We start from the raw sequence: 254,077 nt of genomic DNA, 5'->3' as shown, positions 1-254,077 counted from the left end.
CAATAGCGATATGCTTTATTCGTGAATGCATAACAAGATTAAGATTCGACTGGCAAGCACTAATATTATCACAAAATAGATGTGGGGGCTTAGGAATCAGAATACCAAGTTCTTGAAACAACGAGCGAATCCAAACAAGCTTAGAGGTTGCTGAAGTAAGAGCCCGATATTCCGCCTCAGTGAAGGAACGAGCCACAGCACGCTGCTTGCGTGTGCTCCATGAAATGGGACAATCACCTAGAAAAATAAAATAGGTAGAGGTGGAGGATTTGATATCCCTATTACTGGCCCAATTAGCATCCAAAAACCCTTGTAGAGTGAGATTCCAAGTGCACTTGAGGAGGATGTCATGATGAAGAGTATCTTTCAAGTACCGCAAAATATGCTTGGCAGCGGTCCAATGGAGCTGAGATGGTTTATGCATGAACTGAGCCAACTTATTGACCGGGAAGGCAATGTCGGGCCGAGTTAGAGAGAGATATTGAAGAGCTCCTATAACTCGGCGATATTCAGTCGAATCAGTAGGAGAAGAGTCATTGTGGAGCTGATGAAGATCCTTTGTGGCAAGAGGAGTCATCGCTGCCTTAGCACCATCCATTTTAGTGCGAGAAAGGAGATCCTGAATATACTTTTGTTGGGAGAGTAACAGTCCATGGGGAACTAAAATCACCCCAACACCAAGAAAGTAATGCAAGGGACCAAGATCCTTCAAAGAAAATTGATGACCGAACTGTTGAACAACCTTAAAAATAGCAGCAGAGTTACTCTCAGTGATTAAGAGATCCACATATACCAAAAAATAGAGAGTAACATCAGCACTTGTATAGATAAATAGAGAAGAATCGGATTTAGACTACTGAAAACCGAGTTGAAGAAGACAAACATTCAGTTCTTGATACCAAGCACGAGGTGCTTGTTTCAAGACATACAAAGACCATTTTAACCTGCAAACATGAGAAGATAGATTAGGATCAACAAAACCCGGAGGCTGAACCATGAATACATCCTCCTGAAGGCAACTATGGCGAAAACACATTATTAATGTCTAGCTGGCGTAAAGGCCAATTTTTCTGAACAGTAATGATGAGGACAACCGGAATAGTTATCGACTTCACAACAGGGCTGAACGTCTTATTATAGTCAAAGTTAGACCATTGATGAAAACCTTTGGCCACTAACCATGCTTTGTAACGAGAAATACTATCATCGGGATTCTGTTTGTTACGTAAAACCCATTTGCAGCCAACAAGTTTGATTTTAGAGCATAGTGGAACCAGCTCCCATGTACCATGTTTAACCAATGCAGTGAACTCTTCGGACATAGCATGCTGCCACTTGGGATCTTTGAAGGCTCGAGACACACATGGGCTCAACAGGTTGAGGAAGAGGGTGTCGAGTGGCAAGGTAAAGTTATTTGGGTCTATGAATATTATTTATAGACCGGGTAGTCATACCATGAGTACGGGTGGACCAGGCCAAAGATGCAGGTATAGTGGATGAAAGGATTACCTCTGGCAGAGAAGGTGCAAGGGAGAGTGATGAAGTCAGAGCTGCAAGAGCACTGTCCATCATGGTGGTAGGAGAGGAGGGTGTTCGTCCAAAGGAAGGCACCGCTAGAATAGAAAGGCCCTTTGTCATAGCACCTGAAACTGATAGAGAAGGCACAACAACATGGGCAGAGGAAGAAAAGGGAAAAACACTTTCATCAAAAATCACATACCTAGACACGTAAATGCGAGACGTAACAAGGTCCATACACCTGTAGGGACTCTGAGAACTCAAGTAATTGAGAAAGAGACAAGGCTTAGATATTAGTTGAAGTTTACCGGTGGCACAAGGTTTGAGCCATGGGTAACACTGACAACCAAAAATATGCAACTTTTTGTAATCGAAGCGACGATTAAACAAACATTCGAAAGGACTTTTATTTTTCAAAATAGGAGTGGACATACGATTTATTAAATAAACCGCTACCTGAAATGCATAGGACCAATAAGAAAGAGGGAGACTCGCTTGACTCAACAGGGTGAGACCAGTTTCAACAATGTGTCAATGCCGGCGTTCACTTGTACCATTTTGCTTAGGTGTATGAGAAGCAGTGGTAAGCCAACCAATGAAATTAGAAGAGAGAAAATGACGAAAAGCTTGAAATTCGCCCCATTATCAGATTATAAGTGTTTGATGTGAAAACCAAACTGTTTTTCAAGTAGCCCTTTCAATTGACAAAAAATGTTCCAAACATCACTTTTTCATCGGATGGGAAACAACCAACAATATTTAGTAAAGTGATCAACCAATAAGACATAAAAACAAAACCCATCAAGCGAAGTGGAATTTGTAGGCCCCCAAACATCAGTATAAATGTATTCAAGTGGATGAGTGCTAACAAGAGAAGTGGAAGAAAAAGGCAACTTGTGACTTTTATTGCATTGACAAGCATTATAAACGGAAGATGAAGAGACACTAGACACCACAACTGGTGGAGAAAAGGTACGAATAACAAAATTAACTACTTTATTTGACGGATTCCCAAGTCGTTTATGCCAAGTGTCGACTGTTGTTTGTTCACCAACAAGTGTTAAAACAGAAGACGCTTTAGCGAAAGAAGCCATCAACATTGGATAGACACCATCTGACCATCCTAACATTTACCGCGAAATATAGTCACCCCCATGCTCTAATCCTTCACAAGAAAATAAAATGGGTAAAAACTTAAGATAAACATCATTGCTACGAGTGAAATTATGAACGGAGATTAGGTTTTTGTGAATATTAGGAACACAAAGAGTATTAGTCAATTTAAAAGACTTCGATGAGGAGGGAAGAGACATAGAGCCAACATGTGTGACTCGCAAACCCGAGCCATCGCCAATAACGACCTCATCTGTGCCATCACACTCCGAGTGAACAGAGAGATTGGCAAGATTGAAGGTGATGTTGTAAGAAGCAGTGGAATCTATAAGACACTTTTTGTTGATGGACGCATTTGTAGCGGCACAATTAACAGACTTCCCTCCTGAAGCCGAGTAATGAGTCTTGGCCGAGTGGCCGACTTTGTCACATAGCTGACAAACAATCCGGGGTTTACCAAACTACTCCTTGCAATTATTGTGACCAGAGTTGGAGCGACGCTGACTAGAGGAACTAGGGTTGGAACGTTGGTTGCAGTTGAAAGTGGAAGTGGAAGTTCGGCGCTAAGTGGAGTTTGCAGCGGCAACTAGGACAACATTGGACACATCAACACGTCGTAAGTAACTTTCGTGGTCAACTAGCATATCATGAAGCTCGTCAAACGTAAGAGAAGTATCACATGCCCGAATGGGCACTACAATCTCACGGTACTCAGAACCAAGACCATTAAGGACATACAAAGTAATGTCATCCGCTGAGACGGGAGAGTCAATTATAGCAAGTTCACCAACTAATACCTTGATGGCATGGAGATATTCCAAGCTCGAGCGAGACTCTTGCTGAATAAGAGTCAACTCCTCCTTAAGTTGCATAACACGAGTGCATGAACGATTAGCATACAATCGTTGCAACTTGGACCAAGCATCATGAGCAGTGGTGGAAGTTGCAATGAGCGGCATGACCGGCTCGGAGACAGATGCAAGGATGACATGGAGGATTGGCTTATCTTGTCGAAGCCAAAGCCAGAAAACCGGATTAGAGACACTTGTAGAAGATGAACTAGTAGAGGAGGTGCCGGGAGAAATGATTCGTGACAGACAAACAGTTGTGCCATCAAGATAGCCCTAAAGGTCATAGGCAATAAGCAATGATGTTAGTTGGGCGCACTAAGAGGGGAAGTTGGAAGGGGTAAGCTTCAAGGGAAGCTGGGAGCCGGCATTGATGGCAATAAGAGAAGAGTTGCCGCTGCCGAGAGTGTCTAGGGTGGTGACAACAACAGATTCAGAAGAAACGACCATTAGAAAAAAAATAAATAAATAAAAAATAAAGCTCATTAGAGAAAGAGCTCTGATACCATATAGAAAATGCAGGAGACTTTCATTGATGTAGAGATGTCCTATATTGTGACGACCTGCTCATTTTCCACATTTTTTTTATAATAATATAATAAAATCAACAACATACATTCCAGCTCAGCAAATCACAATCCACCTGGACCCGTGGGTACCAGGGATACATCAGAACACAAAACGGAAGCCTACGTAGCAGGAAACATACAATCCTATACATCTCATCATATATCACAATAATCAGAGTTACTACAATCACTATATCTCAGTATATACATCCCAAAAATCACATCTAGGGACATTTCCCACAAAATCTCATTGTCCATACAAAAACTTACCCTTCAAAGAGAGCAAATAGACAACTCTAAATCAGTAGGGTTTTTCCTCCTCTCCTATCTGAGGCTCCTGAAAAGTTTGTAAAATTTAGAGGTGAGACACCTCTCAGTAAGGAAATAAACTAATACTAGTATGTGGCAACATGAGTATTCCGTGTTCTACATATATCATCCATGGACTAAGCCTTAGGATAGAAATCTCTAATTAAATAGAGGTCGAGTCGTCATCCAAATCAAAACATAACTAGGCTCCACAAAAGCCCAACACAGACAACAAAGCAATAGATGGTGCCACAAAAGTCCAGTTGACTCTAGTTCAGAGAAAGAATCAAACCCCATTTTGAGAATGAACTAATGACCAAAATTAAGGTTATGGCAAAACTGACAGTTGACTCTAGCATTTGTGCATTGGGACTGTGTGTTTCCTCATCTTTATTGTCTCTCAAATCATTACAATGCCCCAATTTCAGATTTTTCGGCCCTCCAGGGGGTCATTGTCTCTTGGAATTTCTTCTTTAGAAGGAATTTACATGAAAGGGAAGCTGGGAACTTGACCCAACTCCTGGTGGTGATTGGTTCTTTTATACCTTCGATTTTAGAGTTTGGGTTCTGGATGAACCAGGAGGGTTTTCTTCAAAATATAAATTCGATCATTTAACTTCTGATGCTAATGGTTCTCTTCTTCCTTTATACTCCTTGATTTGGAAATCTATAATTCAAAATAAGGACTTTATTTGGTATGCTACTGCTAACAGAATCAATACTAATGATTGCTTTCAGGTCTGATGACCTTTGAAAGCCTTGTCTGCAAATCTTTGCTTTCTTTGTTTCCAAGGAAGTGAAAGTCTTTTCCTCTAAAGATATAGAGATTTGGGGTATATAAGGAAGTGAAAATAATTAGAATATGGACTCCTCCTGCTGTTGCGCATAGTTTTTAGCATAAGTCTAGAATTTTTAGGGGAAGGATGATGGAACCAGATATGCTGTGTAGGGTTCTTTCTTCACTACCTTATGGTGTTCTGTTTTTGGCTTGTTTCAAGGAGTGCAGCTCATTAATGTGCAATAAAATTGGAATTTTATTCTTGTCTCAGAAGGACAGTTATTTCTTAATATAATTTCTTTTTTAAAAAAAAATGTTGAAATAAAAATATGAATATGATTCATTGCAATAAATTGCAAGCTTCATATGATATCATGTGCTACAATGGCTTGTTAGAGTGCAGCTTATTGATATGCAATGTAATTGGAATTTCATTCTTTTGTCTCAGGAGGACTGTAAGCTTCATATGATATCATGTGCTACAATGGCTTGTTAGAGTGCAGCTTATTGATATGCAATGTAATTGAAATTTCATTCTTTTGTCTCAGGAGGACTGTTCTCTCTTAATATAATTTCTTTTATAAAAAAAAATGTGGAAATTAAAATATGAATATGATTCACTGCATTAAATTGCAAGCTTCATATGATATCATGTGCTACAACAATATTTCAACAACAATATACAGTTTATTATGATATAATTACACACATAAATGATTGGTGATGGGGTATAGTCTTATAGCATGTATTAATTACTTCCGTGTCGTGAAATCTTCTATGCACTTTCTCTTTGACATAATTCATTGTAATACACAACCATAACAAACCAAGCCTAAGGTCTAGCAGGGTTGTGACAGTGGACTACCTTCGTCATTTAGGCCACTGATTCAGCATACTTATTTTCTGGGTAGATTAAGGACAAAACACATGAATTTGATCTTTTGTTTTTTTTGTGTAATTTTCTGTCAGGTTGGGGTTAATTGTAAGCATGTCAGCATGTGTCCTAGTTACTGGTAGGGTGTAAATACTTCTGTAGCTTTAGTGTACGAGACAGATATCAGATTTGAATTCAGACTTGTTTCCCTCTCTCTCTCTCTAACACAGTCCTCCCCCTCCTCTCCTTCCTCCTCCTTCCTTCTTCTCTTCTCCTCTCTCTTTCTCCCCTTAATTTCTCCCTCTGTTTCTATTGCTGTTCTGTCCTGCATCAGTTTGGTATCAGAGCAATGACAATCATCCACCATAGCCATCCCCATCAAAAAGTCAACCCCAAAGCCAAACCAATTGTTGTGCAAATTAAATGCGTGCGGAACCGATCATGCAATGCAGCAACTAACAATGAAAAATACGCAAAACACAATCACACAGATAATAAGGAAAGCAATAAACACACGACACAAGAATTAACGTGGTTCGGCAGAATGCCTACGTCCATAGGAGACAAGGGGCAGCTGAATTTCACTATCTGTCAAAACCAGGGTTACAACATTGTATTTATGCCAACCCTACACACACAGAGGGATTAGAAAGTTCCCTAAATACTCCTGTATCAATCTTCAAAGGATTTGCCTCCGTATCCCCAACCTATTGATCTTCCCAATTCAAAATTCAAAAAACAGCGCCGAACAAAACCGTCAATGATTTCATCAAATCGTCGACGATTTTCTCTTCTACCTGAAACTGTCAATGTAACCATCGATGGATTATGCAAAACCGTCGACGATTTTCTTCCTGACTTGGCCTATGCCTGAAACTGTTGATGTAACCGTCGAAACACTATGCAAACCGTCAACGGTTTTCTTCAAACCAGTTTTCTTGTTATTCCTCAGCATACTTTCTCTATGCATGTGTTCCACTCGATATGAGTCACATACTACAATAATCTCCACCTTGGTGAATGTTCACCCCTTAGGAGAAAAATGAAAACATAAACCGCAACTCCACCTAAGACAATCGGTTGGGACGCATCTCATCTAGCATCTGGAGATGTTAATCAAGTCCAAGCAATGCTTGAACTTGTCCGTTATAACAAACTTTGTCAACATGTCTGCTGCATTCTCAAAAGTGTGAACTTTCTCAGGCAATAGTTCACCAGAAGAGACCAATTCCCTGATCATGTGAAACCTCACATCTATGTTCTTGGTCCTCCCATGATACACTTGGTTATTCGCCAAATAAATGGCACTCTAACTATCACAATGTAGCGGAACTCCACCTTACTAAATACCCAACTCCTTGACCAATCCTATAAGCCACAAAACTTCCTTGGCAGCCTTAGCCACTGCCATATACTTGACTCAGTTGTAGATAGTGCAACTAGATACTGAACCATGGACCTCCAACAAATAGGTCCTCCCACAAAGGTGAATGCATACCCTGTGGTAGACCTCCTGTCATCCAAGTCCCCTGCTTAATCTGCATCCACATATCCCACAACAGAAGGATCACCCTGTTGTCTACCAAACATGATGTCGTAGTCTGCAGCACCCCTTAAGTATCTGAAAATCCACTTGACTGCATCCCAATGTTTTTGACCTGGATTTAAAAGAAACTTGCTCACCACATTGACAGCTTGTGCCAAATCCGGTCTTGTACAAACCATAGCATACATCAAGCACCCCACTGCACTGGTATATGGAACCTTTGACATGTCATGAACGTCATCATATGTCCTCAAGCACTAGGCGGCAGACAATCTAAAATGATTTGCCAAAGGTGTACTCACCAATTTTGCATTATCCATGCTGAACCTCTCCAACACCCTCTCCACATAACTACGCTGAGATAACCACAATCTCTTGGAAGCTCTGTCCCTGTGAATCTACATCCTAAGAATCTTCTTGGCCGCACCCAAATCCTTCATATCAATTTTTTTGCTCAACAGGGTTTTCAACTTGTTGACCTCAGTCAAACTCTTAACAGCAATCAACATGTCATCCGTATAAAGCAACAAAAAAATGAATGAACCATCATCAAGACTCTTTACATAAACACAACAATCATACTCACATCTCCTGCAGCCAATCCGAATCATGTAGGAGTCAAACCGCTTGTACCACTGCCTCGGAGATTGCTTCAGCCCGTAAAGTAATTTTCTCAATTTACAAACAAAGTGTTCCTGTCCAAACTGACTGAACCCTTCTGACTATACCATGTAAATCAGCTCCTCCAAATCACCATGGAGAAACACTGTCTTTACATCTATCTGCTCCAAATGCATATCGAAATGCGTCACCAATCCCAACACTGTCCTAATGAAAGTGTGTCTGACCACAGGGAAGAAGATCTCATCATAATCAACCCATTTTCTCTATGAGTAACCCTTTGCTACTAGACGCGCCATGATTTTTTCTCCTTTTTCTAATACTACTTCTTGCTTCCTATACACCCATTTGCATCCTATCGTTATATTCCTCTCTGGAAGCTCCACCAACTCTCATGTTTAGTTCTTATGCAAAAACTCCATCTCCTCCACCATAGTATCCATCAATCTACTTTTCTCTTAGCTGTGCACTGTCTCTTGAAAAGTAGTAGGATCCCCGCTACTAGTAATAAATGCATAAGAAACCAAATCATCAAAATCAGACCTGGGGGGTGGCCTGATAGTGCATCTGGGCCTATCTATAGCTATACTATGATGTTGCTGGTTTCCTGAGCTAGAACTCACTGCATTTTGAACATTGTCATCTCTACCTTGAGTCTCTAGCTCCACCTGCACCACATGCTCGTTGCTGCTGCAGTTTTCTGGCATCTGTTTCTCTTCCTCTTAAGTACGCTGTAATATGGCTTTCTCATTAAAACCCACATCTATACTGATCACCACCTTGTTTACCTTCGGATCCCACAACTTGAAACCTTTCACCCCTTTCTGATACCCTTGAAAGATACATTGTCTAGACTTCGCATCAAACTTCGATCTCTCCTCACAAGAAACATGCACATAGGCAGGACATCCAAACAATCTCAAACAAGAGTAGTCTACCACGCTGCCTGTCCACACCTCCTCTGCTACTTTCCTATCTAGTGTTGCCTTTGGTGATCTGTCAATTAAGAAACACACCATATTCACTGTCTCTGCCTAGAAGTTCTTTACAAACCCTGCATTCAACCTAATACACCAAGCTCTTTCAGCTATTGTTCAGTTCATCCTTTCTGTCACACCATTTTTGTAGTGATGTCTTGCATACTGTGAAGTGTCTCCTAATACCATGTTGCTCGCACAACTCCATGAACTTTGAATTTGTGTACTCAGTACCATTGTCTGACCTGAGGCATTTGATCTTCCTCTTGGTCTAGTTTTCCACTTCAGCTTTCAACAACTTGAACTTGGCAAACGTCTCTAACTTGTGTCGCATGAAGTACACCCAAACCTTTTGTGAGTAAAAATCAATAAAACTCACAAAATACATATGTCCTCCCCGTGATGCTACCCTTACTGGCCCCCAAACATCTAAATGAATATAGTCAAGAATTCCCTTCGTCTTGTGTGTAGTTGTCTTGAACTACACCCTATTCTATTTCCAAAGAACACAATTCCGGCAAAAACTCAGCTTGCATGTTTTGACACCTTTCAAAAGATTTCTCTTATGAAACTCCATCATCCCATGCTCACCCATCTGCCCTAACCGCATATGCCACAAGACAGTATTATCTGACTCAGACTTTGCAGCTGTAGCTCCACCTACAACTGTGGTACCTAGCAGTGTATAGATATTTCCTGATAATTTCTGCCCCTTCATCACGGTTAATACACCTTTACTCACCTTCATTACCCCACTCACAGACTTGTAATTAAACCCATTACTCTAAAGCGCCCAATGAAATCAGATTCTTCCTTAACTCCGGTATATGCCTAACATTACACAACGTTCTAACAACACCATCAAACATTTTAATTCTGATGTTCCCTATTCCGACAATTTCGCATGATGCATCGTTACCCATCAGAACAGAGCCAAAATTTACCAACTTGTAAGTGGTGAACCAATCTTTATTGGGTGTCATGTGATAGGAGCATGCCGAATCCAAAATCCAAGAATTTGTGAGTTGATCTAAACCGGATGAAACAAAAAGAATATCCCCATCACTGCTCTTTGAGCCTTCTTCTTCCACTACATTTGCAAATTTTGATGAACCCACTTTATTTTATGCATTCCCCTTCTTCCTCTCTAGACAATCTAGTTTTATGTGCCCCCTTTTTCCCACACTTAAAACACCATATGTCCTTCCTCTTCCTAGAATTGGACTGAAATTTATTGTTACTTGGTCTACTCTGGAACTTGCTTCTCCCACGTTCCTGGTTACCCTTCACCACAAGCCCTTCACCTTGTAGATTCTCATCATTGGCTTTGTTCCTCTAATGAAAACCTAAAAGAGCACTTGAGATCTCCTCTAATTCAAGAGTTTCCTTTCCCCACATCGGCATTGTAACCAAATTTTCATACGTAGGAGACGCAGGTAGGGAATTCCACAGCATCAATGCCTTGTCTTCGTCTTCGAATTTCACATCAACTCGCTTCAAATCACTGATGATCTAATTAAACAAGTTGATATGCTAGTTCAAATTCGAATCCTCTGACATCTTAATCCCATACAATTTCTGCTTAAGATAAAGCTTGTTCGTCAATGACTTGGACATAAACCGATTTTCCAATTTCAGCCAAACTGCCGCCGGCAATTCCTCATCCATGACGTGATACATCACGTCATCAGCCAGACAAAGTTTGATAGTCGCCACAATCTTTGCTTCCAGTTCCTTCCAACTCATGTCATCCATGCCTTCCGAATGTCTTCCGTATAACGCCTTCACCATACCTTGCTACACTAACAAATCCTTAACCCTACTCTGCCATAGTCCAAAATTTCCTGATCCGTCGAACTTGACAATGTCAAACTTTGCAGAAGAAATCCTAACCATTGTAACCAATGGCTCTGATACCAATTTGTTGTGCAAATTAAATGCGTGCAGAACCGATCGTGCAATGCTGTAACAAACCATGAATAATACGGAAAACACAATCACACAAATAATAAGGAAAGCAATAAACACACTACACAAGAATTAACGTGGTTCGGCAGAATGCCTATGTCCACGAGAGCAAGCTGCGGCTAAATTTCACTATTTGTCAAAACTAGGGTTACAACATTGTATTTATGCTAACCCTACACATACAAAAGGATTAGAAAGTTCCCTAAATACACCTGTATCAATCCCCAGAGGATTTGCCTCCGTATCCCCAAGCTATTGATCTTCCAAATTCAAAATTCAAAAATTAGCGCCGAACAAAACCGTCAACGGTTACATCAAACCGTCGACAGTTTTCTCTTCTGCCTGAAGCTGTCAATGCAACTGTCGATGGATTATGCAAAACCGTCAACGATTTTCTTCCTGATTTGGCTTCTGTCTGAAACCGTCGATGTAACCGTCGACTTACTATGCAAACCGTTGACAATTTTCTTCAGACCAGTTTTCTTGTTTTTCCTCAGCATACTTTCTTTGTACATGTGTTCCACTCGATATGAGTCACATATTACAACACCAATATCTACATTGCTGCCACCATTGCTTCAAATCAGAGAAATCTCACAATTACAAAGGCATATGAGGCACTCACAAATGGATTGTGCCACTATTCACCATCCTGCTCTTCCAGCCCACATTCATTGCCCCTCACTTTTGAACACCAGATTAGTCGAACATTTTCCAGACACCTCCACCAAGATCAAAGACAAAGTCTGAAAGAGAAGTACCTCCCTCCTTCCCAAAAGAAAGAGTAGTTTAGTAAGCATTGGAACCATAGAAAAACCACCACCTGAGTGAGTTATATGGATTGTGGAATGATTTGAGGAGCTGTTTCTTAGGAGTGGAATTGTTGAGGTCACACACCACACAATCATTAGGTACATTAATGGTGATTAGGAGATATATCTAGTTCTATTTCTTTAAATCAAGAGGTACCCTACCAAAAAGCCATTGCCAAAGAGAAGTATCTCAAGATCCCTCATAGGACATCAACTCAAGACAGTGCGTCTCTTAAGTACAAATCCTTTCCTCAATTCCTCAGGCTAGAGTTGGGCCCTAGTCTACACCTAAAGAGAGTATTTCTAGCCAGGTAGAGTCCCATTTTGTCACTCATTCTGATAGGTCTAGCATTTCTCAAGCTAGTAGCTCCTTTTTGAAGTGCCATTTCTATCACATTAGAGGTTGCATAGCACTTAGTGTCCCCAACAGTCCTAGCCTTGGAGCATGAATGACATGCTTGATTGTGAGGATCAGGTTGTAGATGTTGTTAAATACTCAATAGGTGAGAGTTAGTAAATGATTTTGAGGAGGATGATAAGTGATAACCATGTTAGCATGGTGAGACATGTCTTGTCTACTACCATGGATAGTGAGAAGTGGAAACAGACTATTATTTTTCCCACTTTGAAAAAAGATTGAGGCACCAATAGCTCCAAAAAAACCTATCCCACCCAAACATCCTCCCAAAACCAAATCCTAATAACATTACTGCTATGAAACATTGTTCTTGGACTCCCTAAAAAAAGCCAAGGGCATGATCAACAATTGTAGTAGTTGATAGGTTCTCCAAAATAGCACATTCATTCCATCTAAATAAGGCCTCTTATGCTCCCCATGTGGCTAAGTTGTTCACTAAGGAGGTGGTCAAATTGCATGGTTTGCCAACTTCTTTAGTGTCTGGTAAGAATATCAAGTTTGCAAGTTACTTTTATAGAAGGCCCTTTGGAAATGTGTTGGACTCACTTATGTTTTCTTTTGCTTGCCATCCCCAAGTTGATGGTAAGACCAAAGTGGTCAATCGTAGTCCGATTCAGCTACTTAGATGTGCAGTGGAAGAAAAACGGTGCAATTCGGATTTAATGCTACCCCATGTTGAATTCGCTTATATAATTCTATGAATAGGTCCATTTCCTTCGCCACCAAATGCCTGTATTTCAGGGCCCAACCTTTCTTTTCTCACATCCATGATCTACATGGAGGTTAGGCAAAAACTTACCACGAGTAATTTGGATTATAAAAATGCTACAAATTTATTATTGGTGATAGTCTCATGGTTCACATTAGACCTTGAATGCTACCACAGAAATTCCTATAGGAAGCTTCATGCCCACGCCATCAGCCCTGTTTCCATCCTTAAGAAACTGGGACCTAATACTCAATTACTTGTTTTGCTCAATCATATGACTACTAGTCCAATTTTCAGAGTAGAGGATTTGACACTTACGAATTTCTAAGCCTCCTCCCTTGTCATCTAGTACTCATGTAGGGTTAGGCTGGTTAGCCATCCTTCGGAGTCCATTCGATGATGAATTCATGACTTCTCCTCAGGGTGATCTTTGGTGGTATTTGGTTCAGTGGGGAGTTTGCCCTGCTTTAGATGCAACAGCCTACATGAGTTATTGAGGATGTTATCCATCAAAGTGCACTTGAGCTTTCAGAGTTGTACCTACAATCACATTCTCCGGAGCCAGGTTTTTTCTTTCAATCAAGAGAGTATGGTGGAGGACCACATTCATGATTTAGAGTGCCTGTTCAGCATACTTATTTTCAGCATAGATTTAGGGAAAGGAGCATGAATTAAATATTTTGTTTTTGTTGTGTTATTTCCTGTTATGTTGCAGTTAGTTTGAAATTATGTGTTTTAGTGACTTGCAGGTTATTTTATATGAATACTTTGGTAGTTGAAGTGTATGAGATAATTATCAGATTTGAATGCAGAATTGTTTCCTTCCCCCCCACCCCCACGTCTCCCCTGCAATCCTCTTCCTCCTTTCCTTCCTTGTTATGCTAGGGTTAATTTGAAATTATGTGTTTTAGTCACTTGTAGGTTATTATAAATATTTTTGGTAGTCATAGTGTGCGAGACAGTTATCATATTTGAATAGACTTGTTTCCCTCTCTCTCCTGCAATCCTCTCCCTCCTCTCCTTTCTCATTTTGTTTCTCCTCCCTCCTCCTTCTTTTCTCCTCTTTCTATTTCTCCTTTGCTTTCTCTCAGTGTTTCTGCAGCTTTTCTCAACTACTATTTGAACATCCTTTTCCACCATAGGACAACATCCATAAAAGTTGGTGTGATATCATTCTGCATGATTTAGGACAACATCCATACAAGTTGGTGTGATATCAAATCATTACTCACCCTTAATCAACTTAATCACTCTTCTTTCGAAGGATATTTGATCTACATTCAGTATATTGTAAATGTCCAAACCATCTCCACCATTACAAATGCCATGCCTACATACCATGGGCCTGCTCATTCCCTATTATATCTTTTAGAGTTGCACCTCTCATCAATTATAATTCTTAACAATCTCATTTTATGTAACCTTTACTTTTTTGATATGCTGCTTCTTAGTTACCTAACATTTTAACCAATATAGCATAGCTGGTCTTGCATATACCTTTTCTTTTACTTTTAGAGGTATTCTACTACAACACAACCATAGCACTTTTTCATTTCCCAACCTGCTTTAGCTCTATGTATCACATTTTCTTCCCTTTCTACTTCAGCTAGCATAAACAATCCAAAGTCTTGAAATTTCTTGACTGTCACATTTAATATTTTCTCCACATTCCTCCTAGAATAACTAAATGTGGCAATATGCATGACTAAATGCGACAATTCACTACACCTGTAAGGCATCTCTTGCTTGAGCATGGAAGTTTACATGTGAGAATACTCAAGAACTTGTGTGCAAAAGAAACCCTTCATCAAGCTGAGGCATAAAATAATCCATTTATATTTTTCCTTGAAATTTGTAATTGAGCTCAATGATAGAACTAAACTTTTCTTTTATTTATTTTTATTTTTTTAAGATTTGGTATCAATAACTCAAAATCAACAGAGTTTATAATTGATTCCAGATTCCAAAAGAAAGAACGAGCATACATTTTTTTCCTAACACATTTCTTAGGCTCCATTTGAAACAAGGAAAACACTAGGAAAAGGAAAGGAAAATTCAAAAAATCCACTTTTCATGTTTGGTTATCAAGAAAAGAAAATTAAGAAAAAAATTAGTGAACAAAAATTTGATTTTACACATCATTAACAATTGATTTTTTTAAAAAAAAATATTAATTATATTAAAATAATTTTTCATTTTTATTAATATTTAATAATAAAAAAAGGGCAGCCCAGTGCACAAAGCTCCCACGTATGTGGAGTCCAGGGAAGGGGCGGACCACAATGGGTTTATAGTACGCAACCTTACCTTGCATTTTTGCAAGAGGTTGTTTCCACACCTCAAACCTGTGACCTCCAGGTCACACGGCGACAACGTCACCGTTGCGCCTAAGCTCCCCTTCATTTTTAACAATATTTAATATAGAGAGAAAATAAAAATGACTTTCCTTCTTATTTTCCTTTCCTTTTTCTAAACAAAATCATTGATCCAAACAGACCGCTAGAGAATGAAATATGCTACAGCTACGCCAGTTGTCTTGCTGCATGGTGTGAACACTGTGAAGTGGATTATCACAGGTTTACTCCTGCTTGACAATAAATTATAAGTGCCACATGGAATCTACAAACAAAACTGAACAAGACTTGCATCACAAAATATGATAAAAATTCAGTGAAGTTAACCCACATTGCTTGATGTTTGACATAACCCAATAACAATCTACAATGAAACAATATGGGACTCATTTTTATGGGTTAAAAATGCTTTCTCTGATGTTCGAACATTGAAGATGTCCAAATTTTTTAGTTAGTCACTTTCAAATATGAGAACAGGTCAAATTTTTCTTAATCATTAAGAACCTTGACCAACTCAAGAGGAAAAAAAAATATTCATAAAATTCATATTTTATAACCAATTCTGTAAATGCAAAATATTGATTGCAAGATCACCTGCAAGAATAACTTTTTAGCATTTCAAATAGCCCACACAGAAAAGAAGAATGATAGCACCATTGTGAACATTCAAAACTGGGTAACGCTCTAACCTGGCCAAGAACCACCATTATGGTAGTTCCATATGTATTTTTAGGGTGGCAACCAGTAACTATCCTCCACTCATGAGAATCCAATGCAGGATATGACATCTTCGAAGGCATTTGACCCACAAGGTCGTCCCACCTCTCTTCAAGGAAATCCATTATAGCCATGGACTGGTGGTAAGTTGCAAGAGATGATAAAATTGCAATGCAGTTACCCAAAGCAAACCACCTGAAGTAGGTTCTGGCTGAACTAACATTGCCTATGAAGTATCCACCCCTCGTTGGCATGAAATCAAACCCAATCTGGAATTGATTCAGGTATGACATTAAACTTGTTGAGAGCAGTATGAGAACATTCCTCTGTCTTAAACAGGTAGATGTTATTTAGCTGCTGAAAGTCTAGCCAGAAATAAATGCGCATATGGTAGGTCAAAGCCGATAATCGTTTTTCAATCATCATTATTAATTCCTTTCCATCTCCTTCATCCCGAAGTAGTTGAAGTGCTTAATGCCATGTAAAACAATGCTTGAATTTCAATTCGGTAACCTTATACACTGTAGAGCAATAAAAAAACACCATTAGATAGTGGAAATTTATCTATAATGACTCATCTATTTAGATCAAAACAAATAATTTAACTAATGCACATGAAGTATTTTCAAAACAGTACCACTGTCTTCGTGGAACATAGATACATTTATGTGTGTGTATATTCAAGTATGCATATGTGAAATCAAATAGCAGTCACACAAGTGATACACATTTCCACACCCCCTCCCTCCCCCTTCTCCTCATCCCTCGCACAAAAAAAAAAAGCCACATATATGGCCTCCTGGAATTTAGGTTCAATAAGGCAAACATATAAGAAAGTTAGGAATTAACAATGCTAGGATTTCAGAAAACAATGCACAATATGAGCTGTCCAACTGGTCAAAACTTTTCATTTTCAACTTGTTAAGACTCCTTGAGTATGCCCTTGTGCAGCTAGTCAACTACATTCAAGAATCACAATCAGAGATTCATAGGATTGCTTCTGCACAAAGGCTGTTTGATTTTCCGGAATAATTTCCTTGAAAAAACACTTGCGGCAGCTGGTTGCATCGTTAAAATACAAATGGTTCTGAAGTCTGTCTACAGGAAATCTTTACCAAGTTATTTCATATTCTCAGCTCAACTATATGAGAATACTGGGACACCAGAACTATCTTCTCTAGCAAATAACGTTCAACAGATACAGAAAGGGTCATATTTTAGGAGCATAAAGCAGCAAAACTAATTAGTCATCATCATATCATTACCATTCTTCGGTCAACCATCAGTACAAAGAAGTGTTGGAAATGTGTTGAATCCCTCAGCTAGACAGAGGGAAAGTATCAGTTTCATTCCTCTATGGAAATCAGGCATCCGAGATAGTGAATAATCTCCAGTGGCCTTAGTGTAAGTAAGAGGATGATCCACCAAAACCCAGAATCAACTGGAGCCACCCTTCCACTAGCTGCTTCTCCAAAATCTGCAATCAATGTGTCAGAGCTCCTCTAGGGATTGTGTAGAACCTTGAAGCGTGCAGGCATGACACCTTGTCCCAGTGTAAAAGAATCTATGCGCTTCACTGTTGACTGTAGATGAAGAGTCCTTAACAAAAAATGCTTCACAATATCTGGCTCATTGTTCATCAGGTATGTCATGGCACTGGGTACAAAATCTCTGACAAAGACCCATACATAAACATTGTCATCATCTTTACAACAATTGTAAAAATTAAAAAAAAAAATCAAATGAAATGAAAATGAGGCATCCTAGTTATGTTCAAAATTTAGATTCGGTAGCAGAAAAAGAATGGTCAGACTTTGATGAGTGTATAAGAATTTAAGACCACAACCCCAATCATAGATAATGACAATTTATACACACATATATTTTCAGTTTGACCACCAATTGATTCCTGAGAAAAATGCAGATAACATAAGTTAGCAAAGTTCCTAGGAAACTTTAAATTTTCTGCTGGTTGGTTCCCAAGAAAAGAAAAATCTACTGATCCAATTCTGAAAGACGTGGTTGAGCTGATTATTTTCTTTTTGTGAAAACACGCTAACAACTAATTATGTAATGTGTTTAAAGGAAGACAAAAATCATAAATAAGTAAGAGAAAATACCAAAGAATTATAAAGCATTTCAATCTATACCTGATCATAGTTCAGTGCGTCCGATGCCTGGTCAAGGGCGACAATGGTGCCAACCATATGTCCCTTGAAATAAACAATGGATTTTCTCAAATAATCTCAAGCATCACTAACCATCTAATTCCTATCTAAATGAGCCTGCCCGAAATGTGGACTGCCTTGTTCAGACTTTTGGGTTGGCGTCCAATAGATGTCAAGTGCATCCACTAATTTTGTACAATCAAGAGACTGAGTTCGAGCAGGGCCATAAGATGTTTCTTCCTCATGACTCTCGGATCCAGCATGCCTCCTGTCTTGACTTGGATGAATCTACATCTTTATCGAAGATGACGCTCTTAACCCTTTCCATTTCTAACAAAGCCGCATATATTAAAGGTTGTCTGAATTGTTCACTCCACTTGCTTTAGAACCACCATTTTGACCATTAAACCTTCTCTCTACCCTAACAAGAGGTAAATCTCATTTCTGTAATTCAAATACTCAAATCACTCTTCAAAACAATTAGACCACGATACAACACAACAACAAACCAAGCCTGGTGGGGCCCGTTACATGAATCATTTTCAAAACAAGTGAAATCTGTAAACTATGAGAATGCAGATCTTCGGATATTGACAATATCCACTAAAATCTAAATTCTGCAGCTGATTTTCAAAAGTACAGTTTGCAGAGCTTTGGGTGCACTTTTCTTAATTTTAGGATCTAATATCAATACGATTCTCCTTTTTTTTTTTTTTTTTATAAAAAAAAGCACTCTATTGAAAAGATTATATGCATGTGGCAAAAATTAAAAATTAATAATACAGGCATATATTGACTATTAAGTGGACGAATTTAGAGAATAAAGAACTGAAATGAGCAAGGAATGATTGTTACAGAAATGGGGGTAAAACTCTGTAAAGGGATACCATGTAAAGCATGAGAGTGAGCAGACGAACAAAGGTCGAAGTGGGTCTCTAATTCCAGCTTAAAGGGTTTCCATATAAGGCAGGGAGAGTGAGCCAAGACAAACAAAGGGCTAAGTGGTCTCTAATTCCAGCTTCTTCTTCTTCTTCTTCTTCTTCTTCTTCTTGGGATGCAAAGACGAGCTGGGATATGGAATAACAGACAGGCGCAGAATAGACTGGTAAGCAATCAAAGGAGCGTCCATAAAAATCGAACATTCAGATCCCTGCAAGCTTACAGGAACTTTTTAAGGTGGAAACTATGAGCCAGGGCTCCTTTCTTCTATGCTACATTGCCATCTCTCTCTCTCTCGCATGAACTTGATTATTCTCACATGGGTCAATTATGTATATTTTTGTAGTAGATAAACAGAGCATACCATGCGAGTCACCCATATGCACCTTACTTTTAATTTTTTAATTTATATATAAAAGTTGAAAAATATCCTTCCCTTACTTTTCTAGATTTTTAATTCTTACTAGTGTGGAATTTAGATTTTGGACTTTAATTTGCATAAATTATAGAGTTTTTTTTTTTTTCTAAGTCCACACAAATCAAAATTCAAATCCCAAACTCCATGAGTCTTCTCGGGATGAATATAAAAATCAAACTTAAGGAGGGTGTTGAAAATTCAATTAAACTTTTTGCTTATTGTGTTTGATAAAAACAATTGGAAAATCTTTTTTGAATTGTATGGTATATCTAAATGAATTAGTGTATCTAGGTAAATAGGCACATTAAATTTGTTAATTGTAATTAACATTGGTACATGTATAAGGCTTTATGTAAAACTTACGAGTATTTATGTATTCAAGTTATTTTATCAAGTGAATTTAAAGTTTCAAATCCATCCATACTTTCTTCATTACTCTCTGTCTATCTTGAATACTCTATTTTTCTACATTTCATTCGTTAAATAAGATTTTAATGGAAAAAAATATTTTTTAAGATTAATTTAACTATAAGTTTTTGAAAGGACATCTAATTTTTTTTCCTACATTTCATTTGTCTAATAAGATTTTATGGGAAAAAATACTTTGTATGATTGAATTAACTATAAGTTTTTGAAAGGACAATCTAATTTTCAAAAAGGAAAGTTTAAGAGAGAGAGAGAGAGAGAGAGAGAGAGAGAGAGAGGAGTGGGAATTGCCACTCTTAAGTTTCTAAAAACTCTATCTTATAATGAATCTTATGAATCAAATTCTTAAATTTTGATTTCATAGGCTACATTTTTCTAATATTTTGAAAGATATTTGTTAAAAACATTTTTATTTTGAGAAAGAATTCCATAATTGAATCACATCTAATCACAAGAAAAGATAGTAGTACTTCTCTACCATGAATAAAAATATAGATGTACCCTAACATGATATGAGTGTGCTACGGGTGTATTGTATAACCCGAGAGGACCCAGGCGACTGACTCGTGATTTCCCAATCGACTAACTCCTTCTATATTTGAAAATCTCTATGTTTTAATGTTTTCAGGTGATTGACTCCTACTTTCTCAGTCGACTGACTCTTCGAAATTTTAAATTTTAAACATAATGAGAACTTTCCAAATTTGACTTTTTGAATTCTAAACGTTATGTAAACTTGGAAAACACTCTAAGACACTTGAGGAACACGAAATATTCTTAAATAAACATCTATAAATACCTCCACAAGGCTAAAGATTCAAAAACACAAAGCAAATACAGCATTCAAGCTCTCTTGTTCTCAAAACTCTCAAAGCTCTCTTGTGCAATCAAATTCTGAATTTCTTTACTGAGGTTTGCTGGGAATCTCTCACAAAATTCTGAGCATACTCTAAATTCTTTCAATCAAGAAAGAAAGCTCACGGTGATATACTTCTAAAGGCTTCAAACTCTTTAAATTATTATTTTGAATTGAAGTATATTTTAGTGCTGAATTATTGTACTAATCTGCTCTTGAAGAGGGTGTCTTTGTACACCAAAACTTATTCTTGTTTTGTATACGATTATGGTTCTTGAATCGTTGTTAGACCAAGCATGGGGTATCGTTTGGAGAGGCGTACTCTAGCCTATTGAAGGAGAGATTGTAAGGTTGCTATTGCCCGTAAAGGAGTGGTTATAGTGGAATCCTTAGGTGGTGTTGCCTAAGGCGAGGACGTAGGCAGAAATAGCCGAACCTCGTAAAAACTCTTGTCTCACTCTCTTCCCTACTCTCATTTAAATTTCAGTTCATATTAACTGCATGGTTGGATTTTAATTTTTTAGTTATACTAAGTGGATTGGATTATAAATAAATTGAAAATTAATTTGGCTTTGGGATTGTGGAAACCAAAAAGGGAGTACATTGGTTATTCAATACTAATTACGGAGACCATAAGGGAGTATGTTGATTGGTTAACACTCAAAACTCATTAATTGAAAGTTTAATTAAAATCTAAGTTTTTGGAAGAGTGTTGGAAGTTTGAATTATACTTCATATTGAGAAAATAGGTTCACTAATACAGGGCTCTTTATCAACAACATACATAAACTCTACCTTGAGTTACTAAAGTGTTGAAACTTCGAAAGTATTGTTAGGATTATTGCTTATTGTGGTTTGTGTTGTGATTGTGTTGGTTGGATTGTATTAAATTATTGAAAGGAATTTTCAACTTGATATATTCATTCATAAAAGTTTTAATTAAGTTAACTTTCCGCTAAACTTGTAATTGAAAAATAACTTTCCTTGTGTGGTGGCTGAACTTAAATTAAGCTAAGAAAGAATCAATCAAAGAAATTTTAAAATCCCAATTCACCCCCCCCCCCCCTTGTGGCCATACACCTTACTTTTCATGTTTGATGCAACATGATAATAGGATTAGATTGGCCAAGAGGATGGGTGGGGGAGGGTTAGCCCTTTTGTGTAACATAGGGCTTACCAGTTCCTCCCTCATTTACTAGCCTAGGCCAAGTAAAAAATGAACAAGGATTCCTTGCTCATCTTCCCCATCCTACCACCCACTTGCTTTTCTTATCCATTTAAGACTTCAACCTAAAATCTCTCTCTCTCTCTTTCTCTCTCTCTCTCTCTCTCTCTCTCTCTCTCTCTCTCTCTCACACACACACACACACACACACACACACACACACACATGCACACACACTTTCACAGACACACACAGGCACACGAGTGAAGCAGAATGGTTGCAATTAAAGACTTGAGGAAAGATAGCGGTACCATCAAGCTCCTTTACAACTATGGCGGTAGGATTTAGCCTTCATCCATCAATACGACAAGCTTTGTTATGTCAACAATAGTGAGGCAATGACTACAACAAGCTTCATTTTATTGAGCTTGGATAATGTAGAAAGTTTCATTCTTCTTTATTTTTTTTCATTAGTTTCCCTATGAAAAAGATCAATCTTTTATTCCTAAGATAGGGAAGATGCATCAAATCACGCATCATAGTTAGAAGATGTTATTGTAATGGATGCTCTCTCCTTGCCCATATTTGGGAATCTATTTTTAACTTATTGTGTTCTCATTTTTCTGTTTATATTAAAAGTCGTCTCACCATTCATTTAGAAATATGTTGCCTTCAATATATGCTTCATAGCTAGCTGGTACAAGAAAAAAAAAGTCATCAATTAATAAAACAAATTACACACGTACGTACAAACACCCTGAATTGAATTGCTTTAATGTACATGCACTACATAAAGAGAGAAAGAAAGGAAAGAGAGTACAAGAGAGTTGTGGATGAATCACTATAAATAAATGAAATTTTTAATATTTCATTTGTTGTCATCCTCTTTGTCGAATTCATTAGACATATATGAGTCTGATAGGTATGCCAAATGCTTGAGTGTACTCTATACCTCTAGATGGTCACTTATATCTCAATTGTTGTCAAGCATGTACTTTGTAGTGAGCTTATAAAGAAAGTGTCGTGCTCAATGTAACAACATTTTATTATTATAGCAACAAAAATGTTGAACTATAATGCCCCAGTCCTTTGTACAAACCCCAGAGTGCTACTACACATATGTTCTACCTGTATCTGATAATCATACATAAACAACCCGCCCTAAACAAGGACAAATGAGTGTATCTCATACAGATCTGTATTCATGCACAGCGGAAAACATAAACATTCTTACAGGATTCTATTAAATATATACCAGAGTTTATTTGTATCCTTCAGTACACAAAATCCATACTTAAAACATAAATTGTATTGTACCCCCTTACATTCAACCAGTTTAACTACCCAGTATGGATACAAAAACTTACGCCTACTAACAAGACTCTACATGCCCAAGTCCTTCTGGAAGACTAGGACTGACGTCCTATAGGACCTGAAACAAAGGTTGTAAGATTGGGGTGAGACACTTCTCAGTAAGGTAAAAGATATTACATCAGCATGTGAATACATGAATTTATTCCAATTCAGAAACAGTTGCACAATATCATATTCACAATATTGTACTATAGCAAATATATAAACATAATTCAGCATCATTACAAGCAAGAGTTCCCGAGGTTAGGGTAGGGTACAGGCCCATGCACTATATGATCCCTCCACATGGTACTCAAACCTGTGACTTTACCCATTTCAGTTTTTTAAATCATGTATATGAAAATTTAGGACAATTACCAGCTTTAGAACTTCCGTAAATATGCCTAATTACCCCGTGGCACAGGTTGTGCACTGATAAACTCTAATAGGGTCCTGTTTGTGCAGGCACTATCAAGCATCACAGATATAGTCTGACTGCCCCACCTGGTTCATTATTTCACCAGTGGCCCCATACACTCCTGCAAGCCGACTATTTCGATACCCACACCGATTCACATATGTGGTTGCACTGTACATCAATTAGCAATAAAATCGCGCCTCAGGCTATTTAAAGCCTCAGATAACCTGGAGTGTCTTTCAACTCCTTTAGTAACAAGTTGTGGTCCCAATTAATCATATATATAATTTACAATGAAAATATAACAACCTGTGCAATTCTAGTAATTTCACAATCGTAATCATGCAATATTTCATGCATTTTTTCTTTCTTTAAGAAAGTGGTGTTAACCGGCACAAACACTCTCGATTCAACCTTTTTTACATATAAAGCTCGGTGATTAACTGGCACCTGTTTTGCACATTTTCAGAATGGACCAAATGGAACTTCAGTTTTGACAGTTCATTTACAAGTATAACAGTTCAGTATGTTCCACTTCATATCATATGGCATGCTCGTTTCGTCAAAAACCTCTATAAACAATATATAACTTAAAAAAAAATATCATTTGGACTGCAAACATGGGTATTAAGCAGTTCTTACTATAGTTTTAAAACAAATAAAGTAATTTTGGAAAGTTTGGAGTTCATATGCCAAAACCCCAATTTTACCAAAAATCTTAAAACTATAAAATTGTAAGAAACAACATTTATACCCGGTAAAATTTTGCAAATAAGTAGTCAACACGTGCATAAATACATAAGCTAACTTTCTAGTGGTTTAGTTTTCTAAAAAAAATTATTGATGTAAACAAATCCCCTTACCTTACCTTAATCCCGAAAACAGAAACATGGACGAATCGATCCAAAACAACGACTCAAGATTCCCAAAACCTAAAAATCGAAGAATAATACTTCACTATAGTCTTAACTACTACATAACTACTGAACCAAAAACAAAATCAAATCCTTACCTCGATTTTTGGAAAAAACTCGAAAATCCCCAAATCGAAAATCTAATCTGCTATAACTGTAGAGATTCTCCTCCTAATCCGCGTAGCGACGTCGAATTGTTGATTCCGACAACAAATGGCACGAAATCTTAAAGACAGAGAGAGAGTTGGTTCGAGTTCTAGAGAGACAGAGATAGAATGGAGGTAAATTAGCTTGGAAGTAATGAATATTTTATTTATAACTAGGTTGACCCGGCCAGACTCGTCGACGAGTTGGAGTTCTCGTCGATGAGCCGAAGAAGGTCGCTCGTGGCCGAGAAAGTTACCTCGTTGACAAGCCTGAGATTTCAGAATCTCTGAAAATCCCTCAGCATCTTCTCGTCGACGAGGCCTTGTGTCTCGTCGCCGAGCCACAAAAGAGGTTTCGTTGACGAACTATATTGTTCTATCCTTTTTAATTTCTCTCCTTTTTTCTTTATTTATTTTTCCAGATTTGGGTCCTTACATGAACTGCATTGTGGATTTTCTTAATATCTCTAAAGAACTGCCCCTGTTGCATATGTTGTGCATGAGGTTTACGTACTAGTGCCATCAACATTCAAAAATATTGCACTAACGAACCTTGCAAGGCAATTCCATCAACCCATTGTCTTCACAAAACCAACCACCAATGACTATACCCACATTCATGATCCTTATCCAAGTTCTTATCGTTATTAGTAACCCAATATCGTGCAGTTATTGGCTCGAAGGTATAATTTTGTTGTATACTTCGTTATGCAATGAGAGAGAAACATAATTTATAAGTTCACATTCAATCTTTATGTAAAGTCAATATTAAGCATGCCCATAGTTCAGTTTTTAGTAATGACAAGGTTGTCATATCTACTTTGGACGGTAAATTTGTGATGCGAACCTCAATCGACACGCGTTGACTCAACAAACAATATTGGAATACTTGCCTAAGAAAGCTAAAATTCTAATTTTGATAGAAAACTCCGACCCAACGTTTATAAATGAAACGCAAACCTAAGGTATAAAATAACAAACCTCGACCCAATGATTATAATCGAATCACGAACTGAAGGTATAAAATTTGAGTGCCACAAGGAAGAACCCTTGATAAGTTCACAAGTTCTTTGAAGAACAAGTAGAGGAAAATTGAAAACTCTCTATAGAGAAAACTTTATTGAGGTATGCATCAAGTTGTCGCATCAGTCTACATGTAAAGTTCAATAATTGATTTTGTTGTTGTGTCAATGTCATGCATGCTTCGCATGGTGGAGTTGTCAAGTCCGGTCTACATGTAAAGTTCAATAATTGATTTTGTTGTTCTATCAATATCATGCATGCTCGCTAAGTATGGGGAATGAGTGATGCAGACACCCCAATTTTAATCAGGCCTGCTCAAGAAAACCAGTGTAATATGACCTGGCTTTGAGGCCTAAACGAAACCCTTTTTCAAAATTAAAGACCCTAAGTCCCCAATTGAGTCCTTTTGATTTCAGGAAGTCAAGTCCCTCAAAAATGTCAAAAATTGGTTTGAAATTGAGTCTTGTAAATTTTTAATTCGAGTCTTGAGCTTTCGAAATAGAGTTTTCAGGTTTTAAAATGGGTTGTTAGATAGAGTCCCTTTGATTTTAACCAGCTTCTTTTAGTTAGAAAATAATTCTCTGTTATTGGTTGAGTCCTTGTAATTTCAAAACCAACTTCCCTTAGGCTAGGTATTATGGCTCAAGTCTTAAAAGCCCAAAAATTGAGTCCTTTTGAAACTAAGGTTCTTTAACTTTAGTTGATTTCAAAATTAGTCTTCTTTTATTAGGTTTTTGAAAATCCGGTCCCCGTAATTAAAGTCTTTAGAATTTTTAATCAAGTCCATTAAGCTTTAAATTTTGTCTTCTTTTTGAAAATCCATTTTTCCATTTCTTTAATGTGAGCCTAGGAATTTTTAAATTGAGATCTTTGAAATGTTAGATCCTAAACTATTTTTGGAATTGGGTCTTTAATTATGAAAACAGGATACTTGAGTCCTAAAGCCCGTTTTAATTTTGAAACTGGATACTTGTTCGGGTTTTAAGGTCATATTATTACTAGGCATTCTTTGGGTCAAAGGTGGCCAACGTGACATTTCTTTCTTGGTCAAAATTGCAAACATACACGAATGATGTCACATATTTTTATTTTTAAGGAGATACGCCTAGGGTTTGTAGAGTACAGGGTGATGCTACAAGCACTTGACACACACATATACTGAATATACATACAAAAGGAAGTGGAAGTGTACAAATATATGTTGCAATACAAAAAATGATGGGGGTAAATACACAAAGGAAATACAAAAACCAAAAAGAAAACAGGAATGCAAAATTTTGAGCCCTCCAATCCACTGCTGCCATTTGGATACTCCGTAATGACCCCAACTCGCCACATGAGCCCGAAGTGCTACTTTAGTAACATTTGTGTACCTAATACCTTATTCATCATATATAAATCACATATACGTAGCAGAAATAAAATATAAAATTCTTAAATTACGTTACCAGAGTTCTATCTATCCTTATACACAAATATATCCACTTTCACATAATTACATACCATAAAACTAAACAAAAATAAAATTTCTATCTATACACTACCTATATAAAATTTACCCCGCTAGCTCGTCTCCTCTAGCCTGCTAGACTCGATCTCTAAGATTTCCTAAAACGACAGATTGTAAAGTAAGGGTGAGGCACAACTGAGTAAGGGAAATACTAAGTTAATGTTAGTGTGTGGCCAACATGCATTTAGTGTACAGAAAATAACTAGTTCACTAAGTAGATAAACACATTTATGAAAACATTCTGCTCTAATACCATTATTACTACTAGGGCACTCGCCTTCCTCAACAAGCCCTCGAAATTATCTTATTAATTATTCGTATTCACATAAATTAATAGATACGCATATAAGACACTCCCTGTGACAAACATGTCATTTACTTCCCCCATGGCACGGGTTGTGCAGCCCGAAGGCTGGACTAATGTCCTGGGGGATCCACCCAAACAATAGTCATCTATACTCTCCGCTAACATACTTCGCGGGTATACGCAGCTCCAACTGCTGGTCCGATTGCCCTCACCCAGGGGGGTGCAGTCACCTCACGTAGGCAAATCGGACAAGGCCACCCTACACCTCTCAGCACGGGTGTGGGCACACATGACCACATAACAAATCTCTAGCAACAGTATTGTGCTCACAATACACTGGTCCCCAGGGTTCCTAAATCATATCATGCAATTTAGATAAAAGAAAATACAATTTAAAACATCATTTCACATATATTTATTGTTATTCCATAAACCTAGCCCCCGGCCAAAATACAACCCGGCATATAGCCATTAATTAAAACTTGGCCCTCGGCCGTCATACCAAATTCCTGCATTATTCACAAGCAATTCAATTATTTTTGCAACAATGCTAGTATTTCACAAATAGTTCCAGTATTTCGCAAACATTCTCAAATCCAGTTAAACAATAAGTCCTACCAAATAATCACCGGCCGCACGATTTTAACATTTAAACATAACCATACAAACAACCAAACTTTCCACCATTCGTTTCTATTCAAAATACCACACCATATATCCTAAGTTTGTAAAATCCATTTCGAACGATTGATTTTCAAAATAACCTTCAAATTCCCAAATGAATAAATAAATAAATATATTTATATAAACATAACAATTAAATTGATTCAAATTTCATAAAATTACTGACTTAACTTAATCCCCTTACTTGATTCTTGAAAAGCCCACTAACACCCCGGCCTACGCCCCAGGCGTTCAAAAACCCCTAAAACCCTATAATTCAAATTTCACTACATTACTCATCACAATCCCTAGAGTAACTTTCCCTAAAATTCTCCTAGGCTCTGAATACCCTAAATAGCATAATAAAGCCTAAATTATTAAACTTACCCCCGTTTTAGGATTGGTAACACAGAGCTTTAATTTGAAAACCCGCTCCGGTTAGATTGTAGAGAATCTCCTCATGAATGTCCTGACAATTTCCATTCATTAATTGGGCTCATGGTTTAAGAGAAATTAAGGTAAGTTTGAGAATTGGTCTTACCCCAGGAGATATGCCTACGCTGCTCTCATGACAGATCCGCTAAAGTAGGATTGTCAATGGCGATGATAGAAACCCAACGATATTTTCGGATTTCCGATCAGCCGAATATTGGAGAAGAGATTGAGAAGAGTGGGAGAGAGAAGACGGAGGAGATGAAGGGGGCGCCTCTGTTCTTTCTTCTTCCTGAAGGATCTCAAGATCCTTCAGGCTCATATATATATATATAATATCATTAATATTTTTTAAAAAAATTTAAAATTTAAATTTAAATTTAAACTTTTTAATAATAATTAATTAAAAAAAAATTTTAGGATCACTACATACTCCAAGCTCACCTACACACAAAAAGAAAAGAAAACACATCAACAAATGAAATTCATAAAAGAAAATGCAATCACATGCGTAGAATAAAATTGGTTACATAATTATTCCTTGCCAACTCAGGGGAAATCTGTTAGGAAGGCAAAATTGACGCCAATTGAACCCCCCTCCCTGTAAATGGGGGGGCTCGCAATGTAGCTCGGACACAAAGAGAAACTGAGCAAAACTTTGTAGAAATTGAGAAGGAAAAGAAGAGAATTAGAGAAGGGAGATTCTACAAAAAATTGAGAAAATCTTAAAGGTTAGAGAAGCTCTGCGAAGTTGCAAAGAGCAGAGTAGAAGAAGGACAAAGCATTACAATGGAACTCTACAGAGGTTGAGAGCCGAGAGCATTAGAGAATTGCTGAAACAAAGAACCGAACTCAGAAGCTCACCCAAAGTAGACACACCGGAAGTGGAGCAACCCTCAAGGATTACCCTAGGAAATTCCTGACGCTCGGAATTCACACACAGACAGACACAGAGGACCGGAGGAGGAAATAGGTTAAGGTAAGATTTCCGAATTCCATTCCTATTTTTGTTTGATCCATATAGTGAATTTGTATGTGAGTGTGCATACAGGTGTCTAATCTCAAGTTTTGGGTTCTTGTTTGAACCTAAACACAGAGCATTCCCGAACTCGTACTTGAAGTCCCAAACCTAAACCCAAACTTGGATTCGGGTTCGAACCATTTGAACTAACCCCTGACCTGAATCCAGGTCCATTTTTCCTAAAACCAAACCCATTCGCCAAACCCAAGACCCTCCTGTAACTCTTAAACCCGCGGCCCATTATAAACCTTTAGCCCAATGTGAAAATAAACCCGACCTGGCTTTGTTTCTGAACCACCCCAAAGCTCATTTTAAGTTTTCAGCTCCAGCCCATTTTCAACTAACACTACTCCCTTTTATTTAACTGAGGCCCATACTTATGTGTAAAATCACTAGGCGCATACTTATTTTTAAAATCACCCGACCCAGCTCACTTTTAAAATGCCTCGGCCTAGCTTAATTTTAAAATACCCCGACCCAGCTTATTTTTAAAGGAAACCGACCCAATGTCAAATTTCAACCCTAGGCCTAAATGACCCAAAGCCCACACGTGCCATGCCACATGCGTGACCTAGCTCACTCGGGTCCACCCAAGTTCCCATGACTCACCCCGAGTTAACTTATATGAGTCAACCTTGATGCCACTCACTGGGTCATAACGAGTTGACTCGTCATCACCCCTGATCCCGAAACCTAACTCCACTTACTAGAAACCCTTACTAAAACATTGACAACCAAATCACCAGAATATTAGGCAACAATCATCAGGTCCTCACAAAATCCGAATCATAATTTTCAGATCACATATCAACAAAACACAAACATAAATAAAGATCAAGAAAAAGAGAAAAACAAAAAAGGACATATCTTTTCGGTGGACTTCGAATGGGCCTCTTTGAGATCCATTCTGATCACCTCCCTCAAAGTCCTCAAGAGCCTCGCCGCCATGGTACCATCCTAAGAATGCTTCTGGGTTTCCTGCATTTCGCCCTTGTTATGGCAAGTGAAGCCAAATGCTTCAATATTTTACGTGGTGAGAACGTCTCTGTTTGGCTCAAGGAAATCAAAGAAGATAAAGGGGGAGTTAGGGTCATCGTTCGCTAATGAAGGAGTTTAGAATGGGTATAGGGAAAACAGAGAGTGAATGGAGCACGGAAGTTCTTAGGATTCAGAGAAATGAAAAGGTAGGGTTTCTGAGAACCCTCAAGGAAGAATAAGAGTTGAGAAAGATGAAGAAAGAGAGAAGTAAGAGGGGTTAGGGTTTCAGGTTTCGTTCAGAGAGGGATTTTTGACTAGAGTGGAAAAATGAGGAAAAAAAAAAACGGTTTAGGTATGTGTTACCTCGGAGCCACAGGGTCGTGATGCGTGGCATTCCACTATCTGTTCGATGAAGGAGTAACGTGATTGAATCTCAGCCATCCACACTATGCTTTTTGTACATGGTACAGATTCGACCATGTAGGCAATTTTTGTGCACCCTTTTGACAACCGCATGATCTAGGCCTCCCCGCACGGCTGTGATTTGGCCATGTCATCCATCTGAGCGCATCTCACTAACATCGTCTGATTTCTAATCTCCTTCAACGGTCAGGATAGCCTTGCATTAGAAGTATCATGAGTGCTTGCTCCCTCGAGCTCTGCTTCCCCGGTTCGTTGTGTGACACATGGCATCCTTGTCCCCCTCGTCATCAATGCATGATGCGGTTTCCTAGCAACTGTAGGATCTATAGTGTCTGTCTATGCCCTATATTAAACCACGTCAATGATCCAGAACCATTTCCCATCCTCTATTGGATCAACACTCCTCATCAATGGCCATGATCACCCCAGGGCAAAAAAATTTTCGAAATCCGCTCCACCATTCGCTGGCCAACAAGTGGAAATCTTTTCTTGTGTGCACAGAAGCCGTCCCATTGCTTCTCCAGATCAGCAGCCACGGTTTGGCCACGCATCTGATCCAAGCCACATGGAAACCTGTTCTCCACGCACGGAGGGGCATGCGTGCCCTTCCTATAGCCGTTAGATCCCCCTCATGCCAATGATCGTGATGAGGCCACACAGACCATCTAGACTCATCCCCGAACTCCTCTCGCAACGCAATGAATGGTCTTGACCAGACCCTAAATTGGTTCCCCCTAGATCGGTCAAAGTTTGACCAGTTTTTCCTCTCCTGAACTAGTTTCCACCGTTTCTTCTTATTTTGTTCATTTTATTTGTTTTAATAATTCAAAAATTCACAAAAATCAGAAAAAAAAAAATCAAAGAAATTATAGAAAAATTCTAAAAAAATATTTTAAGGCTAGAAAAATATTTTTGGCACTTGAAAAATAATAAAAAATTATTAAAAAAAAAAGCTACAAAAAAAAAAAAAAAAACATTTCTAGGTTAGAAAATTGCTTTTGGTACTTTGAAAAATCATAAAAATTCACAAAAATACCAAAAGTCATAAAAAAATTCATAAAACCCAGGAGAAAATTTTCAAAATATTTTGGGACTTGATTATTTTGCTTTAATTGTTTTTTTGTTATTTCAAAGTTTGGGGAAAATATGAAAAATATAAAAATTAGAAAATAGAGAAAAATCAGGAAAATATTTTGAGCCTTGAAAATCATTTTGACACTCTTTTCTATCTAAAATAAATTCGAAAACCTCTCGGGATACTATTTTCATACTTATAAAAACCCTAAAAATTTCAAAAACCCAGAGAGTGTATTTTGTACCGTATTTTGTCGATTTTCTCATTCCGATGATTTAAAAGGGAGGCATGAGCTCTTCGGAGTACGGTATGTCCTGGTTATGAGGGAATACTTATACTGTATTTATTTTGTGCATTTTCTTTGATTTTTGAAAGGAAGTAATTTTTTAAGACTTATTAAATTTAATTTTTGGGATAATTTTCGATTAATTAGGTACCGTTCGTAAGAATAGGTGTGTAGGGGGTGCTTATACCTTCCCCTTACGTAACCGAACTCCTGATCCTGGCTCTGGTAACGCAAACCGATTCTACCATTAATGAAATAGTAATCAAGTGTTCTAACCACACTAAAAGGTTAGTGTCGACTTCATCACACCATATTTTCCACGAAATGTCATTTTAAAACCACCTTTTAAAACACCTCTCATCCAGTTTGCATTCGGAAATGTCGCGACAAGCGAAATTAAATGTTACACATTTTTCAAAGCATGCAAGTGCTTGAGTTGTCAGTCACAATTGGGTTGTGTGTTTCTTCGTGTGGTAGAGTTATCAGGTCTAGTCTACGTGTGACATTCAATAATTGATTTTATTGTTTTGTCAATATCATGTATGTTTATTGAGTATTGGGAATGAGCGAAAGGAATTGTTACACATTTTTCAAAGCATACTCATGCTTAAGTTGTTAGTCACAATAGGGATATCATGCCCGCTTCACATAGTAAAGGTGTCACGTTCGGTCTATGTGTGAAGTTCAATAATTGATTTTGTTGTTCTGGCAATATCACGCATGCTTACTAAGTATCGGGAATGGGTGAAATGATACTCGTGCTTGAGTTGTTAATCACGATAAGGTTGTCTCTGGTCTATGTGTGAAGTTCATAATATGAGCTACTTTGGAGTTTATTTAAATTATGGTCATATTCGTACTTCTTCTAACAACATTTACATTTACAATATGAGTTCTTCACGTCGCAACATGTCAAGTATTCATCACCGTTCGGTAGTTCATACACTCCAAATGACTAATTTTCTTCGATAAGGAGATATTGCAACTTAGGGGGCCATTTTTATTATTCATTAAACCCTCATGAAGCTAACTCAGTATGTATTATGTCAACTATGAATGCAGAGTATAATATCATTTGCAAGAGGTAGGGAAGTTGGTAGAGCAGTTATGATTATTAAATGTTGTCATCCCTAAATGCAAGATACTTTCTATTCGATGGGTTGACTACTTATCGAAGAGATGAGCATTGAACATGATACAAGAGGAGAACAATTGTACGTGTGTTTGTAACAATCATTTCGAGAAGATATACTCTATTATGACTTTTATGACTCGTGGTAGCAAGGAGGAAGTTGTTGCTTCTGTTTCTAATTACTCATCTTGTAGATATGGCACGTTAATGTTTGATGAGGATTAGTGTTACAACTCAGTGGATGAATTGTTTATGTTATTTTTGCAATGTTTTGTTATTGTATGTTTGTATCTCAAATATAAAGCTATGTTTTGATGTTTCCTTTCTATGTTTGCTCTATTAAATGAATTAATAAGTTCACGTTAATTATTAGAGTATACACAACGAAGTTACAATGAAGAAATAAAAAAATTGATTGCCTTTTATTAATCTAGAATAAAAGTACATAATTACTGTAAACAAAAGAACAAAAAAAAAAAATTATGTCCAAAAAAAAAAAAAAAAATTCAATCATGTCCCACAAAGTAGGCGTCTCCTTTGTCTTTATAGTCACACATGTTGGCTGCTCAGAGGCGTGCGGATCCACTACATCTGTGGCCACATCGTTCATATGTTGCAGTCTCCCACCCTGATTTGCATTCTCATCGGCATAGGATGTCTCCAGGATGTCCTCATGTAGGAAGGCATCAACTACCGGCATTTGACTGAATAGATCGAATGGGATCGGTGATGAAACTAAGAATGCTGGTATATGTCACAGGTAGATCGGGGGTGGAAATGAGGGAATGGAGTGTAGTGGCTCTGGTATGTACAGTGTACTACTGGATGCCCCATATAGATCTTGAAACATCTACATCAAGATATGTGGCCTCTACGACTACAAAATAGAAGCCTCAGCGTGCCAGGGGGAGGTATGTGGTGGTACAACCTGCTTTTCCTCTCGTGCTATATCATCCTCCTATTGGAACTATTGCAGCTTAATTGGTCCTCCCTCATGTCCTCCAATGCAGCCCCGCATCACCTTCAAGGCCCAACACGACCTCTCATTCAGTAGTTGCAATGTTATCACCGACTGCAACATCATCATCTCCTTCATCATTATCCACTCGTGACCCCTGTGTAAGGGCAACCCTATAAACCAAGCATCGAGCCTTGTCCGCCATGATTTTCATGCAAGACGTTGTCCTCAATTTGGCCAAACACACCTAAACACAATCAAATAGCTAAATATCCCCATAATATGCTCCTGTAAGAAGAAGTTATAAGAAAATTAATTAGTTGGGGAGAACAATTGTATGTTAAATAGAGCAACTGCATAACTTATTCACTCACCACTATCATATGCAGACTAGCGACCTGCTAATAAATCAAATAATGATGGACCAATACCATTGACTGTATCCATCCTTGTCCCTCAAAGGGGTAGGCCTAGGGACGAGGTTCTTTATCAGTGTGTGTACGATGTTGGTCCAATTTCCACTCCCACATCTGCATGAAACTTCTAAAGTACATGGGCCAATCAGTGTTATTGTGGTCATGCTAATCAGCATCGTGCAGCTCTACGTGATGACCATCTGGGTTGTACCCTGTGTGAGGTGGATGAGGGATCTGCTACCTCAAGTCAAACTATCATAACGCTCTTTCCAATAGGTGTCACACCAAAATCTAGAAGCATATCAAGGGAGTGCAAATAAGCCAGACTCATACCCCACAGACATAAATACACAGTAATGTCGCCCAAATCCCCAACGTGTACAACATCGATATAAGCTGCAGAAGAATGACACATGTAAGAACAATACTTGATATTAACTAATAACATCGTACAATAAAAATGTTAAACATAATTATCTTATGTGATCCTTACGCATCATGTTTATATCATATCGATATGATCGTAAAGTATACATAGGGATATATGGAGCGCAAAATGAATCTCGCCACCTGCAATATATTATTCACATAAAATTAGACATAAGTGATGGTTATTTAATTATACACAAAGACCATTAAATTTTTCAATGTATGATAATTAAAATATAGAATAACTTGACGACAAGTGGGTACGGTCTAGTGCCCACATCAGTTGGAAGACATGGTCGACCAAGTCTAATTAGAGCAATGAAGGGCATCTACTCCCATGCCCAAACTTGTAGAAGAAACAACGGCCCTTCTACTAGGTGTGCCTGCCCTTGACCAACTTGGCACATTTTTCAATACAACTAGGCAAGTGTGGCACTACCCTAGCTATAGTTGAACGTCGTCTTCAAGTCGCTAAGGAGAGGCAAGAACATTAATAATTTCATCATCCTTCGCTTGAGGTTCGATATTCATTATTATAAAGTTTAATATTATAATCAAAATGTACCTATATTTGTAGCATCCACCATCGTATGATTCCAAAAATAAACATAATAATTAAAAAAGTCTAAATAAGACCAAAAATTTACGTAGTTTGGCTATAAAGCCTACATCCACAGGAGGGAGTTATAATTCCCTTATTGAAAAAATAGTACACCGGGGAGATTACTACATCACATTTACAAGTATTACAAATGGAAGACAAACATTATGCTAATAACATGTACACAAATAAACAAAAAAAACATAAATAATAGACACAATAACTTGACTTCAATGTGATGATCTGGCTCCATCGTGACCTGTAGTCCTCATTAGATATCGACTATGGATGTGGCCTTTTTCGTGGCATAAACCACACCTTATCTTCCTTCTACCTTCTTGCATGTCCATTATGTTACACAATCTCAAAATCTTCAGATGACCTTTCTGCCCAATCAAATGTTGATTCTTGTACAAAATTGGTGCTACTAGATCAGTCCAGTAATCTTTATGGAGGACGAGGACAAAGTCCATTATGTATGTAGCGTAATGCTCCGTCCTCATGAAATAAGGGTCAACATAGCGACTGTACCCCACTCTTATTAACCTACACATAGCTAACAAATGTGAACAAGGGTATTGTGATTTTACCACTCCCCACATGTACAACATTGTTCCTCTATATCAACGATTTGAACATTCCGACCTTTATTTGGCTAGTGTAGTGTAATTCGAATACTAAACAACCCCATTTCAATATTCAAATTTATAACCTCAAGCCTTGCATATGCCATTTTCCCTCATTTACATTTGTAACAACAAATGTGGGGTGTAACCATTCCCCAACTCCATTGCTTGTCGAGATGCCTCCTACTGGACACTAAAGTACTGTGCAATGCAGTAAAATGTCATCTATAGAATGGAAGTTATTGGTAAACTTCGAGTTTCTTTAAGGATGACATTACAGTGTTTAACGAGATTAGTGATCATGTTTCTGTACCTTTGACCACTATTGTGGATTGCATCTATATGTGAAAGGAGATCTCCTTAAAAAACAATTTCATAAGTGGCCCATCTTCACTTAGTATCCTTCCACAAAATTATTAAATTTCCTTACTTGGTGTTCCCTTCCATCTATTTCAACTAGCTAATTCAACATGGTATTTTGCATCCTCTTATTAAAGTCACTGATGGTGTGCCATAAGCAAAATCTATTATGTGCACAAGATAGTTGCCAGTCAACATTGCCATGAATGATACCAATAATACCGGGGTGCTTGTTCGATATGAGACATAAATCATCGTGGTCAGTCACTTCATCCTGAATGCATAGAGAAATCAGGACCGTATTGGTAGATTCTCCTCCTTAAATATTGCAAGTGCTATTGGTTGGTTTGTATTAAGGGTCATTGCGATTAGTAATTTTCCTTTGTACTTTCCGTATAAGTGTGTTCCATCTACACAAAGAACTAGAGAATAATGACGAAATCCCTACATATCAACATTGCTGAGTTTTTAGTATCTGGAATATCTCTCCATATCAACTTCACTTTTTTCCCAAGAGTTGACTTGCACATAGCATGCATCCACTTTGGCAACCTTGGATATGAAAGATCCTAATCTCCAAAAATCCTTTCAATCGTCAGTTTCTTCCTGTACCATACCTTTTTATACAATATATAATACTAATACTTTGACCTTATGTGTGCTTGTAAAGCGGCAATTGAAGTACCAACATCAATTTTGATAATTCATATTATTTCATTTGTAACTAAAGACGACTTCAATTATAGGTGGTTTTGCAAAAGAGTCTCATTGATAGGGGCCCCTGTACTATATAATTTCAAACAATCCATGCTTCCTACATTGACAAAGACGCATCCTCTAAGAGCATCTCTCATTTTCATTACACTTAACAACCCATGTTGTTGGGCTCCATTGCACTACCTTGAAGTTGCAGTGTGTTAGAGAGTTTGAGTTATTTTGTAATAATTTTGGTAAAACTCATAATTTCTTTGCACAAAAAATTTTTCGTCAATCAAATGGGGTTGTTGAAAGGAAAAATAAAACCTTGATAGGAATGACAAGAACTATGTTGAATGATAAAAGTTTGCCAAAATATTTTTGAGTTAAAGTTGTTAATACACGAAGTTATTGTTTGACCCACTTTTTAATAAAACTCCTTATGAATTCCTTTTTGAAAGAAAGCCCAATGTTGAATATTTTTGGGTTTTGGATGCAAATACTTTAAATGAAATGAAAAAGATAGAAAGCGCAAATTTGATTTGAAGTATGATGAAGGAAATTTATTGGGTTACTCAAATACAAGCAAAACTTACGTAAAAAATTATAGATGAAGAAAACAGTGAATCAAATCAGAAGTTCACTCTAAAAGATGAACATATCCATCAATGAATTTTGGAACAAATGCAACAACAAATGTTGGGATAAACACATCAACAGACACAGGAACAAATGTATTAATAGATAAATAAATGAAGGGACTGACTTTTGGCCAAGCATCTACTCAAAGGAATTCAATGTAAAAGTCTATAAAAGTTATTTTTTACCATCCTTTAGAGTAAATTATTGGTGATTTAGATGTTGTTGCGAAAACACGATTTAACTTGAATGATTTATATGGAAATTATGCATTTATTTCTTAAATTGAGCTAAAGAATTTTAAAGAAGTTGAACTTGATGAAAACTAGATTTTTCCTGTGCAAGAAGAGTTAAACCAATTTAACAAAAATAATGTATAGAAATTTGTACCCAACCTTGAAGATCAATCAATAATTGGACACAAAATGAATATTTAAGAATAACTTTGATGAATTAGGAAACATCATAAGAAACAAAGTTAGATAGGTTGCTAAGAGATATTCTTAAAAGAAGGAATTGATTATGATAAAACCTTTACACCGGTTACTAGACTTGAAGTCATAAGAATCCTACTTGTTTTTTCATGTTATATGAATTTTGAATTATTTCAAATGGATGTCAAAAGTGTATTCTTAAATGACTATATTGATGAAGAGGTCTATGCTTCTGAACCTCTTGATTTTGAATGTCATATGTATCCTAATTATGTGTATAAGTTTAATAGAGCATTATATGGATTAAAGCAAGCTTTTATAGTATGATATGATTGGTTAAGTAATTTTCTAGTGCCAAATCATTTTGTTAAGGAAATGTTGATAAATTGTTGTATGTTAAATAAATAAAAAAATAATGGCATGTTAATTGTTTAGATTTATGATAATTTATATAAAGAATTTTGTGTGTCAATGAAAATTGAGTTTGAAATGAGTCTTACAGAAGATTTAAATTATTTTCTTGGACTATAATCAAATAATGCAATAATGGAATTTATAATAGTCAATCTAAACATGCTTAATATATAGAAGTTTAGAATTGATAATCATAAGTCATTTAGAACTTCTATAAGTACATCTATTAAATTTGATTCTATTGATAAAAATAAAAAAGTTGATCATAAGCTATATAGAGGAATAATTGGTTCACTTTTATATCTGACAGCTAGCAGACCTGACATTATCTATATTATGTGTTTATATGCTACATTTCAAGATGATCCTAGAAAATCTCATTTGATTACTGTTAAAAGGATCTTAAAATACATTTTAAGAAATGTTAAATCTTGGACTTTTCTATCCATAACTATCTGAATTCAAATTAATTGCTTATACATATATTGATTTTGTTGGTTCCAAAGTTGATAGAAAAAGTACAAGTGAAACTTGTCAACTTTTGAGATTATGTCTTGCAAATTGGTCAACTAAAAAACATAACTTAATAGCTCTTAGTGCACAAGAAGCTAAATATATTGTTGCTAGTAGTTGTTGTGTTCAAAACCTTTAGATAATAAACCAATTGAAAGATTATGGTTTGAATTATAAAAATATTCCTATTATTTTTTATAATTCAAGTGCAATTTGCTCATCAAAGAATCCAAATAATCATTTAAGAACCAAGCTCACTGGCATAAGATTCATTTAGGAGAGAACATATGGTATGTTGGAACCAAGCACACTGGCATAAGATTCATTTAGGAGAGAACATATGGTACGTTGGAATATCTCTTGAATTTGTGAACACTGAAAATCAATTTGCACATATTTTCACTATGACATTATTGAATTTAAAATTTTCAAATTTCCATAGAGAACTAGAAATGTGAAAAATTAATTAAAATTTTGAATTTGAATATATATATATATATATATATATATATATATATATATACTAAGGACATTTTTGTTCAGAGGTCTATTACTCTTCTCTCTCTCTCTCCCAAATCATAATTCTTTGTAGTCTCTCTCTCAACCAAAGTAACTAAGAATTCTTGTACTTTTAAACATCTGTTTGTTTAAAACAATTTCTTTGCTCTCTATGTTGGCTAACTATTTTTTGATGATGTCAAAAAGAGGGAGAAGTATGCTATTATGCTCTAAGCACTTTGATGTTCTACATATTTCATTGATGCTATATTTAAAATATTTTTTGGTAATTACTGATGTGGTAGTTATAAACTACATTGCTATTAGTAAGGGGAAGATGGATATAAGTGTTAAATATTGATGTGGTAGTGATGAAATACTGATATATATATATATATATATATATATATATATATATATGAATAATAAATTTTTGGCATATGTTGAGGGGGAGCATAATGAGTAAACATTTTGTTATCATCAAAAAGGGGGAAAATGTTGAAACTAGATTTTGATGTGACAAAACTTATATATGTATTTGACTATATTTTGGATGAGGTATTGATTGATAAAACTACAGATGCACTTATAAATGCATTGATAGATGCAATTATGGATGTATTGATAGATGCATTTACACATATTAAGACAAACATCTATTAAGGCATCTATTAGAGTAAATTGAGTTTATTATGCTTTGTCTAAATTGCTTATATTTCTTACGATTAACCACGATTAATCTCTTGATCATGTGTTGATCTATTAATAGTTAAACATTTAATTCAAGTTTATTCCTTGACAATTTATTTGTATACCTATTAATAGTAAACATATTTAACATTTAGTTCATGTTTATGCTTTACTAGTTAAACATATAATTTTCAAAGCAAACTATATTAGATAATTCGTGACAGATTAAACAGACTATCGAGCGAGAAAATTATAATTCATATTTGACTTAATTAAGTGATAAATTGTGGTTTGAATTAGATAATGCGTGGCATATGGTGAATAATATGTCATTCTGATTCCATGTATAATTTTTTTTATCATTTGATAAACAATTTGTTTTCTAACACAATAAATGAAGTTATTTTTAAAATTATAATCAGGTAATTTTTAAATATTTAATAACTAATCTCAAAATTATAATTTTTTAAAATTTTTAGATCACGAGTTTAGCATTTCCATTTTGATAACTAGAATTGGGCATTTGGGTTTGAGTGTTTGAGTTGGGGGGGGGGGGGGAGGGAAAGGGTGGTGGCAGACCTAGAGGCGCGTGGAGTAGTGCAAGAGTTGGGAGTGTGGTACTAGACCTTGATTAATTGGGCTTATACGGGCTGATGCCTAATAAGCTTGGATATAAATTATCTACAAATTTAGGCATTAGTTATTAACAAATTGGTGAATATCCATTATACATGTTAGAAATACTGAACAAGTATTATTATATTTCTTCTATAAAAGAGTATACATGGGTGCCTATCTATATAGGAGGCACGGAGTGCTATACAAGTAAATAGGAGTGCAGTACAAGTGTAGTACAAGTAATAAGAGTGTAGTACAAGTAAATAGGGGTTGGGTTTCAGCCCAAAGCCTAATACACGTTAACAGCCCCCCTCAAAATCAAGGTGGATGGGAGACCAGCTTGAGGTTGTCAACTAAAGCACGATGACATCCCTTAGGATGTAACTTGGTGAAGATATCTGTAAACTGATCTTTAGAAGAAACTGAGAAGAGCTTGAGAGCACCATGGACAAGATGATAACGAATAAAATAACAATAAATCTCGATGTGTTTAATCCGTTCATAGAAGACATCATTGTGAGCAAATGTGAATGATACTTTGATTGTCACAATAAAGAGGAGTAGCAGAGGATGTGGACACACCTAAGTCCTTGAGAAGCCATCGTAGCCAAAGGAGATCAGATGTGGTATTAGCAATGGCACGATATTCTGCTTTGGTACTGGAGCAGGCCACAGGGGTTTGTTTCTTACTTCACCAAGAAATTAGAGAAGTGCAAAGAAGAAAATAATAACCAGTGGTGGACCTACGATCAGTGGGATCTTCTGTCCAATTAGGATCCTAGAATGCATGGAGAACAAGCGGAGACTGAGTAGAGTAGAAAAAGCCATGGAAGAGAGTGTCCTTCAGATATCGAAGAATGCGCAGAACAACAGCATAGTGAGTCGATCGTGGAGCAGACAAATACTGGCTCACCTGGTGAACAACATAGGAGATGTTTGGATGAGTGACAGTGAGATAAACTAGGCTGCCAACCAAGTGTCTGTAAAGAGAGGGATTAGAAAATGGTTTCCCCCTTGAGGGAGTCAGATGCGCATTAAGTTCAACTAGAGTGTCAACAGTCTTGCTATCAGTGAGTCCTTCTTGAGACAAGAGTTCAAATGCATACTTGGCCTAAGAAATGTAAGGACCATCTATGGAATGAGTGATTTCAAGACCCAAGAAGTAGCTTAGATGACCAAGATCTTTCATCTCAAACTGCTGACTGAGAAAATCCTTGAGTTCTTGAAAGCTACTAAGGTCATCACTAGTTATGATCATATCATCAGCATATAAAAGAAGCAAAATTACCTTTGTCAGTGCGACGAAGAAATAACGAAAAATCATAAGGACTAGCAGCGTAACCCAAACGAAAGATGGTGGAGTTGAACTTGGCAAACCAAGCTCGTGGAGCTTGTTTAAGACCATAAAAAGCATGTCAAAACCTTGTTTGGTTCAACAGAGAGACCAAGTGGAGATTGCACATAAACTTCTTCACTCAACTCCCTATTAAGGAAGGCATTTTTGACATCCATCTGAAAAATGTCTCACTCACTAGCAGCAGCAACAGCTAAGAGGGCACAGACAAATGAGATAGGAGCAACTGGAGCAAAGGTCCCCTTATAATCAATCCCATACTCTTGTGTAATACCTTTTGCAACAAGATGAACCTTATAGCGCTTAATGGACCCATCAGAGCGAGTCTTGATCTTGTAGATCCACTTACAACCAACAACAGACTATCCAAGAGGGAGAGTAACCAAATCCCAAATATGGTTCTTAGATAATGCATCAAGTTCCTCTTTTATTGCAATCTACCATAAGGGTCAGTGGAGGCCTCACGATAGGTATGAGGCTCTCGCAATGTAGCAAGGGCAGTGTAACAATGATAGTCAAGTAAGTGAATAGGAATGGATCTTACTCGAGTTGAGTGACAAGGTAGAATGTCTTCTATAAGATCTTCAGGCGGAGCAGGAGCAGAGGACCCAAGCTTAGGGTTGGGTAGCCCGTCGTTGACCTGTTCGTCTTCCACCTTTTCATTAAAGCGAGAACTTAGAAAGGGATCAAAAGTATCTAGTGGTTGGACAAAAAAGTCTATAGGAGGACCATGAGCATCTATAGAGGAAATAGGCGACTCATTTGGAAAGAATTCTGACACAAAGGAGGTAGACAGGAAAGAATGAAAGTGAGAGAGCTCAACAAAGGAACGATGTTCCCAAAAGATAACATTACAGGAGACGCGAAGGTGGCGAGAGACAGGATCATAACATCGATACCCCTTTTGAGTTTCGCCATAGCCAAGGAAACAACAAAGTCTAGATTGAGGCTCAAGTTTGTTGTGCTCATGTGGCTGAAGAAGAACAAAACAAGCAGAACCAAAGGAATGAAGGTGATGATAGTCTGGAGGTGACCCAAAAATATGCTTATATGGAGTTTGATTTTGGATGGTAGGACTGGGAATGTGATTGATAGTATGAACAGCATGAAGAGCACCTTCACCCCAAAAAGGAGCAAGAACTTTGGCAAAGAGAAGGAGATCACAAATAGTGTCCAGAATATGACAAAGTTTTCATTCGGCTCAACTATTTTGCTGAGAGGTACCTAGACAAGTTAGGTGATGTACAGTGCCATAGGAATGCAAAAGAGCTTGAAAAGCATATTGAGTATATTCAAGAGCATTATCAGATCGAAAAATCTTGATACATTTGTAAAACTGTGTTTCAACCATTTTTGCAAAGTTACTATAGATTGGTAGTAATTCCAAACGAGATTGCATGGGAAAAATCCAACTATAACGAGAACAATTGTCACGCCACGAACCTAGAAATGGGACCTAGGGGTGAAAATGTAAACCAATCAGTCCCTGTATCATACAAAACATCCAAAGATACAAGACAACAGATGAGGGTCCGACCCCATGGGGTTCTCAGGCACCCTATACACATACAAACATAATCATATACGTAGCGAAATAAGATCATTTTATATACATAAGCAGTACCATACCAGAGTCTATACAAAAGCAAGAACATGCTCTATCATACAATGTACAACTGGGTGCCCAATACATCCCAAAATGGCAACCCATCAAAACACAGTCCTAGCACTTACCCAAGCGCTAACCGCAGCACACCGGCCACTACGCTCCCTGATTACGCGTCAAAACTGCATAATTGGGCATCTTAACCTGGGCTTTACGATTTATATTTTTAATTAAATATCCAAAATTGTCCAATATTTTAATAAAGTGCCAAAATCATCATTCTTGAACTTTATTACATTATTTATGAAGTTTTGGTAATTTTTTGTCGCAGGAAAAATCTCGGAAACTAAAACTGACACATGTTCGTATTTTATGCATAACTTTTCCGTCTGAGCTATGATCGAGACGATTCAAATTTTTGGAGAAATAAGAAAGGATTATTTACAACTTTTGTGTTTTGCATTTTGCGAGAAACTAGCTCCAGAAAAGTCAAATTTGGCGATGAACATAGAATAAAAGAAAATAAAAAAAATATATAATAATTGGGTTATTGATGTGACCCGACCACGGGTTGTTCCACGCCGGATCCTAGGGCACCCAGTTTCCCTTTAAATCCCCTTCTCTTCCTCTCCCGGCGCAGGCAGCCCGCGGGGCTCCCCTGTTCTCTCCTTATCTCTTCTCTTTCTCCGTTGTGTTTTTTTTTCTCTTTTCTCTCTCTCTTTCTCTTTTCTTTCCTTGGCTTCTCTCTCAGTTCCTCCCTTGCTCATCCTCTCTTTCCCTCAACTCTCCCTCTTCCTCTGTCTTTCTTCCCTTCTCAGAATTCCCTCTCTGTTTCTCAGTTTTCCAGCAATCACCACAACACCAGAGTTACAGCACACACAGCCAGCCGCCGCAGCTCCCCTCTGCTCCAGCAAACCCTCTAGCTCCCAAGCTTCCAGCATATCCAGCAGATCAACAACCTGCGAGCCACACAGCAGCAACAGCAAGACGGCCAGCCCTTCCATCCTCTGCAGCAACCCGAGGCAGTCCAGCAGCCTCCATGGCAGCAGCTGTTCCCTTGGCAACCTCCTGCTCTGCCTGCTGCTCCAACCTCATCCATGGGCAGCCCTTGTTCCAGCATCCTCTGCTTTACTCTCTCTCTCTCTCTGCTTTCTCTTCTTTTATCTTTTCTTTTCTTCTCTTTTCTTTCTCTTTATTTTCAAATTACAATTGGATATTTTATTTTTTTATTTTTTTTGTTAAAGGTTATGCTTTCCCTTTCTTCTTTTTCATGTTATTGCCTTAGTCATAAACAATGATTCTTACTATAGGAGTTTATTGAAAAGAATTGAGTTTTGAGGATTGTTAAATTAATTTAGTTTCATTGCATTTTTAATTATCAAAGTTCATATTTTTATTGTGTTCATTACCGCTGATTGTTAGGATTTCGTTTGTGTTTTCGTGTGTGTTTGAATTTAATTGAGTTTCTATAGTGTGTTTTTAATTCCGTGTCCAAAGTTACCATCTTTAATTTACGTGTGTTTCGATGTTTCCTTAAGTAGACGTAGGGTTTCTATTCTTGTTTCTTATATTTAGTGCATGTTAGTTTAGAGTTTTAAATTACGTGTTATTTAATTTGTTAAAAGTAGAATTAACCACCTTTGAAATCCCGAATTTGAACCAAGTTCAGTACATTTTTATTTTCGATAGGGAGAATGTTAAATTTGAGATTAAAACACATTCCCTAAGGAGACGATCTAGCCCTTGGGCTTAATATTACACGACAGAACTCATATACTTGGGATAGCTTCCGAACTGCTCATTTTTCGAGTGAGTCACTCCCTACACTAGGACGCTAGTTCCGATTACTCGAAAGACCTATAAAAGTGTAGTACAGTAGGGGTGAGACACCTCTCAGTAAGGAAGAATACAAGTTATATCGGTGTGTGGCATATGAGTGTTATCATGACATACTAACATGCATAGTTCAACAGTCAAAACAATCAAAACCAGTTCCAATAGTTTCACAAAACAAGCAATACAATTTGGTGTTGTCACACCCTTCGGCTCGAAGCCGAACTGGCTAGTGGTATTTCACACCCTTCGGTAAAAACTGACAATCTGGTGATATTTCACACCCTTCGACTAATGCCGGTAGTCTGGTGATATTTCACACCCTTCGGCAAACGTCGGTGCCCTTGGTAACCTGGCATAACATCAGCGTTGAACCGGTGTAGATCTGGTGTTCACACACCCTTCGGCTCGAAAGCCGGCCAATCTAGTGGTATTGCGCACTCTTCGACAAAAGTTGGATTTTCAAACCTGGAACAATTCAGAACTTCGTTCCTATTTCATCAAAACACAACATATGCATGCTCATATAATTAAACAAACCACACCCATTTGGTAATCTAAAATCACGATTTTCCAAACACATACAATTTAAAAAAGTCAAGGCATGGTCATCCCTATAACACAGTATAAATCAACATATATACTCGGTTTTCAACAAAACTAGGGATGCAGCCCGTCGCCTCCTTTTTCCCAAAACTGTAATCATGAAAAACTCATAGTTTCCCCATTAGATTCTGTCAAAAGAGTAGCCAAAACACACACAGGACCGTGAACCCCAATTCTACCGAGTCCGATTTTAAAAATAACCGATATAAACACAATTCCCTTTACCTTTTCCCCGAATAGCAAATCTCGAACTCTAAGGTCCCTAAATAGCGAACCGAGTTCCAAAACCTACAATCAATAGTACAAAATATACTCACAACACTATTCTCTACTAAACTACCGGATTAAAATTGAAAACCGAGCCTTACCTCGATTCTTAGTTGAAACTTGAAAATCTTCGAAATAGGATTCCGATCCGTAGAACTTGTAGAGAATCCTTCCATGATCCTCGTGGTAACTTTAGATCTACGATTCTCGCGACGAACGACGAAGAAATCTGAAGAGATAGAGAGTAGGGAGAGTTCTAGAGAGAGAGAGAGAGATATTTGAGTTTTCTTAGTGTGGAAGTAATGAAACTTCTATTTATAGCCCCTTTGACCCAGTCTCCCTCGTTGACGAGTTTGAAAACATCGGTTTCCCGAGACTCCTTGACTTCTCCTCATCGACAAGCCTTTGAACTTCATCGACGAGAGATACATGGACTTCGTTGACGAACTCTGGCTTCGTCGACGAATCCTGCAAAATTCCCAATTTGCCCCGCTTATATTTATTTAACCCACATATTATGGTTCGGGTTCTTACAATCTCCCTTCGTTACAAAAATTTCATCCTTGAAATTTGCAATCTCTTATTCACAACTCATTCATACAATCGAATGCATACACGTAACTCTAAAAAGAATCTGGCGACTGCTACAGCGCAGCCCCATCATACACATACATACCCTCGCTTATGGCGGAGGAATACCGTGGTTACATATACATCCGTCTTAGGAGTCCACAATACACACACTCTCGAAATCTAACCACCTATCCCAACCCAAAGTAGGATAACATACAAGTGCTCAAAATAATTGCGGATACTTCCAGCGTATTTCCGTTTCCAGTTCCCAAGAAGCTTCCTCAACCTCATGGTTCCGCCATAGTACCTTCACTGACAATATATATTTGGTACAAAGCTTCTGAACTTTACTGTCCATAACCTGAACAGGTATCTCCTCATACGCTAAAGTATCCCCAATTTCCAACTCATCATAACTGATAACATGTGATAGATCTAGTATGTAGCTCCTCAACATGGATACGTGAAACACATCGTGGACCATTGAGAGTGCTAAGGGTAGTGCAATCCTGTAGGCTACCGAACCCCACTCGTTCAAGTACCTCGAATGGTCCGATGTACCTCGGGCTCAGATTGCCCTTCCTCCCAAATCTTATCACCCCTTTCATCGGAGTGATACGCAAAAATACCTTACTCCCCACCTTGAACTCTAAATCACGACGATGAACATCTGCATAACTCTTCTGTCGACTCTGAGCTGATTTAATCCTCTCCCAGATCAAACCCACCTTCTTAGACGTCTGCTGCACAAGTTCAGGTCCTAACACCTAACATTCACCAACCTCATCCCAACACAAAGGAGATCGACACCTTCGACCATACAAAGCCTCAAACGGTGCCATCTCGATACTAGTCTGGAAGCTATTGTTATAAGCAAACTCTATGAGTGGCATAAACTGTATCCAGCTACCACCAAAGTCTAACACACAAGCTCGCAACATATCTTCCAAGATTTATATCGTCCTCTCCGACTGTCCATCAGTCTGGGGGTGGAACGCGGTACTAAAAGTAAACTTCGTCCCTAGTGCCTTCTGCAAGCTTGTCCAGAATCGAGAAGTGAACTTCGGATCTCGATGTGACACAATGGACATCGGTACCCCATGCATTCTCACAATCTCATGCACGTACATATCAACTACCCTACTCAAAGGATAGCTAACCTTCATCGGTATGAAATGAGCAGATTTCGTCAATCTATCCACGATCACCCAAATGACATTCTGCCCGTGAAGTGCTAGCGGCAATCCGGTTAAAAATCCACGGAAATATGCTCCAATTTCCACACCGGAATAGGCAAAGGCTACAACGGCCTTGCCGGCCTCTGATGTTCAGCTTTCATCTGCTGACATATCAGACACTGCTCCACGAACTAAGCAATCTGCCTCTTCATACCAAACCACCAGAAGGTCTTGCGCAAATCCCGATACATCTTCGTACTACCAGGATGTACCATATACAAAGAGCGATGCACTTCCTCCATAATCGTCCTTCTGATCTCTTCATCGTTCGGAACACATAGCCTAGTCCCAAACCTCAGCACACCTCCTTTAGAGATGTTAAACTCTGTAACTAGTCCCTACTGTACCTTTTCCAATCTCTACCAACTCTGCATCACTAGCTTGCACAGCTTTTATACGCTCAAACAAGGTCGGCTGGACCACCAAACTAGCAAAGAAAGCTTGATGATCACTAGAAACCAACTCTATACCCGAGCTCTCCAAATCTCGTCTGATGTGACACTGAGTTACAACCGCAGATACAGCCACAGGTCCTGACTTCCAACTCAACGCATCGGCTACCACATTAGCTTTCCCCGGGTGGTAATTGATCGTGCAATCGTAGTCCTTAATTGATCGTGCAATCGTACTCTTTCAATTGTCGAGAAGCATATGCTACTACCTTACCCTGCTGCATAAGCACACATCCCAAACCTTTTAGAGTCGCGTCGCTATAAATCACAAACCCACCATCCCTCGAAGGAATGGTCAACACTGGAGCGGTAACCAGCCAGTGCTTCAACTCCTGAAAACACTGCTCGCAATCATTGGTCCACTCAAACTGTACTCCTTTTCTGGTCAATCGAGTTAAAGGCCCAAACAGTTTAGAAAACCCTTCCACGAATCGATGATAATAACCCGCGCAGTCCTAGAAAATTCTGAACCTCCTGCACATTCTTCGGCCTCACCCAGTCCACCACAGCTTCAATCTTGCTAGGATTAATTGATATACCATCACCAGTCACCACATGGCCTAAGAATGCAATCTGACTTAACCAGAATTCACACTTCTTCAGTTTAGTATACAACTTCTTCTCTCGCAGAATTTGTAATACTAACCTCAAATGATCCTCATGCTCTTTCGTACTCCTCAAGTATACTAGAATATCATCAATGAACACCACCACGAATCGGTCCAGGTACTTATGGAAAACCCTATTCATCAAATCCATAAACACCACCAGAGCATTCGTCAACCCAAATGGCATGACCAAAAACTCATAGTGACCATATCTGGTTCGGAAAGCCGTCTTCGCTACATCCTCAAATCTAACCCTCACCTGATGATACCCTGACCGCCAGTCGATCTTCGAAAAGACCCGCGTCCTCTACAACTGGTCAAAGAGATCATCTATACAAGGTAAAGGATAACGATTTTTTATAGTTACCTTGTTAATCTCATGGTAATCAATGTACATTCGCATCAACCTGTCCTTCTTCTTCATAAACAATACTGGAGCTCCCCAGGGCAAAACACAAGGTCGAATGAAACCCCTATCTAGTAATTCCTGCAACTGCTCCTTCAACTCTCAAAGTTTTTCTAGAGTCATCTGGCATGGAGCTTTAGAGATCGGTGTCTTTCCAGGAAGCAACTCTATCGCAAACTCCACCTCACGATCCGAAGGTAAACCGGGTAAATCATCTGGAAACACATCTAGGAACTCGCTGATTACCCGAATCTCCTCGAGTCTCAACTAATTCTGTGGCGGTTCCTCCACAAAAGCTAGTTACCCCTGACATCCGTTTAAAAGTAGCCTCCTCACCTGCAATGCCGATAGTATCCGTGGCGCTGAACGCACACCTGATCCCATGAATTCATACTCCTGCTCCCCAGGAGGTCTAATAACTACCACCTTCCTACGACAGTCGATCACAACATAATTAGAGAACAACCAATCCATCCCCAGAATGACATCGAACCCTGACATGTCGTATACCACAAGATTCGCCGGTAGCAACTTCCCTTGAATTACCACTAGGCAGTCTTCCAACATCTTCCCACAGAAAGATACACTCCCAGATGACGTAGCGACCGATAACACCTCGTTTATGACTTAGGTCTCAACCTCACACCGTCCAACAAAATTCATAGATATAAAAGAATGGATTGCACCCGAATCAAACAAAACAGAAGCCTTATTTGAAAGCAATAATAAGGTACCTGTCACTACATTCCCTGTATGCTCAGCGTCCGCTGGAGTAAGAAAGTATACCCTAGCAAGAGCTGTATTTGTCTGAACTATTCCTTGAGGCATCTGATTGCTCCCTCGGTTCACACTAAATTGCAGGCACGTCTCGCTTCGTTGCATGACAATCATGAAAGATGTGACCTAACTGGCCACAGTTGTAGCAGTTACTTCCAACCAATTGGCACTCACCCTTATGACATTTGTGACATCTGGTACAACGATCCTTAGTCTGACTACCCTGGAAATTTTGGTGCTCGATATTCTGACGGTAGCCCGAGCCCTTGTTCCTCTTCTTCCACGATCCCTGACGAGATATTGTCTAAGAACTAGAAGGTACTATCCTCTTCCTTGATTCCTGATCCACCTAGCCCTCTCGGATACCGATCTCAATCACTGTGACTTTATCAACCAACACCGAGAACTCACGGATCTGAAGAATACCTACCAGTTTGCGGATATCCTTCCTCAGGCCCTTCTCAGACCTCTGAGTCTTCTCATACTCGCTCGAGATCAAGTACGGTGCAAAGTGGGACAACTGTATGTATCAAGCCACATACCCCTACACCGTCTTACTCCCTTGAGTCAGAGCAGAAAACTCATCAGCCTTCGCATCACGTACAGAAGCTGGGAAGTGTCTGTCAAAGAACACCTCCTTGAAACGGCTCCATGACATCTCCTTAGGACCACCCCTTTGCTTCTCCAGCAGATTCACTATAGACCACCATCAACCCGCCTCCCCAGATAGCTAGAAGGTAGCATAGAGGACTCGTTGCCTATCCGTACAGTGCAGGACCTCCAAGATCCTCTCAGTCTCCTCCACCCCATCCTCTGCTATTGTTGGGTCAGGTCCTCCAGAGAACGTCGGAGGATGCATGCGTGTGAACCTTTCAATGGTGCACCCCGCAGCAATATGAGAGGGCTCGCGTCTCCTCACACTCCGCCCGATCTCCCATAACACCTGCCTCGTCAAACCCCGAGGCACAGAAGAGAACTCATCACTCGCAATCTCCTCGGAACCACTTCCTAGGTCATTATCCTTGGGATCCATTCTGCAACACAATAGGAATTTATCAGTATCCCTACAACACATACAATTAACACCATGATCTACACTAATCGTATTAACTACTCCCTGCCAGGTCCAGGTCTGTCCGATCGCAATAACACGAAAGTTGTCAATGATCTGCCCTACTTTTACTAGAATCGTCATTTCAGGAAAAACATGGAATACCGTCAACAATTCCCGGTCTAGCAACCGAATAACTCTCAACCAACTCTACCCATATCGAACATCCTATACTCCGGTATGTACTCACAACTAAGCCTAACCAAGTCTACAAGACCTAACAACCTGGTTAGCTCTGATACCAAGCTGTTATGCCCTGAACCCGGAAATGGGACCCAGGGGTGAAAATGTAAACCAATCAGTCCCTGTATCATGCAAAACATCCAAAGATACAGGACAACAGATGAGGGTCCGACCCCGTGGGGTTCTCAGGCACCCTATACACATACAAACATAATCATATATGCAGTGGAATAAGATCATTTTATATACATATGTAGTACCATACCAGAGTCTATACAAAATCAAGAACATGCTCTATCATACAACATACAACTGGGTGCCCAATACATCCCAAAATGGCAACCCATCAAAATACAGTCCTAGCACTTACCCAAGCGCTAACCACCGTACACCGGCCACTACACTCCCTACACTAGGACACTAGTTCTGGTTACTCGAAGGACTTGTAAAAATATACGTGTAGTAGGGGTGACACACCTCTCAGTAAGGAAGAATACAAGTTATATCGGTGTGTGGCATATGAGTGTTATCATGACATACTAACATGCATAGTTCAACAGTCAAAACAATCAAAACCAGTTCTAGTAGTTTCACAAAACAAGCAATACAATCTGGTGTCGTCACACCCTTTGGCTCGAAGCTGAACTAGCTGGTGGTATTTCACACCCTTCAGTAAAAACCTACAATCTAGTGATACTTCACACCCTTCAGCCAATGCCGGTAGTCTGGTGATATTTCACACCCTTAGGCAAACGTCGGTGCCCCCAGTAACCTGGCATAACATCAGCGTTGAACCGGTGTAGATCTGGTGTTCGCACACCTTTCGGCTCGAAAGCCGGCCAATCTAGTGGTATTGCGCACTCTTCGGCAAAAGCCAGATTCTTAAACCTAGAACAATTTGGAACCTCGTTCCTATTTCACCAAAATACAACACATGCATGCTCATATAACCAAACAAATCACACCCATTGGGTAATCTAAAATCACAGTTTTCCAAACACATACAGTTTAAACAAGTCAAGGCTCAACCATCCCTATAACACAGTATAAATCATTATATACGCTATGTTTTCAACAAAATCAAGGATGCAGCCCGTCGCCCTCTTTTTCCCAAAACTGTAATCATGAAAAACTCATAGTTTCCCCGTTAGATTCCACCAAATGAGTAGCCAGAACACACACAGGACCGTGAACCCCAATTCTACCGAGTCCGATTTTAAAAATAACCGATATAAACACAATTCCCTTTACCTTTTCCCCGAATAGCAAATCCCGAACTCTAAGGTCCCTAAACAGTGAATCGAGTTCCAAAACCTACAATCAACATTACAGAATATACTCACAACACTATTCTCTACTAAACTACAGGATTAGAATTGAAAACCGAGCCTTACCTCGATTCTTAGCCGAAACTTGAAAATCTTCGAAATAGGATTCCGATCCGTAGAACTTGTAGAGAATCCTTCCATGATCCTCGTGGTAACTTTAGATCTATGATTCTCGCGACGAACGACGAAGAAATCTAGAGAGATAGAGAGTAGGGAGAGTTCTAGAGAGAGAGAGAGAGAGGGAGATATTTGAGTTTTCTTAGCTTGGAAGTAATGAAACATCTATTTATAGCCCCTTTGACCTGGCCACCCTCGTTGACGAATGGCATCCTCGTCGACAAGGTCATATAGACACCTCGTCGACGAGATGGTAACCTCGTCGATGAGCTTGAGAACACCGGTTTCCCGAGACTCCTCGGCTTCTCCTCATCGACGAGCCTTTGAACTTCATCGACGAGAGATACATGGACTTCGTCAACGAACTCTGGTTTTGTTGACGAATCCTACAAAATTCCCAATTTGCCCTTCTCTTATTTATTTAACCCACATATTACGGTTCGGGTTCTTACAACAATCATCAATAAATATAACAAAATATCAAGATCCACCAATATTAGTAATAGGAGAAGGTTCCCAAATATCAGAATGAATTAACTCAAAAATGCTATTAGTGACAGATTCACTATTATTGAAAGGTAAAGCTGGTTGTTTTCCTAACTGGCATGAAGTACAATTAAAATTTTCTTTGGACATAGAACCTAACACCTAGAAGCTAATTGTTATACTCGAGAAGAGGGTGCATGACCAAGAGGAGAATGCCAAAGTGCAAGAGAAGGTAAAGAAGAAACGCAGCAGCAGCAACAACAATAGAAATAGGAGCAATACGTGGAAGATGAAGGTTGTCCATGAGAATCATACGCCCAACTCTAGGACCTGTCCTAAGCTCCTGCCTAGTCCTTGGATCATACACAATACATCCAAAATAGTCAAAGGTAAGGCGATAACTTAGTTCATCTAATTGCCCTAAGAGAATAAATTATAGGATAGGTTAGGTACATGGAAGACCCTAGGAATTAAAAGGTTGGAGGTCGAAACAGACCCTAAACTATTGCCATGTAAAGTGGAACCATCAGCTATGTTAATATTTAAGGGGTGTGGTGTAGGTTCAAATTTAGAAAATAAGGACCAGTGAGGTGTCATGTGGTTGCAACAGGCAGAATCAAAGAGCCAAGATTGAGACTTACCAGGCAAGATTGAGAGAGCAGTGGAAAGAGATGCATTACCAGCCATACGAATAGCCTGACCTATTATGTCCTATAGTTTAGTTGAGGAGAGGTGGATAGTGGATTTAAAAGACTGAGACTCAGCTGAGATGGAAGGCATTAGCGGAGTAGACCCAAAATTTGCAACTGTTGCAGTAGATTTGTTATGACAGTAACAAGTCTCAATAGTGTGGCCATGACACTTGCAATAGTTGCAGAACTTTTTGTTGGACTGCTTGTGACGATTGCCAAAGCTAGAGGCATCAAACCCTAATTGCAAAGGTTGCTCTGTGGGAGCAGAGGGAGCAATAGCCAAAACATTCAGCTTATTCTGGGCTTGAAGGGTTGCAAGATGGGCTTCTTCTCCTGGCAACTCATTTACAGCAGTGTCAAGAGAGGTAGGAGGACTGCGATTAAGAAGCTGACCTCGAATGGGCTCGTAGGCTTTGTCAAGTAACATCAAGAACTCATAGAGACGGAATTCATCTCGAACAACAACATATTGTTGAGCATTTTTTTAGCATGCCCAAGTTGGATCAGAAAGGTTAATTTAGTCCTAAAGGAAGCGAAGCTGATCATAGTAGTCATTGATAGATTGCCCTGGTTCTTGCCAAAGCTGATGCAACTCAACCACAAACTAATATTTCATGGATCCATGAGAAGTGGAATATCATTTGACCAACATATCCCATACAAATTTTGCATCATCAAAACTGCCTAACAGATTGGAGATTGAAGGAATGGAAGTATTCCAGAGCCAAGTAAGGATCATATGGTTATGACTATCTCATTCAACAAGGCGAGCAGTGAATGCAGTAGCTTCTTCAGCTACCCCCTTGATAGGAATAGTGATTGCACCAACACAATATTGTCAAAGCATGCGACCCTTAAGAAAATTGCACATAACTTGAGATAAAGATAAATAATTTCTAGTCCCCTCTAATGTAGAATTGATGCGATGAGGAAGAAAAATGTCATTTTATCCATTTAGAGACACAATATGCAAAAAATAAACTCCAAAAATGAAATCTATGCGAAAAGTTGGGTAAGGAGAACCTGGCATGAAAAGTCAACCCTATAAAAGTCAACGATCGGGTCAACGGTCAATGCTCAAGGGTTAACGGCCAATAATGCTGACGTGGTGTGCTGTCGTGGCAGGTTGACATGGCAAGTTGATGTGGCATGATGACATCAGCTAGGGCGCATGGACTCTGAAGCAGAACACAATGGCAGCGTGTGTGGGCGCGTGCGAGCTCCGATGACGTCCTGGTTTCCACCGATGAGTAGATCGGCGAATGACGATCTTGATGTTACCTGCAGAAGCTTGATCAGAGTGATGAGCACGACGACAACAGAGGATGTAGTGGTTTGTGGTGTGGCTCCTTGAGAACGATAGAAGCGTTATAGGAAAGGAGCAACACCAAGAAAACAAAACTGCTAAGAAAAGGTCATAGCAGTGGCTCTAATACCATGTTAGAAATACTGAACAAGTATTATTGTATTTCTTCTATAAAAGAGTATACATGGGTGCCTATTTATATAGGAGGCATAGAGTGTTATACAAGTAAATAGGAGTGTAGTACAAGTAATAAGAGCGTAGTACAAGTAAATAAGGGTTAGGCATTAGCCCAAAGCCTAATACACGTTAACAATATAAAATCCAAAATTCACCAGTCAAATCATTTACATTGCATGTTGTTAGGTAGCTAGCTCACCTTGCAATAAGCTTTCTACGCGAATTATTTTACATTCCTTTCTTAAAGATTATGGGGGAAAGTTCTTTTAGAAATCAAACTTCTAAGAGAAATTATACAAGGGCATATTCTATTTTATGTTGTTCATGTGCCTTTTTTTTAGATATGAAACATGTGGCAAATAAGTCTCACTCCTCATATATATGATATTAATAAATGTGGAACCCACTACCACATGTTTCACATTCTAGACAGGTGGAGGAAGAGATCCCCTGTTTAATTTCTAAATGTGTACAAATTTTACAAAATGTATATTTAATAACACTCTAATTATTATAATTAGTACCATAGTATTAACTTTACATAATTTAGTGGATCTAAACGATAATAAATGATTGTCATATTAGCATTTGGATTTGTAGAAGTGAAAGACATTCATTGATATGGGTCCTATAAAAAAAAAAACAATAATAATAAGTCCTATTAGCTGTGATCAATTACAAAATATATTTTTGTCAATTTACATTAGCTCATGCAATTCCTATTCCACCTAACAAAACAATTATAATACAATAATTTGATAATTTGCATAGAAAATCATATTATTGACAATTCAATTTTTTTTGGAATTTATAAAGAAGAATATAGAAGAAATGATTATTATGCTTCGTAAAAAATATATCTTAATTATAAAGAGTTTGTGACAAACTAATAGTTTAACTATTTATCTTAATTGAAATGCTTTTATCAATGGAATACCCAAAAATTATTAAGTTAGAAAGTCTAAGTACGTCGTATCTCAATAAAAAATTATTTTTCAAATTTAAAATAAAAAATAAATATTTATTTTAAATAGAATTAAAATTGTTTAAAATTTGAAGATATCATTGATTGTCTAAATTAAGAAATAATTATACCATTTGATTTAACAATCTCTCTTATTGTCTCTTTTATCACGAAGATCTGTGAGGAATCTTTGGATTACTATGGTTACGAGCCGTGATGAAAAGCATTTTGCTTTTTGTTTTAAAAGATTACTCACCCCTTGCGAATTTGCAATGAAGGCACAAGTACAATTCCTCTACGGATAGGGCAGCGGGTAGGTGGAGGCTTCGGAGTATATTCTATTCAATTGTAGTATTCTATCATTAAAAAAATGAAAATGAAAATGCAAAAAATTGCAAATTGTGGGTGGGCAATGTCAATGTCCCCTTAAAACACGGGTCAAATCCCAAACAACCAACGTGGTTAATTGATTGACTCTTATGATCAAATGGCGGCCTCCGCACATGCAGGTTTTCTCCGGCATAAACTATTGACGGATATCTCTTGTAGAGCTGAATAATTATTATTAAAAAGGGTGAAGAAGATAAACACGGTTTACAGAGGACTGTGTCAGAAACAGAGGAGAGAGAGAAATAAAGTCTCATTGTTTGGGTAAAAGACGGAAGCTTTCTAGCTTTATTGGAGGGGGGCGGGGGAGAGAGAGATGGGTTGTTGTCGCTATCTATATTTGGGGAGTGGGGGCGTTTAGTGACAGCAGCAGCGCCACCGTACAAGAAAGGCTCGACACCAACACATGGACCAGATTCGTCTACAAACCCATTCCCAGTTTTCCATTCAAAATTTACTTTTACTACTGCAATCCCCCTGTTTTTGTTTTTATTTCAGAAAATTGATTACTGTGGAGGATACCCCAGATTATTGCAACCCAATTCTTGATTTGCCCTCACTTCTCGGTGTTCATATCAGAAATTTTGGTTGTTGTGGGGGTAGTAGCGGGAGTCGTTGGTCGCCGTCTCATACTTTCAGGATCAAATCTGAGCGTCTTTTGACCCAAAGAGACCCCAAGGGACTTGATTGTGATCGTCATCGCGCAACCAGCTTTCTTCTTATCTTCTGTCGCCATAAAGTTGAAGTATATTTTCTCCTTTGTTTCTGTCTGCCTTGATTTTTTTTTAAAAATAATTTCAGCAGTATAAATTATAGCAATATGTACTTTCTTTATTTTGATGTTGATGTTGTCTGGGAAGTTGTCCCTGGGTGTCTCTTGCTTCATGGAGCCCTGCAAATACTGAATTCTCAGGAATCAGAGCTTAACTGTATTTCTTTTCTCCTTCGACTTCAGCATTGTTTTCATTAAAAAAACCTCATTTCTGATTGGTTGGTTTAGTATTTTACTTTGGGTTGGTGTGAGGGGCATGTTTGGAGGATACTTGGGTTTGTTTATGTGCAATATTCATTTTGGTTTCATGGGTTCTGGTAATTTTTCTTGAAATTTTTTTAATGGGGATGTTAGCTATGAATTTTTTAGTGGGTTTTTGAATTACTTTGTTCAAAATTTCAAAATTTTCTGTTGTGTTCAGCTGCCGAATTCTAACAAATGGAATCTGAATTTCTGGCATTGAGAGTTATTTTCCTTGATTCTATTTTTCTGCTCAAGTGGAAATAGAGTGGTTTTGAACTTCTGAATATTTTCCTCTTCCTTTCTGGATTTGATATTTTATTTTATATAGAAAATTTGGTGGAGGGTTTTTATTTCGTACTTTTTTTGGGGGGCGGGGTAGCATTTTATAGTTTGAAACTAGTCTCAATTCCTGTGGTTGGTAAGGGAGTGGAGATGAGTTTTTCTGTGGTCGTCTCTACTCTTGTATAAGTCGGGCAATATGCAGCTTTCTGTACTTACACTATCTTTTTCTCTTTTTAAAATTATTTATAATTCTCAAAAAGGAGTTGTTTTCTCTTTTTCTTTGGAATATTATAGTATTTATTTTTGGTATGATTAGGAATCTCAAGGATACATTTAGCGGGATCTTGTAATTTGGCTGCCATGATTGGTGTCAGACTGTCACTTGAGTATAAGGTTGCTGGTGATTGCATGTCTGCTATTTTTTATTGGGATTTTGCATCTAGAGGTTTCAATGAGCCGCTGTTGATGTTTTTTGTGGAAAGTTTTCTGAAAATGGAATATCTGGGAAGTTTCTTATGTTTGAATTGTGAGATCTTTTGATGAGCAAAATTTGTGCTGTGATGCTCTTTTATAGGTTGAGGAGTTCTTTTTGGATTTGGAAGTATTTTAACTTCTTCTAGGTTTCCTTTTCGTGAATTACCTTCTCATTTGCTATGAATAATGGCTATTTGATTAAATATAGATCTTCTTTAAATCTTAAGATTAATATCAAATTTTTACAACTTATAAAGGTTCTCTTTTTTGAAAAAAATTTAATGCTGTGAATTTTTTTAAAGATTTTTTTTTTGAACTTCTAAGTAGATCGAAGTTTTTTTTGAATATAATTCCATTTTTAAAATTATATGATGGTTTCATTCTACATGAGGTACTGTGCTTATAAAGGTAGAAATAAAAGAGGAAATCTTGCACAAAAACACTCCTGTTTTCTGCTTCCCAAATTTATTGTCATCAGTTGTTTCTTTTTGTGAATTATTTATATTTGTGATATGGTGGTACCATTTGGATTTCACCTATTTATTTGGCGAAAGAATGTGGGCAAGACTGAATTTGGTGAGCGAAGTGTCTGCTGGACCATGAAGATCATTGTATTTGTTTGTAGATAATAACTATATAAGATAAAATACTTAAGACATAAAACTAAATGGAACGTCTACAATAATATTTTTTTGATAATAAAAGAAATCATATTAAGAAACAAGAAGAAATTACAACCTAAAAGGGGACAAAAAATCCTCAGGAAAAAATGAAAACAGCAAAATAAAGAAACTAATTAACAAACTAGATAAGTAAGCTTCTTTTTAAACTGTTGCCATCATATTTCATGGACCAATGCAGATTGTTAATTCTTGCTCTTCTTCATCTTTATTTTATCCCTATCCAAACAAACTTTTTTGCCTCTCGGATTAGACAGCCACAGGAACATTGTATCCAACAATTGAGCTTCTAACTCCTTCCATTTTCCTCTTGCGGAGGACTAGGCAAAATCCTGTCCTTGTGCTGCTGATTTTTACCCATTTCATCATAATTGAAGATAGGAGCATCCCCAAACTTTTGATCGGAGATGGTTGCAGATGGAGACATTTACTAATCCCCTAGTAATTGAGACAAATTATAAACATAATGAATATGTTTAAGATGTACAAGTATAATAACTTAAAATTTTTAGGCTTAAAGGAATGCAAACAATCTTAATATAATGCGGTTTTATATTTGTTACCATTAATTTTATATTGAGATTTATTGTTTTTGTGCCTATTAATATAAAAGGAGTGAAAGTGAAAATTATCCTTAATTATGAAAAAAATGAAATAAAAATTTATAGAATTCAGTGCTCCAATTTCATGTTAAAATAGAAGATCTAATCATAAAACTTAGTTGAATTCAACAATTTCATTAACCTTGGCTAAATAAATTTATTTGTGATTTTTTATATACTGCTACAAATATGTGTGTGCACACGTGCTAAGTTGGGAATTAATTTGCAAAGCTTTAATTTTAATTAATTTTTTGAAATATTTTTACTAAATTGTCATGTTTGGCAAGCTGTGGTTTTGAAAGGGGAGGGAAGGAAGGATGACACATGGTTGCCACACTCAGATTGCTGTATATGAAATGGGCCTTCAGTCTAATAGCTGTGCTCGTCCTTTGAATTGGGCGGTATCCTTGAGTGGCTTGATTTAGAGTTGTACTTTATACAGTTAAAACCAATTACTGGATCAACCCAAAAGAGAAAAAAAGGGGGCTAATTAGGTTTGGATAATTATTTAATTTTTGTGATTTGAGCCTTTGACTTGTAATACCCTTACAAATGACTAAGGGCTTGCCTTCCCTAATGCCTTGATGGGAGCCTTGTGGTGCTAGGTTTTACAACCATATATACATTACAGACATATTTATGTACAACAAACTATCAAATTCTTGTCATGTCCCTAATTCTCTAAATTCAACCCCCAAATCATAACTTGTGGCTTCCAGCGCAAACGGTTGATTCTTTAATTTTTCCCATTTATCCTCTTCATCTTTCCCCTCTTTCTTTTTGTTTCCAGAACTAACACCCAGATGTGGGTTCCTTCTTCTTGCACCCTCTTCTCCTTCTTTTTATCTCTCTCTTTACCTTAAAGCTTTCTGCCTCCATCGTTGATTATTATTTTTTAAATAATAAAGATGTATTAGGAACGGAAAAGATACTACAACCTAAAGAGGACGAGAAACCCTAAAGAAAAAAGAAAAAAGAAAACAACAAAATAAAAACAAAAAAATCTAATTAAAAAACTAGATAAGTAAAACCCTCTTTAAACCTTTCCATCCTAATTCACTGAACACTGCAGGTTTGTTATTAATTCCCTCTGATCCTTCTTCATCTTTCTTTTACCCCCATCCTAACGAACTCAGTTTCCTCCAGGATCAGATTGCCACAAGCCCATCTTATCCACCGACTGTTGAGCTTAAAAGTCCTTCCCATTTATCTCCTCCACAGGAGTAGGCGAAATCCATCCTCATACAGCATGTCTTTACCCATTCCATCACCCTGAAAGATAGAGATATCAATTGTATTCAATGCCTTCTTTGTGAGGGTTCTTCTTATTATATAGCAACGTTTGAGCTAATTACATGGCAGTTACATGGCAGCTAATTACATGGCAGATACATGGCTGCATCTCAGCAATCACATTAATTCTGTCTAACTAAATAGGAAGCTAAAATATACAGATAATCACAAGATATTTACAGCTATAATACAAGAATCATGCCATAAATAGATAGGCTAATTATGGCTTGATATAATCTGACTAACATCCCCCCTCAAATTGATGCGGGTCGATCAAGAAGCATCAATTTGCCCACGAGAAACTGATGGCGTTGACGAGTCATGGCTTTCGTAAAGATGTCAGCAATCTGGAGGTCAGTGGAAATGTGAGGAAGAGAAATAACACGAGTGTCTAGTGCTTCCCGAATAAAGTGACAATCCACCTCAATATGCTTCGTGTGCTCATGATAAACAGGATTAGTAGCAATCTGAATAGCACTAGTGTTATCAATATGGAGAGGAGTGGGATCAGGCTGAGAGAAACCTTGCTCAACAAGAACCCCACGAGGTCAAGTAATCTCAGAACAAGCAGCAGACATCGCACGGTATTCAGATTCAGTTGAAGATTTCGAAACACGAGCGTGCTTTTTACTCTTCCAAGAAATCAAAGAATATCCAAGGAAGAGGCACCAGCCCGTGACAGAATGGCGAGTATCAGGACAACCGACCCAATCAACATCACTATAAGCAACGAGACGAAGAGGAGAGCCTGCAACAAAGAATAATCCACGGCTAGGGGACCCTCGAAGATATCGAATGATACGACGAACGACAGCTAAGTGTAAATGGCGTGGAGTCTGCATAAAATGGCTAACTTGCTGGATAGCAAAGGAAATATCAGGCCGAGTAATAGTCAAATAGTTCAAGCTACCCACCAGATGGTGATACACAGTAGGATGAGAAAGGAGATCACCCTCCTCATGACGATACTTTGTGTTAATTTCTAGAGGAGTATCCACAGAAGAAGTATCCTGAAGACCAGCCAAAGTAATTAAATCCTGTGTATACTTATGTTGATTTAGGAAGATGCCTGAAGGAGCAGTGTAAACTTCCAATCCCAAGAAGTACTTAAGAGGACCAAGATCCTTCATATGAAAAGAGGCGTGAAGATGCTGGTGGAGATGATCAATCAAAGCAAAATTGGTCCCAGTGATAACAATATCATCAACATAAACCAAAAGAAGAACAATACCAACAGATGTCTTGCAAAGGAATAAAGAAGAGTCATATTGGCTTTGCTGAAAGGAAAACTGAAGCAAGGTAGTTTGAAACTTGTCAAACCATGCTTGGGGAGCCTGTTTCAGCCCATAGAGAGATCGCTTCAACTTACATACATCCGAAGAAGAGGAGGAGGAAAAACCAGGAGGGAGGGCCATATAAATTTCCTCTTTGAGATCACCATGAGGAAATGTGTTTTTGACGTCCATTTGATGAAGTGGCCGGCCTTGTGAAGCAGCAATAGAAATAACCGTACGCACTGTAGTCATCTTGGCTACCGGAGCAAAAGTCTCCTCATAGTCCACCCCATACTCTTGCTTAATACACTAGAAGCAGGTCAAAACCAGTCCAACCAGCAAAGCGCAAACAGCCCAACACAAAGAAAACAAGCCCAAAACAATTACCTTCCCTAGAAAGAGAAGCAACCGTGTGTGCAATACAATTTGTCCAGCACAACCAGCGACCCCAGATCAAGTCAACAGCCTCCAGGTATCATCAATAGCCACAAACTCCTCAGCCGTGTGCAACACAGTCTATCGAGTACAACCAGCCACCCCGATTCAAGCCAACAGCTTCTAGGTATCTCAGACAACCACAAACTCACACCACAATGTCTCTACAGTACCACAATGATGTCTAGGCACCACAATGATGCCTAGACACTACCGATAGCCACAAAACTCACACCACAATGAACCTCTAATGCCCAGAGATTCCCGAAACCAAAGAAAACTGCCTAAGGTGACTCAACAACTATTAAAATCCCAAGTATCATTGTAAATTATAAACAAATTAGGAAAGTGGGTAAATGTGGGGGATTTGATATTATTCGGTAAGGGGATTGTTTCGTTGTTTAGAATATGTGATTGTATTATATGAGATTGGGATGTACATATGAAAAAATTAATTCAATGTAATTCAAGGCTTCCACTTACATGGTATTAGAGCTAGGGTTTCTTAACCTTAGCTAACAATGGCCAGCAGCACCCGCAAAGGGGCAACCTCATTTGGAAAATCCGACAGGGATTCCGAGGTTACCTTACTGGAGAAAGGAGGAAACCCGACCCTACTGATGCTGTCGCCTTGCAAACATGGATATCCGAAAACTCCATGGCCACGGCTTGGCTCGTTAACTCGATGAAGCTAGCGATTGGTAAAATACACTTGTTCTTACCCACGGCGAAGGATGTTTGGGACGCCGTTCGTGAAACCTACTCCGATGTTGAGAGCTATTCACAAATCTTTGACATCAAATCTCGGTTGTGGCAGATGAGTCAAGGTGATAAGGAAGTCACGGGATATTTCATGGAGATGACCCATCTCTGGCAGGAGCTCGATCTGAGCATCGATGAGAAGTGGGAGTGCTTCGGCGACAGCACACAATACCGAAGGAGGCTCGAAAATGAAAGGGTCTTTGAGTTTCTTGCCGGCCTCAATCGAGATCTGGATGACGTGAGGGGATGCATCCTTGGCCGGCGACCTCTTCCTTCAACCCGAGACGTCTTCGTAGAAGTTAGGAGGGACGAGAGTAGGAAGCGTGTGATGCTAAGGCCCCAAGGTGACTGGGTCGGGTTGGACCTATCCGTATCTACCCCAAATTCAAATGGGAACACTAATGGGCCTGATGTCTCGGCCCTTGTATCAAAAGGCGCAGGGGGATCCAGTCAATGACCACAAAAAAGGTAAATTATGGTGTGAACATTGTCGCAAAATAGGTTATTCAAAAGATACCTGCTGGGAGATTCATGGAAAACCGGCAGATTGGAAGCCGAGACAATACCAAAAAAATTGTGGGCACTAGGCTAGTACTGACGGGTCAACTGAAAAATTACAAGGAGAAAAAATCAATAATACCTCCCCAAGTAGTGCATTTAGTCCTGAGCAGTTAGATCAGCAGTTTAAAATGATTTCGTCAATTCAAACATCGGGTCCGTCTTCCTCTGGTTCCCTGGCTCATCGAGTTAATTATTTGTCAGCCTTAAATACTACATCCTGTTACAAATCTCCATGGATAATTGACTCGGGTGCATCTAATCATATGATTGGTTCTTATCAATTGTTTTCATCCTACTCACCATATGTTGGGAATTTGAGAGTAAAAATTGCAGATGGCTCTCTCTCACCAGTTTCCGGTAAAGGAAGTATTCGCATATCTGACTCTGTAACTTTAAAATCTGTCCTACATGTTCCCAAGTTATCTTGCAACCTGTTATCCATCAGCTAGTTAACAAAAGACTCAAATTGTTCTGCTAAATTTGTTTCATCTCATTGTGTTTTTCAGGACCTATCATCAGGGAAGACGATTGGCACTGCTAAGGCATATGAGGGACTCTACTACTTTGAGGAGGCAAGCTTGAGTGAACTATGTAATACTGTAATTTGTGATTCTGCATCTATTTCTAGAGATAGTGAACTTTTGTTATGACATTCAAGGATGGGTCATCCCAATTTCCAATATTTAAAACGTTTGTTTCCTTCTATTTGTTCAAATAAAATGTCTTCTGAGTTTCAATGTGAAGTGTGTGAGCTTGCAAAACACTGCCGTACTTCTTTCCCATCATCCATATACAAACCTTCTCGTCCATTTACAATGATTCACAGTGATTTGTAGGGTCCCTCACGTTCCCTCAAACGCACCAATACAAAATGGTTCGTTACTCTATTGATGACCATACTCGTTTTTGTTGGGTTTACTTGTTGAAAGACAAAACTGAAGTCCGCTCCATTTTCATCAGTTTTCATTCCATGATTCATTCACAGTTCTAGACTCATATTCAAATTTTACGTATTGATAATGGTACGAAATATTTTAATACTATTTTGGGAACTTATCTTCAAGAAAATGAAAATTTTCATCAGAGTTCTTGTGTGGATACCCCTCAACAAAATGGGGTTGCTAAACAAAAAAATAGACATGTACTTGAAGTAACACGGGCATTAATGTTCACTACCAACATGAAAAACTATTTTTGGGGAGATGCCATCTTAACAGCTACACATCTCATTAATCGAATGCCGAGTCAAGTACTTTCCTTTGCCACCTCTCTTCAGAAATTTCAGGAACACTTTCCTACCTCTCGACTCCCCTCCAATCTCTCGCTAAAAATCTTTGGTTGTACTGCTTTTGTTCATATTCATGCACACCACTGGGATAAATTGGATCCCCGTGCCGTTAAATGTGTCTTCCTTGGTTATTCCCCTACCCAGAAAGGCTACAAATGCTATGATCCTGTCTCAAAAAGACTGTTTGTCAGTCTTGATGTTACTTTCTTTGAAACCCTCCCTATTTCCCAAAGCCCTCTCTTCAGGGGGAGAAATGGAGTGAAGATTGGTTCTTTGACTTCTTTACTACTGAATTCACGTCATCTGAACCCGTACCACCTATTGAGCCTCCCATTGCTTCATTCCCTGATCCATCTATCAAGCCTTCCATTGCATCACTTCCCGACCTGCCAAACACAATAGAACACTTAACCTCAGGGGAGATAATAGGAAAGCAAAATAGTGCAAACATACTTGTTTACTCAAGAAAGCTAAACACAAAGAACAGGGAGAATCTCATACCTGAGGTACCAAGAGTGTTGGAACCGGTGATGGCTCCAAATAACCATCCACGCCCAATCCTGATATGGTAATTGAGCTTTCTTCTGATAATCCTGTACCCGATGATATCAATTTACCTATTGCAATAAGAAAACAAACTAGGTCATGTACTCGATACGCCTGGTCTAAATACATGTCTTATAAAAGCTTGTCTACAAGATATCGTGCTTTTGTCTCTAACCTTGACAGGATGAGAATTCCAAAGAACATTCAGGAAGCTCTAGAAATACCTAAATGGAGAGAGACAGTTATTGAGGAAATGCGAGCCTTAAAAAAAAAAATGGAACTTGGGAGTTGATAAATTTGCCAAGAGGGAAGAAGCCAGTGGGTTGTAAATGGGTCTTCACAGTGAAATATAAATCTAATGGGACAGTTGAAACATATAAAGCCAGACTTGTTGCAAAAGGATTTATACAGACTTACGGCATTGACTATACGGAGACATTTGCACCAGTAGCAAACTTAAATACAGTTCGGGTCCTTTTGTCCTTGGTAGCCAACCTAGATTGGCCACTACAACAACTTGATATTAAGAATGCATTTTTAAATTGCGAGTTAGAAGAAGATGTACATATGACTATACCACTAGGATTCAGTGGGAAAGGTGAAGAAAACAGAGTGTAAAATCAAAAAGGCCTTGTATGGACTCAAAGAATCTCCTAGAGCATGGTTCGACGGATTTGCAAAAGTAATAAAGAATCAAGGTTATTGACAAGGGCAATCAAATCACACTCTGTTCTTCCAACACTCTGAAAGAGGTAAGAGAACAATTCTAATAGTATATGTTGATAATATAATCCTTACTGGTGATGATACAATAGAGATGGAGAGATTGAAGAAAGTTTTGGTTGCTGAATTTGAAGTTAAAGACTTGGGATAAATGCGGTATTTTTTGGGCATGGAAGTTGTGAGAACGAGAAAGGGAATTAGTGTTTCTCAACGAAAGTATGTCACTGATCTCCTAATTGAAACTGGCATGCTTGGATGCAAAACCAGCGAAACCCCGATTGAAGCAGTAAAAAGGGTTGAAGACTGTGGAATACCAGTTGAAAAGGAAAGGTATCAGGGATTGGTTGGCAAGCTAATCTACCTATCACATACTAGACCAGATATTGCATTTGTAGTTAGTGTAGTAAGCCAAAACATGCATTCACCAAAAGAAGCCCCACTTAGATGCCGTGTACAAGATCCTTTGATATCTCAAGGGATCCCCGGGAAGAGGACTCTTCTTTAAGAAATGTGAAAGCAAGGAAATAGAGATCTTTACAGATGCAGATTGGGCAGGATCAGTGGAAGATAGAAGGTCCACCACAGGTTATTGCACATTTGTCTGGGGAAATCTGGTTACTTGGAGAAGCAAAAAATAGAATGTAGTGGCTCGTAGTAGTGCTGAAGCTGAATTCAGGGTAGTTGCTCAAGGGATATGTGAAGGATTGTGGTTACAGAAACTCTTGGAAGAATTAAAGGTCCCGGTGAAATTTCCTATCAAATTCTATTGTGACAATAAGGCACCTATCAGCATCTCTCTTAATCTAGTTTAACATGATAGGACTAAGCATGTGGAAGTGGACAAACACTTTATCAAAGAGAAAATTGAAGAAGGAATTATTTGTATGACTTATGTACCTACCAAGGAACAAACTACAGATATCTTCACTAAAGGGTTGGGACGACAGAACTTTGATGATCTCATTAGCAAGTTAGAGATGATTAATATTTATGATCCAACTTGAGGGGGAGTGTTAAAATCCCAAGTATCATTGTAAATAATAAACAAATTAGGAAAGTGGGTAAATGTGGGGGATTTGATATTATTCGGTAAGGGGATTGTTTCCTTGTTTAGAATAGGTGATTGTATTATATAGGATTGGGATGTACATATGAAAAAATTAATTCAATGTAATTCAAGGCTTCTGCTTACAACAACCCTCACAATCACGAAAGAAATTGACCCAGATACCTAATTCAAGTTTTAGGCTCTGATACCATATCAATTGTATTCAATGCCTTCTTTGTGAGGGTTCTTCTCATTATATAGCAACGTTTGAGCTAATTACATGGCAGTTATATGGCTGAATCTCAGCAATTACATCAATCCTGTCTAACTAAATAAGAAGCTAAAGTATACAGCTAATCACACGATATTTACAGCTATAATGCAAGAATCATGCCATAAATAGATAGGCTAATTATGGCTTGATATAATCTGACTGACGAGAGATACCCTCCAAACCTTCCATTAGAGATGGTGGCACATATGGTATATCCCCAAGTAAATTAGAAGATTAAAAAACATAGCTATATTGTTCCTGAAACTCTTCTAGAAGCAAACATGGCCTCCATATTTGATGTTTTCCCTGTCTTTGCAAGTCTAAAAATCCTCAATGTCCCCCTCTCAAGTTTCCTCTACTTTTTCATTTTTGTCTTTGCAAAATGAACACAATGCTTTAATTTGGTCTATCATCAATGAGATCAAGTTTCATCATTCGTTTTTTTTTTGGTTCCATTTAATCTCAAGAACATGATCAACCGTTCAATTTGGTCTTTGATCCGATTTGGATGCTATTGGGTCATCGAGTTGCAGACTTTTGTAGTGTAACATCTCTTTTCATCTCATTCCTCCAAGGTATTGCATGCTGACCTTTCAGAATCTGATTTCTTCTTCTTACGAATCTGACCTGAACTAGGCCATTAACTTGATTGGTGCAGGTGCGTGCTATAGAAGGGATCATGTGCATAGAAACGAAAAAATCTGATGTAACTATAGCAATCATGGTACGACATTGAAAACAACAAAAGAGAGGTTGAGGCCTCCAATAATTGCTAGAGAGAAGAGATATTGCATGTTGTGAATTAGAGAGAGAAGGAAGGAGAGAGGGACTGAGGGAAGAGGATTTTCTTTACTTTTATTTTAAAAGGAAGAAAATAGATACAATCAGGTGTAAAGCAGCATGATTGGCTGGTATTTTTTCTTAGAAGAGGGAGAAATTGGGCTTCTTTGCATACTCAAGTAAATCCTTAGGATTAATAGTAGAAAACTTACAAGATAAATCAAATTATAACTATTTATCATTTAAAAACATTACTATTGAATACGCATCAATTACCATTCAATTATGATTGTTTCTGATGTAAGTTCACAAATGGCTTTATGTAGAATTACCAATTGCATAGGAATCTTTTAAAAAAGTTACCAATTAGCAATAACACAACATTATCAGTAACTTATTATTTTTTACTAGTTTGAAGCAGTGAGCATTATAAATTTAAAAATTGAAATGCAAAAATGTTCTCTCAGGCTTTCTTATCTGTACTTTCTTAGATGCAATATTTTTTTTTTTGGGTAGAAAAAAAAGATATGTCCATTGAAGAGGAAAGAATGTTCAAGTAGGAGAGAATGAACCTCATATAAAAAGAAGCAGCCAGAATAGATTAGATAGCAATCAAAATAAAACCACCTCCCAAGACCCTCTAAAATCGCCAGCTGCAAAAGACGAGAGAGAAGCCAAGTACTGAATCCTACCCGAAAGCAAAGTACCAGAATTCCTCTTTCCAAAAAAAATACGAGCATTCCTTTCCGTGCAAATTTCCCATAAAACTAAAAAGATGCCAGAAGTCTGCAAGACTAAACCATCACCACTCCTCGTAAAACCTGTAAAAGGGATATGTAATAATTTCTCCACCGAATGCAAGGGAACCCAATTCTTCCCCAGAATGGCAAATAGCTTGTTCCAAATCGCCCTCAAAAGAAGGGGTGATGCAAAAAAGATGTGAAGCAGATTCTGAGCTAGCAAAACAAAAGAAACAAACATAAGGAGATAATGCTTTTGAAGGCCTGATACTGCTGCAGATTGTTGGTGTTAACTCTATTAAGAACAACAAACCAAGAAAATACTTTGATCTTAGAAGGGACTCTAGAGTAGAAAACTTAGAATATAAAATCAAATTAGAATTGTTTACCATCTAAATACATTACCAAACTTAGCATTAATTACGCATCAATTGCCTTAATCTGATGCATGTTCACAAACAGCTTTATGGAGAATTGCCAATTACACAACAATTTTTAAAAGTGTTTCTAATAAAATTGCAATGAATTACCCATTACACAAGATACTGTTAATTCATCATTCTTAATGATTTAGAACATTTAAAATTCAGAAAATTAGAATTGGGAATGAACTTTAGGCCTGTTGGGACTCTCCCTTAATTCATACCATGTTTTCACAAGTTCTTCAAAAGCCCCTCTGCCGTGATGTCATCCAAACCCTCCCTGTGCTTCCTCTGACCACCAGTATACATACCTAACCCACCTCACTTTCTGTTGTAAGCATCAACTCTCACCAGAATCTAGCCCTTTGCTGTGATGCTGTGAATCAAAGACCATCAATAGCTCTTCTAGATCCATGATAACTGAGATTGGAGACAGAACTCTCTATTTGTGCTTGTCCCTGTGCGATTCAACCATTATCACTGCATTATGGTTCCTACTGCATTACAGTTGTAGGAACCAACTGTGTGACTCAAAATAAGATTGTTGTGCTTTGAGAATCTTCATGATTAAAAATAGGAAGCCTAAAATTTTAGTTTGGAAATAACGAAATTTTAAGGGTCAAAAAGCATGATTCATGAGGGAGGGAGATATTCATGTATTTCTTAATGGGCTATAATGACATAATTAATATGATCAAAGGGTTATAAATATTTTTGTGAATTTTGAGACTTTTTTAAATTTAGTATTAAGAAAATCAGGGATTGGAGATTGGAGGATTCTAAGGCCTCCTCTTCTCAACCATCTTTGTTGTAAAACTATATGTGGATGTAGATTGGACATGTGACACTATGTATTGCTTGCTTGCTTTCTTTGGATGATACTATTTACATGCTGGATCTCATCATAAATTTTGAAATTGTACATAAACCTTTTTAGTACTTAATCCTGCATTCAATTGAATTCTGTAGTCCTTTTTGTTTCTGCAGTTTGACTCAGGCCAACACTCAAAATCCTAAATCTACTAAGATTATATAGCAAGAAGTCGGACATTGGGCCTTATGCTTTACTTTGATATGCATTTCAGGAAACTCGGTTAGTGTGAAAAATTACAAGTATAAGAAGGTTCCATTTGTTCACAAAAATGAATCCACCTAAAGTCAAGCGCCAAGTTGGTAAATATGAGATGGGAAGGACAATTGGCGAGGGAACATTTGCAAAAGTGAAGTTTGCGAGGAATTCTAGGACTGGTGAACCTGTGGCTCTGAAGATCCTCGACAAAGAGAAGGTCCTTAAACACAAGATGGCTGAACAGGTCTCCTTTGTGCTGCCTACTTTGATTTTGTTTCATCATTCCTCACAAAATTCATTTCTTGTTTCAATTTATTCATCATATGGTTGTCTCATTCCTTAGTTGCTTTTGGATATTAGTTGGAAGAAATTATAGATGTTGTGCTTGGTTAATGAGACCCAGTTTATGCTTTTTCCTCGATCACTTTGTTGTAATATGATATATCATTTTCCCATCAAATGATATGCTATTTCCTAGCTTAATCCTCCTTTCTTGTTTTTATTTTTTATTTTTATTTTAATTTTTATTTGTTGGCATATCATCCATGGAAATACTTTACAAAAACAGATTTTGAAATCTATAAGCATATCTTTGCAGATCAAGCGGGAAGTAGCAACGATGAAGTTAATAAAACATCCAAATGTTGTCCGCTTATATGAGGTTAGTCTCTCTCTCTTTCATCATGCATGTGTATGTGCATTTAAGTTTTGGAACATTATTTGAAGAGGGACTTCTATACTTGGTTGCGAGCTTGTCATTTCATCTTAATCCCCCTCCTTTTTTTTTTTTTTTTTAATATTTAAATTTTCCTTTGTTTTTGTAATATCTACTATATATCTATCACCTGATGTGCAGCTCCGGTTTTAACCTATCTCTGGGTTGTAAATAAGGAGGAGTTTGGTGACATTAGAATTAGAAAATCTAGGCTTTCAAGCGAGTTGGTGGGTTTGGATAGAAAAGAGGAGGAGGTTATTCTATCGGAAAGTGAGGAGGTTAGAAGAGTCTCAATTAAAAATGAGTTGGAGGAGGTAATTTTTTAGGGAATGAGGAGTTGGCAAAGGAAATTCAAATGGGTTAAAGATGGTAAATCTTTTTTTTTTTATTTAATGAACTGGGCCAATTATTTGATCAGATCCAATTTTTAGGAAAGTCTGAAGTGGGCTTAAAGGGAGATTCTGATCCTTTGTGCTTCATGCAGATGGGCCAGGGTGGTAGTCAAGCTTATGCCTTGGATAATAGTGGTCCAGTTACTTGTAGGATACCCAAAATGGGCAGGCCCAAAATTCTGTTCCTAGAACCCAGAAACCGAGTTTTGGGAAGGAGGAAACTGTACCTTGATCCATTGAGAGGTGAGAGGGACAGCCAGGACCCACAGGACCTTTTAGATAAATTGGGGTGGCGCTCCATAGTTAACCCATTAGGCTAAGTTTTCAAATTGGCTGTGTCCCCTAGAACTTATGAAAAGGGAAAAAAAAGTGGAAAAGGAATTGCAAAAACTACTCTCTTTTATAAATTATGGAGGGGGGAAGGGAAAGATGGTTAGGGGCAGCAAGTTGGTAGAATGAAGATTCTGAGCTGGGGTGTTAAGAGGTTTGGGCTGTCTTGTTAAAGGTCGTCAAATTAAAGATATTTTAGTCAAGTTTGCCCCTGACATTGTTATGATCCAAGAACTAATGGTGGACGGTTTTCATGTTAGGAGCATATGGGATTCTAGACTTAAAGACTGGATGTGGTTAGCATCTACTGGTTCTTTAGGGGCATAATTATTATTCAGGATACCACATTTGCTCGTAAATTAGATGTTCTGATTTATTTTTTATTTTTATTTTTTTTCTGTTTCAGACTTTCAGTTCACTTAGAAGTCATACGTAAGGGTCGGTGGTTGTTTACCTCGGTTATGGTCCCAATGATCATTGGTTGAGAAGTATTTTTTGGGATGAGTTAGCTGCAGTTCATGGCATGTGTTCCCCGAGCTGGTGTTTGGGGGCGATTTTAATGTCATTAGATTTGCAGATGAAAAATTGGGTGGCTCCAGAATTACTTAAAACATGAGGGGTTTGATATATTTATTAGGGATTGTAACTTGAGGGATATTGCTCTTTCAAACGCCCATTTTACATGATTGTTGTTGGCTCTAGATCTGTTGCTACAAGGATTGATAGGTTCCTATTTACTACTGGCTGTGAAAATGCTTTTTTCTTACTCTTACTCAAGAAGTACTCCCTAGAGTTGTTTCTGACCATTGCCCATTGTTTCTTGAATCTAATCCTGTTATATGGGGCCAACTCCTATTCGTTTTGAAAACATGTGGCTTACACATACTGTTTTTTGGAGTTTGATGAGGAGTTGGTGGGAGGAGTACGCTGTGGAAGGGTGGGAAGGTTTTTGCTTTATGAAAAAATTGAAGTATTTGAAAAAGAAGTTGAAAACTTGGAATATTGAGACCTTTGGTGATTGTAGGCCTAGGGAAAAAAAATTCTTGAGGATATGGGGGCGATTGATAGACTAACTGAGGAGGGTCTAATCTTTGAGGACATTGCTGGAAGACGTATCCAGTTGTCAAATGAGTTTGAGCAGGTTGTTTTAAGAGAAAAGATGAGCTGGAGGCAAAAATCTTGGGTGAATTGGGGTCAGGAGTGGAGATTGTAATTCTAAACTCTTCCATAGGGTGGCTAATGCTAGGAGAAGAAAGAATTTATTAAAGAGCTTGAGAATGATAAGAGGAGAGGTTATTAGGTATTCAGACCGTATTGTGGGGCTGATTACTGATTTCTATAGGAATCTCTTTTCAGAGGAGGATGAGGGGAGAGTTATGATCAAGGGGTTGGATTGGTGTCCTATATCAGCTGATAAAGCAACTTGGCTAGAGAGACCCTTTGAGGAAGAAGAGATTAAAATTTAGGTTTTGAAATGGATAGAGAGAAGGCCCCTAGGCTGGATGGTTTTACTATGGCTTTCATGTATGATTGTTGGGATATTTTGAAGGGAGACCTTCTCAAAGTTTTTCATGAATATTTTGATAATGGGGTAGTAGGAAGGAGTATAAATCCTACTTCTATTACCGTAGTGCCTAAAAAGGATTATGTGGTTAAAGTCAAAGACTTTAGACCAGTTAGCTTAGTCACAAGTGTCTATAAGATTTTGATTAAGGTGTTATTTAAGAGTTTTGAAAACTAAGGTTGCCCCAAAAAAAGGGGGGGGGGGTGAATTGAGTTATTAAAATTTCTTCTAAATTGTTTTATGAATTCTTAACCTTTTTAAAATTCTTTCAAAGATTTCTTGACTTCTTGTTGATTTGGCAATCACATAAAATTCAATGTTCTTTTATTCAATCCACAACCACACAATCATTCAATCAATTAACCAAACCAATTAACCACAATATATTTAAACAAGATATAAGATTCAACTTTAAGCTTTTGCAGCCCTGTGTATTTGATTCAAGCCCTGTAGTAATGAAATTTGTTTCTTCAATGCAAACCACAACTTAAATTCCCAACAACTTAGAATTTAAATAAACTCTTAGTTAATTTGTCTTTGGGTGTTAACCAATCAACGTACTCCCTTTGAGGTTTCTGGAAAGTATTGATCAACCAACGTATTCCCTTTCGGTTTCCGCAAGCTCAAACCAAATTAAACTTAATTTCCAAATTATGTAGTATATATGATTAAGAAATTAAATCATCCACGCAGTTTATATGTTTGCTGGAATTTAAAGAGAGTAAGGGAAAGAGAGTGACACCGGGTTTTTTATGAGGTTCGACTTATCCCCAGCGTACATCCTCGCCTTTGGTAAGCAACCAAAGGATTCACTAAACCAATTCCTTTCCGAGCAGAACAAAACCATTACACACTCCTTCAGTAGGTTAGAGCACTGCCTCTCCAAGTGATACCCCATTACTCGGTCACTCCTTCAATAGGCTAGAGCTATACCTCTCCAAGTGATACCCCACACTTGGCCAACAATCCAACATCCTAGAATCGTCAATGAAACGAGAAACAAGAGCTACGTACAATAATGCTTTCACACAAAGCATATTAGTACAATTTCAAGACTATATACTTCAAAGTAATACAATATGAAATTAAAATTGAAGCTCAAGGAGTTTTATCACCGGTTGATTCCTTCAATGAATGAAAGATTTAGAGTTGAAGCACAAACTCAGTGATTGAAAGTAAGCAATACTCAGTAGAATTCATGCACAATATGGTAGCAAGAGAGCCTTTGAATGATGAGAGCAATTGAGAGAGATTGAGAGTTGAATTGTATGGTTGGGTTGTTTAAAATCATTGATCTTGAGGCTATTTATAGAATTGATAAAATAAATTTATTTGATCCCCAAGTTTACTTGGAGTAGTGCCCAAGTTTTAATTAAGTTTGAGCCCTAAGCAATTTGATTTAAAAAATCTTTCCGTTTTAAAATTTTAAAATTTCCCGCGTGGCAGTAGCCTGTCACCTTTTGGTCAGTTGCCTGTCACTAAATACACAGTTTAATTTCAAAGTCAGTAGGGTGGCAGTCGCTTGGCAGAACCCAGTCAGGCTTCTAAGTTTGCCTCGTCAGGCGCCTGTCAGGGTCTAGGCAGTAGCCTGACAACCTTCTGTCTGTGCATTTTAAGAACATTTAAATTGTCAGCCTACTGAGGATTTCAGTCAGGCTGCTGTTAAGTACAAGAATACTATTTTTAAGATATTTTTGTAAGAACTCTCTTTGCTTTTCAATTCTTGGAATTTTAATTTGTTTACTTAAAAAATATGTTCCAAGATTAAGTTTTAGGTCTCTAGGTCTCTTACATCTAATGAGCTTCAACAAATTTCATATTTGAGTATACTTGAAGTACTTACAAAATATGTCCTATAGACTCATTCAACTCTTCATTTCTTGAACTCCTTGAAGTCTTGAAGTTATTGCTTTGAGTTCTCTTGGTCTTGAGCTTCATTGTTCTTTGAGCTTTCATTCTTGATCACTTGTATTGATGTGAACTTTAAAAATGTTCCGTGTGATTATTTCTTCAAGCTTTATTAAATCATCCTTGAATCCATGCTTTAGGCTTCATATGATCATCTTGTGAGCACTTGACCTTTTATTCACATGCTTGATCCTTGTGAGTCCTGAAATATCATTACTCAACCAAATATGTTAAGTTTCTCTTATTTGTTAGCACCAAAAAAGGATGTTAAACCTTATAAGGCCAACAATCTCTCCCTTTTTGATGATGACAAATAAGGAGCAAAAATTTGAGTGAGCCTTAAAATGACTCCCCCTTACAGTAAGCATCATCTTAACAAACTTAGCAAGTTCAAGATCAATTTCAAAAACTCTTTTACTATCATGCTCATCACATTATTCAAGCTCAAGATCATCATTCAAGTTCAAATACTTTTCCCCCTTTTGATACATATATCATGTTCAAATTTTTAATACCATGCTTCAATTTTTGCTCAAAACTTCTTCCCCTTTTGACATCAATAAAAATGAGTAGGATATAAAAAATAATTAAGTTCAAATAAAATCATATTTTGAGCATATGAATATTAAACATGCATATCAAGCATATGTACACACTCAATTCATTATTTTTCAATATGGCATGTGTAGTGTGCTTCAATAGTCAAATAGTCATGTATATTTTATATTTGTAATTCATAGATGTGTTGTAACATCTTTACTAACAACATTACTCTAATTTGAAAATTTCATTAATTCATGATACCAATTGAACTTTTGAATTTGTGATGCTAATTTAAACATTAAAGAATAATACTAATTGAACATTTCATTAATTCATGATATTAATTGAAAAATTAGGGAAAAATCATAATACAAGCAATGAGTCATAATACTCCCCTTGAATTTAATACATTTAGATTTAATACCAATTATGCTTTTAAATTTATCATCCCATGTTTCAAACATTGATTCATATCATGTATGTGCTCATGGATACTAATATCAAATACCAATATCATATATATGTAATAACATGCTCATGGATATAATTATGCTTGTCATGCTCAAATATTAATTGATATATTCATGGATACCAATATACTTTATAGATACCAATGTTAATGTCACATTATGCACTGCTCATGGATACTAAATTATTTAGATGCAAATTTTTCAATTTATCCATGTGATCCATCATTAGCATGTATGGTCAAGAATTAATTTCATATTCATATATCAATATCATATAAAAATTTTATGCTTCTAAATCATGCTTAATAACTCTATGCTCAGATTTTTAAAATATAGTGAGCCATAAATCATCAATATTTTTATTGTCTTTAGAGTAAGATACCAATTTCAAGATATACAAATGTAGCATATTGCATATCAGCATAACATTTAAGGATGGAGCATATCATTATCATGTGCATTGTACTATAATATTGCTCAATTTGTTCTCATTCTCAAATATCTTTTCTTAATTCAAATATTCATGCAATAAGCTTGATTTTGACATTTTCTTTCATATGGATTCTCAATATTCATATTTCTTTTCAAAACTTAATACTTTCTAAGTTAAGCCTTGTAAGATTCATTCATTGTTTAAGGCCAACAATATTATTTTCATTTGAGATTTTTCTTATTTTATCTTGGTACCCATACTTTCTTGGGTTCGGATGGTTGAACAAGGGATGTTTCTTTTATTCTCCATACTTGTTTAGTTTTCACACCCTTTCTTTTTAATGGACATTCAAACTTTTTATGTTTCTTCTTCTTACAAAGGTAGCATGTGGTGTGAGTGTAAGCATTTGAAGAAGTGCTAGCGTAATCTTTAGAGGCTTTTGTAAAGTATCCCATGTAGAGATTCTTTTTCTTTGTATTCTCAACCCCATTGAATCCTATGCCTTCTTTGTTTAAGGACATTCTTTGTGAGCTAATCATTTTGTCAAAATTTTCTTTTCCTTTTGTGAAATTGTAAATGATTTTGGCTTAATCATCAATTTCTTTCTTAAGATCATAAATTTCTAAATTTTGTATACTTTTGCCCTTTTCTTGATTTTGAGACATTTTTGTGATTTTATTCTCTAATTCAGAAATATATGTCTTTTTCATTTTCCATGAAAGTTTTGGACTTTAAATCCTCTAGTTCCTTTATTATCTTCTCATTCTTGCTTTCTAATCTCTTGATTTTCAAATCTTTTTCTTTTTCAGCAAGATTTTTAGACTCTAATTCATTCATCACAACTCCATTCTTATTTTCTATTTTCTTGATTTTTGAATCTTTTTCTCTTTCAGCAAGTTTAAAGGATTCTAACTCTTTCATAATTCCTTCATTCTTGTTTTTCAATGATGTGTATCGTTTAGTCACATTAACTAACATCTTATGCATCTTAAATAAATCATTTTGAAGTTTTTCATAAGATGACATACTCACATCATTAGATTCATCAGATGAGCAAGATTCATTGTATGAGTTATTTGATGATTTTGATGTGTAACTTTGTTCTTCATCATCATCCCATGCCATATAGCAAGCGACCTCTTGGTCACTTGATTCATCATCGGAACTGCTTGTACTTAGATTATCCCAAGCAGTGGCCTTCATTGCCTTTTTCTTTTTCTTTTTCTTTTTCTTTTTAGAATCCTTTATGAGCAGTGGACAATCCGGTTTTATGTGTCCATCTTTCTTGCAATTATAACATGTGGGGATTTTATTTTTTGATTTCTTTGTTTTGGTTTCTTCTTCATCTGATTCGGATTTTGAGTTCCTAACTTTTCTTGTGAATTTGTTCTTCTAAAAATTCTTGCTAGCTTCTTGGATATGTAGGCTAATTCATTTTCATTCATTGCCATTTCATCTTCATCACTAGAGTTTTTATTTGAGGCTTTAAATGCAACAGATTCTTGGGCTTTAGATTTTCCACTTCTTTCATTCATTGCCATTTCATATGCGAGGAGAGAACCTATGAGTTCATCTAAGGAGGTGTTTTTCAAATTTCTTCCTTCGGTTATTGCAGTGGCTTTTGATTCCCATATAAGAGGCAGCCCTCTAAGAATTTTTCTAATCATCTCATAGGTGATGTAAGTTTTTCCTAATGCATTTAGGGAGTTTATTATGTGGGTGATCCTAGTGTACATGCTAGTGATTGATTCTTCTGGGTTCATCTTAAAAGTTTCATACTCGCTAGTGAGCATATCGATTCGATTGTCCCTTACATCAATAGTACCTTCATAGGTTACTTCTAATTTATCCCATATTTCTTTGCCTGATTTACATGCCATGACCCTATTAAATTCATTTATGTCTAGAGCACAATATAAAACATTCATAGCACTTGAATTTACTTGTAACATCCTATGGTCATAGTCGGTCCATTTTATTTCTTCTTTGGGTACTTCTTTACCATCTACAAGTTTAGTGGGGATAAGGTCACCATGTGTGACAACCTTCCATGCTTTCCAATCCATGGTTTGTAGATAGATTCTCATCCTTTGTTTCCAAAATATATAGTTTAAATCACAAAAGATAGGGAGCCTAGTTGAAGATTGACCCTCTCCAAAGGGAGCTACACCTAAGTGTGCCATCTAGATCTTTATATAACTACTTGTGAAGATTTGTTATAACTCGCTCTGATACCAATTGAAAACTAAGGTGTAGTCTCAAGAGGAGGGGTGAATTGGGTTATTAAAATTTCTTCTAAATCGTTTTATGTATTCTTAACCTCTATTAAATTCTTTCAAAGATTTCTTTACTTCTTGTTGATTTAGCAATCACACAAAATTCAATGTTCTTTTATTCAATCCACAACCACACAATCATTCAATCAATTAACCAAACCAATTAACCACAATATATTTAAACAAGATATAAGATTCAGCTTTTAGCTTTTGTAGCCCTGTGTATTTGATTCAAGCCCTGTAGTACTGAAATTTGTTTCTTCAATGCAAACCACAACTCAAATTCCCAACAACTCAGAATTTAAATAAACTCTTAGTTAATTTGTCTTTGGGTGTTAACCAATCAACGTACTCCCTTTGAGGTTTCCGCAAAGTATTGATTAACCAACGTACTTCCTTTTGGTTTCCGCAATCCCAAAACCAAATTAAACTTAATTTCCAAATTACGTAGTATATATGATTAAGAAATTAAATCATCCACGTAGTTTTTGTTGGAATTTAAAGAGAGTAAGGGAAAGAGAGTGACACTGGGCTTTTTACGAGGTTCGGTTTATCCCAAGCCTACGTCCTCGCTTTTGGCAAACCACCAAAGGATTCACTAAACCAATTCCTTTCCGAGAGGAACAAAACCGTTACACACTCCTTCAGTAGGTTAGAGCACTGCCTCTCCAAGTGATACCCCACACTCGGTCACTCCTTCGATAGGCTAGAGCTATACCTCTACAAGTGATACCCCACACTCAGCCAATGATCCAACAACCTGGAATCGTCAATGAAACGAGAAACAAGAGCTGCGTACAATAATGCTTTCACACAAAGCAGATTAGTACAATTTCAAAACTATATACTTCAAAGTAATACAACATGAAATTAAAATTGAAGCTCAAGGAGTTTTATCACCGGTTGATTCCTTCAATGAATGAAAGATTTAGAGTTGAAGCACAAACTCAGTGATTGAAAGTCAGCAATACTCAGTAGATTCATGCACAATATGGTAGCAAGAGAGCCTTTGAATGATGAGAGCAATTGAGAGAGATTGAGAGTTGAATTGTATGGTTGGGTTGTTTAAAATCATTGATCTTGAGGCTATTTATAGACTTGATAAAATGAATTTACTTGATCCCCAAGTTTAATTGGAGTAGTGCCCAAGTTTTAATTAAGTTTGAGCCCCAAGCAATCTGATTTAAAAAATCTTTCCGTTATAAAATTTTAAAATTTCTCGCATGGCAATAGCTTGTCACCTTTTGGTTAGGCGCCTGTCACTAAATACACAGTTTAATTTCAAAGTCAGTAGGGTGGCAGTCGCTTGGCAGAACCCAGTCAGGCTTCACAGTTTGCCTCGTTAGGCGCTTGTCAGGGTCTAGGCAATAGCCTGACAACCTTCTGTCTGTGCATTTTAAAAACATTTAAATTGTCAGCTTATTGAGGATTTCAGTCAGGCTGCTGTCAAGTACAAGAATACTATTTCTAAGATATTTTTGTAAGAACTCTCTTTGCTTCTCAATTCTTGGAATTTTAATTTGTTTACTTAAAAGATATGTTCCAAGATTAAGTTTTAGGTCTCTAGGTCTCCAGGGGGCAGCACAACCCTTCACTGGTTCAATCGACTGTCTCGCCACACTCTGAACCTGACATGTGGTTGCACTAATACATATGTGGCAACGGTACCGTGCTCTGTATACTATGGTCCATCAAGGTTCTCATTGCCACATTTCTATATTCACATTTCATCATTTCTGTAATTCTCATCATTTCTATGTCATTCACATCATTTCTGTATAATTCTCATTTCATCATTTTTGCATAACACATATCTGTGTATATATCAATTCAACATTTCTGTATAAAATACCTATGTATAACACATATCATTATTTCAGGATAAAACATATTTGTATTTCTCATATCACCGTTTCAGTATAAAACATATCTTTATTTCACATTTCATAATTTCTAAGAAAAACGTATCTGCTTTATTATCCTATATCATCATATCTATACAAAACAATACTGGGTTTCTCATATCTTCAAATCTGAATAAAACATTTTAATATGTATCATAATATCATTATTTCAGTGCAAATCACATATTTCAATTTCAATCACATTCCTAGTATAAATCTATTATTTCACATTTCTCATGCCACACAATTTTTATCTGATAAACATAATATAGTAATCATAGGCAAGATATCCATATTATAGTTTTCAAAACTATATACTACATTCACATTTCATACTTTAATCAATCATTTAATTTCCCAAAAACTACTGTTATAATTTATTCCCATTACTTGACTTACTGAGAGGCTTGCTAAAATTTCTAATTCCATGCCCGCGGCGTTCATAGCTCAAAACCTTGAAATCACATTTTTCCCAGTTTAATCAGCTCAACCCCAAAATAATAATCACATTCACATTTTCAAGGCCCATGTACTCCAAATAACCTATTAAACTGTGAAACAACTAATAATTTATCTCCCTTACCTCAGCTCTGGTGTGGTGCCTAGAAACCCCAAACCAACAATCTGCTCTGATGATCTTGCTAAGGGTCGTTCCTAGGACCCTGTGGTGGTGTCTGATTGTTGAATGGGGCTGTAATCGGAGCCAAATCGAAGAGAGAAGGGAGAGGGTTTCGTAGGTTGAGAGAGAGAGAGAGAGAGAGAGAGAGAGAGAGAGAGAGAGAGAGAGAGAGAGAGAGGGAGGGAGGTTTATTTTTTAATTTTTGTTTAATCAAATGAGCTGTAGGATCTCCTATATTAAACACTGCCAGATGAAACTGTCGACGGTTTTCTGGCCTCCCACCAAACCGTCGACATTTTAATTGTTTTACCCATTTACCTGGCTGCGGTCATGGTCTTAAATTTCCACGAAACTGTCGAAATTTCCGTAGAAATTTCCAATTTCCATCACCTTCGAAATCGAAATGGTAGTCAATTTCCGTCTTGCATAATTTCCGTCGAAATCTCAAAAAATCATCCGAAATTTATCGAAACCTTGAAATTTTAGCGAAATTTGTTGAAATTTATCGAAACCTCGAGAGTGAAGTGAAATTTCTCTTTTAATTTATTTTATTGAAACAAAAGGTTATCACAAGTGCTTTTGAAATTATATGAAAAAATAAACTTATAGTAATATTTTATTTATCCGTTCATGTCTAAATTATCAATAATTGTATAATAAATAATATTTAAATGATTTATGAATTTCATTTGCATTAACTAAATATGTTTGATGTACATTATCTTACAAACATGTTTGATACACATACTATTTTACAACTTTTCCACCTCATGCAAAACATAGATGTATTTAATTTGTAATATATTAGTCTTAAAACTTATATTTTTATGTTTGTTAACCATTTCTAAAGTTTCACAAAGAATTCCATGCTTTACTACTAGTTTCCGTTATTTTTTCAAATTGAAATCGAAATCGAAATTGACACCGAAATTGAAATTTCCGTACTTTTGGAGCTTCGAAATTTGAGTCGAAATCAAAATTTAAGACCTTGGCTGCGGTAACACATAACCGTCGATGGTTTTTCTAAGCTCCATGAAACTGTCGACGGTTTGGTCTTTACCAAACCAAATTTCCTTGTTTCCTTTATTTTTTTTATTAATTTAATTTTTCGGGTCTCTACAGGATCATTGGATTGGGGAGGCTCCTTTGGCTTTCACATTTCCTTGCCTCTTTCATTTATCTTCACTTTGTGACTCTCCTATCTTTGCTTGCAAGAGAGTGGACATTTTGAGATTTTCATTTTGTGAGAACCTTAATGAGAGAGATCAATGAGCTTGCCCTTTTGATCAATGTGCTTCCATTTTTTCAATTCTAGTCAGGGAGTGAGAAGAGTTTGGGGTTTAGATTTTTCTGTGGGTTGTAAGTCATTCTTTTCTCATTTGACTCATGCCCGTTAATCCTTCTTTTGCCCTTTACTTTCTCATTTGGAAAAACTTCCAAGTTATGGCCTTCTTGTGGACGACCATCTCAGAAAAAATAAATACCTATAACTTGCTTTAGAAACATAGACCTTACAACGCTCTATCACCATTTGTGTGTGTCATATGCTTCAAGAGTGGGGAGATGCTCTCACTTGTTCTTACATTGTCATTTCTCTTGGTCCCTTTGCACAGATTCATATGGAATTTTTTGAGAGAATTGGGTTTACCTTTACTCCTTGCAGGTGTTTTGCTCTTTGACTTTTAAGGAGTATGGAAAGGGCAAGGAGAGAGAGAGGCTCTGTGGCAGTGCTCAGTTGTGGCTATCTTTTGGTGTATTTGGCTAGATAGAAATGCCAGAATTTTTAAGAACTTAGACATCCCTCTTACCTTGCTTTACATTGAAGTGTTTTTAGTGTCTCTGTGGGTTTCATCGAATGGCTTCTTTCATCATATGCCTCCGGCAGATTTATAGCGGAATTGGGTGGCTTTGTTCAAGTAGAGTTGACTTGTAATCTTTGTTTTCTGGAGTTTTTATTTTGCCCCTTTTCTTTTGTTTTGGGTGGAAACCTTGATTCTTACCTTCCTCTTTTCTCTTCCTTTTTATTGTTGTAGTATTTTCCTCTCTCTAATAAATTTCTTTGTTTATATATGAAAAAATACTTTATTGACTTTTTTTCAAAGAGAATTCTCCTTTAAGGGAGATTGCCATAGCCATTTAGCCATTGGAACCTTTTTTTAGATATAAACTTACCGAGACCTAAGCCCCCCATCCAACTTTGACGGTTAGGCCTACACAATCACTCAACTAATCAAGTGATCTCTCTTCTCCCTTTCCACAGATCATAGGAGATATCATAATTTCTCTGTTTTGCTAGTTACCCCCTCAGGAATTCTAAAGATAGACAAATAATAAAGAGGGATGCTATAAAGGCAAGCCAGAATTAGAGCAATACAGCCCCTAGAGAAAATAACACACCTGTCCATCCATCTAATTGTCCACTCATCTAATTGCTAGACACTGTCTCCACCACCGGATCCCCACCAACCTGGGATTACCACCCAAAGTGAGCTCTAAATAAGTTGAGGGCCAATCCAGAATATGACCACCAGCTACAATTGCAGCTCCCTTGATCTACTAGAGCTCAAATTAATAGTGGATTTCACTCTCCCCAAAATTATTTTTTTAGCCCAAAAATCCACTCAAAAATTTGACGGAGATTAAGAACATTCGAGAAAGATTTTCCAGGATCACCTAAGAAAAACATAGTGTCGGTAGCAAACTAAAGGTGAGACAACTATCCTTCTCTACCCCCTTATCAACCGCCCTATCCACCATTCTAGTCAAAACATCAACAACTAGAACAAACAAGAATGGAGATAGTGGATCTCCTTGTCTAACACCCTTCGACGCCCTAAACCACAATTAAGATTCACTGTTCATGATAATAGAGAATAATGCATTAGACAAGCTAACCTTTATCCAAGACTGCAACCTCTCATTGAGCCCCTTCCGAACAAACATCTTACTCAAGAAGTTTGAACTCACCCTATCATAAGCTTTTCCAAATCCAATTAGAAGTAATTCCCTTCTCATTCCTCCTACAAACATCGCCCACTAACTCATTCAGTCACCAAAATAGCATCCACACCCCTCCCCCCCCTCACCCGAAACAAAGCAGTTTGAGCCAGAGAAGTAGCATCACATGATACTGCACTCAAACCTGTTTTCTAGCACTTAAGCAATAATCTTGTATACAGTAGTTACTTACTAAGCTAAGTTCAAAATCTACAATCTTTATTGATGTACTCTTCTTAGGCATTGAAGAAATGAAAGTGGAATTAATGCTCTCACTTAGCATCCCATTCCAATAAAATTCATTGAAGACCTTTGACAAATCCATCCTAATGACATCGCAGCTGTCCTCAAAGAAGCCATATTAAAACCATCTAGTCCCTGAGCCTTGTCCCTCTGCATCCTGAACAAAATTACCCTCACTTCCCCCTCCTCAAAAGGTCTTTCCAGCCAAATCACCTGGTCTCTAGAAACAGGGTTCCAATCCAAACCCTCATCATAGGTCTACAAGCATCCTCAATGTAGGGATTTGGAAAAAAAACCTCCCTCCTCCCCCTAACACCTCTCCTCCAAAAAAAATAAAAATAAAAAATCCAATTCTCTGATCAAATTTTTTCGTATCTTCCTGTCAGCCAATGTATGGAAAAATTTGGATAACTATCTCCTTCTCTCACCCATTAAAATTTTATCTTTTCCCAACTCCCCACTTCCTTAAAAATGATCTCCTAACTTATTTTTCAAAGAAATCTGCTTATCCTTCTTTCTCTCCAAAGTATTTCCTCCTTCCTCTATTCTAAGTATCCGACTTGCCCAAAGTTCCAGCCTCATTTACCCTAGTATGTCCCAAAACCTCTATATTCCACTTCTTAAGCTTCCTTGTAATCTTAAAATTTTCCCAACTCCTTCCAAATACTCAATCCAACAATCCCTAACCAAAGAGGAAAAAGAATCCTGATCAAGCCACATTTTTTTCAAACAGAAAAGTAGATAAGACTCACTTAACCTTGCTATACTTCAACAAAATAAGAAATTGATCAGACATCTGTCTAGACAAAACAACTTGAGAAAGATTAAATAACTCATCCTCCCATTGACAACAAACAAAAACCTATCTCAATGACTAGCAACAGCCTCTTTCCACCCACTGACCAAGAGAATAAAGCATTATCCAAAGAAAGATACCTCAAACCACAATCCCTAATTAACCTATCAGAATTCTGCATACTTGAGGTAATTTAGGCTCCCCCTTATTTCTCCTGAGGAAACCTTATTTACATTAAAATCACCACCCACAATTCGCTTAGGGAAACAAAAACTATAAACAACATATAACTCATCCTAGAAAAAAGACCAAAAAGTGGATCTAGAAGACTGGGAGCAGAAGTGACCGCGACTAACCCGTCTTTTACATCTAACAAAATCGAAAGGGAAAAAACCCTACAAGGTTATCAACATCCTTATTTCAGCTGACCTCATTCTTTGACCTTGCAATTCTACCTACAAAAACCGAAAAAGAAAAGCATTTCACTCTTCACAAAAAAAATAGGAGCAGTCTATATGTGATAATGTTCTTCTGCAGTATGCACTTGGAATTATGTATTTAAGCTATTTTAGGAGCCTTAGTATCTAGTTGTTTCTTAACAAGTCTTCTTGGTAGGTGTTATTGTTGACTTGTTGTGCTGCAGAAAGTTATCTCGTGATTTTTGAGATAGCAGAATGTTTGGTCTGTAAGAGACTTTGGCCATGCCAGATTCCAATGCTATGCCCTCATTATAATACATAGAGAACATACAATCTATTGGATGTTTGCAGAACCAAAACTGTAATTGTCCTATCCTATTCTTGAAATATAACAGTACTTTAATTTTTCAGGTCATGGGGAGCAAGACAAAGATATTTATTGTTTTGGAGTTCGTTACTGGGGGAGAGCTTTTTGATAAAATTGTAAGTTAGCAAACTCTATGCTAGTCCTATTTTCAATAACTGTTTTTCCTTATTGAATATATGGGTGCAAGAGTGTTATTCCAAATGATAAAAAATTTAAATTAGAGATCACGAGTGTAGTCTCTGCTTTCTTCTTGAGAACAACTGTATTATAAAACTCATGCCATCTAATCATAATTTGTTATAACTAGATTCCTTATTCTCTATTTTTTATTGCCTCATCCCATGTGAATGTGTAATTTAGCATTGAAGTATCCTTCAAAGAGCCTATATACCTAAACATTTAAGTTGTAAGGTGAGGCTCCGAGAATGGTACCCAACATGCCCCTGCATGCCAAATCCCATTGGTGTTTCAAGAGTGGAGCAAGCACAATCTTGCCATTCTTTGTGCTGAAATTTTAATTTTAATTGGAAGAATGGGGTGGTGAGGACCAAACTCTAGATTTTTTGGTCAAGAGGCTTTGATACCATGTTAGATCACAACTTTATCTAAAAGCTTATGCTGTCAGGATTTAGGCCAACAATTTATTGATCCTTAATACATATGCAGCCCATTTGCTCATGGAAAGATAAAGAAATGATAAATTACACCTAATAGGTGGTATAAAATAAATGCTGGCAAAAAGAATAGAACCTGGGACCTTGTGGCAATGTTGCCCTTTTCGCGTCAAAGAACCAAATTGCCTAAAAGCTTAAGCTGTTAGGTGAGGCCTTGGGAATGGCTTTTAATATCTCTGACAATATCTTTTTTTTGAATGGAAGGTAAACAATGGACGGATGCGAGAGGATGATGCACGTAAATATTTTCAGCAGCTTATTAATGCTGTTGATTATTGCCACAGCAGGGGTGTTTTCCACAGAGACTTGAAGGTATTTGTATTGTTCTTGCATACCGCAGACCATCAATATGAATTTTCCTAATATATTAGTCATGCTGGATTTCATCAAAGCTTCGTTTCTTTGATTTTCTTGGTTAATGGCAGCCAGAAAACTTGCTTTTGGATGCTTATGGAAACCTTAAAGTTTCTGATTTTGGGTTGAGTGCACTGTCCCAACAAGTCAGGGTAATCATGTTATTATAATTTCTAAATGTACCAAGCCCTGGTTTTGCATTTCTACATTCATTTCTCTTTAATTGTTGAAGTTGTTTGATGCCGTTGAATATCCTGCCATGTGAAAGTTTGGTGGCAAAAGAAATAGAAAAATCATGTTTGTGTAATATAGCCATTACAGCTCCTATTTTTAAATGTAAGTTGTTTCCATTGGAAGCATGATAGAGAAGGAATTCGTAGTGGCTATGCATTCATTTACGCATATTTCATTGCCAAATGTGAATGATTTAGAAGGAAGCATGATTTAGAAGGAACTTGTAGTGTCTATGTATTCATTTATGCATATTTTGTTGCCAAATGTGAATGATTTAGGAGGGGTAATGTGATGCAAACAGGAGTAGGAATAGAATAAAAATTCCCAAATAAAGCTGACATTTTAGATATTATTTTAACGACCTTGTTTGATTCAAATAACTACTCGATCCTCAAAATAGTAAAGAGATTATTGCTGTGAATTTCAGTCCAGCAAATAGGGCAATTTATAGGCACAACAACAACTTTGTCCTCATATCAGTACCCAAATCCAATAAAAGATGATACTTTGCAGAGAATTAAGAAAACAATCAAGAAATATCAAGACGAAGGTGAGATCAACTTCTATTTTAAGTTATAGGTGCAAGCACCTCAAATTCATGTTAGATGTGAACAACTATGTGTTTTGGAACTGCTTCAGAATGTTAATTGTTAAAGCTTGACATAAATCATTGGCCCTCAACCTAACAAGTTAAGCTTTTAGGTAAAGTGGTAAACTACATGGTATCAGAGCTAGTTACCAGGAGATCCCAGTTTCTAGTCTTGTTGCCTGCATTTATTGTGTGGTGTTTAAAAATTATTTTGTTCTTGTAATGGGTGTTATCTATCATGTGTTTATCTCTCCACGTGCTGTCAGACTGCACATGTGGGGGAGTGTTAAAGCTTGACATACATTGTTGGCCCACAATTGAATAGCTTAAGCTTTTAGGTAAAGTGGTAAACTAACAATAATGAATAGGGGTGTTTCATTGGTTGGATTGGGCCCAAAATTTCAACTGAACCAACCTCATTGGTTTAGTGAAAATCCAATCTTAAGTCAACCCTATATGGTTTGGTTCAGTTTACTTATCGGATGGGTTGGGTTGGGCTGGTGGTTTAGGTTTTTTTTGAAGAAGAAAAATTGACAGAAAAAAATAGAGGTTTTGGGGCATGATAAAATAAGTCAACTTGAAAACACTAGTGAAAAAGTGTCATGAAGCTAACATTCAGTTTGGGTTGGGTCCGGTGCGTTGCACATTCAACTCGTACTAATCCATATATTCAGATTATACATGCATTTTTTTTTAATGATAACAGAAGGTTTACTAGATAGAGAAAAAGAAGTTACAACGAAAGAGGACAAGAAGTCCAGCCTGAAACAATAAAATAAAATAAAAAGATAAAAATTAAAAGGAAAAATGAAAATTAACAACTGAACAAAGAACCCTCCCTTCAATCCTTTTCCTTCATATTCCCCTGAATTTTTCAAGTTAGCCAACTCCCTTTGACCCTTTTTAACTCTATTTTTGCGCCCATCAAGACACACTTCATTTCCCCTAGGAACACAAAGCTTTAAATCCAGTTTATCCATGAGATCTTGAACTTCAAAATTCTTCCCTGAAATCTCCTCCACTGGTGTTGGTAAATACTGTCCTTGCGCTGCAGCTCATTATCCAAATCATCATTCTCAAATAAAGAGATCCCCTCCAATCCATCCAAAGGGGATGGGTGTATATATGATTATCCCCTAGACCATCACTGGCCTCAAAAACATATCCATATTGTTCCCTATTTCATCTAATAGTAAACCCTCACCACAGTCAAACTTTCTTAGATCATCATTTTTATTATCTGATAAAATCCCCACTTTCAACACCTACTTTCCTTTGCTAACCCCATCACAAGAATTGCCCGTCTTTTTCTTAACTTTTATGTCTTCCATAATAACTAAATCTCCTTCTAAATTCCTCTTTAAGATCTTTGGCACTACCTCACTAGAGTGCTCTTTTTTTTTCTTCAAATGATTTTTCATATCTACACCCACCTGCACAAACTTCCAACGAGAATAAACCTTGGAGCCCTTAAATCCATTTGCCTTATGGACTGAGGCATCATATATCCTACCCAAAACACCATCTCCATAGTAGACCTTTGATGCAGCATCCTCTTGCTCCAAAACACCATCATCAACCAAAAATCCGAAGTTGTTTGAAACAAAACTTCCTTCATTGCTTCTTTCTCTTTAACCGTTCCAGTATTGTTGCTTCTTTATGATGAATATGGCAATCCCTTTTGGCCAATGCTTTGACACTGAACATAGCAAGGTATGGTTTGTATCCGGAATCTTCTTGGAAGTGAGCTTACTTGTGATGTCCCTTGTATGTCTACACCGATTAATGGGATAATTTTGGATTTGAAATGCAGGAAACTCCTTATCTTCCTCAATCTGGCCTCCAACTTATGGTAACTGTTACTCAAGCCAAGAGGATCCTTTCATAACAGCTTCAGACAAGTGCTCTCTTTTTGATCCATCACTCCCAGCTATCCTAGCCAAACTTCTTTTGTCTTTTGAAACTCCATTGGGAGGAACCTCTTCGGCGCTAATTGAACACTGAATAGTTCCTTGAACCTTTAAATCAATCTCTTGTACCTAGTTTACATTATTCAAACGATGGGTCTTTCTAAACGAATGGTCCATATGGAATAACCCAACTTAGAAGAAACTTTTTTTGTTTCCAAAAGATGGCCCAATTAATTTTTCCCAAGACTGTGGGCCTGTTTAATAAGTTGGCCCAACTTAGTTGAAAAAGAAACTACTCCTTTTTCAATTACATGGCCTAGGTCCAAGGTGAAAACTAAGCTTCTCAGCCCAATATTCTTTGTCTCGCCTTCCCCAAGCAGAACCCTAGTTGCTTCTACTAGTTTCCATGCTCATTTCAAAACCCTAGATATATGGATTGTGTGAACATTCTTCTCTAATCGAATAACTGTGGTTCTGGTTGATTAACGACAACTTCTGCTGACTTCGAAAGCTGAGCCTTGTTCAATTGAACCACACCACCACATGTACAACACCTATCTTCCTTGTTGGCCGCAATAACTCAACCTCTAGAGAGAGCTTGATGATCGTGACCCTCGCCTCCATCTATATTGTCTTCTAGCACGACCTACCTCCGTGATCTAAAATGTGGCTTACCTTCTGCAATTATTTTACCCACATATTTTTGTAACTCCTTTGCCAGGTTATAGAAAACACTGGTGAATCTTTGCCATCCCTCTCCTTTTGTGCCACCAGGAATGAACATAGAAAACCTTCTACAATTCCAACACAACGCTAACTCTAGAAACTTTCCCACCTTCGTCCACCTAATTGCCAGCTAATAGTTTGTAAAAACCTTGTGAAAACTCTGAAAACCCCTCTCCATCTAACCAAAAACCAACAACCCTTCGACGAACTGCGAAAACCTCTTCTGATAACCTCAGCCATCTGTTGCAAATAACATTCTTCTTGACCAAGAGAGAGATGAGCTCCCTTACCCTTGTCCAATCACAAACTGAAGGATTTTCCTTCAATCTAGAACTTGGCTCGTTGTATACCCTAGACCAAACTTCATTGCAACAAATACACGATAGAGTTATACATACATTAGACCTGCTGATTGGCCTACATGCAGTTTGAAATTGATTTTTTGGGTTGGGTTGGGTTGGGTTGGTTCAGTTTGGGTGGATCTTTAAACATCCCTAGTAACAATGGCTTTCTTCTAGTGTCTCATGCCCTAAACAACAATGGAGGGACTAGTTGGCATTGCAAGGTCAAATCCTCAAAACCCAAGCCTTTAATCTTCACAACCCTAGCTGGTTTGGAGCTAGGATCTATAGAGAAATCTTCTGAAAAGACAAAAGCAAAATCCTTTTGGAGAAGTCGCGGTAGGCTGTTACTTATACCAACCCCAAGGCTTCCAAGAGAAGCTAATTCTTATTTTGCATAGAACCCTCTCTAAAACCACCTATCTTTTAAAGCCCCACAAAAAATAAGTCCCATTTGAAAAGTACGCCCTTAATATTACAGAAGGGCCCCAAAATATACTAAAGGCAGAAGAAACCCCAAAATTTAGAACATCAACAACAACAACAATGAGAACAAGCCTTAAGTCCCACTAGGTGGGGTCGGCTACATGAATCCTTTTATGCCAATTCACCCGATTGAGAGCTTTTTCCTCCTCTAGCTTAAGACCTATTAAATCCTTCCTCACTACCCCATTCTAGGTTATTTTATTTCTATCCCTACCCCTTCTAATACCATAAACAATAACTAACTCACTTCTCACTGGTGCACTACTAGGCTTGTGTTTCAAATGCCCAAACCACCACCTAAGCTACCCTTCCTTTATCTTTTGTTTGACTGGTGCCATGCCTAGTTTATTGTTTATATGTTCATTCTGTAATTTATCTTTTAATGTTATATCACTCATCCACTTTAATATTCACATTTCTGCAACTTTTACTTTTTGTACATGTTGTTTCTTAGTTTCTCGACATTCTAATCCATAAAGCATGGCTGGCCTTATAGCCATCTTCTAAAACTTTCCTTTTAATTTTAAGGATATTCTACGATCACACAACATGCATAATGCACTTCTCCATTTTGCTCAATCTGTTTTAACTCTATGTATTACATCCTCTTCAATTTCCCCTTCTCCTTGTATAATAGATCCAAGATACCGAAATCTATTAGTGCTATTAATTTCTTGATTATCAAGTTTAATCTTCTCTCCAATACTCCTCCTTACGCTACTGAAATTACATTTCATACATTCTATCTTATTCCTACTTATCTTGAGACCTTTGGACTCTAAACAACTCTTCAAAGTTCTAACTTAGATTCCATACTGCTACTACTATCATCAATCAAGACAATATATTTTGCTAGCAAGATTAACGAAGAGATCTCATTTTGGATATTCCTAGTGAGTTCATTAACCACTAAAGCAAAAAGATAAGGACTCAAAGTAGAATCTTGATATACGCCTACTGTGATTGAAAATTTTCTAGATCGCCCTCCTATTGTCCTAATGCTAGTCGTTCATCTATCAAACATATCCCTAACGACCTTAGTATATCTTCTGCAAATTCCCTTCTTTTCTAAAACCCACCAAAGAACTTCCCTTACGTACTTGTAGGCTTTCTCTAGGTCAATAAACACCATATGCAAATGCTAATTCATTCTCTAAAACTCTCATTTCTAATCTTATTCTTTATTTAATTACCCTTTCCCTAGTTTCATTGTATGACTTATAATCTTAATTCCCCGATAGTTAGTACAATTTTGAATATCGCCTTTTTTTTTGTATAAAGGTATTTAATATGCTTTTCCTCCATTCCTACGACATTTTCTTGGTTTTTATAATAGTGTTGAATAGATAAGTTAACCATATACTTCTTTTGTCCCCTAAACATTTCCAAACTTCAATTGATATGTTATTTGGTCCTACGATTTCTCGCTTTTCATTTTCTTTAAAGCCATCTTAACTCCAAGGACTCTAATTTTGCGAATAAATCTCCTATTTTTAGTACTCTCAATTATCACTTCCATGCTTAAGCTTTCAGTTTGGTTTTCATTTAATAACAAAAGAATTTCATTGATAGAATAGGAGTGCACAAGGAGAGAGTAAAGCATCTCCTTTCAAAATTTTGAGTAACCCTAGGAAAATAAAGAAAGATAAAACAAAAGGAACATTAGAAACAACCTAAAAAATCAGCAGGCCTTATCATTTCAACAAGGAAAGCCAATTATGCTGAGCATCTAAAAAACGCATCTTCTTGAAGTTCCCATTACCCACACACCAAAGAGAAGCCAAATGTTGAATCTTTTCCCAAACCAATAAAAGAGACAACATCTTTCCAGAAAAAATGCGCATGTTTCATTCCATCCACATACCACAATTTACAGCAAATAAGGCACAAATCCATAACTCTTTACCCTCCTTTTTCCTGCCAAAACTAACAAACTGAATTTCCAAAAACTCCTCCAGTGTCTTTGGGCAAATCTAGCATTCCCTAAAATAATTAAATAACTTGTTCGAAATCCTCCAGGAAAAATGACAATGTAAAAAAAATGCAAAGCAGTTTCAGAGCAATTAAAATGAAGTACACATGTCTAGAGATGGAGCCTTCAAAGGTCTTCTAATATGTAGCAAGTTATCAGTGTTATTCCTATTAAACACAGCGAGCCAGATAAAGGCTTTGATTTTAGAGGGTACTTTGGCCTTTCAGACAGTTTTATAGAGAGGAAACGGAAAACCAGAGCTAGTAAAAAACTCACAAAAAGATTTGCAGGAATAAAACCCTGAGGGATCCAAGGACATGAACGACTATCTTCTTCATTGATTATGTCATTATCGTTCTCGTCCATTATACATTTTTATGTTACCTAAATCTTTGCATTTTTTTTTCTCTAGCTCTAGCAAGTTTATAAATGTCTCTTTCTTCGTCTTTTGTATCTAGTCTAGTATATAAAGCAATGTTTTAAAAGGCTAAGGCGTAAGGCGGGGCGCTCTAACCCTTAAGAGGTGAGGTGTAAGCCTTAAGGCGTTGGGGCATAAGCCTTTTGAGATTTTATTTTTAGATAAAAATATGTAAATAAGTTATATATTTTAATAATAAAGAAAAAATTAAGAAAATCACAAATATAATGTAAATAAAAAAAATCAAATATAATTTGCAAACTATTTGTTGGCCATTTAAAAAAAAAATTGCTTAAATTCATTACATAAATTATGACAAGAGATAGCTATAACATTACAAAGTTCAAATTATTTTTCCAGACCTAAGATACAACTCAATTTTTTTGAAAAGGTTGAGGTTCAAGAGTTTTAGAAATCAACTTATGTTATAACATTCTTTTTATATAAACATGGAATCAATATTTTCTAGCCAAATCTTACTTGAGAATTGCACACCCAAAATGCGTAACTCTCAAGTGAAAAGGCGCAAAAGGCGTGCCTTTTTGTACAAATGCGTAAGCTTCAGTGTGTAATGCGTTAGCCTTTTTGGGATTTGGTATTTTAGATTGAGCCTCAAGGTGTTTTAGGCATGTGTCACGAGCTAAGCTTGTTCAGGGCATTATGCTTGCCTATGACTGCTTATCTCGTGTGCTTAGGATGGGTTTCCATCATGTACATACTAGTGTAGGGTTATTTTCTGCTAGTAGAGTCTTTTTAAGCCAAATAAGACAGTATGACTCCTCTGTCACTTTGATGTTTCCTAGTGCCAGGATGATAATTACATAAAAACCTCTTTAGGGGAGGGTGAGTGTTCATCAGTCATTGTAAAACTCACTAGCAATTGTCAACGTGCTTAGCCTACTTGCCTCCGTCGCTATGTACACCATGTCAACGGAGGATTTGTTAATGAATTACGTTTGCTTCAATGTTTACTGCTTGCTTGCCACAGCTTTCATGAATTGATTACTGTTTCTGCTGCTATCTGAATGAATGTTAATGAAAGTGCGTCGTGGATGAATGTTGGTCAACGATAGGCTGGCTAGTTAAACAAGAGTGCTTTAGCTAGCGCCGCACGGTCCTTCACAAGGGTATGAAAATAGTCGGACCGTGACATTTGGTATCAGAGCCAAGTCGGTGACACTTGGTGAGAGCCCAAGGTTGAGCTGTTACGTGAATTCGATTGCCTTCGTTGTTGGATTTGGGAAGTTTTGGTAAGTGACCATGGCACCAAACACTGCTGAGAGGATCAGCATGCTGGAAGCACAGGTTGAGACAACAACCAACACTATGGCCGCGGAGGTGGCCCAGATGAGAGAACTTGTTGATGAGATGATGGGATCACAAAAACATCAAGCAGCTTTGATAGGCGACATGTCAGAGGACTTTTGCCACACAGTTGAAACTTTGCAATCGCGGATGGCTGATCTGGATGCTAAGGTGAATCTGATGGTTCTTGTTATGGGGAACTCCAACACTCCGGGAGTTAGCAAGACCAAGGTGCCAGAACCCAGGACGTATGGGAGTGCCCGAGATGCCAAGGAGTTAGAGAACTTCTTGTTTGATGTGGAGTAGTACTTTCGCGTTGTGAAGATGGCCTCAGAACAGGCAAAGGTGGATACTGCGACCATGTACTTGGTTGGTGATGCCAAACTGTGGTGCGTACCAAGTATAGAGAAATTGAAAATGGAAGCTGTGTAATTGATAGTTGGGCAGACTTGAAGAGAGAACTCAAGGCTCAATTCTTTCCTGAGAATGTTGAGTATAATGCAAGGAGAAAACTGAGAGATCTCAAGCATACGGGGTCGATCAGTGAATATGTGAAACAATTTTTTGCTTTAATGTTGGATATTCAGGATATGTTGGAGAAGGACAAGTTGTTCTATTTTCTAGAGGGGATGAAACCGTGGGCAAGAACTGAACTTCATAGGCAAAGGGTTCAAGACATGTCAACTGCACAAGTGGCGGCAGAACGCTTGAGTGACTACGTTGGTGATGATACCGTTTCGTCCAAACGGTTTGGCGGAGAGGGAAACAATGGAAAGTCTTTCAAGAACGGCAAACCCAAGAGTGGGGGAGCCGACTCTAAATCATCAACCTCAAAGGAAGCTTCGTCGTCTCAAGGGTTCAACACACCCAATGGAAAGGGGAAGAGTAAAATTTCGTGCTACTTGTGTAGTGGGCCTCATAGAGTTTTTGAGTGCCCTCACAAAGCATCACTTAATGCTTTACAGGCTTCCATTGCAGAGCAGGCAGTGGAAGACGATGGGGAAGAGGATGATGCCTCGAGGGTGGGTTTAGTGCGGCTGGTGAGCGCATTGGAAAAGTAGGAAAAAACACCAAAAGTTACACGAGCAAAAGGGTTAATGTTTGTGGACTTGAGGATAAATGGGAAGAGTACTCGCGCTATGGTGGATACGGGGGCTACTCATAATTTTGTTTCGCAGTTGGAAGCATGGAGACCCAACTTATCCTTAGAGAAGGATACAGGACGCATGAAAGCAGTTAACTATATAGCCCAGCCTACTCTGGGAGTAGCCAAGCAAGTTACTGTGAAGCTTGGACAGTGGGAAGGTCATGCGAATTTCACAGCGATGCCATTGGATGACTTTCTAGTCATTCTAGGAATGGAGTTCCTAAGGGGGACGAGGGCAGTGTTGATGCCTTCGGCTGGTTCCCTGTGTTTGATGGGAGATCACTCGTGCATGGTGCAAGTCGTTGCAACGAAAAGAGACCACAGGAAGTCCCTTTCAGCCATACAACTCAATGAGGGATTGGGTCAGGGTAAGCAGACACATCTAGCCACGGTGGTGGTAGACAAAAAAGTAGGCCAAGAGCGGGAGCCTACGACCATCCAAGCGGTGTTGGTTGAGTATAAGGAGGTGTTGTCGGATAAGCTGCCTCAGAATTTGCCTTCACGACGGACTGTGGAGGATGAGATCGAGTTGTTATCAGGAGTGAAACCACCTACTAAAGGGCCATGTTGGATTGTGCCTCGAGAGATAGTAGAGTTGGGGAAGCAACTTGATGAATTGGAAGCGAGATGTGTTTGCCCTTCCAAAACACTGTTAGGAGCATCGGTGTTGTTTCAGAGGAAACATGAAGAGCATCTACGAAAGGTGTTCAACAAGTTGAGGGGAAACAGTCTGGATGTGAAGAAGGAGAATTTCTCTTTCGCTTGGCGAAGCAACAAATTCCTTGGTCAAGTGGTTGAACAAGGTTGTATCCGGAGGGGTATGGAGAAGGTAAGGATGATTCAAGAACGGAACATCCCCACGACAGTGAAGGAGTGGCGTTCCTTTCTTGGCCTTACTAAATACTGCAGGAAGTTTCTTGAGGGGTATTCACGGAGAATGACTCCAATGACAGGACTACTGGGGAGGTATTATTGGCCGCACACACAGGATGATGTGGTTGATTATACCAAAACTTGTCTCACTTGCCAACAAGACAAGGGGGAGGGGGAGAAGTATGGTACTTTCATGGTCGCACCAAAGTACCGTTCCTTGTGACTGTTGTGAAATATTGGGGTGTTCCCCAAGTTATTATTTATGACTGAGACTTATGTTCACTGACAACTTCTTGACAGAATTTTTCAGGATATTCAGGTCACATATTGACATCTCTTCAAATTCTCACCGACAGACAGACAGACAGATGAAGAGATTCAGAGAGCTGCTAGATGAGTACTTGGGCCATTGTGTCAACGGCAACCAGAAGAATGACGTACAACTACTTGATGTGGCTCCATTCTGTGGCAACGCCCAAAGGTGCTCAACAACCAACAAGAGCCCTTTTGAGCTTGTTATAGGCCAGCTGCAGCTGTTACCTCACATAGTGGGTGAGTCGTACAGACGAAAGAGTCCCAGGGCGTACATTTTCACCAGTGAAGGGAGACAGAATGCAGAGTTTGCCCAAGCCTATCTGGGGAAAGCTTCTGAGCAGATGAAGAAGTGGGCAGATAAGGGGAGAAGACCGTAGTTTCATGTCAGCTACCTTAAGCCATTCAACGCCAACACCAATGACCTGAGCAGAAGTTAGTCCAATAGAGCAAAGTTGAAGACTGTGCAACCTGACAGACATGACATTGAAGAGATCCTTGCAGACAGAAAGTTCACATCCTCAAGGAAGAAGTGGCAGAAGTTCCTAGTGAAGTGGAAATGCCTTGATGACAAAGAAATCAGCTGGATTTTTGCGGAAGATATTTAACCGCTCATGGACAAATTTGAAGTGTACCTACCGCCAAAAGTCTACGAGGACGTCGACCGCATAAGTGGGGGAGAATGTCACGAGCTAAGCTTGTTCAGGACATTATACTTGCCTATGACCGCTTATCTCGTGTGCTTAGGATGAGTTTCCATCATGTAAATACTAGTGTAGGGTTATTTTCTGCTAGTAGAGTCTTTGTAAGCCAAATAAGGCAGTATGACTCCTTGGTCACTTTGATGTTTCCTAGTGCCAGGATGATAATTACATAAGAACCTCTTTAGGGGAGGGTGAGTGTTCATTAGTCATTGTAAAACTCACTAGCAATTGTCAACGTGCTTAGCCTACTTGCCTCCCTCGCTAAGTACACCATGTCAACGGAGGATTTGTTAATGAATTACGTTCGCTTCAATGTTTACTACTTGCTTGCCACGGCTTTCATGAATTGATTACTGTTTCCGCTGCTATCTGAATGAATGTTAATGAAAGTGCGTCGTAGATGAATGTTGGTAAACGATAGGATGGCTAGTTAAACAAGAGTGCTTTGGCTAGCGCCGCATGGTCCTTCACAAGGGTGTGAAAATAGTCGGACCGTGACAAATGCGTAAGCTTCGATTTGTAATGCGTTAGCCTTTTTGGGATTTGGTATTTTAGATTGCGCCTCAAGGCGTTTTAGGCATGCCTTGCCTTAAGGCAAGCCTCAAGTCGAACCTTGATTAAGCCTTTTAAAACATTGATATAAAGTATCATAAGCTCTCTGATTAGCTTCGCTAGTAGCCTTTTTTGCATTTTTTTCTTGCCTCTTTATGCTTTTCAAGATTTTCTATATTTCTACAACTTAACCATATTTTATACTAGTTTCTTTTTATCTTTATGGCTTTTTGGACATCTTGATCCTACCACCAACTTCCTTTACTGCTTTAGTATCTTCCTCTAGATTCACCTAAAACCTCTTCTGCTATTTGAGCTTGATATACATTGTTGGTCCACAACCTAACAACTTAAGGTTCTAGGTAAAGCTGTATTATAGCATGGTATAAAAGTTGGTTACAAGGAGGTCCTAGGTTTTAGCTTGTTGCTCGCATTTATTGTATGGTGTTTAAAATTTTTTTGCATTCCTTGTAATGGGTGTTGTTTTTTGTGTGTTTATCTCTCCATGTGCTCTCGAGTGGCACGTGCCCCGGGGGGGGGGGGGGAACATAAATTGTTAGCCTACAACTTAGTAGCTTAACCTTTTAGGTAAGGTGGTATTCTAACACTATCTTTATGATAGAGTTAGCCATTGTATTCCACAGTGTTCGCCTCTACCTTATCCCTTATTGTCCATTCACTCTCTTTAATCATTTTATCTTTAAATTTTACTATATTTTTGCTCCATCACCTAGTCCTCTTACATTGATTTATGTTGCTTTTCTCTTTCATTGTTTGGTATGTATATATATAATACTAGGACTCTATGTTGTGTAGTCAAACTTTCACTTAGAATAATTGTACAATCTTTACATGATAGACAATCTCCCTTCCTAGTTAGGAAGAAACCTATTTGGCTTTTAGTTTGCCCACTCTTGAAAGTTATTAAATGTTTGTATCTTTTTATAAAGCAGGTATTCAATATAACCAAATTGTAGGACTGGCAAAATCTAAAATTGTATTACCAAACCCATTTTTATCTCTTATGTCCATGACCTCCATGTATCCTCTCATAACCTCTATTGTCCTTTGCAATCTGTCCGTTCAAATCAACACCTATAATTGTCGTTTTAGACATTGGTCCCCTTGGGTAGTACTATCCATATCCTCCCAAAATTGGCTTTTTAGGTTTTCAGCTAAGCCTATTTGGGAAGCATACACACTAATGAGATTTACTATCTCTAGGCCTAGAGGCTAGAGCTATCTCGATTTTATGAGCTTGTTCCTTATTCTTTTAATATCCCACCCTGTTTTTATGTTTCTCTTTTCTAGTGTACCAAAGTTTAAATCCTGATTTCTTAATTTCTCTAGTTTTCTCCCTGCCCATTTCATCTCTTGAAGGCAGATTAATTTTTTTTTTTTTTTTGATAATGAAAGAAGTATATTAGGAAAGAGAATGTACAATCATAGGAAGGATATTAGATCCTCAAAAAGAAAAGGGGAAAAAGAAAATGCAAAAACAGGAAAAAAGCAAAAAAATAAAGTAAAAATAAAAAAAATTTAAAAATAATAACTACTTCAATCAGCCAAGAAAACGGCTCTTTAATCCCTTTCCATCATGGTTCACGGAACATTTCAAATTAGTTAATTCCCTCTGAGCCTTCTTCACCTTAGATTTGCCACTGTAAAACCTAACTTTCTTTCTTTCTTGACTAGACAACATGAGGCCCAAGTCATCCAACAAACTCTGAGTTTCGAGGTCCTTCCTAGAAATTTCTTGAACTGGAATAGGCAAAATTCTATCCTTCACCTTATGTTCTTCTTTAGGACCATCATCTTCAAAAATATTAATTCCATCTAAGCCTTCCAAAGGAGGAGGTGGGGCATAAAATAAGTCCCCAAGGTGATTAGTAGAAGAATAAGAAGAATAACCATGTTGATCTCAAATTTGATCCAAAAGTAAGCCCGTCACAATCAAAATCACTGCTATATGCACTATTGACATCCGAAAAATCCTCCCATCTCTTACTGTCCTTGCCGTTACTAGCCCTCTCACCAATTGGCTCCTCCACTATGCTTAACTCACCTTTTGAATCCCTCTTAAAAAATCTGTTTGTGGTTTTACTAGATGATTCTCAAATTTCTTCAAGATGTTTTCTCAATTCCAAACCCCTTTGCACTTTCTTACGCTGAACATAAACCTTTTGATCTATCTGATTATTGTGAATTAGCTGTCTCACCATCTGACATTCCTTCAGATCTCAGAATAAAATCCTTAATTTCATTCTCACAACAATTTATATTCTTAGATGAATCCCCCCCAATTACATTCTCAGAACCCTGCCTACTAGCATACTTTTCTGAACAGGAAAATAATTACCCTCAATAATATTAATTGAATCTTTAGAAACTGACCTTTCTATACTCACCTCCTTCTCTTTTCTGCTATCAGAACAACTACTCCTATCCTCTTGATCACTATGGGTCTGATTTGATGTTGGCTGATTCTCGCTGATGCAGTTGCATCTTGCTTCTGCTTCGGAGGAAGCTGAAGTTCTTCCACCTCACAGGATTTAACAGGACTATGTGCTGCATTCAGATTAGGAACCTGGCTTTCATCTGGACTATAAACGCCATTAGGAGTAATCTTTTGGGCCTGCCCATTCAATTGGTCCAACTGAGGCTTCTAGATTGCTTACTTTCTCATTAAACAAGCTCAAAGGAGGATCAAAATTCTGATTTTGGACTCCTTAACTCAAAAGGCCCAAAATCTGTTTTAAAAGGCCTATGTTGCTATCAAACAGCCAGCCCAGGTCTATCGTTATCATCAGAGACCCAGGCCTAACCCATCCAATCTTCATCACTCCTTCGTCCAAGCAGGAAGCCCTAGCTGCCTCTGGACTCAGCTCCTCAATCAGAATCCTTGTTGGAATACTCAGCCCTGCAGCTGCCACTGGACTCAGCTCCTCAGCCATCACTGGACTTAGCCCCTCTTGCATCTCCCCCCCACAATGAACACGCACCACCTCTGACTTACCCTTAGAATTCACACAAGCAACAAAATCAACTCTTTTACCTGAAACTACTTGACTCCTCGAAAGGTTATTATTACTCCTGACACCATTAGTGATGGGATGAAGAGAGTTTACCAGAACACTGAATTCTTCCCCACCCCAAAATGAAGTCATTCATTGCCTTTGGACCCTTTGGGAACAAATATAGAGTATCTCTTGCCACTCCAGCCATGCCCTATTTCCAAGAACTTACCTGCCATTGTCGCATGTATCACCACAGTGTTCAGGGAAACCAACCTGAGATCTTCGAATACCCTTGCTTGACCTTCCATCAAGAGACAAAAATCCCTGCAAGAACTGTGTTGCAGCAGTCAGTGAAAGTCTTACCCATCGATTGCGTATTCAATTCTTCTCAAGAATGAACAAAGCTACCACCTTACCACTCTATCCAATCTCAGGTCGAAGGATTTCCCTTCGACCTGAACTGAACGAACGCCCACCATAGCTATTAGCCCCATGACAGTAGACGATATTGATATGGGTGATAACTGATAAGAAGGTTTTTCAACGTGAGAGAAAGCCATTGCAAAAATAGTGTCAACATCGGAGTACTGCTAGGCCAGCGTTAGAGCAGTGCTGGCTACATTCAAAACCCTAGGATTCCTCATGTAGCTCCATTTTGAGAATCAGACATTTCATACCCATCAATTTTTTTTGAAGGTGGATTAAGTTAATTTTCCTTCTAATCATTGCCATGTTTTTTCTTGTGAGTGTTCCTATTCGCAAGACACTGCTAATTTTTGTCCAATTTTATATTCACATAACAAGCTAGTTTGGCATCATTTTTAAGATTTTCCATTTTGACAATGTGCTTGAACTTATACAAAGTTGGATTGAATTCTTTATCTGAGATAGATGGATTATTTTTCAAAATGCGTTTTTATTGTTCTATGGCATTGTTAAAAGGAATATAGACATTTGCTTGATATTGGATGATCTTTTTGCTTTTTCATATGCATATTCCTATATATATATATATATATATATATATATTTATGTATTCCCACTGCATTTCTAATCAATAGGATACCCTATTGTGCCTTTTGGGGGAAAACGAACTTCTCTGCCTATGTTTCTTGTCATGCTTTGTGTTTTTGGGTGCACCTACATTTTCATGTTTAGTATTTTGCTCAGGCTAATTTGGTTGTTTGTGTGGTCAAATGCATCTTTTTTGTGTATTTTAGAACTCAAAAGGGATATTGGTGTTACAATCAAGACCTATATATGCTATTAGTTATGATTCTAATGCTAATGTGCAGGATGATGGCTTGCTTCACACCACTTGTGGAACTCCCAACTATGTTGCTCCTGAGGTGTGTGCAGGCTACTGTTTAATTGTACTAATTTGGTACCTTCTGTGTTTATATCTTTAATAATGTGCTCTCTTTCTTTCTAGGTCCTAAATGATAGAGGTTATGACGGGGCTACTGCTGACTTGTGGTCATGTGGTGTCATACTCTTTGTATTGCTTGCAGGATACTTGCCATTCGATGATTCGAATCTTGTGTACCTGTATAAAAAGGTGAGCGTTTTACTTTTATTTTTGTAAATTCATTGAAGAATTCTCTTATTCTTCAGTTTTATCTGTTTATTAGTGTCATTGTCTCTTCATGCAGATCTCAGCTGCTGAATTTACTTTCCCCCCCTGGCTGTCTTTTGGTGCCAAAAAGTTGATTACTCGAATCTTGGATCCCAACCCCTTGACTGTAAGTCCATTTATTTCTAAATTTTTTGCTTTTAGCTTTGTAAAGATTACACCTTCCAACTTGTAAATGTAAACTTGCCTTTTCAAAATTCATTTATTGGTGCTTGGTGAAGTTTATAATGAAACTCTCCTCTCTACTTCACTATGAACTAAATCAAAAGCAAATAAATGAAACTTGCAGGACTTAAATACTGCAATTTTTCCTATTTCCTAGTATATAGCTTCAATAATGTGTTTATACAGTGTAATGCAATGCATCTTGAAATTGATTCTATTGCAGAGTATAAGAAACTCAAGAAATAGTAAGCTGAAGAAATAAAAATTTTATGGGCGTAAGTGGGTGTTATGGTCCACGTCTGCAGTCCATTTCAGTTATGAATAACTTTCCTTTGGTATCTTTTATTGCGCTTTTTTTTTTTAATGGAAAAAGAATATTTATTAGAATATAAAGGAGAATTGACAAGTAAGAGGACAAGGAATCCTCAATCAGGAAACAACAGAATGAAATACAATCAGCTCAAAAAATCCTTCCAAACACGCTTAACATCTTCAAAACAATAGCTCTAGAAACAGCACACACTAAAAGCTCAAATAGATGCCAAATGCAGCATTCTGTTTCAATCGAATCCCCCACAAAACTGCCAAAAAAAAAAAAAACCCTTCACAACCTGCAACAATCCTTACTTTTCTCAAATCCTGTAAAAGAAATATTCAAAAGCTCCTCCACTGGATCTGGACACACCCAAGCCTCCCCAAATAACCCAAAAACTGAACATGAAAGATTACGTGGAACTGCTATGCTACATAGGGTGCACATCAGGGGACAGAACCTTTGAATGCTTCCTACCCTGCAGTATATTGTTGGTGTTAGCTCTATCAAGGGCCACCAACCAAACAAAACGGTTTAATGTTAGTAGGGACTTTTTAGCCTCCCATATGCAAAGGAAAGGACACTTTATTCCTGATAAAGTGACTAAGATGAGAATCACAAGAATATTCACCTGAATAATTCAAAATCACAGCCTAATTTCTCTCTTCTTGGAGATATGGTGACCCTATAAAACAAGCAAAGAGGAAAGCAGCTCTAACTTGTCACTTATATCCCTTCAAATATGAAAATCCCAAGAAACAGAATCACAACATGGATTTAGAAGGAAACAGATATGATATGGATGAGCAAAAGTAAGCATCGAAGCAGAATACCTCATCCAAATACCTCCTAAAAGTAAATATGGACATCATTTCCCAATTCAAACTTTGTCAAAGGAATAAGACGTTAAGGCTTGATATACGTTGTTGGACAACCTAACAAAAGCTAGGTAGCCATGGTTGCTAGAAGGTCCTACGATCTAGTCTTATTGCCCATATTTATTTTATGTTGTTAAAAAATATCATATTCTGTGTAACAGTTATATTATTGTTTGTTTCTTTCTCCATGTTGGACAGTGTGTGTCTTTTTTGGGGCAAGGGTGCAGGGTTGTTAGGGCTAAATAGACGTCGTTGGCCTACAACCTGACAACTTAAGCTATTAGGTACAGTGTTTGCTTGACATAAGCAAGGGATAAATTTGTTAATGAACCTCCAGCTGTAAATTTACCCATTGTGTTCAAATTGGACTTTTGAGAAGGCTTATGGTAGAGTTGGTTAGGAGTTCTTGGATAGGGTGCTTAGAAGAAAAGGTTTGGAGTTAACTAGAGGAATTGGATTAGGGTTGTTTATAGAATGATTCTTTTTCAGTGGTAATTAATGGGGGTGAGAGGGGAGTAGTAAGGGGCCTGTCCAATGTAATGATTTGGAAGCAGGTAGGTTCTTGAGTCTTCCTAGAAGGGAAATTACACTGGTGGAGGAAGGAAGATTGATCACTCTTCTCCTCAGATGAAAGTGAACAGTGCAAAGGGAACACTGTGGCTCTTGACTGTCCATCTCATCTCCTCGTGGATAAGAGTTAAGGTCCTTCCTATAGGATCTCTAATTCTCTTTGGCAAGGAAGGTAATTCTTTTCAATACAGTCAGCGACAGGTGTAGGTAAGATACCTTTGCTAGAATTAATTAACTTATTGCAAGTAATAGAAGTATCAATTTCAGATTTATGTTCAGTCACAGAATGGAATAGAAATTGGCTACAAAAGGAACTATCTATATGATTTTCATCAGCCATAGCTTCCTCATCAAAACGATTTCCTAGACCTATAGAGAAGCTTGAAAAAATCTTACTGAATTGTCCAGAATAAGTAGACCTATTAAAAGTCTCTGCTTCCTTCAGAGGTGTCTCCTGCTTTGAGATTTCACTTTGATTATCATCCAAACAGTTATTGAGATCCTCAGGAACTTGTGAATTTTCCAGATATTTCAGCTGAGGAGACCAGACAAGCCTACTTGAATTCCTGAATCTGTTGCGGAAGCAAATTATTATCTTCTTCATCCCAATATTCCAATTCAGTGTCAAAGTCTGGCAGTTTGCAGCTCTGTTTGTCCGTAGAAGATTGTGCTGTAGTTTCCTTAATTTTTTGCATTATCTCAGTCTTCTTTTCTAGGTCTTCCTTATTTGCATGCTCTGGATTTTCTGCTACAAACCCAGCTCCATTTTTTTTGTTCTGAAGAATTGAAAATTAGCTGCAGATTTACTTTCTTGACTTTCAGTGCTGTCTGTGATTCTCAGTTACTGGTCAGGAGGTTGCATATTGATACATCTTCTCGGGTTCTTCCTCCCCCTTCAAACTCTCTAACATCACCATATTCCTATTCGAATTCACTGGTTTCTCCAGCAAATCAGCAGTAGATTTTCGTTTCTTAACTTTCATGCTATCTGCGGTTCTCCTATACTGGTTGAAAGGTTGCATCTATCCATCTTCGCAGGTTCTTCTTCCCCCTTGGAATTCTCTATCATCTCCACATTGCTATTTGACTTCAGTAGTGTCTTTGGCAAACCCTCTTTGTCCGTTTCACTCGGATGTAGCATTTCCAGGCCTGCATCAGCCAAGCCTGCATCAGCCAAGCAAAATTCCTCATTCAACTCTGTCTCGTCAACTCTGTGTTGTCATTTATACTGGGCTTTTCTTTTTCCACCCAAGCTAAGCCCGCTGATCCAGCCCATCTAAGCTCTGTTGGGCCTACCAGAAAAGAAGGCTTCAAAGATTGTCATTTCAATTATTTTCCACACAAGTTTAACTGCAGTGGTTTTAGGAAAATAATTTTCAAAATTTGAATAAGATTTGGGCCTTTTAAATGCCTGAGAATCTCTCGCACCCAAGTTTAGTCTTTCCGAATTGTGGGGCTTATCTTTCTGAATTTTCTGACTAGATTTGCTCCCATGTCCGATCATTAGGAACTCCATTCTTTACCATCTTTGAATAACTAGGCTCATTGAGTAGCCCATTATACACGATGCTTTTCCCTTCTCACTTCTTTATATCAACAGAACCACACTTTCTACATGACAAACCCAATGTTTTCTGAATATTCTGTCGCATTCTGCCTTTGTCTCCTTTCAGCGAGTTGCAAAAAATCCACCAAAGCTTCCTTACCCTCTGGATTTCTCAAAGAAAATCTTTCCTCATAATACAGCAGTTTCTCGACAACGATCATCCACCCGAATTTGTTCGACACAGATTCACCCACCAAGGCTTCCTTACCCTCTGGATTTCTCAAAGAAATATTCCCTCATAATATGGCAGTTTCTCGACAACAATCATCCGCCCGAATTTGTTCTTCATCTTATTCTTCTTCTTCTTCTTCTTCTTCTTCTTGTTTTTTTTTAACCAAGGAAAATTGGTGTTCTGCATCCAAATTCTGAGTATTATTCTTGGGTCTAAATTCTGAGTATTATTCTTGGGTCTATTGGACCTTGTTATCTAGCAATGCACAACGAGATAGTTTTTTCCCAGATTGCTCCATCATTCTTGGAGCTCGTGACATTGGTATCCATTCAAAAGAGAAAATCTTTCTATCTATTTTGACTGAAATTGACATGGTGGAAACTCAAACAACACCCTTCTGTTTCTTCTTCAACTTCCCAGCCCCACTCCTAAGATTTTTTTCTTGCTTGTTTATTTATTTACTTATTTATTTTTTCTTCTTTGTTTTTCCTCTCTTGCTAAGAAAACTTTCAGAATAGAGTCTCGAAGTTGAGCTTTTTCCAGAGGAACAAACTTGATTAGAAGACATGCTCAATCGACTCGACGACATCACTGATTCGAGGAAGGATGTCAGCGCAGGGGATATTGGGGTAATGGTTTTCTGTGAATGGTTAAAAAGTGACATTGGATGTTTCTGGTGGTAGACGAGAAGTTTCTGGTGGACAGAGAGTTTTCTGATGGTGGACAAGGAGTTTCTGGTAGTATAGATTTAGGTTACGAGTGACGTTGGATAAAGAGGTAATGGTTATATGTGAATGGTTAAAAAAGTGGCGTTGGACGTTTCTAGTGGTAGATGAGAAGTTTCTTGCAGACGAAGAGAGTTTTCTGATGGTGGATTAGGAGTTTCTGGTAGTATAGATTTAGGTTAGAGGATTAGGAGATGGCTGCTATGCTCATGAGCTCGCTGGAAGATGATGATGGTGGGAGAGCATCAAGACATTCAACACTTGAATGCTTGATGTCCCTCCACTTCTTTGATAATCTGCTACGTATATTAATCTGATAAGAAATAAATCATTTTTTTGCATATAAAATATTAACTTCATGATTCATAAATTACGAAGGTTTGCTGTTGGACTACTCTCTGTGCCAATGGTGTACGAACGGTCTCCTACTTATCTAGTTATGAAAAGTAGAAACATGTTAGAAGAGAATAGGTTATTTCAGCATTTAGGCTGTGTGAGTGGGGTTACTTTTGTCTTTAAGACTTATTATTATTAATATATAAGAAGGCAGACCTGGAGCCGTACACAAGTCTCCAGGAAACTGCTGCCTCCTTTCTCTTGCTTTCTTCTTCTCTTCTTCTCTATTTCTCTTTTTCTCTCCTCCATTTCTAACCTTACAACACCTCTAAATCTGATTTTTCATAGCTGTTTCTTTAGATACTCTGTTTTTATTTATTTTTTCTCTTATCTTCCCCTAATTAATTCTCAAATCTGATTTTCTGGTTGGTTTGATAGTCACTTAGTGACCCTTTTTCATTGTGGTTTGGCTGTGCAGTGTGCAGCATCCTTGATAGGATGCTTTCTGTTTGTGGTGGTTTGCTGATGTGAAGCAGTTATGCTCTGTTTTGGGTATACAGCATGAGCTGTTCTGTTGTTCTGGCTGGTGTTTGCATGATGAAGCTGTTTCAATTTTATGTGTTCGTGCTTGCTTGTTTGCTTGCAATTTTATTTCAGTTGCTGGTGGTTTCAATTGGTTCAAGGACTTTGCTCTTTCTTCTAGTTGCTACCAGCAACAATTCCTGCAGCTGCTGTGCTACCATGTAGTTTACTAAGTGCCCATTGTGCTTGTGTGTGCTGCCTGATTCTCCATAGTTGCTGCATTATTCATGCCCGAGACTCGTGTCTGCTGAGTGCTAATTGTAGTGTATAGGGAATGGTTTTGATGGCCTCTAAAGAGAGCTTCGGCTGATACTGTTATTGTATAGATCACAGCCATCAAATTGGTTGGATCCTCCAACTACCTGTTGTGGTTTCTGCTTCTAATGCTATTGTGGCCAATGCAGGTACAACCTGACTTCTTGCCTCTTCATCCTCTTCACCCTGAGTTATTGATTTTGGTGCCTCCTCCCATATAACAGGCAGTCCTAATTTATTTCAATCCTTGAAAATCAATACTTGACACACTAAATTACTCTTGCTGATGGTTCAATGACACTGGTTTGCAGTTGTGGCAATATTCTCTCCTTTCCTTGCATGCCTCTTTCCTCAGACTTATGTCTGCCTACATTTCCCTTGAACCTATTATCAGTTAGTCAACGAACAAAATCTAATAACTGTTTAATGACCTTCATTTCTTCTCGCTGTGTTATTCAGGATCTCCAGACGAAGAAGGGGATTGGTGAAGGACTTGAGAAGGACAACTTGTACTATTTCAATGATGGTGGTGGTCTATCCAGTTCTTGTCATACCGATTCCTCAATTTCTACTCATGATGTTTCTCTTGATCAATGGCACGCTTGTTTGGGTTATCCATCCCTTCAAAAACCACAAGTTCTTGAGTGTACTACATATTAGTTGCGAAAGCATGTTAGGACATCTTTTCTGTCTAGAATTGAGTCTCATAGTAAATCATTGTTTTTTCTTATTCATTTAGATATTTTTGGTGCATGTGGAGTCAAGAATTTGACTGGGCATTAATATTTATGGATGATTTTTTGTGTATAACTTGGATATTTTGTATGATAGGTCTAAACTTTTGAATGTATTTACTCAATTGTACCAAGAAATAAAAACTCATTTTGGCATTGGTATTTGAAATTTTTTCAATCTAATAATGCACTTGAATTTGTTCAAAATGAGCTTCAATCTTTTTGCTTGCCCAAAGGGATTATTCATTAAACTTGTATGCATACCCCTCAGTAGAATGGAGTAGCTGAAAGGAAAAATAGACATTTGCTTGACATAGCACGGCACTCCTCCTTTATGTGCATGTTCCTAAAACTTTTTGGACCAATGCTCTTCTTACATCTTTTTTTTTGCTCAATAGGATGTCCTCCAGTGTTCTACGGGAACAAATACCCTTCTCCATCATGTATCTAGAAACATCCATGTTCTGTGTCCATGCCCTCGTGTCTTTGGTTGCACATATTTTGTTCTTGCTTCACATGCTGGATAGGACAGGTTCTCTCTTTGTGCTATCAAATGTGTCTTTGTTGGGTATTTGAGAACTCAAAAAGGTCATAGATATTATGTTTACCACACTCAAAAGAAATATATCAGCGCCGATGTCACCTTTTTCAAAGGGACATATTTCTCTAGTGCAGGGTCCTTATTGGATGAATCTATTTTGAGTTCATTAATGATTTTTGATTCCCCCTCATGTGCTGATCCTCCAATTCCTTCCATTACTCCTCTCCAAAAATCTTCTGCTGCTCTTCTAAATCCATCAAATATAGACAGATAATCAAGAGTTTGATTTTCTACGTTTTTTTACGTGGCAATGCTAAAAGCCTAGACCTTTTGCGCAATGCTATGCTCTCCTCTTGGCATCTCCCTCCTCCGAGATAGCGATCATGGCAAGTTCCACCTCTCCCCTCCCTCTTAACTCCTATTTTCTAAAACCTCTTCCCCATGATACCCTAAACCAAATATAAAACCCAAGCATCAATAAAATCACAGTAACCAAACCTCACCTCTCTCGTACTACCAGAAAGTTATTTCGCCCAACGAATACTCTCTCTTTAGACGCTCGCATCTTCCCTGGACATTAGAGATCTCTCGATTTCTACTATTGGCAACCTACATCACATTTACCAATCTTCTAGTCAACCGCCATTCGCTCACTAGAGAACTCTCAAACATCTTCAGAGACTTGTAGATCCCTTCAACCACTCTTCTTTGGACTTCAGAGTTCACTCAACTAATACCGGCAACAGTCTACATCGTATCTACTAGTCTTCTCATCCACCACCATTGAATCCGTACGCCATTGAAAATAGCCCAAGTCGATCTTCAAGCTGCACTTCTCATTTTCAAAGTAGGGATGCAAGGCTATGTGACTTTTAGAATTGAAAGGAAGGTGGTTTCCATAAACAAATTGGATTCCTTAACATATCGCATCACAGAATTTGCCGGGAGACATGTTTCTTTTGTAGTGATGGAGAAAGAGGAGCTGGTGTGGGCTCTGAGGCTGATGGGGGTAGTTTGTGAGGCCAGCAATGGGATTGCTGCAGGTTGAAGAGGTTTAAGCCTCTGAAAAACAGGGGATAGAGTTAGCCTCAAGATTATTAAAAAAAAGAAGAGGAAGATGTATTTGCTTGAAGGAGAATAGAGGAAGATTTCAAGATGTGCGCATTCCTGAGGGAGATCAGAAAAATGGGTGGAGGGCCTTTCTCGCTGCTCTGTTGGAGCTTCTGTCAACACAAATGAATCCTCCAAACGCACTAGTGGCAGCTACAGATGCTCCAATTGCAGTTTCTTGCATTTTAGGCCAATTGAGAAGAGTGAAAGCAGCAGCGTGCTTCAAGACTTCTGCATAACATCACCTTCACTGATGCAACTAGGGGAGCTCCAACAAAGAGGTGGGATTCGGGAAAGGGAACTTTACGTAATCACAGAGATGGTGGAGGATTCTTTACTATTAGGAATCCTAATTCCATGTGATTATTCGGCAGGATGCAGGAAAGTATTTTAAATTTTCTGGGAGTTCTTTTTTGGGGTAGAAACCGGCAATCAGTTTTCTCCATTGACCTCAGTTCTGAAGGAGAAGATGACAGGACTTTGGGGGGGGGGGGGGGGAGAAGAGGAGGACTTGTTTTATTATTCATTTCAGAAGAAGAGATGGACAAGTGAAATCTACTTGCCGCCACCACTTCGTGTTTTTTATTTTCATGGAAAGTCTTTATTGGGAATTTGTGCTCCTCACGCACAGCTGACACATCTGTGGTTGACCTCAAAACTTGAAAATATTTTCTATACTGCGAGAAATTCACCCAAGCCATGGTATTTTGGCTTTGCTTCTTGAGATATTGACATTGCTCACAAGCCATTGGAGTGGCAGTTTATGGTACACATTTTGGAGAACTTATGTCAGCATGAATATTCTGGTCTTATTGCATTATTTTTTGGGTCATCTGGGAGAAATTGGTGGATTTTTGCTAGAGATAAAACAAAAAATTGCTAAAAGCTGAATATTGAGTGAGAAATGCAGGAGCAACTCTGTGTGATTGTGAGGATGTGTTTATGGCACTTTAATAAGGTTAGAAATTTTCTCATTAAACTTGATCAATGATAAGATGATTAAGACAATTAGTAAAGCTGCAAGTTCGAAGCTTCTAATAAAAAAAAAAAAACAGAAAAATGTTGCCCCTGCTTTTCATTTGAATACCTTAGATTGATTGTTTGCTTGCGTCTTCATACCATTAGCCTCTTTTATGTATAATATTGAACTATGACAAATCATTTGTATTAAGTTCATTGACTCTTTTGTGTATGTGTGCGCATTGTAGTAAAAAAGTTCTGTCTTTCTTAATTGCATTTGATTTCCTTTTTCTATGATCACTAACAAGATCACCAAACCGACTTATATTAAACTTGTACAAATTGAAAAACCCTGTGTCCATTTAGACACTTTCCAAGACTCTATAGGAAAATGTTTAGAGCAACTCAATAAACAAATTTGCACAAGTCCTTAAGTTGTTGGGTAAGCATCTTATTGTAGTAAACCTAGATAAATCAGTTAGTCTAACAACTCTTCATATTTTGTAAAGTTAGTCTAAAGTATTCTCCCCACTCTTGAAGTTCTTGTAAGGCCCCTATCATCTAGTAGATCTATTCTTCCTATTCAACCTCAAGTCAAAAGTCTAGGGTTGAAGAAGTTAGTTTTGATATGATTGACCAGCATAATCCTAGGCATGTCAACATCCACAAAGGCATGAGTTGGAGAATTTAGGGGATATCCTTAAAAGGGTCAAGGCTATAGTGCATACATACAATATGATAGAAAATTAGATCGTAGTACCTTCTTATGTTGGACAAAAGATGGAGTGCTATTTTGAATGGTACTACGTGAGAGGTGAGCTGAAAGTTCTTTTTCCCAAAATTGAGTTGGTTAAATGAGCTAAGAAATATTGGATAAATGCTTAATGTAACCTACTAGATTTAAGAAACCCCTTAGGAGGTCATGAGATAGAGATTGAAGGAGAAATACCTTCTCTCTTCCTATAAAAATTAGTTATTTGGCAACTCTTGAATCATAACCCTACCCCAACTGTGATTGGTTATATTATGGATTGTCTTGAGGAGCTTATGCTTCGTAGCGTTCTTGTGGAGGATCTTGTTACACAATCACTAGGTTTCTCAATGGTCTTAAAGAGGTAATTAGGAGAGATGAAGAATCCTATTCTCATGAGATTATTGAACTTGCCTACCAATTACCAGAATGCTCCGGCCATTGAGTAGTTGCCGATGGCTATTGTTTGTAAGACAATTATTTCGGTGAGAGACAATATTGGACTTCCACACAGTCTAGACTTGTTTCATTATGCCATTTCTTCATTATGCCATTTCACAAAATATGCTTGTGAGGAGAGTACTGCTAGGAATTAGGATTGTAGAGCAGCATCGGTGCATCTTATCTTAGTGCATCTTTTACTAACCCTCATACTAGTATTTCTTCAAATCTGTCATTGTTGTCGTGCTAGAGGTAATTTAGTTGCTCAATGTACCCAACTAGCATTAGTTTAAGAGTTTGATCCAATTGACCGTGGGATACTGAAGGTTTGGTTGGTAGATGCCATTGTACTTTGAGTTGAGGGTGTGGTAGTTTGACTTTGAGGTTGATGATTCTCATGTTGATGTTGTGAGGTGTGTTTTTTCCATATTGTGTATAATGATGAATAGAACAAGACTACCATTTTCTATAGTTCCATTAGATGTGATGATAGGTCTTTTAAGTCATTGATGAGGTGATAGTTTGAATACTATTTTTAAAGTTGTTTTGGTTAGGTTGAATTGTAAAGCAATGCCACAGCCCCAGCCTTTTAGGGTATCTTGGGTTAACAAGAACACCTAACTAGTCATGAAGAGGTGGTTAGTGCCCATCCAGTTAGGAGATTAGGGATACTGTTTATTTTGACGTTACCTATGGAATATGGATGTGGCCCATAACTTGTTAGGGCATCCTTGGTGTTGAATAATTGAGTAAAATGGAAGACCTATCCTCAATGATAGGTCTGTCCCTCTATTTTTAATATATGTTGAGTACAATAGTAATGACCATAATACCCTTACTAACTAACTCTTAGTATTGACAAAACTCCAACACAATAATAATGTTAAATGACTAAACAACCATTAACACTCTCCCTCAAGCTAAAGAATATATATCATATGCACCTAGCTTGTTACAAATGAATTTCACACTAGCACTTCCCAAGGCTTTAGTGAACAAATCAGCAAGCTGAAATTTAGACTTCACATGAGTGGTTGGAATGAGCTTCTATACAAGTTTCTCCCAAATAAAGTGGCAATCAAATTCAATGTGCTTTGTCCGCTCATGGAAGACTAAGTTGGAGGCAATATGAATAGCAGCTCAATTATCAGACATCAACTCCATAGGATGAGAATGTGGAAAACCTAGTTCTTTCAACATATTCTTCAACCAAACAAGTTCACATGTCGTGTGTGCCGTAGTCCTATACTCTGACTCAAAACTTGACTTGGTCACCACAGTTTGTTCCTTACTTTTCCAGGACGCCAAATTACCATTGACAAAGATACAATTCCGGGTTGTGGATCTTCAATTGGAGGGTGACCCGACCCAATCTGCATTTGTATATCCTTGAATATTAGTTTGACCTTGATCCTGATATAAGAGACCTCTCCCTAGTGCACCTTTGAGATATCTTAAAATGTGAATTACTGCATCCCATTGATTTGTTCTCGGGGAATCGAGAAACTGATTCACAACACTTGTTGCTAAGGATATATCTAGTCCAATGATTGAGATAATTCAACTTTCCAACAAGTCTCCTATACTAACCTAGGTTATGCAACAAAATATGACACTAACTTATTATTGGGATCCATGGGTGTATCAACATATTTGGATCCCAATAGCCTCATATCATCTAAAAGATCAAGGACATACTTCCTCTGTGACAAGACAGTTTCCATACGAGATCTCGATACTTCTATACCCAAGTAGTGCTTCAATGGTCCCAAGTCCTTGGTTTGAAACTTACTTTGTAGGAAAAGATTTAGGTCCTGAATGCCTCGATCATCATCACCAGTGATCACAATGTCATCCACAAATACAGTAAGAAAAATCCTACCAGATGGAGTATAACAATAAAATACATAGTGATCTACTGCACACTGATGGAGGCCAAACTTTTACAACACTAAAACGACCAAACCATGCTCTTGGAGATTTTTTTAATCCGTGTAATGATTTCTTAAGTCGACATATTGAGCATGACTCCCCTCGAGCAACAAACCTAGCTGGTTGCTCCATATATACCTCCTTATGAACATTACCATGTAGGAAAGCATTCTTCACATCTAACTGATGTAGAGACCGGTGACAAGTAGTGGCTAAAGAGATGAACAGACGTACTGAAGCAAGTTTAGCGACTAGAGAGAATGTGTCTAAATAATCCAAACCATATACCTGAGTATGCTCCTTGGCAACAAGGTGGGCCTTCAAATGAGCCACAAAACCATTAGGATTGACTTTCACATTGTACATCCAGTGACAACCAACCGCAGAATTAGTAGAAGGAAGAGGTGCAAAATCCCAAGTGTCATTATCATGTAGTGCACGCATCTCTTCAACCAATGTCATCCTCCACCCATAATTGGATAGATCTTCAGAAATAGATTTTGGAAGAGCAACAGAAGACAAGAGTACTAACAAAACAATAATAAGAGGGTGACAAGAAATCATAACAAACAAAACTAGAGATCAGACGTTGGGTACAAGTGTGTTTAGCTTTCTGAACAGATATCTAAAGATCAACATCATGAGAAATTAGATCATCTGATGAGGGAACTAGAGGCATAGTAGTAGAAGTTGGGGGAGGCACTCCCCCCTTGAGTCGCCATGTATATACCTGCAAATTGGGATGATCCAAGCAACGGGAAGGACTCAAATTGGATGAAGATGTTGGAGGATTGGACAAAGATAATAGGTTTGGATTTTGATGGCAAGGCAAAGGAAGGGACTCAATAAGGTCGACAGAACTCAAGGATTTATAGTAGTGTGGTGTAGACTCAAAAAAGGTGACATCAATAAAGACAAAGAATCAATGTAAAGTAGGACTATAACATCGATATCCTTTTTGAGTATAGGAATAGCCCAGAAAAGTACATTTGATAACACGAGGATCCAACTTATCTGTTCCTAGAGTTAACTAATGGACAAAGGGCACACAACTGAATATATGAGGAAGGGAGAACAAAGGAGCCTTGGGGAAGATAACAGAATATGAAATTTTACCACCAAGGATAGAAGATGGCATTTATTGATGAGAGAGCAAGCTGTGAGCGCAACATCACTCCAAAAAACTTTGGAGATTCATTTAACATAATAGGGTATGAGTGTCTTCAAGAATATATTTGTTTTTTCGCTTTGCAACTCCATTTTGTTGTGGAGTGCGGGCACAAGACGATTGATGGATCATACTAGAATTAGTCATATAGGTATTGAATTGGGTACCGAAGTACTCCTTAGCATTATCACTATGAAGTATCCTGTTTGGCATATCAAATTAAGTATTTATTTGAGTATAGAAGACACAAAAGATATCAAACAACTCAAAATGGTCTTTTATTAAATAAAACTAAGTCATCCTAGAGTAGTCATGAAAGGACTAGTATGAAAGGACTAACCACCCATTTGTCGACCTAGTAAGCAAAGGGAGCACGATGATGTTTGTTAATTGACAAGACTCACACTCAAGATTAGACACAAAGTTCAATGTAGGAACTAGCTGTTTCAACTTGGCCAAGGACGGATAACCAAGGCGACAATGGATTTGAAGTGGTGTGGCTGCGACTGTGCAGGCAATGGCTGGAGTAGGAGACTCAAAGTAGTAAAGTCCATGAGCCTCATGTCCTATGCCAATTGTCTTTCTCATCTTCAGATCCTGAATAACCACATCATCAGGAAAGAGTGTGACAGAACAATTTAGTGACTTTGTAAGTTACTAACTGACATAAGATTGAAAGGAGATTTAGGAATGCATAAAGCTGAAGAAAGAGAGATGGAAGGAGTAGGATGTACTGTTCCTATACTCTTAACAGCAATGGTGGACCCATTAGCAAGGGTAACTTGAGGTAGAAATTCAGGATACTGGAGGTCAGAAAAGAAGTTGGTTGCAGTTGTTATATGGTCAGTGGCAGTAGAATCAATAACCTAAGGACAAGTGGGAAGGATACCAGATGAGATATAGGTTGTAGGATTACCTTTCTGGGCAAAAGACACGATGTGATAAGATGCTTGTTGAGATGATTGATATTGTAGAAACCTTGAATGCTCCTCCTCTAATATAGTCACAGTACGCAGTTCAGTCAAACAAGTGAATAATGAGAGAACGATACTTTTGGGATTCGCAACCTCCATCCCAACACTTACAAACTCAGACCAATGATCACAAGCTTAATTGCTAAAACAATCGGAACAACCACGAACAAGGTGACTCGCCATGGACAATCGGACCAAGAAACACAGACACAGCCCCAAGAAAGCAACACACAGCACTGGAACTATTGGAGATGTGAACCACCAACACCACCATGGACAAATCACCAACAAACTTATATAACACTGCCACAGCCTGACAAAAAACAGCTTATGAGCACTGCCACTGCTCCAAGAGAGTCACAAATGACTGTTACTAACACCGAACAACAACTAACGAATTACCACAAGTGCATGGTCGCAACAAAGATTGGATCTTTGAGCAAAACACATGCCTAACAGCTTAATATTTTGGTATAAGGAAGAAATTAGACATTGAATAAAAAAACACAGCAACTTCCACTGTTACAGGCTCAGTAAACTCAATAACCATTGATAAACAGCTTCATGGAGCATCAAACAACCATTCTTGGGTGCCGCACATGAACAATTAAAAAAGGTGAGATCTTTGGACAAAAACATCATGAAATGCTCCATCAACATGTTAATTGAGGTATTGAATCACTGCTGGATGATTTCAGGTCAAAAACATGCCTGAAAATAGCTTCATGCGCCGGCGTGTGGGATCGGCCCTGGCAGCCTTCAACCGGCGCATGAGGGCGCATGGGACACTTCCTGGAGATGGAATTTCAGTGGGGAGCAGATTGGCAGTGTCTATGGGTGACTATGATGTTGTTTTTGCACAATCTATAGTAGATTTTGTGTTCTTGAATTGGCAGTATCGCCCAGGAAATTTCCAGTGACTGGTGTGAATTTTGGCTGCTGCTGGCTGTTTTCTAGGGCTATAGTGTTGCTGGAAATTCTTCTATGATGGTAGACATGCAGCAGATTTTGGGTTTTAGGCTTCAGTTTTGATGGTGGAGGTAACAATTAGGGTTTAGAAATCATGCTTTGATACCATGTTCAATAATTGGGTAAAATGGAAGACCTAGCCTCAATGATAGGTTTGTCCCTTTATTTATAATATAGTTCAAGTACAAATGTAATGACCATAATACCCTTACTAACTCACTCTTATTACTAAAAAAACTCTTTAACACATAATAATAATAATGCTAAACGACCAAATAACCATTAACACTTTGTTATCTGTGTTGCTGGTTATTTTTTGGTCATTTAGCATGTGTTGTGAAAATTCGCAAGTGCATGAAATTGTAACATGTAATATAGTGATAAAGAAGGATGTCGAACCCACGAGGACTATTTACCTATTAACTATTAAAATTGTTCTAATTTTAAATTATTTGAAAATCAAGAAAAGTGGTGGATTTTGAATCTGAGCTATAGTGCATAAAAATAAAACAAATAAAATTAAATCAACTAAATACTTAAAAAGAAGAAGATTTCACCCAATAAGAAAACACTAAGGCATTCGACTCACCTAACCAATCCAATCCCAAATTCTAATCATGCAATCAATCAATTATCATCCTATTTGACGGCAAAATATTTTAACTTATCTAAGATCCTCTCTCGAGTAGAATTAGAATTACCCAAAATACGATAACCCGTGATATGTCTATGTGAATTTAAAAGCATTTGAGTACATTAAGATTAATAATATTTCACATAAAAGCTGCACAAATCACGTTGGCACAGTCCTGTCTTTCGTTCAATTCATGACATACATCATAAGAAGCTAAACTACATGCATCATCTCTTGAATTGACATGCACAATAAATCACTCAACTATTGGCCAGATAATTGAAAGCATTTAACTCAATGATGTATGCTCAAAAGGAATGATAAAATTATGATCACATAGAAATAAGATTCGGAATCGTCATGTAGAGGTTACATCGTAGTCTTAGCAATAGCAATTAGCTCATAATAGAATCAAAACAAACCATAATAATTCTAGAATTCATAATGAAAATTGTACAAAGAGAAGATGAAAGAGCTAAGAAGGAAATTGTATGTAGATCGAGAATCTCAATTGTCAACAACTCCAATTTGGCCTCCATCTTCTTCTTTTTCCAAGCTTCAAATTCCTCTTGTGATGGTGAAGAAAATCCCCCCTTTTTTCCAAGCTTCAAATCCCTTACTTTTATAAAGCTCTAATCGTCCTCCCTTCTTATCTCCCCAAAACAAGATTCTCCAAATCCCCTCCTTTTCTGCTGCTGCCTTGTTGTGCGATTTTCTCTATTGAGATCTTCTCATCTTTGAAAATCTTCAACATGAAAGTTGTGGGATTTTTTCTTAGCTTTCCATAGATACCTAGATCGCGCTTTTTGGAGTTCTCTAGCCAAAGTTATGCTCCAAATACTGAAGGGTGTTTCAGGAAATTCGAGAGAAGAATTTGAGTTTGAAAAGGATTCTTGATGAAGGGAATTTGAATTTGAAAAGGAAAGTTTCCTCCTTAATTCCCTTGACTCCTTTAATTTATTTTTTCCTACATAAAAAATAAACAAAATAAATCAAAATTCTAATAAATGAGAAAATTAAACACAAACTAGCATAAAAATAAGAGTGAAAGTATGACAAAACTTATATAGAAATTAAACACATCAGCATGAGTTATTGCTGTGTTAGTAGGCATGAGGTAGTGAGGGTATTGTGATCATTGTTATGTGCTTGGTATATATCATAGAGGGTAAGATCATCATTGTGTTTAGGTCTTTTAATTCACCAAATACTTCAACAATCTGATTTGAATGCTACCAACAATGTTGGGGAGCACATGTGTTTACTTAGGTACAGGGAAAATAATGTAATTCTAAACTCCTCAACACCCACACCTGAAGACTTAGAACAAGAAGAAGCTAGCACCTTACATCCCGGTTAGGAAATGAATCCATATCCTAGACCATTAGGCATGTGAAAAAAGTGGGTTTTAAAATGGGTATTTTTTTCTGTTGTATTGGGTGGTGATATATAGATGTTTTTTACCCAGGTCTACCCCTATAGGATGTAGGTGGTAAGAGGTGATAGTCATTGATTTGGTGAACCTTGGGGATGCATGTGTGGCAAAGATTGGTGTGATGCAATTGTCTAGTCCTTTTGGATACTTCAGTTACAGGACCTTAAACGCTTAGATTGGACACGTGGCATATTCAAGTTTTACAGACTCGGAGCTTGATTTCTTATCAAGGAAATTTTCCTGGCCTTGGAGTTAGCTTGATATTATTTATTATTTCTGTTTTTAGTGTTGTCCTACTGATGCACACTGGTAATCACCATCAGTTTTCTACTTTTGGAATGTTTGGATCAGGAAAAAAAATGTTTATTTCCTTCATGTTTTGAAACTTGTTGGGGTTGTGTGGATCATTTTCCATTTTTTAGACAGATTTTTTTCCACTGTAAGGTTTATACTAGCTGTTGTTATTATTATTTTAAATAATAACAATGGTTAAACTGTATGTACTTTCTGCATATGTACTTATAATGTTGTTGTATCTAGAACTGCTCTTAAACAACTTGAAAAGCATATTATAAGGCAATGTCAAATGGCAGAAATTAATTTATCATCTAAAATTTTGACACTAGCTTTCATATCCATTTATTACTTGGTTCGTATTAACTGTTCCCTGTAAGCATTATGTACAATATACAGATAAGACGATCATGGATTGGTAAAACTTGAGAAATTGTTTTTTTTTTTTTTTGTCATGGCATACAGTTTTTATTTGCTTCTAACCCGATGAGCTCCTTATGACAGACAAATACAGCAATTGTCTCGTGACTGAAAATTTTCCTCAGTCTTTAACATACTTTAGTCAAGGCTTTCTTTTAGGTTACATTTGGTTCATGGAATCTCTCTTCCTAATATAGTGTGGAATATGATGAGACTGTAGTAAAAAAATTACGGGGATATGAAAACTTAGAAAAAATGAGCTCATGTGAATGCTTGAATTATTCCATCCAAGAGGAATTCCCTTGGTGAAATTTGGGAATATTGATTCCTTATCTATTCCACACCGTCAATTCATAAAAAAAAAAATTTCTGTCATTTACTTGAGTATGGCAACACATCTCCTTTTGTAAGTTATCAAATATTTATGTTATAGCAATATAACCATTGTAGTTCCATAAATACATTCGAAAGCCAAAAATGACCTTAGTGGTCACAAGAGTTGAGAATGCAAATGTCTGAAATCCATAATTTAAATGTTAAAATGTATTAATTTGATTGCTCCATCCTTTGGAACCCCCCCCCCTTCTTATGAGATTAATACTTTAGTGCATAATTAATGTTTTATAGCGGTATATCTGAAGCACGATTCTGTTACTTAGGTGGCTTGCACTGTGGAACCTGTGAAAAGCATTTGCCTAGCATAAGCCTGCAATGTTCCAATGCATCCTTCGATTACATTGAACACACTTGGTTGGATCTCTTAAGCTAACCATATGAAAGTGAATGAGCCTCCCAGTCGTAGTTGGCCTATTAAAATTGCATACTAACGGTTAAAATGCTGCTTGATTGCTCTTCTCCTTGGCAACTGATTTACCTCAATTATTTACTGTTCTGCATTCTGGTTTATTGCATCTTATGGCAGCGCATTACTATTCCTGAAATATTGGAGGATGAATGGTTTAAGAAAGGTTATAAACCACCTGTGTTTGATGAGAAAGAAGATACAAACTTGGATGATGTAGAAGCTGTTTTTCAGGATTCAGAAGTGAGTTGACAGTTGATTTCCCAAAATGTTAGGGAAATTTAATCCCGTCATTGAACTCATTTTTTGACATATTGGATCACATAAAAATTATCTCAAAATGTCTACTATTGGAACGATGACAGGAACATCATGTGACAGAGAAAAATGAAGAACAGCCAGCAGCTATGAATGCATTTGAGTTAATCTCTATGTCGAAAGGACTCAACCTTGGAAATTTATTTGATGCAGAGCAGGTATGAGTAGTGGAAATTTTTGCTTTTGTTCAATTTATTCCAGTTTAAGAATTGTGATTTCTTACATCCTTCTATGTCTTTATATAATTTGTAAGTTTGATCAAATCAGCTGTTGCATTTGGTGTTATATTCGTCTAGATCATGTAGGACAAATTTCTTGTCAGTAATATATTAACCGACATCATAAAATTTTCATCCTTCTAGTTATACAGAAAATGACTGGTTCATTCATGGAGCCCTTGCAGATGTCAGATTAACTTGAAAATTAGTAAGCATGACATGAATAAATTATTTGATTTAATTGATGGTTTGTGTAAATGAACCCATATATTTGTGTGCATGTGTGCTGTATGTTATTTGTTTGCCCTCTATGCATAGGGGAGCATGATGTACTGGTTTTACTTGGAGTTTAGAACCCGGACCAGCCAATTGGACTGTTTAAACTGAGAACTGACCACCAATTTTTTATTTATTCTAAACTAGAATAAAAACTAGTAAAAAATGGACAAATCAGTGAAGGAGCAAGAAACTGATTAACTGAGGAAACTTAAGTTTTTAAAACTTTCCCTTTCTGTAACATTTTCAGAGCGAGAGTGGGGAAAAAGAAGCTTCTAGAAGATCTGAAAACTCAGAAGTTTGGTTGCGCATGGTGACTGCATGGGAAATGGCACTGCTTCACTGTTGCCGACGATGACGCAGGTGGGAGAGAACTCGTGAGGCAATGGACAAAGTCATGCTGGGTTAGATGAACATTGGCTGGGTCATTTCTGGCAAGGCCACCTGGAGAACTTAATTGGCATTCAAATTTGGAAAGAAAACTAATAGCAAGAGCACAAGGAGAACTTAATGGCCATTTTTAGATTTGGAGAGAGAGAGAGAGAGAGAGAGAGAGGGAGAGAGATTGATTCTCATATTTGGAAACTTAATGGGCATTCTCAGATTTTGAGAGAGAGAGAGAGAGAGAGAGAGAGAATCAGTGCAGGGAAAGGCCAAGGGTCAGCTTGAGTTATTTATTTATTTATTTTATAAACATTTTATGTTTTTGTGTGCACATGGGCAGTCGGCACATTATTTACCATGGCAGGGAAAGGCCAAGGGTCAGCTTGAGTTATTTATTTATTTATTTTATAAACATTTTATGTTTTTGTGTGCACATGGGCAGTTGGCACATTATTTACCATGGCAGCTTAAAGACTCCTTCGGAGCCTCCATTACTCCTTGAGCGATGGATCTTCCAGTACATGCTTTAAATGGTTAACGGCATTCTCATAATTCAAAAAGTTAACAAACTAAAAAATATTTCCTTAACGAATTGATCCTCAAACCTGGAGGACAAGGGAAGAAGAATATATCCCAAATCTAGTGGCTGACATATAGAAGAATAGATATAAAAGAAAGTAAAATATATACTGTGTGTCTTGCTGACATCAGTGCCAAACCGGTTGAACTGGGCAACCCTGTTTCAGGCAGTGCTATTTTCACTGTCTGTTCCAGTTTTAAAAACATCAGTTTTACTTGTGACTGGAAGAGAGAGCAAGCAGTGTCAACGAGGCCATGCGCTCCACCTGTTTTTATTGTTAGCTTTTTCCGTTTATTTAAAAATTTAATGATGGTTTATTGCAGATGAACGTTGGAAGGGGCCCCAACCACCTAAACATTTCAAATCTCTTAACATTCTCTCTTCAGATTAGGCCTCTATTAGAAATAAATGTGTGTTCCATTCATGAAATATAATTCATTACCAGCCCCACTAAACTTTAAATTTCAAGTTTGACTATTGACCATGAAGTGATCATGTCTATTAATGGTTTTTGCTTATATGTATAGTCACTTTTGCTAATGGTTTGCAACATAGCTGTTAGAATCGTACATTTCAGGATTTGAATTGTATGATTCATATAAATTCGACACCAAATTGATTTGAATCCTAGTGGAGAATCAAAAAACAACCGAATTGTTGCTAAAATATATTGATTCACCCTCAGAACCTAACAAATTGATTTGAATCAACTGATTCACATGATCTGAACCAATGATCTAGTCAGACCCAACTCTAAAATCCCCAAAATAACCTCTTTATTTTTTCTGTTGCTTTTTTTTTTTTTTTCTCCTACACGATTGGCCTCCATTCCTTTTCTATGTCGGTTCTATGTTGAGAAAGAGGAGGAAACAAAACCTTAGATCTTCTGTTGGCCTCACAAAACCACTCACTTTTGGAGGAGTATAGTGTTATGTCATTGAGAAGAAGGGGCAGAACACGGGTCGGGTGAGATGGTACCAATGTTTCTCTGTGTTGTTAAAGATTCAAAGGTTAGTTTTTTTAGTAGTTTGTTCAATCATTTATTGGTTTTGTTTAAGTTACTTTTTCCTTTTTAATTGCAGAAAGAATAGGCATGAAATATAGTTTTTTTTAATTTTTTTTAAAACTGTAATCAATGCCAAAAGTTTAGTTCTTCATTATTTTTTCTTGATTCCTTCCTTCAGCAACATAAAATTCAGTTTTTTACTAATTTTTCTTCTTCCCTTACTTTTTATTTTTTAAAGAAAGCATAGGGATGAAATATGAATTTTTACTGTTAAAAATTTAAATGTATTTACTATTTTGTTTTTAGCGCAAATATCATTATAAAGATGTCATTTGGAGTTGACTTTGGATATATATATTTTTGAATCTTACTAACCAAATTTGAGATTTCAACTCACACCATTTGAATCTTGATTGCACTATAATTAGATTATCAATTTACCTAAAAGCTTTAGTTGTTAGATTGTGGGCCAACAATGTATATCAGGTTTTAACACTCCCCCACACATGCAGCCCGATAGCACGTGGAGAGATAAATAATAGAAAAAATAACACCCATTACAGGGAACACAATAATTTTTAAAACACCACACAAACGAAGGTGAGCAACAAGACTAGACTAGAGCCCAAGACCTCTTGATAACCAGCTCTGATACCAAGTTAGGGAGCTTAAGCTGTTAGGTTGTGAGCCAACAATGTATATCAAGTTTTAACTATTACTATGGTTTGCCTTGCACTAAGGAATGATAAACTGAAAGTTAAAACTTCAGTGAAAAATAAGAGGATTTCTGATTTTTAAGCAGTGATACCAAGATTTAAAGGGAAAGTGGTGCATGAATTAATGTGCAAGGGGCACACTTTGAGACATCCTATCCCTGCCGCCCTCGAACAAAAGCAAAATATGACACGAACATGTACAGACACAAAAAGAAAGGTAGGCAAAGAGGTCGAAAAGAAAAGAACAAGTAGAAATTTTATAGAAATACACCTGAAGGTGTGGGCAGCTTTAAAAAATGAATCTTGATGGTATTTTCTTGATGCACTCACAATGATCTAGCCATGATTTATAGATTATAATGAATGTTTTGATTGGGTGCTTTAAAATTTAGATCTCATGGTCTGCATTTAGCAAATAGACAAGATTTATTGTCTTGTTTTAGTTGAATGCAAACATTGGAGTTTCAGTGGTGGACTTTACACTGGCAGTGATAATAAATATTATGATGTAATTAAGCTGCGTTGTGAGTGCATTAGGTCTTTGGGGCAATTTAACATTCTGTATGGAGATGCTTTTCTCAATTTGAAGTGGTAATTGTCTTTACCTTTTTAACTAGTTGAAAAGAAGTTTCTATTTTCAGTACTAACTTTTTTTTTTTATATATCAATATATAATTGTTCACAGGAATTTAAGAGAGAAACAAGGTTCACGTCAAAACGCCCAGCCAATGAAATAATCAGCAAAATTGAAGAAGCTGCAAAGCCTTTGGGTTTTGATGTTCACAAGAAAAATTACAAGGTAAAAGGGATACACTCAAAGGACTGGTGAAATGGCATTTTAAGAACCAGGTGTGGGTCCCCCCTCCCCCCACCCAAAAAAAAAAAAACCAAAATAAAAACAAAGTTTTGGTTTGGATATAATGGGTTTCTTGAATTTATTTCCCAGATGAGACTCCAAAATATGAAAGCTGGAAGAAAGGGAAACCTTAATGTCGCTACAGAGGTGCATGGAAATGGAAATTTATTAATTAAGGAAATTAGTCTATCATAATTTTCATACTATTTATGATATCTTACTTTCCATTCAGGTATTTCAAGTGGCCCCTTCGCTTCATATGGTTGAGGTGCGAAAAGCAAAAGGGGACACTTTAGAATTTCACAAGGTATGTTTGTGTCTTTTAATTTGGTATATTATTTTTTCCTTTTTTGGTTATATTTCATTCTTTCCTACTAAAGAGAAAGCAGTACGCAAAACAAGTGTAGGTTAGTGCCCTTTGTTGAGGATTACCAGTAGCTATTGCAGGAGATGGTTTATTTCCTGGTCAAAGACCAATCCATTCAAAGGTGAAAAGGAGATGTGATACGTATTGGAGTTCATATCTTTTTGGGGTTTGTGGTTGCCCATATGTGGCTTCGATTCATGGGGTAGTAATGATTAATGAGAACGTTTTGACCATCTCCTTTACTCAATATCTTTCTGATGATCAATGAATTGGCAGGTTCATCCAACAAGGCCTGTGACATAAAAAGGTCAGAACAAATAAATGAGAAACAAAAAAAAAATTCAAACATTTTAAATCTGGGAAAAATAGTTTAATGTATTCAAATTGAGGAAAATTTGAGATTGCTAACAATTTATCTGTATTAGATACTTATAAATATGCTTTTTTCTGACTAGTAGGTTTTCAGTTGTTTGACCATTCTTAATAAAGATCAGATCACTTTACAGTTCAGTCAGCTAAATTTCTAAACCTGGTTATGATGAGTGAAACACAAGCAGGGAATCAGGGATATTGACACTGGACACAATCATGATATGAAACAGAGAACAGATCAATTTTTTAAGAGTTGGACTGTACGATGATTGTTGGCTTTTTACTTGTATAGTAGCTCCATTATGCGGGGCTTTTTACTTGTATGGTGACTCCATTATGCGTCTTTGTGTTCATGCACGTTATCCTCTTCTAGAAATTTCAAAACATGGCATCAACTCTTTTACAGAGTCTGATGTGAGGCATAGGCGCGCGAGCACCTCAACTAGGTCGAGGCTAGGCAGCCTGGCAGAGGTGCTGTGAGATGCTCGCCTTGACCACCAGCAGGCACGGAGCTATTTCTGGTGTGCCTCATCCATTTTTGAATTATTCTTACCTTTTTTTTTTCCTTTTAATCTGAGCCCTCTGATATGTGTGTACAATTTTAAAAAACATGAGTGACGCTGGATCAGAGCTGCTATTGTTTTTTCCTGTGCAAGTTGCAATGTCTCTCAAGTTCCCCTCTCGCGACCAAAGGTAGCAGCGACCAGAGCCCTAGCTTCTGGTGACACAGCAGATCGATAGTGTTCTTCTCTTGGCAGGGCAGATGAGGTCAGTCTTCTTCTTCTTCATCTTTTCCTTCTTCTGCTGGCCTGCTGCTCACAATCAGAGCTGCTGTATCCCTCTTCTCTTTTCTTCTCCTTTTCTCTACTTTTCTCACAACCAGCTCTCTATTTTCCTTCCCATTTTTATGCTCCTATTCTTTCCTTTTTTTTTTTTTTTTTTCTCTTTCTGGAATTCTTTTTGCCTTTTCCCCCCCTGGAAAATTTCCTGCCATTTCTCCTTTTTTTTTTAGCATGTATGCTGCTTTTTTTTCTGGCATGAACACTATCTGTTGTTGTTCCCCCCATATCTGCTTTTTTTTTTTTTCCAGTCCACAGAAAAGCACTTACCTATAGGTTCTTTTTGTTTTTATTTATTTTTTTATTTTTCTAATTATTATCACTGGGAAGTTGTATTATCTGTCTGCTACTTTGGTATAATTTTAAATTGTTGAATATTTTTCTATTTTTGAATTCAAATATTAGTGCTAATGTTTTTACAAATTAAAAATATTTTATATATGGCAATTTGAGCAATATTTTAAATGAATGCATGCCTCAGTTTTGTGAGGTAGATGCCTTCTCCTTGTTCCTAGTGGAGTTGCGTACTTGTGCCTAGGCTCTGGGCACCCTTTGCATCTTGGTGTGCCTTGCACCGTTAACAGCTATGTTCCTTGACTATATTGTCCTAGTTATTTAATATTTGGTTGATTTTAATAGTAATAATTATTATATTATTATAATATTCAATTTATACATATAATACACTGCATTAGTATGCTGTGACATAAGGTATTATTACATAATCATATGTATAGTTGTAATGATGTGTTATTATAATATTCTAAAGTAAAATGTAATATAATAATATCAAAAGCAGCAGTCAAGTCTTAAATCGTACAAGTTGAGGTTGGCCACATGAATCTTCTTTGACATTCTGCTCGATATATCATATAAGGCAACATCTTGTGAAAGTTGGGAGTGCTGTCAAACTTTTAGTTGTCTCAATCCGTTGGTCCAAGTTATTCTAGGCCTGCCCCTCCCACTGAAAACAATTAATTCTCCCCTCCTCCGTGGTGCATTATTTGGCATACATTGCAAGTGCTCAAACCATCTTTACTGCAATTTATTTATCTTTTACTTTTATGCCTAACATACTGTAATTGTGTTCATCCCTTTAATTTGTTTTTCAGGGTTATACCACTCATCTTAACATTCTCATTTATGCAACTTTATTTGGATATCCATATGATTTAATTGGTCTTATAGCCATTGTTTAGAACTTCTCTTTTTATTTTAATGGTAGTTTATGATGACACAACACATCTCAAGCGCTTCTATATTTTAGTGAACCCATTTTTTAACTTTATGTATTATATCTTTGATTTCTTTTTAGCTTGCATAACAGACCCAGGGTGTTGAAATCTCCAAGTGCTAAGAATTTCTTGATCATCAAGTTTAATATTTTATTAAATATTCCACTTCAAATTTCTAAAATAACATCTTCTGTATTTTGTTTGCTTCTACTTATATCAAAACCTCTAGATTCTATAGTTGCTCTCTTTTAATTCCAACATAGATTCTATTCTACCTCTAATTTCACCAATTAAGACAATATCATCTACAAATAACATACAATGGAAACTCATTTTGGATATCCTTTGTATGTTCATCCATGAGTAGAGCAAAAAGATAAGGGCTCAAGGCAAACCTTGATGTACACCTATTGTCATAGGAAAAAATTATTAGATACACCATTTTCAGTTCTTACTCTAGTTGTTACAATATCGTAAGCATTCATGATGACATCCATATGCCTACTACCTACTCCCTTTTTCTAAAACCTACCATATAACTTCTCTAGGTCAGTAGAAACAGTGTGTACGTCCTTTTTGTTTTTCCTTAATTTTTTCATTAATCTTATTGAATGAGATAGCTTCTTGTGGAAATAATTCTCATTAATTGTAACATAGGTACATGTATAAATAGATGTATAGCAGAAGAATAGAAGGAAAGAACCAAAGATGCTAACTTCTAAGGAAACTAATTATTCTAGGATATTCACACATTTGCAGCCGAGATTCTCTTAGAAAAATAGGAAAGTTGACTAAACAGATTTGAAACTTTCCAACACTCCCCATCAAGGTGGCTTGAAGATATCTTCCATGGCTAGCTTGCTAATGAAGTTTTCAAACTGTTTCTTCGGCAATCCCTTTGTCAGTATGTCTGCTACTTGCTCAGTTGTCGAGATATATGGCAGACAGATTACTCCCTCATCTATTTTCTCTTTGATAAAATGCTTGTCTACCTTCACATGTTTAGTTCAATCATGAAGAATTAGATTGTGAGCGATAGCTATTGCAGCTTTATTGTCGCAATACAGTTTCATTGGTAGTGAATTAGTAATCTTTAATTCGTCTAGCAACCTCTTGATCCATAGTGCTTCACAAATTCCATGAGCAACAACCCTAAATTTTGCCTCTGCACTACTCTTTGCCACCACATTTTGTTTCTTGCTGTGCCATGTTACTAGGTTTCCTCCAAGAAAGGTGCAATAGCTAGAAGTTGATCTTCTATCAGTGATACTTCTAGCCCAATCTGCATCAGTGTATACTTCATCTTGTAAATTCCCATGTCCTCCAAATAATAAACCTTTACCTGGAGTCCCTTTAGGTACCTTAGAATCCTGTACATAGCATCAAAATGTTCGGGTCCTGGTGAGTGCATAAATTGACTTACCACGCTTGTTGCAAAGGCTATGTCAAGACGTGTATGAGAGAGATAAAGGAGTTTCCCTACCAATCTTTGGTATTGCTCTCTGTTGATTACTTAGCCTTAGCTGGTTGGAGTTTTATGTATGGCTCTATAGGTGTTTTTGCTGCTTTGCACTGTAGCAAACCTATTTCTCCAAGTAAATCAAGCACATACTTGCGTTGGGAAACAAAAATTCCTTTCTTTGACCTTGCAAATTCCATACCAAGAAAATACTTCAAGTTGCCTAAGTCTTTGATCTCAAATTCCTGAGCAAGGATCTTCTTTAACCTCTCTAGCTCATTGCTATCATCACCTGTCAGAATTATATTGTCTACATAGACAATAAGGACAACCATTTTACCTTCACTCTTGTGTCTATAGAACATAGTATGATCGGCTTGACCTTGGTTGTAGCCATGACTCTTTACTACCTTCCCATGGTATTCAGACCAAGCTCTAGGAGATTGTTTGAGTCCATACAATGATTTCCTCAATCTGCACACCTTGCCTTTGCCACCTTTCCCTTCAAATCTTGGCGGTAGATCCATAAAGACTTCCTTCTGTAGGTCTCCATTTAAGAAGGCATTTTTCACATCTAGTTGATATAAGGGCCAGTTAGAGTGAGCTGTTAGAGATAGCAACACACAGATTGAGTTCATCTTTGCTAGAGGAGCAAATGTTTCCTGGTAGTCAATTCCATATGTTTTGAGTGTACCCTTGCGCCACAAGTTTTGCTTTGTACCTTTCTATACTCCCATTAGCCTTGAATTTTACTGTAAATACCCATTTATAGCCAATAGTCTTCTTCCGCTCCGGTAGGTCACCAATTTCCCAAGTGCCGTTAGCAACTAGTGCATCCATCTCTTCTTGAATAGCCAATCTCCATTTCGGGTGATCTAGTGCTTCCTGAATGGTTCTTTGAATAAACAGATAAGAAACATTTGAAGTAAAGGCCTTATGAGAATCGAAGAGTCTATTATGGGATAGATGGTTGGAAAGAGGATGTGTGGTACAGGTTCTAACTCCTTTCCTAAGGGCAATGGGCATGTCAAGATCAGAAGAATTATCAAAACAAGGATCTGGAGAAGAAAAAGTACCTGGAGTATGTGAAGGAGGACCAACTTGTGTAGGTGATGATGATTGGCCTTGCTCTAGATTTGAAGAAAGAGTTCTATTATTCTGATGATTTCTTCTTCTGCTATAAACACGAAGCTCATATGAGGGAATATTTGATAGTACTTCTCCCCCTGTTTGTGAATTAGGCATGCCTTGTATAGGTAGACTAGGATTTCCATTATTTTCACCAGTTGAAGTATCGATTTCTTGACCCTTTAAAGAGTGGATGTCAATGTCAAGGAAAAAATTTGGATGAGGCTTAGAGGTTTGCCAAAACTTATCTTCAGTTTCCTTTTTCTCCCCCTGAAGATAGTTATGGCCAAAAAAGGGCTGGTTTTCAATAAAAACAACATCCATACTGATATGAATTTTTCTGATCAGAGGGTTAAAACATTTGTATCCTTTTTTATTATGAGCATATTCAAGGAAAACACATTTTTCTTCCCTAGGATCAAGCTTGGATCGAAGATTGGTAGGTATATGAACAAAAACAGAGCATCCAAACACTTTTAGTGGCAGGTATGATGTTATCCGACATGTAGGAAACAATTTTTTTAGGCAATCTAAGGGAGTGATGTATTTTATAACCCAAGTGGGCATCCTATTAATGAGATAACATGCAATTAAAATAGCATCACCCGATAGATATTAAAAAACATGCATTGAAAACATTAGGGCTCATGCAACCTCTAACAAATGGTGATTTTTTCTCTTAGCAATGCCATTTTGTTGTGGGGTGTCACGACACGTAGATTGATGTTCAATACCCTTTGTTGAAGGAAACGTTCCTAAACATTTGTTAAAATATTCAGTACCATTATCAGTTCTAAGGATACTGATTTTCGTTTGGAACAGGGTTTCAACCATATTATCAAAATCCTAAAAAGAATTTTCAACCTCAAATTTGTCACTCAATAAGTGCACCCAACACAAACGTGTATGATCATCAATAAATGTAACAAACCATTTCTTACTAGAAGTAGTAGTGATTTTTGAGGGACCAAACACACATCACTATGGATTAAATAAAAAGGTTTGGAAGAATGATACTCTTTTGATTGATAGGTGCTTTGGTGACTTTTGGATATGTGGCAAACATCACAATGAAGAGCATTGCAATCTAGTTTTTTAAATAAGTTAGGAAACAAATGTCTCAAATAGAGAAAACTAGGATGTCCTAGTCTAAGATGCCAAAGCATTATTTGTTCACGTACAGAAACAAAACTAGTACTACTACTCAAGCCCTGAGCTTGTTTATTGTTGAATAAAGTCTCATCAAAGTAGTAGATTCCATCAATCATCCTAGCACTGCCAATCATCCTCCCCGAGAGTTGGTCTTGAAATTCACAATGGGAATCAAAGAAAATGACACAACAATTAGAATCCCGTGAGAGTTTACTAACAGACAACAGGTTACAAGCAAGTTTAGGGGCATGAAGGACAGATTTGATCTATTTTTTTAGAGATTTGGACAGAACCTATTCCAGAATTGGATGAAAAACTTCCATCTGCAATTGTAGTCTTTTTATTACCAGAACAAGGAGAATAAGATTGAAACAATTGTGAGGTACTGGTAATGTGATCAGATGCACCAGAATCAATGATCCATGGTGCAAGATTTAAGTAACAAGGGTAGACACTAGAGTTATCACTTGTTTGGGCCAATGAACCAATAGGAAGACCAGAGGCAGAAGTAAATTTCAGCAATTGAAGAAGATGATCCACCTACTCAGCACTTAGGAAATTAGTTTCATTGGCTTTAGGGACCGCATGATTGCTGCCAAAGGGTCTAGATTTGTTGCTCTTCCAGTTTGCTGGCTTTCCATGGAGTTTCCAGCCATTTTCTCTTGTGTGGCATGGCTTATTGCAATATTCACACCATACTCAAGGCTTATCTTCCAACTTTCTTTGATTTGAGTAAGGCCGCTGTGCAGAAATATTGGTAGTAGACAAATCTGTGTTACCAGCAGCATGAGGAGCAGGATTATTGGCAGCAAATAGAGCAGAATTTTCCAGTCTCATCCGCCTTTTTCTTCATCATCACACTCCTTCGACAATATTCTCGTCATACTTCAGAAAATACTTCCCCGAGTGGGGGTAGAGGTCTGTCTCCCTAGGATTCTTCCCCTTACTTCATCAAACTCATCATTAAGTCCAGCCAAGAATTTAAAAATTCTTGCATTCTCCACCATCTTCTTATTGTAATTGCAATCAGCAGGATTTTTCCATTCATAATCATTGAATAAATCCAGATCTTGCCATAGGCCCTTAAGAACATTGAAATAACTTGTTGCACTGCTGTCTCCTTGATAAGTATTGCTAATCTTCTGCTGCAGTTCATAAATCTGAGAGTAATTCCCTAGGTTAGAGTACATCTAACTCACATTGTCCCATAGTTCCTTTGCAGTTGAATAGCACATGTAATTAGCACTAATCTCTTCATCCATAGCATTCACGAGCCATGCCATCACCATGGAATTTTCAGCATCCCATATAGCATAAGATGGGTCTGTCTTCTCGGGCTCCTTAGCTTCACCAGTTAAGTGCCCTATCTTCCCTCTTCCACGAATATACATCCCGACAGATTGTGACCACCGCAGGAAGTTGGCCTCATTCAATCGTATATTGGTAATTTGGACAGAGTAAGGTTCATAATGGGTAGGTTTGGTTTCTGGTTTAGCTTTGTTTGAAGTTTCAGCCATGGCTACAGCAATAAAAGAGATTAGGGTAGAGTTGAACAAGGAAGAAAACCCTATAGAGATTAGGGTCAGATTGGAGCAGCCAAGGGAAACTAGGGTTTACACAAAGCCAAGAGCCGGACCTATCTCTAATACCATCTAGAATGAGATAGCTTCTTATGGAAATAATTCTCATTAATCGTAACATTGGTACAGGTCTGTATAAATAGATGTACAGCAGAAGAATAGAAGGAAAGAACCAAGAAGGAAAGAACCAAAATTGCTAACTTCTAAGGAAACTAAATATTCTAGGATATTCACACGTTTACAGCTGAGATTCTCTTAGAAAAATAGGAAAGTTGACTAAACAGATTTGAAACTTTCCAACAAATCTTCTTATAGATATATAGTATCTCTAGTTGATTTCGCAGGCAAAAAACCAAATCAATTTTCTGAAACCCTTAGTTTGAATCTTAGTCATTGTTTAGTTACCCTTTCACAAAACTTATAAGTTTAATTCCACAATACTTATTATGGTTTTGAATATCTCCTTTATTTTATTTTTCCTATATTCATCGACCATTTTATTGGTCCTTACAGTTTTGTTACATAAACTAGTTGACAACACTGTTATCTCCTAAGCATTTCCTAGTTCCAATTCACAGGCAGAAAACCAAATCAATTTTTTGAAACCCTCTGTTTGAATCTTAGACATTGTTTAGTTACCCGTCACAAAACTTATTAGTTTAATTCCACCATACTTATCATGGTTTTGAATATCTCCTTTATTTTATTTTTCCTATATTCATCAGCCATTTTATTAGTCCTTATAGTTTTGTTACATAAACTAGCTGACAACATTGTTATCTCCTAAGCATTTCCTACTTCCAATTGAGATGTCATCTGATCCGCTTTTCCATTTGTCATCTTCTTTAATGCATAATTAACTTCATTCACTCTAATTTTGCAGGTGAATCACAAATTTCTATCCCTTTCCATATTTGTTGACTCTATGTTTAATTATTTACTTGGTTTTCATCAAGTAGCTTATTAAAATAAGTTTGCCATCTTCCATATAGCTGTCTTTAACAAAAACACTATCACTTGTTTTCTTTATACATTTGATATACTCTCTCTCTAGCTCCAACAATTTTAAATGTCTGGTTTTCCACCTTTTAGTATCTAGTCTTGTATAGAAATTGTTATATGCTCAAATTTTAGCTTCACTATCAACTATTTTTTGTTAGAACATTTTTCTCGACTCTATACTTTACAATTTTTCTTTTCAAAATTTTACATTGTTGCCCCTTGTTTTAAATCACATTCTTTTTCGTCTGGATTGCTTTTTGGATGTGTTGCTCCTACCACCAACTCTCTTTCATAATCATGCTTTCCCTTCTAGATTCACTGAAAACCTCTTTTTACTATTACCACTCTAGTAGAACTAGCCAACCTATTCAAATGAGTGTTTTCTGTCTACGTTATCTCCTACTATTCAGTTGCCTTATTTTATTATTTAATCTTTAAATTTTATTATATTTTCTCCCTTTATGTTTCACCACCTAGTTGTTTTAAATTGATTTCTCCACCTACTTGTTTTAAATTGTTTATGTAACCCTTCCTCATCTATTTTTAAATACATAATTTAATATTAATGCTGTATGTTGTGTAGTCAAACTTTCATCTCAAATAACATTACAAATCCTTGCACGAAGAATGATTGCTCTCATAGTTAGGTGTTCAAGCTTGATATACATTGTTGGCCCACAACCTAAGGCTTAAGATTTTAGCTAATGTGGTAATCTAACATGGTATTCAAGCAATGGATGCTTGTAGGTCTTGGGCTCTAGTCTTGTTGCTCACGTTTATATTTGTTAAAAAAAAAGTCTTGTTCTTTAATGGGCGTTATTTTATTGTTTGTTTCTTCTCTCCACATGATCAAGCAACTTGTGTGAAGGAGTGTTAAAGCTTTATTGATATGTATTGTTTGCCCACAACCTGAAGCTTATGCTTTTAGGTAAGGTGGTAATCTAACGTTATGGAAAAAAAGTTTTGTTTGAATTTTATTTTGTCCATCCTAGAAGGTATTAAATTTTCTTCTCTTTTAGAGCAGGTATTATTGTTTTTTTAATAATAAAAGAAAAATTATAAAGGAAGATAAAGATATTACAACCTAGTAGGGGACAAAAAATCCTCATAAGAGTGAAAAAAAAACAAACAAAAGAAAACCCTGCAAACAAAAACTAAATAAGAAAATCCTTTTCAAGTCATTTCCATCATAAGTATCTGGGCACTAATTTTGTAGTTCATGCTGACTTTTCTTGCCTTTCTTCTCCACCATCCAAACAAACTACCTTTTTTGTTGAAGATAAGACAGGCACAAGCCCATCTTGTCCAGAAAATGTTGAGCATGTATTTTCTTTCCATTGATTTCCTCCATGTGTTGGCAAAATATTATCCATACACTTTATGCTCCTGCATTTTAATCCCCCATCCTCAAATAGGAACACCCTCCAAACCTTCAAGCAGAGAAGGTGGCAGATGAGAGAGATGCCAAGTAAATTAGATGAATCAGAAACATACCAAAATTATTTTTGAACCTCATCCAATAGTAATCCACCATCACAGGCAAGATCACTATCACACACACTTCATCCAATGATGCATCTCCTCATTTCTTTTTCTCCTTAAGACGCTGATCTTCATTGATTTTCTCACTGGAGCCCATATTAGAATCATTCAAAACTTCCTCAATATAAAAGTTGTCATCAGTATTCTGTTTTAAAATCTGACCAACCTGTACATCAGAATTTGTTTGATTATCATTGTGTTGTTTGTGTGGTTTCTACTGGTTGTTGGGTGTGATTTAGAAAATTGTCTTTGTGAAATAAGTTTGTGTTAAAAGAAAAACCTCAAATGTGTACTTTGCCTATATAACACATATTATCTTTGTACACACAGCTGGTCCTAAGTCTGGATGAAAGAGCAGGGTTGTGTTAGGTAGCTAACAACCAGCATAAAACTTTTTCAGGTCTTATTATCATGAATTCTTTCCAAATTCACCTAGCTCAAGGGAATGATTGGGTTAGTATAAAAGGGAAAGGGCTAATAAGTTAGCACAAGAAACTAAGATTAGATTAGCAACTTGGAATGTAGGGACTCTTATGGGCAAAAGTATGGAAATAGTGGAAATAATGTTTAAAAGGAAAATTAACTTAATCTGCCTTCAAGAGACGAAATGGGTAGGAGAGAAAGTTAAAGAAATTGAAAAATTAGGATTTAAACTTTGTTACACTGGAAAAGAGAAACATAAAAATGGGATGAGAATTATTGTAGATAAAGACCTAAAATATAATGTGGTAGATGTTAAAAGAATGATAGGATCATTAAAATCAAGATAGCTCTAGGCCTGAAAAGGCTAAATGCCATTAGTGCGTATGCTCCCCAAATAGGCTTAGCAGAAAATCTTAAAAGATAAATTTGAGAAGATATGGATTACTTACAAGGGATACTAATGTTTGAAAAGACATTCATAGGAGCTGATTTGAATGGACACATTGGAAAGGATAATATAGTCTATGAGAGAATACATGGAGGCCATGGATATGGAGATAAAAATGAGGTTGGTCATACAATTTTAGATTATGCCATGTCTTATTATTTGGGTATATTGAATATTTGCTTTATAAAAAGAGAAGAACACTTATAACTTTCAAGAGTGGGCATAGAAAAAGCCAAATAGATTTCTTCTTAACTAGGAATGGGGATCATCTATCTTGTAAGGATTGTAAAGTTATCCCAAGTGCAATTTTGGCTACACAACATAGAGCCCTTGCATTAGATATACATATTAAAAAATGGAAGAAAAATAGTAACATAAATCAACACAAAAGGATTAGATGGTGGAGCTTGAAGGGAGATAATATAGTAAAATTCAAAGATAAAATGATTAAAGGGTGTGATTGGACTGTAGGGGATAAGGTAGATGCAAATGCTATTCGGATAAAATAGCTAATTTAATCGTAAGGATAGCAAAAGAGGTTTTAGGTGAATCTAAAGGAAGATACTTGGATAGTAAAGAAAGTTGGTGGTGGGATCAAGAAGTCCAAAAAGCTATTAAGAAAAAATTCAAAATATATATATATATATATATATATATATATATATATATATATAGTGAAGTTAAACATAAAGCTTATGATACTTTATATACTAGACTTATATACTAGACTAGATAAAAAAGGAGAAAAAGCTATTTATAAACTTGTTAGAGCTAGAGAAAGAAAATGTAACAATTTAGGTGATGTAAAATGTATAAAGGATGAGAATAATAATGTCTTAACTAGAGAAAAAGACATAAAAGAGAGGTGGCGAAGATTATTTGATAAGTTGTTTGATGAAAATCAAAATGAAAGATTGAACTTGGAATTGACAAATGAGGAGAAAACTAAAAATAAGAGTTTTGTTTGCAAAATTAGTGTTCTTGAAGTTAAGATGATACTAGAAAAGATGAAAAACGGAAAATTTGTAGGACCAGATAAAATACCAATTGAAGTTTGGAAATGTTTAGGGGATAAATGAAATATTTGGTTAACTAATCTATTCAACATTATTATAGAAACCAAGAAAATGCCAAAAGAATGGAGGAAGATTATGTTAGTACCTTATGCAAAACCAAAGTGATATTCAAAATTGTAATAACTATTGTGGAATTAAGATTATAAGTTATACAATGAAACTATGGGAAAAGGGTAATTGAACATAAAAATAGACTAGAAACAAGAATTTCATAAAATCAATTTGGTTTTATGCTTGGGAGATAAACAATAAAAGCTATTTATCTTTTAAGAAGCTTAATTGAAAAGTTCATCGAAAAAAAAAAGGGACTTGCATATGGTTTTTATTAACTTAGAGAAAGCCTATAATAGAGTACCTAGGGAAGTTCTTTGGTGGGTTTTAGAAAAGAAGGAGGGCTTGCAGTAGATGTATTGAGGTCATTACGGATATGTATAATAAAGTAGTGATTAACTTTAGGATTGTAGGAGAGGAATCTAGAGATTTCCCAATAACAATAGGTGTACATCAAGGTTCTATTTTGAGTCCTTATCTTTTTACTTTAATGATTGATGAACTTACTAGAAATATTCAAAATGAGACCCCTTGGTGTTGTTTGCAGATGATGTCATATTGATTGATGATAGTAGGAGTGGAGTGAAATCTAAGCTAAAGCTTTGGAGAGTAACATGACTCTAAAGGGTTTAGGATAAGTAGGAATAAGACAGAATATGTGAAATGTAATTTCAATAATTTAAGGAGTAGTAGTGGGGAGAAGATTAAACTTGATAATCAAGAGATTAATAGCAATAATGGATTTAGATATCTTGGATCTATTATGCAAGCGAAAGGGGAAATTGAAGAAGTAAAATTAAAAGGAAAGTTTTATAAGACGGATGTAAGTCTAATTATGCTTTATTGTTTAGAATGTTGGGCAACTAAGAAACATGTACAAAAAGTAAAAGTTGTTGAAATGCAAATGTTAAGGTGGATGAGTGGTATAACGTTAAAAGATAAAGTAAAAAATGAGCATATACGCAATAATTTAGGTATAGCATGGATTGAAGACAAGATAAGAGAGGGGCAGCTTAGACAGCTTGGGCATTTGAAACGAGGACCTATTAGAACACCTGTGTGGAGGAGTGAGTTAGTTATTGTTTCTAGTGTGAAAATGGTTAGGGGTAGGGGTAGACCTAAAATAACTTGGAATGAGGTAGTAAGGAAGGATTTAATAGCCCTTAATCTAATAGAAGAAAACACTTTCGATTGGGGGAATTGGTGGAAAAGGATTCATGCAGCTGACCCCACCTAGTGGGACTAAAGGCTTCTTCTTCTTGTTTTATTATTGAGAAAGATCCTCTTAACCAATTTCTTCTGCCTCATTGTCCTGCATTTGTACACTTTGGAATTCTTGTTGCATACCTGTTCATCATTCAATTCCCCATTAACACCTCCTAACCCTTTTCCACCTTTACAAGTGATCCTCTACAATCTCGAAACTCCCAAATGACCTGCAGGAAACTGAGGCTCTGCCACTAGTCATGAGCTTCCACAACCAGACTCTTAAGGTCATATAATTGGACATGGCAGACTCTGAGATCATATCACCAGACTCATTGTCGTTTCTGTCCTCTACTTGTCCTGTCATAGCCTTTATTGACCATTCCAATGTGGCCATTAAAATCCACTCTGAATATTTTCTTGCTCTCCAAATTGAAATTAACAGATAAAATATCTGGCCCACTTCAAATACCTTAGCTTCAAGCTCGGGACCAACCAAGCCATCTTCTCTCAATGATGATGCTCTTGGAAACCCTAGCCCCCGTCCCTCACACTCTGGCCAGTTGATTCTTTCCCTCTACCAACAGAATACTACGACAATAAGCACAAAAATCCTTTATTTATTTATTTTTCGAAAAATGGTGGTATTCAACATCTTTTACCACCTCATTCCATCAAAATCTTTTTGTCTCCTCTTACAAAACACCAAACATCTGCGAGGTTTCAGTGGATCAGCAATTTACTTCAATGCCACCACAAAATCTCTCCAAAGGGATCCTCCAACCTCACATCTCCAAGAACTTACCACAACTCCCATTGGTATTCTATGTGTACTCTTACGTAAACCAATATGTCCATTCCTATGTGAATTAATCAATTATCCCTTCTACTCTCTGTAAGCATTACTTTTGTTCCTTTCAAAATTAAGAAATACTCATGGTAACTGTTTGAGCTGAAGAAATTCGTAATATTATCCAAGAACGTATTGAGCAGTATAATAGAGAAGTAAAAGTTGTAAATACTTTTGGTGAATTGAAGCACCACCCTATACCAGAAATTCCTTAAATCTTTTCCCATTGATAAAATGTATCCACAGATGAAAACCAGTGAAAGACACTCAGCAAATGAAGGAGCAGCCTGAAACCTAATCAATCGTTTAACCCAGAGATTTTGCTCCAAAGAACACAACATCACCATGACAACCTTCTCCAGTCTCAGATTGCTGGACTTTGCCTCTGACCTGAATTATTTTCTGTCTGCCATCCTCCGTCATTATGTTCCAAAATTGTTCTGTTATGCAATCGCCATGACAACCTTCTCCAGTCTCAGATCGCAGGACTTGCCTCTGACCTGGATTGTTTTCTGTCTGCCGTCCTCCATCATTATGTTCCAAAATTGTTCTGTTAAGCAATCACCATACCCCATTCTTGTAATTTTTATCATGTTCCGAAGTTTAAGTCTTAACATTTCAATTTCTTTAACTTTTTATCCAAACCACTTAGTTTTTTCAAGGCAAATTATTTAACGTTTCTTTTAATTGTTGTGTCATATGTTAATTTTTCTTTCAGTCGTGCCAACTACCTCCATGTTAAGAACTTATGTTCCAAGTGGTTAATCTAACTCTAGTTTTCCTCAAGCAGCTTCTTTATCCATCCGCACCATTTGGGAACCCCCATGTATTTGACACCATAATGCCGCTTTATAACTTCAATATTATAGAGTTTTATAAATATAATAGTGTTGGATAATGATACATTATAAGTTGATTATTATATTATTTTATAAATATAATGGCGCAAATAATTGAATAATAATACTACATGTTAAAGCTTGATACATATAACAACTTTAGCCTATAGGCTACTGTTGTTACTTGACATGATATCTGTGCTATGGTTGATAATGAGGTCTTGGGTTCTAGTTTTGTTGCTCGTGTCTATTGTGTGGTGGTTGTTATCTTATTCTCCATAATGGGTATTATTTCTTGGGTGTTTGTCTCTCCTTGTACACTTTGGCGGGGAGTGTTAAAGCTGTTGTGAATTTTTTTCAAGCACACAATCTTGTGTGTATTGATTAATTTGCATGTTTTAAACTCTAAACCTGTCTTAACGTTGTTTTAGTGCATTTTGGATCCTTTAGTTCAACTTACTAACATTGTTTAGTTAAAAAAAAAATATTGTACATTTGTTTAATATAAAAATTATATATATATATATATATATATATATATTTCATTTTTTCATTAATCACATTTGTGATAGATTAATAAAACAAAATACATTATATAGTCTATTAATCTATTAGACACATTAGACATACTGAAAATACAATAAATTAAGTAAGTTCTATTATTTATTTGTTAAAATAATAAAAAACTAATAAAAATTAAGAGCCCTAAACCAACAAGTTGTAGTGCGTAACTATAGCTTATGCTTTAAACTAAAATATATAATATTAAATAAATAAAGTACTAAAAACTTAAGCACCGTAAAAATTAGAAAGAAAATAAAATCTTCATATGAAATTGTTAATGAAGGCATATGTGGTAAATATTAACAAAGGTGAATAACTTTTGCCTCATTATCATCCTCATTAATATCTTCTCCCTCTTTCTTCAAATAGCTTAATGAAAATGATTTATGAAAGGGGAAAAATAAGAAAAATGAGAAGGAAAAAAATTTTTTTTTTTTTCTGTGCAGTCTTCTAGTGGTTATTTAAGGCCCATAGAGGCGTGCAACGGTGTTAGGGAAAAAAACTGTTGCTTTGACGGTCAGGGCTGCTATTTGAACCATGTGCATGATAACACATATTGAAGGTGGTTATAATAGTATACATATACTATTGCATGTATTATATTGAAGGTGGTTATTATTTCTAGGACACCTTATTCTCCACTTTGTACATTCCTGATCTCTTAATTAAATTTCATCTTTTGCTTTAAAAAAATTATACTGAAGGTGGGCAAAACTGGGATTCGATTGCGAGGGGAGTTAGCAGAATCAGATAACGCAGAATCGGATGGAGGTTCTACTGACCATATAAAATTAGCATAAAAACTTTATACATTCCTGATCTTTTAATTAAATTTCTTCTTTTGCTTCAAAAAAAAAAATTATATTGAAGGTGGCCAAAACTGGGATTGGATCGCTAGTGGAGTTAGCAGGATCAGATCACACAGAATCGGATCACGATTAGAAGCTCTACCGACCATATAGAATTAGTATAAAAATGCAGCTCTATGTTACGTTTCATAGTTTTCAATGGTATGAAGTTATAAACCTAGAAATTTGGCTAGTAAGCCTTCAAAACTAAGAAAATCACTCCCAAAGTAGATCAAACAGTGAAAGTCCTTGTATTAACAAACAGATCAAGGTTCAAAAGGTTGTATTCAACTTGATTAGGCAACTTATAATGGAGTAAATACTCTAAAAATAAAAATAACATAGTTTTTAACGCTAAACAGTTAATGCACAATGATGTAACAGCACCTAAAACCAAAAATCTTTTAGCAAGCAAATAAATAAAGTCATACTATCAAGTTAACTTCTTCACATTAATGTCATCATTCAATCCATAATTTGCTTCATCAATATCATTGAGATAATTAATGGCGCTCCATTATTTCCATGATTATCATAGCGTACTGCTAACCTTTAAATGTTTGGAGCACCAATTGAACAACAATGCACTGAAATAAATTTATGAATTCATAAATTTGTTAATATTAAATAAACAGAAGTACTTTCTAGGTTGTGCTTTTCTGATACAAGTTGTGTAGGTTAACACCAGGTCTATGGTTCAAGAAATTTAGAAAGTGTAGAAAATATACTACGATCCTACTACAATCCTACGGATATAATGTAATATAATATAATAAACATAATATTTTATATTGCAGTGTTATTTCATTGCTATATTTAAACATACTATAACTATATACTGTTCATCAGTGGCTGCTTATTTTGTTATATTTTTAAAATTACTCAGGATTATAAGTACTTTTCCTTTATAGTGAATCAAATGCCACTTTTTTACTACAGGTATTTATAAGTGATTGGTGATTTAAACGCTTATTTATAAGTGGTACCACATGTGGGGAAAATTTGGATATCTCAGGGTCACTTGCTGCCAAGTTTACTATAGTTTGGTGGCTGTGTTCAGACTAGTAGCATTTGGCTGGAAAATATTAAACGGCTGAGCATGATAGATATTTGGGCAGTTTCGTGTTTGGTTGGGTGACAAGATGTAACCCCTCTTTCCCTCTGAAAAAAGAAAACAAAAACAAGATAAAACAAAATAAAAACAGAACATGTTAGTGTTGATATTGCATTCAATTTCAGTATTTTTGTTTCTCCTTATCACATGGCTTGCGGTGCCAATGTTGCTTCTGGAAATATAGTTGATTTATATTTCTGTTTATTGATTGTTGTTTTTATTGTTGCTTTGCAGTTTTACAAGAGTCTTTCAACCTCCCTTGAAGATGTGGTTTGGAAAACTGAGGAAGATATGCAAGAAAAATGAAGTGAGAACAGTTGCATGGATGTGCAATAATATTTAGTCTATTGTTTTGGGTGTCTTTTCTAACGACATGGGCTTTGGTGCCCATATTGCTTATGGAAATATAGGTGTTATACGTTTCTGGATGCTGAGTATTGTTTTTGTTGTTGCTTTGCAGTTTTACAAAAGCCCTTCAGCCTCCCTTGAAAAAGTGGCTTGGAGAACTGAGGATATGTCAGAAAAATGAAGTGAGAACAGTTGCCTGCATTGTATGATAATGTTCAGCCTTTTGTTTTGGGCGTCTTACTGTTACTTTTTTTCTCAAGTTATTCCAAAATTTACCCTCTGTATTTATGAGACAATTTGTTGCTTTCAGTAGAATTTAGGAGACCCATCCTAACTGAAAGTTTTTCATGTTTTTTCATTGAACACCATGCATTGTGTTAGAGGTGCTGCTTAATTTTGATAGACGGGAAAAAATATTTGTGAAGAATTTTTTTTTTTAAACAACGGACTATAACCCCGACCTCCTTTCTCTCTCTCCATTTCAATTCCATTCATTTTCTCAAATCATTTATCAGGAAATTTTGGACTTGCTTCATTTATTACTCTCGAAAAAAAATTTTCTCGGATAAAGAGTGTTCTCTGGTCCACAGGAACGGACTGCATTATGTTTGCTACATTCATTTACCATATCATTTTGAGTGTCTATGAAAGAGATCTATCTTCCGGGAGGTGTCTTCAGGCCAGACTACCATTCAAGGCTGCTCGCATATTGTGAAGGTGAGGCTGCTTTATTGACGTCCCTGCTAACCTGGCACTTTCTCAAGCAACTTTCTAAGTTGAATGCCAGGTCTTTCTTGTGGGTTTGCTCGGATCAAGGGATTTTTCTTTTAAAAAAAAATTCATTACATTCCTCTTGAGGGCAGTAACACTGGCAGCCATAGCCCAAACAAAAAGAGGCCTCCAGCCCCCAGGTCAAGAAATACTGCACCCAATTGTAATCTCCATGGGTCTTGTACAGTGTTCTGTCCACTTCACAAGATGACCATATGGGTCAAGTTTCTTGTTCAACCATTGAAGGAATGCTGCAGTTTGTATAAAATGGCATTTAAAGGAAATTGAAGAATCTGTATTTTTCATGAATAAATCTTTAGAAAGAAAATTGTGATGTGGCCTGAAAATTTTTTCTCGATTTAAACCTTCAGATTTCTCCTAAAAATAGTTAAAAAGTTTTTTCCCTTGCATGATAAAAAAAAAAATTGATGTATTTGAATCAAGAAAAAAAAATTATGTACGCAAATTTGCCCTCTTAACATTGGAATTTTCAAAATGCTAAAAATATTCATCATATAAGGGGTAATTTTTTAGAATGACAAATTGGAAGCTTCAATCCAGTAAGCAAACACAAGGGTACAAAAACAAGGGTAAATTGCCCTCTTGACAAACATTATAAGAATCAATCTTCCTTTTCCCATATGCCAAGCAACACGATTGCATTCGATATTTCTTAAGATGGACTAGTTCACATATTCTATCCCTGTCAAAGCCGTGCCTGCATGAAATTGTAGAGCAACATCGCCAACTACCTGTAAGCAGGGAAATAAGACAGTAATTAAAATATTTAAATGCACCAATCCAAAAATGAATGAAGTTTCAATTTGAAATACAAATTACAAGGCCTAAGGTGATGTATTCTGGACATCCTTAAAAAATGAAAGAAGTTAAAACTTGCAATTTGTAGCCCTCATTTCAAAATTTCTTTTGTAGAGATAAGGTTTAAACTTTTTCCTATACCCCTTAGGGGGTGTTTGGGTGAGTCAAAACCATTCCCATGAAATGATATATTTATGAGAATCTCATTCTTGTGAATCAAATGTGTCATGGGATTTTTTTTTTTAGGGATTTGTGTTAGATTCTCAAGAATGCACACAAGATGCATGTGTTAATGTTTGATTCAACATGTGAATTCTCACACACAATTGAACAAGATAACCAACATACTCTACTCTTGACCTATATATAAAACTGTTGACTTTATGGGTCATATCCCGTTTTGATCATGACAAATACATTGATATTTAATGTTTGCCAAGTTTGTGTGCAGGATCAATTAGCAAAATCATATGGTAGCACATGATGACTCAAAGGAAAAATGAAGACTCAAAAGTGTTTTAATTGTTGTAATTTATATTCAATTCATTGGATCTGTAATAATTATTTCAAGGTCTCTAATAGTTTATGCATATCATGCATGTAAGGACTATAAGCTCAAGACTATAGATGGACCTTAGGGGTCACCCTTCGGTCGACCAAGGCCAGATTTTTAGGATTAGCTCAAAAAGTTCTTAGAAAGACCTTAGGACCTTGCACAAGCACTTAGGATAATCCCCTCTATCACATATGTAATCAGGAGTAAACATAAGACGTAGGTCCTTATTTTGTAAAGGTTTTAGGTGACCGAACCAAAAAGAACTGAGTGTTCTCGGTCGACCGAACTTATATTGAGGACTTTTCCAACAACCTGTGCGCCCAAACTTCATGGTCATCTTGACATTGGGCAAGCGAATGAGCAAGTTCGGCAAACTGAACTTATGTCCAGGCGACCGAACCTCAAGCAGGTTGGAGAATCGCCTTTTTCAGCCAACCGAACTATTTTACAGGAACCCAAACCTCAAAAAAACACTTTTCCTTTTGTGTCTGTTCGGACGACCAAACCCAAGTTTAGTCAACCAAAACTCTAGGGTTGGACAATTTTTACCGCCTATAATTAAGGGTAAATCAGGATTATTTTACTTAAACATGTTTAAAACAATTTTAATAATTACCCTTATGTCCCCAACGGTAAAAATTTTGGGCATCTCTATGTATAGGTCTTCATTTGCAAAATTAAGACATGATTAGGGATTTAATTAACAAATATTTTCTCTAAATTTTTTGAGAGCCCTTCTTCATACTCCAATCCAAAATACTCCTCATTTACTTATTCCTCTACAAATCTTGTTGAGTGAGATTATCTTGAGAGTACCTACAATCCCCTACACAAGCTATACTCTCTTTGTTTTGATTGAGTGTTGATTTTCTTGTGAGAGTAAGCTATACATTTTCCTCATTGATTTTAATCCATAAATTCATTTGTGGGGAAAATTTTGAGAGCCCGTGAGTCTTTGCACTATTATTGCAAGACTCTTGAGCTTGTATTGTATTCTTGTAGAAGACATTTTTTGCAAGTTTTGATTGCTAATATCTTTTGTGCTTATATTTTGAGAATATCATTTTGAGATATTTAATCACATTATTCAAAAACTTTGAAACCCTATCTTTGGTTGATATACATTGGTATATTGTTTCAAAGATAGATTGACAATACACTCTTACACTTGATTGCTTAGTGACATTACATTGAGTGGTATTGCACATATTTGCACTGAACTTATAGTTCTTATCTAATTGATGTGCATTGATTATACTGTGCTGAATCGGTACATAATCTGCTTAGTTGAGAAGCATTTGAATTGTACGTAAAATTTCATACTCATTGATTGTATTTCAGGCATGACCTGAGGAGGTTTGATCTAACCCGAAAGGATCAGTTGTTAGGGCCTTCTTCGCCACGCAAGGAGAGTTTGTAAAGGTTGAGGTCAGCCCTAGGAATTTGACCTGATTGTAAACGGCGCCGCTCCACCCATTAAGTGAGTCGTAGTAGAATCCTTGGACTTGCGAGCCAAGGTGGGGACGTAAGCAGTATTGACCGAACCCTAATAACATATTGTGCGTGTACTTTATATTTCTGCAATTTATTTTCTGTACTTTCATTTTCAGCACATGTATGTTGTATGCTTGACTCATTATATGTTATTTATGTGTTGATTGAGTTTACGATTATATAGACAGACCCTAGGTTGTGTATTATTGCTGCTGAGTTGGATAAACCTAGGAATAAATTTTTAATACCCAATTCACCCCCCACCCCTCTTAGGAATACACCAAAGTCAACAAAAACAATGTACAAAAAATAATTAAGGGCAATGTGGTCTCAAAATTTCAACCATGAATTATATTGATGCGAGATAACCACTTTACCTAAAAGCTTAAGGTGTTAAGTTGCCGGCCAACAATATATATTAGGCTTTAACACTCATAACACCCATTACAAGGAATATAATCATTTTTAAAACACCAACAATAAACACAAGAAATGAGACTAGAAGCTAGAACCTCTCGGTAATAGCTCTAATACCATGTTAGATTACCATTTTATTAGTGTGTTAGTGAATATGTTCATAAGTGAGAGTTAGTAAGGGGTATTATGGTCATTGGTTTGTACTTTGATATATATTATAAATAAAGGGATACACTTATCATTGTGATAAGATCTTCCATTTTACCCACTTATTCAACATGGTAACAAAGCATTATTTTGATACCTAAACTCTAATTATCACAACCACCATCAAGACCGAACCTAAAACCCTAAATCTGCAGCACATCTACCTTCATAGAAGAATTTCCAACGACACTGCCAGTGGCTGCCAAAAGCCAAAACAATCATCGAAAATTTCCTGGGTGACATTGCCAGTTCATGAACACAAAAAACACTAGGGATTTTGCAAAAACAACAACAGTCACCCACAAACATTGCCGATTTGCCCCCAATTGAAATCACATCCCCAAACAGCCCCCAACGTGCTCTGTTGTAATATGTGGCTCATATGTTGAGTGGAATGCATGTACAAAGGGAAAACATGGTTGAAAACGCGGTCTTGTCCAAGTGCAAATAAACAGTCGATTGTTTTGCAGAGCTTCATCGACAATTTGATCTCGACATTAAACCGTCGACGGTTTTGCTCGATTACTCAGCGCTAGTTTTTGAATTTTGAATTAGGAAGTTGTATAGGTTGGATTTTGGGGGAAAACCTCTGGGAGGGTTATACATACATGTTGTATGATGTAACTCTAACGTCTTTTGACAGAAGATTGTGAAAAAGCACTGTCGTGTGTTCCCGTGGATGTAGGCATTGCTGAACCACGTAATTCTTCATGTCATTATTTTATTGCTTTCATATAATCTGCGTGATTGTATTTTCTGTATATCTCACTGTTGGTTGCTGCATTGTAAGATCGTTTGTTTCCGCTGCCCATTAATTTGCACAATAAATTTGGTATCAAAGCATTAGGTTATAATGGCTTCTGGAATTTCTTCTGCAAAGTTCAATGTTGTTAAGTTTGAATGGAATGGAAAATGTTGGACTATGGCAGAGGAGGGTTAAAAATCTGTTAGTGCAGTAAGGTATGGTGAAGGCATTATACGAAGGTCAATCGGAAGGCATGGACGAAAAAAGTTGGAAGGAATTGGAAGCGAAGGTTGTGGCGACTATCAGGTTTTGTCTGGCTGATAACATATTGTATCACGTCATTGATGAGGAATCTCCTGCGGCTGTTGGGCAAACTAGAAAGCCGGCATATGTCTAAGTCTTTAACAAACAAGTTGTATCTTAAGCAAAAGTTGTATTGACTTAAAATGGAGGAGGGCTTGGATTTGAACCAACACATCAATGTATTCAATCAGATTATAAGTGATTTGATGTGGGTTGATGCGAAGTTCGAGGAAGAAGACAAGGCGTTGATGCTATTGAATTCATTACCTGCATCTCATACGTATGAAAATCTGGTTACTACTCTAACATGGGTAAAGAAACCCTAAATTTGGAAGAGCTTACAAGTGCTTTGCTAGGTTTTCATCAAAGAAAGAAGGCCAGCAATGAGATTTCATAAGGTGAAGGGCTTGTGGTGAAAGATAATTAGAAACGTGAGAGAAGAAAATTTCGGAGCAGGTCAAGCTATAAGAAGTCTCGGTCGCAGTCCAAGAAGGACATAAGGTGTTTTAAGTGTGGGAAAAAGGAGCACATAAAACCAGAGTGTTCAGAAATGAAGAATAGGAATGGAGAAAATCAAGAGGGCTCTTCAAAATCGGCGAATGTAGTGGAAGGGGCTCAAAGAGCGGTGATAGCGATATGCTTTTTGTTTCATTGAGGTCAGATCGCCTCACAGATTCTTGGATCCTAGATTTAGTGTGCTCTTATCGCATGACACCAAATAAAGATTAGTTCAGCACCTATAGGTCAATTAATTCTAATTATGTTCTAATGGGAAATGATGCTTCATGCAAAATTGTTAGAATAGGAAACATAAGAATTAAAATGTTTGATGGTGTTACAAGACCATTATGTGATGTAAGGCACATACAAAATCTACGGAAGAATTTAATTTCATTGGGCACTTTGGATTGTAACGGGTTTAGTTATAAGTCTAAAAGTGGTAATAAAGGTGTGTAAAGGGGTTCTAACGGTGATGAAGGGGTAGAAGTTAGCGGGAAATATCTATAAACTATTGGGTACTACAATTGTAGGTGAAGCTGGAGCTGCAGATTCTGAGTTAGATAATACTGTTTTGTGGCATATGTGGTTAGGGCATATGGGTGCGCATGGGATGAAGGAACTTCTTAAGAAGAATTTTTGAAAGGTGTCAAAACATGCAAGATGAATTTCTGCAAATATTGTGTTCTTGGGAAACAGAACAGGGTGTAGTTCGAAACAACCACTTACAATACGGAGGGTATTCTTGACTAGATTCATTCGGATGTTTGGGGGTCGGTGAGAGTAGCATCACAGGGTGTACATATGTACTTCGTGAGTTTTATCGATGATTACTCACAAAAGGTCCGGATGTACTTCATGCGGCACAAGTCAAAGACGTTTGCCAGGTTTAAATTTTGGAAAGCTTAGGTGGAAAATCAGAGCAAGAGGAGAATTAAATGCCTCGGGTAAGACAATGTAACCGAATACGCTAATTCGAGATTCATGGAGTTTTTTGAGCAACATGACATAAGGAGACATTTTACAATATGTCGGACACCACAACAGAATGGTGTGGCAGAAAGGATGAATCGAACTCTAATTGAAAGTGCTTGGTATCTCAGGTTGAATACAGGGCTTGCAAAGAACTTTTGGGCCGAGGCAGTGAGTATGACGTGTTTCTTGGTTAACCGATTACCAAGGGCATCACTAGAGAAGAAAGTTGCAGAGGAGGTGTGGACAGATAGTGTGGTAGACTACTCTAGTTTGAGAGTATTTGGTTGCCTAGCCTATGTGCACATTTCTAGTGAGGAGAGATCAAAGCTTGATGCTAAGTCTTGACGTTGCATTTTTCTAGGGTATTAGAAAGGTGTGAAAGAGTTCAAGCTATGAGATCCAATGGTAAATAAGGTGGTGATCAGTAGAGGTGTGGTTTTCGATGAAAAGGCCATGGTAAAGCGTACTCAGGAGAAAGAAGAAGAGAAATAAGAGCCAGAAAATTGGAATAGAAATGAGCATGTGGTGCTGGTGAAGTTAGAGACTCAGGGCAGTGATGAAAATGATCAGAATGGAAGGAGTTCTAGGTCGGGAAACCAGCAAGATCACAGTATCGCTATACACAGACCCAGATGCACTATCAAGCTACTGCCTAGGTATGGATTTGATGATCTGGTTTCTTATGCTCTCATTACCATTTACCAGTTACAAGGATCCAACTACTTTTCAAAATGCGCTGCACAGTCAAGAGAAAAGTAGATGGATGGATGCTATGGTGGAGGAAATGGAGTCAATGCATAAGAACCAGACATGGGAGTTGGTGGAACTTCCAGAAGGGAAGAGGGCGATAGGATGGAAGTGGGTGTATAGGAAGAAAGAAGCAACATCAGAAAAGGAAGGAGAAAAGTTTAAGGCCCGGTTAGTAGCAAAGGGTTACTCGCAAAAGAAAAGAGTTGATTACGATAAAATCTTCTCCCCTATAGTCAGACACACTTCCATCAAGGTAGTGTTGGGATTAGTGGCGCATTATGATATGCATTTGGAGTAAATGGACGTAAAGACAACATTTCTCCATAGTGATTTGGAGGAGCCAATTTACATGGTACAACCAGAAGGGTTTAGTCAACTTGGATAAGAGCACTTGGTTTGTAAACTGAAGAAGTCACTTTACGGGCTGAAACAATCTCCGAGGTAGTGGTACAAACATTTTAACTCCTACATGATGGTGTGTATGATTGTTGCGTATATGTTAAGAGTTTTGATGATGGTTCTCTCATTTTTCTGTTGCTTTATGTTGATGACATGCTGATTGCCGCGAATGATATGATTGAGGTAAATCAGTTGAAGACTCTGTTGAGTAAAGAGTTTGACATGAAAGATTTGGGAGTAGCCAAGAAGATTCTAGGGATGGAGATTTGCAAGGATAGAGCTGCAAGGAGATTCTAGTTATCTCAGGGCAGCTATGTGGAGAAGGTGTTGGAGAGGTTTAGCATGGTTAATGCAAAATTGGTAAGTACACCGTTAGCGAATTAGTTTAAATTGTCTACCGCTCAGTGCCTAAAGACAGACGATGAGGTTCGTGACATGAGGTTCATCGATGGTTTTGCTTGGTTACTCAGCGCTGGTTTTTGAATTTTGAATTGGGAAGTTGTATAGGTTAGGTTTCGGGGGAAAAACCTCCAAGAGGGTTATATATACATGTTATATGATGTAACTATAATTTTTTTTCACAAGGGATGGTGAAAAATCACTGTCGTTTGCTCCCGTGGATGTAGGCATTTCCAAACCACATAATTTTTCGTGTCATTATTTTATTGCCTTCATATAATCTGTGTGATTGTGTTTTTTTTAGTATATTTCACTGTTGGTTGCTGCGTTGTAAGATCGTTTGTTTCCGTTGCGCATTCATTTGCACAACATGCTCTCACACGTTGGTCAAAGGCAGCCAGGGTCAGCACATGAAACTAATTTCAAGCCTGTCTAGGCCCGAATTCATCTAGTAGTGCTCAAATACCTTTATAAACATATTAATGAAGTTTTACATGACATTTTTTGTCCAAAGATCTCACTTTTTTAGTTGCTCATTTGCAGCATCCAAGAAATGGTTGTTTGATGTATTCTCAAGCTGCTTGTCAATATTTATTGAGTTTACTGGGGCTGAAACATTGGTATTTGCTAAGATTTTTCATCCGTACTTCATGTGCTTGTGATTTGCATCACTTGTTGACAGTTGTCTATGTTGGGATGGAGTTGGTGAATTTGAAAACATGTTGTTCGTTGTGTATTTCTGACATGTTGCCATATCGAGATGATGTGCGTTGGGTTGGAGTCCCCAAATCCCAAAATTTTGTTCCTTTGTTAGTCATTTGTTAGAGTAAGCAACGTACTATAACTGTTTTAGAGGAGTAATCAGGTGTAGTATTAGGCATCCCAACAAGCATCTCATCACATAACATCTTTTGCTTCGAAAAGTAATCATACCATCTGTATGTCATCCTATATCTCTCCCACTAGTCCTTGGTTTATCAACTCTGACGATATGACAAGTGCCACCAACTATTTTTCTACTCTCAAGTATTATAAAAATTTACCTCAAGTTATCCTGCTGATGGGTCCACAACTGCTATTAAAGGAATAGGAATAGTAAATCCTTTCTATTTTGTACATTCCTAAATTTGCCTTCAAAAAATCATGTCTGTTAGTAAAATTACAAAGTGACGAAATTCTTCCATAACCTTCTTTCTTGTAATGCCGCTGCCACACCACAGCAAATCCATAATCGCATAGGTCACCCATCATTAGACAAGTTCAAAAAGCCAGTTCCTACTTTGAGTTCCATGTCTAAACTTGAATGTGAGTTTTATCAATTAGGAAAGCATCATCGTGTTCCCTTTCCCTCCCGAGTCAATAAAAGAGTCGTTAGCGCTTCTATGTTAGTCCATTCCAATGTTTAGGGTCCTAGTCATGTGACATCAAAGTTGGGGTTTTGGCACTTTGTTACATTTGTCGATGACTACTCCAAAATGACTTGGTTGTATTTAATGAAATACCATTTTAAGTTGTTTAATATCTTTTGTGCCTTTTGTTCTCAAATACAAACTCAGTTTGATATGATAGTCTGGATACTTCATAGTGTTAATACTGCTATCTTTAGTACTTAATTCGCTACCTATATGACTATGGGATGATCCATCAGTCATCTTGTGCCACACTATACAAGAATATGGGGTTCCAAAGCAGAAAAACAAACATATTCTTGAAATCACTCGAACCCTATTGTATCAAATGGTTGTTCCTAAAGTTTTTGGGAGTGTTGTGCTCATTGCTTGCTCTCACCAATAAAATCCCATCTTCTGTTCTTGATAGTAAAATCTCATATTCAGTTAGGTTCCCTAGGGCTTCTTTGTTCTCCCTTCCTATTCGTATTTTTGGTTGTGTCCTTTGTTTATCAGTTAAATCCAAGAAGGGAGAATTTGGATCCTAGTGCTATCAAATGTATTTTTCTATGTTATTCCAATACTCAAAAAGGATATTGATGTTATAACCCTTCTTTACATGATTCTTTGTCTCTACTAGTGTCACCTTTTTTGACTCTAATATGCTATTTTGATTCCTTGAGTTTTTTTGACTTTCATGAGTCCTTTTCTTTGTCTGGCCTTCACAATTCTAACCTATTTTCTCCGCCCAGTCCTCCTACATCTTCATCTAGTTTGAGTCCTCATCGTTTGGATTGTCTCAATTTGCAAGTGTACACAAGACGACTCAAGGGACGAGAGCCTCCTCCAACTTCCACCTTTATGCCTCTAGCTCCCTTGTCAAATGACCCTATTCCCCTATTGATTGATCCTCTAAGTGTTGTTCGAAAAGGCAAACGCACTAGTACTTAACATACAATCTCTAATTTTGTTTTCTATGATTTCTTGTCACATTTATCATACTGTTTTGTTAGTACTTCATATTCTATTGCTCTTCCAAACTTTATTTCTAAAATCTTGTCCCATTCTGGTGAAGGAACGCAATAATAGAAGAGATACATGCACTACAAAATAATGAAACTTGGGATTTTGTACGTCATCCCCAGATAAGTCTATGGTTGGTTGTCATTGAGAGTAAACGGTGAAGGTCAATCTAGATGGTTATGTGGCTCAATTAAAGGTTGGCCTTGCTGCTAGGGGATATACTCAAGTGTATGCATGTATGGTTTGGAGTATTCAAATACATTCTCCCCTGTCACCAAAAATTGCCTCAGTACGTTGATTCATCTCCTTATACACTAGTTAGATGTGAAGAATGGTTTCCTACACATTGATCTTCAAAAGGAGGTCTATATGGAGCAACCACCTGGGTTTGTTGCCTAGGGGGCAGTCAGGTTTAGTTTGTCGGCTCAAGAAATCATTATATGGTTTCAAATAGTCTCCTAGGGCATTGTTTGATCAATTCAGTGTTGTAGTTTATTATCATACTCCATTTGAAAAGATTTTTCTTATTTTGTATATGGATGATATTATGATTACTAGTGATGATGATGATAAAGGTATCCAGAGCCTAAATAATTTTTTGCAGACTATGCTTCAAACCAAGGATTTGGGACCATTGAAGTACTTCATGGGTATAGAAGAATTGAGATCTCGTATAGGAATCGTTTTTCCACAAAGGAAGTATTTTGTTGATCATTTAGATGAGATTGGGATGTTAGGATCCAAGCCCATTGATACACCTATAAATACTAATAGTAAACTAGTGCCAAATATGGATGATTTGTTGTCCAACCCCAGGATGATACCGAAGACCTGTTGGAAAGATGAATTATCTCACGATCACTCAGCCGAATATATCTTTCGCAACAAGTGTTGAGAGTCAGTTTCTTGATTTTTCAAGAACAAGTTATTAGGATGCAGTAATTCGGGTCTAGAGATATCTCAAAGGTGCACCTAGAAGAGGTCTTTTATATCAAGATCGAGGTCAGACTCATATTCAAAGATATACTAATGTAGCTTGGGCTAGGTCACCTTTCGACAAAAGATCTACAATTGAGTACTATATCTTTGTTGGTGGTAATTTGGTTTCTTGGAGAAAGAAACAAATAGTAGTAGTCAGGTCAAGTGTAAAGTCATAGTATAGGGTCATGACTCACACTACATGTAAACTTTTTTGGCTAAAGAACATTTTGGAAGAACTAGGTTTTTCATATTCTCTGTCTATGGAGTTGATGAGTGGTAATCAAGCTATCATTCATGTCGCCTACAACTCGGTCTCTTACAAGTGGATAAAATACATTGACATCGATTACAACTTTGTTAGGGAGAAAACCTGTGCAGAAGCTCATTACCACCACTCATGTGACGTCTAATTTGTAGCTTGCTGACTTATTTACTAAAGCTTTGGTGGTTGCTCATGTTAAATTCATTTGTAACAAGCTAGGAGCATATGATATCTATGCTCCATCTTGAGGGGGAATATTGATCGCATTATTAGTGTTATTGATGTGTTAATAACTGAGAGTTAATATAAAGGTATTATGTTCATTGGAATGTACTTTGATATATATTATAAATAGAAGGATTATTATTATTATTATTATTATTATTATTATTATTATTATTATTATTATTATTATTATTATTATAGCGTGTAATAATATTATATTATTTGGTTCATTAATATCAACCTACCAAAATAGTGAGGGCAATTTGATCTCAGTATAGGATTACAATTGTAATGAAATTTCCATGAACTTACCAAGCTTGAGGATGTAAATGAAATCCCTATGTTTTGTGAGAATCATTCATTCCTAAAGTATATGAGTTTATTGCTATAGATTCTAACCCTAAAGAAGCATGCAAATAAGATGCCATGGACGTTACATTCTTTGAAATGTTGAAGTATTCCAAGTTACAACTGCTCCCTTAGATTATATTTTCTAGTGTAAATATATATTGTAGAGGAAAGGGCTTAAAGAGGGGTTTTTAAAATTGGATTTGCCAGTTTTATTTTACTTTTATGCTCTATTTTTCTTTTTCCCATTTTTTTTTTAGTTTTCGTTTTTCTTGTGTTCTTTCTGCATTGAGGATCTCTTGCCCTCTTCTAACTCGTAATTCTCTCTTTTCTTCTTAATAAATTTCTTTGCAATCATTTTTTTAAAAATATTTTCATTTGATATTTTACAATGTAATCATAATTAGTATGAGCTTCAACAGAATGATTAGGATGCCACAGCTGGAGCTAACATTACTTCTACAAGCTATTGGAAATTTGTTTGATCAGTATCTCAGCTTCTTCTTCTTTTTTTCCCATATATGTTATAGAGTTGCAAATAGAAGTACACTTTGTGAGAGGATCATTAATTTGGGATGATCATTTGATTCAAGTTCTTCCTTACCTTTCCACTTACCAAGATATAGTTTTAACATAGGGGAGTGCGTAACTGCAAAAATTTCACCTTGTAAGGAATGTGAATGAGGGAAGCAAATGTCTAGTTTTTAAATTTTGGATACTATTCTCATAGCTCATGTTGAAGATGTTAAGAACAGCAAGAACAAATGTCTAGTGTTTAAGATTTTGTGAAGGCCTTTGATAAGGTGATTTGGGATTTGTTTCTGGAGAGAGTTTTAGACAGGAAGGATTTTGGGCCTAGATGGACAAGCTGGATCAGGAGTCATATTTTTTTTGCTTCTTTTTAATGAATAGTGCCTTTGTCTACAATGATTTTTTGTTAACTTCATATTACTGTTTTACTCTACACTATTGACCGCTTTCCTTCCCAAGTTTCTGTCAAAAGATTTATCCCACCCTGGGTTGAGAGCTGCAATGGATGAAGAGATGCATGCTTTACCAAAAAAAAAAAAAAAGGTGCTTGAGAGCTTGTGCTGCCTCCTGCTAAAAAGTCTCTGGTCAGTTGTGTATACACTGTGAAGTTCAATCTAATCGTTCTGTGGCTCACCTTGTTTCCAAATGGCATGCTTAGGTGTATGGTTTAGACTATTCCAACATATTCTCCCTGTCGTATTTACATTAGTACATCTATTTATCTCTTTAGCCACAACCTTTCAGTGGCCATATCATAGTTACATTAGTTCATTTGTTTATCTCTTTAGCCACAAACTATTATTGGGCATTGCATCAAAATTAAATGCAAAGAATGCTTTACTATAGTATCTTCAAAGAAAGTTTATATGGAGAAACCACTGGAGTTTGTTACTAGGAGGAATCAACTTTGGTGTAGGATTTTTCTAAATGAGAATCGACCACCTGGCAATTGAATTCATCTTACAAAATTTCCGTCAAAATTTCAAAAAATCATCCAAACTTTATCAAAATCTTAAAATTTTAGTGAAATTTGTTGAAAATTTAACTATAGAATGTTTCCTTAAAATGTGAGATTCAAATGCAAAGTGAAATTCCCCTCTCAATTTATGTTATTTCTTTATTTTTTTAATTGAAACTGAAGATTAATATATGAAAAAATTTTAACTTAGACATTAGCAACAACATTTTATTTAATCATTTGCATCTCAATTAATTTTGTATGTATAGTAAATAATACTTAACTAATTTATGATTTTTTTTTTTTGAAAAATAAAAATTCATTGAAAAAGCATCAAGGGGATGTCAGCTCGTGGTACAGCAAGCCAAGCACCCTGAAGGGTGTCATGAAAATCAAAGATTACATTTTAGTCACTAACAACAGTCCCACCATGGCAGCTATTGACCATAACATACCAATGCTCTTCATTGATCAGGAGTCCTAAGGTTGAATTTTTAAACACTCTCCTATTCCTCTCTTTCCAGACACACTAGAGAGTTGCAAAGGGAATGAGGGAGATAACCTTTCTCTTCTTTTGTTGCCCAAATCCCTTTCCAGGCCCAACGTTCCCCTCCAAGAGTTAGCAATAACCCACCATTGTCCAATCAGAATCAACCCCATATTCCAAAGAGTCCTGGTCAAAGTGCAATGAAGGAGGATGCGCTCTATTGATTTTGCATCAGCCATGCAAAGGGGACATTTGATGGCAACTAACAGACCCCTTTGCAAATTATTCAAAGTCGAGATCTTATTATGAGTTTCCTCCCAAGAAAGAAAGGCAGCTTTTGTGGGGGTAGTTGTCTTCCAAATCTAAGTCTGAGGGAAATTAAAGCTCTTTGACTCCAAAGGAAAGAGCTACCTGTAGAAGGATCTAAAAGTGAAGATCCCCTTCTCATCTAAGGCCCAAACTGGAAGATTAATACTATTATGATGCTGGAAGCTGCAGAGAAAGCTGTAGATGTCTTTGAGCTCGTTGAATTCACAATCCTCCACATTTCTAAGGGGATGTTCCATAAGAGCCCCTGATTTGAGGTTTGCAGGGGCTGACTGGTGCAGGCATATTTGTCACAGGCCAAGTTGTAAAGGGCTCGAAATAAGACATTGAAGCTTGATCGCACCATGCATCATGCCAAAAGTAAATATTGTCCCCATTCCTGACCTGAAACCTAATACTAGAAAAGAAATCATTCCATCCTTTCCTAATGAAATTCCAACCCCCCACCCCCCCCCCCACTGTGTCGTCCTCTGCTAGCCTGGAAGATCCAATCATTATGAATTTCATTTATATTAACTAAATATGTTTAATACAAGTATTATATTATAACTACTGCACCTCATACACAATATACATGTCATAGATGTATTTAATTTATAATTACTTCTAGAACTTACATTAATATGTTTATTAACCATTTTAGAGTTTCATGAAAGAATTCCATGATTCACCACTTTCCATCATTTTTTAAAATAGAAATTGAAATTAATATCGAAATCAATCCAAATCTCTGTATTTTTGAAGCTTTGAAATTTTGGTCAAAATGAAAATTCAAGATCTTGCCTCTAACAAAGGAAGTCTGTTCTAGACCTTTTGGAGAAGACTAGGTTGTCAGGATCTAAACAAGTAGATACACCTATGGATCCTAATAGCAAATTACCGTGTGGGAAACTTCTTAGGCTGTTATTCAATGATATTGGAGATATTTTCACAAATTAAATTACCTAATAGTTACTCAACGGTGTGGTGAGTCAATTCCTTAATTCTCCTAGAACAAATCACTGAGATATTGTTGTTCATATTTGGTGGTACCTTATAGGCATCCTTGGGAGAAGTTTCTTGTACCATGGTCAAGATCATACTCGTCTGCAAGTATACATGTATGTAGATTGGGTTGAGTCACTCTTTAAGAGAAGATCAACGAATAGATACAGTATTTGTTGGTCTCGGAAACTTAAGAATCAAATTGTGGTTGCAAAGTAAGTGTTGCATCTGAGTATAGGGCCATAGCTTATACAACATATGAATTGGTTTGGTTGAACAACATGTTAGAAGAACTTGGTCTTCTTCATTCCCAGCATACGGGGTTGATGTTTGATAATCACACTGCTATTCATATTGTGTTAAACCTAGGCTTCCATCAGAGGACATAACACATTGATATTGATCATCGTCATTTTTTCTAGGAGAAACTTGTGACATCTTACAATCACTCATATGAAGTTAGAATATTAGAGTTGGTCAATGAACCTTCGGAGGGTGCCTAGGAAAAGTTCATTTCTAAAAAGCGAGGAGCATATGATATCTATGCTCCAACTTGTGGGGGAGCTTTACAATTACTTAGTGTGTTAATAACTAATATCATATGCTAGTGAGTGCGAGTCAATAAGGGTATTATGGTCATTATAATGTACATGAGATATATTATAAATAGTGAGAGAGACGTACACTAAATTAGGGCTTGTTTGGCATCATTTTTGTTTTCCAAATCAAACTAGAGGTTGCCAAGGAACCATGCATAGCACTGAAATGGATGCATAGGATGTTCTCGGCCTAGAATCCAATCATAAAATTGAAAGTACCAAAGATTCCAAGAGGCATACCATCATAAAAAGCTTCCTTGACCACTTGGATTTCACTTTACAAGAACAATCTTATTTTACATGACACTTGAAAAATGGTAAAAAATATTTTGCAAATGGATTTTATTATTTTCTATTTTTTAAAAGTTTATGGACATTTTCATTTTAATTATATTTAAAATTCATATAATCATTTTATTTTACATTTAATTAAAAAATATGCATGAATGATTTAATCCAAAAATGTCAATTTTGAATATTAAAATATTGTTGTTAGAAACTTATTATTTCTTAGCTTCTCATGGGTATTTTGGATGATTGATCTTCCAATATGCTAGTTTCAACAATTCTTGTTCCTTACATTTCTTCCTAGCTGCTTCGCTTGCAGTAGGTATATGATTCTCTGCTTTAGGTATTAGTACTATGGTTTTCAACTTAAACGATTTCAATTTCAACCAATCTGTAGTTGATAGTCAAGGTCATGCTATTAATACTTGGGTGTTTACGGTGTTTTGGTTTGGTTCTTTTCTCCTCCAAACCAGAACAAACTTGTTTTACATGACACTTGAAAATGGTAGAAAATATTTAGCAAATGGATTTTATTATTTTCTAATTTTTTTTTTTAAGTTTATGGACATTTTCATTTTAATTATATTTAAAATTCATATAATCATTTCATTTTACATTTAATTAAAAAATATGCATGAATGATTCACCCAAAAATGTCAATTTTGAATATTAAAATATTGTTGTTAGAAACTTATTATTTCTTTGCTTCTCATGGCTATTTTGGATGATTGATCTTCCAATATATTAGTTTCAACAATTCATGTTCCTTAAATTTCTTCCTAGCTTCTTGGCTCTTAGTAAGTATATGATTCTCTACTTTAGGTATTAGTACTATGGTTTTCAAACTAAACAATTTCAATTTCAACCAATCTGTAGTTGATAGTCAAGGTCATGCTATTAATACCTGGGTGTTTACAGTGTTTTGGTTTGGTTCTTTTCTCCTCCAAACCAAAAGAAGAAGAAGAAGCTGGGTGTCTATGCTGTTTTGCTTTGGTTCTTTTCTCCTCCAAACCAAAAGAAGAACCTTCTTTGGAGCTAAAGATCCCATAGGCTTCCACAGAAATGGTGTTCTGTCTCCTAAAAAAGTAGCCTTAGCAGGATTTGAATGAGAAATTACACTCAAAAGAAGAAGACGAAAATCACAACCTTGTTTGGAGCTGAATATCCCATAGGCTTCCAGAGAAATGGTGTTCTATCTCCAACAAAAGTAGCCTAAGTAGGATTTGAATGAGAAATTACACTCATTCCTCTCAACCATCTGATAGAATCTATGATGCAGGACCAATTGGCACAAGAGAGGGATGCAGAAAATATGGGGAAAAAAAAAAGGTTTGAATGCTCAATATTCCAATCTGCCTCTTATGGTTACACTTCAAACTTTTATATTGTTTTTCTCCTAAACTAGGAAGCAAAAATAACTTAGGAAACAATAAAAAATCCCTAAATAATGAAACATAATTTGAGAAATAATAAAAATTCCTAATAAACGAAACAACAATAGCAGCAACAACAACAAACCAAGCTTGAAGTCCCACTAGATGTGGTAGGCCAATTAACACTATCGTGGCAATTTCCTCCAACATTTTTATGGGTATTAAATCCTTATTCACTATCTTATTCCAAGTTATTTTAGGTCTACTCCTACCCCTTCTACTATCCCTAACAGTTATTAGCTCACTCCTCTTCATTGACGAACTATTTGACCCAAGTTGTAGATGCCAAACCATTTGAACTCACCCCCTGCTCCCCACCTTTTCTTATCTTCTATAGGAGCTACGCCTAACTTACAACGAATATGTTCGTTCCTTAATTTATCTTTTTTTAATGTCATAACATTGGTTCACCTTAACATTCTCATTTCAACATCCTCTACTTTTTGTATTTGTTGTTTATTAGTTGCCCAATCCATATAGAATAATTGATCTTATAATCATCCTATAAAACTTTCCTTGAAGGGTATTTTGTGATCACAAAGCATGCCTGAAAAACTTCTCCATTTTACCCGACTTGCTTAACCCTATGTATTGCATCTACTTTAATCTCTCCTTTTTCAACTTGCATAATAGATCCAAGGTATCAAAATCTACTCGTGCTATTCATTTCTTGATCATCAAGTTTAATATCTTCTCCAGTATTCCTCCTACTATCATTAAAATCATAGTTTATATATCTTCTTTATTTCTATTTATCCTAAAACCATTAGATTCTAAAGTCTCTCTCCATAATTTGATCTTAATATCTATTTCACCCTAGTTCCATTGATCAAGACAATATCATATGCAAACATGTTCCATGGAAACTCATTTTGAATGCTCCTAGCAAGTTCATCCATCACTAGTGCAAAAAGATAAGGGCAAAAAGCAAATCCTTGATGCACACCTATTGTGATTGGAAAATCCCTAAACTCTTAACGTGTAATTCTAACGCTAATCATTACTCAATTGTACATATCCTTAATGACATCATTATACCTACTGAATACTCTCTTCTTCTTTTTTCTAAACAACACCATAGAACTTCCCTAGGTACCCTATCATAAGTTTTCTCTAAGTCAATAAAAACCATATGCAAGTCTCTTTCTGCCCGCTCCCCCAAACTTTTCCACAAATCTTCTTAAAGGATATGTAGTTTTTGTAGTAGATCTCCCAAGCATTAAATCAAATTGCTTTTCTGACACTCGTTTCTAAACTTAATCTTTGTTGGTCTACCCTTTCCCATAGTTCCATTGTATGGTTCATAAGTTTAATCCCACGATATTTATTACAATTTTTATATGTATTGAAATGTTTTTCTTCCATTTGTCAGGAATTTTCTTTTTTTTTATAGTTGTGTTAAATAAGTTAACCATATAATTTCGTTATCACCTAGCATTTCCAAACTTCAATTAGAATGTCATCCTATTCTATAGATTTTTCATTTTTCATACTTTTCACCAGAAATTTAAATTCATTAACTCTAATTTCACAAATAAATCTCATATTTTTAGCCTTTCTACATTTTCCAATTCTAAATTTAAAACATCTACTCGGTTTCCATTAAATAGATTACTAAATTAACTTTGCTGCCATCCTTCATCTATGTAATCTTTTTTAACCAAGACAACACCATCCTCATTTTTTTATACATTTTATATTGCCTAGGTGATCTTTCTTTCTCTAGCTCCACTAAGTTTAAATATATCTCTTTCCCCTTCTCTCATATCTAATCTAGCGTATAAGTATTGCATGATCTATGCTTAGTTTCACTAACGACCTTTTTTGCATGTTTTCTTACCTCTTAAAAAATTTCAATGTTTCTACATTTTTGTCATGTTTTATACCAAATTCTTTTTATCATTACGACTTCATGGACATCTTGATCCTGCCACCAACTTTCTTTCCAAGTATCTTCTCATATTTCCCCAAAAATTTATTTTGCTATCTTTTCAATAGAGTTAATAGAGCTTGCTATCCCACTCCAAATAATGTTTGCATCTATACCATTCCCTATTGTCCAATCACCATCTTTGATCATTTTATCTTTCAATAACTTATAATTGCAAATCCTGAAATACTAAGAAAAAATAAATACATAACTAAATCCAGTTATCCTAAAATATTATGCATATCGTAAATGCAAAGATCTCCAAATGCCTTAATGTTACTCATGTGACCTCTTCACACTCCCCATCATTCTCCCTTGGCTGGAAAATATTCGAACTTGACTTCAAAACATTTGAATAATGATGAACCAATGAATCACAAAAATTGAAAATGAAAGAAATAATTTGCAGGTTTAAAAAGTATGAACACAAGTGGACAGTCACTCAAGACAAATTTATCAGGAATGATAAATTCTGCATAGACAATCTCACTCATGTCTTCAACCTTTAATTAAACAGACTTATCATGCACAGAAGACTTAATCTGCAATTTCCACCCCCTCAAGTTCCTCTATGATTCAGTGGACTTAGGTGGAAATTTTGGAACATCCTTTATGCATTCAGATTGTGTTACTAATACAACTGGTTAAAAGTTTTGGTTTTGACACCAGCTCACTATGGATCTTCACATGCCTATACTATTCTTCAACAATTAAATCTATTTGGTTATCCAAGTCACGAGCTTTAACAATATTCAGTCAATAGCATGCTTAATAGCCATCGAAGAAGTTTGCTCAATCATAACTATGGCCTCTCTTATCAACTTATCAAAACAGGGTAATTCTCTCGCTAGTTTACTAGTATTGCTCATGATTTCCTTGATGCAGTACAGTTGTTCAAGATTAATCCGTTCTACAAGGTCACGGATATCTCTCCGGACCTTCAATTCAGGCATATCTTGCTGAATAGAATTGACTTTATCCTTGGTCACCATTTTGTTCTTTTCTTTTTTACTTCTGTTTCCTCCCCCACCCGCCCCCACTCCACCCCCTAAAAAATAAAATAAAATAAAATAAAATAATGAACTGGATCAGATAGCATCAAACTTGGGTCAGGCCAACTCTGGGTGCCTGAGTTGGGCTTGTCAACATGCCGGATTTCGGTTTGATATAGGTGGATCCCTGGATCGGATCATAATAAGAGCTGGTTGGGCTTATGCGGTTATGGGTAGGGTCCACAGGGTTTTGTTGTTCTTTGCAAGAAGGGAATAAGGATAAAGGAATTAAGGAAGAGAAAATAAGAGTATGGGGCCTTACATGGGGTTAGAATTTGGGAGGTCGTTACATTCAATACCTCACGTAGAATGAAAGATGGCAGAGCCACAAATCTGCAATGGTGGAGATGCACAACGGGCAGCTTACAAACCGTTGAAGCTTTGAAGACCCTGGTGCACTGGTTGTGGCCTATCATTGAATGGAAAGGAGATTCTAGTGGATGATTTAAGGACTCAGCACGGAAGATCTGCTTATTAGTCTTCTTTTCTTTTTCCCTTTTTTGATAACAAAATCGTTTCATTGATAGAATAGGAATGTACAAGAAGGAGAGAGTAAAGCATCTCCTAAAACTCTGGATTAACCCAGAAAAACCATCAGGCACTATCATTTCAACAAGAAAAGCCAATCATGCTGAACAGCCGAAAAACGCATCCCTCTGAAGTTCCCATTGCCCAAACACCAAAGAGAAGCCAAATGTTCAATCTTCTCCCAAACCAGTAAAAGAGAACTTCTACCCAGCAAAAATAAGCACGTTTCGTTCCATCCACAAACCCCAATAAACAGCAAATAAGTCAAAAGTCCCATAACTCCTTACCCTCCTTTTTCCTGCCAAAACCAACAAAATGAATTGCCAATAACTCCCCCACTGTCGTTGGACAAACTCAGCATTCCCCAAAATAATTAAATATCTTGTTCCAAATCCTCCAGGCAAATCACAATGTTAGAAAAGATGTGAAGCTGTTTCAGAGCAATATGTCTGGAGATAAAGCTTTTAATGATCTTCTAATCTGTAACAGGTTATTGGTGTTGATCCTATTAAGTGCAACCAACCAGATAAAAGTTTCGAATTTAAAGGGAACTTTGGCCTTCTAGATAGTTTTATAGAGAAGAAAAGAAGGACAAGAGCTAGTCAAAAACTCACAAAAAGATTTGCAGGAATAGAACCCCAAGGGATCCAAGGACCAAGAATGACTATCAGCTTCCATAAAGACTTGACAATTATTCAGCAAGATTAACAAGGAGGATAGCTCCTCCATCTCCCTGTCATTCAAGGGTCTTCTAAAGTGAAAATCCCAAGAAAACCACTCGGCTCCACAATGAAAGAAGAAATAGATCCATCATGTCCTGAGCTTAAGCAAAATAAGTGAGGAAAAGAGGTGGAGAAAACAACATTCGCTGACCATAGATCTTTCCAAAAGCGAATATCATTGCCCCCTACCCAATATAAATTTAGTGCGGGGAATAAAGAGAGAATAAACCTGAAAGATGGCTATATACAGGCTTACCAAAGAACATCTAAGACCCGAATTGGTATCCTACCCGTTCCCATAAATTCCAAATTTACTTTTTATAACTTATGCCATGAGGAGGCTTCTAAAGGAAACCGCCAAAGCCACTTGACCAAGAGAGTCATGTTTTTAGACACCCCATTACCAAGACCCAAGCTGCCCTCCTGTTTAGGCCTACAAATTACCCCCCCTAACTCACCAAATCATTCCGAACACCCCCCACCCCTGACCAAAGAAAATCTCTAATGATTCTCTTGATCCCACTAGCCACCCCCACTGGAATTTTGAAAATAGAAAAAAATATATATAGCGGGATACTAGGAAGACATGCTTGAATAAGAGTAATCTGACCTTCTAAGGAAAAAAAGTGCACCCTTCCAACCATCTCGCGTAGCCACTCTCTCGACAACAGGGTCCCAAAAACTAGTGGATCTAGGACTACCCCCCAAAGCCACTCCTAAATAAGATAACAGCCAATCCAAAATAACGCAAACTACCTCCAAAGCTAACTCCCTACCGTGCTCCTTAGACAAATTAATAGTAGCAACACCACTCTTCCCCAAATTGGTCTTAAGCCTTGAAACCCTTTCAAAAATATGAAAACGCCCCAAAATATTCGAAAAAGATGACCTATGATCCTCTAAGAAGAAGACAGTATCATCAGCAAACTGAAGATGCAAAACCATTAATAACCATTAACTCCTCCCTCCCCACTTGCAAGCCTTTCACTAAACCTCTAACCACAAACTCTATCAACCATCCTACTTAAGGCATTTGCCACTAAGATGAACAAAAAAGGGGAAAGAGGGTCTCCTTGTCTAATCCCCTTTGTATCTCTAAACCAAGATTTAGGTTCCCCATTCACTAACACTGAATAAAGCACATTAGACAGACAACCATTCATCCGTCTCCGCCATCTCTCTCCAAAACTCTTATTCATAAAAATCTTACCCAAGAAATTCCAACTCACCCTATCATAGACTTTCTCAAAATCCAACTTAAATATAAACCCCTTCTTCTTCCTTCTCCTAATATCCTCAACAATTTCATTTGCAATCAAAATCGCGTCCACTAGTTGTCTCCCCCAACAAAAACACTATGGTCCTTAGTAATAGTCTTATCGAGAACCACACTCAACCTTCTAACTAGTACTTTAGTGATTATTTTATAAACACTAGATACTACAATAATAGGCCTATAATTAGAATCTTGATAAACTTGCTTTTCTTGGGTACCAAAGTTATGAAGATAGAGTTAATACTCTTACATAAAATTCCATAGAAATAAAATTCATTAAAAACCTTCATCAACTCATCCTTAACCACACACAACAATCTTGAAAAAAAGCCAAATAAAAACCATTAGGCCCTAGAGTTTTATCCCTATCCATTGCAAAGACAGTAGAACTCACTCACTCTTTCTCAAAAGGTCACTCTAGCCAAGCTATCTTATCCCCAAGCAAAGGGTCCCACTATAACCCTTCCACCATTGGTCTATATTCATCTACCTCAGCAAACATATTGCAGTAAAAAGTAGTGATCTCCGAAGCTATCCTACTATGCAAAATAATCCCCCCCCCCCCCCAAAAATTCAAACTCCAACTCCCTAATAGAATTTTTCCTCAATTTCCCGCTTGCTAATCTATGAAAAAGTCTAGTGTTACAGCCACCCTCTCTTACCTATTCAAGCTTCATCAATTGCCTCCAACTTCTCATTTCCTTAAAAATCACTTTTTCCAAACCATTCTTTAAAGATATTCTTTTCAACTCCTCCTCCCCTAAGAGAGTAGTAACTTCTTTCTTACCATCTAGCTCAGCCAGCTCACTTAGAATACAGATCTTTTAAAGCCTAATGTCCCCAAACACCTCCCTATATTACTCTTTCAATTTTTCTTTCAGCCTCTTCAATTTCCTCATGAATCTAAAACCTTCCCATCCCCGATCCACCTCCTCGCTCCAAGACGCCCTTCACCAAGGACTAAAAGGTTGTGTTCCAACCACATGTATGACACATAACTGGAAATCGTTAAATGCAGAAAATTACAAATTAAATCCAATTATCTAAAGTCGTGCCTACATATATGGCAACGGAGTGATCGTCAAATGCCTTAATCTTGCTCATAAGTGGCATCCTCATGTTCCCGATCAATCTCCCATATTTACATTAATACTAGTGGTATAAATGTTTCCCAAGAGATTCCCACTCCTAGTTTTCAGTCCTGAATCTAAAAACATCATTCCACACTCTGTTGATATTTGCCAACAACTTTGTCTCTTACCAAACTTAACAGGGCTAGAAAGGAGTTATTAGAGCTACCTACTCACAAAACAATCCAATCAAAATATATTCGTATTCTTAATACCAACCAGAAATCCAGTTAATTTAGGTTAAATTTGGTCCCCCAAATGTCTATCCCTAATATAGAATGGTATAAGATAGGAATATAATATTAAACATTGTCTAGGGATATAATAATTTAGAAAAGGTCACTCTTGCAACAGCCTGTATTATTCCAACCAACATAGAACAAGATAGGAAAGGACATTCTCATTGTTAAATTGGGGAATAGTCATTCTTAGTCCATTCAATAAAATAGATTAACAAGATTTTTTGCATTATCATTTGCTTTATGATGGAGACACATTTTTTAAGCTAAAAAATCTTTACATTAAGATCATTCTATTCCTAGTAATTGACATTCAATTACCTAAAAGTAACTTCAGAGAACTCCCCTTTTCCGATTCATGATGCCCTTCCAAAGGGCAGGCAGTGGGGGCAATTTCTCTTGTGAAGGCTTGATATACATTGTTGGCCACAACCTAACAGCTTAAGCTTTTGGGTCAAGTGATTTAACATGACCCAATAGTCATGGTTGCTAGGATGTCTGGTTTGATTCTTGTTGCCTGCATTTATCATCTATTTGTTAAAAATTAGCTTATTCCCCATATATATGCTGGTTATTTATTCATTGTTCATTTACCTTTTAACGAGCATGAGGTAAGGCTTGATACACATTGTTGGGCCCACAAAGTAACAACTAGCTTTTATGTCATATGACATTTTAACACCCCTAATTTGAAAGCCAGCTCCCAATTACTTGACCATAATTATCTGAGACCACTCTTCCAAAGACCCTCATTTTCCATTGCAAGTCTCCAAAGCTACTTTGCCCAAAAAAAAAAACCTGGTCAAAAACTGGCAGCTCCCTCATCTCTTTCTCCTCCTCTTCTCCCTCTCTAAGTTCTATATTTGCTTCATTTAAACTTCAATTTATTTCAGATTTTTAACAACTACATAGTTGTCTTTGTCATTGATCCATCCAGGCTAATTTGGGCAATTGTCAGTGCCATACCCAACGGGTGATGCAGTTGTCATTTTTATTAGACTGACCAGTGCCTTTTATGGAGCAAATTGCCCGATCAAATGGATGATATCTCATACATTCTTAGGTTTTTCGATAGAAAACATGTAAATAAGGTCAGAGAGTAATTTAAGCACAAAAATATGAATGGATGCAATCTAATGGATCCATCTCTATATGGCAACAGAGGCAATCATTAACTTATCAGCTGAGTGGTTGGAGGTCTACAAAACAAAAAGGAAACACCAAACCAGTTGAGCATCCAAGCTTTCATGTTATATACACATTGCAAAATCTTTGTGTATTCAACCCCTCCACACTGTTTTGAAGCATTCTATCTATCAGAATAAATAGGTTATTATTTCAGAAAGGACTTTATTCAAGATTGTTCAAGAACTCTTATCTTTTCTGCATGAATAATTTACACGTGATGAGTATTTAGGGTTGAAACTTCAAAGCTGAGGGTAAATTAGGCTAATTAAGTATTAGAAAGTTTTGACTTGTAATAAAAAGCTCAAACAAGCTGGCAAACCCCAGCTAAAATTTTTATACTCAATTAGGTGAAAATGGGAACTCTATTAATTACCATAACATCTTATGAAACGCACTTCACAAAGAAATGAGATTTGAAACACCACTCCATTGACAACATTATATTCATATAAGATTCAACTCTCGAGGATGATTCATTTTTCAATGCCATATATTAGAAATTTGAAAAAAAAAATCTATTTGTATGAATAGAATTGCCATAAATTTTCAGAAACAACAGAAAGGTCATCATATGTACAAGAATGCATTATCTTTATTTGAGAAGCTGCATACCTTAGCCATTGATCTGTATGATTGTTCTGTAACTCCTGCAACATGGGGCGTTATTAGGACATTCTGAAAGTTGAAAATTGGATCATCAGGATCAAATGGCTCAGTCCAAGTAACATCAGTGCCTAAGCCCCCCAAGTGACCATTTTTCAGGTAATAAAAGACTGCCTCATAGTCCAGAAGACCCCCTCGAGCAATATTTAACAAAAGGGCACCCTACAAGCAATGCAAGATAAAAAATAATGTCACCTACTTCATTATTTGAACTTCACAATCATGTTTGCTTGCAGGTAGATGAGGAGGTTGAGCAATCAAATATAACAGTATGTTTCTAAATTATGCATCGACCAACTAAATAGCTTTTGTTGACTAAGTGGCTGACGCAAATCTCCATTATCTTTCAAAAAATGATCACTCTACTCCTCGTTGATCATTCCTTTTTTTGTTAAACAATGTACTTTATTATGAAGGAAGAAAGAGTACAAGGAGAAGGACAAGATATTCTCCTAAAGAAACAAAATAAAGCAATAAAAGCACCAGCGAAGCAAAGCACGCCAAACACCCTGTATATCAACAAAAGGCACTTGATGAGAAACTGCCTATGGATAGTTCTAGGCAATGTATTGAAGTTGAAGAATTAGAAATCAGAGATCTGCTTTTGTTTTTGTTTTTGCCTATAAATATGCAGAATGTGCATTAATTGAATTGCCTAAGGCCTTAGCTCTGATCACTCACCCCTCCCCCCCCTCACTCTCTCTCTTTCTCATCCTCACCGGCTGCTCTTGTTTCTCTCTTCCTCGTGCCTGCAGCCTTTTTCTTCCACCTTAACCAACCCACATAGATACAGTAAACTAAGACAGAAGATTTGGACCAGAGAGAAGAAAAATACAGTCACTACATGAGAGACATTTTGACTGCCACCGTGTGATTTTGACAGTGTTAGGTGTTACCAGTTAAATGTCAGAGGTTTAGTATTACAGCTGTATGTTAGTGGGCATGAGTTGGTATGTATATGATGGTTGTTGTGATGTACATAACACATTAATATATAATAAATAGATAGGGAGATCTATCGCTGAGATTAGGAACATTCTGAACATGGTATAAGAGCATGATCTGGAGACTTAAACCCTAACTCACAGCCAAACCAAGCCCTAAACCTTATAACCCTATGCATGTCTGCCCCTGTAAGAGACTCATCCCACCATAGGCCTGAAATAACTCCAACAGTATCTAAGAAACACAGCAGTTGCCAGAAAAATTCTAGACGACATTGCCAGTTCAGAACCATCAGAAACCCCTGAGATTTTGCAAAACCAACCTCACAGTAACCCAAACATTGCCAATCTATATCCCCCTGAAATCTCATCACCAGAGGTCCACCCAAGGCCCCTCACGCTCCAACAGAAGTTGACTACTCCGACTCCACACACTGGCAGATGAGGTTTCGTTAAGCCTTGTTTTTTTACCCAATCTTTTCCCACATGGCTTTAACACCTCTATATATGTCATTAATGATTGTTTGGTGGCATTAGAGTTTGTGTATCAGTCTTAGCTGAATCCCTTGGGGCTGAAGCAGTGTCATGTTAGTGTGTTCGTGATTCATTTTGGTTGTTCACCTTGTCCATGAGTATTCCAGTTGTTTACCTTGTTCATTGTTGGTCTTGTATGTGAGTATTGGGACAAAGGACATGAAACCCAAAAGTATGTTCCCTTATCAATGCTGCAATAACAATTGAGAAGTTGAATGGAAGTAATTATGTGCAGTGGTCAAAGGCTGCAAAGATCTATTTGATAGGCTTAGGCAAATCTAAAAGAAATGTTTCAATCTGGGTTCATTGATGATTCATATCAAAATATGGGTTTAGGAAGATGCATCAATTGTCTTTGTGCTGTTGAACTCAATGCAACCCCAGATTGCATGCAAGCAACTGGGTGCATGCAAGGAGATGTGGCATCTGAAACTCTTATATTCAAGTAACATTACTCATATGTACGATCTCTCCCTTGACCAGGGGGACAAAAGTCCAGGGAGGCAAGAGTGCAAAATGGAGGGAGGTAGGGTGCACAAAGTACTTTGCAAAGATGAAGCACATCCATAATGAACTCAACTTTGTGAAACCTATAACAATCTATGCTCATGAGATGCAAAAGAAGAGGGAACAAATGACAGTCCTTCGGTTCTAGCAGGTTTGAAACCCAAGTCTCAAGCAAGCTCAAGAGATTCTTGGTAGTGTAGAGTTGCAATCCTTTATCCACGTTCTTATTCTCCTCTTTGTAAATTCTTCTCTTTCAAATGAAATCTTGTCTTTCGCTATCAAAAAAAATAGCGAAAAAGAAAATAGGATTTCCCTTGTAGATAGCACACTAAAATTGATATAAAAATTATTTTCCCCACTAATGAATGTCTTTAGGCAGCATGAAATTATTTAAAGTACATTAACAAAAAAATCATATTTAGAACATAATATGCTAATTCTTCAATAGGCGTGGTGGTGCATGCTCAAAAAAAATTCACAGCCACAGAAATTGGATTCATAGATGATGGAACCATCCAACCAGACCAAGCCTCCCCAAACTCCTTATGAAACGTGGTTTCAAAAGTGTTTTTGGGTTGTTAATTAATTGGAATTTCACATAAACTCTACATGTGGGCCAAACGGGTTAGTGTGCAAACCATCTGACTCGAGTAGAATGGCAAAACAAGTAACCGAACAAAACAAAAGCAGCAACAAAAATAAAAGGGGAGAAAGTTGAAGGGCTACTATGCTACATATTATGGCTATGCTCTAAACCCTATTTTTTGAACCATTAGAAAGTTAACCTATTAATTGAGTTACTTGTTTTCAAGTTTGATGAGCTTGAGTTAGAAATTGTCAAGATTGTAAGGAGCATTAGCCTTGACGCCAGTTGCATCTACACTTGACAACAACATTCATAGGCTAAATTTTATTTTCTGTTTCCCATTGATCTTGCATATGTTATTTGAAATTTCAATTTCACTTGCAATCCACCGTATTTGTTTCTTCAAAAGAAAAAGAAAAAATAAAGCTAAACTGCCAACCCAACCCAACTGACCAGAGTACCAAACTGCATCCAAACCGCACATAACTTCAGTTTGAGCTTTCTGTCAAACCAACCTAATCAGTTCGGTTGGAATATTGAGCCTAGACTGACCTAACCCAACCCATGAACAACCCTATTTAAAACCATGATCATAAAATTATGAAAGATTCAAAAAGAAAGCATATATGTTAAAACTGAAAACAATAAATTAAGCTCCCTACACAAGTCACTGCATAAAGAAAAAAACCTTTCTCATTGACGAAATGAAAGCCTTGTTCACTATGCCAACCTGCAATTGTGAAAATCTAAATATAAATATGCAGTAGGCACAACATAACAAATAGAATTCCCTGCAGATGCACATAAAGGGGAAACAAAAGGAATAGAACTTTACTGTCTCATTATTCATGCGCAAGCAACAAACAACTATGTCGGCCTTGCTAGCAAAATTGTGAATATCATCATGATAGCCCTTTTCATCAACCAGATCAGCAATGGCATCACCATTTCGAACAGAAGTTCCTGTAGATATAACATAAGACATTATGAATCATAATTTAAAGCCTTGGACCAGCCCATCTGGTTGGACTGCATCAGACCAAACCCAGTCACTTGGCCAGGCCAAGTCACTCATAAAACCCAGAATTTTCTTGATCTGGGAGCAACCTGTAGCAGCTCAGCTTGGCCCAGCAGGCTGAGTTGACCTGCTGCTTCACTATAAAATTAAAAATGTTGAAAATGCTTCCAAGGAGGTTTATTCTTGCCACAAGAACATTTATTTCATATGCAAACCAATTGCACGCGTTCAACAGGAACAATTATTATAGCTAAAATTCTAAAACCTTCTCCCACCATTGCCAATATATATACATTGAAATTAATTACATAAAATAATGAGTCAAACTACTCTCATATACTTAAATATTGATTGAAAATATTTTAGCCAAATTTCTGAAATACAGAGACACAAAACAAATATATAATGAGTCAATCAATATCACATACTGTCAGGTTGGAAAGGATCACATGATGTTGAAGCCCAACTCCTTTTTGTAGCAAGGATTCTCACACCAAATGGCCGTAGCCGTTTTGCCAAAGCAATTCCAATATTTCCAAAGCCCATGATATATACCTGTAAAATAAAACAGAAACTTAAAATCAATATGAAATGAATCTCACTGGCAAGTGCAACTAAAGACACAAAATCCACTAAAGCATTGTCATTGGAAAAATAATTCTACATTGAAATTATGGTGGTGGTGGTGGTGATGATGATGATGACGATAAAGCCATAGAGGGCATTCAAAACTACTGGGCCACCCTTTCTCAGTTTTACTAATTACTGGTTCAGTTATTTAGTATACTGCTGCATCTTACTGCTGTAAGTGTCAGTGAGGATGATGGTCATTGTAATGCACAAGGCACATCATAAATAGAGGGGGAGACCTATCGCTGTGGTTAGTTTTTCCAATTTACACAACTCTTAACATGGACAAAGGCATGGTCCTGAGACCTAAATCCTATGAATATTGCAGCAGCCACCGCCAAATCGAGCCCTAAAACCCAAAAACCTATGCATGTTTAGTGCGGTAGAAGAGCTGCTAGCACTACTGTAGACCTGAAAACCAGTCCAGCAGCTGCCAGAATACACAGCAGCTGCGTGCAAATTTCCTGTAAGACGCTGCATGTTCAGGAAGACCAAAACCCCTTCACAACTTGCAAAACGCCATAATCGCACATAGAAACTGCCAATTTGCCATGCCCTGAAATCCCATTGCCAGAGCCTCCCTCGCGCACTGGTCGAGGGATGGGAGTGCCGACTCCATGCACCTCAAGCTTCTAGTGATGGACTCTTGTCCAAAGACACCACCTTCTAGTTGTTCATGTGTGGCACTCCACGAATGATCAAAAGTATTGTTGGAGGGAGTTTGCCAAAGATAGCTGAGTTCCTTGGGCCCTGAAAATGATATTGCTCTGCTTTGTGATTTGTTCCAGCGGTTTATCTTGTTTGTTGGTGGTCTCAATTTTTTTTTATAGAAAAAGAAGACGAATTCATTAGAAAAGAAAGAATTTACAAGGAGAACAAGAAATCCTCCTCAACAAAAGAAAAAATAAAAATAAAGAAGACAACAAAAACAAAGTAATGAATCTTCTCCCATAACAAAGATAAGTTCATCTTTTTCCCCAAAAAATATATGAGCATTTTGTCCACAAAGCATGAGCATCTTTCCGCTTACCAAAACCAGGAAAAGAAAAAGCTAGCAAATCCTTCATCAAACTCCGGATCTGGACAACGCCAATTTTCTCCTAAAAGACTAAAATGTCTGTTCTATATATTCCAAGCAAACGAGTAGTGCAGGAACAAGTTAGACAATGTTTCCAAACTATCAAGAGAGAGCACAGATATCAGGAGAAATTGCCACTTTAGCTATCCTACTCTGCAACAGATTGTTGGTGTAAACTCTATTAAAACAACCAACCAAATAAAAGGCTCGATCATTTAGGGAACTTTGGCCTTCAAAATAATTTAATAGAGGGGAAAATAAATATCAGCATTAATCAAGTATTCAAAAAAGGATTTGCATGAATTAACCTCCAAAGATTCTAAAGACCAAGAACAATATCCACCCAAAAGGAAGGGAATCAATTCCCCAATAACATGAACAAGGAAGACAACTTCTCTAGCTTCCTATCATTAAGAATTCTTCAGAAATGAAAATCCCAGGAAAATGAAAGACCTTCAAAAAGAAGGAAATAACTTCATTATGTCCCAAAGTCAAACAATAAAGACGGCGAAAGGATTCAACAAAGCAACATTACCCACCAGATGTCTTCCCAAAAATGCAAACGTCTAATTCCCTAATTTGCATCCCAACGATTCACATGAAATCCAAATTTACTTTTAAAGACTTTATGCTACAGAGAACACTTTTAAGGAAACTGCCATAACCATTTGGCCAAAAGAGTCAATGTTTTTAGAGACCAACTTACCAAGACCCAGACTCCCTTCCAACCTAGACGTGCAGACAATCACCTAGTTAACAAGATGATTTCTCTTAACCCCCAATGCCAGACCAAAGAAAATGTCACATGATCTTCTGAATCTTAATGGCTATCCCCACTGGAATCCTAAAAATAGACAAATAATAAAGAGGGATACTAGAAAGATAAGCCTGAATAATAGTAATGCAACCTCCTAGAGAAAATAGCACACCTTTCCACCCATCCAAACACTTGGAAACTCTCTCCACCACCAGATCCTAAAAAATCAGACTTAGGATTACCTTACCATCGAGCAGGATACCTAGACAAGACAAGGGCACATCCAAAAGACCACAACCTGCCAAAGAAGAAAACTCCTTAGACCTACTAGATGTCAAATTGATGGCCGCTAAACAGCTATTACCCAGATTTTAAGCCCAGAAAACGCTCTCAAAAATTTGAAGAGTCAGATGTTTAGAAAAGAATCTCTATGATCACAATTGAAAAACTAAGTTTTATCAAAAACTGAAGATGAAGGAGGCAAACCCCCCTCCCTACCCACTTCCAGCCCTTCTACTAAACCCTTATCAACCGCCTTTTCCACCATTGTACTCAAAACATCAACTACCAAAATAAACAAACAAACAAAAAAAAAGAGATAATAGATCCCTTTGTCTTACACCTCTCAACGCTCTAAAGCGCAATTAAGGTTCCATTCATTATAACCAAAAATAAAGCATTAGAACAAGAACACCTTGTCCATAACCTCCATCTCTCCCCAAACTCCTTTCTAGCCAACACCTTATCCAAAAAATTCCAACTAACCCCATCATAAGCTTTTTCCAAAATCCAATCTAAAAAGAATACCCTTCTCACTCTCCCTGCGAACCTCCTCCACTACCTCTTTAACAACCAAAATTGAACCCACAATTTGCCTACCCCCTAGAAATGCACTTTGAGCCTTATAACTACTAGAATCAAGCACTTTACTAACCCTATTAGCTAGTATTAGCGATGATCTTATACACACTAGTCACTAAATTAATAGGTCCAAAATCTGCAATCTAAAAAGATCTACTCCTCTTAGGCACCAAAGCGATGGAAGTGGAATTAATGCTCTCGCCCAAGATCCCATTGCAAATAAAATTCATTTAATGCCTTTAACAAATCCACCCTAATAGCATTTCAACAATTTTAAAAAAAAAAAGACCATATTAAACCCATCTAGACTTAGAGCTTTATCCCTCTCCATCCTGAACACGGTTGCCTTCACTTCCTCTTTGCCTTCACTTCCCCCTCCTCAAAGGGTCTTTTCAACCAATTCACATAATCCTTTGAAATAAGATTCCAATATAAACACTCAAATAACCTACAAAAATCTTCCTCTGAATAAAGATTGGAAAATAAATCAATAATATCATTTTCAATCAAGAGGTTAAAGATTGGAAAATAAACTAGTAATCTCATTTGCAATCAAAAAAGGACAAAAAGTAACCTCATCTCGTCCCAAAACCAATTCCCTAATCATGTTTATCCTCATCCTTCCATTACCCAATCTATGAAAAAACTTTGTAGTATAATCTTGTCTCCATCTCATTTCCTTAATATTCAAATCCTCCAACTCATTCTTCAATGAGACCCATTTAGTCTCCTCACTCTCCAAAAGACTAACACCATCCTCTTTTTTGTTAAAAAAATCCAACTCGCCCAAAATGACAACCTTCTTAACCCTTATATCCCCTAAAACTCCCTATTCCAAATCTTCAAAAGTCTCCTTAAGATGCTTAAGCTTTCTCATTAACCTAACCACACAACCCTTCTCCGAATCCTCACTCCAAGAATCTCTAACCATAAAAAGAAAATAATCACGATCAAGCCACATATTCTCAATCTGAAAAGGAAAGGGACTCCACTTCACCTTAGAAGATCCAAACAAGACAGGAAAATTATCATATGTAAGCCTAGACAAGAAAATTTAGGAAAGATAAAAAAAACTCATCCTCTGAATCACTACATAATAAAAACATGTCTAACCAACACGCAAAATATTAGAAAACCCATCCTCCCAATCACTACATAATAAAAACATGTCTAACTGACTAGCAACAACCCTCTTCCCACCCACAGACCAAGAGAAGAGGTACCCAATCGCAAATCCCTGAAACCACAATGCCTAAGAAATCTACCAAAATACTGTATACTCGAAGAAAACCTACTTTTCCTTTTTTTCCCCAAAAAAATTAAAAACATTAAAATTAGAACCTATAATCCATTTAGGGGAACAAAAGCCAAAAACCACATGAATACTCCCTAAAAAAAGGACTAAATAGTGGGTCTCGGAGGATGATAAACTGATGTAAACCACAATTGCCATCTACCTGTAATATCCAGCAAAACCGAAAGGGAAAAGAACCCAACATTACTATCAATTTTGGTAATAGACTGAGTATCCCAAAGCACAAGAATGCCCCTAAAGGACCCATAAGAAGAAATAAACTCCAACTCTTTCCACATACCCTCCCAAATACTATTACCACCCCCCCCCCCCTCCCTGCCCCCACAATCTACATTCTCTAGTTTAGTTTCGTAAATAAAAACTAAATTAGGAGAATGCCTAAGCAACACTTCTCAAATCAACCCCCTCTTCCTAGCATCCCCTCTAAATCCCTAGCATACATTCCAAGTAATGAGCTTCATAATTTAACTCTCTTCCCCCTCCTCCCAACAAATAGTAAATAGAAGAGGTCAATTTATTAAGCTCCTTTTGAACATTCTTTTTTCCACCTATCATAAGGACTGGGACTTAAAGCCACCTTACCTTACAGCCTAAGGGACTCACTAAGTTTAAACTCAAATCCTCTAGGATTTTTTGCGAGAGTTTTTTTATAAAAAATAAAATAAAAATAAGGACTTATAGAAATGACATCTCCGTCCATGAAGTCCTCCTCCTAGCATACACCACTTAGTAAGAATGATTGGGGATGGGAAGAGTACCTCGCTAAGAATAAATAAGAAGCTCTCAAATCCTCCCATGGGATTACATTCACATCATCAACCACCTTTTCAATAGGCATGGAACCACTAGAAAATATCAATGGGATTAGGCTCAAGAACAAGAGTAATGGCCAAAGAACCCTTCTCGATCAAATCCCTTACTAGGTTTTCAGTGTTTCAAAAATGGTCAACACCAGCCTAGGCTTCTTTAGAGAGGAGCTTCTTTGGACCATCTTTCCCATCTTTATCGAACCAAGGAACACCTTCCTGACCAAATTGAGTATTAGATGCATTCACAAAATCAGAATGTGGGATCACAAACGGATTATCCTCCTTAACAAACCCATTCTCTGCCAACAATTGATCTACTGACGATCCTTTTAGATTCACACATGCGTCCCATTTCTTCATCTAAATCAGAATAAAAATTTCCATTTGAACAAGAGGCATCCAAAATGCAACCCATCTCTTAAATCAGACAACAACGAAGAAAGAGCTTGTTTAATAGGAACACTTGATTCTGGAAATTTATCTTTAGTTTGCTTCTCTTGACGGTGAACAATGAGCTTTCAAGATTCTGAATCAGTGAAAGGCCTACTATCTATACAATAAAATTACAAACTTCTCCCTCCTCCTCCTAAATGGATTTAGTGCTTAAATTAAAGACCATAGTGGACTAAACTTGATCAAGCTCAAAGGTCATTTGTGCAGTACCCTTTCTTGGGCACAACTCCCTTAATTGACCCAAATCTACAACTTCATTGGGCTTAGAATGCCATTTCATAACTTTATCCACACCCAACTTCCTTAACTGACCCGAATTCTCAACTTCATTGGGCCTAGATTGCCCTCTCTTCTCAATCCATCTGCATACTACCCTTCTCTTGATGGAACCAATATATTGATATCCATTTAAATCTATCCCAAAATGATTCAAATTTAAATTAGAATACCAACACCTACCAAATCGTGAAGGAGAAAGAGCTGAAACCAGAAAAATCAAGGGCAGATAATTTGCTGGCAGTTTTAAAGCTTTCATTGTAGGAATTCTAAGAGCATCTGCTTAGGAACCCCCACCCCCCCCCCCCACCCCCCAAACGAAAGCCTCTGAAAAGCACTCACTTTCAATCTCACATCGTTGCTTCTCCAGATCAGTCACTAAACCAAAACCAGCACATGTCCATCCCAACTCACCAACCATCAGTTTCTCATTCAAACCCTCAATTTTCCAGCATCTATCTCCTTCAAATCATAAATGAAGGCTTTCAAACCTGGCAGCTTCAACACCCTCAGGAACAAAAACTGAATGGAATTGACCTTGATCTTTAAATTTCTCCAAGAACAAAAAAACAAACCCTTCCATTTTACAAGAGTTTCAGGCTAAGGACCCCTTCCCCCAATTGTAAACCTGGAAAAGTGTATAAAAAACCATTAGTCCGAGCCAAATCCAATCTGCTAAAACTAATTCATATCTGATTGGCCTCTTGAACAAGTTAGATATGGATGACAATTTGGTCATTCAATTATCTGCCTAATCCACCACAGATATACAATCCAATCTACTTTTCCAGGTTTGTGGTGGATGCTATCATTCATGTGATGAATCAAAACACTATAATTGATATAGAGACTTCATGGTTTAAAGTAATTAAGAAACATCCATTGGTCAATTTCTTTGAGAATTAATTTTTAAAATCATTATGCTTTTATATTTAAATTTATATGGAAAATCATTTTGAATTGTAAGTTTTGATTTTTGGAGAATTACACTTCAAGAATAATTATGTTCTCTATTTAAATTTAAATGGGTTTGACATTTATGACTGCAGTTTTGTCTTTTCTATTTATCAAATATTTTACATTTTACTAAAATATAAATTCAAACACAACTTCCACTAGTAGTAGTAGTAGTAGCAGCAGTTCTTATTATTTAGAAGTAGTAGTAGTAGTTCTTAGTAGTAGTAGTTTATTAGTAATAGTAGTAGTAACAATTCTAATTATTTAGTAGTAGTAGTAGTAGTTCTTATTAGTTAGTAGTAGTAGTAGTAGTTCTTATTATTTAGTAGTAGTAGTAGTAGTAGTAGTAGTAGTTCTTATTATTAACTAGTAGTAGTAGCAGTTCTAATTATTTAGTAGTAGTAGTAGTAGTAGTTCTTATTATTTAGTGGTAGTAGCTCTTATTATTAACTAGTAGTAGTAGCAGTAGTAGTAGTAGTAGTAGTAGTTCTTATTATTAACTAGTAGTAGTAGTAGTAGTAGCTCTTATTATTTTGTAGTAGTAGTAGTAGTTCTTATTATTAAGTAGTCTATTTGAAAATTACTAATTTGCTCATTAAGAACATTAATTCCTTTTGAAGAGGATGGTTTCATTTCCATACTTTGTATTTGTTCTTCAACCTATATTTTCATACTTTGTATTTGTTCCTCAACTTGTTTTGTTGGATAAGTTGGTTTTTCGTCTTCTTTTAATTTAGCTAATTGTTTTTCAATTTCTTTAAGGATTTCATCTTTATCCCTTTCTTTATCAAAACAACCTTTAAGATACAAAGGATCTGGGAAGTTGAATTTCTTTTGTAGACCTTTTTCTGGAACATTTTGTTCAATTTTTAATTTTTCTTCTACTTTGTCCTTATAATGCCCCCCAAAAATTGATTCTGGTAATGAGAATTTTGTTGCATTTGGAAAGCTTGAGTATTGAGAGGTTTGTTGAAATTGAGGAATAGACATCTTAAAAGGAGTTTTCTGTCAAATTAACTTCTATTCTATCCAGTTGTTCTCCTATTGTTGAAATATATTCATTTGAAAAATTGTTTTGTTTAACAAGAATTTCCATTTCTTGTTGTGTAGCCGCTTTCAAAATCAGCTTTTATAGAAGGAACACCTTCAACTTCAGAATTCTTAAAATTTAAAGTAATTCTTTTCTGTTGGTGTGTTATTGTACTAGTGGTTGTTTTATAAACTTTTCCAGTCTAGTCAATCGTACTACAATTCTTTTTCCTGTTGCGAAGCCATTCAAAAAATCTAAGACTCTTTTGACTCTTATTCATTTCACCCTACCATTCTTGTTTGTATTTTTCAATCCTTTCCTGAGAATATTTGTTAAAAAATTGCTTCCTTAAATTTTTATTTCTACCTGAATAAAAAAAAATTCATTTAATCTTTTCTTGTTTATGACAAAAAGTACTTTTTTCAAAAGTATTTAATTCATACATTTGTGACTGAGTAGGACAAGAAATTTTTTTATCTTCAAAAACTGGTTGAGCCACCTGATCTTTTGTTTTTATTCCTTTCATTTTTCCAAAAATATCCTGTTTAAAAGAGGAGGAAGATGAGATTGTTCAAAGTCAGAGGATATTTTTCGAGGAATAGAATATGATCTTGTTCTAGAGAAAGATGGTTGAGCTGTTTGGAAATTTTCTATAGATTCAACATCAGAAAATCTATTTTTTGGAACCTAATTCCTAGATCTCCTGTATTATAATCAACACATCCACCAAAATTCCAATGCGGTGTTTCAATTCAGGGAATAGAAACTTTTGGTTTAAGCCATTCATCCGGTAACTCAATTTCATCCCATTGTAAAACTCTTGGGACCATTATATATATAACTATGGATTTGAATATCTAAAACTAAGTATTCTTCTTTATGTTCATCTGCATTAATTCCTACCGTAAAATTAGGATAAGATTTAAAATAAACTGGACCATTAGTTAAAGATGTTTCTACCATTCCTATAAGATATTGTTTATAGTCTGGGATACAATCATCTCTTGAAACTAGAAGAAGAGAATTGTTAACCCAATTTTTGCTAATGGTTTGAGATTGATTTGAACACAACCAATATGTAAATCAACAAATCCTAACTTAGTTCAACTTTTTAGTGGCTTTTTGTAAAGAAGATTTTTTGAATAAGTTTTATCTACAAATTTAACATTTGTTTCTTTCATCTTTGTCCTAATTTGGATTTGAAATTTAATAATTTTCCTTTTTTATAAATTGTTTCTTTATTGAATTCTAGTAACTTCCAATTAGCCAACTCTCTATCATCCCAACAAGTTTCATAAATTTTTCATGGTTTTGCCTATTTCATTTTCATGAGTCTCACTAGTTCCAGAGGCACTAGCAATAAAGAAAATTTCCAGTATTTGCTGTTGAACCGCAACTCTGTAGGTATGCTTTGGTCTTATTGCCCTAAATTTTCTCAAAACGGGACTCATCACCTCGACCTTAGAGTCTCTAGGTTTAATAACAAATAATAAAGAAGTTCTAAAATGAACCTATAGCTCTGATACCAATTGTTCCAGGGCCCCCGTCACACTATAGTGTGGTGACAACCCACAGCACCTCAAACGCCAGTTTTATGGCAACCTCTCGATTCTACGTACCCTGCGATCAACAACCTACCAACCTTAGCCATTTAGCAAACTCCTAAAGGTAAGAGCCAACAGTTCGTCACAGATCTTGCTGTGAAAACCTTCCATGGAGCGGGTCCCTCAATCATAATGAGGTGTATTAAACCTTGACCGGCTCTGATACGAATTGTTCTAGGATAGCAAAAAAGAAAAATCATATCGAGGATACTAAATCCTCAAAAAATGAGAAAAAATAAAACTTAGAAAAAAATAAATAAAAGGAAAAAATAAAGCTAAACAAAAGAAAATTCTAATATCAACCCAAAAATCCCATCTTCAATCCCTTCCCGTCATAGTTCACTGGATGCTTAAATTAGCAAGTTCCTTTTGATCTTTCTTCACCTTTGATTCCCTCATCAAGCCTAACTTCATTTCCTCCTTGATCAAACAACTTGAGGCCCAATTCATCCAACAAACATTGAGTTTCAATGTCCATCCTAGAGATTTATTGGACTAGAGTAGGTAGAATTCCATCCTTAACCTTTTGTTCAACTTTATTAACCTCATCATCAAACATACTAATTCCTTCTAAGCCTTCTAAAGGAGGAGGCAGCACATAAGATAAATCCCCTAGGAGATCAATGGAAGAATCAGAGGAATATCCATACTGCTCCCAAATCCAAAAGTAATCCTTTTGCGCATTCAAAATCACTACTCCCTACACTATCCTCATCTTTAACATCTCCCCATCTCATACTATTCTTGCACCATTTGGCCCTTTCACCAATTGGCTCCTCCACAATACTTAGACACCTATGGAATCTCTCCTAATAATTTTATGTGTTTTTTCACCTGAAAGTCTCGCATTTCTCCATTAAGTAACCTCCCTTCAACACCAATTTGCACTTTCTTACAACATATGTAAATTTTCCTCATTTCAAATTATCCGAACTCCCTTACCATCAAGATTTCCAACTGACCCAAGAACGAAGTCCTAGTTTTCACGCTCCCAAAAATTAAGACTATTATAGTGATAATCCCCCCTTTCACCCCTAAAGCTTCCCCTATTATCACTTTTCTCCTATCGAGGAGAAGTATCTTGATTTTTTACTTCCATTGCCTACTCTTTGATATTGGAACCAAGGTCTTAAAATTCGATTTTGATTCAAATTTTGAAGCTCCAAAAGTATAGAAATTTTGTTGGAAATTTTGATTTTGATTTCAATTTCGATTTTGATTAGAAAAAATAACGAAAATCAATAGTAAAGCATGGAATTCATTTTATGATACTTAAGAAATGGTTAATATGTAGTGATCCTAAAAAAAATTAAAATTAAAATTAAAATTAAATTAAATTAAATTAAAATTAATTAATTAATAATTATTATTAATTAAATAATATAATATAATAATATAATCATATATATATATATATATATATAAGTAAGTTTCCTGAAGTGAAGCTTCAAGAAACATTTCAGAATTGAACCCCCCCTGTGTTCTCTTATTCTCTCTCTCTCTCTCTCTTAATTTCTCCTCCATCTCTCCGGAAAATTGAAAAACAAACATCATTTTCGAGTCCCAGCTCCGCTCCTCAACGTTTTAACCGGAGAGATTTCGTCATTTGGACGTCGTAGGCACCACTGCAAGGCTAAGGTAAGGGGAATAGATTATGTCAAGATTAATTTTAAAATATGTCTGATTTAAATTGATTATTTTTATTTTTATTTCAGTTGTATGGGTGTGTCAATGGGATTCCATGAATCCCAAAAGTATGTTTCCTTGTTCATTGCCACAAATTAAAACCAAGTTGAGTGGAAGTAACTATGTGTTCAAAGGCTGTCAATATCTATTTGACAGGCTCAGGCAAGTCTAAACACCTATTTAAATCTAGACCCAGTGATGACAAAAAAGGAGAAATATAGATGCAAGAAGACACATTAATTGTCTCCTTATAATGAAACCCAATGAAACCCTAGATTGCAAGGATGTGTATGCATTTGGATGTATACAAGGAAAATTGGGCCTATGTCAAACTCCTATACTAGTAACATAACCCGTATGTATTATCTCTCCCTCGATTATTATCAACTACAATAAGGGAAGTGCCATTGAGTATTTTGTGGAAATGAAGCGCATCCACAAAGACCTCAACATCGTTCAATTGATAACAACAAATGTTTGTGATTTGCAAAGGCAAAAGAGCACATGACAATTCGTAAGAATCTTAGTCGATTTGAAGTGAGAGTTTGAACCAGTCTAGTCCTAGATCCTTGGTAGTTCAAAGTTGCAACCACTGATGTTTATTCTCACATACTTCGTGCTTCTTCCAGTATCCACTCCTTTAGACCTTGTTCTGATGTCCCACCTTCTAGTTCTAAGAAGACTGCACTTTTTACACAAAGTGGTTTTGGCCATCACCCAATGCTAGCAAAATTTCTCGGGGTGGTTCGGGTTGTTATGCAGGAAGGAATGGACGTGTTAGAGGCCTCCATGCAAGTGTACTCATTATGGACAAGAGGATCATACCATTGAGCGGCGTTGGGATCTTCATAGTAAATTGCCATGCTAATACCATTAATCATGATCACTACACTTGCACGGAGCACCTCTACCATGCCCATCTCTATCATCACAATTTCCCGAACTACTCGGAATCCTTTATAATGATTTATGACCAAGCTGACCACCAAGAACACCTTCTGTGCTGAAGGTAGATCTACTAGTACCTGAATTTGGAGTGCATGAATTGGGATCCGATGAAGGATGCATGTTGAAGGAGGCATGGAGCTAGGAGCACATAAGAATAAACATCTATAAAGAAAGGTGAGTTTGCGCTGCCAAGAATTCGAGAATGGATTCGCTTACATTCAAATTTTAAACCCACTAAAAGAATAACTGTCCCTATTTTTTGCATCTCACAAACATGATTGTATTACATAGAGTTCCTCATGGATTTGCTTTATCTCATCAAAGTACTCAATGAGGCCCTAGTTCAATGTACTCGGGGGGCAGATTATAAATGCAAGTCATGGGAATACAAAAGTTTTGCATATCCCAAACCTCTATGCATGCATCCGCAAATCTAAGCCTTCCCAAGATGATCAATAGTGAGGGTTTAGATTCCATCAAATTCTACAATGAGACAAAAAATGCATCTTCTTGAATCTATAACTCCTTTTACATGTTGTCACAAGGTCTTGAAGGGTGTTTTAGGGCTTGCCTAAGCCTATAAAATAAATGTCGACAACCTTAGACAATTGTATGTAACTATTTCCGTTCAACTTCTCTGTGATGATCTGCGGAAATGACATAGGAACTGGACTCTCAGGATTCAAGCAAACCATCCCAAGGAGAGACACCAACCAACCAGCAACCTAAAGTTAACATCACACCAACTGCTCCTCAGAAACAAGAAATCACCCGCACTCATCAATAATCCACACTCAGAAACATAAACAAAGAACAATTGTACAGCAGAATCCTACTACTCTTGCTTGTATTAAGCCCACAAGATCTGGAATGGACAAGACATCACAACAAAATCCTAACGGGTGAATGAGAACATCACAAATCAGACACAAAAACTTGCAAAACAACCTAGTGGAATGGATTATGAAGCACATTGAAGAAAAAAGGAGCTCCAACAAAGCCTCACTTAACAATGCGTTGTGCTATTGATGAGGTTTTAGCAGTAGGTAGGATGAGCATGTCCATGGGTGATTATGGTGTTGGCTTTGTGAGAGGAACAGGACAGATGATTGTACAAAACTGGTGGTGGCTTCCAGCAAAATTAATGTGTTCTCCGGTGAGGCTGACTGTTTTCTAGAACATTGAACAACATTTTGGGCTGACTACGATGACGGAGAGGCATGAAGGTGGGAGATAATAATGGTAGCAGCAGCGGCAGCAGTGCTATTGGCAGCAGTAGCGGCAGTGGTGGTGTTGGCAGCAGCAGTGTCGATTGCTATGTAGCGTTTAGGGTCTCAGGTTTTTTCTCTGATACATTGGAACCCACAGAAAGGTAGGTATCCTATTCTATCCATAATAAACCCTGCATACGACAAATGATCTTTATGCTCTTACTATCACGCTAACCACGAAAACTGACGTTGAAAACTAACCTAAAAATAATGGACTTGCGGAATCAGTGTTCATTGAAAGCTATCTTAACCAGGCCTTGAATATATAATAAAGACAACCAATAAAAACAAAACTCACATTCTTCCCAATTAGCGTTTCACCAACTGGCTCTCCGAGGATCCTTTGCTTTATAGACATTTGCATCTCATTCTGCAACAATAAGTAAGCCAAATAAAATAATTAACATACAAAAAGTGCAGCAAAAGGCTGTCATTGATCAAAGAGATCGAGTGCTAATTGTGCAATAACAATACCACTTGATACTAGTATATTAGAAAATAAAAAAAAAATAAAAAAAAAACAATAGATGAAAATAAAAAATACTAATACCAGCCTTGACTAAAAATTAAAAAGAACCAGTAATAAAGAAAGTACAGCTAAAAGAAAGGGCAAGGAGTGGAAAAATAGTCATGCATCAAAAGAACATAATTAAAAATTTTCTTTTAAAAGAAAAGAAGAGAAAGCATAATCAAATTTGCAACCACCGCTATCACATTAGGTAGACACATTAAACAAAAAAATATCTTATCAGTCTGAATTTATTCCGTTCAGCATAAGGGAGACAGAAACATATAGTGCATGCAAGGAGTAGCATTTTCCAATTGATCATAGTGCGGATGAGAGTATGTCAAAAGAGTTATGCATATTGATAAACATTGCTATGAAGAATTACATACTGTGCTAGAAGCATTGTAATATCTTATTGAACTAGTGGGATGCACGAAATCTATATTAATGAATTCACAGATGACTGATCATTAGGAGACCAATGAAGGCACTCACTCCAGATGAGTGTGTACTTTGTTTTAACTGTTCAAAATTTGCATTGCAGCTTTTCCTAGGGGCTGTGGAATAAGTTGTTTGGTTTATTCGGAGAGTGTTGGGTTTGTCTAGAAACGATGGAGGATTTTTTAGCAGTTTCTTTTGTCGGTTTTGGTAGAAGAAATGCAGGGCAGTGCATTGGAAATGCGCTCTCTTTGGAGTAATTTGGGGGCAGAGCTGGAAGGCAATGCATATAATTTTCATGAGGAAGAAGTTGTCATATTTTGCTGGTTTGGGAGAAGATTCATTACATGGCTTCTCTTTGGTGTGTTAGCTATGGGATCTTCATCAGGGCGAGCTTTTTGGATAACCAGTGCCATTGGCAATATGTGTTGGATTGATAATGTGAGAAGGATTTTTTAGTTGCTCTTCTTTGTATTTTCTAGAATGAGATAGCTTCTTAAGGAAATAATTCTCATTAATCGTAACATAGATACAGGTCTGTATAAATAGATGTACAGCAGAAGAATAGAAGGAAAGAACCAAAGATGCTAACTTCTAAGGAAACTAAATATTCTAGGATATTCACACATTTACAGCCGAGATTCTCTTAGAAAAATAGGAAAGTTGACTAAACAGATTTGAAACTTTTCAACACTCCCCCTCAAGCTAGCTTGAAGATACCTTCCATGGCCAGCTTGCTAATGAAGTTTTCAAACTGTTTCTTCAGCAATCCCTTTGTCAGTATGTCTGCGACTTGCTCAGTTGTCAAGATATATGGCAGACAAATTACTCCCTCATCTATTTTCTCCTTGATAAAATGCTTGCCTACCTCCACATGTTTAGTTCTATCATGAAGAACTGGATTGTGAGCGATAGCTATTGCAGCTTAATTGTCACAATACAGTTTCATTGGTAGTGAATTAGTAATCTTTAATTATTCCAACAACCTTTTTGATCCATAGTGCTTCACAAATTCCATGAGCAACAGCCCTAAATTCTACCTCTGCACTACTCCTTGCCGCCACATTTTGTTTCTTGCAGTGCCATGTTACTAGGTTTCGTCCAACAAAGGTGCAATAGTCAAAAGTTGATCTTCTAACAGTAATACTTCCATCCCAATCTGCATCAGTGTATACTTCAACCTGTCAATTCCTATTTCCTCCAAATAATAAACTTTTACCTAGACTCCCTTTTAGGTACCTTAGAATCCTGTACACAGCATCAAAATGTTCAGGTCCTCATGAGTGCATAAATTGACTTACAACGCTTGTTGCAAAGGCTATGTCAAGATGAGTATTAGAGAGATAAAGGAGTTTCCCTACCAATCTTTGGTATTGCTCTCTATTGATCACTTCTTCAGTCGTAGCTGGTTGGAGTTTCATGTTCGGCTCTATAGGTGCTTCTGCTGCTTTGCACCCTAGAAGACCTATTCCTCCAAGTAAATCAAGCACATACTTGCGTTGGGAAACAAAAATTCCCTTCTTTGACCTTGCAAATTCCATACCAAGAAAATACTTCCAAGTTGCCTAACTCTTTGATCTCAAATTCCTGAGCAAGGATCTTCTTTAACCTCTTTAGCTCATTGCTATCATCACCTGTCAGAATTATATCATCTACATAGACAATAAGGACAGCCATTTTACCTTCACTTGTGTGTCTATAGAACATAGTATGATCAGCTTGACCTTGGCTGTAGCCATGACTCTTTACTACCTTCCCAAAGCGTTCAAACCAAGCTCTAGGAGATTGCGTGAGTCCATACAATGATTTCCTCAATCTGCACACCTTGCCTTTGCCACCTTTCCCTTCAAATCCTCGCGATAGATCCATAAAGACATCCTCCTCTAAGTCTCCTTTTAAGAAGCCATTCTTCACATCTAGTTGATATAAGGGCCAGTTAGAGTGAGCTTCTAGAGAGAGCAACACACGGATTGAGTTAATCTTGGCTACAGGAGCAAATGTTTCCTGGTAGTCAATTCCATATGTTTAAGTGAACCCCTCTGCCACAAGTCTTGCTTTGTACCTTTCTATACAACCCATCATCAAACCAGATCACCGCTTCTTTAGAAAACCTAACCCATCTGTTTCAAGAGATGTTATTCTAGACCACAAGCAAAAACAGATTCTCCATCTTTGTTTATACGCAGATTGAAGGACTTAACTTCAATCTGCACCAATTGATTCAGCATAACCTACCACAAGAAAATCATATGATCAAACACAGGGGAAAGAGAAACATAAAGCAAGAGGGGTAGGGAGAGAGAGGAGGGAAGGAGAGAGGGAAACATCTTTTCAACTGCATGTGCTGCTGTGCATGATGAGACATCATATCAAATTGTTAATTAATGCATCTCCCATGAATATTGATAAAATTGTTCTCATTATTATTTTCTCCGCCCCCTCTTCACATAACTTATCGAGAATGACTCATGAAAGGGTTAAAAATTAAAAAGAAAAGTAAAAGTAACATATGTATAAATACACACACATATTTGTCCTAACAATCCGGTAGCAGTTAATTTGGTGAGTTCAGTATCCTTTTCACCTAACACCAATACAGAAGATAAGAATCATATGATATGGTGGGAAGCTGCAAGAAATGGAAAATTTGATCTCTCTTCAGCTTGGGAGATTATTAGAGAGAAGAATTTACAGATTACATGGTCAGATTTTATTTGGAACAAGTAAACAGTTCCAAGACATGCATTCATATGCTGGCTAGCTATGAAGAATCGGCTGCCAACCCTAGAAAGATAGTTTTTTTGGGGTAAAATCACAGAACCTAAATGTAAATTGTGTGCAGTGAGCATGGAAACCAGAGAACCTTTTTTTTTTTTTTTTTTTTTTTGAATGTCGGGTGTGTGATCAGATTCTGAAAGGGAGTTCTGGAAGCACTGAATATTCAGCATAAAGACCTGAAATGGAATGAAAATCTAAGGGGTCGTTTGGTATCACTGTCAAAAATTAGAAAAGCAAAAACTAGAAGCGAAAACCAAAAACCAGAAAAAGAAACTAAAAACTAGAAACCAACAACCTGTTTGGCTAACATTTATAAAACTAATACAAATTAAAAACCTAATTAAAAAATGGTCATTTTCATCTTTAAATCAAATACTACTATAAAAATACGATTAAAATAATAAAATTACAAATAATACACATTCAAAAAATTATTATAATAAAAATAAAATTTATTATAATTATTTTACTTAATTGCTCTATTTTCAAATTTTACTCTACAGTAAAAATGTTATTGGACGTGACAATTGAAAAATTGTAAAAGTATTTTCTAATTGGCTTTATTATTAGTTTTTGAAATTTATGTATATTTTTATTTTAATTATATTTGAATTCATATGATCATTTAATTTTGATTTTAATTTTAAAGTGCATAAAATGAATAATTTAATCAAAAAAAACTATTTCTAGATATTAAAATTTCTGGCAACAGGTTGCCAAAACAACAGGAATACAGATGCTGATAAGAAGGCAAAAGTTGCTTAGGCAGCAGCTGTTTATTATACTTGGAAATTGAGAAATCTGGTGATGGTTAAAGGAGATACAGGTAACTTGGAGCAAAAGGTTAGTTATGCTATATAAGAAGCAATAATCAGTTGGGTGTAATGCAAAATTGTTTCTAGTGTTGTAAAGTTTTGCAATAATATCTTGTAAAGGACTAGGTCCTATTTTCCCTATGCTAAGGAAGTGGAGCTTAATGTTTACTAAAAAAACAGAGACCTGTAGAAGTTACATAACAGTCGTAGTAGTCGCTACATACCGTAACAGCCGCTATGGCCATGAATTTTCTTTCCACCAATTTAGCAGTGTGTAACATTATCCAGAACCGAGAATCCTAAAAATCACGTTATGTAACAGTTGTGACCACTATCCAAAACCATACTGCTTGCAAGCATTACAAATAATTGGAAGAACCAGAGAACTTAATGGCTATAATCTGCACATTTACATTATCACAAACCATAAGGACAACAACCAGGCCTCAAAACAGCACAAAACACAGGATGCAGAAAAGGGGACAACCAGAATCTACTTTTCCTTCGAGGAGAAGTTAGCCATATGTAAATTATTTTTTTTATCAGAAAATAAAAAATTCATTAAGTGCACCCACAGGATTCCATCGAAGGAAAACCAAACAAGGAATCTCCCGCACAACAGGGTGTCAAAAAAAAGTAAAACAAGAGAGCCAACCAAAAATAAAACACCATGCCATATGGTCACTAGCAATCCATTGGTCTTTATGAATATATTATATATATGTATATAGGCATGGCCTATTCTTCAAAAGCCCTGTTATTTCTTTCCCTCCACACAAACCAAAAGATGGCAAGGGGGATGAGAGACAGTTTTCTTCCTCCCCTTTCTGAAATGAATACCTTTCTAGGCCCACAACTCTTCTTTCACTGTTTGGGCATTAACCCACAGCTTCCAGATCAAAGAAATGACAGAGTCCCAAAGAATTCAAGTCCAGTAGCAGTGTAAGAGGATGTGAGCAATAGGCTCGCACTTAATAGACACAAGAAACACCTGTTAACAAGAGGCAATCCCCTTTTCTGTAGCTTAACCATGGTAAGAAATTTTTGGAGTTGCCTCCCACACAAAGAAAGCAATTTTTGTGGCAGCTGCAGTTTTCTAAATGGGCTTCCAGGGAAAATCTACCAGTAAATCAGCTGTTTTATCCATGATCCATTTGAAATCATTAATAATGTTCTGCAGTTGGATTTTATACAAGCTACCATAAAAATCTATTAGTTAATCAACTCCCAATCATTAGAATTTTAAATCGAGGGAATGTTCTAAAAAATCCCTTGCTCAGAAATTTGAAGATGATTACCGATAAGTGCATCCTTGTTACCAGCCAAATTGAAAATGGAAAGGAATTTGTTGGCCTAACATGGCTTTTCAATCTTGTTTTAATGATAACAAATGAAGGATGATTTAACATGTGTTTGTTAAAAGTGATGATGTTTCAGGATTGCTTATAGAACAAGTTCAAAAGAAAGAAAAGCAAATGAAAGTGCAAAGGACTCTAAAGCTACATTCATATTCAAAGAGATTCAAAAATAGCTCAAGCAACAGCAACATGAGTAAAGTGTATGCGGAAACTTAAAGCTGACTCAAGTTCAAGTCAAAAGGGCCATAAAGCAAACTACCATGGAAGACTTGAAGATTAGAATTTTAGGCTTTAAGACCATGATGTAAGTACTTCATGTTTAAATATCTCATGAAATATTTTAAAGCTCTTTAGGGGTTAATTATGGACCTAGAGACTTTATTTTAAACCCCGGAAAATATTTTATAAGTAATCAAAGCAAGAGAGTAAAAAGGTTTTTGAAAACTAAATTGAAAAAAAACCAAAAAATGGACTGCCCAGAAGACTGAAGTTTCACTTCAAAAGACTGAAGAATAAGTTCAATCTACTGAAGAATTTCCTGTTGAAAAACAAAAGAGGCAGTACACCCTCAGAAGACTGAAGTGGTCAGCCCAGTCGACTGACCCTGTTTCTAGTTCAAATTTTCTGTGTTTTAAAGTACTTCAGAAGACTAAACCCAACACTTCAGTCTACTAAACACTGTTAACGGCTAAATTTTTTAAATGTTTTAAAATTCAAATTAAGGTTTATTGTGCCCCAAATTTTATGAAAACTTGGGAAATACTCCAAGTAATCTTAAACAACACGAAAATACTTTTAAGAGCCTATAAATACATGCTTTTAGCAAATTAAACTCACCAAGAAATTCAAAATCTGTTTCAAAGCTGAAAGCACACTTGCTATCTCAAAGCTCTCTCTTGCTCAACTCTTTGCAAATCTAAATTGCTGAGAAAAACTGAAGTGTTGATCATCTTACTCTGAGTTCTAATTGTTGATTCTCATTTGGAGAAGGAACTTGGTGAAATCATTCTTGAGCTTCAATCTATTTCAATTTGATATTTGAATATTGAAGTATATAGTGCTTTAAATTGTACTAATTAGCTCTGTCGTAAGAGTGTATTTGTACACCATATTGTTTCTTGTTTTTTGTAGTTCTTTGACGATTCCAGGTCATTAGATCGTTGGACCAAGCGTGGGGTATCGCTTGGAGAGGCAGTACTCTAGCCTATTGAAGGAATGACTAAGCGTGGGGTATCGCTTGTAACGGTTTGCTCTGCCCAGAAAGGAGTGTTATAGTGGAATCCTTAAGTGATATTGGCCTAAGGCGAGGACATAGGTTGGGGATAAACCGAACCTTGTAAAAATCTTGGTGTCTCTCTTACTCCTCTCTTTATTTTCAGCATCTATATACATTGTGTTGTGTGTATGCAAAGTGCAGGTAGCTAAAATCAAAAACTGAGATTAAAAGAAGACTCTTAATATAAGAAAATACGTTTTGATTAAACTTTTGCGGAAACCCAAAAAGGAAGTACGTTGTTTAATCGTTTGCGGAAATCTTAGTTAAGAGAGTGCAAACAATTTCATTCAATACAAGGCTTACATATATTCACAAGAGCACAAACAAGCAAATATCTTAAGTTCTTGCAAAAGCTAAAATTTCCAAAGAGCTGCATACTATATCTTGGTTTGGTATTTTGTTGATTGATTACTTTAGTTGTTGATTGGTTGTTTGATTGTTTGAGTTTTGTTTATTTGTGTTGTGATCGGTTTGTGGATTGATTAAAAAGCTTTGCTGTGTGTTTGATAAATTAACAAGAGGTTAAAGATTCTTAAAAAGAATACTAAGAAAATTTTAATAACCCAATTCAACCCCCCCCCCCCCCTTATTCTTGGGCTAACTCCTTAACTTTCAAGATTTAATGTTAGAGGGAGGCCGCACAAGATATCATGCCAAAAGAGAATATTATGTCCATTCCCCACCTGGAAGCTGATGAGGGAGAAAAAACCATCCCAACATTTCCTGATGGATTTAAACTCCAACACCATGAGCTCCTCTCTCAACTTAATAAAGATAACTAGTTTTTTGTATTAGTGCCATACAGTCACTCGTAACACTAATGCATTTTTGACACCAAATGCATATATACTATGTAATCGTTAATATCAATATCTGCAACCATTTAGCATGGAAAATATGAACCTGCAAACATGTAAGTAGCATAAGCAATTATATTCTCCCTGTGTTCAATGTATGTCTGCTCCAAGTAATGACAAAATAATCTGGTGGCACATCATTTTCCAGTCAATGCAGTAGAAGAATGCATTCACAAGACAGAATCATAAAACAAGGTCAACTTATACGGTTACACCATAGTTATGAAAACACTAAAAACAAGGTCAGCTTATATGGTTACACCATAGTTATGAAAACACTAACACCCTAGCAAACCATGTATCGGTACAAACGTCCCAAAACATAATACATTTTTATTCTGGAACACTAAATCTAACAATTCGAAAGCATAATTCAGTATTTTTTTCACATAACATTTTTTTTTTTAGTTAAACTGGAGAATTATTGCATTATAATTACATTTTTAGTCATTATTAAGCTATTTCATAAAAAATAAAAAATAAATCTCTTCTAGATTCTGAATTCAACATCCTCCCCAAAATATACAATTGCAATACATATTTTGCACCAATATATCTATATAAGCATACCCTATGCAAGGTATTAAATTTCGATTTTGACTCAAATTTCGAAGCTCCAAAAGTATGGAAATTTCTATTTCAATGTCAATTTCAATTTCGATTTGAAAAAATAATGGAAACCAATAGGAGAACATGGAATTCTTTTATGAAGCTTTAGAAATGATTAATAGACACAATAACGTAAGTTTTAGGACTATTATATTACAAGTTATTACATCTATGCTGTGTATAAGGTGGAGAAGTTGTAATATAATATGTGCGTCAAACATATTTGTAAGATAATGTACATTAAACATATTTAGTGAATCAGTTAATACAAATGAAATTCATAAATCATTAAAATATTATTTATTATACAAATAATGATAATTTGGAAATGAATGGTTAAATAAAATGTTGTTGTAAGTTTATTTTTTCATATAATTTCAAGCGCTTGTAATAATCATTTTTTTCGATAAAAGTAAATTAAAAGAGAAATTTCATTTTACTCCTAAATCCCTCATTTGAATTTCGAGGAAATTTCATTACATAGTTCAAATTTTGACAAGTTTTGCTAAAATTTCGAGATTTCGATAAATTTCGGATGATTTGTTGAGATTTCGATAGAAATTATGCAAGACGGAAATCGACAGCCATTTCGATTTTGAGGGTGATGGAAATCGTAAATTTCGATAATTTCATGGAAATTTTAGACCACACCCCTATGTTCCAAGTTTTAGAACATGAGCCATATCACGCCATCCCCATTCCATAATCCAGAATGTTCCACGTTCTAGGTAACATTGGGTTACACATTCTAAACCTTGCAACGGGGCTATACTTCATTGCTTCTGATCTATTCTCTCATCCCTCAACAATTAATGTCTTAAGAAAACAAAGCAAATGAAACCAAATATGGTTTGATAAATAAAAATAAAAAAATAAAAACTATATCAAATGGAAGACCAGGAAATTTTCAAATTATAATATCATAATAATGACTTTGCTGAAAGGCGAGTAAGTAAGAACCAGAAAATGGGAAAGTAGTTTTAACAAAGAATAATGCTGTGCAAAAATTACATGCTTGCGGAGAAGAGCTAACATAAAATATATGGCCATTTCCGCACATGATACTGCGTTTCCAGTTCCACCACTCGGAATTCTAGCTACTTTGATTCCACATTTCGTGGCAGCATCAATATCAACACCTTTATAGGATGTGCATCAGATCAGTACAATTTGAATAGCATAGGAAGGGAAAATATGAACTGAAAAAATGGAAATAAATTAAAGTTTGTAAAACCAACAGTCTAAAACCTTCACATAAAATCATACTAAAAATAAATGACAAGGACCTTCCAGCCCAACACCAAATTGCATTATGAGCTGCATCTGCTTTGCACGAGAAATAACATTTGAATCCAGCCGCATGCTTTTTACTACACAAATATGGTAGTTTGAAATAACATCTAGCACCTCATCAAGGGGAACAACATCAACCTACAAAACCAAAGGTAAAACAGTTTAATAGCTAAATTAAAGCAAGGTGAAAACTTCTGTACAAAAAAAATTTGAATTTTATTTTTTCTAGTGAATATCATTAAACTTGTACAACAACCAAATTTATTGATGAAAAGTTAGAAATCTTAGTAGAGCACAAAGAAAAAAGAAAAGAAGTTTAGACACATGAGCCTTTGCAAATGATAAAAAAATAATAATAAATAATCAGCAAAATGAAACATAAACTTTTAATGCAAAAAAGTTCAAAATATTAGAAAAGGCAATATGATCAACAGAAAAAACAAGCATGATAACTAAAAGTACTCGCTGACAAGCATAATCGATAATAAAATACATCTTAAAGCTATTGGAGACAGCTTGCTCCATCCTATTGATTGCTGCCAATGGATCTTCCCACCTACAAAAAATTAGGACTATCTTTCAAATAGTCAGTAATGTGCACTCCAAGGATAGGTCTATGGATTAACAAAAGAAAACAAATTTGGAAAAAAAAAATAAGATAGAAAATAGCACCAGTGATCAGAAGGTCAACTATGTGGTCAGCATCAAACCTAATCTTATGGAAATGTATGCAAGGATTTAAAACTCAAGCCAGTTTAAAATTCAGTCATTTGAAAAGGCAGATAAAATAAAATTTCTCAAGTTTTATGAAAATATACACAAGCATAAAAGAAAAATCTAAGCTAATAAAATTACCCTAGCGTGGGCCTAAGCTGTGACAGTCAGGAAGTTAAATCAGTTAGAGGCTTTATTTCAGGCACGCTTCTTAAAGCATAATTAAACTTGACACTCCACCTGAAATATGTCTCTTAAACTTAATTAAACTAAACACTCCACCAAATAACTTCCAAGCTTTTTATATGAACATCAATAATTATTATCTACCACAGACTGAGCAGTAGAAAAAATGCCTCTAGAAAGCCCGAGGTGTATATTTTAAGGTCATCAAACTCAAGGAATATTCAGTCAGACATGTATGGTGCAGTTCTGAGTAGTACCATGTAGGACTTACTAGTCTATAAATTTAGCTGCAGTGCATTTGGTTGCCATATGATTTGAGCTTCTAACGCTATTTAAAATCATTCTAAGTGATTTTTCACTGTTTAGCATGTAAAAAAAGGGGATCTTAGAATCTTAGATGGATTTAGAGATGAGACTAGGGGCTCAAGTCCCTTCTTCAATCCCATCAAAAGAAATTAAAAAATTTTAAAAGTTCCCTTTTTGACAAATCACTGCCATCATACTCCTACCACCCCACCCCCACTGATTTGTTCTTCTCCACACCTACCACCACCTTCACCACTTCACTATTATCAATACTTAACAAAACATACCACAACCAAGGTCAACACCACCATTGTTGCTTTACCACCATCACTAGCTCCACCACCCACACCATCATTATCTTGCCACACTATCACCCTCCCCCCAACACCAATATCCTAAACAGCCACTACCTTCACTGTGACCCCCAGCACTGCCTTGCTATCAATGTCAAACCGATATATCATCACCAACAGCAACTCATCATCACCACCACCAACACCAACTCACCACCACCAGTAACAACCTAGAACAGCCGCCACCTCCACCACTCCACCATCACCAGTAACACCCTAGAACAGCCCAAAACAAAATGAGACCAACTGAAAGTTTCTCCCAAAAATGCACCAACACTGTGCTATTGAACTGCTATGCACACGTATGACTACATTTGATTTGAAGAAGAATGCGAAAAATCATAGGAAAGGAAAATAGAACTTCCAAGCTTGCTTGGCAAAAGAAGAGAAGAAAAATTCCAGGAAGATAAAAGTTATCTCGTCCAACAAATTCCCCACAAGTATACCCACACTTTTCCAGCAAAAATTAAATAAAATTGATTAGCTTGCTTCTTTGAATGAAAATATTACCTGTCCCTTAGTTTTCTTGCAAATTTTAGTTTTTAACCAAATGCTTCCAGAAAATACAGCATTTTCCTTTTCTGCACTTCGGTTTCTTTTATTCACACCTTCTAGCATGAAGCATCTATCTCATTCTAACCAAGCAAAACCTATGTGATATTTGCATGCACAAATTTTGGAGTCTATCTTTCCCACTAGTCCTTGGGTTATAGATTCTGCTGCCACTGACCATATAACAGGTGCAACCAACTTCTTTTCTGACCTCCAGTACCTAAAAATCTACCTCAAGTTACCCTGGTTGATGGGTCCACTATTGTTGTTAAGGGGATAGGAACAATGAATCCTACTCATTCCATCTCTCTTTCTTCTGCTTTATACAGTCCTAAATCCCCTTTCACTCTCATGTTAATTAATAAGCTTACAAAGTCACTAACTTGTTCAATCACTTTCTTTACTGATTATGTGGTTATTTAGGATCTGAAGATGAGGAAGACAATTGGCACGGGATGTGAGGCTCGTAGACTTTACTACTTTGAGTCGCCTTCTCCTCCCATTGTCCGCACAATCACAGCTACACCACTTCAACTCCATTTTCACCTTATTCATCCGTTCTTGGACAAGTTGAAACAGCTAGTTCTTACATTGAGTTCTATGTCTAATCTTGAGTGTGAGTCTTGTCAATTGGGAAAACATCATCATGTTCCCTTTGCTTCTGAAGTTGACAAATGGGTGGTTGGTCCTTTCATGCTAGTCCATTCTGATATTTGGGGTCCTAGTCGTGTCACGTTGAAGTTAGGGTTTCAGTACTTTGTTACATTTGTTGATGACTATGTTAGGATGACTTGATCATTTTTAATGAAAGGCTGTTCCGAGTTGTTTAATATCTTTTGTGCCTTCTGTTCCCAAATAAAGACTCAATTTGATATGCCAATCAAGATACTTTGGAGTGATAATGCTAAGAAGTACTTTAGTACCCAATTCAGTACCTATATAACTAATTCTAGTATGATCCATCAATCCTCTTGTGCCCACACTCCACAACAAAATGGAGTTGCAGAGCGAAAGAACAAACATATTCTTGAAGTCACTCGTACCCCCCTATCGTACCAAATGAATGTCCCCAAAGTTTTTTGGAGTGATGTTGTGCTCATGGTCTTAAATTTCCACGAAATTGTCAAAATTTCCGTTAAAATTTCCAATTTCCATCACCCTCCAAATCGAAATGGGAGTCAATTTCCGTCTTGCATAATTTCCATTGAAATCTCAACAAATCATCCAAAATTTATCGAAATCTCGAAATTTTAGCGAAACTTGTTGCAATTTTAACTATACAATGAAATTTCATCAAAATTCAAATAAGAAATTTAGGAGTCAAGTGAAATTTCTATCTTAATTCATTTTATTTATATTATCGAAACAAAAGATTATTACAAGTGCTTTTGAAATTATATGAAAAAAATAAACTTACAGTAACATTTTATTTAACCATTCATGTCCAAATTATCATTATTTGTATAATAAATAATATTTAAATGATTTTTGAATCATTTGTATTAACTGAATATGTTTAATGTACATTATCTAACAAATATGTTTGATACACATACTATTTTACAACTTTTCCACCTCATACAAAACATAGATGTATTTAATTTGTAATATATTAGTCCTAAAACTATATTATTAAGTTTGTTGACCATTTCTAAAGTTTCACAAAGAATTGCATGCTTTGCTACTAATTTCCGTTATTTTTTCAAATCGAAATCGAAATTGGCATCGAAATTGAAATTTCCGTCGAAATTTCCATACTTTTGGAGCTTCAAAATTTGAGTCAAAATTGAAATTTAAGACCTTGGTTGTGCTCACAACTTGCTCCCTCATCAATAAAATGCCATCCTCTATCCTTGGCAATAAAATCCCATATTTAGTTATCTTCTCTAAGGCTCCTTTGTTCTCCCTTCCTCCTCGTATATTCATTTGTGTGTTCTTTATCCATCAGTTAACTCCAAGAAAGGATAAGTTCAATCCGCATGCCTTCCAAATCCAAACCTATTATCTGTGCCCAATCCTCCTACATCTTAATCTAGTTTGAGTCCCTCTAGTTCCCTCATCAAATGATCTTATTTCCCATTATGTTGATCTTCTTATAACTGTTCGAAAAGGTAAACGCACTTGTACCCAACATCTGATCCCTAATTTTGTTTGTTATGATTTCTTGTCTCCCTCGTATTACTATTTTGTTAGTACTTTGTCTTCTATTGCTCTTCCAAAATCTATTTCTGAATCCCTATACTATTTTGGATAAAGGACTACAATGGTTGAAGAGGTGCATACATTGCATGTGTCTGTGGTTGGTTGTCGCTCGTTGTACAATGTGAAAGTCAATCCTGATGGTTTTGTGGCTCATTTAAAGGTTTGCCTTGTCGCTAAGGGATATAATTAGGTGTATTGTTTGAATTATTCAAACACATTCTCTCCAGTTGCTGAACTTGCCTCAGTACGTTTGTTTATCTCTTTAGCCACCACTTGTCATTGGTCTCTACATCAAAATTAGATGTGAAGAATGCTTCCCTACATGGTGATCTTCACAAGGAGGTATATATGGAGCAACCATCTTGGTTTTTGCTCGGGGGAATCAGGCTCAAAATGTTGGCTTAAGAAATCATTATATGGATTAAAACAATCTCCAAGAGCATGGTTTGGACGTTTTAGTGTTATAACACTTGATATTGCCTCCGACGGTGTGTAGTAGGTCACTTTGTATTTTATCGTCATACTCTATCTGGCAAGATTTTGCTTATTGTGTATGTGGAATTGTGGATGAAATTTTGATAACTGATGATGATGATTGAGTCATCCAAGACCAAAAGCTTTTCCTACAAAGTAAGTTTTTGACCATGGACTTGGGACCATTGAAGTACTTCTTGGGTATGGAAGTATCGGGACCGTGTACGAGAACTGTCTTGTCGCAGAGGAAGTATGTTCTTGATCATTTAGATAAGACTAGGCAGTTGGGATCCAAACATGTTGATACACCCCTGGATCCCAATAGTAAGTTAGTGAAAGATATAAGTGATTTGTTGCCTAACCTAGGCCAGTACTGAAGACTTGTTGAAAAATTAAATTATCTCACAATCACTCAACCAGATCTACCCTTCGCAACAAGTGTTGTGCGTCAGTTTCTCGATTCACCAAGAACAAGTCACTGGAATGCAATAATTCGCATTTTAAGATATCTCAAAGGTGCACCAAGGAGAGTTCTCTTATTTCAGGATTGGGATCACACTCATATTCAAGGATATACAAATGCAGATTGGCCAAGTCACCTCCCAACCGAAGATCCACAACTGAGTATTATGTCTTTGTCGGTAGTAATTTGGTGTATTGGAAAAGTGAGAAACAAATTGTGGTAGTCGTTTGATATCATTGTCAAAAATTAGATAAAGGGAAACCAAAAACAAAATCAAAAACCAGAAAATGAAATTAAAAACTTGAAACCAATTACTTATTTGGTTAATATTTGTAAAACTAAAATTAATTAAAAATGCTCATTTTCATCTTTATAAAATACAATTAAAATAATAAAATTGCAATATAATACACATTAGAAAAAATACTATAATAAAAAACTTATTATAATTATTCTACTTAATTGTTATACTTTCAAAATTTATTTCACAATAAAAATTTTATTCGGCACGAAATTGGAAAATAGTAACAATATTTTGTAATTCACTTCATTATTATTTCTTGAAATTTATGAATATTATATTTTTCAATTATATTTAAATTTATATTATCATTTTATTTTTATTTTAATTTAAAAGTGTATAAAATGAATGATTTAATCCAAAAGAGCTATTTTTGGGACACTAAAATTTTTGACAACAGGTTGCCAAAATAAAAAGTTATAAAATATGGTTTTCAATTTTTCTACAAATATTAGAAAACTGGCAACAAAAACAAAAAATCGACAACATCAACCAACGCATTTTTATAATCTGTTTCTTTATTGAGCAAAAACAGAAAGAGCAACAGAAAATAACAACGATACCAAACAAGTCCTAATTTTTTAAATTTTCTATTTCTTTCCATCTTTTCTTATTAAACCAAAAAAATATATATATGGAGTTTGTTATGAAAACCATAAAAAATAATGGCTGTCACCCCTTCATTTTCCATCTCCATAAATTATGTCCCTTCATTTTTCACCACCATAAATTATGTACTTTCCTTATTGCCCTATAAAAGGGCCATCTCTCCCTCTCATTTTGACATACACATAAGGCTTGGAGTAGGCATACGAATAGAAAGGATGAGAGATAAAAAAAAAAAAGCGATATTTTGTATAGACCGATTTCAAATCATCTTGTAATTCCTCCCGAGATAGTAAAGTTTTTTATCCCATCCGCCCGTGGAGTAGGCATAGCCGAACCACGTAAAATTTGTCTCGTCTCTATTTATTTTTCTACATCTTTTACGACACGTTATCAGCACGAGACTCTAACTATCTAAGATATTTCTTTAAATCCTATTTAATTTATTTCTTGTAAGTTTTACTCCACAAGAGTATAATATTCTCTAGAAAATAATATGTCTTTTAAAGTTTAAAGAATACCAATCTCCAGAAGAGGTGGTAAGATAGTCCTCCTGAAGAGGCTATATATTTAAATCTCCATCCTATATATTTAATCTCTCGAGGAGATAGACCTCCTGAAGAGGCTATGTATCTAGTCTCCAAAAGAGATGATAAATATTTACCTCCTGAAAAGGGAATATTTTAAACCTCCTGAAAAGATGTTAAACGTTTATCCTCCAGATGAGGTAGTACATTTAACCTCCAGAAGAGATGGTAAATTATTACTCATTTTTATATTGTAATTGAAATCATACTCCTGAAGAGTACAAATTGAGAAAAAAAATAATGTTCCTGAAAAAACATATTTAAGTACCCCCAGAAGGGTGGAAGTAATATTATATCTATTATTATCTCAGTTTTATTTCAGTTTTTACATTTTGTTTTTCTAAATTATCTTATTATTGTTAATTTATTCACATGTCAAACCTAAGCAAAGTTGAATTTGTTCCCCTTGATATCAAAGCCAACAATCATTTATCATGGATTCTTGATGTTGATATCCATCTAAATGCAATGAACTTTGGAAACATTATTTTAGATGGAAATACAACATCCCTGCAGGATCGCACAAAAGCTATGATCTTCCTCCGTCATCATTTAGATGAAGAATTAAAGACTGAATACTTCACTATCAAAAACCCACTTATCTTATGGAAAAATTTAAAGGATAGATTTGACCATGAAAAGACTGTGATTTTACCAAATGCTCAACATGAATGGTTGCGCCTAAGGTTGCAAGATTTTAAAACAATCAGTAAATATAACTCAACTTTGCATAAGATTAGCTCGAAGCTAAAATTATGTGGTGAAAATATTACTGATGGAAACATGATTAAAAATACAATTAATACTTTCCATCCCACTAAAGTCCTCCTACAGCAGCAATATAGGGAGAGGAAATTTACTAAATTTTCTGAACTTATATCATGTCTTCTTGTTGCTAGACAAAATAACAAGCTTTTGATGAAAAATCACCAAACTCGTCCAACTGATTTAACCTCATTCCCTGAAGTGAATATGAATACATCTCGTGGTCAAGGACGAGGCCGCAGGCATGGTCATGGGCATGGTTGTGGCCGTGGTCGAAATAATCACTAGCATCGACGTGAGGTTGCAATCCCCTGGAAGAGGGATGACCCCCAGAAGAGGGATGGTCCCTAGAAGCGAGATAATGATCAGTATCAACGACCCAGGCATCATGAAAATAAATGCCACAGATGCGGAGGAAAAGGTCATTGGTTGTGTACCTATCATACGCCCAGACACTTAGTAGATCTATACCAAGCTTCTATAAAAGAAAAGGAAAAGAGTAAACAAGTTGAAACAAATTTTGCTAATAATGTTGTTCCAATAAACCTTGATGTTGGACCATCCAACTCTGTTTATCTTGATGTTACTGATTTCCTTTTAAATCAAGAAGAAAATAATGATGTAATATTTTAAGATATAAAGTAAGCAATATTATATTTAGATTTCAATAAATAAATTATCATATTTATTGTTGCTATGATCAACTATAATAATAGGTTTTTTAAATATGTATCGTAGCGTGGATTGTACTAAAGTTTTAATCATTTCTAAAATGTCTATGGAAGAAGTTTGCTTAACTAATAGTGATACAACACACACAATTCTTCGAGATAGGAAATATTTCCATTATTTGAATATATCTTCAACAAATGTTAATACAATATTTAGTTCTACAAATTTGATTGAAGGCTCTGGAATAGCTAATATAAAGTTACCCAATGGTACTTTATTACAAATTGATGAAGCTTTATACTCTAACAGATCTAGAAGAAGTCTGTTAAGCTTTAAAGATTTAAGACTCAATGGATATCACATTGAAACTACAAATGAAGGCAGTAAAGAATTCCTTAATATTACTACTATTGTTTCCAGGAAGAAACAAATTTTAGAAAAAACGGTCAACTTTATCTTCTGAATTGTATTATACAAAGATTAAAGCAGTTGAATTATATAATGTCTTGCACCAGAAGTACAATGACCCAAAATTATTTACACTTTGGCATGATCATCTTGGACATTCTGGAGATGTAATGATACGAAGAATCATTAAGAATTCACATGGTCATCCACTAAAGAATCAGAAGATTTTTTTATCAAATGATTTCATGTGTACTGCTTGCTCTCAAGGGAACTTAATTGTCAAACCATCTATTTCAAAGATAAGTCTTGAATCTCCTAATTTCTTATAAAGAATTCATGGTGATATATGCAGACCAATACATCCATCATCTAGACCATTTAAATATTTCATGGTCTTAATTGATGCATCTACTAGATGGTCACATGTTTCTCTACTTTCTACTCGTAACATTGCATTTGCTAGACTTCTTTCTCAACTGATTAAATTACAAACTCATTTTCCCGATTATTCAATTAAATCAATTCATTTGGATAATGCTGGTGAATTTACATTCCAAACTTTTGATAACTATTGCATGTCACTTGGAATAGATGTTAAACATCTCATTGCTTATACCCATACACAAAATGGTTTAATTGAATCTTTTATTAAGAGACTTTAACTCATTGTTAGATCTATGATTATAAGAACTAAATTGTCTTTATCTGTTTGGGGACATGCTATTCTTCATGCTGCATGTCTAGTTCGTATAAGACCAACTGCTTACAATAAACTTTCACCTATGCAATTAGTTTATGAGCAATAACCTGATATTTCTAATTTAAGAACTTTTGGTAGTGCAATATATATGTTCCTACTGTCCCTCCTCAAAGAACTAAAATGGGTCCTCAACGTAAGCTTGGTATCTATGTTGGTTTCGAGTCCCCTTCTACTATTAGATATCTTGAACCTTTAACAGGTGATTTGTTTAAAGCATGGTTTCAAAATTGTCATTTTGATGAAGCAGTATTTCCTACATTAGAGAGAGCAAAATCAATGCCTGAAGCACAACATGAAATCACATAGAATGCTATGAGTTTATCTCATTTAGATTCTCGCACAAATCAAAGTGAACTTGAAGTTCATAAGATAATACATTTGCAAAGGATTGCAAATCAGTTACCAAATTCTTTTGCATATACCAAGACAATACTAAAATCTCATATACCTGCTGCAAATATTCCAGCATGTATTGATGTCCTTGAAGGACAACAGCCGGCTAATAAATCTAAACCTCAAGTTAAGCATGGAAGACCTGTTGGTGCAAAAGATAAAACTCCCAAAATGAGAAAATTGAAATCAGTAAACACTCCAGAAGAGGTTACAGAAGTGGATAATCCATTCGACATTCACAAACCCGTTTCTCTAGAAAATGAAATCCCTATTATAGAACCTCCTAAAGAGGAATAACCTTAAGAGAAAACTCCTAAAGAGACATCCCTTGAAAAAGAACAGCTACCTGGAAATAATAATGAGATCTCAATTCATGATACAAGAGAAATGTGGGATAGAAATAAAGTTATTGCCAATAACATATTTACATATGCAGTAGCTACTAACATTACCAAAAGTAATGAGAATCCTAAACCTAAATCTATTAATGAATGTCGATATATAAGTGATTGGCCAAAATGGAAAGAGGCTATCACAGCATAATTAAACTCTCTATTAAAAAGAGAAGTTTTTGGACATGTAGTCCAGACATTAGAAGATGTCCAACCCGATGGATACAAATGGGTATTTGTGCGCAAACGAAATGAAAATAATGAAATTGCTCGATATAAAGCAAGGCTTGTGGCACAAGGTTTCTCACAGAAACCCGAAATTAATTATGGGGAGACATATTCTCTCGTAATGGATGGAACCACATTCAAATTCTTAATTGGGCTAGCAGCCGCTGAACGACTAAGCATGCGTCTTATGGATGTAATAACGACACACCTATATAGATAGTTGGATAGTAAAATTTATATGAAAATCACTAAAGGATTTAAATTGCCTGAAGCAAAACCCAGAAATTTATATTCAATTAAATTGCAACGTTCTTTATGTGGATTAAAGCAATATGGACGCATGTGATACAATCGATTAAGTGAGTACCTTGTGAAAGAATGATTCATAAATGATCTAATTTGTCCATGCATTTTTATTAAAAGATCAAAATCCAGATTTTTTATAATTGTTGTTTATGTTGACGATTTGAATTTAATTGAGACTCCTGAATAGCTCACTAAAGCTGCTAATTATTTAATGACGAGATTTAAGATGAAAGATTTAGAAAAGACAAAATATTGTCTTAGCCTACAGATTGGACATGTAAATGGTGGAATTCTTGTTCATCAATCTAAATATACCAAAAAGATATTAAAGCAATTCTTTATGGACAAAGTCCATCCTTTGGGATCTCCAATGATGGTGCGATCACTTGATGTTAAGAAGATTCATTTTGATTTCATGATGAGGGGGAGGGATTACTTGGTCCTGAAGTACCATATTTAAGTGTTATCGGCTCTTTGATGTATCTAGTCAATTGTACAAGACCCAACATCACATTTGCTGTAAATCTACTAGCAAGATATAGTTCTGCTCCTACTCGGTGACACTGGAATGGAATTAAGCACATTCTACACTATTTGAGAGATACATTTGATTTGGGTATATTCTACTCATTTGATTCCAAGTCTCAACTAGTAGGATATGCAGATGCTAGATATCTATCTGATTCTCACAATATTAAATCTTAAACTGGATATGTATTTCTTTACGAAAAAACTGTTATATCTTGAAAATCAATAAAGCAGACGGCTACAGAAACATCCTCCAATCATTTTGAAATACTAGTTATCCATGAAGCTAATAGAGAATGCATGTTGCTCATATCAATGATTTCTCATATCCAAACAAATTATGGTCTTCAATCAATCAAGGGTATTCCAACAGTTTTATATGAAGACAACGCTGCATGTATAGCTCAACTAAGAGGATACATAAAAGGTGACAGAATGAAGCATATCTCTCCAAAATTCTTCTATACACATGAACTCCAGAAGAATGTTGATATAAATGTTCAGCAGATCCGATCAAGTGATAATTCACCAAAATTTTGCCTACTACAACATTCAAGAAATTGGTTCATCTAATTTTAAGACATCTTAAAGATCTTCACAGAATGAGTTAATATATAGGTGACATCTTTAGGCAAAGTGTTATGAAAACCATACAAATTAATGGTTGTCACCATTTCATTTTCCACCTCCAAAAATTATGTCCTTTCATTTTCCACTGCCATAAATTATGTGTTATCCTTATTGCCCTATGAAAGGGCCCTCTCTCCCTCTCATTTTGACATACATAAGGCTTGGAGTAAGCATACGAATAAAAATGATGAGAGATGGAAAGAGGAGAGATATTTTGTACAATAATAGTTTCAAATCATCTTGTAATTCCTAAAGTTTTTTATCCCATCCGCCGGTAAAATAGGCATAGCCAAACCATGTAAAATTTCTGTCTTGTCACTATTTATTTTTCTGCATTTTTTTACAAAAGAGTTTGCTTTCTTTACAACATTTTCAGCTCTCTAACCCCCAACAGTCTCAAATTACCCAAATGTCCCAGAATAGAAACAAAACCATTCATCAAAACAGAAAGAAAATTAGAGATGGGTTTTGGGGATGGGAGAGACGGAGCAGATCTAAGTTCTTACCTGAATAAAGGGATAGTCCCGCAAGTACTCCAGTGTAAAATTGTGAGAAGCAGGGAAATGAGGACCACAGAAGAGAACACGGGTGACGCGCTCGTCCATTTTCTCGACCTGAAGGGCTGCAAAAATTTTCAGAAATAGCAAGCATGTGAACGGATCATGCGCCGCAACTGCATCATTAATCCAAGATGGACAGAGCGCGTACCTTCCATTGCCGCCGTACTCATCTTTCTCCTCCTTCCTCTTCCTCCTCTTCTGCCTCAACTCTCTCTCTTTCTCTTGCTCTGAAAAATTCGAATCAGAAATGACAGAAATGGAAACCAGGCAGGGCCCGGCTGCTGTCCAGTGGCGGCGCTAACCACTCCACTAATCTCTCTCTCTCCTCTTTTTCTTTTTTTTCTTTTTTTTATCAGGCAAACTTGTCGCCATCGGTGCAGCCAAAACTTTGTGGATCCAAATGCTGCATAGCATATCCCAGGGAGAATCTGCGTGATACACAGCACTACTCACAGCCATCACCATTCCGCACTTGTAATAAACCATTCAAATAAATTTCTTTTTGCTACAGGTTAATGGCTCCCGCTCATGATTTTAATTCGCGGTAACGGGTAGCATAATGTTACAGTAATGGGTGTCATTCTTAAAAAGAGTTTTAGTATATTTTGGATCCTTTAGTTCGAGTAACTAAGTCATTTGGTAAGGGTAATTAGTTTATATTTATTTTAACCCACCATTGATAGAAAAATTACGAGTGTGTGTATGCGTATTTATACTTCTCATTGTTCTTATCTGTCATAAATTCTTATGTGTGCTAAATTAATTAATAAAATAAAATACATTAGACACTTCATTAATCTATTAGATACATATGACACACGAATAATACAAGTATAAAATACTTAGAAAAAAAAGAAAGTTGAAGTTGAAAAATACATAAATATCACATTACTAATATTATTAAAATAAAATATTTTCCGGACAAGTTAGTATTTTCAAATTGTTAATTAATGCATCTATTGTGAGTATTTAAAGAAATAATAAATTTTGTATCATTGTCATCCTCTTTATAATCTTTTCCCCATCTTGCCACTTAGTATATTGAGAATGATATATGAAAGAGTGGAAAAAAGTGAGAAGAAAAAGTAAATAGTAAAATAATTTTTTGGTGTAACAGTCCTGTAGCGAAACGTAACAGTCATAGTAGCATTTATGTAAACGGTCGCGGTTTGTAACAGCCGCTACGACCGTGATTTTTTTTTCCACTGATTTCACGGTGTGTAACGGTATCGGTAACCCAAAAAACCTTTATGTAACGGTATTACGTAATGGTCGCAACCTTTATTTAAAACCATGCTCCCGCCGCTTGTGCATGGGTGCTAAGAATGATACTTTGCATTTCAAGCTTTTGTTAGATAAGGGGTAAAAAGATTTCTTTTAAAATGATTTCACACTAATACATAGATATTATGTTGTAAAAACATATACATTTTTTTGGCACTGCAAAAAAAAAATCATGAAGTTAAGCTCAAGTGTCAATCAGATTGATAGGTCAAACTTATGTCAATTTGTATATATATATGTGTGTGTGTGTGTGTTTCTGTATACATATGATAATAAACATAATAAAAGTAATAATAAGAAAGCACAATGATCTAAAATTGTGTTTAATACGATGAATTTTGTCCTAATTTACAAAAATATTTAAATCGAATTTTAGATTTATAATTATATGAAATTTGATATACTTTATACTACATTTTGTTTATATTTATGTAAATTTAAATTTAATATTTAAAATGCATACTCCCAAGCATGTGTACTAGAACATTATAAAGTGTTAGTCATAATCATTTAGTTATGACAAAAAAGAATCACACAATCAAGATAAATTTGTAATTTTTTTTTAGAATTATTATTATGATGACAAATATCGGAAAGAGAAGAGTTTTTGCACTTCATAAAATTAGCTACATTCATATATATATATATATAAAATTCCTAACCATCTATTACAAATTTCTCAAAGAGTGTAGTGACAGAAATGCTTCATTTTCCAAACCTAAGATCTCAATTTCAAGTTCGAGTGCAAGAAATATATATATATATAATTCTTAATCATCTATTACAAATTTCTCAAAGGGTATGGTGACAGCAGTGTTTCATTTTCCAAACCTAAGATCTCAATTTCAAGTCTGAGTGCAAGAAATGTTGCACTTTCACCAATATTTTTTGAGTATAAAGTTGGTTGGACTAAGTAAGCAAACTACAATTGTGTTGCTCCTAACTATTCCATTGAAATATTTATTCTTGACGAACTAATTTTTTAAATCTCACATGGCTAACAAAATTTGTTTGAATTCCATAATATTTGAGATATTATAAATCAAGGTTATAAAAAGTCGAGAATGAAACAAATATGACATTGGTTCAAAAAACAATGTTAATTACGACTAGAGAGAAAAATATAAAGTCGTGACATGATGTTTTCAGGCTATTGATCCACCAATTTTTCAGAAAATTGCTCACGCATGAGTTGCAAAAGTTGCAAAATCACTCTGCAACTCTGACACTCTCAATAACTCCACCGCCGCACTCTCTACAACTCCGGCACATCTACCGCCGCACTCTCTGCAACACCATCGCTGGAATCGCACCCGGTGGCAAACTGTGAATGATTTGGTCTTCTCACCAACACTACAATCGCACACTAACAACTCCCAACACCATACACAACCACCGGTGACATCCAGTTTCTATTCGGCAAACTCTCGATGCTTCTCAATGTGTCATCATGAGTTTGAGAAGGGATGTTAGATAATATCATATATATTGTAATATTATAGTTAAAGGGCACTTTAGTCTTTGTATCACTATTAGGGTTAGTTTTATTTATTATTAGTTCAATTGTATTCAATACATATAAATAGCATAAAGACAAAGGTATCATGTGTGCCTCTTACACTGCAAGTCTCTCTCTCTTTGTATTTGATCTTGAATTCTAACAAGTGAGGACGTCATCTTTGTTGAGTAAGTTACTTAGAATTGGTCAGTGGAAAAGTTTGTAGACACCCTTTTTTGTCTGAAGCCATATATAAGAAAAATTGATTTCTCTTTTATGCCACCTAAGGTCTTTCCCTAAAGGTCTTGAGGTCGAAATAAAGATAAAAGTCATTGAGAGTCCAATTACTGCTTAACCCAAAAAGTAAAATTGCATGATATAATGAATTGAGAATGTATGTCAAAAGCAAGCCATGTGGCATCCCTAAAGACTGCCACATTGGATTGCAAGGCATTTTCATTTTTCTTTCTCCCTCTAGGTAAGTAGCCACTAGTAGGCCCTTTACACAAGTAAAATCAATATAATAGAAGCTAGAGAAGAAAAATAAAAGGTGAAATTTCAATATATATATATATATATATATATATACATATAATAAATAGCATTAAAATTAACAAAAAAAAAAATTTAACAAGAGCAAGCTTGGAAGAAAAAAGAGAGAGATTGAGAGAATAACATGTTGCAGAATTGAAGTGATTAGATCCAATAAAGATGCAGTAAAAGGGAAAAATAGATTGAAAGCTTGAAGACATCAGCAATTAAAGTGAAGAAAGTATAATCTTATTGAAAGGTCAAAATATTTTCTAATGTTTAGCATGTAAATTCAATCGTGGTTTGATGAAATGATCAAATTTTGAATGATTTAGAATTGTCATAGACATGAGGGATGATGAATTCATGTTAAAATCAATAAGATAGTGAAAATGAATGCATGTGAATGATTTCACATAAAAAATGCAATTGAGACATGAATATGGGGAAGTTTTCTTTTAAAAAATTAAGGATGATTGCAAATAAAATTATGGTTAAAATTATGACTCACAAAATTCATTTTCGAAATCATGAATGATTTTGTGTGAAACTGAGAATGAATGCAAAATACGTGTAATCATGAATGATTTTGTGTAAAACTGTGAATCAATGTGAGACATATGTAATCGTAAATGATTTTTTTTTTTTCTGTAAATGATATTTACTATGTGTGAATTTTTTTTCAAGATAGTCACGACTAGATTGTCTATGAATGAAACATTTACAAGTGTATAAGATGAATGAGAATTTCCTTGAAAACTGTATGAATTAAGTCATGAATAGATTGCCCATGAATGAATTATTTACAAAAGCATAAATGGATGAGTTTTCTTTGGAAATTGTGTATGAACTTGATATTAATGAAATGATTAGTATATTTCTTTGTTTAAGTATGTGAAATAAGAAATAAAACGTTTATAAGCAAAAACTAGATGTAGGTTTCCTTTTGAAAATGTGTGGATGATGAATTAGTAAAGTGGATCAAGTATTTTAAATGAATTGATATATGTTTTGAAGAAAATCGTTAGAGTGAAATTTCCTAAAGTGTTTACGAATCATGGTGACCTAGTGAGATGCATAGGTTGAGTTCAAATTAGTGCACGCCAATGTGATTAGCAAATATGTAAATAAGCATAGAGCAAATGAGCATGTGAGCCATAAAAGAAATAACACTGATATATTTGAGTAAGGTGAGGGAATGTGTGTTAGGAAATTAGAAGACAAAAATAAGCATAGTGTAGTATATAAAATCATCAAAATCAGCCAATATTTCCCAGTCTAGCTAATAGTACATTTCCAAGACCTTAGACCTAGGATGCATAATTCAAATGTCCAAACAAAAAATCAATCAGGAAACTCAGAGAAAATTGAAGGTTTGATGTTGCAAGGTCAAAGTTATTTAGAATCAGAAGCATGAAAACAACAGTAGAATACCAAAAAGAAAATTAAAGTTTGAAGTAAAAAGAGAGGGAAAGTTTGAAGGATCATTGCAAAACAATGGTTAGTAGTATCAGTAGTGTGCTAAGTTGAACCAAGTGAAACTACTCAAAGCGTATGCGTAAGACCCAACTATAAAAGCATATAGTGGATCATTGATTAGTGTTACTTAGGTACGACAACACATTGTGCTTTGAGAAAACCTAACACAATAAAAAAGAAGTTATTAGAGACCGAAATCTAAGCATAGATGAAAGAGAGTTTAGATAAAAAAAATCGAAATATGGAAAAGGAAAATAAAGATTAAAATAAGACATTGATTATAGATAAAGAGAGCGAATCTTATTGTGAGGGGACGATTGAACTACAATAGTGGAATAGTGATTGAATATCTGCTGAGATTTGCACATGATGGGGTGATGATTCCTGATGAAGCAAAACAAAAACAAAAAAACCAGAGATCTAACCTCAGAAATTAAAAATCCAAGATAGAAAGGAAAGAGCAATCGAGTGATTTTGAAAAAAAAAAAAAAACGAAAAATGAACTAAAGAGAAAGAAAGAAAATTTATAATAGAGATATGTTTAGGCATCTGCAATATAGATATGCGATGATGATGATTCGAAAAGCTGTCGAGGTTGAATACTAGGAAGATATATGAGATGGTATTGTAAGGAGTTAGGGATTCGTAGAGATGAACAAGAGCTAAGCTTTGAATAATATAGAGGAGGAGACTAAGGATTAGGCGCGATTAAGGTTTGAGGAATAGGTTACGGTTTGTGGCGTATTGCGATGCTTATACAGGTTGATCGGTTGAACCAGTTGACTATTGGTTTGGTTAGTCGACCGGGCTTAAACTTTTTTTTAAATGATTTCTTTTGAATAATGACAATTGAATAAAATTTAAAACATTAAAAAATAGGAAGATTGCAAATAAATTAGAGGAAAATATAGAAAAAATCATTGAAAACTTAAGTTGGCCATGAAATTTAGAATCCATGATAAAATGAGTTTTATGAAGTTAAAAAAATCAAAGGACAATTAAAATTGTAGAAAATAAGTAAAATTTAGGGAAAATTACTAAAATCCATTTTTAATTGTTGAAATGCCTTAAGAGGTTACATCTTGTGCATATCTCTAGTTAATTGAAATTTAAAATAAAACCAGGATAAAAAGAGATGTATTATCCAATGCAGGCATTTCTCAAATTAAAATAATTGGATAATTAGGGGATAATTCATTCAAACAAAATTTACTTCTGTAAAAAAAGCTATCAAAGTCATGTCTTGTTCATACTTAAAAATTTAAAATATGATAATTCTATGTTTTATGCAAGTATTCCTAAGGCTTAAAATATAAAACTATTACTAATAAAGCTAATTAGACAACTTGCTTCAAGATCACGTCTTGTGCATATCTTGAACAAGAAACAAGATTTCTGTCTTGTGCTAAGCAAATCAAAATAAATGAAATTAATGATCAAACACATGAAAGAATCTGGGTTATAATTTGTTGATTTTAGAAGAATTTTAGGCTAATCAGGTATCGTCCGCTTGACAGGTGTGTAGAAAGTGCTAATACATTCTCCTTGTATAACTGAACTCTCAATCCCTAATTAGTAATGCAGGTCGAATCATGTAATTAGGTCGAATCATGTAATTAGGTGTTAACAACACCCAAGAATAATATAGGTTAATGATAACTCCATTAAAATTAATCAAGAAAACCAAAATAATAATAATAATAATAATTTAAAGTTCGCCATGCATGTTGAGGTAGCTTGGGGTGTGTCCTTTATGGTAGGAGATTAACCCTCTAGGACGTCGGGATAGAGTAAAAATTGCTAGAAAAACTTTGGATATTTTTTATGAAAATTTTTTTGACCTATCATTTTTTTTTCCTTTTACAATTTTTCCCATTCCCTTGGAGTTATCCATTTATCCGCAACATCAGTGTCACTTGTTGGCCAGATTAAAGGATATATTATTGACAATAATAATAATTTAATTGACAAAGATTTTGCGATTTTTGCTTTATTTTGCAAATCCATCATTTTATAAAGAGATGTCAATTATGATTGACGGATTCAAGTTATGAATGATAAAATTCATGAAATTGAGAAAAATAATACTTGGGAAACTCACTACTCTTCCTCATAATTATACAGTAATAAGCAAATAAAGATCATATAATCCATGTTTAACGTTGATTTGCTTAAACACTTACTTGAATTAAGGAAAAAGCAACCAAAAATTCATGTCAAATGGTCATCACCTGATGCGTCTGCAAATGCATCTGTTGATGCGTGTTGTAGATTTATTTTATGGTGCATTTGTTCTACAGATGCATCTATTTGATGTGCCTATTGGTGCAAAGCTTAAGTAAACAAGGTATTACACACAAACACCAAAACAAAGATATTGGTTTTGTTAGGCACCTAAAAGAGGGGTGAATTGGGTGGCTTTTTAAAACTTTGGTCTAATTTAAATTTTCTTCATAAAGCAATGATTTGATCTCAATTAGTGGTTGTTAACAAGATAGTTCAATTTGAAATCCACACAGCAGTATTAGATAATAGTTGTTAGGACCGGAGGAGCCTATGGGTGGACTTGATACACATGAGTGAACATCAACTTGACCAAAAAACTTAAGTATATTGGGTTTTGGGCCCAATCATATATATAAGCACCCACCATCCACTCAAATTTTCCAATGTGGGACAAACACACAAGTGAAATTCTCAACAATTCTCCCCTCGCTTGTGAGTTCCAAATGCTCCCCCTTAGATGAAAATTGTCTCCCTTCTGGGAGTGAGTTCAATTCTCTAACAATTGCTCAAGTGGGTCTTACCGTTGGCGCCTTACATGCGTTGGATTGCATTTCACGTGCCTTCGAACCAATCCTACCTCTCATGTCTTGACCTTATTTGGATCTATCCCCATCCTAGATGCTCCTTATTGGCCTCGGTCACATACTTGGTCCTCTAACTGTTAGCACGTTAGGAGAATTAGTTTCGTGTCTTGACTTTTTTATGATGTCGCTCACCCAAAGTTACGAACCATCTGCTCTGATACCACTTGTTAGGACCGGAGTAGCCCATGGGTGGGCTTGATACACATGGGTGAACACAAACTTGACCCAAAGGCTTAAGCTTTTGGGTCAAGCTAGTGTTCACTCATGTGTATCGAGCCCACTCATGGGCTCCTTCGATCCTAACAATAGTCAACCCATGAAAGAGAGAGGCACACAAGATTTACAGTGGCTCGATTACGAGACTACATCCATTCTTCAAACAAACTAGTTTGAGTTTTTTCACTTTGATCTAATACCAAATACAGTTAGTATCTTATTGTTACGACAACCATCCTATCTCACATTTACTTTTCCTCTTCACCTAGCCAGAACATAGCGCCACCACACTTAGTACAACATAATTCCAATGAGAAAGCTCTGCAATTCCAAGAATGAGACACTCTCACTCTTATTCTACTTGACTCCTCAATCGTGCACAATGCCACAACATTCAGGATAACACAACTCTCATAAGATTACACCCTTCAAAAGAAACAAGAACAAAAACAAAAAGATTTCCATGGTCATTTTTTCTAGTTCACACAAATGTGTTATGAACTTTATAATTTGTAAGCTTAATGAGACTTCACAGTGTCTTAACCTATTAGGAAGATATAGAAATAAGTACACTTTGAATCATAAATAAAATGAAAATTATATCATTCAGGATAATAGTGGAAGCTCATTCAAGATAACAATCCTGCTAAAAGCTATTGAGTTTTACTTTCTACTAGACCTACTTACAAGGCTTCTTTTAAGGAGTTGACAAGTTTCATTGGTGTTTTTCCTATAAGTTTTGGATCTAGCAAAATTAGCATATGTATATTCAACAAACTTGAAATCAAGGATTTTTGGATAAAATAAAGCAAGATTGATAGTTCTCACAATATATCTTCAATTTCTTTTTACAACAATTAGATGTGATTCTTGTAACGCCCCGATCCACCACGTGGGGCCTAGGGTGCTACTTTAGTAAAATCCATATTCTTGATAACATATTCATTACATAAAAAGCAATGGAAATAATTTAAACACCTTCCTAAACATTACCAGAGTTCTAGATTACCATCAACCACAAGAGTCTCCAAGCATCTAATATTACAACCCAAAAATAAAATATAGAAACTAAACTTCATTCATACAACCCACGTACATATACTAGACAAACTAAACTCAACCCCTTTTAGCCTGCTAAGCACACGATCCTTGGCACCTCCTGAAAAGTCAAAAGATCATTAGGGTGAGACACCTCTCAGTAAGACGAATTAAGTTAATATCAGGATGTGACCAACATGAGTTTTAGTAGCATAAGAAAATATTTGTTTCTCCATTTAATCAAAAATAGCATTTGCAGAATTGTACTCACACCTATACAGTTGAAAATACACATTCATTCCAACAATGTAAACTAGTTCAATTAATAGATAACACCATTTACATAAATTCACATATATGCATAGAAGACACTCCCTGGGACAAATGACATGATTAACCCCCATGACGAGTTGTGCAGCTCGTAGGCTGGACTTAGCATGTGTGATTAGCCCAAACAAAGTTAAAGTAACAATCTGCAAGTACGTCTACAAGCATCTGCAAGCTTTGCTGTAGGTCCAATTGCTTTACCACTTCCTGCTCTGGACCTCAGGGAAGGTACAACAACTCTTCATAGGCCAACTGGCTAAAACTCCCTACACTTCCACTACAGTGTGGTTGCACCTGGCCAAACAATTCACGAGCAACGGTACCGTGCTCTCACTACAACCGGTTCTCAGGGTTCTTAAACCATATCATGCAATTTATGTAATTAAATTGTAACTTGGTTTCATTTCATAAGACATTCAAAACAATTCAATATTTTCACAAACTCATTCATTCCTTGATATAAAACTAACATATCATAATCCCTCAGTATTAAACCGGCATATCAGAATCCTCGGTACTAAACTGACATATCAAACCTTCGGTATTAAACTGGCATACCATTTTTCACATTTCATGAAAATAGTTTGAAGTCATAGCTTTCCACATTTCAAAAAGAAACCAACAATTACATTTAAACCAAAACATCAATCTCATGCCACACTTATTTGAGTAATACACCAAAACGTAACAAATAGTCCAGAAAAGTATAATTTATAGAAAACAAGGATATAATCATCTCTAGGTTTTAGTTTAACTCAAGTATTTGATTTTTAAGAAAATGGAGATGATTAACCGACTCCAGTTGATTTTTCCCCAAATACATAACCATAAAAATTGACATTTTCATAAACCCGATTCACCCAAAAGTCACATATAGTATTCCTATAATAAAATACTTCAGTTTAATCAGTTCAGATTCTACAAAAACCTGACATAACTTAACCCCTTTACCTGTTTCTGAAAAATAAGTCGATTACGTTCCTGAACAAAAACCCTAGCTTTTTGAACTCGTCGTTGAAAGTGAGCTGGCAAGCCGAGAGAGGAGAGAGAGACGATCGGAGTGCGAGGATGGGCTTCGAGTGAGCCTACGGGAAAAAGAGAGTCACGAGAGAGTGAAAGTAGAGAGGGAGAGTCTCAAAAGTCACTTTAGAGAGAAAAGGAAATATTATGAAATAAACGGCTTGCTTAGCACTTAAGTAAGCCAACCCAGAGGAAAACCGTTGACAATTTTCTTGGGGTTTCTGAAACCGTCGACGGTTTGGGATCCTTCCAAACCAATTTGCTCTTTTTCTTTTCTTTTTCCTTATTTTTATTTTCTTTTATTTATTTTCTTTTCCTTTTCGGGTTTGGGTCCCCATAATCTTCCCCCTTATAAAAATTTCGTCATCAAAATTTGCTAACTATTACCAGTCACACCCTCTGGAGTTTTCCTTAAATAATGATCTAACTCTATAGAAGAGTCGGTAGCCACCCACATAGCCGCCCCATCCCAAGTTTATTAAATACCCTCACTTATGGTGGAGGAATACCGTGGTTACACACAATGTTTCGGGAGATTACAATATCTATACAAAACTCTCCTAAAGACCATCCATATGCTAAACCGTAACAAACTGATAAAACTAAATAAACCTACCTTACACAACCTGCATACAAAACCGACACTTACCTGTGCTATCACACTGACTTGTCTAGTGTTGAGTTTCTCTGAAAAGTTGTGGATATTTCCGTCGTATTTCTTCTTCCAGATCCCAAGAAGCCTCCTCAATTGCGTGATTCTACCACAACACTTTCACTAATGGTATTTCCTTAGTACACAATTCTTGTATTTTTTTTTTATCTAAAATCTGAATTGGTATCTTCTCATAGGAAAAGTATCTCCGACTACTAAGAATTCGTATATTATCACATGCGAAGAATCTTGGATGTACTTCCTCAACACCGACACGTGAAAAACATCATGAACCCTCTACAAAGCTATAGGTAATGCCACTTAGTAAGCAACCCGACCAATTCCCTCCAGAATCTCGAACAGCCCAATGTACCTAAGGCTTAACTTGCCCTTCTTCTCAAACCTCATAACTACCTTCATCGGAGCAATCCTCAAAAATATTCTATCCTCCACCTCAAACTCTAGCTCCCATCGGCAAGTATCAGCATAACTCTTCTGTCGATTCTGAGGTGTCCTAATCCTATCCCTGATGAGTTTGATCTTCTCAGAAGTTTGTTGCACAAGTTTTGATTCTAAAACCTGCCTCACCGACCTATTCCCAATACAGCTGAGATCAGCACCTGTGACCATACAAAGCTTCATATGATGCCATCTCAATACTAGCCTATAGTTGTTATTATACGCAAATTCAACTAACGATAGATATTGAATCCATCCACCCCCAAAATCCAGCATACAAACCCGCAGCATATCCTATAATATCTAAATTGTTCGCTCCATCTGCCCCTTAGTCTGCGGGCAAAACACGGTACTGAAACTAAGTTTAGATCCTAAGACTTCCTGCAAACTCTTCTAGAACAGAGAGATAAACCCTGGATCTCGATCGGATACTATTGAAACCGAGACACCATGAAGTCGGACTATCTCCTGTACATATAACTCTGCCAACCTATTCATGGAGTAACTGACTTTAATAGGAACAAAGTGTGTAGTCTTAGTCAGGCGATTCACTATTACCCATATAGCATTTTTTCCATGCACTGCTGAAGGCAACCATGTTAGGAAGTCCATAGAGATATGCTCCCACTTCCACTTAGGAATACCAAGTGGTTGCAGTGGTCCCGCTGGCCTCTAGTGCTCTACTTTCACTTGATGGCACGTCAAACATTGTTCCATAAACCAAGTAATCTCTTTCTTCATATTGCTCTACCAGAAGAATTCTCACAGATCTTTATACATTTTGAGCTTCCTGAATGAAAAGTATAGAGAGAGCGATAAGCCTTCTCCAGAATTATCCTTTTAATCTCTATATCATTAGGTACACACAGTCTGGCATGAAACTTTAGCACTCCCTCATCTGAGACATTAAATTTTGTTGGCTGTCTACTCTATACTTTCTCCACAATTTCCATCAACTCTGCATCTTTCATCTGAGTGACTTTAATTCTTTCCTGCAAGGTTGGTTGAATAACCAAACTAGCCATGAACGCCTAGTGATTTTCTTCTACTAATTCCACACCCAACCTATCTAGGTCCATCTTGACTTGATACTGAGCTACAACTACTGAGATTGACACACCCACTGGTTTCTGACTCAATGCATCGGCTACCATATTAACTTTTCTTGGGTGCTAACTAATGGTACAGTCATAGTCCTTTATCAACTCAAGTCATCTTCACTTCCTCATGTTCAACTCCTTCTGGATGAAAAAGTACTTAAGACTCTTATGATCAATAAAGATCTCGCACCTTTCACCGTATAAGTAGTGCCTCCAAATCTTTAACACGTAAACCACTACTGCCAATTCCATGTCATGCGTGGGATAGTTCTTCTTGTACTTTTTGAGTTGGCGAGAAGCGTATGCGATGACTTTTCCCTGCTACATTAAGACACACCCGAGTCCTTTCTGAGATGCATCACTGTAGATCACGAATTCACCCTCTCCTGATGGAATGATCAAAACTAGGGCAGTGACTAATCACTGCTTTAATTCCTAAAATCTTTACTCACACTCACTAGTCTACTTAAACTTCATGTTCTTCCTTGTAAGTCGTGTCAGAGGACCTGACAGTCTAGAAAATCCCTCTACGAACCAACGATAGTATCCTACTAGACCCAAGAAACTTCTAACCTCTTGCATGTTCTTCGGCCTCACCCAATTAACTATCGCTTCTGTTTTGCTCAGGTTTACTAAAATACCTTCCTTGGACACTGCATGTCCCAGAAACGCAACTTGTTCCAACTAGAATTCATATTTATTAAATTTAGCAAACAACTTCTTTTCTTTAAGTACCTGAAGTACTAGTCCCAAATGAGCTTCATGCTTCACAAGGCTCCTCGAATAAACTAGGATATCATCGATGAACACAACCACGAATTGATCTAAGTACTCGTGGAATAGCATGTTCATCAAGTCCATGAATGTCGCAGAAGCATTAGTCAAATTGAAAGGTATAACAAGAAATTTGTAATGATCATACCTAGTGCGAAAAGTCATCTTTGGTACATCCTCTAATTTAACCTTCAAGTGATAATACCTGGATCGCAGATCGATCTTGGAGAAAACATGTTTGCCTTGTAGCTAGTCAAATAGATTGTTAATATGGGGTAACGGGTACTTGTTCTTTATTGTCACTTTATTGATTTCCCTATAGTCGATGCATATCCTCATCGACCCATATTTCTTCTTTACAAACAACATTGGTGCTCCCCAGGGTGATACGCTTGGTCTAATAAACCCTTTGTCAAGTAGTTCCTATAGTTGTTCCTTTAACTCCTTTAGTTCAGCCGGAGCCATTTTGTATGGAGCCTTGGAAATCAGTGTCATCCCTGGAATTAAATCAATGGAAAACTCTACCTTGTGATTAGGAGGAAATCCTGGTAAGTCCTCAGGAAAAACATCCGAGAACGCCCTTACCACGGGAATATCTTCCAACTTAAGTTCCTCCCTCAGTGCTTCTTTCACAAATGCTAGGTACCCCTGACATCCCTCCAGAAGTAGCCTCTTTGTCTAAATAGCTGAAAGGATCTGTGGTACATTGCGCACATGTGATCCAACAAATTTAAACTCCTACTTCCCAGGAGGTCTGAACACTACCTCCTTCCTGTGGCAATCAATACTCACATAACTGGATGTTAGCTGGTCCATCCCCAGAATAACATCAAAACTATGCATGTCAAAAACAATCAAGCTAGCAGGTAGTGTTCTTCCCTAAATCTCCACTGGATAGTTTCTGATCACCTTACTACACACTACAACTAACCCTATTGGTGTGACCACCCCTAATTCGGCATCTAACAACTGAGTCTCTACCTCGCACAATTTGATAAATCCCCTAGATATAAAAGAGTGTGTCGCTCCTAAGTCAAATAACACAATAGTTTTATTCAAAAGCACATAAATGTTACTTGTTACCATATCTCCCACATTCTCGGCATCGTCGGGAGTCAAGGAATACACCCTCGCATGAGCAATGCCTCTCTAGTGACCACCTCAGGGTGCCTGATCGTGTCCCTAGAACTGAGGAGGTGCAGACGCATCAATAAATGGTGCACGATAGTTCTATGCTATGTGGCCAGGTCTACCACATCAGTAACAGCTAGCGGCTCCACCTCGACACTCACCCCAAGGCCTTTGGTGGCATCTCAGACAGGTGGAACGTGATGAATCCCCCTGATGGGCTTGATGTCCCATCTCTTGTCGCTGGCTCGTGAAATTCCTAGTCCTCCTCCATGTCCCCTAACTGGTGCTGGTCTAAAATCCCTAAGGCAATGGCCTTTTCTTCTAATGCACTACCCCCCCCCCCACACTCCTGTAAATTGGCCTCCACTACCATGGCCTTGTCCACTAGCTCAGAGAAACTCTGGGCTTAAAATGCCACCACCTGTGCATGTAATCCTTGCCTCAAACCTCTTTTAAACCTCTGGGCCTTCTTCGGTTCATCCGAGACCATGTGTGGAGCAAAGTGAGATAGCTCCACAAACTTGGCTGCATATTGTTGTATGGTCATGGGCCCCTAAGTTATATTTAGGAATTCCTCCGCCTTAACTTCCCAAGTGGCAGTAGGGTAATACCTGTCGAAAAATATCTCCCTAAAGCAGCTCCAGGTAATAACTACAGGTCTTGGCCTTTGCTCTTCCACTAGCTTTATCGTTCTCCACCATCATTTAGCCTCCCCCACCAATTTGAAAGTAGCGTTCTGCACCTTCTGCTCATATGTGCAATGCAGCATACCCAGCAGTTCCTCTATCACTTGAACCTAATCCTCAGTTGCGATCGGGTTTGCTCCTCATGCAAATGTTGTCGGACTCATCTGGGTAAACTGCTCGAATGTGCAACCTTAATCAACCGATGGTTGATCCTCTCCTTTGGAGTCCCTCTGAATCTCCTTCCTAACCTACTGCACTATACCTCGCAGCACCACTAAGGTATCGACATTCTCCTCACTGGAAGTCTCCACATAATTATCCCCTTTGGCATCAATGTCCTTTCCCCTGGAATCCATCCTAAAGATAGGATAGAAAGCGACTCAAAATTTCCACATTTACCATGTTTGGTGCAAATATTGAACGAAGAAGCTAATATAACATATGAGTTCTCAAGTTAAAAATCCATTCTTATGGTTCTGCCACAAAACAGTCGACGGTTTTATAGAGGGTCCCAAAACCGTCAATGGAAAACATGAAACACAGAGAGCCTCTTTTGGAGAAAATTATCGATGCTTTGTGTTTCCCCTAGGAAACCATCTACGGTTTGCCTCCTACAAGCTATACTGCCCCTTTTTCTCGTATACCCTTAGTCATTTCAAAGTGTCGGCCTTAAATCACTACACCGACACTACACACATACTTGACCCACCTAACATTCCAGCTTGAGTTTCCAAGTTTAAGTCTCTTAACCCAGAAACGAAACCATCGATGGATTTACCATGGTTTTCAATGACAATTTCAGGAACAACATAGAAGATCGTTAAAGGATCTCCACCTTTAAGCTTCTAGACCAAAACCCAACATAACCTACCCACTCTTATCCTTATCTTATCTTAACCTATACTCTAGTAATCATCAACTATCCAAGTTTGTAGAACCTAGCAAACCTAGGCTCTGATACCACTTGTAACACCTCGACCAGCCACATGGGGCCCGAGGTGCTACTTTAGTAAAATCCATATTCCTCATACCATATTTATAACATAAAAGCAGTAGAAATAATTTAAACATCCTTCAAAGCATTACCAGAGTTTTAGACTACCATCACCCAAGCATTTAATATTACAACCCAAAAATAAAAGATAAAAACCAAACTTCATTCATACAACCCATGTACATATACTAGACAAACTAAACTTAGCCCCTTTTAGCCTACTAAGCACGATCCCTAACACCTCCTAAAAAGTCAAATGATCATTGGGGCGAGACACCTCTCAATAAGACGGATTAAGTTAATATCAGGGTGTGGCCAACATAAGTTTTAGTAGCATCAGAAAATATTCATTTCTCCATTTAATCAAAAATAACATTGACAGAATTATACTCACACCTATATAGTTGAAAATACACATTCATTCCCACAGTATAAACCAGTTCAATTAATAGATAACACCATTTACATAAATTCACATATATGCGTAGAAGACACCCCTTGGAACAAACGACATGATTAACCCCCATGACGGGTTTTGTGACCTGTAGGCTGGACTTAGCATGGGTGATCAGCCCAAACAAAGTCAAAGTAACTATCTGCAAGTACGTTTGCAAGCATCTACAAGCTTTGCTGCAGGTCTAATTACCTTACCACTTCCTGGTCTAGACCCAAGGGAAGGTACAACAACTCTTCGCAGGCCAACCGGCTGAAACCCCCTACACTTCCACTACAGTGTGGTTGCACTTGGCCAAACAATTCACTAACAACAATACCGTGCTCTCAATACAACCGGTCCTCAGGGTTCTTAAACCAAATCATGCAATTTAAGTAATAAAACTATAACCTAGTTTCATTTCATAAGACATTCAAAATAATTCAGTATTTTCACAAACTCATTCATTCATCGGTATATAACTGGCATACCATAATCCCTCGATATTAAACCGGCATATCAAAACCCTCAGTACTAAATCGACATATCAAACCCTCGGTATTAAATGGGCATACCATTTTCTATATTTTCTGAAAACAGTTTGAAGCCATAGCTTTCCTCATTTCAAAAAGAAACCAACAATTTCATTTAAACCAAAACATCAATCTCATGCCACACTTGTTTGAGTAATACACCATAATATAACAAATAGTTCGGAAAAGTATAATTTATTGAAAACAAGGATATAATCATCTCTAAGTTTTAGTTTAACTCAAGTATATGATTTTTAAGAAAATGGAGATGATTACCCTACTCCCGTTGATTTTTCCCCAAATACGTAACCATCAAAATCGACATTTTCATAAACCCGATTCACCCAAAAGTCACACATAGTATTCCTATAACAAAATACTTCATTTTAATCGGTTCAGATTCAATAAAAACCTGACACAACTTAATCCCCTTACCTGTTTCTAAAAATAAGCCGATTATGTTCTCGAACAAAAATCCTAACTTTCCGAACTCACAGCCAAAAGTGAGCTGACAAGCCGAGAGAGAAGCGAGAGACGATTAGAGTGCAAGGACGGGCTTCGAGTGAGCCTATGGGAAAGAGAGAGTCACGAGAGAGTGAGAGTAGAGAGAGAGAGTGTGGCTCAAAAGTCACTTTAGAGAGAAAAGGAAATATTATGAAACAAAAGGCTTGCTTCGCACTTAAGTAAGCCAGCCCAAAGGAAAACCGTCGACTGTTTTCTTGAGGTTTCTGAAACCGTCGACGGTTTGGTAGTTTACTGCTCTTGTTTGTAGCCGTCGACAGTTTTTCTTGAGCTCAGTGAAACCGTTGAAGATTTGGGATCCTGTCAAATTAATTTCCTCTTTTTCTTTTCTTTTTTCCTCATTTCTCTCTTCTTTTATTTATTTTATTTTCCTTTCCGGTTTTGGCTCCCTACAATTCTCTTGGATCAACTTGAAACCTAGCACATAAACATATACTATACATGATATTTGTTTTGCCAGTAGTTAGATACATTAGAGAACCTACCATACTTCTGTACTGTTTGCGATCAATTTTGTTTCCTTGATTATCACTTTTAATTTTGGATGAAACACTTATAAGGGTATGATATGTCCTCCTATTTTCCACACAAAATTTCCTAATAGAATATTTTGATTGACTCAAGTAGATCTCTTTCTCACATTGTTTAATTTGCAATATAAGGAAATATTTTACCTTACCTATAAGAGTCATTTCAAATTCATTTTCATGTGAGAAAAAAATTCCTCACGCTATATGACATTAGTTGCACTAAAAATAATATAATCAACATAACATTTTACATCAATTAGATGTGATTCTCTTGAATCAACTTGAAACCTAGCACAAAATACATGATATTAGGTCTGCTAGTAGCTAGATACATTAGAGAGCCTGTCACATTATTGTATAGTTTATGACCAATTTTCTTCTCTCGATTATCACTCTCAATTTTGAATAAAACACTCATGGGGGTATTGTATGTTCTCCCATTTTCCACACCAAATTTCCTTATGAGTTCTCTAGAATATTGTGACTAACTCAAGTAGATTCCTTCTTTGCATTGTCAAACCAAAGCCACACCAAAACATAAGATAGTAGAGTGAATAGAGAAAATAACATTAGATGTAAAGTGGTTTGGTCAATAGATCTAGATCTACTTCCCAAGTCAACTGAATTAAGCTTTTCTGATTTTTTTTTTATACAAAAGAATCACTCTTTAGGACTACTATCCCACTCAAGCCAACCAAGGTCACCCTCTTAATAACCTTGCCAAGGAAATCTTCTCAAGATAACTATCCTACTCAAGGACTTAGGAGAACCATCCTAATAAATCTAATTAGGCTTACTCTCTTGACACCAAGTCAAAACTTAATGCCATCGCAACTCAAACCATAATCCACTTGGGAGATACACTCTAATCCATAGAAGAAGAAGAGAAAAATAACTTTTCAGTTTAAGTCAAATAAGTTGGAGGAATTCACACAAGATAAAACAATACAGGCTCATAAATCAGATATACAATTTTAACAAATGAATATTGATAAAATTGAATAGTAAGTTCTCAAAATGTATATATTTTCATTGCCTTCGTGCGTCAAATGAAGCTTTATATATAGAGATCAGCCTTTAGTCTGAGCACCCAGCAACTTCTGAACATGCATTAAATTATCAACAACCACTTTCCTTTTGGAGAATATCTTCGATCATATGAACATGTTAAACAAATGATCTTTTTCGAACAAGAGTAGTGTATCTCTAAGGAATTTCAAATTTAATTAAAGGGATTTAAAATTTAGATTTCATATCGATATGAAATTTCAATCAACCTTGAATACTTAAAGAATTTCTAAGTTATTAAAAATGAAATCTAAACAACTCTGTATTATTAGATACATCTGTTACTGCATCTAGCCATTACATCTACAAATGCATCTGTTACTACATCTGCCATTGCATCTATCACTACATCTATAGATACATCTATTGCTGCATCTACTGACTACAAATGCATACATATAAATATCCACACAATTAATTACACAAGTTTTTGTTAAACATCAAACTCCAATTACAACATATTCTCCTATGTTATTGAAAGTAGGTCTTTTGTTTTGTTTTGTTTTTTTTTTTTTTTAATGAGATAAGTTGCACCTCTCGCTTTACTTGATGTGTTTTACCATATTGTGGTATATTGGGTTGCTCTTTTTGTTTAAACCATAAAATTTTCTTTGTCATCCAGTTCATTCTCATACAATTGCATCCTCTTTTATGTTGAAAACCTTAATTTAATCAATCCTACGAGGAATTCACAATGGGGCGAAAAAAAAAAGTTAAAGCTATATATGGTTGAAAAATTTAGTCACCGTACTCATATGCCAAAACAAAAGAATACAAAATTAAACCAAGGTTACCCCATCCTAGTCGACGAAAAGAAAAAAAAAAGTAAATAGCTCCTTTATCCTTACATCATGTGATTAGCTCTCTATTAAATTTAATTAACAGCATCTTGGGTTTGGATTGATCTCGGCACATAATATAAATTTTATTTTCAAGTATTCAATTAGATTTATATTTTTTTTAAAAAAATTTGAGGGAGCATAGATAAAATAGTGCAATAAATGGGTTATGCATTCAATCCAATTGATAATAGAAAAAAGGCATTACATGAAGTTGTGGCTATAAAGGAAAGAATGCAAAAAATAAAAATAAAAAATTAATTATATTATTTCTCAAAGTGGTTCACATTCTACACTCATGAATATTGGTGGTTTCAATGCCCATAAAGTTTCATGTACATGTAATGATGGTTTCCATGTGCTCCATAAATTAATGGGATAAGTATAGGCATTCTTGGTTTGTGAAAAGTTAAAAACTCTTCGTATTTTGTTCTTTGATGGATGGAGCAGAGCAAATAATGAGGAAATGAAAGGTTACAAGAATTTGGTGAAGGATCCCTAGTCTTTCCTATATATAAGGGCCTATGTATTCCATCATATACTATCCCATGAAGTCTAAGGAAAAGGCTAGAAGACACTTCACAAAATAGTAGTTTTGTTTTTGGGTTCGGAGATAAGAAGATATTCTAGTTTTCTAATTTCACAAGTAGAGTACAATGGCAGGAGGTAACGATTTCTTCCACTGCACATGTTTATTTTAACATGATATTCTGATTATTATTTTTTCATTTGGTATCAGAGCCATCGCCTCTGTGTCTAGAATTTAGTTTTTAAATTTTATACATTGAGTCTTGTCGCTATATAAGTTTGAAGTTCTAAGGTTTAAAATTGATGATTATGTGAGAAAATTTGTTTTTTTTTATGCGTGAAGATGATATAAATTATTATCATATTAAGTTTTTGGGCTTCATTAAGACGTGCCATGCTGGGTTTCCATCTTTGGATTGGCGATCTAGTACTGCTCTAAACAACTTGAGGAGTTGGGTGATTTGGCAACATTTTCGAGTAATGAGACAACCAAGAGAAAAGTTGGGAAGAACAAATCTCTGCAAACCGAAATGTGGTTGTTCAAAATGGTAGAAAGTTGGGATGCTTAGAGTTAGAGGATGGCAAACCCTTTTTATAGGGGAATAGCCGCGTGTTGTGGAAATTGAGAGAGAGCGACGTGTGCTGCGAGAATCGAGAGAGAGCAACGTGTGTCACAAATATCGAGCAACGCGTTTTGCATAAATTGAGGGAGAGCGACGTGTGCCGCAAGAATCGAGAGAGAGTGACACGCGTCACGGATATCGAGCACGCGTTTTGCACAAATCGAGGGAGAGTGGCGTGTGCCGCGAGAATCAAGATAGAGTGACGCGTGTCATGGATATTGAGCGACACGTTTTTGCAAAAATCGAGAGAGAACGATGTGTGTCACGAAAATTGAGAGAGAGCAACGCTTACCTCGAGTGACGCATTTTTCAAAAATCGAGAGAAAGCGATATGTGTTGCGGAAATAGAGAGAGAGTGATGCATGCTGCGGAAATCGAGCGAGCGATGCGTATTGCAAAATTTTCGGACTCAAAGTTCTATTCTTGTTTCTACGTTTTTATTAATGCTTTAACTATAATTAATTTCTTACCCAAGTCACCACTTGGGTGGGTGGCCTAGTGGTAAGGAACCGGTCGTGCATCCATGTCATCACGGGTTTGAATCCCCACTATGCCCAAGTGTTCTCATGCCCTGACCTTGCTTTGGGGGTAGGTGAGCTATAGCCGATGATTTCTGCCCATGAGGCTATTTTTATTTTTTTTGAAGTTAAATATAATATAGTAACATTTAAATTGTATTTAATTCCTTATAAACTAATACAAAATTAAAATTAAAGATTTTGTCAAAATATATATTCTTAAATTAAGCTTGAATATTTTGATAAGAACTGAATATGCAACGTAAAAATACATATTTATATCCAACTTGCACATGTAAAGAAATTTTAGGTAAATTCAGATTTCAGAATAAACCGTTTATTCATATCTATTTGTATGTGTAGCACCTCCAAACCTAATAGGGTCTAATGTGCTACTTCTTATATTTTTAGTGAAAATAATAACAGCAAAAATAAATAAATCTTGGATATTATTACATTATTATATTTATATATATGGAAAATTTAAATTATTAATGCATATGATCTAACAATTAATTATGAGTCATCAATATGGGTATGTGTTTCTACAAACATAAATATCATGTTTAACTTAATTAACGTGTCTTCAATAATACTACCATTTTTTTTAGAATAAATTCAGATTTCAGAATAAATCGTTTATTCATATTTATTTGTATGTATAGCACCTCTAAACCTAATAGGGTCTAATGTGCTACTTCTTATATTTTTAGTAAAAATAATAACAGCGAAAATAAATAAATCTTGGATATTATTATATTATTATATTTATATATATGAAAAATTTAAATTATTAATGCATATGATCTAGCAATTAATTATGAGTCGGTACGTGTTTCTACAAACATAAATAACATATTTAACTTAATTAACGTGTCTTCAATAATACTACCATTTTTCTTAGAGAATTTAAGATTGCTACCTGTCCTTAGGAGCTTTCACATTAATCTCATTTTCTCAAATGCTACTATCTTTAGGATCCATTCTTAAACAATGATCAAAGGTTATTTTAAAATCATAAATTTATTATTAACGTATAATAATATAACAAACTAAAAGAAATATTCTAAACTACTCAATCCTACCCAAATCATGTTATATGTCTAAACTCTGGTAAAATCTATATGCTAGAGTATGCAGAACTTATATTCTATGCTCTGATACCAATTGTAAGGACCCGAATCCGAGTGGGTTCCTACATATAAATTTTTCAGCGGGTGCAAATAAATCTAAATCATTTTTATTACCAGAGCACTAATTAGCTTTATTACAAATATATGTTTCAACTATTAAAATGCAAATTTCTAAAATTCTAAAATACACAAACATATTCTAGATTGTATTATACTAATTTTTTTATTTCTACTATGCTCTTTCTATTCCCGCCCATGCACTTGCTACGCCAGATTTCTGGTACACTCTTCAAAATGATTTGAAATGTAAAATAATAATTGGGGCGAGACGACACTCAGTAAGTAAATAAGATTATTATTAGTGTGTGGCCAAAATGAGCTTTCATAATTTCGTAAAATAATATTTAATACTATAACTTCAAAAATGCTTTTAAAATAAATGTAAATTTTAAAATTTCTACATAAAAACTTTTTCCATCAACTACAACAGTAAAAATTTATAATCATATACTATAACTGTTAAATTAAACTTTTAACTTTAAAAACTGTAATTAAAATTTTTAATTACATACATATATATACTTTTCCTTATACGTTTCTTTTAGATCATCATTTAGACACAATAATGGTCATGTTCATATAACTTATACTTTACCTTCAAATCATTAATAACTTTATACACGTAATTAAATATGTATATACATATACTGTAAAAATCACCCTTAGGCCTATTAATCGTAAGTCATGTTTACCCCCATGACTGGGTTGTGCGGTCCGAAGACTGGACTTAACTGACTGGCCGGTCAAACTAAATTAAATACATCATCAGTAAGTGAGATTTTCCCTACTAAACCCTGGTCCGACCCAGGTGTGCACTCAGGAGAAATTCACTATCATATAAAACCACTCTGTAAACAGTGTGGGTGCACTCTGATCCATTTAAACTTTAAGCTACGATACCGAACATTTGTAACTTTGAACTTTCTTTGTCATAAGGAGTTTTTTAAAAATATTTTTATTATATAATTTGTACAATTAAAATAATATCATGAAAATCTCGTTTTTACTCATATTTTCGTAAAATACGCAACGTGAAAAAAATCAACTCGTGTAATTTTTACTCATATTTTCGTGAAATATGCAATGTATAAATAAACTCATGCCACACAATTTTCGTGTTAAAAATATTTTCTTGAGTAGAAATTAATGATGTAAAATACCTGAGGGGTTTCGAACATTTCTTAACTCAAAAATAAATGCAAGTATATTAAAGATAAAACTAGTATAATTAAATATGCGTAAAAATAAACTCAAAAGAATTTTATGAAACTAACTAACATAATCAAAATTTACTTACAAATAAATTCAAGTCTGAATTTTAAATAAAAATCTAACATAATCAAATTTACTTACCTCTTCTTTTACCTTGTGCTATGAATATAATGACTATATCTAAGAAATGAGATCGGAAAGAGTGGGTGAATGAGAATTTTAATTATAGAAAAAATATTTTTTTTCCACCACTAATTCTTTCACTCACTAATCATTCTATTCCGTTGGAAATTTTTTGTGAAAAATGAAAGTTGAGAGCTTCCTATTTATAAGAAAATTTTGGGGAAGAAAATTGAATTTGTAAAAGTGTAAGGAGAGGGGTGAAATTATAATTTTTTTAAAATTAAAGAATGAGCTAGGTATGGATTGAGAATGGGATAGGGATGGAGGTCATGTGCGAGTGTTTGTCACCACTCCCATTTAATAAATTTTAATTAATTAATTAATTATTTAAAAAAAATTTAAATCATTATTATTATTATTATTATTTTTAAGCCATGTTTTAGTATTATTTTTTTAAAAGAATTAAATTCGAATTTCGAAAACTCTTGTGGGACCCACACAACTTCGAGACCCAAGTGAGTCCTACGTAACTCCAATAGTCCTCACACGGTTTTATGAATCCTACATAGTTTCGGGACTCATGTAGATCCCACACGACTTCAGAACTCATGTGGGCCCCATATGGTTTTGTGGACCCTACATAACTTCAAGATTCAAGTGGGTCTTACGTAATTCCAATAGTTCTCATACGGTTTCATGAGTCCTATACAGATTTAGGACTCATGTGAATCTCACATGACTTCGGGACTCATGTGGGCCCCACATAGGATACTTATATTATTATTATTATTATTATTATTATTATTATTATTATTATTATTATTATTATTATTATTTTACCATGTATTTCTACAAATTATGTGCGTCAAACACCATTTTATGTATATGTACTTATTTACGTGTACAAACAGTGTTTTATCCTGTTTGTCATATGAAATTCCATTTTGACTAGGCCAACCTCCAGGGAGTGACTAAGTCGCAATGGTCTCTAAGCACTCGCTAAGACAAGATCTTTCTTAGGCATCAAACATGGAATCAAGGATCCTACAGAAAACACTTCTGTATTGATATTAACTTAATGACCATTTTTATTATTTTATTATTATTATTATTATTATTATACTTTAATCGTATATATATTTTTGGGTCATTACAAACTGAGCTGTGGTCAACAAGTTGACCTAGGCAAATAGTAGTTCGGTCAACCGTTTGATTATAACACATAGGAGGTGAGTCGATCAAGGACATTTGGATTTACAGTTTTGCCCTCAATTTGACCCTAAACAAATAGAATTTAAACTTAGGGTGATTTTCATGAAGTGACAAAGGACCTAAAGTCAGTCTATGACCTTTTGAGCATTAATTCCTATCATGCATGTAATGCAATTATTACAGACCAATTGAATTATTATAGACTCAAATATTATTTGCAATTACAAGTGAGAAACATGGTCTTCATTCCATTTGCTCTTTAAGTGTCATCCTATGATATGAGCATTTGATTTCTTATGGCATTCGCTGTATCCTTACCATTTGTGCGTGCTACGAATAATTTTATTCAAAAGCTTAAAGCACGGGTAAGATACAAAGTGATTTGTCATTATCAAAACAGGATATGACTCATAGAGTCAACAACTCCCACTTTTTGATGATGAAAAATACACAAGAAAAAATGGGTAAAGCCTTTAAAAGGCTCCCCCTGATGGTATGCGTAAAAAAACTTATAATGTAATTTAAGCATATATGGAAGGAAGACACCAAATAATCAATCATGCAATTAAATGTTTGGCAATAGAGTTCAAGTACTATAGCTATTATCTTTCCAGTTTTGCTAACATTTTTCTCCCCCTTTTGTCATCATCAGAAAGGGCTAATATATAAACAATTTGAGCTTTAAAAGACTTAGCTTAAAAACAACTCCCCTTATTTGACTTAGAGTTAAGAGATTTATCTTAAAAAAACTCTCCCCTTATTTGGTATAAAATTTGGGCATAGAAAACAATTTGATAATTTTTTTTGTGAAAAAAGTATGGCAATTAAGCACACAAAATAGTATAACTGGTCATTGAAAGATTAAAAATAACATGATAAACAAGGCCAAACCAAAATTATCCACAAATCATTGTAATTAACACATATCATAAGACCCATAAAAGATATGAATTTTAAAACGTACGACATATGATAGCAAGTGTAGATTTGTGCAAAAAGTCGGTCTAACTGGTTAACATGCATTTTTATATACGAATGATTGAACCAGCTAAAAAATAATAATAATAAGGCAAGAGATAAAAAATTTCAGTTTTGAAAATGGTTCTTGCCAAAAAAAATATTTCCCCTTTGATGTTTTCAAAAGGTATTGGGGATTGTGCTTGCTAAAAAAGAAACTTTAATACAAAGCTCGAGCAAGCATTGATTTTCTAGTTAAGAAATTTAAGCACAGAACAAAATATGACCAGAAAAGGACAACCATATGAATCCTAAAAATTTAACAATCAATTGCAAGATCATATGGCTACAGAGATGATTGTGGCAAAACAATATATTTTCATTTAAGATGTTCAATGAAATCATCACATTTAAGCACATGCCACAAAGCATTCAAAACAGATCTAAGCAAAAAGATATTGGTGAGCATGGTGTAATAGAGATTTTAATTTTAGATGCTCCCCCTTTCGATTTGAATCCTAACTTAGATGAAATAAACCACTTATACGCATCAAGATTAATTTCATTAAGTGTGTCAAGAGTATAAGTAATTATTTTTAAATCTTGTAAAACAAATATACTGGATTAAGATTTGTTAATTTTACCATGCGACCAGTATAATCATCCCTATAGGTTACCAATGCATCAAAAAATATATATTAAGGCATGAATTTGTGCTTATAACCAAGAACAATCCATATCTATTTATAGACCTTTAAGAATTGGATATGATGTTCGGGGTTCTTAGAAGAGCCTTAATATTCAAAAAGCGAAAGTGATGCATGTGAGTTATTTATGCTCTTTCTATAGGGATGGAGCTTAGCTCCTCTAAATATTTGATGATTATGTAAGGATGAAGTTTAGTATTTCTAGTTATCACTCATCCTTTCAAAAATATTTTAACTTGTATTTTATCATAATCATCTGAGTACATGGTTTATGTTGGGCAAAGTCTACCGAAATTTCGGCAACATTTCATCTGTAAATTGGATATTTTCCCATAAAACTTGTGCCTAAAGCCCCTGGTTGTATTCAATATATAATTCATGTAAAGCATACAACAACCTATATCCACTACAAGCATGCAATACACATCACTGCATTCGTCATGCAGGAGGCATTTAATACAAGCATGCATTTTAGTAGTATAATCAATAGATCATATAAAATAAACCATCCATCAAGATAATATGAGTCAATAAATAACAATGGATAGTTATGAGTTCAATGTAGTGCTGTTATGGGCAAGTAGGCATAAATGTTATAAGGTAATGAGAGCATTTTAATTTATGTGACCATGAAAGATATATGCTCCCCCTGAGTTATGCACTAAAAACGTCTTATGCCTTTACTTTTTTTTTTTTTTTCTTTTTTTAATCTTTAGCCAAGTGTCCAAGATTTTCAGTGATTTCAAACTTGGCATTTTGAACATAGGATTATCATACCAAAAAGTCACAATTTTCTTTGGATGCAGTAAGCATATTTCTACCTCTTTTATGTGAATCTTAGTACGAGAGAGAGGCACAAGTATGAATAGTTCTGGATTTTAATTGCATATGCATAGGTCCTCTTGAAATTTATGCATTCATCTAGATTAAGACCTAGGCAACCAGTTTAACCATTCAACGCAATCAACAGATATAAAACTCTAAAGGATTTGATTGAAATTTGAGAGCTTTATGGGAGAAGTATAGAATAAATACTCTTACATGATAAAGTTTTCATTAATTTCAGAAGAGTATTAATAAGAGGACATATTTCAAAATTTTTTCGTGTTAGTAAACATGTCCTAATAGTGTGGGCAAAGAGCATTATGAAATATATGAATCTTTCTTTGAGCAAGCTCTCATGGATATGATCAGGCTATTAGGCTTCAAGATGAGTTTTAGGGTATGAATGATATATGGAAATATGGATTGCCCAAAACTTAGGCTTATATAATGGACAAAAATATGCTTAACTTAAGATTTACTTTTTAGTATGAGTTAAGTACTAACAATTATATGTCAGGCATAGTTGCCTTGTCCATTTGAGAGTGGAATTTATAGGGCATGCTTATGATGTAGCGCCCCAAAAACACACACATAAAATACATAAAATTTCCATATTATATCACATTATTCAATACCACATGCCCTGACACCACATTTATAAATTTTCAAAGACCTAGTGGGGTTCGTAGTATCACTGTCCATATTTAAATAATAAACAAAACGGAAGTGAAATATTTTTTATTACCATAATTACCCTAGCTACCAGAGTACTAACCCATCCTGGGCATATACAAGTCCCAAAATGACCAAAAATCTAACAATAACAACACGGTATCCTGCCTACACTCACACTCGGCGAGATCGTCTAAGTCCCGCCCGGGAGCTCCTAGGCTCGACTCCCTGAAGGCCCTGAAAAATTAATATGTTTGATGGGGTGAGACACCTCTCAGTAAGACAGAATACATTATATCAATTTATGGTAGATGAGTTTCATTGTACAATCATTTATATACATTTCCTGTAATAATCTTAAATAAATACGACATTTATATGATAAATCACGTTTATAGAATTTCTAACACATATATTGTTGCAGTTTATTAAAAACCTACTAATGCGTATTTTACGACATACCACAGATAATATAATGCAGTTCAAGTAATATCGTAGGTAATATAAAGCAGTTCATAATAAAGTCTACTAATGTAGGTTTTACAACATATCATAGATAAATTAATTCACACTTCTATAGCACTTCAAATTTTTCCTGTACTGAGCATACCACCCCATCGACATCAGTATAGGCACCACACAGGCCATCTGCCTCAATTTATATGCCACACTGCTATTTATATGCCATAAAAGCTATGCCAAACATGCTATTTATATGTCATACAGGCTATGCCACACAGGCTAGTTACATGCAACACAGGCTAGTTATATGCCACATAGGCCTTCTACACAGTTATATAATCAGTCACTCCATATTTCCTAATTCAATGCAAGGTTGTTGGCTTTAGTGCAATCCCAAGAGGAGGGTGAATTGGAGATTTAAAAATTCTTCCTAGGTTCAACTAATCTAACAACAGTATTACACAACCTAGGGGCAGTCTAAATATGTATGAAATTGTAGAGATGATATATCTATTAATTTTCAGCACATGCAAAGAATTCCAGTATCTCTCAACCAAAAACAATAACGTGTCAACTAGATATGCGGTATATTCAACAAAGAAATTAAACCAAGCACAAAACATAATATAAAGTAAGGAAAGTAAAGGTGAAACCAAATATGTTATTGCGGTTTGACAAATGTGCTTACCTCCCCGCCTCGGCTCGCAAGTCTTAGGATTACCACTATTGCTCACTTAACGGGTGGAGCGGCACTAGTTACAATCAAATCAAAATTCCAGGGCTGACCTCAACCTTTACAAACTCTCCTTGCGGGGGAGAGAAGGCTCTAACAACTGATTCTTACGGGTTAGATCATTACCCCTTTAGGCCACGCCTGTAATACAATCAATGAATATGAAATTTGCGTACAATTCAAAGGTTTCTAACACAAGCAGATATGTACTACAATATAGCCCAAATGAATATGCACTCACAGATGATAAGGATTTAATACTCAGGTGAGATCCAATATGTAAACTCTCCAAAATATGTGAGTGTATGTATATGTGAGAGTTCAACCTTTGATTCAAGATATGATATTCAACAAAAAATTAATCAAAGGAAGTTAAAACACAATCCAAATCGAATATCTCAAAATGTTTTTCAAAAACTTTAAGCACAAGAGATATTTTTAGCACAAGCTTGTCAAAAAGATTTTGCTTCACAATCACAAGACAAGCTTAAGAGTCCTGCAATAAAATTATGCAAAGACTCACAAGCTCTCAAAATTTCCCCCACAAATAAATTTATGGATTAAATCAATGGGGAAAATTTGTAGCTTAACTCTCAATAAAAATCAATAGAGCAATCAACACAATGAGAGTTTGAGCAAGTGGGAACAATGTAGGATAACTCAAAGGCACTCTCAACAAACTTGCAAAGGAATAACAATGGGTGAGTATTTGACTTTGTATAAGAAGAATGAGCTCTCAAAATTTCAAAGGAATTTTTCTTAATCAAAATCTCTAATCTGCTCTTAATTTTTGCAATTGAGCACATATATATAGGTTCACCCAAAATTTTGACCATTGGGATATGGTGGGAATAATTAAAAAAGTTTTAAACCTAATTAACCTTAATAACTCCATTTTATCGCAATTAAAAATTGAGCAACCCGAGAGTTTCGGTCGCCCAAACCCAAGGTCCGGTCGCCCGAATAAACACATATAGAAAATTTAATTTTTGGGTTCAAGTGCCCGATGAGCGGTTCGGGTGGCTGAGTTTAAGTCGATTTCCAACTTGCTTGAGGTTCGGTTGCCCGGTCAATAGTTCGTCTGCCGAACTTAAGGATTTGGTCACTTGGGGTATATTTGAATGTGAAGTTTGGGCACCCTGGGAAGGTCAAAAAGTCCTAAATACTGTTTCGGTTGACCGAGAACACTCAGTTCTTTTCAGTTTGGTCGCCTCACTTTTAGTCAACATTTTGACTATTCAACTATTCGGTCGATCGAGGCATTTTTAACGTGCTTGGTTTGGTCACCTGAAGCCCTTTCATTTTTAAACCTTAAGTCGTATTTTACCCCTGTTATTTTCCTAAGTGATCTGTAAGGACCTAGGGTTTATCTAAGGTCATTTGAGCCTATCGAAAAAATGTGGCATCGATAGACCGAAGTTGATTCCTAAGGTCAAACTATGGTCTTGAGCATTCATCCCCATCATGTATGCTGATGCAGTTATTACAGACCATATTAAAATATTACAGATCCAAAACTTAAATGCATTTACAACACAATATAGACAATGTCTTCATTCCTTTTGCACTTCGTATAGCCATGTCATACGTCAGGTGATGTTGAATTTCAACTCCTCATGGCTTCTATTTAATTCTTACCATATGTGCATGCACAATGATAATCTTGCACACATACTCAATGCACAGGTAAGATGCTTTGTATTTGTCATAATCAAAATGGGATATGACCCAAAAAGTCAATAATCTCCCCATTTTTGATGATGACAAATACAAAATGCAAAAGTGGGTAACGCCAAAGAAGGCTCTCCCTAAGAATATGCATAATTTCAAAATTTCAATGCAGATCAAGCATGTCTAGAAAGGAAGACATTTCAAATACAAAATGCATTCAAGTTTGTTACTTAAGCTCAAGTATCAAGAGTACCCAATTTTGTAGGTGTATTTCTCTCACTCTTTTGGCATCAGGAAAAAAGGTTAAGCTAAGTAAAACAATTTGAGCATTAAAAAAAAAAAACTTAAGAGAACAACCCCTATTAAAAAAATTTTGGGCACAAAGAATATAACTGTTTTTGAAAAGCGTGGCAATTGAGTACACAAAATAGTATAACTGGTCATTAAAGGATTTAAATGACATGAAAAACATAGTTAGACCAGAAATATCGACAAACCTTTGCAATTCAAAACACATCATGAGACCTGTAAAAGATTTGAGTTTAAAATGTACGGCACATGATGACAAATGGTTGGTTTGAGCTCAATTTCAGTCTAACTAGTACGCATGCATTATGTAATCACTGAACCAATTAGGCCATTTTATTATATATATAAATAATAAGGTAAGAGATAAATAGATTTAGTTTTGAAAAAAAAATTCCATTAAGCATTTTAAAGAATATTTCCCTTTTGATGTTTTCAGAAAGTATTGGGGGTGATGCATTGCTTAAAAAGAAACTTTAAAATAAGGCACAAGCAAACATCAATATTACAGTCTAGCATTTAGGCACATTCCTAATATAACTAGAATAAACAACCACATGGATCTAAAATATGTTAGAAGATTAAAACATGATCATATGGCAAACACAAACAACATGTGGCAAAGCAATATATTTTTATTTTTAAAAAAATTCAATAAAATCCTAACAATTAAGCGCATGCTACAAAGAGTTCAAACCAGATCTAAACTGAAAATATTGGCGAGCATAACATCATCTTCATAATTCTTTAAATTAAATGCTCAATTTGAATCCAAGCTTAGATAAAATAAACAGCTTATGCTAATCAAAGATTTAATTCATTAAGCATACCAAGTAGTATAAGCAATCTTTTAAAATTTCTTTATCATAATTATACATGATATTGATTAATTCATTTCAATCATTGCAACCAGTATAGTCTCCCTAGAGCCTCCAAAATGCACAAGAGAATATATATTAAGACATACAATAATGTTCATAACCAAGAACAATCCATATCAAGTTATGAAACTTTAAAAGTTGGATATGACGTTTGTGATTCTCTAAAGATCCTTAATATTCAAAAGCGAAGTGATGCATGTGAGACTTTTATGCTCTTTTCTTATAGGGATGGAGCTCAACTCCCCTAAATATTCTTGATGATTATGCAAGGACAAAATATAATATTCAATTGATTTGTACTCATCCTTTCAAAATTATTTTATCATCTATTCTATTGTAATCATCTATGTACAAGGTTTTATTTTGGAAAATTTTTTCAAAATTTCGGCAGCATGCCGTCTGTAAATTGGACATTTTCCTATAAAACATGTACCTGATAGATGGTTGTTCTCAATAAGATATTCATATAAATCATGCAACAACCTAAGATCCACTACCAGCATGTAATTCACATCCACTGCATCCGTCATGCAGGAGGCTTTCAACACAATCATGCAATCCAGTAGCAATCAACAATTCATAAAATATAATCTATCCATCAAAGAATATAAATAGTAGAGACAGAGGATATATTTGATTTTAGTGCAGTTTTTATTTATAGATTCAGGCATAAATAGTAGTTGAGAGCATTTTAATTTTCATAGTCATAAAGGTTTAATGCTCCCTCTGAGTTAAATACATGTTCAACTTATGCCTTTTCTTTCTTTTTAAAATCTTTAGCTAAGTGTCCAAGATTTTTAGTGATTTTAAAACTTATTGAATGCTTTGGCTTAGAGGACCAAAAAGTCACAATGAGTATTTCTTTAAATGAACTAAGCCTACATTGCCTCTTTTCTTTATGAACCCTAACGAGTGAGAGGCATAAGTTCAAATGGATTTGAATTTTAAGGTTCATGCATAGATTTCTATGAATTTTGTTCTATCATCTATTCATTTTTGCCTTTAAACTTATTTTGATCATGTGAAGCTCTAAATGATTTGATTGAAGTTTGAGAGCTTGGAGGAAAATTGAATACTCTTAAGAAATAAATTTCTATTATGTTAAGAAGAGTATATAAGGAAGCAGGACATTATGCATGATTAGCACGCCAAACAATATGTCCTAACTAATTTGGCAAAGAGCATTTATGGGTATATGATTATTATAGAACATAGATCACGGGAGATTGGAAAGTATCCTTTAAATATGATCACTATTTTGGGCAAGGATACAACCAAGGTATAGGATGAAAACTTTACCGAATGTGATCGTGGTTGGTGAAGTTTTCCTATGGAGGAGGAAGGCATTAGTATGAATCAAAACCAGAGAATTTTATATTTAATGCACAAGGGATTATTTCGATTGACCAGTAAAGCATGAATCCCTTAGTCGATGACTCTAATTTTGATTACGAGAAGGATGTCTATTAATAAGCACCTGATGAGTAAGGAGTTATGATCAACAGTGCATAAACCTGGAGAGATGACTAAGAATTTTATTAGGATTTTAAGGCTCCAAGATGAGTTTAGGATTAGATGATGCTTAATGTATTATTTATTTCCTAAAGCTCAGTCTTATGCAATGGACAGAGTTTGCCTAACATTAGATTTTCATATTTAAGTATGAGTTAAGCAATTAAAAAAACTAAATACAAGGCAAACATACCATGTCTATTTGGAAGTGGATTTTTATTCAAGTAGCCAATAATTTCATATTTCAATCAACAAATATATGCATTAAGTTCAGATTGTTTATATACTTAGATTTGCAGATTGACTTGATTCTCAAATGATCTTAGTATACCAAAGGTGGAATGAATATACTAAGATTTGACATTTTAGGAACAAACCACTTCGTAGGCCAATAAGCATCACTCCCCCAAAGCCTAGAACCTAAGAAAAGCATTTATGTAACTCCAATTGGAATTCGTTCCTCCTTAAGTTCTAATGAGTTTTCTTTCTTTATAACCCATACCATTTTTCTATCTTTGAGTCTTGATGGGTTAGGACTAGGTGGTACTTTGACTCTCTAGATCTATTTGCATTTTACACCTTTCCTTTTAAACAGGTAATCAAATTTTATGTGTCCCTTCTTTTTACACAAGACGCATGTGGTGTGAGTATGCAGACTGGAGGAGGTACTAGCATAGTGTTTTGATGCTCTTACAAAGTACCCCATGTATAGGTTCTTTCTTTTCTTATTTTCAATCTCATTATAACCTATGTCTTCTTTGTCTAAGGTCATCTTTTGTGAGCCTAGAAGCTTGTCTAAGTTTTCTTTGCTCCTAATAAATATATGAATGATTTTGGCTTGGTCCTCAATTTTTCTTTCTAGGCATTGAGTTTTTGAATCTTTTAAGTCTTTGCAAACAACTTGTAATTTTATGAATTCATTGGTCATTGTGTTTGCTTTACACTCAAGTTCTGAAATGAGAAGATCCTTTTTATTATCATTGGAAATATGAGATTTTAAGACATTTAGCTCTTTTTCCAATTTTTCATTCTTATTTACTAAATTTTTTATTTTGAAATCATTTTCCCTTTTAACAAGAATTTTTTATTCAAGTTCTTTCAACGATGCCTCATTCTTGTTTTTCAAAACAGTACAGTGTTTAAGTGCTTTAATAAGAGACTTATGAGTTTTAACATATTCAACTTGCAATTCCCCGTAAGTAGGCGTGCTTTCACTATCAGAACTATCACATGATTCAATATCATATGCATCACAAGAATTATTGAGTGAATCATTGCATGAATTATTCAATGAAGTAGACGGAGACGAATTTACCGCTTCATTGGTTAAAGCTATAAGGCACAAATTTTCTACTTCACGATCTTTTAAGCTTGAGTCACAAGGAGTAATAATCTTTTCTTGCTCAGTTACTCCATACCTCTTCTCGAGTTCCTCCCATATTTCTTTAGTGTTTTGATATGCCCTTACTTCATGAAAGATATTAGTATCTAAATCATAAAATAGAATGTTCATGGCATCGAAATTTACTTGCATTAAATTCATATCATTCTCATTCAGCTCAATTTTTGATTTGGGAATTTCAACATTATTGACAGTTTTCATAGGCACGATATTCCCTTGAGCAATAACTCTCCAAGTTCTCCAATTCAAGGATTTGATAAAAATAGTTATTCTAAGTTTCCAATCGGAAAAATTTTCACCAAAGAACATTGGAGGGTTTGTAGAGAACCTACCCTCACACGACTGGGATACACCAACTTGAGCCATCATGATCTTTTACAAAATAACATTTAAGTCTAAGTGAGAAGGCTCTAATCCCAATTGTTGACTTTGGTACAATCCCAAGAGGGAGGTGAATTGGAGATTTTAAAATTCTTCTTAGGTTCAACTAATCCAGCAATAGTATTACACAACCTAGGTGCAGTCTAAATATGTATGAAATTGCAGAGATGATATATCTATTAATTTTCAGCACATGCAAAGCAATTCCAATATCTCTCAACCAAAAACAATAACGTGTCAACTAGATATGCAGTATATTCAGCAAGGAAATAAACCTAGCACAAAACAGAATATAAAGCAGAGAAAGTAAAGGTGACACCAAATATGTTATCGAGGTTCGGAAAATGTGCCTACGTCCCCGCCTCAGCTCGCAAGCCAGAGGATTACCACTATTGCTCACTTAACGGGTGGAGCGGCACCAGTTACAACCATGTCAAATTTCCAGGGCTGACCTTAACCTTTACAAACTCTCCATGCGGGGCGGAGAAGGGCCTAACAACTGATCCTTATAGGCTAGATCAATACCCCCTTAGGCCATGCCTGGAATACAATCAATAAATATGAAATATGCGTACAATTCATATGCTTCTAACACAAGAAGATATGTACCACAATATAGCCCAAATGAATATGCACTCACAAATGATAAGGATTTAATGCTCAGGTGATATCCAATATGTAAACTCTCCAAAATATTTGAGTGTATATATATGTGAGAGTTCAACCTTTGATTCAAGATATGATATTCAACAAACAATTAATCAAAGGAAGTTAAAGCACAATCCAAATCAAATATCTCAAAATGTTTTTCAAAAACTTTAAGCACAAGAGATATTTTTAGCACAAGCTTGTCAAAAAGATTTTGCTTCACAATCACAAGACAAGCTAAAAAGTCTTGTAATAAAATTATTCAAAGACTCACAAGCTCTAAAAATTTCCCCCACAAATGAATTTATGGATTAAATCAATGGGGAAATTTTTTAACTTAACTCTCAATGAAAATCAATCAAGCAATCAACACAATGAGAGTTTGAGCAAGTGGGGACAATGTAGGATAACTCAAAGGCACTCTCACCAAACTTGATTTAGCAAAGGAATAGCAATGGGTGAGTATTGGCTTTGTATAAGAAGAATAAGCTCTCAAAATTTCAGAGGAATTTTTCTTAATCAAAATCTCTAATCTGCTTTTAATTTTTGCAAATGAGATAATATATATAGGTTCACCCAAAATTTTGACCGTTGCGACATGGTGGGAATAATTAAAAAAGTTTTAAACCTAATTAACCTTAATAACTCCATTTTACCGCAGTTAAAAATTTAGCAACTAGAGAGTTTCGGTCGCCCGAACCCAAAGTTCGGTCACCTGAATAGACACATACAGAAAAGTTGATTTTTGGGTTTGGGTGCCTGATGAGCGGTTCGGGTTGCTAAGTCTAAGACGATTTCCAACCTGCTCGAGGTTCGGTCACTAGGTTAATATTTCGGTCTACCGAACTTAAGGATTCGGTCGCCCGAGGTATATTTGAACGTGAAGTTTAGGTGCCTAGGGAAGGTCAAAAAGTCCTAAATACAGGTTCGGTCGATCGAGAACACTTAGTTCTTTTCAGTTTGGTCGCTTGACTTTTAGTCAACATTTTGACTATTCAACTATTCGGTCGACCGAGACATTTTTAACATGCCTAGTTCGGTCGCCTGAAGCACTTTCATTTTTAAACCTTAAGCCGTATTTTACTCCTGTTATTTTCCTAAGTGAAGTGCAAGGACCTAGAGTCTATCTAAGGTCATTTAAGCCTACTAAAAAAATCCGGCATCGGTCGACTGAAGTTTATCCCTAAGGTCAAACTGTGGTCTTGAGCATTCATCCCCATCATGCATGCAGATGCAATTATTACAGACCATATTAAAATATTACAGACCCAAAACTTAAATGTATTTACAACAAAATATAGACAATGTCTTCATTCCTTTTGCACTTCGTATAGCCATGCTATATGTCAGGTGATGTTGAATTTCAGCTCCTCATGGCTTCTATTTAATTTTTACCATTCGTGCATGCAAAGTGATAATCCTGTACACATACTCAATGCACAGGTCAGATACTTTGTATTTGTCATAATCAAAAAGGGATATGATCCAAAAAGTCAACAAAGGTATAACTTATCATACAACGGAAATAAAACCATCATGCCTACAAAATCATATCAGACTTGTCATTTCATGATTTCATAGTAATTCCAAAATATACATATATCCATAAATCAGCCTAACCAGACATGCTCGCAATATCATACCATGATAGTTTCAACAGGATCATTTAAATCATTTTATTAAGTTATCCTTATGCCACATTGTCTTAATTATAAATTTGTAATACAACAAGCTTCCCGAAAAAATCCATCTTTGCCGAAAACTAGGTCTAATCGTCTCCAAAATTTTCTTTAACCAAATATATATATTTTCCAACAAATAGAGATGATCAACCTACATACCATAGGTTTTCCCCAAATATGTATAATATCCAAAAGCTATAGTTTTATATGCCTAAATCGTTCAGAAATTCAAAACACATAGGTGTGTTCATATAGCTGGGATTTAGCGATGCTGGCGTGGTTTTCTAGAGAGATGTGTCGTGTCACACAACCATCTAGGAAGGAGATTGGTGGTCCTCTATGTCTTCTTCAGATCTAGGCAAGGGAGAGATGCATATATCTAGTTCTCTCCTACTTGGGTGTACTTCATATTAAGAGGAGAGAAGAAGGTCATCTTATTGATCGGTTACCTCTTTCATACAGGTTAGTTTTAACTACAATTCGATTCTGTTAGCCTTAGTGGCTAAGTGTTCTTATTCCAGCTTGTTTTGATGAAAACAACCCATTAGTGATTCTTAAGTCTGCTAATATTTTTCCTCAAGTTCAATTCAGATATATAGGACAATTCCAAAGCAAGCATAAGGGTCAGACGTATATCGAAGAAGCAATGAGCAAATGACCATTACCAAAGTCCAACACATGGAACATCCGGAGCACAACCAACCAAAGCGTATATGAAATCTTATATTGTTTGTATATTTGTTGGGTTGTGCGAGAGGTAGGATTAATGTTATAACTCTTGTGCATGTGACGTGTTCAAGAGTAACTTGCAAGAGACGAGCAATTGCATTTGCATTTAGTTCATAATAGGTTGGAACATGAAAACCAAGTTTACACGTGCATATCGAGTAACTTAATTGCATAAGATGTCAAAACATTTTTCAAACATGTTTTATCAAATCAGGACATTTTATAAATGGTAAAAATTAATTATGGACAAGATTGGATTTTAACTTGAACAAAAACTATTTTTGAACTTGTCCAAATTCATTTAGGTCTTTATTTAAGTAAAACAAAGGGGCTCGTTGACGAATACAGGGGATTTGTTGACCGGCACATATGAGGGACTCGTTGACATACATAGGAACTCATAGACGAAGAGATCCCAAAACCACCTAAAATCTAAGAGGTAGCTCGTCGACAATTACAAGGGACTCATCGACTAATGTATGAAGGTGGCTTGTCGACGTATACATGGGACTCGTCGACGAATAGATATTGAAACCTAACTGAAACTTGTAGAGAAGACTCGTCGATGAATACATGGGATTCGTTGACTGACGCATGTGTATGACTCGTCGACTAGTCCATGGACTCGTCAACGAGTGTTGGGCGGCAAACTGCGTTTAATGTGCAATAACAGCTAGTTTTGGGCTTTTAATGCCCAACAGCTCTTCAGCGTGCTGCTCATCCCTTTGGCCTTAAATATGAGCCTTTCGCATTCATTTCAGAAAAAAAAGTTAAGCATTTTAGTGGTTAAGCATCATTATTGAGCATTCATATTAGGGTGTCATTCTCGTTCTCAAGCTTTCTTGTTCCTTACTCTTGTTTACATATCTTTGCACAAGAGAGTAGTGTGAGGTTTTGACTTGTATTATCAGCTCAAGAAGGAGCATTTTGAAGTTGTATCTACTTGCTTTGATTCATTGTATTGGGGGGTTCTTTGTGAGCCTTTGTAAGGTGACTCTTGGTGATCATCTTGTTATAGCTCTTGGTGAGCATCTAGGTTGTGTACCCGTGATTGTAAAGGCTTCTCTATCATGAAGGAGGATTGCTTAGTGGATTTGGGTAATCCTTGAGTTAGTCTCAAGGCTTGGACATAGGCTTGGTGCCAAACCACATTAACATTGTTGTGTTGAGCTTCTCTCTCCCTTCACTATTTATTTGTTGTGATTATTTTTGTTTGTCATTTATTGTGATATATTTCACTTGTTTCTTGCCTAAAGTTTATTTTTTTAGAAAAAGTTATATATCCGTGATAGACGTCTATTCACCCCCTCTAGACGCACACCCGAGCCGACAAATTCAACTTTTTATGATATTAACTAATGCTTAATGTTGCACACATTCTAATATTTATGCATACATTTTTTGTATAGGTGGAGGTATGACATGATGACTCTGTAT

At 36.3% G+C, this 254,077-nt stretch overlaps 3 protein-coding genes and 1 pseudogene across 12 annotated transcripts; 1 reads left to right on the top strand and 3 right to left on the bottom strand.

Moving 5' to 3' along the window:
- Window positions 1-15,992: 15,992 nt before the first annotated feature.
- On the bottom strand, window positions 15,993-34,484 carry LOC131148374 (probable alkaline/neutral invertase F; annotated as a pseudogene).
- Window positions 34,485-58,252: 23,768 nt separating this feature from the next.
- LOC131147962 (CBL-interacting protein kinase 32) lies at window positions 58,253-147,643 on the top strand. 10 transcript variants are annotated; one of them, XM_058097647.1, is made up of 17 exons: window positions 58,517-58,892; window positions 66,032-66,116; window positions 72,432-72,659; window positions 73,014-73,076; window positions 88,436-88,507; window positions 89,270-89,377; window positions 89,491-89,571; window positions 105,301-105,354; window positions 105,438-105,563; window positions 105,658-105,747; window positions 124,526-124,648; window positions 124,771-124,881; window positions 128,589-128,702; window positions 128,850-128,906; window positions 128,992-129,066; window positions 147,089-147,161; window positions 147,315-147,643. In XM_058097647.1, exons 3-16 carry the CDS (start codon window positions 72,489-72,491, stop codon window positions 147,158-147,160), a joined length of 1,317 nt encoding a protein of 438 aa, XP_057953630.1. In that variant the 5' UTR covers window positions 58,517-58,892; window positions 66,032-66,116; window positions 72,432-72,488; the 3' UTR covers window position 147,161; window positions 147,315-147,643. The 10 variants fall into 10 exon arrangements, with proteins under 10 accessions (XP_057953633.1, XP_057953637.1, XP_057953630.1 ...); XM_058097648.1 differs by lacking the exon at window positions 58,517-58,892 and adding an exon at window positions 58,986-59,076; XM_058097650.1 differs by lacking the exon at window positions 66,032-66,116 and having other exon boundaries at window positions 58,253-58,892.
- LOC131148372 (uncharacterized mitochondrial protein AtMg00810-like) lies at window positions 63,042-64,862 on the bottom strand. Its single transcript, XM_058098084.1, has 2 exons — window positions 64,794-64,862; window positions 63,042-64,076 (listed from the first exon to the last, which is right to left on the bottom strand). Exons 1-2 carry the CDS (start codon window positions 64,860-64,862, stop codon window positions 63,042-63,044), a joined length of 1,104 nt encoding a protein of 367 aa, XP_057954067.1.
- An 817-nt stretch (window positions 147,644-148,460) lies between the features above and the next one.
- On the bottom strand, window positions 148,461-214,126 carry LOC131147961 (uncharacterized). The gene is made up of 10 exons (XM_058097646.1): window positions 213,828-214,126; window positions 213,626-213,741; window positions 201,287-201,431; window positions 201,012-201,139; window positions 191,660-191,731; window positions 178,115-178,241; window positions 177,504-177,631; window positions 177,357-177,398; window positions 174,047-174,259; window positions 148,461-148,725 (listed from the first exon to the last, which is right to left on the bottom strand). The coding sequence occupies exons 1-10, from the start codon at window positions 213,847-213,849 to the stop codon at window positions 148,657-148,659; spliced, it is 1,062 nt and encodes a 353-aa protein (XP_057953629.1). The 5' UTR covers window positions 213,850-214,126; the 3' UTR covers window positions 148,461-148,656.
- Between the last annotated feature and the right edge of the window lie 39,951 nt (window positions 214,127-254,077).

This window comes from Malania oleifera, chromosome 2 (assembly GCF_029873635.1).
Source record: "Malania oleifera isolate guangnan ecotype guangnan chromosome 2, ASM2987363v1, whole genome shotgun sequence".
NCBI classification, from domain to species: domain Eukaryota; kingdom Viridiplantae; phylum Streptophyta; class Magnoliopsida; order Santalales; family Ximeniaceae; genus Malania; species Malania oleifera.
Note: the sequence above shows the minus strand (reverse complement) of the source record. Positions and strands in the feature narration are given on the sequence as shown.

Bases quoted from the DNA above. Each gene is read 5' to 3' on its own strand.
- LOC131147962 (XM_058097650.1), top strand. From the start codon at position 72,489: ATGAATCCACCTAAAGTCAAGCGCCAAGTTGGTAAATATGAGATGGGA. The intron at 124,649-124,770 runs GTGAGTTGACAG...GAACGATGACAG, and splicing joins CTGTTTTTCAGGATTCAGAA to GAACATCATGTGACAGAGAA. The intron at 124,882-128,588 runs GTATGAGTAGTG...AATTGTTCACAG, and splicing joins ATTTATTTGATGCAGAGCAG to GAATTTAAGAGAGAAACAAG.
- LOC131148372 (XM_058098084.1), bottom strand. From the start codon at position 64,862: ATGGAGTTTTCGGATATCCATGTTTGCAAGGCGACAGCATCAGTAGGG. The intron at 64,077-64,793 runs GTAAGGTAACCT...ACCTGCTTCTAG, and splicing joins CGGGTTTCCTCCTTTCTCCA to TGTATTAAGCAAGAGTATGG.
- LOC131147961 (XM_058097646.1), bottom strand. From the start codon at position 213,849: ATGAGTACGGCGGCAATGGAAG. The intron at 177,399-177,503 runs GTAAAGTTCTAT...TCACAATTGCAG, and splicing joins TGCGCATGAATAATGAGACA to GTTGGCATAGTGAACAAGGC. The intron at 148,726-174,046 runs GTATGCAGCTTC...CCCTGCTTACAG, and splicing joins CATACAGATCAATGGCTAAG to GTAGTTGGCGATGTTGCTCT.